This window comes from Pelobates fuscus, chromosome 1 (genome assembly GCF_036172605.1).
Source record: "Pelobates fuscus isolate aPelFus1 chromosome 1, aPelFus1.pri, whole genome shotgun sequence".
Classification (NCBI taxonomy): domain Eukaryota; kingdom Metazoa; phylum Chordata; class Amphibia; order Anura; family Pelobatidae; genus Pelobates; species Pelobates fuscus.
The window spans coordinates 83,009,658-83,298,015 of NC_086317.1; the positions used below are offsets into that span (position 1 = coordinate 83,009,658).

A 288,358-nucleotide genomic window follows, 5' to 3' on the forward strand; every position below is an offset into this window, starting at 1 on the left:
ACCCCCTCACACACACACAGCACCCCCCAACACACACACAGCACCCCCCCAACACACACACAGCACCCCCCCAACACACACACACAGCACCCCCCCACACACACAGCACCCCCCCCCCCACACACACAGCACCCTCCCACACACACACACAGCACCCCCCCACACACACACAGCACTCACACACATCACCCCCCCACACACACACAGCACCACCCCCCCACACACACACAGCACCCCCCCACACACACACACAGCACCCCCCCCACACACACACACAGCACCCCCCCACACACACACACAGCACCACCACCCCCACACACACACAGCACCCCCCCCACACACACACAGCACCCCCCCACACACACACAGCACCCCCCCACACATACACAGCACCCCTCATACACACAGCACCCCTCATACACACACACAGCACCCCTCATACACACACACACAGCACCCCTCATACACACATACAACCCCCACACACACACCCCCACACACACACGCACCCCCCACACACGCACCCCCCCCACACACACACACGCACCCCCCACACACGCACCCCCCCACACACACACACACGCACCCCCCCACACACACACACGCCCCCCCACCACACACACGCACCCCCCCCACACACACACGCAATTGCCGTGTTGGCACGTTAAGGAAAAAAAAGTTGGCATGTATTGCGGTTTGGGCACTCGGGCTCAAAAAGGTTCGCCATCACTGCTCTAGACCCTAAAGCATTCAGACTATGCTTTCTTTTGCATTTTACAAAAACTGTAGGTTTCAATGGAAATTGACACTTTTATAAAGTAACCTTGTTACACCCCATTGGCGGTCAATTAGAGAAGAGGTCATGTTACTTTCTGGTTTGGTTAGCTCAGTGGAGCTAAACTCAAGAGGCATCAATTGCACAGAGCACCAGCCTTGTAAAAACTTATCATTAAGCTGCATTGGTAAGCCTGTGATTGGACAGCCACAGAAAGTCTGGACGGGGTTAGAAGAGGAGGGCTTGCAAAGGCTTAAGAAAAGAGATCTGCAGCTTTTACACGCTGTTTTTAGATATACCCCCAATGAAACATGCATAATTAAATGCATGCAAGTTTTAATTGTGGGTATACTTGATTTACTTTGAATTTATATTCACTTTGAGTCCGCTATGAATTCTCACTTTAGTGAATAATCCTTTTAGTTTAAAACTGAGAGTACAATAATACCATGTTTTGAAGTTAGCAAGGAAAAGTTAAATGCCTCCAGGATGATTTACTAGTGCCCCAAACACTGGTTTGCTTCTGATGGTGCAGCAAATCTAACAAAATTATATTTTCTACTTATTTGACCAATAAGACTATCTTAGGAGCTACACCCTTATCTAACGGAGATTTTTGATTTCATTTTTAATAGCTGAGATTTTTTATTTATTTTTTAATAAATGTTTGTTGTAGTCCAATATGCCTTGTAGAAAATACAGAGGATGTCACAAGCTTTGAAACTGATCAGCCAGATTGAATATGAACATGAGCCAGAGTAATTTTATCTGCTATTGTTTCTCTTCGTTTTTTTTTTTTTATCAGCCACCGTGATTCCACCTTACTCCGTGTCTCTCTGCCTACTTGGGCTTTAATTTAATATGTTTGGACAAACATTTAAGCTGATTTAATATTTTTTTTTAAATATTTTCATACTTAAAAAAAAATGTAAGCCTTTATCTAAAAATATTAAATTAGATGAAAATGATATCTAAAAATAAACACAAAATTTCAGTGTATCAACTTGGCAAATTAAGTGTTAATCATTGCTGTTTTTATGCTGGTGTTCAAGAGCACTGCCACTATGCAAAGATAATTGTTTCTAGTGATATAATTGACTGCATAAACAAAGAAAGCCAGTGTCTCATATAAATCCATCACTTAAGAACACCTCTATTTTATATTCTGTTTCTTTACGACTGCGTTCCTAAGGGTGCATTACAAGTAAATGTGGATTGACTCCTGGGATAAATTTTCTGTCAGTTTCTTGTGTTTCAGCTATTATGGAATTCTGTTATAAATACGATCTGATATAGACGAAGTTAACCATTGGGATGTGGTAACATTTCATATGACAGTTATGCGGAAGCATATTTTAAATCATTTAATGCAGACTTACACCTAAGGAAATCATTGAGTCAGGGCCCCCTTGGTACCACCAGTCGAATCATAAAATGTAAGAAAATTAAGATCTTCCCTTTGATTTTCACTCCTGTTGTGGTTTTACATAGGACAGTATGATCTGTGCCATGAAGAGGCTATTACACACCAACATTTCTCCTGGACCATAATAGTTGATAGAAAATATACGTGTACGTTTACTTGATTTATCTGTTAATTTGAAGGGCAAACCATGTTTTCAAAACTCATACTGATGACATACAGTGCATTCGTCAATCTTACCTCTCCCAGTGTATCAGTAAGGAGGGGGGGTGGGGGGGAGACAAAATTAACTATAGCAGTTGCAGACAGTGGCAGCTGTAGCAATAACTACATCTGTATCTTTATGGAACTTTCAAGGTTTTTTTTTCTGCAATGTGAATTGTTCATTGACATGGCACATGCACGTTACTTATATAAATAATAATTATATTTTTTTTACCTCATGTGTCTGACCTTTTAGTTAATACTTCCATTGATTTGGTTTAATGTGCTCTGTAGCATTTCCATGTATTGCTATGTAGCTAATAATTGCATGGCAAATTACTCTCGTTAACTTCTTTCCACCAGGTTGGTGTTGAGTAGTGAAAGTGTTTGGAAGCCAGTCGGAAACCAGTCACTAAGTAGAAGTTAGTGCTCGCTTGAAGAATAATGGGAGCAATTAGCCAATACCTAGTGACTGGTTTTAAGCAGTGACAGCTGCTAACTCCCTGCTGCTACCTGTGAAATTTGGCAGTCGATAAATAGTCACTACTCAATAGACACTGTAGAGACTCATAGCTGGCAGGTTAAAGATTGGACATGAGCCCTTGGCCATTAGATTTCTCCTATCCTTTATTCCAACACCATGATCCTATATCTCAGGATAAGTATTATCAGATTATCTGTCTTTGTGAAGGTCACTGGGTACCACTATATGTAAACCATCTCTGGAATCCATGCCATGACTCAGTGTTAACTGGTCCGTTCAAGCACCAGCTGGCCAGGTGCATTAAAACTCTTAAATCAAGTGTTGCAGGATTGCAGGTCCCAGCCTTCCTTCCGTTGTCTTTCTGTGCAGTTTAACTTTTTACTTGTTTTTGTTGGATTTGTTTTATATACCAATTGCACAGCTCTGCAGAATGCATTGACAAGCTGTAAGGAATAACAATAATAATAAAGGGATTCCTTAGGGATCAGACTGTGACTCCATGACATATCATCAATGCTTTGGGTTAATTATATTCCTTCTGAAGAGATGTACGTATATATTTGGATGTATTTTATATGAATCTGGATACGTAAAGGGTTATTGCTTTAGGCAATACTCATAAATGCAGCTGCTTTGCAAAATAGTTATAGCTGCTGTTCGGAATATAGTCATACGAAGGCCATTTTCAAAAGCGATGGTCAAAAGCCACTTCTAGGATTAATTTGGCTGGTCCTGATGGAAGATGGCGTCAGAGCTCAATCAGTTTTGACCCTTTTAACATCAACTACAATGAGTGCTGAGTTTCCTAAATAACCTGCTAGTTGCTATAGTAACACTCCATTTTGTTCCATTTTCTTTTTTTGTCATTTTATAACTGTGTACCATTGTTAATGTTTTTCTCATCTGTCTTGTGTGATGAGATAGGTTTTGCAGATTTTAAAATACATTTTATTAACAGACCACATTTTACAGCATAACATTTCTTGTGACAATATATTTGTTACATTATTATAGGAAATGTATCACAGAGGTCACATCCATACTTGTTATTTTTGTAGTATTCCTATTGCCTTATCTTGTACTAGGTTTATGTACCAGATGGAATTTTACATTCCTTTAAATAGATCTGAGCTTTTTATATATTACATCTATGATTTTACAAATTTCATTATGTATTCAGTATTATTTAACAGAATTATTTTATATACATTATTGCAGCGGATATTTTTGATTGATTTGTTGCGACCCTATTCTGACCTCAAAGTTCTTGCAAGTTTTACTTTAATCTTATGATTTATTGCCATTGTTGTGAGCAATGCTTGTGAGATGAAAACACACACTGGGTGGCAAATATTTGAATTGCGTATTAGACATCTAAACTCAAATATGCAAATAGGCGAACTGCAGATAAGGTAGGAGCAGCCAAATCACGCCGACATGGCCAAAAGTTTAGGTTGTTGTTCAGCCCAACATTGGAAAGAAGAAACTGTTGAAATGATTATCTTAATGTTGGCGATGAGCTTGGTAGCTGATGTTAAATGGTTCTCATGCACTACGGGTTCCTGCGTTTACAGGGAACAGTGCAGTAAACAAAAATTTCATGTGAAAGTTAAGTGGACTGTAACGCAATTTTAATGAGAGAAGGAATTGACTGATTCGACTGATTAATACTAACTAATGACTCTTTGTGCAGTGGTGTAGCATGAACGCATCCATCCTGCCCTCAGTAAACAGAAAATTATAGTAGTGTATTGGTACAGTGAATGTTTTTGTGACTTTGGCTTCTCAATACAAACAGAACATCATTTCAATGCAATATTATAATGCTCTACATCAGAGATAGGCAACTTTTGGCACATCAGATGTTTTGGACTACACCTCCCATGGTGCTTTGCCAGCATTATGGGAGTAAGAGCATTATGGGGATGTAGTACACAACATCTGGAGTGCCAAAGATTGCCTACCCCTGCTCTAGATATGGGCAACACTTTAAAGGAGACTATATTTGAAAGAACAAAAACTACCACAACAAGAGGACAAAGTCGTAAATTAGAGGGGCAAAGGATTAAAACTAATATTAGTATTACTTTACTGAGAGGGTAGTGGATGCATGGCATATGCTTCCAGCTGAAGTGGTAGAGGGTAACACAGTGAAGGAGTTTAAGCATGCGTGGGATAGGCATAAGGCTATCCTGACTATAAGATAAGGCCAGGGACTAATGAAAGTATTTAGAAAATTGGGCAGACTAGATGGGCCGAATGGTTTTTATCCGCTTTCACATTCTATGTTTCTATGTTTCTTTATGTCCCCATTTTACCAATTTTCTACACACAACATCTCAAGCTGGTTCTGCATGACATTGACTTCCATTTCATCCAATGGTGTTCATAGTTCCCATTTCAACACAAGAGTGCACCTACTGGATGGTGGAATGGAACATTTGCAGAGTTTGTTTGTGGTCAAAAATCGTTAATCTTTGAGTGTGTGTGAATCTCTCTGTGTGAGTATGTGTTATTTGCTGAAGTGAGAATGCAGGGTGAATTAAAAGTGAATTTCAAATTTAAGGTCAAAATAGCCACATAGAAAAAAATGCTTTCCATTCAGCTACACTGTATTTAAATTTAAAATTCACATTGAATTCACCTAAAATTCTCACAATAGTAAATAACCTTGTCCAAGAGAACACCTGTATGTATGTCTGCTTGCAACTATCAAAGTAATTCACTAAACACCGGATTTTATGCGGATGGACAAAATCTGGTGAAAATTACCGAATTATGGTAGGCCCATTAGAATCTGTAATCACTCAGATCCATTTGGTGTCTGGATTAAAATGGATACCTTCACATCTGAATCCTATAGAAAATAGATGGGGTTATAACTAAACACCGGATTTTGTCCAGATGGCCAAACACACAGGAAATGACCGAACTCCGACTGCGTTGACCATTCACATATTTAGTAAAGCCAAATGTGGTCTGAGTTTGGTAGGACCAAGCAAATTTGCAGCATTTACCTGGATGCATTCAGTGTCTATATTTGCTCTTGCATATGAATCCTGTATAAAGCATAGGATTCGGAATATTCACAGAGTAGTGATGTACCGAACTGTTCGCTGGCGAATAGTTCCTGGCGAACATAGCGTGTTCGCGTTCGCCGCCGCGGGCAAACACATGGGCGGTTCGATCCGCCCCCTATTCGTCATCATTGAGCAAACTTTGACCCTGTGCCTCACGGTCAGCAGACACATTCCAGCCAATCAGCAGCAGACCCTCCCTTCCACACCCTCCCGCCTACCTCCCAACATCCATTTTAGATTCATTCTGAAACTGCATGCTTAGTGAGAGGAGGGAAAGTGTAGCTGCTGCTGATTAGATAGGGAAATTGATAGCTAGGCTAGGGTATTCAGTGTCCACTACAATCCTGAAGGACTCATCTGATCTCTGCTGTAAGAACAGCACCCCAAAAAGCCCTTTTTAGGGCTAGAACATCAGTTTGCTTTTTTTGTTGTTGTGTGTAATGTAATTGCAGTTTACTGCCTGCCAGCTTCTGTGTCAGGCTCACAGTGCATACTGTGCCCATTTGCCCAGTGCCACCACTCACTCACTGCTGGTGTCACAATAGCTTAAGCTTGACATTTAAAAAGAAAACATATTTTTTCACTGTAATAGATTGAAGAAGAGCAGTTAGTTGTCTGCCAGCTTCTGTGTCAGGCTCAGTGGATACTGTGCCCATTTGCCCAGTGCCACCACTCATATCTGTTTTCACAATAGCTTATGCTTGACATTTAAAAATATTTTTTTTTCACTGTAATAGATTGAATAGCAGTTAGTTGCCTGCACGCTTCTGTGTCAAGCCCACAGTGGATACTGTACCCATTTGCCCAGTCAGTGCCACCAATCATATCTGGTGTCTCTATAGCGTGCTTTTACAAAGAAAAAAAGTTTTCCGGTGTAAGCTAATAGTCAGTGTACTTAAAGCGGGTCAGTGTACTTAAAGCGGGTGTTTCAGGCCTTCAGCGTGTGCCCTGCAGACCCCTGCCAGTGTACTTTGACAGTTGCCACTCATATCTGGTGTCTCTATAGCGTGCTTTTACAAAGCAAAAAAGTTTTCCAGTGTAAGCTAATAGCAGTCAGTGTCCTTAAAGCGGGTGTTTCAGGCCTTCAGCGTGGGCCCTGCAGACCCCTGCCAGTGTACTTTGACAGTTGCCACTCATATCTGGTGTCTCTGTAGCGTGCTTTTACAAAGCGAAAAGTTTTCCAGTGTAAGCTAATAGCAGTCAGTGTCCTTAACCGCTTAAGGACACATGACATGATTCCCTTTTATTCCAGAAGTTTGGTCCTTAAGGGGTTAAAGCGGGTGTGTCAGGCCTTCCTTCAGTGTGTGCCCTGCAGACCCCTGCTAGTGTACTTTGACAGTTGCCACTCATATCTGGTGTCTATGTAGCGTGCTTTTACAAAGCAAAAAAAGTTTTCCAGTGTAAACTAATAGCAGTCAGTGTCCTTAAAGCGTGTGCTTCAGGCCTTCAGCGTGTGCCCTGCAGACCCCTGCCAGTGTACTTTGACAGTTGCCACTCATATCTGGTGTCTCTGTAGCGTGCTTTTACAAAGCAAAAAAGTTTTCCAGTGTAAGCTAATAGCAGTCAGTGTCCTTAAAGCGGGTGTGTCAGGCCTTCCTTCAGCGTGTGCCCTGCAGACCCATGCCAGTGTACTTTGACAGTTGCCACTCATATCTGGTGTCTCTGTAGCGTGCTTTTACAAAGCAAAAAAGTTTTCCAGTGTAAGCTAATAGCAGTCAGTGTCCTTAAAGCGGGTGTCTCAGGCCTTAGGTGTGTGCCCTGCAGACCCCTGCCAGTGTACTTTGACAGTTGCCACTCATATCTGGTGTCTCTGTAGCGTGCTTTTACAAAGAAAAAAAGTTTTCCAGTGTAAGCTAATAGCAGTCAGTGTCCTTAAAACGGGTGTGTCAGGCCTTCCTTCAGCGTGTGCCCTGCAGACCCCTGCCAGTGTACTTTGACAGTTGCCACTCATATCTGGTGTCTCTGTAGCGTGCTTTTACAAAGAAAAAAAGTTTTCCAGTGCTAGCTAATAGCATTCAGTGTCCTTAAAGCGGGTGTTTCAGGCCTTCAGCGTGTGCCCTGCAGACCTCTGCCAGTGTACTTTGACAGTTGCCACTCATATCTGGTGTCTCTATAGCATGCTTTTACAAAGAAAAAAAGTTTTCCAGTGTAAGCTAATAGCAGTCAGTGTCCTTAAAGCGGGTGTGTCAGGCCTTCCTTCAGCGTGTGCCCTGCAGACCCCTGCCAGTGTACTTTGACAGTTGCCACTCATATCTGGTGTCTCTATAGCATGCTTTTACAAAGAAAAAAGTTTTTCAGTGTAAGCTAATAGCAGTCAGTGTCCTTAAAGCGGGTGTGTCAGGCCTTCCTTCAGTGTGTGCCCTGCAGACCCCTGCCAGTGTACTTTGACAGTTGCCACTCATATCTGGTGTCTCTGTAGCGTGCTTTTACAAAGCAAAAAAGATTTCCAGTGTAAGCTAATAGCAGTCAGTGTCCTTAACACGGGTGTGTCAGGCCTTCCTTCAGCGTGTGCCCTGCAGACCCCTGCCAGTGTACTTTGACAGTTGCCACTCATATCTGGTGTCTCTATAGCATGCTTTTACAAAGAAAAAAGTTTTCCAGTGTAAGCTAATAGCAGTCAGTGTCCTTAAAGCGGGTGTGTCAGGCCTTCCTTCAGCGTGTGCCCTGCAGACCCCTGCCAGTGTACTTTGACAGTTGCCACTCATATCTGGTGTCTCTGTAGCGTGCTTTTACAAAGCAAAAAAGATTTCCAGTGTAAGCTAATAGCAGTCAGTGTCCTTAAAGCGGGTGTGTCAGGCCTTCCTTCAGCGTGTGCCCTGCAGACCCCTGCCAGTGTACTTTGACAGTTGCCACTCATATCTGGTGTCTCTGTAGCGTGCTTTTACAAAGAAAAAAGTTTTCCAGTGTAAGCTAATAGCAGTCAGTGTCCTTAACACGGGTGTGTCAGGCCTTCCTTCAACGTGTGCCCTGCAGACCCCTGCCAGTGTACTTTGACAGTTGCCACTCATATCTGGTGTCTCTGTAGCGTGCTTTTACAAAGCAAAAAAGTTTTCCAGTGTAAGCTAATAGCAGTCAGTGTCTTTAAAGGACCACTCTAGGCACCCAGACCACTTCAGCTTAATGAAGTGGTCTGGGTGCCAGGTCCTTCTAGGGTTAACCCATATTTTCATAAACATAGCAGTTTCAGAGAAACTGCTATGTTTGTGAATGGGTTAAGCCTTCCCCTATTTCCTCTAGTGGCTGTCTCACTGACAGCCGCTAGAGGCGCTTGCGTGATTCTCACTGTGAAAATCACAGTGAGAGCACGCAAGCGTCCATTGGAAAGCATTATGAATGATTTCCTATGTGACCGGCTGAATGCGCACACAGCTCTTGCCGCGCGTGCGCATTCAGCCGACGGGGAGGAGAAGAGGAGGATCGGAGGAGGAGAGCTCTCCGCCCACTGCTGGAAAAAGGTAAGTTTTTACCCCTTTCCCCTTTCCAGAGCCGGGCGGGAGCGGGTCCCTGAGGGTGGGGGCACCCTCAGGGCACTCTAGTGCCAGGAAAACAAGTATGTTTTCCTGGCACAAGAGTGGTCCTTTAAAGCGGGTGTTTCAGGCCTTCAGCGTGTGCCCTGCAGACCCCTGCCAGTGTACTTTGACAGTTGCCACTCATATCTGGTGTCTCTACAGCGTGCGTTTACAAAGAAAAAAAGTTTTCCAGTGTAAGCTAATAGCAGTCAGTGTCCTTAAAGCGGGTGTGTCAGGCCTTCCTTCAGCGTGTGCCCTGCAGACCCCTGCCAGTGTACTTTGACAGTTGCCACTCATATCTGGTGTCTCTGTAGCGTGCTTTTACAAAGAAAAAAAGTTTTCCAGTGTTAGCTAATAACAGTCAGTGTCCTTAAAGCGGGTATTTCAGGCCTTCAGCGTGTGCCCTGCAGACCTCTGCCAGTGTACTTTGACAGTTGCCACTCATATCTGGTGTCTCTATAGCGTGCTTTTACAAAGAAAAAAAGTTTTCCAGTGTAAGCTAATAGCAGTCAGTGTCCTTAAAGCGGGTGTGTCAGGCCTTCCTTCAGCGTGTGCCCTGCAGACCCCTGCCAGTGTACTTTGACAGTTGCCACTCATATCCGGTGTCTCTGTAGCGTGCTTTTACGAACCAAAAAAGTTTTCCAGTGTAAGCTAATAGCAGTCAGTGTCCTTAAAGCGGGTGTGTCAGGCCTTCCTTCAGCGTGTGCCCTGCAGACACCTGCCAGTGTACTTTGACAGTTGCCACTCATATCTGGTGTCTCTATAGCGTATTTTTACAAAGATAAAACGTTTTCCAGTGTAAGCTAATAGCAGTCAGTATCCTTAGAGCGGGTGTGTCAGGCCTTCCTTCAGCGTGTGCTCTGCAGACCCCTGCCAGTGTACTTTGACAGTTGCCACTCATATCTGGTGTCTCTATAGCGTGCTTTTACAAAGAGAAAAGTTTTCCAGTGTAAGCGAATAGCAGTCAGTGTCCTTAAAGCGGGTGTGTCAGGCCTTCCTTCAGCGTGTGCCCTGCAGACCCCTGCCAGTGTACTTTGACAGTTGCCACTCATATCTGGTGTCTCTATAGCGTGCTTTTACAAAGAAAAAAAGTTTTCCAGTGTAAGCTAATAGCAGTCAGTGTCCTTAAAGCGGGTGTGTCAGGCCTTCCTTCAGCGTGTGCCCTGCAGACCCCTGCCAGTGTTCTTTGACAGTTGCCACTCATATCTGGTGTCTCTATAGCGTGCTTTTACAAAGAAAAAAAGTTTTCCAGTGTAAGCTAATAGCAGTCAGTGTCCTTAAAGCAGGTGTGTCAGGCCTTCCTTCAGCGTGTGCCCTGCAGACCCCTGCCAGTGTACTTTGACAGTTGCCACTCATATCTGGTGTCTCTAGAGCATGCTTTTACAAAGAAAAAAAGTTTTCGAGTGTAAGCTAATAGCAGTCAGTGTCCTTAAAGCGGGTGTGTCAGGCCTTCCTTCAGCGTGTGCCCTGCAGACCCCTGCCAGTGTACTTTGACAGTTGCCACTCATATCTGGTGTCTCTGTAGCGTGCTTTTACAAAGAAAAAAAGTTTTCCAGTGTTGGCTAATAGCAGTCAGTGTCCTTAAAGCGGGTATTTCAGGCCTTCAGCGTTTGCCCTGCAGACCTCTGCCAGTGTACTTTGACAGTTGCCACTCATATCTGGTGTCTCTATAGCGTGCTTTTACAAAGAAAAAAAGTTTTCCAGTGTAAGCTAATAGCAGTCAGTGTCGTTAAAGCGGGTGTGTCAGGCCTTCCTTCAGCGTGTGCCCTGCAGACCCCTGCCAGTGTACTTTGACAGTTGCCACTCATATCCGGTGTCTCTGTAGCGTGCTTTTACGAACCAAAAAAGTTTTCCAGTGTAAGCTAATAGCAGTCAGTGTCCTTAAAGCGGGTGTGTCAGGCCTTCCTTCAGCGTGTGCCCTGCAGACCCCTGCCAGTGTACTTTGACAGTTGCCACTCATATCTGGTGTCTCTATAGCGTATTTTTACAAAGATAAAACGTTTTCCAGTGTAAGCTAATAGCAGTCAGTATCCTTAGAGCGGGTGTGTCAGGCCTTCCTTCAGCGTGTGCTCTGCAGACCCCTGCCAGTGTACTTTGACAGTTGCCACTCATATCTGGTGTCTCTATAGCGTGCTTTTACAAAGAGAAAAGTTTTCCAGTGTAAGCGAATAGCAGTCAGTGTCTTTAAAGCGGGTGTGTCAGGCCTTCCTTCAGCGTGTGCCCTGCAGACCCCTGCCAGTGTACTTTGACAGTTGCCACTCATATCTGGTGTCTCTATAGCGTGCTTTTACAAAGAAAAAAAGTTTTCCAGTGTAAGCTAATAGCAGTCAGTGTCCTTAAAGCGGGTGTGTCAGGCCTTCCTTCAGCGTGTGCCCTGCAGACCCCTGCCAGTGTTCTTTGACAGTTGCCACTCATATCTGGTGTCTCTATAGCGTGCTTTTACAAAGAAAAAAAGTTTTCCAGTGTAAGCTAATAGCAGTCAGTGCCCTTAAAGCAGGTGTGTCAGGCCTTCCTTCAGCGTGTGCCCTGCAGACCCCTGCCAGTGTACTTTGACAGTTGCCACTCATATCTGGTGTCTCTAGAGCATGCTTTTACAAAGAAAAAAAGTTTTCGAGTGTAAGCTAATAGCAGTCAGTGTCCTTAAAGCGGGTGTGTCAGGCCTTCCTTCAGCGTGTGCCCTGCAGACCCCTGCCAGTGTACTTTGACAGTTGCCACTCATATCTGGTGTCTCTAGAGCATGCTTTTACAAAGAAAAAAAGTTTTCCAGTGTAAGCTAATAGCAGTCAGCGTCCTTAAAGCGGGTGTGTCAGGCCTTCCTTCAGCGTGTGCCCTGCACACCCCTGTCAGTATACTTTGACAGTTGCCACTCATATCTGGTGTCTCTGTAGCGTGCTTTTACAAAGAAAAAAAGTTTTCCAGTGTAAGCTAATAGCAGTCAGTGTCCTTAAAGCGGGTGTTTCAGGCCTTCAGCGTGTGCCCTGCAGACCCCTGCCAGTGTACTTTGACAGTTGCCACTCATATCTGGTGTCTCTATAGCGTGCGTTTACAAAGAAAAAAAGTTTTCCAGTGTAAGCTAATAGCAGTCAGTGTCCTTAAAGCGGGTGTGTCAGGCCTTCATTCAGCGTGTGCCCTGCAGACCCCTGCCAGTGTACTTTGACAGTTGCCACTCATATCTGGTGTCTCTATAGCGTGCTTTTACAAAGAAAAAGGTTTTCCAGTGTAAGCTAATAGCATTCAGTGTCCTTAAAGCGGGTGTTTCAGGCCTTCAGCGTGTGCCCTGCAGACCTCTGCCATTGTACTTTGACAGTTGCCACTCATATCTGGTGTCTCTATAGCGTGCTTTTACAAAGAAAAAGGTTTTCCAGTGTAAGCTAATAGCAGTCAGTGTCCTTAAAGCGGGTGTGTCAGGCCTTCCTTCAGCGTGTGCCCTGCAGGCCCCTGCCAGTGTACTTTGACAGTTGCCACTCATATCTGGTGTCTCTAAAGCGTGCTTTTACAAAGAAAAAAAGTTTTCCAGTGATAGCTAATAGCAGTCAGTGTCCTTAAAGCGGGTGTGTCAGGCCTTCCTTCAGCTGGTGCCCTGCAGACCCCTGCCAGTGTACTTTGACAGTTGCCACTCATATCTGGTGTCTCTATGGCATGCTTTTACAAAGAAAAAAAGTTTTCCAGTGTAAGCTAATAGCAGTCAGTGTCCTTAAAGCGGGTGTGTCAGGCCTTCCTTCAGCGTGTGCCCTGCAGACCCCTGCCAGTGTACTTTGACAGTTGCCACTCATATCTGGTGTCTCTATAGCGTGCTTTTACAAAGAGAAAAGTTTTCCAGTGTAAGCTAACAGCAGTCAGTGTCTTTAAAGCGGGTGTGTCAGGCCTTCCTTCAGCGTGTGCCCTGCAGACCCCTGCCAGTGTACTTTGATAGTTGCCACTCATATCTGGTGTCTCTATAGCGTGCTTTTACAAAGAAAAAAAGTTTTCCAGTGTAAGCTAATAGCAGTCAGTGTCCTTAAAGCGGGTGTTTCAGGACTTCAGCGTGTGCCCTGCAGACCCCTGCCAGTGTACTTTGTCAGTTGCCACTCATATCTGGTGTCTCTATAGCGTGCTTTTACAAAGAAAAAGAGTTTTCCAGTGTAAGCTAATAGCAGTCAGTGTCCTTAAAGCGGGTGTGTCAGGCCTTCCTTCAGCGTGTTCCCTGCAGACCCCTGCCAGTGTACTTTGACAGTTGCCACTCATATCTGGTGTCTCTATAGCGTGCTTTTACAAAGAAAAATTTTTTTCCAGTGTAAGCTAATAGCAGTCAGTGTCCTTAAAGCGGGTGTGTCAGGCCTTCCTTCAGCGTGTGCCCTGCAGACCCCTGCCAGTGTACTTTGACAGTTGCCACTCATATCTGGTGTCTCTATAGCGAGCTTTTACAAAGCAAAAAAGTTTTCCAGTGTTAGCTAATAGCAGTCAGTGTCCTTAAAGCGGGTGTTTCAGGCCTTCAGCGTGTGCCCTGCAGACCCCTGCCAGTGTACTTTGACAGTTGCCACTCATATCTGGTGTCTCTGTAGCGTGCTTTTACAAAGCAAAAAAGTTTTCCAGTGTAAGCTAATAGCAGTCAGTGTCCTTAAAGCAGGTGTTTCAGGCCTTCAGCGTGTGCCCTGCAGACCCCTGCCAGTGTACTTTGACAGTTGCCACTCATATCTGGTGTCTCTATAGCGTGCTTTTACAAAGAAAAAAAGTTTTCCAGTGTAAGCTAATAGCAGTCAGTGTCCTTAAAGCGGGTGTGTCAGGCCTTCATTCAGCGTGTGCCCTGCAGACCCCTGCCAGTGTACTTTGACAGTTGCCACTCATATCTGGTGTCTCTATAGCGTGCTTTTACAAAGAAAAAAGTTTTCCAGTGTTAGCTAATAGCAGTCAGTGTCCTTAAAGCGGGTGTTTTAGGCCTTCAGCGTGTGCCCTGCAGACCCCTGCCAGTGTACTTTGACAGTTGCCACTCATATCTGGTGTCTCTGTAGCGTGCTTTTACAAAGCAAAAAAGTGTTCCAGTGTAAGCTAATAGCAGTCAGTGTCCTTAAAGCGGGTGTTTCAGGCCTTCAGCGTGTGCCCTGCAGACCCCTGCCAGTGTACTTTGACAGTTGCCACTCATATCTGGTGTCTCTGTAGCGTGGTTTTACAAAGAAAAAAAGGTTTCCAGTTTAAGCTAATAGCAGTCAGTGTCCTTAAAGCGGGTGTGTCAGGCCTTCCTTCAGCATGTGCTCTGCCAACCTGAGCAAGTGTAATTTGCCACTCATATCTGGTGTCACAATAGCGTGCATTTAAAACCCAAAAACTTTTTTCACTGTTATAGATTGAATAGCAGTTAGTTGTCTTCAAGCGGGTGTGTCAGGCCTACAGCGTGTACTCTGCCAACCTCTGCCAGTGCACATTGCCACTCATATCTGGTCTCACAGTAGCTTGCACGCATAGTACCACTAATATCTGGTCTATGTCTCAGGCCGGAAGCATTACACACATGGACGTACGGTGTGATGATGATGATGTTGTACCCGCTGCTGCTTCCTTTGCTGAGTTGTCAGATACAAGTGAAGCGGTTGATGATGACAATGTGTCCATGGATGTCACGTGGGTGCCCGCTAGAAGAGAAGAAGAACAGGGGGAAAGTTCAGATGGGGAGACAGAGAGGAGGAGGAGACGAGTTGGAAGCAGGGGGAGGTCGTCGCAAGGAGCTAGTGGCATAGTCAGACAGCATGCATCAGCACCCGGGGTCAGTCCGACAGCACGCCAATCAACACATGCTGTGTCCACCACCAGAATGCCGTCATTGCAGAGCTCAGCAGTGTGGCATTTTTTGTGTGTGTTTGCCTCTGACAACAGCGATGCCATTTGCAACCTGTGCCAAAAGAAACTGAGTCGTGGGAAGTCCAACACCCACCTAGGTACAACTGCTTTGCGTAGGCACATGATCGCACATCACAAACGCCTATGGGATCAACACATGAGTACAAGCAGCACACAAACTCAAAGCCGCCATCCTCCTCATGGTCCAGCATCTTCAGCCACGTCAGCAACTGCTGTCCTCCTTGCCCCCTCTCAACCATCCGCCACTCCGTCTCTCACCTTGAGCAGTTCCCGCTCATCTGCCCACAGTCAGGTGTCTGTCAAGGACATGTTTGAGCGTAAGAAGCCAATGTCACAAAGTCACCCCCTTGCCCAGCGTCTGACAGTTGGCTTGTCCGAACTATTAGCCCGCCAGCATTTTACGTTGATATGCATTTCTATTTCTTCTTAGATAACAAAAAAAATTCTGAGACGACGTTGGCAGGGCTATTCACTTGTGTGATCTGTCATGAATTGTCATTTGAATGTTAATTTGAACTGTGGGGCACAAGAACTTGAATCGAAAACATCTTTAAGCCAACTATCTTTTCACTAAGCTTAGTGAATAACTAACATTAACGAGTCGGATTAAACGCACTCTGCACTCGAGGTATGATCTGTTTAAATGACCCCACTCGGGCCCTAAATGGTAAAACGTTTCACATGGGCATACGAAAGGTACACATGGCAATTAAAATCAGAAAATATGGAAAAAAAATTTAGATATACTGGAAATTAGTACACCAATACGATTAAGCACTGTACTTTCTGTACTTTCCGGATTCATGTTTTTTTTAAGAATTTGCCAGGAATCTATTTTTGAAGTTGTTCCCCTCCTCTTGACACGATCAATGACCTGAGAGTCTCCGTAAGCAGGATTGACCTGTTAGTCCCGTTTTCCATTCAAGTTGTGCATGATGTCCCGGCTAGGTTTCCAGGGACAAATGTTGGAGCCTCGGCGTTGCCACAATATGGAGGGAGCGTGGAGTTTGTTGGAGGCTTCGATGTGAGTAGCGAGTCCGGGGGGAGACCCAGTTGCCCCAGGATTCCCTCTGCCTCCTGCATGTTGCGTACGGTATGCCTGGCGTATGCATGGCGACTTCTTGCTTCAGTAGTTAGGACACGCCCCCCTAGCCCGCCAGCTTTTACCATACAAGCTGGTGGAGTCTGAGGCGTTCAAAAAATTTGTAGCTATTGGGACACCGCAGTGGAAGGTACCCGGACAAAATTTATTTTCAAAAAAGGCAATCCCCAACCTGTACTCGATTGTGCACAAGGAAGTAATGGCATGTCTGGCACACAGTGTTGGGGCAAGGGTCCATCTGACCACTGATACCTGGTCTGCAAAGCATGGTCAGGGCAGGTATATCACCTACACTGCGGATTGGGTAAACCTGCTGACGGCTGCCAAGCATGGAATGCGTGGCTCTGCAGAGGAGTTAGTGACACCGCCACGACTTGCAGGCAGGCCTGCTGCCATCTCCTCTACTCCTCCTACTCCATCCTCTTCCATAACCTCCTTGGCTGAGACCTCTTCTGCTGCTGCGTCTTGCTCCACATCAACGGCACCCCCCCCCAGCTCCCCAGGTGCTATTCCACATCCCTATTCTGCTGTGTGTCAGTGTGTATCATGGTCTCTGAGGACAGGTGTGAATCCATATCTGCCAAGTGACCCTATGTAGGGGGAACAGTCTCTATTCTGCTCTGTGTCAGTGTGTATCAGGGGCTTTGAGGACGCGGAACAGTCTCTATTCTGCTCTTTGTCAGTGTGTATCATGGTCTCATAGTCCCTATTCTGCTCTGTGTGAGGAGGAGGAATGGGAAATGAGTAGCTCGGCATCCAACCTTGTGCAAATGGGGTCTTTAAAGGTGTTGTGCCTGTTGAGGGACCCTCGTATAAAAAGGCTGAAGGAGAACGACCTGTGCTGGGTGTCTACGCTACTAGACCCCCGGTCTCTATTCTGCTCTGTGTCAGTGTGTATCATGGTCTCTGAGGACGGGGAACAGTCTCTATTCTGCTCTTTGTCAGTGTGTATCAGGGGTTTTGAGGACAGGTGTCAATCCATACCTGCCAAGTGACCCTATGTAGGGGGAACAGTCTCTATTCTGCTCTGTGTCAGTGTGTATCATGGTCTCTGAGGACGGGGAACAGTCTCTATTCTGCTCTGTGTCAGTGTGTATCGGGGGCTTTGAGGACAGGTGTCAATCCATACCTGCCAAGTGACCCTATGTAGGGGGAACAGTCCCTATTCTGCTCTGTGTCAGTGTGTATCAGGGGCTTTGAGGACAGGTGTCAATCCATATCTGCCAAGTGACCCTATGTAGGGGGAACAGTCTCTATTCTGCTCTTTGTCATTGTGTATCATGGTCTCTGAGGACAGGCGCCAATCCATATCTGCCAAGTGACCCTACGTAGGGGGAACAGTCCATATTCTGCTCTGTGTGTGGAGGAGGAATGGGAAATGAGTAGCTCGGCATCCAACCTTGTGCAAATGGGGTCTTTCATGCTGTCGTGCCTGTTGAGGGACCCTCGTATAAAAAGGCTGAAGGAGAACGACCTGTGCTGGGTGTCCACGCTACTAGACCCCCGGTCTCTATTCTGCTCTGTGTCAGTGTGTTTAATGGTCTCTGAGGACGGGGAACAGTCTCTATTCTGCTCTTTGTCAGTGTGTATCAGGGGTTTTGAGGACAGGTGTCAATCCATACCTGCCAAGTGACCCTATGTAGGGGGAACAGTCCCTATTCTGCTCTGTGTCAGTGTATATCAGGGGCTTTGAGGACAGGTGTCAATCCATATCTGCCAAGTGACCCTATGTAGGGGTAACAGTCTCTATTCTGCTCTGTGTCAGTGTGTATCATGGTCTCTGAGGATGGGGAACAGTCTCTATTCTGCTCTGTGTCAGTGTGTATCAGGGGCTTTGAGGACAGGTGTCAATCCATACCTGCCAAGTGACCCTATGTAGGGGGAACAGTCCCTATTCTGCTCTGTGTCAGTGTGTATCATGGTCTCTGAGGATGGGGAACAGTCTCTATTCTGCTCTGTGTCAGTGTGTATCAGGGGTTTTGAGGACAGGTGTCAATCCATACCTGCCAAGTGACCCTATGTAGGGGGAACAGTCCCTATTCTGCTCTGTGTCAGTGTATATCAGGGGCTTTGAGGACAGGTGTCAATCCATATCTGCCAAGTGACCCTATGTAGGGGTAACAGTCTCTATTCTGCTCTGTGTCAGTGTGTATCATGGTCTCTGAGGATGGGGAACAGTCTCTATTCTGCTCTGTGTCAGTGTGTATCAGGGGCTTTGAGGACAGGTGTCAATCCATACCTGCCAAGTGACCCTATGTAGGGGGAACAGTCCCTATTCTGCTCTGTGTCAGTGTGTATCATGGTCTCTGAGGATGGGGAACAGTCTCTATTCTGCTCTGTGTCAGTGTGTATCAGGGGTTTTGAGGACAGGTGTCAATCCATACCTGCCAAGTGACCCTATGTAGGGGGAACAGTCCCTATTCTGCTCTGTGTCAGTGTATATCAGGGGCTTTGAGGACAGGTGTCAATCCATATCTGCCAAGTGACCCTATGTAGGGGTAACAGTCTCTATTCTGCTCTGTGTCAGTGTGTATCATGGTCTCTGAGGATGGGGAACAGTCTCTATTCTGCTCTGTGTCAGTGTGTATCAGGGGCTTTGAGGACAGGTGTCAATCCATACCTGCCAAGTGACCCTATGTAGGGGGAACAGTCCCTATTCTGCTCTGTGTCAGTGTGTATCATGGTCTCTGAGGATGGGGAACAGTCTCTATTCTGCTCTGTGTCAGTGTGTATCAGGGGCTTTGAGGACAGGTGTCAATCCATACCTGCCAAGTGACCCTATGTAGGGGGAACAGTCTCTATTCTGCTCTTTGTCAGTGTGTATCATGGTCTTTGAGGACGGGGAACAGTCTCTATTCTGCTCTGTGTCAGTGTGTATCAGGGGCTTTGAGGACAGGTGTCAATCCATACCTGCCAAGTGACCCTATGTAGGGGGAACAGTCCCTATTCTGCTCTGTGTCAGTGTGTATCATGGTCTCTGAGGATGGGGAACAGTCTCTATTCTGCTCTGTGTCAGTGTGTATCAGGGGCTTTGAGGACAGGTGTCAATCCATACCTGCCAAGTGACCCTATGTAGGGGGAACAGTCTCTATTCTGCTCTTTGTCAGTGTGTATCATGGTCTTTGAGGACGGGGAACAGTCTCTATTCTGCTCTGTGTCAGTGTGTATCAAGGGCTTTGAGGACAGGTGTCAATCCATATCTGCCAAGTGACCCTATGTAGGGGGAACAGTCCCTATTCTGCTCTGTGTGAGGAGGAGGAACGGGAAATGAGTAGCTCGGCATCCAACCTTGTGCAAATGGGGTCTTTCATGCTGTCGTACCTGTTGAGGGACCCTCGTATAAAAAGGCTGAAGGAGAACGACCTGTGCTGGGTGTCCACGCTACTAGACCCCCGGTCTCTATTCTGCTCTGTGTCACTGTGTATCATGGTCTCTGAGGACGGGGAACAGTCTCTATTCTGCTCTTTGTCAGTGTGTATCAGGGGCTTTGAGGATGGGGAACAGTCTCTATTCCACTCTGTGTCAGTGTGTATCAGTGGCTTTGAGGACAGGTGTCAATCCATACCTGCCAATTGACCCTATGTAGGGGGAACAGTCCCTATTCTGCTCTGTGTGAGGAGGAGGAACGGGAAATGAGTAGCTCGGCATCCAACCTTGTGCAAATGGGGTCTTTCATGCTGTCGTGCCTGTTGAGGGACCCTCGGATAAAAAGGCTGAAGGAGAACGACCTGTGCTGGGTGTCCACGCTACTAGACCCCCGGTCTCTATTCTGCTCTGTGTCAGTGTGTATCATGGTCTCTGAGGACGGGGAACAGTCTCTATTCTGCTCTTTGTCAGTGTGTATCAGGGGCTTTGAGGACAGGTGTCAATCCATACCTGCCAAGTGACCCTATGTAGGGGGAACAGTCCCTATTCTGCTCTGTGTCAGTGTGTAGCAGGGGCTTTGAGGACAGGTGCCAATCCATATCTGCCAAGTGACCCTATGTAGGGGGAACAGTCTCTATTCTGCTCTTTGTCAGTGTGTATCAGGGGCTTTGAGGACGGGGAACAGTCTCTATTCTGCTCTGTGTCAGTTTGTATCAGGGGCTTTGAGGACAGGTGTCAATCCATATCTGCCAAGTGACCCTATGTAGGGGGAACAGTCTCTATTCTGCTCTTTGTCAGTGTGTATCAGGGGCTTTGAGGACGAGGAACAGTCTCTCTTCTGCTCTGTGTCAGTGTGTATCAGGGGCTTTGAGAACAGGTGCCAATACATATCTGCCAAGTGACCCTATGTAGGGGGAACAGTCCCTATTCTGCTCTGTGTCAGTGTGTAGCAGGGTCTTTGAGGACAGGTGCCAATCCATATCTGCCAAGTGACCATATGTAGGGGGAACAGTCTCTATTCTGCTCTTTGTCAGTGTGTATCAGGGGCTTTGAGGACGGGGAACAGTCTCTATTCTGCTCTGTGTCAGTTTGTATCAGGGGCTTTGAGGACAGGTGTCAATCCATATCTGCCAAGTGACCCTATGTAGGGGAAACAGTCTCTATTCTGCTCTTTGTCAGTGTGTATCAGGGGCTTTGAGGACGAGGAACAGTCTCTATTCTGCTCTGTGTCAGTGTGTATCAGGGGCTTTGAGGACAGGTGTCAATCCATACCTGCCAAGTGACCCTATGTAGGGGGAACAGTCTCTATTCTGCTCTTTGTCAGTGTGTATCATGGTCTCTGAGGACGGGGAACAGTCTCTATTCTGCTCTGTGTCAGTGTGTATCAGGGGCTTTGAGGACAGGTGTCAATCCATATCTGCCAAGTGACCCTATGTAAGGGGAACAGTCCCTATTCTGCTCTGTGTCAGTGTGTATCAGGGTCTCTGAGGACAGGTGTCAATCCATATGTCAAGGTGTCAATCCATATGTCAAGGTGTCAATATGTCATATGTCAAGTGTCATTCCATATCCATTGCGATTTAGGAATGTTAGGTGATTTCTGCCCTTTATGGATTAAAACCAGACTCTGCATCAACTGTGTAATTTTCCATGGGAGTTTTGCCATGGATCCCCCTCCGGCATGCCACAGTCAAGGTGTTAGTCCCCTTCAAACAACTTTTCCATCACTTTTGTGGCCAGAAACAGTCCCTGTGGGTTTTAAAATTCGCCTGCCCATTGAAGTCAATAGCGGTTCGCCCGGTTCACCTGTTCGCGAATGTTTGCGGAAGTTCCCGTTCTGCGTTCGCGAACTGAAAATTTCGTGTTCGCGACATCACTATCACAGAGCACCAATTTTAATAAAATTGCCAGTCAACATTGATTTTAAGTATTATTTGACTGCTAGCGCTGACAGTGGACAAATAGTTCAAAACCCTCAGTCGTGGGTTTATTATGTGGTGGATGGCCAGCTCTTGCCAGGTCGCCACAACAATAAAAAAAGTTTACACTTTAAAAAAAAAAATCAATTGAAAGTAAAAAAGTTGCGCTATATCTTTAAGTCATATAGTAAGTACATAAAGTGCACACAGTGCAAGTGACAGTGCACTTTTAAAGTGCTATATTATATATAATAAGTACACTAAAGTGCATATGAATACCAAGTACAAAAGGTGAACATAGTGTGGAAGTAGAAAAGAAATATTACCAGGTTCAATAAAAGCGTTTTAATTGACCATTACAATACACAAGATATCTCATGGAGATTGGCAAGAAGCAATCTAACATCATGTTACAATTCCTCATATTTTATACATATGACCCGGAACTGGCCTTTCGCTTAGCTTGAATCAGAACTCCAAATATGGTCTTATTTCCTATTGGCTAAATTCTAGCATAACTGACAAATTTAAGGTTCAAAGGTTCAAGCATCCCATGATCTTTCTAACAGATAACTTGACCACAGTCATGCCTCTTACTTCCCTAAAATATCACCTGTCTATGATAAGAGTTAACACATATAAGCCTGACTTCCTCTTTCACAACTCAAGCACACATTTCATCTCCCCCCCCCACCCCCCGGCAACATCTTACAAGACACGCTTTCAAAATAGCCTTTCCTTTTGCAATCCAAAAAAACAGTCCAGACATCCATTAGTTTCTTCTTATTTCTTAGAGTAAATATTCTTCTTTGATTATATTTTAAGATGATGAATAAACGGCAAAATGGCTGACAGCATGTCAGTAGCAGGTTACATATGTTCACAATAGTAAGAAAAAAAAACTTACTATCAATATTTAAAATTTGAACTTCATGATTATCTGCCAAAGATATATTGAAACATAATGGATGAAAAACAAACAGAGAGAAAAAATAGTGTAATACTGTAACACCACAGAAAATAAGGTAAGCAAATTAAATAAACTCATATGGAGAGAGCAGTGAAAGTCTGCTATAACTTGTCTGGCTTAGCCCCTTTTATTCAGGATTAAGAGATTGTAGATGACCAGGACGGCAACTGGATATGAAGAAATTATTTTTTTTTTTTTTTTTTTTTTTATCATTGACAATTTTTATTGAGTTTTTTTTGGGGTACAGAAGAAAAAGAGGGATGTGGGGTGTTAATCGGCATTTTACAATTCACATTCAACTCAATTAACATCACTTCACAAAGGTATACAAGTGCAACACTTGAACAGTTGGTTGGTAAGTACAGTTTGTGTATCCGCTTGTTTGGGTATCTCACGGTTTCAAGGAGCCCTCGTTTTAACCCTCTAGGGTGCCCAGACAGTTGGGTACTTTCTTCTTATAAAGCTCAAGAAGTTAATGTCTGGCGTACCACTAAGAAAATCAACAGGGGGTAACCTTGGGGTGGTTGGGGAAGTTGAGAAGAAGAAAGGGGGAAGGAGGTGGGAAGGGAGGGGGAGTTAGGTGTCCCAGGTGATTAGCTGCTGGTATTTCTTTTGCAGGAACTTTAGCCCTTCTCATATATATGGAGAAAGTTTTATCACAACCAGGTTTAAGTCAAAGCTCATAACCGTTCAAATGTGCATTTCTGTTTACATGATCATAATTAGAGGGGCACAGCTGTCGATCCGTAGATTGTTATCACTGTCTCTCATTTGGGGTGGCTTTTATTGTCTATATACATTTGCCAGGCTTCCCATGCCTGTGACCAAGTTTGTTGTTTTGTGTTTTCTAAACCTCTTGTTGCGAGTTCGTAACGTTTAGTCATGTTTATTGTTTGGATACATTCATATATTTGGGGTTGTGTGGTAGATCTCCAGTTTCTGCTAATGACTGTGAGTGCAGCCAGAAGTATGTGATATATTAAGTATTTGTGCTTGCGTAAGATACCACTTGGAAAGAGCTGAAGGAGGTATAGCTCTGGTGTGCGAGGTAACAGTATTTTTGTGCTGTCGTGAATAATGTTGGCTATATCGTCCCAAAATGTTGTTAGTGAGGGGCATTTCCACCAGATGTGGAGCATTGTGCCTTTGTGTTGTTGGCACCTCCAGCAGATGTCTGAGGCTTGCGGGTATGATGTTTTTAGGCGTGCAGGCACCAGATACCATCGGTATAAGATTTTTCGAGACAGTTCCATATAGGATGTGCATTTAGAAAGCGAGGGATGTGCTAGGAGGATCTCCCCCCATTGTTCCGCACTTAGGGTGTACTCAAATTCCTTCTCCCATGCTACAATAAAGGAGAGTTTTGCGAGGTCTCTTGGGGGATGCATTGTTTGATATAGCTCAGATATCAGTTTTTTGGGGGTTGAGAGACGTGAGCATATTTTCTCTACCCTCGTCAGCTGTGGCCCCTTTACATTATCATTTATTGTCAATTCTTGTTTGTTGAGCCAGGATTGTAACTGCCTATAGGAAAAGGAAGCCATCCGTGGCAGCTCGTATGAGGATGATAGTTCCCCGAAATGTCTAAGTGCATTTCCCTGAAGCAACTGGTGTAGGTGTGTCACACCATTCCGGTGCCATAGAGCATAGTTGAAGTTCGGTATCACATGGGAAAGTGCTTTTATAGGTATGGCGGGCGATATTTTATGTGACCAGCCCAGTGTGCGGCAGTGTTTGTCCCATATCGATAGGGTGAGGGCTGTGGTTGGGAGTAATTTGGCCATGTCTGGTCTCTTGTGTCGAGGAAGCCATGCTAGTATATTGAGGGGTATGTTATCAGCAGATTGCGCCTCTAAAGTCATCCACTGAGTTGGTTGACTCCGGTGGCAGGCTGCCAGTATGGGGCTAATGATTGCTGCTTTGTAGTAGCTGTCTATGTTGGGTACTCCCATTCCCCCTTGTTTGCGTGGCATGTATAATGTGCTTTTCGCTACTCTTGCTCTCCGTTTATTCCATATAAAGTTTAAGAGTAGTTGTTGTGCCTCTTGTAGAAATCTGGATGGTATTTTTATGGGTAGAGTTCTGAATAGGTATTGCAATTTGGGGACTATTATCATTTTAATTGCAGCTATTTTCCCTGTCCAGGATATAAATTTGTTTTTCCAGCTGAGCAGCAAATTTTTTATTTCAACCAATTGTTTCTGGTAATTTAATTTGTAGAGAGACGCCAAATTCGGGGTAATGTTGATCCCTAGAAATTTCAAGTGGTCATCTCGCCAGTCATATTTAAAGGATGCGCGCAGTCTCTCTAATTCTGCTGCCGGTATATTCAGTCCCATCGCTTGTGTCTTATTCATATTAAGTTTATAGTAGGAGCAATTGCTATATTGGGTTAGTATATGGTGGAAGTTGGGTAGGGATATGTGTGGTTGCTCTAGCGTCAGAAGAATGTCGTCTGCGAAGAGCGTGATTTTATGTTCCCTCCCTGGGCCAGTGATGCCGTGGATGTTCGGGTCGTTTCGAATGAGTTGTGTAAGCGGTTCTAGTGAGAGTATGTATAGGAGAGGTGTCAATGGGCAGCCTTGTCGTGACCCATTCGTGATATGGAATTGTTTTGAGCTAAAACCTCCGTTTGTGACTTTCGCTGTTGGCTCAGAGTACAAAGCCCCCACCAGTCTCAGGAAGGTGTCGGGAAAACCATATTTAAGCAAAACAGCTTGGAGGAAGGGCCAGTGCAATGTATCGAAGGCTTTTTCAGCGTCTAATGACAGCATAACACACTGGGCCCCCCCTCCGCCTCTCCTTTGTAATAGGTCTAGTATTTTCCGTGTCCCATCCGCTCCCTGCCTACCGTTGACGAATCCTACTTGGTCGTCGTTTATTAGGGTTGGGATGATGCTTGACAGTCTGTTTGAGTAGATCTTAGCCAATAGTTTGATATCTGTGTTAAGCAGGGAGATTGGTCTTAGATTTTGGCTTTTATTGGGGGGTTTGCCCGGTTTGGGTAACGTAACCACATGTGCCATAAGCATGTCTTGGGGCATTTGGCCTGTCGTGATGATATTGTTGAAGGTTTTTTCTAGGTATGGGGTTAGGACCTTTGTCATCGTCTTATAGTAGGCATTTGTGAGACCGTCAGGCCCCGGTGACTTGCCCTGTGGGAGTGAGTGTATAGCTTTCTGTATCTCCTCCCGTGTGACTGGGTGTTGTAGTGTTTGTTTTTGTTGTTCCGATAGGGTAGGCAGTGAGGACATTTGTAGGAAGTTCTGGATGTCCTGAGGTGTGGGTTGGTGTAGGCTAGGGTCGTCTTTTAGGTTATATAGTGTGTGGTAATAGTCTGCCATAGTGTCATTGATTTCTTGTGGGTTGTGGATCTTAGATCCGTGGGGTGTAAGTAAAAAAGGAATTTTGGCATTAGATTGTTTTTGGCGTAACCTGCTTGCTAGGTATTTGCCTGCTTTGTTTCCTTGTGAGTATGTGGTCTGTTTTAGTTTGTGCAATATGTGCGCTGTTTTGGAGATTGCTATGTGGTTTAGGCTTGACGTGGTGGCTTGGATTAGTTTTGTATGTTGTGGTGAGGGTGTTGCTATGTTTGCCGCTGTGGCATCCCTCAAGGTTCTCAGTAAGTGTAAGTGTTCCTGTTGTGTTTTTTTATGTAGATAGGAGGCTCTGCTAATAAAGAGCCCTCTGATGACTGCCTTGTGGGCTTGCCACACAGTGGTCGGTTGGACATCTGGGGTGTCATTTATGTGGAAGTACGTTGTTAATGCTTCTGTTATTTCATTGGAGAATGTTTTGTCCTTTAAGAGTGAGTCATTTAGCCTCCACGGTGGCCGTCCTCTGTGTGGGTATTCCTCTGTCAGTCCTAGTGTGATTGGGCCATGGTCCGACCATGTTATATCTCTAATCTCGCTATGTGTCATCCTAGGGGTCAGTGTACCCGAGATAAATATGAAGTCAATCCTGGAATATGATTTATGTACTGCTGAATAGAAGGAGAACGTTTTCTCGGAGGGGTGACATGTCCTCCATGAGTCGTAAAGACCATAATCCCCCAATAGTTTATTGATTGCTTTGCTTTGTGTTTTAAGTGCTCTAGATCGTGGCGTCGTGGGTGACAATGTAGTGTCCAGATGTGGATCGAGGGGATGGTTGAGGTCTCCACACATTATAAGCGGGGCATTTTGGTTAGGAGGAAGTGCAGAGAGCATCTTATGGATAAAATTCAGTTGGTGTGCATTGGGGGCGTAAAAACTCGCTATAACATATTGTAAGTTATTTATAAGGCAGTGTATTATCACATATCTACCTTGTTTGTCCCTAAGTACTTGTAATGTTTCAACAGTTAGTGAGGAATGAAGGAGGATTGAGGCTCCTCTCGACTTGGAGGAGTGGGTTGCATGGTATTGGTGAGGATAATGTCGGAGATCGAAGGCAGGCACCCTTGATGTGACAAAGTGGGTCTCCTGCAAGCATATAATGTCCGCTTTAATTTTGTTTGCTTCTTCCAGCATCATGCGTCTCTTATGTGGGGTATTCAGTCCCCTACAGTTGTGAGAGTATATGTTCATATGATGGGTAAATGATGGAAGGTGTTCGATTGTTTGTCTGCATTGTGTACATGGTGAAATCGGGTGAGCTGAGGGTGATCGGTGTTCTCCTGCATAAGTATAGTATCGCACCTGGGAGTAGGGAGTTGATATAAGGTAGTGGGGAGGGAGGGTAAAAACCAAAGTATATACAAATAGACCCTAATATGGGTCATGGTATTGTGGCTTTGTGCCACAGGGGAAGGACGCGTATTCGGCGTCTTTAGTAGTGTGGCCGTTAGGCTCTTGTTTATAGGTATGGTAATCTTGTCTCCACAGATTTGCGTTTCCGTAGTGGGTCTGTTTTACCCATGTTGCCTGTACGCTGGTGGGTGTGCTCAGGGGGAGTTTGGTTGTATCTTGTGCGGGGTGATTTGTGGTGTGATTCTCCATGTATCTCCCTTTTCTCCGCTATAAGACCCGCCCCTGACCCATTAAGCTCTCTTTACACCATGTTACGCTGGTGCAAAGCTTGCTCAACACAACGTTTGAGAGCGTATTGGCGCGTCAGAGGGAGGGCAGACTGGCAAGGATACCTAACGTGTGCATGTGTGTCAATTTATAGTATACACATATATATTACATTTTTGTTATTTTGCGTGTATTGAACAAATCATTTATGCGTGCATTCCTTATTTTTAGCCTCTCAGGCTGCCCTCCCAGTTTGTGTTAGGTAGTTACGTTGCATTTACCCGTGGGGTGGTAGGATTCTCCTAATGAATCTGTCCTTGTTCCGTCAATATTATGTGTTATATGGGTCCCCCCTATTACTCTGGGTTAGCCTGGCTCTCACTTATGAGGGCCCTCCTCCCACCAGCCTTGGGAAAGCATACATGTTGGAGCTCAGTTATATATTGAACGATATGCATAATCAAAGCAATATTACACATGTAAATTAACTAGTACGTAAGTAACAGGTATAACTAGTACTTAATAAACAGAATAGATATAACAATTAGAACAGGATATAAAGGCATCTCACGTGTCCCTGGATACGGCCTTAACGGCCTAGTCTTCTGAACAGTTCATGGAGATTTGGATCGTTCAGGGATTTGACGCCAGTCTGGTACCAGACGTCCTGTTGGGCCCGCTTGAGTCGTGGAGGGGCTTGAGGGGAGTCCCCATTCTTTTAGCAGTCGGGAGCCTTCGTCTGGTGTATTGATCGCTTTAAGTTCGCCATTCTTGGTAATTAGTAGTTTAGTAGGATATCCCCAGCGGTACTTAATCCCTGCGCGACGCAGCTCCTCAGTCACCGGGTGGAATTCTCTTCTGCGTTTGAGTGTTGCTGCCGATAAGTCCGCCAGGATCTTGATTTTTGCATAGGTTGCAGGTGGTTCCGTGCGGTTTCTGCTGGCTCTCATCACTGCTTCTTTTATGTGGAAATAATGTGCCCTCATTAAGACATCTCGTGGGACGGAATCAGGTAGGTTTCGTGGCTTGGGCACCCTATGGATCCTATCAAGTAGAAACATATCCGTGGGTATGTCTGGGGCGTAGGCCTTTAGTAGGCCCTGTGCATAGACTTGTAGGTCGTTTGGCAGGACACTCTCTGGAATACCTCTTAGTCTGAGGTTGTTTCTCCTCGAGCGGTCTTCAGCATCCGCCATGCGTGCTTCCATCGTTTCGATTTTTTGCTCCAGCCTTGTGACATGATCGGCCATGTCATTGTGTGCTGTGGCATATTCACTCAGCTTGGCTTCCACATGTGCAGTTCTGCTTCCGATATCGTGCACCTCCTTACGCAGTAGTCCAATGGAGGATTGCCAGGTTTGTATCAATTTTTCTGCCATGGCTGCCATTGCCTCATCCAGGTAAGTCTTGGTTATGTTATCCTGGGTCATATGAGAGGGCCCCATGGTTGGAGCGTTACCCGCCTGATGTCCGTCGGCGCCATCTTGGATTGGGCCGCGGTCGATCTCCGGGCTGTGTGCGTTCTTGGAAGCGAAAAAATTTAATTTTTCTGCTTTCTGGGAGTTCTTCTTTCCCTTAACGTTCGCCATCCTGTGTTTTGTGCTAGTTTCTAGGTGTCTGGGAGACGATGTCTTCAGATTGTAAGAGCCCGGGTGCCGGAGCAGTTTCCTATGCTGCCATGCTGCTCGGCGGTCGGCCACGCCCCCCCAAGAAATTATTTTTTTATTATAAACAAGATAAAAAAATCACATCAAGTGATTCAGCTCTTTCACCACAAAGAAGTCTTTATCCCGTTTCCAAGCTGCAGCAGCAATGGGGAGTACTTCTGGGAATACGAGCGCCGTACGACCACGTGATGACGTTGTACGTATCTGTGCGTGATGACACGTTTCGCCTCGGCGGCTTCTTCAGATCACGTCACAACCCTGCCGTCCTGTTCCATTTAAATCCACTTGAGTGGGTGTTGTATTGTAACAGTCTTTTCTGATTCGTTCTTCCAGAAAATTTAAGTTTTTTTTTGCTATTATGCAGATATGTCAAGTCCACAAATACATGGTATATCACCTAAACAATGTATTTGACTTAAAATCACAAAACTATACAAAGTCCTTAATAATCTAACATCCTTAAAGGAAATATATATATATACATAGTAAATATATATGTAGTAGTCCCAGTTGTGATAGGAGCACTTGGGGCTGTGACTCCCAAGTTGGGTGAGTGGCTTCAACAGATTCCAGGTGGGACATCTGAGATCGCTGTCCAGTAGAGTGCAGTTTTAGAAACAGCTAAGATACTGTGCAGAACCTTCAAACTCCCAGGCCTCTGGTAGAGGACCCAAGAATGAGGAACATGCATTCCACCCAGGAGGTGAGAAAGTCAATCTAACTATATAAAAATATAAAAAAATAAAATAAAAAAAAGATTACAAAAATTAAAAATACCTGCTCTAAGGGAGAAAAAAGAAGGATGGAGTTAATACATGGAGTTATACATCAACATAAATTAGTACATGGAGTTATACATCAACATAAATTACCATAAAAATATTTTGAAAAATACTCAAAATATATTATAAAAAGTTCCTTGGGATCCATTTCATTTCTTCTCTCCCTATATTTTGTATATAATTTCCTTCATGCCAGGATCTCTTTACCATTTGTATTCCTAGAAAGGTAAGTCCACTAGTATCTTTATTGTGGCGTTTTTTGAAGTGAGCAGAAACACTATGCTGGTCCAAACCTTTTCGTATATTATTTATGTGCTCATAAATTCTTTTATGCAGGGGGTGGATGGTCCTACCCACATATTGAAGTCCACATGGACAAATTTAAAGTTAAATTAAATTTTTTATAAAACAAGTAATAAAATCTTTAATAGCAAATTCATCGGTTTTATACTTTGTTCTAGATTTATTAACGCCTTTTAGGGTCTTATTCTAGCTGCATTTGCACCCTGCACATTTACCCCATGAATAAAAGCCTTTCTTGTTCATATTGAAAAACGTATTAGGAATATCCGTTTTAGGGTGATTAAAAGTTAAAATTTGCTTTAAACTAGGAGCACCTCTGAAAGTGATGAAAGGTTTCTCTGGGGTGATGGTGGATAATCCTCTATCTTTTTTTAGAAGGTGCGAATGCTTATTAACAATTGATTTAATTCTCCTAAAATCCCTATTAAAATCCAAAACTAAAGGTTGCAAATTAGAATTAGCATCTTGACTATTTTAATTTTTTTGTTTGAAAACAAATTCATTCTGATCTAATTTGTTCACAACTTCCTAAGCTTTTTAGAGTATTTTGTTAGGGTATTCTTTTTGTGTAAATTTCTCAATCACTATTTTTGCTTGTTCTTCAAATTTGTCTTTGTCAGTAGAACTCCTCGTTATTCGTTGTAATTGCCCTTTTGGAATATTGTGTCACCAGGGCGTGTAATGACCGCTATTGTACAGAACATAGCTATTGGCATCTGCTTTTTTTAAAAAAGTTTTTTGTTTTTAAAATACCTTCATCAACGTAAATCTCCAGATGTAGGAAACTAATATTAGATGGTGATATAGGTGATATACCGTGTATTTGTGGAGTTGACATATTTGCATTATAGCTACTTAACCTTTAATTTTCTTGAAGAGCTAATTAGAAAAAACTGTTACAATACCACGCCCACTCAAGTGGATTTAAATGGAACAGGACAGCATGGTTTTGAAGTGATCTGAAGAAAGCCGCCGAGGCGAAACACGTCATCACGCACAGATACATATGACGTCATCACATGGTCGTACGACGCTCGTTTTCCCAGAAGTACTCCCCATTGCTACGGCACCTTGGAAACCGCTAGTGCTTACCGCGAGTTTTTAAAGACTGCATAACCAAGGGATAAAGACTTCTTTGGGGTGGAAGAGCTGAATCACTTGATGTAATTTTTGTATCTTGTTTATAATAAAGGAAGAATTTCTTCATATCCAGTTGCCATCCTGGTCATCTACAATCTCTCAATCTTGAGTATAAGGAGCAAAGCCAGACAAGTTATAGCAGACTTTCACTACTCTCTCCTTGTGACTTTATTTCATTTGCTTACCTTATTTTGTGTGATGTTACAGTATTACACTATTTTTTCTCTCTGTTTGTTTGTCATCCATTGTTTCAATATATCTTTGGGAGCTAATCATGAAGTTCCCATTTTAAATATTCAAATTGTCCTACTATTATCACCTTTTGCACTTGGTATTCATATGCACTATATTGTACTTATTATATATATAATATAGCACTTTAAAAGTGCACTGTCACTTGCACTGTGTGCACTTTATGTACTCACTATATATTTTAAAGGTATAGCGCACCTTTTTTTACTTTTGATGTATTACTTTGGTGTCTTTTGAGCTATTTCACTAAAAAGTGCAGCTGTTTTTACCTCTTTTATGCCTCTTTAATATTTATATATTATCACATTGTTTTACCATTTATTTTATTTTATTGTAAGTGCATCATACTGTTTTTTTACACTTTACCTAAAGTGCATAAGAATTTGGAGAAACCCGCAGGAAGACCCATTGTATCCGGTATAGGATCCATTTCAGCGAATCTTTATAAATATGTGGGCATTTGGCTGCAGAACTTAGTAAAATAAATGCCATCATATTTGAAAGACACTACAGATATGATCAAGGTTCTTAAATATATAAATTGGGAAGAAGGGTATGTTTTAGTAACTTCAGGCACTTTATACTTCTATCCCCCATACATTAGGTTGCAATAAAGTACAGGAATGTCTATGTAGATCAAAGAACTTTACAGAGAATCACATTAACCTTTTAATTGATAGTATTAAAAGGATTTTAGAGAACAATTATTTTACTTTTTACTCCAAATTTTATCTACAACAACAAGGCACATCTATGGGGACCAGGTTCGCCCCCAGCTATGCAAACCTGTTTATGTCAGGATGGGAGAATGAAGTTATTTATAACTTTTTTATTATTTATATATTATCACGTTGTTTTGCCATTTATTTTATTTTATTGTAAGCGCCTTTTTTTGCTTGTACACCTTTTGTATAAAAAAATCACCAGACAATGGAGGTATTTTAACTCCCCATGCCACCACATGCCATGCATGGTGGTATGTATGCTAAATATTTAAATCTAGCGACTGTTCAGCCACTGGAAAGATGAAATACCTCCATTATAGTAATATGGCAGACATTTTGACCACCATAGGATTTTTATTTACTATTGATTTATTTTTTTTACTATTTTTCATCTGGCAGCTGACTAGCAAGAGCTCACCAGCCACCATATAATTAACCCTCGCACCACATAGGTGTTTTTTTTTTTTTTTTTTTAACTGTTTGTCTGATGGCTGCTAGCACTGCCTGGATTTGAAGAATTCAGCACGAATTTCAGCCATACAGGGTGTGAATTACAAACTCCAGATATTGTTAAAAAGCATGATCAAAGTCAAGCCTCATACGCATGCCACATGCTTTTGCCTTATTGAGTATGGGGCCATTCCCTGCATGTGTGCATACTACAGTTATTTGCTTAATATGTTGTGGCCAATACTAAAAGCATAAGAAATGAACAAGATATTGTGGTAATGGTCGGGACTATTACAGAGGAGAGGGTGGTGCAACACTTGGATGGATCTCTCATTCTGAATGCCAACCATAAACATTCAACATAAACAATTATTTTTTATTCACAAAAAATCTCCACTAACATTTTGCAATACAATATGTATTTTGCGTAAATGTGTTGTTTTTTATAAGCAATAGCAAAACAATCTTCAACAATGTTGTGAATGTTATTATTTTTTTTATAGTTTTCTCTCTGCTGCTGTTCTGTACATTCTAGCCATGTTGGTTTTATTCTCCATGTTGTTTTTATTGCCTCGGAGCTCTGCTATACTAAACGCCTCATATAAAAAATGATATACCTGGGAATCACCAAGGGTTTAACCTTTACCTATGGGTAAATATATCTTAGTCCCGCTATCTTCATTCTCTACAGTAATAAGATGATATTTCTCCCTCCCGCTTGGTGCTATTCTTCCTAATATGTCACAGCTGACAATCCTTGCTTGCGTACAGGTGTTAGAAGCCTTGTGTAATGCATTAGGGGGTTTTAACATAATCTCAGTGGCTGGCTAAAATAATAACAATTATATTGAAGGTTTAGGTCCTATAGGAAGCTCCCAGGCATGTTTATTCAGAGCTATATGTTATGCTGTTGGAATTGCTGTGTAGAAATGTTGGTATGTTAATATTGTGAAAACCATTCAATAAAAAAAAATTGAAAAAAAATATTTGACTAGAATTCCTGTGTTCTACCCATGTGTTAATAAACACCGCATTCATAAATATGCTACATCTTTAAGAAATAGAACTGTACGTGCAAAGATAAGACATCGGGGACTTATCCACAAACACCAGGATCTTATACCGGTCTCTGTCATAAACAGTGCGAGATTCCCCAGGGGTTAGCAGTTCCAGGATACCTCTCACTGGGAAGAGCCTCGCAGCCTCAAAACAGCTAGAAGCATTTTCATTTATTTCACAGTCTGAGCCCTCCCTCCCTTTGACAGGTAGAGGCTTCCTCCCCCCTCCCTTCTGCCACTGGGTCTTCTTCTGTACAGTCACTTTCCATCTGATGCCTCTGGCTGTTTCCAAGTTTTATTAAATTTGCAAGTGAAATGATGAAACTACGAAGACTTTATCCTTCAGAAGTGACACCTCAACCCTTGAAATCAAACCTGGGTGGTGATTTATTTGTTAGAATAAAACATGGAAAGGATAGAAAATAAAGACGAAGAAGTGAATTGGACTTAATGTTGATCCTCCTCAGTCTCCTCTTCACGCAGGCTTTAAGGCTTATAAAAGGACATAGAAAAAAACAATAACACACGTTATTTATCAGCCAAACTATTTCAGGGAAAAAAATAACTGTTTTTGGAACCAAGGAAAATTAGTGCTTATTTTAAAACAATAATTGCGCTATGCAGTTCACACTGTGGATTCCAACTCCCATAGCACAAAGACAAAGGGTGATTGGAGTTGTCACATAAAACACTTGCATTCTCCTATTCTCCTACCGATCTCTTGAAAATCCCCATTTAGACATCATATTCTGCATTTATTATTGTTTTCAACTACTTGAGTCTCTCTGACCTGTTCATTTCCTCGCTGTTCATGGGCAACATAATAACTGTTCATTTAACAGAGGTGTTATTGACAGACTATTACCATTTTTCCAGGCTTCCAAGTGCCTTTTCGTGTATTTATATGGCTTTTCTACATTTAGTCAAGTACAAGGCCACTAACACTCCCGTGACCTAATTATATCTGTTGTATCAAAACCTCTAGTCATGAAAACACAGATTGTGAAGAAAGATAAGACACAGTTGGCCTATTATGAATGTACAAACATATTTTTCTTATTTGCTGTTGGGGGAAAAAAAAAAAGCTTTACACACATCAAATAATTTCAGAATTTCTTTGCTCCACTGTATTACACTGGAAGTCTATTCCAGGTATCAACTACCTTCTCTGTTACACAATATTTCCTCATAGTACCTGTGCGCCACCTTCTAGCACTGAATCATGTCCTCTTCTTTTTTTCCTTCTTCAAAAACATTTACTTACGTTAAAGGGAGGAAATTGTATAATTGTATAAATGGAAATTGTATAATTTCCAGATAAGGCTATGTCTTATCTGGAAATTAGACAATTAAATAAAACACTGAAAGTAACCTAGAAATTGTGCTAAGCTTTTTTTTTTTATGCGATGAACCATTTTCTTTTAAAATTATGATAAAGGTTAATTAAATAATATCACAACCAGGTCAATTCCGTCATAGAAAGGCCAGAAACACATTATACTGCAGGAGAAGAAATGGGTAAAAATTGGGTGAGATTTATCAAAGTGTTGTATTCTGGAAAATGGAGCCAAGTACTACTAGTGAGGTGATCTTCACAGAAACCATTGGAAGTAGTACCCAAATCCCATTAATGAGCACTTTCAAGAAAATCACAATTTAATTAATCCCCTCTTTCCCTCCGTTGTCTGTGCAAAACAATTGAGAAATAATACAGACTAATAATATATTTCGGAGCTTAGGATGGTCTAGCTAAACATAAAATGCCTTAAGGAAGATAAACATATAGAGCTTGAGTAAAAAAAAAAATACTGACATAAAACAGGTTATAGTGTCAACAGGAAAATCGTCTACCGTTTAAAGGTTTGAGTAGGGCAGTGTGATAAGAATTTGGGATAAGGAGTGATATTGGCAAGTTAAGGGACTATGTTACAGGGTTAATCTGGGTAATGGAGGGCCCAATTTAATTGGAAGCCAGCATCTTGGATGGCACATTGAGACAAATATTGTTGGTGGATGGATAATAATCTATTCAAGTAATAGAGGTCCAGGCACTCCTTGGTTCAAAACAGGTACTTTATTAGGAACCACAAGAGCAATGTTTCGACCCCAAAAGGTCTTTGTCAAACTTGACAAAGACCTTTTGGGGTCGAAACGTTGCTCTTGTGGTTCCTAATAATGTACCTGTCTTGAACCAAGGAGTGCCTGGACCTCTATTACTTTATTACTTTTTGGAAATCTGGTGTTTGATTCCGGTTCAGCAAGCACCCTGGTTCAGATTTATGGGAGTGAGTGCAGTTCCACACACATTACTAAAGGATAATAATCTATTGGCTGGTTAGAGTTGTGGTAAAATCACTGCCTTAGACTTCGGAAACCCATGTTGAAATTCTGGCTGGACCAACTCACCAGTAACTGTCCTTGGGCAAGACCATATACATATGCTGACTTCAAGCCCTCACAGATTGATGCTCATTTGAGCAGAGACTTCTTCACATTGAAATATCCTATCTATGATTTTAAAGCTTTGTAGAATTTGTTGGTGCGCTATAAGTGCTAATAATAATAATCACTTAACTGATCAGGTTGAACTGTGTCCTATTGTGTTTTACACCCCACCTCCTATAGACTGTAAGCTCGATGGAGCAAGGTCCACTTCAACCTATCGTTCCTGTAAGTTTTCTTGCAATTGTCCTATTTATAGTTAAATTCCCCTGCATTGTGTGTGTTTTAATTTTCATCTGCAAAGTATATCAAAGTATATAAAGTGTAATTTAAATACATTATGACACAAGTATTTAGAAATATTTTAAGAATATCATTTGTGCATAATTTAAAAGGCATAACTGTAAACTCACAACAACCACTCTAGGTATTGAAGGCCATTTTCCATTCATGTCCCTCTTTTATACGTACCAGATTGCATGCTTTTCACAAATCTAACTTTGTGTAGATTTCTGATCTTTGTAATATCGAAAAATGTTCAGTACTCAGACGGATGTGAAGTTTGAATTTTTTTTAGAAAATGCTAAATTAGGACATGCTTACTTACATATACTCCTCCATAGCCTTATTTTCAGTTAGTGAGAGGGAGCAGACCATTCCCTAGGGAGGCATGGTACCAACTATTAAATCCATAGTACTGCTACCCCATCCGGAATATAGTCAGTGAGTCCATTAGTAATTCTCTAACTAAGGCCCGTTATTCCAAATGAACTCCAAGACTATGTTTCTAAATGCTGTGGGATAACTACCTGGTGATCTATTACACTATTTAAAATTGAGGAAGGTTTTACCATTATTCACAGAGCAGCAAGGTTAGTCAAAAACCCTTAGTATTAACACAACCAACAGGTTTTCCAGTTAGTTGAATAATGGCTCTATTGCAAGGGAAGGTACATGTGGAATTTGAGTTAAAAATACTTAACAGCCTTCTGGTTAACCGTCATGAAGTATAAGGACCAGCGGTAGTACAAGACTTGGATGGTACTACCAAAGCAAGTTTGAATTGTAACTAAAAAACGTTATGTAATAAAGTCTGCAAATCCTGAGCAAACTAGTCCATCCCATGGTCTAATTCCTGTGATTGCAAATTAACACCCCATCTACTTTGCAAAGGCCATCATTGTGATATCTCTACGCATGTCCCATTTGAGTCTCTTTCTGCATCACATTTGGACCACAAGCCACTTAGAGGCTCTGCGACTGAACAGAAATTTGCTTACTCCATAGACATTTTTGAGACCATTCTACTGCATATGCACTGCCTTCTCTAAGTTTATTTCTGTTTTGTCTATGTTTTTTTTTTTTTTTTTGTTCAGTTTTATAATGCTGATGTATCAAACTTGATAAATGTGACTAAGTTCCAGTCTGACTTAATTATAGTATACTGTAGGACAGGGATAGGCAACCTTCGGCACTCCAGATGTTTTGGACTACATCCCCCATAATGTTCTTACACTCATAATGCTGGCAAAGTATCATGGGAGGTGTAGTCCAAAACATCTGGAGTGCCGAAGGTTGCCTATGCCTGCGTGTAGGATTACTATTTGCTAACTATAAAAAAATATATAGTTTTCCTACTTTTTAATTTTAATACCTATTTTCATGACTATGTACACTAACTGTAGTTTATAAATAAAAAAAAGTTCCACGGACAACCCCCCTTCTAAAACAGTTTGTCTGTATCAATATATTTGTCCCATCTTTTTACTTACAGTAATATGAAGCCTGTGAACAGAAGCCTCTTATTGTTTTCAATAGTTAACTTCCTAGCTGAGGCACAGAAGATAAAGTTGCTTTCCCAAGGACGATGTCTGTGGGCGTCTAATTGATGTGTACTGCTTGAAAACGCAGCACCCCTAACTGCTAACACATTTTAGTTTGAACCCTGTATTCATAGAAGAGTCAATGTTACAAAGGATCCCTCAAAGAAGAAATCCCCATGTCAAAAAAAATAAACAGCACGCAAGTTAATGTTACTAAATAATTCCTTTTCTCCAGAAATAATACCTCTTTTGCACAAAGCTTTCGTTTTCAATTGTTGTATTTCGTGGAACTTGGTTCTAGCCAGACAGGCCACGTTCATTGAACTTGCATACTTCAATATTTTATAGTGGCTGAAGAGAAAACAGATGCCAGTGAATGAGAAATTTAACTCTACGTGTCCCTGAACATGTATCTTGTGCTTCATTTATCACCATTAGTAAGTGTCAGAGAAAATAGCTACTGTAGTCTCTGTATAGCTCTCAGTGGGTTAGGTTGGTTGGAATTACAGCAAGATCTTGTTTGATATATTTGTACATATGGTTATATTATTACATTTATATATGGAGGAAAGATGAGACGGGGTGATATGATAGAAACATTTAAATACATAAAGGGAATCAACACAGTAAAGGAGGAGACTATATTTAAAAGAAGAAAAACTACCACAACAAGAGGACATAGTCTTAAATTAGAGGGAAAAAGGTTTTAAAATAATATCAGGAAGTATTACTTTACTGAGAGGGTAGTGGATGCATGGAATAGCCTTCCAGCTGAAGTGGTAGAGGTTAACACTGTGAGGGAGTTTAAGCATGCGTGGGATAGGCATAAAGCTATCCTAGCTATAAGATAAGGCCAGGGACTAATCAAAAGTATTTTGAAATATCGGGCAGACTAGATGGGCCGATAGGTTCTTATCTGCCGTCACATTCTATGTTTCTATATCTACACTTTCCACATACGTTACAGATTGAATATGAATTCCAGATTAAAGTTGTTGTTTATTATATATTTATTTTATTTCATTTACAGGTTTGGCTTTATTTTGAGGCACCGTCTTATTTTTTGGTGTTTAGATGTTTAGTTGTATTTATATCCGCTGTTTTGTTTTGTTTTGTAGCATGGGATTTTTTTATCTATAAAAGGAGAATGCCCAGAAAATGAAAGTTTAAAATTGTTGGCATCGCTGAATCATAGCACTAAAAGACTGCCAAACAGACTTGGTTTCTTGTAGGGTAATGCTATTTGATGTAATTATACTGCAACATTAGCCAGACATACAAGGTGACTCTATCTTTAACTTTAATTAGACCATTTGCCCCAAATGCCAAAAGGTTGTGCAATTTCCCCCACCCTGAGGAGACCAGTCTAATAACTTTGTGTTCATCAAAACTCGAGTAGACTCCTAGAACATTCAACTGTAAAATATTCATCAAATGTTTTCTTTGAATCTCAATATTTTGCAATACTTAAAAGGACAATATAGGTCTCAAAACAAGTTTAGCTCAATGAAGCAGTTTGGTGTATAGATCATGCCCCTGTAGTATTACTGCTCAGTTCTCTGCTATTAGGGAGTTAAATTACTGTTGTTTATGTTTATGCAGCCCTTGCCACACCTCTCCTGACTGCGACTCACATAGCCAGCGTGAATAAAAATGGCTTCATTTTCAATCAGATGTTTACTTGCATTCAACATTTTTATCTCTTGCTCTATAATCACACACAGCAGGCTCCTGCAAGGTCTGGAAGACTATTAAAAGAGAAATTATAAATTAAACAGAATGTTCAGTAAAGTAAGTTTAAACATTAGATTTTCTTTTCAGGAAGTGTTTAGGAATGATGTGTGAGTCACATGCAGGGAGGTGGGACTAGGTCTGAATAAACAAAAGTGATTTAACTTATAAATAGCAGAGGATTGAGCAATGAGACTGCAGGGACATGGTCTATAGACCAAAACTGCTTAATTAAGCTAAAGTTGTTTTTGTGACTATGGTGTCCCTTTAATATTAAACCATTAGTTAAATATTAACACATATCAGAGATAGAGAACCTGTGGGAGTCCAACTCCATTCAACTCCAACTCCACGATAAGAAACGTGGGCCACGCTAAATTGAATAATAGGCAGCATGTATGTATATGTTGAAACATTTTTTGCTTTAGCATCAGGAATTGAACTCCCATTATCCCAACTTTTAGAGTGTGTATAACAGAGAATATCAATGCCATGGGCCCAAATATGAGGTGATACATGTTATTTGGAAATTAAAAGTCGCTCTGCAGCCTCAGGGCTTTGGTTGAAAGAAGAATAAAGGCAGAATTATGCATCCAAAGCTATGATTTATACACTGTAGCTGCACATTGATTATCAGATAGAAGCTGTGAATTCTTGGCGGTGATATTTTGTTTTAGCATAAACAAGTCTTAGAAGCTATTCTCAAAACATAGTTTCATAACGTGATTGCTTTGCGGTGCTTGCTAAAGGTAACATAAGTTATCAGTCTAACATCTCTGCGAATGAATGTGTTAAGCCCTGAACCTTCTCTGCTCAGAACACTGGTAAAGAAGAACAAAAATGCAATTTGCCTGTCACTTGTTTGGTTCTTTGATTAGATAATAGGCATGCAGGACCCATACATGATGTATATCCAATAAAAATAAAATATTAGAGACCATTAATACTGCAATACACAATGGCCATCATATCACTATATTAAAATATGGTACTGAATGATAGCATGAGATTCACCAAATAAAAACAAATAAACCAAAAAAGGAAGAACAAGCTTAACAAAAAAAAAGATGTGTGTGAGTAAATGTAAAAATAACAGAAACCATTGTTTTCTTATTATGGCAAAACCATGTGAAAAAAAAAGAAGCAGAGATTTTTTTATTTTATTTTTTTAAACCCAAGGCTATTTTTTATTTTAGTTTATTTCGGTGTTCTCTTCTGGTCACACAAATTCTCTGACAAGGAAAAAAACATATTTTTTTTTTTGTTCTGTGTGCTTACAGAACTCGCTAGATCTGTTATCTATATCTGATTAACACTGCTACTGTTTACTGGCAAGAGGGTAATCTATCATGGCCCGCACTCCGTCCTTACTTAAGCACGGAAAAGCAACAGTTGTTCTCTAAGCTTTCAGGAATTTAATGGGCTGTTTTCGGCAGAATGTTTAAAATGAAAGTACAGGCACATGACAGACCACACAGCTGGCAGCACTGGGCTCAGTGTAGAGCTAATCCAGAAACAAATATGTCTCCATGTAACCCTTGTTTGAGAACCTAGTTCAATCTGTAGATAATATCTACTCTAGCATCCCAAGGTTCTAGATTGTGTACACATGTATTGTCTGGGTCTTTTCTGGAATTCCCAGGTCCATTCCTCCCATAGCATTAATACATCAAATATCTAAGGTCAATATGGACTTGTATCGAGATAAGCTCTCCATGGGCCTTTGTCTTTGAGGATTATTCTTGTGTGGTGAGTACCTTTAGGCCAGCTATAAGGATCCCACTAAACAAACACTGGTGGGAGCAAGCTTTTTCTCTCCCTATGGAAAGATCTCATGATTTCTAAGAAGACATTCCCCTTTCACCTTGTTGCTCCCTTAGAGGAAAGTGAATTCTATGGATCTGTAGTAATACACTTGTTCTGTTTCTACCAATACCCTTTATTTCTTGGTTTCTCTGACCTTGTACACTTGGATAGCCTTTACCGACTGATATATAATTGCTTTATGTTTCTTATTCTCTGGAATATGGCCTGGTGTGTCATGCAGAGCATGATTTTCAGTGACGCTCGGATGGTTCTCATAGCACTTTATTATGCCACCCTTTGTGACAGCTTGGATTGGTAGTGTATATACGTCTTGGATAACTAAGCAGAAATGCCAATGTATTCAAAGCTCAAAGCCAATAAATAATGTCTGTTTGCTATAAATTGGACGGAACAATATATTTTATGTTTTTTTTTTTTTTAGTTTTCATTTCTGAAGTTATAAATTTAAGATATAGCCATAGACGACAGGACAGAGGGGAGACAGATAAAGGGCTGCTGTGCCTTTAAATTACTATGTGAATACATATACAAAATAAACAGGCTGCCTGTAGGAATATCTTCTCTATTTTATTTTAACACGTCCTATTGAATGTTTGCAGCTTTCCTTTGGTAGCACGGCAGCTGAGCCCTGCTATATAGAGATAAATATGCCTGAGTATTTCAGGAATAGTAGATTGTCTTCTGAGCAGCATTGGCCCAAAGACCAATAATATCTGGATAGGCTAACGGAGCCAGTATGTGTCTCTCATGTGACACCAGTTACACAATGTCTTACATGTGTAGGAGACAAAAACTGTAATAAGGTCTGTAGTTTTTTGCTTTGTTTTGTTTTTTTACAAGTATGTTCCCTTTCTAAACACAGGGACAAACAATATTTAAAAAAATAAATCAAAATAGGAAGGATCAGTAAGAATGCCCCATTTTGCATGTCCATTTGTTAACCAGAAAGTATAAGAGGAATTTTCTGTAATTTCTTTCAAAGGTGTTGCCCTTTGTACGTGCAAATTAGAGGCTGTGGTAGGTTTGTGGTATCAACCCCCCCAAATCCTCCCAACTCCTGTTGTATCCAGTTTATACTTATAATCCACAGACACAAACCAGGAGATCACCTGAAGCAACCGTCATTTCTCCTCCATGTCAAATCCTCTGTACACAGATAAAGAAGAATAACAAAAAGAAATGCTGGTCCTTTGGAAAGTGGTGGCAGTGGCTAATAGTTCCTCCTCCGGAGGTCAGCGTACAATGACAGCTAACACAAGAAGGAAGAGCAGCAGTGACACCCTGACCCCATCACATCTGTTGCCTGCTGCCTGCTGCACTCCACTGGGCTTCCTGTTCGGCGTCCTCCGAGTACATTTAGTCTTCCTCTTTGTGGAAGCAGTGGGCACAGTGCCGTAATTGAATTTGTCATGATAATCCGGCACATAATCCTGGAGATCATGCATGCTTTTCCCAGATACAGGTTTTGAGATACGATTTCTGTTCTTGTGACTGGTACAATTCTTCCCTGGTTTCCGAGAACCAGGACGTGGATCAGGAGGAGCAGCCGGTTCATTTTGATGTAAGCCAAGGTCCAGCTCCTTCCCTTTCTCTTTCGAAGAGTGGTGAGAGTGGTGGCCTTTGTGGGCTATCTGGTGTGTCGTACTGAACGTATGGGTTTTAATCTGATGAAGAGATTCGGAACTCGAACAGCGTATGAAATCCTCTGCTCTAAGTTGTTTGAGATCTCTACCTTCCATCTCATCTGGCGATTCACATATCACATTTGAACTCGATCCTCTAAATCTACGTAACCATTCCCAGAGAGATCTAGCTTTGCAACCACAGTCCCATGGATTTCCATTAAGCCTAAGAAATTCAAGAGCAGAGAGGTGGGCCAAGCACTCACCTTGAAGTTCAGATAGGCTGTTATTAAAGAGGAAGAGTGTGGTTAACCTTTTTAGGTCGTGAAATGCATATTTGTTAACCCACTGGAGCTGGTTTTGATGGATGAGAAGACGATCCAGATTAACCAGCCCTCGAAATGTGTTCTGATGCAGGCTCCAGAGCTTGTTGCCATGGAGAAATAGATGGCTCAAGTTAACCAAATCTATAAAAATGTCATCTTGAAGAAATTCTATGTGGTTGTCCTGCAGGTAAAGGAACTGCAGGCTATGGAGGCCACTAAATATCCCTGTGGGTAAGGAGCTGAGGCCACATTTGTACAGGTACAGAGCGTGAAGCCTGGACAGACCTTGGAAAGTCTCTGCTGACAAAGCCCTTAAGTAACGATTGTCCCCTAGGTCTAGCTCTTCCAGATTGTCAAAGCCTTCAAATGTGGCCGGATCAATGAAAGTGATGTTGTTTGAGTACAGCCAAAGAGTGACCAAAGAAGGGCTGAAGTGACCTCGAAGTAGCATTGTGATCTGGTTGTTTTGCAGAAATATCCTCTCACTGATCTCTGGGATCCCTTCAGGTATGGCTCCAAAATTATGAGCCTGGCAGCTTACTGTCATTGGTGATGGGTAGCATACACAGTTTATGGGGCACGACGAAATGAAAGGCAGCTGCAGCCCAAACAGAATGAAGAAGAGATCCAGATGACATCCTAGGAGAAAGGAGATAAGGGTTAGTCATATTTTTAAAAAAAACATAAAAATTCAAGACACCATTGCATAATTTATAAAGCAAAATGAAAAAAAAATGTGTCAGATAGTATTAGGGATACAATTAAACTAGTAAATATAGACAAATCATTTTATTGTATTTTTCTTTACATATACCTATACAATGTGCTGGTATAAGACTTCCTAAATTAAATGCTTTCTCTTTAATTACCAGATGAATTTTAAAGTACATGAAACAATCAATCAATCAATAAATAAAAAAATAATAAATAAATAAAGCATGGATTTGTTATACAGAGAGTACCCTAATCCCACTATGGTGGGCAACAACACTTGGCTAATGGATGTTCAGACTCCTTGTGAATACATGTATTTTATTAAAGCTGTAATTGTATTCTACTTAAAGTGACACTATCATGCTGAAAACATGCAACCAATGCAAAGCAAAAGTAGATTTCTGTAGCACTGCTTTAGAACTTGGTGTGGAAAAAGCTGTGTGTTTAATATTCTCTTAATCTGGATTTCGTGTTTGAACTCAGACCAGTGCTAGGAGTTCTCATTGTAAGACTAAATAAAAAGTATGGAGAATTGAAACCAAGTTACGAGATATACAAATATCATTATGGTGATTGCATGGATACAGATTTATCATCGTCATAAATGAAGTACATGAAAAAAATTTAGCATAGAGAATTATTTAATTATACAATGTCCGTTTTAGACATTTCCTGCAGAGAAACGGATACTTCTATATCTCAGTAAGACACGAAATACGTTTATTTTTTAGATGAATGTGACAATATTATATATTCTTGCTCTCTCTAACCAACACGTTCAGCCTTGGCACCTTTACCTTTAGGCCCACTTCTAGAACCTTACAATCCATTCCTCATTACAAGATTCTTGCAATCTTGAAAATCTCTCCATCTCCAATAAAGCCAACCATGTCATTCCTGTTAATGTGTATCTGCGTTTATTGTTTTGTGTATGGTAAATTTGCAACTCAAGAGTGTATTGTTTCTACATCCGAGTACGTACTTTAAAAAGAGAGAAATCTCAGTGTATTCTTCTTTCGTAAAACATTTTCTAAATAAATAAAAACATCTCAGAGATGATCTTCAGAGTTGTGTCAAAATAGAGAGAGAGAGAGAGAGAGAGAGAGAGAGATGATACACAGGTGCCTACATGAAATCCTCTAATGCCATGTATTCGAGTTACAACAGATATATTAAAGGTGAAATTCCTTTATGACATGACCACTAAAGGGTAACTCAATAATTGGCACAATTATAACCAGAATTGTGATCTGATTGTGACAAGGGATTCCAAACAAGTAACATTGGAGAATCCAAGGCAGCAATACTAGCAACTGCTGCTTGGATTTTTGGTACCGAGCAGTTTTGTAATCATGAATGGTTATAATCATGATTTGCATCAAATTATCCATGAACAATGCCTATCGGGGTCTCAAAGTGACCTTCTCTTGTCCCCTGCTCCTTCTCACACTGCTAATTCTCCCCTACAGAATTTCTAAGCACAGTACAATTCCTTGTAACTCCCTACTCTGTCATAGCAGACTTCCATATAGCCTCTGTTCTTTTAAAATGTATCTTGAAGAAAGAGTCACATAATATCTACTTTCCTAGTCCACTGCCTTCTTTCACTTTCCATTCTACAATATGTCATTATTAGAAACTAGGTACAGGCATCATATATATCCACCTCTCCTCCCCTACGACACAACTCGAGGAGATTCATCAGACTGGTCAGCTTTTATAAGTGGTCTAAGGTACTAAAAGGTAGTATAATCACCATGGAAACCGATGAAACCTGCACATTCCATTGGTAACTCTTCCCTCCACTGATAATTCTCCCCCACAATTCTCTGCTCTTGTGTACCTTTATTCCTTCTTCTTAAATTGTAAGTATGTTTGTGCAAGGCCCTATTCATCTCCTGTGTCATCAAAAAAATTTAAATGATTTGATGCTATGTACTCCTGGTGTAAAAATGGAAGGTAATGCAGAATATATTAACACTAAATAAAAAAATATTTATTAACACCACAAATAATAATAATATGTTACTCTGTTCCTGAATATTAAACTAATATGCTGTATGATAAGGCAAACATGTCTTGCTGGGAATCTGATGCATTTAGTCGACTATTATGGGCTTGTTTAAGCATTTCTGTCAAACAAAGTTTGACCCTGTAGTTTACCTATTTGGAGACTCAGCAGGCAGTATGATATGTTTTCAAAGGACAGGGCCTTAGTTTCTATTTGTATACCTCTGGGGGGAATCTATGATCTAGACATGTGCAATTCGTTTCAGTCCGAATGTGAATTTGGACGAATTTTGGGCAATTCGGACATTCGGATGCTTCCGAATGTCCGAAGTGCCGAATTGTCGAAGTCCCGAATTTCGGAAGTGCTGAACTGAACCGAATTGCCAAAGCCCCGAATTGATGAAGTCCCGAATTTTGGAAGTGCCGAACCAAAAGGCCGAAGTGCCGAGTTTCGGAAGTGCCGAAGTGCTTCGGATTTCTGAAAAGTGGCAAAAGAAGAGATGGAGGGAAAATTACGTGGCAGGGTTAGGGTTAGGGTAGAGTTAGAGTAGGGTCAAGGTAGGGTTAGGGTTAGGTTAGGGGTACGGTTAGGTAAGGGTTAGGGTATGGTTAGGGTAGGGTTAGTGGTAGGGTAGGGTTAGGGTTCGGGTAGGGTTACAGTAGAGTTAGGGTAGGGTTAGGTTAGGGCAGGTTTAGGGTTAAGGTAGAGTTAGGGTTAGGGTAGGGTTAAGATAGGGTTAGGGTTATGGTAGAGTTAGGGTAGGGTGAGGGTCAGGGTAGAGTTAGGGGTAGAGAAGGGTTAGGAAGCCCTACAGATTTTCTGAATTGCCGAAGTCCTGAATTGCTGAAGTCCTGGATTGCCGAAGTCCCGAATTGCGAAGTGACATATTTTTTTCTTACCCGAATTTCCAAACCAAATTTTTGGATCATGCACAGCCTTACTATGATCTATTGTTATGGTTCAATTTTTATTTAATGTGCATTAAGCTAGTTTGTATTATTAAAAATAACCAACTTAGTTATTTTCTAAATATACACATTTTAATACTTTATGTTTTTAAATGCTGTTATGAAATGTTCAATGGAATGTTTTAACAATAAATACGTTTTTTTGTAGCTATTTTGTTTAAAATAATGGTAAAATAATGTCTATCTGCATCGATATTAGGATATTCTCAAGTGATCCATTTGCCAAATCCAGCATTCCATTCTAAGAAGCGTGTGTGCCCTTAAGACTGCATGTTTGAGACTAATCAGCTAATAACACCCTCCAAACTATGATAGACAACCTGGATATCTCCAGGCTCATGATCTGTACAATGTGTTCTCTGTAGAGAGAAGTTGAAGAAATTAGAAGGAGGATATATAGGGAGAAAAACTGTTTGCTTTCACTTGATTACAGAATTAACAGAATGGGGTTAATATAGTTAATATACGTTGATGATTTATTTATTAACAGAAAAAACATGCAATTAAAAAAAGCTATAATTTTGCCCATTTAAATGACATGAGTAAGTTTTTATTATTATTATTTTTTATCTTAGATGAAAAAGAAAACAGGAAGTAGAGTGGCTAAGCCCAACTGAACTGTTTCTGCCACAAGCTATATCAATCTTAGATTCATTGCTGGAGATTCTGGTGAACAAACCAGCAAGAGTATTGGCGAGAATACAATTTACACATAAATAAATAAATATGTATGACTATAAAATACAGCCCTTGTTTCCTACACATGATATATTTAGAAAATACCATAGAGTTATATATATTTCATAAATGTGAGCATTCACGCATACAGTCAGCTCCTAATATGCATCTATAATAATATGACCTATCTCCATTAGTGATGTCGCGAACACGAAATTTTCGGTTCGCAAACGGCGAACGGGAACTTCCACAAACGTTTGCGAACCAGGCGAACCGCCATTGACTTCAATGGGCAGGCGAATTTTAAAACTCACAGGGACTCTTTCTGACCACAAAAGTGATGGAAAAGTTGTTTCAAGGGGACTAACACCTGGACTGTGGCATGCCGGAGGGGGATCCATGGCAAAACTCCCATGGAAAATTACACAGTTGATGCAGAGTTTTAATACATAAAGGGCATAAATCACCTAACATTCCTAAATCACAATGGATATGGATTGACACCTGACATATGACATATTGACACCTTGACATATGGATTGACACCTGTCCTCAGAGACCCTGATAGACACTGACACAGAGCAGACTAGAGACTGTTCCCCCTACATAGGGTCACTTGGCAGATATGGATTGACACCTGTCCTCAGAGCCCCTGATACACACTGACACAGAGCAGAATAGAGACTGTTCCCCCTACATAGGGTCACTTGGCAGATATTGATTGACACCTGTCCTCAGAGACCATGATACACACTGACACAGAGCATAATAGAGACTGTTCCCCCTACATAGGGTCACTTGGCAGATATGGATTGACACCTGTCCTAAGGATCCCTGATACATACTGACACAGAGCAGAATAGGGACTGTTCCCCCTACATAGGGTCACTTGGCAGATATGGATTGACACCTGTCCTCAGAGATCATGATACACACTGACACAGAGCAGAATAGAGACTGTTCCCCCTACATAGGGTCACTTGGCAGGTATGGATTGACACATGTCCTCAGAGACCATGATACACACTGACACAGAGCAGAATAGAGACTGCCCCCCCTACAAAGGGTCACTTGGCAGATATGGATTGACACCTGTCCTCAGAGCCCCTGATACACACTGACACAAAGCAGAATAGGGACTGTTCCCCCTACATAGGGTCACTTGGCAGGTATGGATTGACACCTATCCTAAGGATCCCTGATACACACTGACACAGAGCAGAATAGAGACTGTTCCCCCTACATAGGGTCACTTGGCAGATATGGATTGACACCTGTCCTCAGAGATCATGATACACACTGACACAGAGCAGAATAGAGACTGTTCCCCCTACATAGGGTCACTTGGCAGGTATGGATTGACACATGTCCTCAGAGACCATGATACACACTGACACAGAGCAGAATAGAGACTGCCCCCCCTACAAAGGGTCACTTGGCAGATATGGATTGACACCTGTCCTCAGAGCCCCTGATACACACTGACACAAAGCAGAATAGGGACTGTTCCCCCTACATAGGGTCACTTGGCAGGTATGGATTGACACCTATCCTAAGGATCCCTGATACACACTGACACAGAGCAGAATAGGGACTGTTCCCCCTACATAGGGTCACTTGGCATATATGGATTGACACCTGTCCTCTGGGACCCTGATATACACTGACACAGAGCAGAATAGGGACTGTTCACCCTACATAGGGTCACTTGGCAGGTATGGATTGACACCTATCCTAAGGATCCCTGATACACACTGACACAGAGCAGAATAGGGACTGTTCCCCCTACATAGGGTCACTTGGCAGATATGAATTGACACCTGTCCTCAGAGACCTAATTGTGTAATAATGGTAATACTATTACCAATTATATATTATTGGCAGGGGCAAGGAAATTCCCTCTAAATAGATGGGTATAGGCAGAGAGCATGGAGACCGGAGTGATAAAGTGTCAATAAGGTGATATAAAGTTAAATGTATCACAGACACACAGCCACCCTTTCTCTTAGCTAGTTTCCAGAAATGCTGGATGGGTAGAAGGGCTATAAAGACTCAGAGAGGTCTAAGACGAATCCTCTAAACTAGCCCTAATCTCCTTAACCCCTTCAGGACGGAGTCAATAGTGCACGTTCTGATCAAAACAAAACGTAAACAAAAACTAGAATTTGCGCTATATGTCTGTTCACCCGTAGTTCCCCTCTTTCAAATTATATGCACCCACACTTATTATATATCATTTTGTTCAGGAGAAACAGGGCTTTAATGTATCATTAACTATTCATATATGGAACATAATTTATTATGAATAAAATTTGAAAAAAATTTGAGAAAATAAGATTTCTTTTAAAATTTGCATTTCCGTTGCATTTTAACTGTGAATGTCATAATACGGTTTTACTGCATAAAAATGCACATATTTGTAATCAGCGATGTGTCACGAGTACAACAGTACCCCTCATAACAGGTTTTATGTTGTTTTGGAAAGTTACAGGGTCAAATATAGAACATTCCATTTTCAAATTGAAATTTTCCAGATTAGTAATGTTACCTTTGAGACGGTGTGGTAGCCAGGAATGAGAATTACCCCCATAATGGCATAGCATTTGAAAAGGTACACAAGCCAAGGTATTGAAAGTGGGGTATGTTTAGTCTTTTTTAGTAGCCACTTAGTCACAAACACTGGCCAAAGTTAGCGTTCATATTTGTTTTTGTGTGAAAAAAGCAAAAAACTAATATTTGGCCAGTGTTTGTGACTAAGTGGCTACTAAGAAAGACTGGACATACCCCACTTGCAATACCTCAGGTTGTCTACTTTTGCAAATGGTATGCCATCATGGGGGTAATTCTCATTCCTGGGCTACCATACGTTCTAAAAGGCAACATAACCAATCTGGCAAATTTCAATGTGTAAAAAATGAAATGCAAGCCTTATATGTGACTCTCTAACTTTCCAAAACACCATAAAACCTGTACATGGGGGGTACTGTTATTCTCGGGAGACTTCACTAAACACAAATATTAGTGTTTTAAAACAGTAAAACATATTACAACAATAATATAGACCATAAAAGTGCCGTTCGCTTGTAAAAAATGCGAAAAACATCACTTTTACTTAAAATATCATCGTTGTAATACAATTTACCAGTTTGAAACACTAATATTTGAGTTCAGCGAAGTCTCCCGAGTAAAACAGTACCCCCTATGTACAGGTTTTATGGTGTCTTGGAGAGTTACAGGGTCAAATATAGTGCTTGCGAATTAAATTCTCTGCACTTTCTCCCTGTGTTGTCAGGCATGTCAATCAAATTTTAATCAATCAAATCACATAATTACGTTAAAAGATTATTTAAATATGGGGGGGCGGAGCCAGCACCCGAGCTCACCGGCCGCACTGTTCAATAGCTCCGTGCGGGACAGTGAAATTAACCCACCCGGTGCCGCAATCCGCGATCACACCGGGCTCTTAAGCCGACACACGACAACCCCACACTATGGGGAAAAAGAACAAAAAGCAGAAAGCTGATCCGGGCATGGGATCCGGAGATATTGGAGCTTTTCTCCGTGCGGCCTCGCGGCCTGCAAGTTCCAAAATGGCGCATGAAACTTATACCACACGGACGAGGACAGCTACTATGCAGAGCCTGCAATACCTAACCGAGCACTACAGGTACCTCAGGAACCCATGGACATGGGGGACGCTGCACCAGCCACTAAGGCGGATATTAAAGCCTTGGTGAAGGACATTCAAGCCATGTTCCAAGCGGACATGGCACTGGTGCGAGCAGAGGTGACTACACTCACCAACAAAGTGGCACAAGTGGAGGTAGGCCTGGGGGACACCAAGCTAGCGCAAAGCGCCACGGACGCGGCGCTGTGCTCCCTCCGCAAGCAATATGCGGATCAACAAATCCAACTGGCTGGCATGGAAGACCGGAATAGGGCAAGGAACCTAAGGGTCCGAGGAGTACCGGAGACAATCACCGGCTCTGAATTGCCGCACTATTGCCGGCGACTTACGGCCACGCTATTGACACCGCGACAGGCAAAATTGGTCACGATAGACTCTTGCTACAGACTCACCAGAGCAGCCACCACGCCACGCGAAGGAGCCTGCGACGTATTGATCAAGTTTGTGCGGGACTCTGACAGGGGACTGCTCATGGGGGCTGCGAGGGGCTCCCCCACAGTAGCATTTGAGGGGGCACAACTGGCATTTTACAGGGACTTTTCAAAACACACCATGTTGTGGCGGAAATCCCTCCGTCCAGCCACTCAGGTACTCCAGGAACATGCCATCCCCTACAAGTGGGGCCCACATCGTCTCCAGGCAGAAAAGGCGGGCAAGACACATAAGCTCTCACACGCATCCGACATACCGGCCTTCCTGCAGGCACTTGGCCTCCCAGCACTAATGACACAAGCGACAACTCGTCCATCGTGGATTGTGGCGGAGATCACTCCCTTCGTCCCAAGAGGAGAGGTTCAGGGGTCCACTGCCCCACCGACCTGACAAAACAGCAGCTGAACAGGACTTACAAACCTTTCATCTGTTGCAACCAACAGGAGAGACACTTGACCCGTTATAAGTCTATTTTCTCCTATGCAGTTCATATTGCCTCCTTTTCCACTTTATGCATGTTAGTTTATAAATTGCGCTCTTCCCATGTCCCCACGACAGCGGCTCCATAAGCAACCGAATACTCCTATATGTTAAGCCACCCCTCCCCCCCAGCAAAAGCCCATAGAGTGCGCAAATGAGCTTATAAACCTACCGTCAACTCACTGCAGCACTCACAGCTTGTAACCTGGATAGCCATGCCTGGCTATGACACGCATACCTGTCTTAGGTCCCACGCGCAACACACCCAAACCTAGAGGGCCTTAGCCCCCGCAGAGAGATATACCCCGACACCAAGCATACAGGCGCTTAAAGCTAGACGGATGCGACCTCCCTTGCCATACTAGTGTCAAAGCGCTATAGAAAGGGCGATAAAGGGTTACCTAGGCCCAAAAATGTAAAACCGGGTAGTCCCCACCCATGTGTCACAATTGTTACAGAGCGATATGGTTTATGTTATGACATTGAGAGTGTAACACGTGATCTTGTTTTTTTTTGTGCTGTACCCACAAAAATAAAGAATATAAAAAAAAAAAGATTATTTAAATATACACGTAGAATTTTAATATATATGCATTTATAGGTATTTAAATTCTACGTGTATACTAATGTAATCTTTTATGTAATTATATGTATTTATCTATATATATATATATATATTTGCGGTTATTTGTATTTTATATATAGATAGATATATATAGAATAACAAAATACAGTTAGAATGAAATAACATATGCATATATAATTTATATTAAATTTTGTTTCAATATTTTATTTATTCATTTTATTATTTTATTTATTTATTATTTTAATTATACATATTTATATATAATATATATATGTACATCTATTATATATATAATATATATACATATTATATATATAAAACGTCATTCTAAGTGTATTTTAATATTAATTAAAATACACTTTGTATGACGTTACATATATATATAATATGTATATATATTATATATATAATATATATACATATTATATATATATATAAATATATTTAATTTAATTTTACACATGTTTAATAATTTTTGTTTTACTTTCCCACCAGCAGGGGAACTGTCTGATATTTCAGACAGTCCCCCTGCTGGCAGATCCATAGCCAGCTATAGGGGACCATGTGATCGCTCATTGAGAGCGATCACATGGCCCCCGAGGGCCTCATTTGCCGGAGGGGGGCTGCCTGGGCTCTCAGGCAGCCCCCCAGAAGAGGATCGCGGCGGAGGTGAGTACACCTCTCCTCCTGGGGCAAAAAGCCGTTACGGCGTTCCATGCCGCCGCAACAGCTTTAAAGCCCTTTTAATGCGGGGCGGCATGGTACGTCATAACGGCGTTAAGGGGTTAAACACCTTCAAGGGTGTTCTAAGCTAAAGCTCAATCTAAACGTTTAGATGACTGCCTGATTTCCCATCACAGATGCTGGCTAGGAATAACAGTGTGACAAAGACAAAGAGTGGGTCTAAGTGCCCATAGTGCAGTAAAGTGTCCATAGTGAAGTGAAAAAGAGAATAACGAGCTGCCGCCCAAGAGAATAATGAGCTGGCGCCCTATCAGGGGACGTGTATATGGCATCGATTTTAGGAACAGGGAGATGGAAAAAGATTCTTGGTCGGTCCTCCTACTTCAAATTTGGGGCACTGCGCGTGCAATCTAATGGGCCACCAGATAGGAGTGGTGTGTTAAGTAGTACTATTCCTATCAGTTTAATCCCTTTTATGTGCCTTTTTTTTGGTTTGGTTTTTGAAGCCACAGTGCAGCACCAGAGGGCTGAAAAATTAGACATGTACACATGCCTGAAAAATTAGGTATTGTTGCAGCCGCTGCTGTAGCAGCGGCCATAAAAATTGATGTTTGTTTCTCAGGCAGAAAGTGCCCTAAAACATTGCGGCTTGAACCCTAGTTGGTGGCGGATAAGACACGCAAGTCACCCGGCATTCAGAGCTAAAATACAGCAGCGTGTGGACCATTTTTAGCCCAAGGCAGCTCATCTCATCAGGCCTTTCTTAGTCGAATGTATCGCCCACTGTCAGTCCCTTCGGGATCAATCCCTCATTCATCTTAATAAAGGTGAGGTAATCTAGACTTTTTTGACCTAGGCGACTTCTCTTCTCAGTGACAATACCTCCTGCTGCACTGAAGGTCCTTTCTGACAGAACACTTGTAGCGGGGCAGGCCAGAAGTTCTATCGCAAATTGGGATAGCTCAGGCCACAGGTCAAGCCTGCACACCCAGTAGTCAAGGGGTTCATCGCTCCTCAGAGTGTCGATATCTGCAGTTAAGGCGAGGTAGTCTGCTACCTGTCGGTCGAGTCGTTCTCTGAGGGTGGATCCCGAAGGGCTGTGGCGATGCGTAGGACTTAAAAAGCTCTGCATGTCCTCCATCAACAACACGTCTTTAAAGCGTCCTGTCCTTGCCGGCGTGGTCGTGGGAGGAGGAGGATGACTTTCACCTCTTCCCCTGTTAGATTCCCGTTGTGCTGTGACATCACCCTTATACGCTGTGTAAAGCATACTTTTTAATTTATTTTGCAAATGCTGCATCCTTTCCGACTTGTTGTAATTCGGTAACATTTCCGCCACTTTCTGCTTATACCGGGGGTCTAGTAGCGTGGACACCCAGTACAGGTCGTTCTCCTTTAGCCTTTTTATACGAGGGTCCCTCAACAGGCACGACAGCATGAAAGACCCCATTTGCACAAGGTTGGATGCCGAGCTACTCATTTCCCATTCCTCCTCCTCAGTGATCTCAATGAAGGTATGTTCTTCCCCCCAGCCACGTACAACACCACGGGTACCAGATAGGTGACAACGAGCACCCTGGGATGCCTGTTGTGGTTGGTCTTCCTCCTCCTCCTCAAAGCCACATTCCTCCTCTGACTCCTCTTCCTCACAATCCTCTTCCAGCGTTGCCGCAGGTCCAGCAAGCGATGCTGAGAAGGCTGTTTCTGGTGGTGATGGTGACCACAACTTTTCCTCTTCCTCTTCACGCTCATCTACGGCCTGATCCAGCACTCTTCGCAGGGCACGCTCCAGGAAGAAAACAAATGGTATGATGTCACTGATGGTGCCTTCGGTGCGACTGACTAGGTTTGTCAACTCCTCAAAAAGACACATGAGCCTATAGGCATTGCGCATGAGCGTCCAGTAACGTGGCAAAAAAATTCCCAGCTCCCCAGAGGCTGTCCTAGCACCCCGGTCCTACAAATATTCATTAACGGCTTTTTCTTGTTGGAGCAGGCGGTCAAACATTAGCAGTGTTGAAATCCAACGTGTCAGGCTGTCGCAAATCAAGCGCCTCACTGGCATGTTGTTTCGCCGCTGGATATCTGCAAAGTGCGCCATGGCCGTGTAGGAACGCCTGAAATGGCCACACACCTTCCTGGCCTGCTTCAGGACGTCCTGTAAGCCTGTGTACTTATGCACAAAGCGTTGTACGATCAGATTACACACATGTGCAATGCACGGCACATGTGTCAACTTGCCCAACTTCAATGCCGCCAACAAATTTGTTCCATTGTCACAAACCACTTTGCTGATATCCAGTTGCTGCGGAGTCAGCCACTTTTCCACCTGTGCGTTCAGGGCGGACAGGAGTGCTTGTCCGGTGTGACTCTCTGCTTTCAAGCAAGTCAAACCCAAGACGGCGTGACACTGCCGTATCAGGGATGTGGAATAGTAACTGGGGAGCTGGGGTGGTGCCGTTGATGTGGAGCAAGATGCAGCAGCAGAAGAGGACTCAGCCAAGGAGGTTATGGAAGAGGATGGAGTAGGAGGAGTAGAGGAGGTGGCAGCAGGCCTGCCTGCAAGTCGTGGCGGTGTCACCAACTCCTCTGCAGAGCCATGCATTCCATGCTTGGCAGCCGTCAGCAGGTTTACCCAATGCACAGTGTAGGTGATATACCTGCCCTGAGCATGCTTTGCAGACCAGGTACCAGTGGTCAGATGGACCCTTGCCCCAACCCTGTGTGCCAGACATGCCATTACTTCCTTTTGCACAATCGAGTACAGGTTGGGGATTGCCTTTTGTGCAAAGAAATTTAGTCCGGGTACCTTCCACAGCGGTATCCCAATAGCCACAATTTTTTTGAACGCCTCAGACTCCACCAGCTTGTATGGTAAATGCTGTCAGGCTAATAGTTCAGACAAGCCAGCTGTCAGACGCTGGGCAAGGGGGTGACTTTCTGACATTGGCTTCTTACGCTCAAACATGTCCTTGACAGACACCTGACTGTAGGCAGATGAGCGGGAACTGCTCAAGGCGAGAGACGGAGTGGCAGATGGTTGAGAGGGGGCAAGGAGGACAGCAGTGGTTGACGTGGCTGAAGATGCTGGACCAGGAGGAGGATGGCGGCTTTGAGTTTGTGTGCTGCTTGTACTCATGTGTTGATCCCATAGGCGTTTGTGATGTGTGATCATGTGCCTACGCAAAGCAGTTGTACCTAGGTGGGTGTTGGACTTCCCACGACTCAGTTTTGGCACAGGTTGCAAATGGCATCGCTGTTGTCAGAGGCAGACACACAAAAAAAATGCCACACTGCTGAGCTCTGCAATGACGGCATTCTGGTGGTGGACACAGCATGCGTTGATTGGCGTGCTGTCGGGCTGACCCCGGGTGCCGATGCATGCTGTCTGACTGTGCCACTAGCTCCTTGCGACGACCTCCCCCTGCTTCCAACTCGTCTCCTCCTCCTCCTCTCTGTCTCCCCATCTGAACTTTCGCCCTGTTCTTCTTCTTGCCGAGCGGGAACCCACGTGACATCCATGGACGCATCGTCATCATCAACCGCTTCACTTGTATCTGACATCCATGGACGCATCGTCATCATCAACCGCTTCACTTGTATCTGACAACTCAGCAAAAAAAAAAAAATGTATTTTTTTGCATTCCAACTGGCATACTCCCATTTCTTGGAAAGACAGAGTAACCTATCCGTGGAAGGCGAATACCATTTCAGCCCATTGTGGGCTTAAAGGCGCATTACTCTACATTATTTCGTGAGTGCAATCATTGTGGGTTAAATCAAATTATTGTTATTGTACTTCACTATGTGCTATGTATTCTTTTGTTTTTTAGTTATTCAGCTGTATCCCATTTTTGTTCATTCACATATCTGTATTTGAGGTTCGTTTGGGGGAAACCTCTTGGGAAGCTGTATCCATCTTACACGCAAGTTAAGTACCTCTGCATATTCCTACCATTGAGCTGGTTAGGTGTACTTGTGTATATTTTTGTGTGTGGATTTTTTTCTTCTTTATACAACTCAGCAAAGGAAGCAGCAGCGGGTACAACATCATCATCATCACACCGTACGTCCATGTGTGTAATGCTGCCGGCCTGAGACATATCCCTGTTATCTACATCCTCTGGCAATAATGGTTGCGCATCACTCATTTCTTCAAACGGATGTGTAAATAACTCCTCTGACATACCAAGTGAAGCAGCTGTGGTGCTAGTGTTGGTGGTGGCGGCAGGCGGGTGAGTGGTATCTTGAGAGGTGCCCAAAGCTAAGCTGGAGGAGGATGGTGCGTCAAGGTTCCGAGCGGAAGCTGTAGAAGATTGGGTGTCCGGTGTTAGCCAGTCAACAATGTCCTCAGAACTTTTCAAGTTCAGGGTACGTGGCCTCTGAAAACTGGGCCAAAGGGAATCACAGCACCACGACCACGATGGCACCTGCGGGGTGGCCTGCCTCTGCCTGTCGTTTTTTTTTAAATTAGTGGTACTATGCATGCAAGCTACTGTGAGACCAGATATGAGTGGCAATGTGCAGTGGCAGAGGTTGGCAGAGTACACGCTGTAGGCCTGACACACCCGCTTGAAGACAACTAACTGCTATTCAATCTATAACAGTGAAAAACTTTTTTTCTTTTTAAATGCACGCTATAGTGACACCAGATATGAGTGGCAAAGTGCACTTGCAGAGGTTGGCAGAGTACACGCTGAAGGCCTGACACCCACTTAAAGGACACTGACTGCTATTAGCTTACAGTGAAAAACTTTTTTGCTTTTTAAAGGCACGCTATTGTGACACCAGATATGAGTGGCAAAGTGCACTTGCAGAGGTTGGTAGAGTACACGCTGAAGGCCTGACACCCACTTGAAGTACACTGACTGCTATTAGCTTACAGTGAAAAACTTTTTTGCTTTTTAAAGGCACGCTATTGTGACACCAGATATGAGTGGCAAAGTGCACTTGCAGAGGTTGGCAAAGTGCACACTGAAGGCCTGACACCCGCTTGAAGGACACTGACTGCTATTAGCTTACAGTGAAAAACGTTTTTGCTTTTTAAAGGCACGCTATAGTGACACCAGATATGAGTGGCAAAGTGCACTTGCAGAGGTTGGCAGAGTACATGCTGAAGGCCTGACACCCACTTGAAGGACACTGACTGCTATTAGCTTACAGTGAAAAACTTTTTTGCTTTTTAAAGGCACGCTATTGTGACACCAGATATGAGTGGCAAAGTGCACTTGCAGAGGTTGGTAGAGTACACGCTGAAGGCCTGACACCCACTTGAAGTACACTGACTGCTATTAGCTTACAGTGAAAAACGTTTTTGCTTTTTAAAGGCACACTATTGTGACACCAGATATGAGTGGCAAAGTGCACGCTGAAGGCCTGACACCCGCTTGAAGGACACTGACTGCTATTAGCTTACAGTGAAAAACTTTTTTGCTTTTTAAAGGCACGCTATAGTGACACCAGATATGAGTGGCAAAGTGCACTTGCAGAGGTTGGCAGAGTACACGCTGAAGGCCTGACACCCAGACGCTTGCAGACAACTAACTGCTATTCAATCTATTACAGTGAAAAACATTTTTTTGTTTTTAAATGCAAGCTTAAGCTATTGTGACACCAGATATGAGTGGTGGCACTGGGCAAGTGGGCACAGTATCCACTGTGAGCCTGACACAGAAGCTGGCAGACAACTAACTGCTATTCAATCTATTACAGTGAAAAACATTTTTTTGTTTTTAAATGCAAGCTTAAGCTATTGTGACACCAGATATGAGTGGTGGCACTGGGCAAGTGGGCACAGTATCCACTGTGAGCCTGACACAGAAGCTGGAAGACAACTAACTGCTATTCAATCTATTACAGTGAAAAAAATGTTTTGTTTTTAAATGCAAGCTTAAGCTATTGTGACACCAGATATGAGTGGTGGCACTGGGCAAGTGGGCACAGTATCCACTGTGAGCCTGACACAGAAGCTGGCAGGCAGGCAACTGCAATTACATTACACAGAAAAAAAAGCAGACTGATGTTCTAGCCCTAAAAAGGGCTTTTTGGGGTGCTGTCCTTACAGCAGAGATCAGATGAGTCCTTCAGGACTGTAGTGGACACTGAATACCCTAGCCTAGCTATCAATTTCCCTATCAAATGAGCAGCAGCTACACTTTCCCTCCTCTATCTAAGAATGCAGCTTCAGAATGAATCTAAAATGGATGCTGTACAGGAGGTGAGAGGTTCTGGAAGGGAGGGTCTGCTGCTAATTTGCTGGAATGTGTCTGCTGACCGTGAGGCACAGGATCAAAGTTTACTCAATGATGACGAATAGGGGGCGGATCGAACTGCGCATGTGTTTGCCCGCCATGGCGAACGCGAACACGCTATGTTCGCCGGGAACTATTCGCCAGCGAACAGTTCGGTACATCACTAATCTCCATACTAATACAAATATAGGTCTCTAGTTTATACCAGAGGCTTGGTGGCAGAAATCTGGATTTGGAAATCAGAAATAACCTAACTATCTTAAAGGAACACACCACAGCTCACTTGCTTTGTCACACTTTGTCACTATATTTTTAGAGAAATCAGCATTTTTATAAAGTAACAAGGCTGCACCTTCTCCGTTGTCAATCAGCAAGCTGGGAAAGTGCTCTTTTTGATAACTTTGTGCCTAGAAAAATAAAATAAAGGCAATGCTTCATGCAGAAAAGTGCAGTACGCGCACTGTACACGCAATGCATGGATCAGGGATAGGCAACCTTCGGCACTGCAGATGTTTTGGACTACACCTCACATGATGCTTTGCCAGCATTAAGGCTGTTAGAGCATTGTGGAAGATGTAGTCCACAACATCTGGAGTGCCTCGAAGGTTGCCTGCCTCTGGTAGACTGTCACACAAGTGTCCTGCCTCCCAATGGTTCTCTATGAGAACCTGACAGACTACCTGACAGCACTGACAGTGTTGGATAATCAGTGTTTTAAACCAGCACTGTTTATTTTAAGATCGGAATATCACATTATCAAATCTTTGCACTCTTTATCTAATTATTTGATTAATTCTATTTGGATGGATTTTGGGCACCGTTCTAGAAGTCGACCAATCAGCATAAACATTCCTTTGGCTTCTAAATTGACAGCTCTACTTTAGAACTTTTACAAATTGTAACATGCACATACAGTTGAGTGTTGGAAAAAGGTTAGCCATGTGAAACTAATGTTTTTAATATTGAAGAAATGGGTTGAGTGTTTCGTTCTATTGGGATCTGGTTGCTATTAGATTTGACGCTCACGTCAGGATTTTAAGAATCATGCTTGCACGTCAGTTCCCTCAGCACATTATTTTATGTTTCAATGAATTTACTCAGAGGCTTAGGTTTTTCATATAAAGCAAACTATCATGTTTAATTAAAAGTACTTATGGTCATGACCTCCAACTATAACATCATTTATCTCGTCTATTGTAAACGTATTGTTTTTCATTTATTTAATGCAGCCATCAATATCTATACACTACTATTTTAGAATGGATATAGATTGTTTTACTAAACATCTTAAAATTAGCTTTAAATAAAGAATACTTTGCCAAATGCTAAATCTACTCTGTAACAAAGAACAAACGTTTCTTGAGGGTATAATCACTAAACAGTAAATTGTAGAAAATTGAAATTTGTATGGCAACACTTAGATAAAAAATGTTAATCTGGATTTTTATATTTAATCCCACATATAGGCCCATTGCGCCTATTTATCCTAAATTTTGCCAGTTGGGTTTTAATAGAAATCCGAGTTTAGTTAAAAGCCCTCTAGGTTATTTCTGTTTGAAATAATTATTTTGTATTATTTAAAAAAAAAATCCAATTTCAATGTAAAATCATTTTACAGCCTATCTCGTTTACAGGTGATGACATCAGTGAGCCTCTTTGAGACACATTACCTAGGAATAGGCATTGAGTCTATAACGATTTGATTTTTACCAAGTTACATCAATACATGAACTGGCAATTATTTTTTTTTCTTGGATTCAAGAGCCTTTATACACACTTATACGCAAACTTAAAAAAAAAAAAGATTGCTTTTAATAGTAAAGGCTTTTAACGTATAGGGACTGCTAACAAAAGACCACTATGATCCACATTCTCTAATATTTTAGTTGTTTTTTTAATGTAAAACAAAATTTCTGTTTCATTTATGTAAAACTACATTTCTATGTAATTTAGGTGTATAACATTCATTTCTTGTTTGGCGGTGAAATTACATTATTAATATATTTTGCAGTGTTATTGGAATAGGATAAACCTGAGTGCATTAAAGAGTAGGATCTCCTATTTTAGCCCTTATCCCATTTTTAAATTGTCCGTATGAATTACCATTCGAGTACCCGCTTTAGGAATACAAAAACGCAGTCATTATATCCTAAACATCCTTTTACGCTAACATACATCACCTCTGGGGACCATTAGTTTTGACCACTGGTGTTTGAAAACACACTGGGTGCCAACATACCGTATGTACATTTGAAAATACTATGTTTATAATTAGAAGATGTTGATTGGCTGTACGGCAGAGACAAGCTAGCAGCTCACCTCACACTGATCTTGCTGATCCATATTGTGTTCCTTTAAATCAGAAAGACATTTAAAAAAAAAAATATATGAGGCATATTTTGGCTAAGTGAGCAGAGTTATGCTTACCTAAAGATATTTGAAAATGGAGAAAACCACAGGATGAAAACAAGGGCAAAATATAGCCAATGCATTTAAAGGTTTACTCATAAAACACTGACTTTGGTTACACTTACACTTTCTGAGGAGGTCCACCACCCCAAACTTATAAAACAAAACAAACACTACTAAAAGTTACCTCAGGTCAAGTGTTAATGACAAGTTCTCCCTTAAGCCCAATCCTCCTCAGCTGAAGTCACTCTCCCTCGCTAGATGGAGGTCAAGGAGGACATACTGAGGAAGGACAGGGGCGGCATGCTGCCGTTTTCTTTTTGGCGCACGCAGGCTGTGCATTCTACCATCAGAAGCCAATTTGCAAATTGACATTAACCAGCCAGGAACTTTGTTCCAAGCTGGCTAATCGCTTGGCCAAAAGTGTAGTTACACGTCCAGTTGCAAAAGGGCTCATCTCTGTGTGTGCAACATTTTACACAGACTCCAGGCACCATGACCACGTCCATTCAATGAAGTGATCATGGTGCTTGGAGTAAGCCTTTAAGCTGTGTGTTTTTTTAAATCTAATCCTATTTTTCTATAATATACAGCATTAAATCATTATTTACGAACATCCAATATGGGGCACAATTCTAAAGATGGACAAGTTGGTATGAATATTCTATTAGCTTCAATGATGACTGCCTCATTTTATACCTTTACAACTAGCCCTTTATATTCATCTATTTATAAAAAAACAGTGATCGTAGAAAGAAAGGACTACCTTGAGATGTTCGGGCTTTAAACAGATTTTATCTACAAATAAATTGTAGGAGAAAACAACATCAATAAACAAGGTCTAAACAAATGTTTTAAAGATGGAAGAATATACCCAGGAGTAGGAAACAAAACTCCTTTTTTTCTTCAAACTACCTTTTCCATTACTGTTTTATTTCGCACCTCTTTTTAGCCTCCGTTCCCATCTTCTTTTATCTGTATGTTACATGTACTTTCCCTTTAATTTGTTTCCTCACTCTCCAGTGAAAACTAATATTGGCTCACATATTATTATACCTAAACCAGCTATCACGCTTTCAATATTGAGGTTGATTGAGTTCCTGGAATGATGTCATAGTGCACGGCTGACTGATAGCCCATCGACATGGCATTGTTAACTAAAAAATGTTTTAATACACTCTTTTTTAATTTTTTTATTTTTTATTTTGATTTCGAACTAGCCACTGCAAATAAGCAATCACATTGTGGAGCATCTTTTGCAATTTCCCAATGAGTTACGGCTGGAACAGATAGACAAACAGACATGTTTTATTATTATAGATTAAAATCAAATTGAAAACTTTTTAGTCTGGGAGCCTAAATATAAAGAACATGCCTACCTATATAACATCATTCACTGTTACACTGAAGATTCTTACAAATGATAAGTAGCTTTTGTACTTGCTAGTGCCAAGCTAGAAACCACAAAGCATAATTCTACCCTTAAAAATGGAGACAAGAAGTCTGTAGAGATTCTCTGCCCTAGAGTGACTCTTGAAAAACCACAAATAGGTTCCAGATACAAAAATATACACCGGTAACATGTGATGTTTATATTAGCAAGGTTATCTTTAATATACTGTATTTGGACATTTAAATATCTGTACCACTGGGTTATGCAAAAATTGAAATTTACTCAAAATCATATTTCCACAATTTTCAAGGAATTCCCAGCTAGACTTACAAATAAGCACAGGCATCATGTATAAGACCCCACGCCACAATGTATTTAGTACTCAGCTAAAAGACCTCAAGCTCCAAGACCACCTCCTAGATCATACCATGATGGTGCTAGTTATGGCCTAGGACAGGGTTAGGCAACCTCTGGCACTCCAGATGTTGTGAACTACATATTCCATGATGCTTTGCCAGCATAATGCCTGCAAGAGCAATATGGGAGATGTATTCCACAACATCTGGAGTGCCAAAGGTTGCCTAACCCTGTCCAAGACCATAACTAGCGCCATCCTGGTGAGATCCACTGGTTCCTCTATGATTAGTTTTGATCAAAGCGGTGCTCCATTGTTCTGAGAAGATTCTGAAACATGATTTTTCTGAATTCTCTGGGAATACTTTTCCCAAGTTCCCACAAAAGATATGGACTGGTAGAAGATGCACAAATTAAATGCTAAGGAGGTTTACTGTGTCTCAACAAATTATTTACGATATATGGATGATAGATTTGTCATAATGATGTATGAAAGTAAAATAGTTTTTTTGGGTAACAATCAAGAGCATTGTGAAATATATATATATCTTCCTGCAAGTCTCTGCACTTAGGCCTTAAACATCAATATGCCGGGTGCTAAACCAAAGGCCCAAATATTAAATTTATTGAAGTATTGCAGCACTCACAGTCTTTAAAGGAATTTTCAATCTTTATTCATTCAAGTAAATAGTAATCCAACGGAGTTGCCATAGTTCAATGAAATATAAATATATGCTTGAAGAACAGGTATAGGCGCACTCTAAAATGACCAGAGTGTAGGGCAGCAGTGAACCAGCAGGACTTCCCAATACCTGCTAATAACCATAAAGTGAAAAAACAAAAATGGTAAACCGCGCCTCAGTGGAGTATACTCCACTGAGGCGCGGTTTACCATTTTTGTTTTTTCACTTTATAAATATATGCTGGCTGCTTAGTATGTAGATGAAAAAAAAATCTTAAATATAAATATATATATATATTGATATATGCTTTAATTTGCGAAAATACTTGTGCCTCCAAGAGAACCACTTTATAAGTGATCTCACTTTCATAAATCTACATGTCAATGTTCTCAGGCAGTAAGTACATGATTTGAGTGGATTAGCTATCCTGTTGTGTGCTAATCTAAGCATCCCATGGATTAAACCAGTTACCATCGGTGTCTTCAAGAGCTGCCTGTGACTCCCTAGCTGCAGGTTGAGTATCACTGCTTGACAGTATTTGATTGCACCAGTCACGGAAGCTTTATTTTCCTCTTTGCTGGCTCTCCGCAGTTACACTGTAGTATTCTGAACTCAAGTACTAAAACAGTATTAAAGAATAAAAAGCCTCTTCTAGGTATGCCATCCGTGGTTCTCTAGGACACACAGCAGACTGTTACAATGTTGTTGCATTAAATTCACGCTGTATGTAATGGTTTCTGATTCAAGCATAACATACATACCCCCTCCATTATAACTCAGGAGTAACCTGATTAAAATTTGGCAATGGACTAGATATTCTGGCAGTGGAGCACAGACGATCCTGAACATTATGACACACAGGAGCAAGGCAGCAATCAGGTTAAAGTGGCCCAGGAGGATACTGTGTAAAATGAAATGGTATTTCTAGTTTATTATTCATTGGAAACTCAAATTCAAAGAATATAAAATTATACGCCTAACAAGTAAAGTGGTCAGACCTCCTCTTTAAATTGTAGCATGGTTCTAATAATGTGACAGGTAGAACTCTGCATATGGACAGGAAGCATGAGGTTCCTGAGGCTATAGTGAGCACAGAATTTTTGACACATTTTGTGACGCTCTGTTATAGAGCTCAGCAATGCAAAACTAACATAGAAGTACAGGGCACAGGGATATATTTAGAATTCCACCTTATCCCATTTGCAAATCCATGTATTCCTGCTAATTGTCTTCTAAAACACAGATCTTGCTGAACTACTATGCCTATTGATCTGCTTTGCCAAACATCCTTCAAATAGAGGCAGCACGTATGGTTGATGAGAAAGAATGACAATGAAGTTCTTTGGATGCCACTACTCTCCACCAGTTGGCTGTCCAGATGTGGCCAGACTGGAAATCACCACTGATTGAATCTACATATATAACTACAACAGTAAGAGTTTCCATCTCATGAACCCAAAGCTATGTTTTCTAACGTCCTCTGAATTACCTATACTTTCAACACAGGCAGAGCATTAAAGGGACAATATATGCACCAAATCTACTGTAGCTTAATGAAGTTGTTTTGGTACACATTACCATTTAGGAGTTTAATTACTTGTTTATGAAACCCTAGTCACACCTCCGATGGCTGAGACTCACTTAGCCACTATATATATTTCCTGAAAAAGAGCTTACATTATTGCAAAGTGTGTTTAATTCCGAATTTCTTATTTCCTGCTTTGCTAATAACCTGGTAGAGCCTGTGACAGCCTTCTGTGTGTTTAAAGTGCATTTAAACACCTAAAGTAAACACACTGTGCTGCAAGTTCTTATTGAACATAAAATGTTTTTAATGCAGGCTGAGTGAGTTGGTCAGGAGGGGGTATGACTAGGAGTGCATAAATATAAACAAAAATGATTTATCTACTAAATGGCAGAGAATTATGCATTGAGATGGCAGACGCATGATATATACATTAAAACTGCTTAATCAAGCTAAACTAAGTTGTTTTGTTGCTTAGAGCATCATTTTCTGTGTGAATCAAAACACAAAAGCAGAGGAAGACAAGACCGTAGCTCAAATGGGATCAGGGGCTAAGAGAACACAAACAGTTTAGGGAAGTTATAGAGAGTCAAGGTCAGGGTCAACAAAGGTTTAAATAGTAAATGTTCTACTAGACAATCTTTAAATCCATACCGTCCTTATAAAGTACATAGGGGGGATATTAGAGAGGTTATCATCTATAGACACAGCTATAGTCAGACCTGGTGTATTTTACAACCTGCCTCTGCATTTTAGGCAAACGGCTGGAAGCACAATTAATAAAATTCTGTTATCTAATACAAACAACCCCTGGAACCAGTGCAAAATAAATTAAATATATCTGTAACCAGGACACTGTGCCTTGTTTTACTCGAAATTAAGTTAATACCTTGACCCATAAATAGGTTAGGCAGTAACCTAGCTGGCTTGATGATGACTATCCTTGTTTTTTTCACATTCACTTCTTTCTCCTATCGACCAATTTCTCTGTTCACCTTCACACCTTACCTCTTAATACCCCTCCCATATATTTTCTTCTTTTGCCCCTTTTTTTAAACCCAGGGTCACTTTACTTCTATTCAAATATGCTGTATGTTCTGTAAAGAACAGCTGAGATGGAATATGTGTATGGCATTGTTCCACTTATATATTATATTATATGATTATATTTCCATTTAAAAAAAAATGTAAATTATATATGTGCCTTATTTACATGGTATTCGTTGTCACTAATTGTTATCACCTATTACTCACTGCGATAATACCGTTTTTATTTGCAAAAAAGTCATAATTTACTAAAAAATAGTCAGTAAAAACCAAATAAATATTGTATTTTTTAAATTAAAAACATTCATTTTATTTGTGAAATTGTGTCATTAACATCTGGTGAGAATAAAGGACACAAATTGTGTCTCTACAATAGCATCACATAGATTTCTCTGTTCTCCAGTATACTGTTGCTGAAGTCTTTTCTTTCAGTGTATCTAACACACCAAAGCACTCCAAGCCTAAGAACATTATTGGATTTGATTTGGAAAGTAAAAAAAGATCTTATTGAGTAATTGTCAGTTTTCATGGTGTTCATATAATTTTGGATCAATAAACTTCATGCCCATAACACCAAAGAATAATCTAAACATTCACGAAAACAGCAGGTCAGAATTTTCATGTTGATCCAATAAAAGATATTGCTTATCTACCCAATAAGCCGGTTTTCTTTCAGTCACTTGAAATGCTTGTGCTGTTTGACATTAGTCAGAATCCTGATACAATTTAATGCTTATACACATTGACAATATGTCGAAATTAAGCTAATGACTGACAAACAAATCTTTTCAGCAATAGATGTTTCAGGACAGCTATTTAATGGATGTCTTGTAATCTTCTAGCTCAGGGGTGTCACAGAGCAGACATCTAGCTGTTGCTGGACTACAATGCCCATTAATCCCTGCTAATAAAAGCAATGGAATTGCAATTTGGTACGATCCACCTTAGCTTTTTACAAACTGTGGTACTGTCTACCCATCGGCCAGTTTTCATAATTCCACTGATAAGAGAGACTGTGATACTGTCTACCTATCGGTCTGTTTTCATGATTCCACTGATAAGAGAGACTGTGATACTGTCTACCTATCGACCGGTTTTCATGATTCCACTGATAAGAGAGACTGTGATACTCTCTACCTATCGGATGGTTTTCATGATTCCACTGATAAGAGAGACTGTGATACTGTCTACCTATCGACCGGTTTTCATGATTCCACTGATAAGAGAGACTGTGAAACTGTCTACCTATCGGCCGGTTTTCATGATTCCACTGATAAGAGAGACTGTGATACTGTCTACCTATCGGCCGGTTTTCATGATTCCACTGATAAGAGAGACTGTGAAACTGTCTACCTATCGGCCGGTTTTCATGATTCCACTGATAAGAGAGACTGTGATACTGTCTACCTATCGGACAGTTTTCATGATTCCACTGATAAGAGAGACTGTGATACTGTCTACCTATCGGCCGGCTTTCATGATTCCACTGATAAGAGAGACTGTGATACTGTCTACCTATCGACCGGTTTTCATGATTCCACTGATAAGAGAGACTGTGATACTCTCTACCTATCGGATGGTTTTCATGAGTCCACTGATAAGAGAGACTGTGAAACTGTCTACCTATCGGCCGGTTTTCATGATTCCACTGATAAGAGAGACTGTGATACTCTCTACGTATCGACCGGTTTTCATGATTCCACTGATAAGAGAGACTGTGATACTCTCTACGTATTGACCGTTTTTCATGATTCCACTGCTAAGAGAGACTGGGATATTGTCTACCTATCGGCTGGTTTTCATGATTCCCCTTATAAGAGAGACTGTGATACTGTCTACCTATCGGCCGGTTTTCATGATTCCACTGATAAGAGAGACTGTGATACTCTCTACGTATCGACCGGTTTTCATGATTCCACTGATAAGAGAGACTGTGATACTCTCTACGTATTGACCGTTTTTCATGATTCCACTGCTAAGAGAGACTGGGATATTGTCTACCTATCGGCTGGTTTTCATGATTCCCTTTATAAGAGAGACTATGATACTGTCTAACTATCGCCCGGTTTTCATGATTCTACTGATAAGAGAGACTGTGATACTGTCTACCTATCGGACGGTTTTCATGATTCCACTGATAAGAGAGACTGTGAAACTGTCTACCTATCGTCCGGTTTTCATGATTCCACTGATAAGAGAGACTGTGATACTGTCTACCTATCGACCGGTTTTCATGATTCCACTGATAAGAGAGACTGTGATACTGTCTACCTATCGGATGGTTTTCATGATTCCACTGATAAGAGAGACTGTGATACTCTCTACGTATTGACCGTTTTTCATGATTCCACTGCTAAGAGAGACTGGGATATTGTCTACCTATCGGCTGGTTTTCATGATTCCCCTTATAAGAGAGACTGTGATACTGTCTACCTATCGCCCGGTTTTCATGATTCTACTGATAAGAGAGACTGTGATACTGTCTACCTATCGGACGGTTTTCATGATTTCACTGATAAGAGAGACTGTGAAACTGTCTACCTATCGTCCGGTTTTCATGATTCCACTGATAAGAGAGACTGTGATACTGTCTACCTATCGACCGGTTTTCATGATTCCACTGATAAGAGAGACTGTGATACTGTCTACCTATCGACCGGTTTTCATGATTCCACTGATAAGAGAGACTGTGATACTGTCTACCTATCGGATGGTTTTCATGATTCCACTGATAAGAGAGACTGTGAAACTGTCTACCTATCGGCCGGTTTTCATGATTCCACTGATAAGAGAGACTGTGATACTGTCTACCTATCGGCCAGCTTTCATGATTCCACTGATAAGAGAGACTGTGATACTGTCTACCTATCGGACGGTTTTCATGATTCCACTGATAAGAGAGACTATGAAACTGTCTAACTATCGGCCGGTTTTCATGATTCCACTGATAAGAGAGACTGTGATACTGTCTACCTATCGGCCGGTTTTCATGATTCCACTGATAATAGAGACTGTGATATTGTCTACCTATCGGCCGGTTTTCATGATTCCACTAATGAGAGAGGCTGTGATACTCTCTACGTATTGGCCAGTTTTCATGATTCCACTGATAAGAGAGACTGTGATACTGTCTACCTATCGGACGGTTTTCATGATTCCACTGATAAGAGAGACTATGAAACTGTCTAACTATCGGCCGGTTTTCATGATTCCACTGATAAGAGAGACTGTGATACTGTCTACCTATCGGCCGGTTTTCATGATTCCACTGATAATAGAGACTGTGATATTGTCTACCTATCGGCCGGTTTTCATGATTCCACTAATGAGAGAGGCTGTGATACTCTCTACCTATTGGCTAGTTTTCATGATTCCACTGATAAGAGAGACCGGAATACTGTCTACCTATCGGCCGGTTTTCATGATTCCAATGATAAGTGAGTAGCCTTACATAGTTTTCCTGGTAAAAGTCATGGCTAGCATTTTGGTATTCCAATTGCGAGCATTATGGTCCAATCATTGTCTTGGGAAGGGTAAAACATGATTTCAACTTTAAATTAAAAAAAGAAATATTGCAGTAGCTTTAAAACTGTTTTAAAAAGAAAGTTAAAAGGTTTTGTAGACATGTATGAAGACACATAAGTAATGGGCAAATATGGACAGAGCTAGGAAAGCAGTTGAAAATGTTCTCTGTTACCAGTATTCTCAAATTTGTATTGTAGAGATGTGTCTTATCTGCCATATGGTAACTACAGCTTGAACAGCAATCTTGCATGATGGTGAATGGTAGAGATATAGAGATATGAATCATATTCAGTGCCATGTCACATACATTATATGTTAACTTGTATCTGAACTGAGGAATCAGCCAACACAGAGTGTCAGTACAGTATGCAGTCTGCATCCATTGTATTCAATTGTATAGTGTATTATTTCTCCCACACAATAACTATAGTTAAAGCTTAGAGATTAGCTTCAATACAATTCACTATTTAATGAATACCTCCTGGGGTCCTTTTAATATCCAAAATATTATCCTCATCAATGTGAATTAATAATAGTGTGCTCAATAATTATTGAACAACCACAAACAACAATAACCCCATATATTAATTTTAATAGTATTAATTATCTTATATACAACTCCCAACATAACAAAAAGCAATAAACAGTATATTTTCTTTTTAAAGGGCATGGCTCATGGAAACAGACATTTAATCTTCTTTAAAGTGTACAGCAAGTCTGCATTCACAGAATCCCTGTTCAGCTGCCAAGGCAGTGAGAATGCACATATAAGAAGTGTGTATATGCATAGCAACTTATCTTAATGCATGCGAACAGATATTTATTTTTAAAGGAACACTCCAGTAGCCCCGGACAAAGGCGCAATTTAGTGGCGCCGAAACGCGCGCCGGGTGTTTTTAACACTTTTTTCTTCACTTTATTTGGGTGTTATAATTTGGACTTCATTTACTTTTATGGACACTTGAATTTATTTTCAATGTTTAGGTTAAGCCACTAGCTTCGAGTAGCTATGATTCATGTATTAGACTAGGTTGCTGCTACAGATCATTTACTAGCCTAGGTCTACCATGACATAGGGCTTCTATTTGATGTAGGTTGCAGGCTGAGTCTACTTTCAGCTATTAGGCAGTATCGATCTATGATTGATCCATCTATGAGTTATTTATTTATTTAGCTTAGCCCTTCCTACAGTTCAATATTGGATAGCTTGTAATTTTGTGTAAATTAGGATATCTAGCCTATTTTCAGGCAGCAAGGATTTACCCATATTTAGCTCAGGGTTTCTGTTCTATTCTATGTAGGTTGGAGTCATAGTCTGTCTTCAGCTGTTAGGCACTAACTATCAATGATTGAGCAATGTACGAGTTATGTATTTAGCCTTGTCCTTCCTACTGTTCATTTTGGATAGCCAGAAATTCTGTGTAAATTTTAATATTTAGCCTATTTTCAGGCAGCAATGATCTAGCCAATATTTAGCTAATCTCTAGACAGCAACGATCTAGTATCGAGCAGTACAAGAGTTATATGTATAGCTTAGTTTTTTTCTACAGTTTATTTTGTATTCTGTGCAGGTTTAAAATCTAGCCTATTTCCAGTTTTAGATAGTGAGGATTTTAATCGAACACATAATATCCTTTCTTTTTCTGTAGCTCACTGCCACGGCTACTTTATTGCTACTTAGTTGTAAGGAGAAAGAAATTTTATATATTTATTGCTATAGTTTATCTGCTATAACTCCCTTCTAAGCAGTTTCTGAGTCTTATTTATCTGTGCATTTATACCTCAAATGAGGTAGACATTTAGTAGACATGCCGCCATAATTTACCCCAGCACTTCATAAAGGATTTTCCCAAATATTGGTATAGGTGATTGGAAAGGTATTGTCTTTTAAGAATAATTTTTGTTTCTTTATGGTTCAGTTAGGAATCAAGATTAATTCAAGCTATTACTCTATGATTTTCACCTTCTATGATAAGCTCTAACTTTATTAATCAGGGTTATCCAACGACTTTGGCTCCGTTTCTTTGGAATTTATTTTGTATGTAAACTAGGTTCAGGCCCTCACTAGTTGAATATTCCCTAACTAGGAGACCTTTCTTCCTTCCCGAACACTCCAGTTTGGCTAAAGTATTTTAGGGATAAACTAAAGGCCGCTTGTTTATAAAAGTGCTAGCTTTTTATAAAAGACCATAGTTACCCCTGTCAGTTGGACAGTTGAGAGGGCTTCTCGCTTCACTCAGCACCATGCTTCTCATTGAGAAGCACTGAAACCAATGCTTGTCTATGAGATTGATGAGGCATACACTGTAAGTCCTCAATGTTTCTGAGAAGCATTGTATTGAACTGTAAAGCATAAATCTTGATGATCTCCGTAAAGAAAGATCAGGCTACATCAAAATGGAAAAGGCTGAGTTTATTTTGTCACAGAAATGTGGGGGACTTAAATAAAGAACAAGAAAAAGTAACATCCCAATAACGGACTGTTCTTTTCAGTAGTACCTTATGTAATAGATGATTCGCTTGTCAGAAGCTGCAAATAAAATGGCTTTCATCGATAATTTTACCCTTTGATTAAACATTGCACCTAACACTTTGAAAATGAACACTGTCTTTTGCATAAAATCCATTTAAGATCCAGGTTGTAATGCTGGCAATTCAATCACCACAAGGAACTGGGAGCAGATGCGTTACACAAAATAAAAACATACACAAAAAAAGCTGTATGTTTTGCCAATTTCTATAGCTGTGAGAAATCTTTAGTTGTTAGAAAGCAATATGAAAGAGAGAATAGCATTATATGCAAACTGATTACTCCCTTGAGAGCAAGTATATAAATCCTGGAACACGATTATTTGTTAATTCTCTATGACAATGTAACTGACCTAGGATAATCCTCTTAAACATCTCATACAGGTAACGGAAACTTGTCAAAACTATAGAGAAGTATTGCCCATCATACCACCATCTCGTATTATCATTACGTTGTCATTTCTCACACTCCAGGAAAGAAGAAGGAACTCAGAGTCTAAGTGCTGGATAACCCTTAGACAACGAGTGGGTTCCACTGTCATTTATACCATAATTGTTTTCATTTCAATGAAAGCCCAGTGTAGAAGTAATAGGGTAAAATACAGAAGCCCAATTAAAAATGGATTAACTCCTGGAGAAATCTACTATCTTGTTATTCTCAGTAGATACATTAGCATTCCCAACCCCCAGCCCGCATCACCATGAGTAGATAAGAGTGACAAAATATTCTGAAGGAATACAAAGATAACTAATTAAGATAAGGTAGAATAAAGCAGATAACCTCAAGAATTGGTCAGTTTATGGCTGATAGGGCAGTCGTGGAGTTTTGTTTGTCTTTTTAAATCCATATTTTATTGGGGTTTTATAAAACAAATCCACATGTCATCCCGACATGGGAATAACAAAATGTAAACAAGCAAGTGATTATAATAAAAAGTAAACTTATAAAAATGTTGGTGTAAATGTAAGAGATAAAGTAGTGTGGAGGTCAAGAACATAAGACATGGCTTAAAGGAGCGATAAAAAAATAAGCAAAGGCAGCTGGGAGATGATGATGGTGTTTTTAGGCTGCCAGAAGACAAAAGAGAAATTAATTCTCTCTCTTACAGTCGAAAGTGTTTCAGGAAAGCTAGGCCTGCGGGCTTCTGGGAAATGTCTGTATCAAAATCTCTATATTGTGATAGTTGTATCTCGTTTAAAAGGACAATATGGTATACAACCAGGGCTTACAATTTTCAGTCCTACAGTACTAGCAAAGACTTAAAAGTTACTGGCCACTGTGAGCCTGTATAGTCCGTGGCATACTTACCAGGAGTCACTTTATATTAGTCAGGGCTAGATGTTGAGCTCTGGTATCAAAAATGGTTGCAGTTTATAAGGAACCACCTTCTCACAACATATACCTGGAGTGTACACTTTTATACTTGCAAAAGGACCATCTAATAGCTTGAATATTCTGACCTATATGAGTAATTCCATGGTCAAGGGCAGATTATTCCTGGTTGATTAAATAGCCGTGGTCACTGATTGATGCTCTGAAAGCTTTATTATTAGTTATTCTTTAAAGTAGGACATTTCAGGAGCTTTCCATTTTACGTAAAAGTAGCCAAAGTGAAATACTGCTCCAGATTAGGATATTTTTGGACTAAAATGTGCAAATCACTTTGAAACACTTCGAATTCCCGGCACTTTAGTGTACAACCATTTCAGTGTGTGTTGCTAACGTTGGAAGTTAAACATTTGTTGTAGTCTTTCTTGTAAGATTCTATGGGTGAAAGGTTTGGCGAGTGGTGGGCTGTTTAATCCCAAATTGTCTTAATTGGATAGCAATGACTGCTAAAACTCATACAGGGTCATTTATAGAATTCAAACTGGATTTCACGTCTAAGGCCAAAGTAGCCATACTGGAAGCATAGTTGACTTGGAGAATGTTTCCGGTTCAGCTACTTAGGCCTTAACATTGGAACTCGCCTTAAGTTGACGTGGAATTCCGGACAATTCTCTCTTTACTAAATAACCCTGTTGGTAATTTCATCTCCAGCTCTCTTTCATTCCAGCACCAGATCCCCCTGCAGATATCAAATCTGCCACTGGATTCAATTCCATCAATCCCACCTCATCTGTTCATTGCACATCATCGCACAGGTCCCTGTTAAAGTAATTCCTCTCCTATATTGCGAACACTGGCTATTTGTCTCCTAGTTTATCAAGTGAAACCAATGATTTATACTTCTGTTACTTACAGTCCTAAAGAACCCCTTTAGCGCAACCTACACAAAGAGTAAAACTAAACCATATAACTTATTAAATAAACGAGGCAGCATTCAGCTACCAGCAAACTCAACGTTTTCCCACAATTTACTATTTGATGAAAAACCTTTAATATCCTTCCAGGAGAACTATTGTTTTGTCTATTTCAGTTTTGTCATACAGTTTCAACATATGGAAGAGCAGATTGTTACATATGAAGCAAAATGTTTTAGGCATGACAGATTATATTTTGAATAAATGTAAATCAAGTAGATGTATATACCAGAGGGGGATTTTATGCACCGTTTGAATTGGAATGTGTTCTCACTTATTTCCTAGGCATCAGCACCGAGAAAAAATACATTTTAGAATTACATCTGCCGAGTAGTGTAACCCCCATCAGTCTTATCCTGGGTCTTTGTGATGTATTGGAACTGTAATTTGGCTGACTCTCTGCCTCTCCTTACGGTATCTCTGGACATAAATCAATGAACCCCAATACTCAGTGTATCTAAGATTAGTATTTTTACTTCATAGATTTTTGGGATTGTTTTGATGAACAGGTTAGGTACCTATTCCTGACATCTAAAATAAACACTTGGGTATATAATGTACTCACTGAGCTGTGATTTTGGATGATTTAATTCTGCAAAAGTTACAGATGAATAAAAAAATAATTTAGCTATGTAATTTTAAAATGTCCTATGCACCGAAGTTGTAGTGTTGTAGTAGGATCACGTCATGTTTTGGCTTTATAGTTTCATGTTTTTTTGTTGTTGTTTTTTTAACTTGTTTTTGGTTGGGAAAAATTTGCTGGTGCAACAGAACTTCTCCTGTCCCCAAAACTATAGAAATTTATAGCTCTATAATAATGCTTCTGCTTTTAATGGGGAAATCAGTACAGAGTCGTGTAATTAATTGTTTGTGATTTTATCACCACAAGGTGCAAGAAATAAAAGGTTAAGTGTGAATGAGTGAGAATTGAAACAGAGGAAAAAGAGGAGAATAGAGGAAAATAAACAAATTTGATGCAAAACAAATGAATGCTCTTAAAAGTTCTGTGATATTACAGCTTACACAGTGAAAAATAAAATAAAAGTAAATTATTTCACATCAAAAGTGCATGATATTTTTTTCTTAAAGTACATTTTGCCGATTCCTTTCTATTTTCATCATCATATAAATACGGTGTATAATACTGATTTTCTACCGTGTTACTCAATCTGTGACACCTACAGGATTATTCAGTAATCTCAGAATTGCAACAAACTGAAATTAAAATGGAAAAATTAGGCTGAAATATTTTATAAAAAAAAACAAAAAAGCGATAATAATCACGGTCTGCTGGTCTGCTATTGTCATAACTTGGCTGTTTTAGACTTTACTTTCCAATATCTATTTCAAATTGTTACAATTCAGATGTTTTTTTTTTGTTTTTTTTTAATAACCCCCTTGTCTATGTTGCCTCTTGACCTCTCTTCGAGCGGCCTCATCCACTTTTACTTTGTTTATGCTGCCATGCAGGAGTTTGTAAATTTTATCTGCACAAAATTTGAGACAGGTCATGGCTCTTTAATGGCATATTACACTTTTCAGAACAATTTTACCCCAAGCTGTTTGCTACTGTATTATTATTGTAATCAGCCTGTTAGAGTGAATATTGCTATGTACATTAAACTTCAGAATAAAGATCAGCTTACAAAAATAAATTATAATCTATACAATACAAGGCTGCATTATAAATCAATAATACCCTGTAGGATATATGTGTTTTGTATGCATTTCCAGGTAGTGGAAAAATCATATAATCTTACCCTTACTATGCAGGCAAAGAACTATTTTATAGTTAGCCAACGACGAGGCCTATGTTTGTTGTCAGACAACTGTCCCACAATGCTTTGCCTGTTAATACACGACAATGAATGAAGACTAAATATTGCTCTGTCATTTTTACTGATTAAAATGTTGGGCCATGCAGTTGCTCTTCATGCATGGTATAGGGGAGGTTGGAGCGAAGTGGCAAATTTCACCTGAGGGGGCGAAAACACATTTACTACTGTGAGCGGCACAAAAAAAACTAAAAGAGCGGCACAAAAACACTGTGTGCACATATATGTTTTTTTATGATTTACAGAGGGCAATTGCCTCCAACCCCCTTCAGCGTGCCACCTTTACTTCATTTTTTTGTGTTTAAGAAACCCTCAGTATTTAATAGGTTAAATAAGAAAACACGGTCTCCCACTTTCTCAAAGTCTGACAAAAAGCACAGATCTTGGTGATTCGCTAACATGAGCACAAGGAAAGCAGTGTTTTAATCATTCTGAAAGATCCCCCTGTGATAATGAAATATCCACCTGTGCTAAATGAAATATTCACCAACACTAACAATAAAGACAGCTGCTCTCCTGTGAAGAGATCCTGATATTTGCACTGTCAGTTGCGGCCTGTGTGCTCACCGAAGCCAAAAGCTTTAGAGAACATTTCTATGCTGTGTTCAGCCACATTTATCAAAGCAAGTGACATCATTTGTGCACATTCATCCTTGTCGTATCTACTAAAGATATGAAAGTTAACGCATTAAGATCAATGGCATTTTTTTACCGACATGTGGTGTGTAAAGTCCATCCGGGTTTTCACTAAAGTGAGAATTCAAAGTGAGTAAAGAGTAAATTAAAGGGTCACTATAGTGTCAGGAAAACAAAGCGGTTTTCCTAACACTATAGTGCCCTGAGAGTGCCCCCACCCTCAGGGTCCCCCTCCCATGGCGCTGAAGGGGTTAAAACCCCCTCAGCAGCTTACCTTAATCCAGCGCCGGGCTCCCTCAGCGCTGGTGACCTCTCCTCCCCGTCCGACGTCAGCTTCCTAGTGGAACCGAATGCGCATGCGCGGCAAGTGCCGTGCGCGCATTCAAACAGTCCACAGGAAAGCATTTGTTAATGCTTTCCTATGGACGCTCTGCGCGAAGGATGCAAAATTTGCATCCAGCGTCGCAGATGCGCCTCTAGTGGCTGTCCGGAAGACAGCCACTGGAGGCTGGATTAACCCCAAATGTAAACATAGCAGTTTCTCTGAAACTGCTATGTTTACATGTGAAGGGTTAACACCTGGGGGACCTGGCACCCGGACCACTTCATTGAGCTGAAGTGGTCTGGGTGACTATAGTGTCCCTTTAACTAAAGAGTAAATTAACTGCTCATTAGGAGTTAAATCGCTTTTTTCTTTATGCAGCCCTAGTCACAACTCCCTGTATGTGACTTGCACAGCCTTCTTATATACTTTTTGTAAACACAGATCTAATGTTTAAACTTCCTTTATTGCACAGTCTGTTTAAGTTTTAAAAAAAAAATAAAAAAAAAAAAATAAATATTTATTTTTTCCTGCTCTGTTAATAGCCTTCTAGACCCTGCATGAGCCACCTGTATGTGATGAGATTTCAATTTACAGAGCAGGAAATAAAAACTTCTAAAGCAAGTTAACATATGATTGAAAATGAGACCATTTTGTTTTCATGCAGGCTGTGTCAGTCACTGCCAGGGGAGGTGTGGCTAGGACTGCATAAACAGAAACAAAAATGATTTAACTCCTAAATGGCAGAGAATTGAGCAGTGAGACTGGGAGTTATAATAACAGTCTCACTGCTCCATTAAGCTTCATTAAGCTAAAGTTGTTTTGGATGCCCTTTGGTGTCCCTTTTAGGACAAAATAGCCAAACTGGAAAAGTTCTCTAATCTATGCTTTCAGTTAAACTACTCTGTCCTTAAATTTGTAATTCACTTTGAATTCAGCTTGAATTCTCACTTTAGTATAAACTGATTATGCCCTGCATGTTTAGCGATGCAATCACAATATACTTCTGCTATTATTAAATTTGTAGAGCATTCCATTTTGGGATAGAACGCTTACAGATCAGATTGTTATGACAGTTCACGCCATCAACGATCTTAGTCCTTAGATCATACAGAAAATCATTACACGCTAATATTATTATTTATAGATTACATTTACAACATAAAAATTGGGTCATATGCATGATAAAAAAATAAAAAGATCTTCTTTGAAACAAGAATATCAAATGGCAATACAGTATACCTGCCCACTACAAGCATGACATTTTCCTTGATTCAGGCAGGTTTTCATTATTACTTTGTTATATATGATATAATATCATCTATATACCATTCATGGAGAGGAGCTAAAGGCATTTAATAACAAGTCTTGATCTCTTACTATTTTTAAACTCTGCTGCCGATAAAAAAAAAGACATGTTTTTAAGAGTCATGAGAATTTAACCACTTCAGCACTAAATTATGCACTTCATCTTGTTGTCTTCACAATCTGGTCCTTTTTTTACTCTATGCCAAATGAAACATTCACTTAAGCTCTCCACATTTTTTCACTTTCAGCCAATTAATGTCCCAATTTGGAATCAGTGGGTATATATTATGAACGCCACTTTACCCTACCAATTAAAACCCATTAGTGCTTATGGGCTAATGAGGAAGCATTAACCAGAGCAGCAATAGGCAGCTGTGATTGGCTGAGAATGTGATAGGCAACAATGTGCAATGTCAATCTGGAGTCGCTAAGGCCAGTAAGGTTTTGTCATGTATAAAAAGCGACATTAATTCTCTGGATGAAAATATCATTTTGCCTCTTTATAACGCAATGGTAAGATCACACCTTGATTACGCTGTGGAATTTTTGGCATCTGTTCTAAAGAAGGATATTATGCCACTAGTTAAGTGCAGAGGCGGGTTACAAAATTGATAAAAAGGAATAGAACATTTTCGTTATTTAGAATGGTTAACAAATATAAATCTGTTTAGTTTAGAAAAACGGCACCTCAGAGGGAATATGATAGCATTATACAAATATATTTGGGGTCAATACAAACCATTGCCTAGGTATGTACTCATAACCAGGACAATACATAGGACACAATATCACGTATCTAGACTGGAATAAAAGAGATTTAGTCTAAGGCAAAGTAAAGGTTTTTTTACAGTAGGAAAAATAAAGATGTGAAATTCACTGTCCAAAGAGGTAGTTTTATCAGAGTCTGTACATATGTTTAAACAACAACTTGATGACTACTTGCAAAATAACACAACATTCAGGAATATCATTTTTAAATTGTAAAATAAGAGCTTCTTAATCCAAGTATCAACGGCAAAAACAAATGCGAGAAAGGCTAAGCTTAATGGACGCATGTCTCTTTTCGGCCTATGTGACTATGTAACATTCTCAGCTGACTGCTTTCAGCCTATCAGAGCATCCATTGCTGGTATTAATTGGTATCACTGGAAGGAAGTTTTTGATCTCTGCCTGGGCTGTGGGTGGCTTTTGTTTTAGTGATTAGACTTCTAGAAACTGGAATGGTTGTAGTGCCTATAGTGTCCCTTTAAGATGCTTCTGGCATGAAATCATTTAATTAATTATTGCCAGAATTCCATGATATATTGAGTAAACCTACTGAGGTCACAAATGAACCAAATAGGCTGGCAATTAGGGAATTAAGGAAATTGTAGACCAACACTATATATGAGGACAACAGTGTGATGTCCCTGCTGTAGAGCACTGGCGAGATTATTACCTAAAGTTAATTTCTGACAGTTGTCACTTTAAATAATAACCTTGTGTTTGCCAAATTAATCTTAAGACAAGCACTATACTCTATGCCTTATCAATGTCCTAATACACAGATATTTGAATCCTGACCTGTTTGGGTTTATCTGCTGAGTGGCCATAGTTTTTTTTTTTTTTTTAAATCTGAAGCAGTTAATGGTTAAAAATAAATAAATGACAGGCCACTACATTACCTGCTTCATGGTAACTCACGGCTGACTGTCATTTTTAATCTGTTTTTATATTATAAATACAGGGCTCAATAGCGACCTCTAGCACAGTGGCTGGCAACTACAACTCCCTGCATGTACAGGTAAGCATGCATTGTATTGGAACACATGAAATAAACATGCCAGAAGCCACTGCCTGTCACTGTTTACATTTCCTTTTGGAGCAAATGGGTTAATACATTGACCTAAAAGACTAAACCCAGCATTCATGGCCTCTTTAACAGTAAGACCTAGAGTTATGCCATTATTGCCGTCATATAAAGCCCCTATAATCCTATAGTCTTAACGGGCAATGCTGACCTTTAGCCAGAAGAATCTTGTCTCCAGAGAACAGAAAAGTTTAAACACTTTTAAAATAGAACCTGTCCATCAACTATAATCAGTCAACGCACCTATTTTGCACAGTGTAATCTTTGTAGAGATTTTCTAGGAAACACAAAGAGGTCTCCGGGGGCATGTGTATATACAATGAAACAATTTATCCCGCCCCTTTTTATAGGGAACCTAGAGAAATCAATAATTCCTAACCCTCTCGGCCTACCTTCTACATCCCAATTAGCACAGGAATTCCTGCATAGGGAAAAGTGAGGCTTCTGCTTGTCTCTTTACAAATCAGTGATCTGATTAAACACATATTGAAGTGTCTCATTGTCATGGCGATCACGTGCCATTTCAACACTTATGATATGTCTGTTTACCAAAGATCTTTTAAAAATGCTACTGCATTTCTCGATCAATAAAGTTACGCATTTTGAATGTATGTATGAGGACATAGATAATCAAAAAAGCATTGGATCAATAAGACGGTGCGCTTAAGAATAATATTTATCAAATTCTAGTCCTGCTAAGAGTATGCCGAAGAGCTTACTGTCAAATATTGTGCCTTAAGCAGAAGTCAGATAAGGAAACCCTTAGCGTAGAAAAATATAGGCCAAACTAGGGCAGAAATTCACCAGCTTTGTTTTTGTCTTTTTTTTTTCGAGTGAAGATATGTACAAAGAGTTATTCTAGGGCCAGTTTCTAAAAGTGGAACAATCAATAATACTATCCCACTGGTTTCCATGGTGATTGCTCTAGTTTTGGAAAACATTCAGTTGTATATGAGGCAAGGTTATATTATATTTTCAATTCTATTTGAGGCAGGGTTTTATCAGATGCCTATTTGATTATTAAACTGGCTCTTTTACTTTATTTAATAAATGCTTTTGTTTTATTTTTGTTTTTTGTTATTTTTAAGACAGGTAAACACATAAAAGCAGTTCACTTTCTATGTCAATAAAAAAAAACTAGATAGATATCATAAAACAAAGACAAGAGGAGACTACTACACTGAGCTGTGATTTTTGTTATTTTTTCAAAATGTACAAAAAGGCAACAAACATATTCTTGCCCAATATGGAATGGGTGCCTATGGTATCTCAATATGCATGTGCAATAATATCTGTGCAGGATTCTATGATCATGTGAATGGCCACTTTTCATTTAGATGAATGTTTGCATTAATACCATCTTATTATGACTTTATTATTTATTATTTGTATTGAAGCCTAAAAAATAAAAATATTTTTTGAGAATTTTGGCCTTTTTAGTGTGAACATCCACCCTTTTTATCTTTCGGTTCTCTATATTTTATAGCAGTCCTAAACATTATTGAAAAGAATATTTGTTTTTATTTATTTATTTCCATATGCTCAAATTAGCATGGGAAGCACAATCATTTAAGATATAACCTAAAGTTGACATGCTCATATTGAATGAGACATGTTTTTGTGTCACAATCCCACCACGTCAGAGACCAGTATTATCTCCTGACCCGGTCCCTCTACCTTCTGATGCTTCCTTCCACGAGTGAAGACTTTCAAGATCTCTTCGTCTATCACAAATTAAATGTAATAAAAAAAAAAAAGAAGGCTTGCACAGAGCTGTTCTACTTCCCCTGGGAAACTTCACATCTTTCTGGAAAATCAGCACCTTAGATTTAAACATCAAGATCAAAAACGTCCCTTTTGCTTGCGAGAGTCTTCTTCCGAGAGAAGGGCTTGCGAGAGCAGATTGGAAGAGGAGACACAAAAGCCCTTTTCAATAAAATGTCTGTGCAACACAAGATTGCATCCGCTGATAGCAGTGTGCTCATCCTGATCGGCATGTTATTGAAACGAGGAGAAAATGAATTAGTAATGATCAGACACTTTATTGCTAAATCTTCCCACAGTACTGTCTGCTACTTGCACATCACGAGAGGCCATCTCTATCTTCCTCCCATTACAAACCTGGCCATCCTTCCTTTAAAGCCCATGGATTCCAGAGCTTTGTCTATGCATGTATATTCCTTTGACTAACACAGCTTGGATGCCCTTTTATAGCATACATCTAGGAGCTGAGCCTTCAAATTAGATTTGTGAAAACAGAAAAAAGCCTCACACAACCCAGTAATAATAATAGAAATATATTAATTTGATTTCTGTTGATTTCTGCCTTTCGTACTTGAAGGTAAAATTGAAAATTTGAGTGCCAGGTGTGAGTCTTGTGATTACGCTGCAGCATTCGAAGGGGATTATTTTACTGAACAATGAATAGCTATTTCAGGCTAGAATTTAGAATTTGTATTTTGAATTTGAATATGATTCACGGTTTAATAAACAATATACGCATGATTTTTCTTGTTTTATATTTAGGTGAAATGATCTTTTTTTTGTGATTATTAATTTGGAATTGAAAATGTTTATGAAAATCTAAAGCCTGGGTGAGCAATGTGGAAAATGTCTGACTGAGCATCGTAATAAACGGCTTGCTGAGCATTATGGGAAAAGATTTTAAGGACACCATAGGTAAAAATATATGCAGTGCCAGGATTAGCTATTAATTGTACAGGATACGTGATCTCTTACATACATACACTCACCACACAGACACCACACATAGATACACATGCAATAAAGGCTGAACGTGGGTTATAATCTGCACATTGTATGTAAAAATTGATATCCTTCATTACTCACTGCATAGAGACATAGAAACATAGAATGTGAAGGCAGATAAGAACCGTTAAGTCCATCTAATCTGCCCAGTTTCCTAAATACTTTCATTACTCCCTGGCCTCATCTTAAATCTAAGATAACCTTATGCCTATCCTACACATGCTTAAACTCCCTCAATGTGTTAATCTCTACCACTTCAGCTGGAAGGCTATTCCATGCATCCACTACCCTCTCAGTACAGTAATACTCCCTTTTATTTTTAAACTTTTTTTTAAAGCATATATGATTATTAAACCATTAAGGACACATGACATGTGTGACATGTCATGATTCCCTTTTATTCCAGAAGTTTGGTCCTTAAAGGGGTTAAACACCTGGTAAACAGGGACAGACACTTTCTACATTACAATTCTAATTTCTTCCACTCAGTTATGAATGATACATAAAAGTGCTATTTTGTAGCATTTATCTAACTATAGACACCTGTAAGATGGTGCAATATGTGACCGTCCATTATTTATTTCATTTCTTTAAGTAAAAAGAAAATTTCTACCTGAGATAAATGGAATTTAGTGAATTAATACAGAAAATGGCGGCCTGTTTGCAAATTAGTGAGAGAAAGGTCCTAAAATTGGTTAACTATCAAGTTACTGGTGATTTAGTTATTCACACACTGCTTAATCTTACAATACCTTTATAGGGAGGCATGGCTCAGATCCTTGAATAAGTATTGCAGAAAGAATATACAAGAGATCCTGATTTATTTCATTTCAAGGCACCTCAGCAGGAGTCTTTTTCCCTTTGAATTTTGTGCGGCATATTTGTAGCTGGAATACTTTTTATAAATAACTACACTGGCAGTATTCATACATGGAAGCACGGCAGGGTATTGTGAATACAAAGCAAGACACGACTATCGAGCCTGAGTCAGATTTCATGACCCGATTGGTGTAAGGGTCTCAATTACCACTCAAAGTGAAAATCTAAATTCTTTGTTTCCTAAAGCATCACACATAAATTAAAGTGCAAATATAACATATACACACACACACAATACCTTCACATCCCTCTAGCAATTTAATACATATATTATGTATACTGTTCATATAATGTAACTAAACCCCCATTATTTTTGCCTAGATTAAAAAAAAAAAAATTCAATCTGTGAGCTTTGAAGTTGCTGTTTAGTGGATAGGTGACTGCGCTGGATCTTGTGTATTGTATAAATTGGCCCCAGCAGCACCTCATTTATGCATGTTCAGGTGAGTGCAGCCCCATGGTTTCATATATATATATAATTTGGGAGTCTAGGTCAACTCCTTGGTTTTGCACCCCTCCCTGTCACAGGTGCCTCATTCCAGGGCCCTATTTAATCTTGTACTGCAGAGAGCCCTAGATGGAATTTTTTTTCCCCAAGTAAGCGGGTTAAGAGCAGACATTAGGCTGTTAGGGTAGAACCTGCCAAAGATGGGGTACATTGACATTGTGGCAGGCTTATGCAATGTATGATCATATAGTGTAACTAAACCTGTCAGCAAACCTGTCAGCATTGAAGTTGCTGTTTAGTGGATGAGTGAGTGCACTGGATCTTGTGTATTGTAGTGTATTACATATACTGTATATATATATAATTCCATGTTGGTGCTCTCATTAAGCAGTTATATAAAAAATAAATAATAAAGGCTTAAAAATAAGCCTGGCATTTGATGTAAGTCAAACAAATCATACCATAAGAAGGCATTATCTACAGACCCATATAATCACAATGCATGTAGGAATTATGGAAGGAAAATGCCTGCACCACTATTGGCAAGTTCTTTTTTTCCTAAGCCCAGCATTACAATAGAGTTTAGTGGGGTGATAGCAAAGAGACATAATTACAACTGATTAGACCAAAATCGCCGAACTCCAAACATTGTTGTATTGGAGAATGTTCTCCAGTTAGGCTATTCTGGCCTAAAAATATTAAATATGTTTTGAGTTCTCTTTGAATAACTGATAACTCAAACTTAAAAAAAAAAAAAAAAACACATTTGGAAAGCTATCTGTTACCATTGTGTAAGATTAATGGTATTTAAGGGAGCTGTCCAGTGCTGAAACTGCTAAACCAAAGATTACACATCATGTAATTGTCTATGAACAAAAATACAGCATGTGGCTATACTTAAAGGGACACTATAGTCACCAAAACAACTTTAGTTTTAATGAAGCAGTTTATGTGTATAGATCATGCCTCTGATTTTCCACTGCTCAGTTCTCTGCCATTTAGGAGTTAAATCAGGTTTGTTCCTGTTTATGCAGCCCTAGCCACACCTCCCCTGGCTGTGACTGACAACCTACATGAAAACAAAATTGTTTCATTTTCAATCAGATGTAGCTTACGTTAAAAGTGTTTATCTCCTGCTCTGTAAATTGAACTTTAATTCCATATAGGAGGCTCCTGCAGGGTCTAGCAAGCTATTAACATAGCAGGGGATAAGAAATGATAAATAAAACAGCATGTGCAATAAATGAAGTGTAAACATTAGATGACTCTTTACAGGAAGTGTCTAGGAAGGCTGTGTAAGTCACATGCAGGGAGGTGTGACTTGGGTTGTATAAACAAAAAAAACAATTTAACGCCTAAATGGCAGAGAATTGAGCAGTGAGACTACAGGGCCATGATCTATACACCAAAATTGCTTAATTAATTACGTTGATTTGGTGACTATAGTGTCCTTTTAATATTCTTTCTGTAACTGTCTTTTTGTTTAACATCTTACAGACTTATTCTTACAGGAAACACTGGAGAAAGGTGCAAATTAGCCAACTTTAATGTTAGCTCTCTTTTTAGTTACAATCATCTGGTGAAGATATATAAAGCATGCTCTGATTTTTTTGTGGGTGTGATAATCCACAGCAGTGAGACTGCTATCTCTTTAAATAATCAGTTAATCCATAGTTTATTGATTTCCTGCGCTCACAAACAATATACCAGATGAATATGATTAGTTATTGTACTCAAGTAGGTATGCTAGAGGTTCTACCTCATATATATTTCAAATTGAACCCCTACTTTACAACATATGTGTATTTATAGGACTTAGATCACTCCATTAGCACTCAAATTCATTGATATTTTAAAGTCAAATTAACTCACCAATGAAACAAGGCCGTTATATTTAAATTTTACTAAAATTCACTATATTCAGTACTAAACGTAAAACAAATATATACCTTTTATGTTATATTTTGCTGCCTCTTTATTCAGTGTATTAGGCAGGTCATATGCCTTAAATGTTCCCTTTTTGTGCATTGTGAAATATTTTAAGTAAAAATAAAGAAAATAAATCCTAAATGTAATTTGTACTGAGCTGATTGATCCTCAAACTGGCCGCAATTATCTCTAAATGTTTTTCTGAATACCTAGGAACTGTTGAGGATTTAAATTTCTGAATAATTATCAATTTATCATTGAACTAACAAGCTAAATAAATTAATTCTATTCGATATTGAAAGAACCTAGACTATTGGTGTGCCCTAAGGGACTAGTTTAAGAACAAGCGAGTAATGTAAATATATATATATATATATATATATATATATATATATATTTATTCAGTCCATTTATATTGGTTAAACTTCCCATAATGCTTAGCCAGCGGAATAACTAGTATAAAATCATGGGAGATATCAACTGAGAAAGAACAACTATCCGTGCGCAATGTAACTCCCATCATGCACAGGTAGCACATAGCTGGCTAAGGATGCTCAGACTTGTAGTCTACATCTGGTGCACCAAACCTCACCTATATCTAATAACAATCTGTCTGAAAAAAAAGGATCAATGTTGCATCTACCCACTGATATCTTAAATCTGTACATTTATTTTTATACTGTACATTCATTCTGACTCTCTCTCCCTGGAGCAACAAGCAAACAAAAAAAAGTATGGCTCCAAGGAAGACTTAACTGCGTTTGGAAGTAACCTTGTTTGCCAGAGACCTGTTTCTACAAGTCACAAGAAATCTGTCAAACCCCATGTGCAATTTGATTTTAATATTTATTGCATCATGGCATTGTATTTCTTCTATTGTTTTATGTTAGGGCTTCCTCTATACAGTACTAAGTAGCGAGCTGTTTCTTTGAAAGCAAATACGAATGGTTATAATTACAGTCATTTGTGAAATCAGCATGCTTGCAAAAAATACTGAAAACCAGAGTGGCGGGGGTGACTTATTAAAGCAGCTAAACAGAGTAAACTTTTATTTTTCCATTTAGGGACAATACACTGTTATTACCATCTGCATTTTATTGTTTGAAGTCTGCAATGGATATTTATAATGCAAGAAAACAAATAATTAAGAAAACAAAAGGAAAAAAAGAAAGTTAAAACGTACAAAAGCCATTAGTATGCGTAGTACCTCTTCTGCCGATTGAGTATATCTATAGCTTTCTGCAAAATATTAATCATTTCAATAGTGTGCTCTAATATAATTTACACATATCAGGTTTTTTCCCCCCCAATATTGATAAATATACGTATTTCCTTTCGTCAACTTGTATGCACTAGCAACATTTGATTTTACATTTGCCTTTGCTCCAACTTTGCTCTTTACCCTGCCCCCAACAATTTTCCATCTTGTACTTCGGCAACTGGGGGACTGCAGATTATACCGTTACCACACTCTACGGCAACCTTTACAGGTCTGTCTTCATGGAATTTTGCATTCTGGTAGCCATGACTGAGGGAGTTCTGTGAGCACACTAAGCACTCTACAGAGTTTCTTTGCAGTCTGCAAAAATTGCCTGCAAATCTCCAGCACAAGTATTTCCAAGCATGCTATGCGATTTCTTCCAAATACACGCACTGAAGATATTTCATCTTTTTTATACAGCTACATTTTTTTATACCTATTGTGAAAAAAATTTATTTCTACTTCTATCCTAACATTTCAGACCTTCTCTAAAGGATACCATGTATCCTCTAAAACAGTTTGTCCCTATCATATTATTGTAAATGATGATTAAACAAATGGAAAACCAAATAATATAAATGTCATAATTTTAATGACATCATTTTACATTTGTGGGTATCCAAAACAGCGACGTAAATAAAAAAAAGAAAAAAAATGTTAAGTAGAGATTACTGAAATGAACAGAATTTGGTAGTGAAGTGATTAAAAGGCCTTGAGCACTTAAATATATGTATTATGTATAAATATATATATATATATATATATATATATATATATGTATATCTTATTACAAACAGCTTAATAAATGTTTAATATTTAGCATGTTGTCTTAGCAATCTTTACTTTTGTTTGTTCATGGAAGCTTGCTGTAATTAAACTGCTAATTAAGTTATTTAAATGGACACTGTGTGATAATCTTGGCAGAGTCCCATTTGGTAGTGCTGCTATTTTATTCTTTATATTGTTCTAGCCAAATCAATAACAATAGTATGAGAATAACTCCTTCCCAACGCTATGGCTTTAAAGATGTTAGGGTGTCATATCACGTCATAACAACCAAGCTCTCCCTCCAGCCTGCCTACTCACCCAGCATGCCGGTCACGGTCTGTAGGTCTGCCTGCCAACCCAATGCCAATGCTGGCTATCCGTGTCATGTGATCGCAGTGACAGGCTGTACATTGTTCTCTGCCCCTCTCTTTACTCACATTGCTTTGAGGCAAGAGGGGCAGAGAGATCACTATTACAGTGTCCTAAACTGTTAAAAACAAGTGTTAAAAAAATATATTTTTAAAAAAAACATTTTTAATGTTTCAACTCATCAACTTGGAAATTAAAAAAAAAATTACTTTCTCACACTTTTTTTTATTTTATTTAATATTTGCTATATGAATGAATGCTATTTTATAGATATTTGCTATAAAATGAAAGCTCTATCTCTTATAAATAAAATTATATAAAATAAGTGTGGGTGCAAAAAGAAGTAAATTATAATTGACCAGACATATAGTTCACATCCTAGGGTTTGTTTTGGTTCAGAACTTGGACAATTGCCTCCGTCCTTAAGGGGATAATATTATTTTCTTGGTTTATAAAGCTGGGGCTGAGGGGCTGAGTTCTTTGGCCCAGGATAAACTAACTAAATTGATGCTAGCGGCTGCACGCCGTGCATTGTAGGATACCTTGAAAATGATTGTGGCCAAGGACTTATGAGCACAGCGACATCCATGTTCCAGTGTCCATCTTGGAGGAGACAAATACATCTTCAATATCTGTATAAAATATATATATATATATATATATATATATATATATTACTGTTTTTTGTGTCCATCTGTCCACCTGTCTGTCTATATGTTCTATTGGCTGTCTGTCTGTCCAACTAGATATAGCAAATAAATGATTTCATGTTTAAAGTGCATTGGATACTGACATTAGGTAATCATGCAGGAGAAACATTAAAAAATGGATTCTTTACCTATTAACACGGCCCCTTTATTATTTTTGCTAGAGGATATAACAATAGTAAGTCTGGAATATCTGGCTGCATAGTTCCGAGATCCAGATCTGTTATTTCCTGCTGTCTTGTTTTTTCCCTTGTTTTGAAACTCAGCTGCTGTGTTTTAAAATGTAGGCAATAAAGATACAAAATGACCTACATATAGTCACCAGACACTGGTATGCGAAGCGCAGCTCAGGTACTCTGCGTTCAAGCCAGCATTCTTCTAGCTAGAATAAGTGAAATTTCACTCACCTGTGGTATGCTAGAAAATATGTGGATTTCAAGAAAAACTGTAGGGCAGAGCCTCACAGGAGTGCAAACGATATAAAGAACTACTTCAGCATTCTATGGAAATATCACTTATCATCTAGTTTCAATGCAGCTATTCTACACTGGCTTCTTAACATAAGGATACATTGGTATTTATTATGCATAATAACAAAAGTATTTAAAGATACATTCAGATAACTCTGGTGAACCATGCACATTCTGGGTGTGTTACTTTTGCCCAACATCCAAGTGATGTTACTATTACCCATACTAATGGTACTCATTGTATGAGCTCATGAAGGGCTGAGACATCGCTGTGACATTTGAACCTGTGACCCCCAAGTGTTGAACAAAGTTTACAGATGATGCATTACCCACTGAGCTACCTCACATAGACATTGACACTTACATAACCAGCATACATAACCAGCATATATACCCAACTATGGATTTATCAATGATTTATAAAAGCCAAGAGACAAAAATCCAAGGGGATAAGATTATGTTTCAGCCTCATAATTAGAGTCATAAAAAAGCCCCTTCTGACAACCACCTAAAAGTCCCCCACTTCTAGCAGTTGGTTATTCTATGATTTTATATCTATCTATATATATATATATATATATATATATATATATATAACCTTTACAATAATTACAAGATTAATATATATATATATATATATATATATATATATATGTAGGAAAAAGAGGCTTGCACTCACGGTCTTTAGTTTTAAAATTAATCGACGTTTCAGACAGAATATATGGCTTTTATCAGGATGATCCTGATGAAAGCCATATATTCTGGCTGAAACGTTGATCAATTTTAAAGGAATTAAATAAAAGGAAATCGTTTTAAAGAAACTAAAGACTGTGAGTGCAAGCTTCTTTTTCCCTACATTTGTATATTATGGCATTGGCTTAATAGCATCGGGCAAAAACTACATTGAAGTGTGTGCGCAAGGAGACAACAGAATTTTATTTATATATATATATATATATATATATATATATATGCCATATTTAAATAGCAACATGCAGCTATATGCCAGAGTGCATGTATATTGTATTACCTTCTATAAAGGATGGCGAGGATGCTAAGTGACAAACTATATGGGTTAACTAATTTACATATTGTGGCATGGCATTCTGGGAATGTGACAAAATTATCATATTCTGCAATTGCTATGCATGCCTGATATTCAATGGTTAGTAAGTGCATATCATAGTTTTATTGCTATACTTTTTACATCTCTAAGGAATAAATAAAAATGTGAGCAGGAATCTAATCTAACACAGTACGTTTTATTCACTATATAATGAATAATTATAAACTGAAAACCAATACTGAGCCCACAATAGATGAGTCTTATAAATTCCCACCTTGGCTTTATTTGCCTACATTTAGCAAATTTGGTTTTTACATTCACTAAGATTTATTCTTTAGAGAATAAAATCCACTGTGCGTACTATTTGTGTTAATTTGCATTAAATTAATTTTTAATTTGCATTTAATTTTGATATGGATGCATTGTGAAGGACTCATTTGACTAACAGACAAAACACAAACAGTAAGATTTATTTCGATATTAAGTGTGGACCTAACAGCATTTGAACCTTCTGCGACAGTTAAAGTGAGATGTTTTTTCCAACTAACTCATTAATGTTAAAGAATCATCTAACAATAATTTTTTTTTAAATTCTTTTATTTTTCATTTTCGTGCATAACATGTCATGCAATACAACAATAGTACGTTTGGTGAACTGAATTAAAGGGTGAACGAATTAAATGTGTTGCTTTTTGATATACAATTCGCTGTACAGTGTTTTCATCGTTTACGTTTCTGTCTGGGTTACATTTGTGCGTTGCCTGTCGCTTGAGCTTGCAGTGGAACATTCGAGTAACAGTAGTTAAAGGTTGATAGAATGTACATGTGACCTCTTGTGCATTTTTGGTATAGTGTCTTCATTTTCTACATGTATGTAAAGGAACAGTAACATCTCAACTGGAGATATCAACAAATATACCTAGTTTCGGTATATTAGTGTGTGGGTGGTAGTGAGTAGTGGGGTGACATTTAATGCTTAGTCAGTTGGAGGTTCAATTGGTGAGCCCGATCTCGACATGGTGTGGGTGGGTAAGTCGTCTTCAGTTATGTATATGAATGACTTTCTGTTTATGTTGTGCCCGGACACCTTCTTTGTTGGCCTTGTGTTGTATCTTTGGTGATGTGCTTGGTAGCAAGGGTTGCACTGTGTTTCCTTTGTGTGTCTTTAGGTGCTTCATACTTGGGCGAATGGAACATTGTTTTATCCTCAAAAAAAGTACTGAAAAAATCAATTTCCTAGATCTAAACATTAGTATAAAGGAATCACGCATTATTACTAAAAAAAAACACTTTAAGGAAGTGGATGCAAATGGGTATATTAGAAAAGAAAGTTGCCATCATACACTTTGGCTCACTAATGCCCCTAGAGGACAATTCTTAAGAATGAGACGGAATTGTTCAGATGATCAGGACTACTTAATACAGGCAGGCAGAATTAAAGCCCAATTTTTAGAGAAAGGATATAATGAGGAGAAGTTGCAATCAGCTTTAGAGGAAGTTCTCATTATACCAAGGAAAAATCTACTCACATACAAACAATAGAAGAACGGAAAAAATGGAACAAGAATGATATTCCATTTATTTGTAGTTTTAATTAGAATAATAAAAAAGTTAATAAAATCATTAGTAAATATTGGCACATCCTACAGTATGACCCCATCCTCAAAACCATATTACCAGCAAAACCTAAGATAATTTATAGAGGGGCAAGAAACCTTAGAAATACCTTAGTACATAGTAGTTCAAAAGACACAACCTCCACCAGTAACTTTTTAAAACAAAGTAAAGGCTTTTATGGATGTGGTCATTGTTTGGCCTGTAGAACAACAAAAAATAAAAAAATACATATATTGCATATGGAATCTCATATAAATAAAACATTTCTAATTAGAGACCACATGACATGTTACTCCAAAGGAGTGATTTATCTCCTAAAATGCCCGTGTAATCTCCTGTATATAGGTAGAATGATCCACTGTTTGAATATAAGGATAGCAGAACATGCAAGGAATATTAAAAAGGCATTGGAGCCACATAGTGTCTCCAACCACTTTAAATTGGTCCATAACCAAAATCCAGAAGGATTGTTCTTTTGCGCAATCAAACTGGTTAAGAAAGATTGGAGAGGAGTGGACTATACTAAAAAGATCAGGATGGAAGAGATGACATTTATCTTTAATTGTAACACTATGATCCCACAAAGTTTAAATCAAGATTTTGAACTATGCCACTTTATGACCTAATCCTTTTTATATAACCTATTTATAACATCTTTTATTCTTATGCACACTTATCACTACTCTTAGGCTTTAGAGGTATTTCTTTTTAATATACAAAGAGATTTATTGTGATTTATAGAACATTTAATTGTTTTCTTTATCTAATTCTGTTTTCGTTCCTAATGACAATATGTATATAACAACACCTCTACATCTAAGGGAATATAAGAAGGCTATGAAACCCCTTAATTAAGGAAAATTGATTGCACACAAATGTTTTTAGATTATGTGTTTATGTGCTCCATATAATGTACTCAGGAAATAACAAAGCATAATGTCCACCTCCCGTGGACAATAACGTTTTAATGGACATTGAGATGCTATACTGGAACGTATAAGCATTACAGACATTGTATGTACTTCGTAAAATATTTTTTTTTGTAAATCAATATGCCAGAATGCATGTGCGGTTCAACCTTGGAGGAAAAGGACAAACTGGAAATAGTAGCGTAATGACGCAAGACGCTGGAGCACACGTTGCGTTCCAACGTGCCGAAATCGGAAACCAGAAGAATATGACAAGCGGGATACTTAAAAAGAAGAGAGACAAGAAGACAGAATACAGCCAACTGAGGAAGCCCGTTTGATGGGCGAAACGCGTTTTGGACATTATACTGGACTACTGAGTCATCCAGAGACATTCAATCTGGTATTTTTATTTGTTCTTAATAATTTTATTTTATGTATTTTATTTATTATAAATGAAGCATCATTTTTGAAGACCTACTCTTGGTATCCTGTGTGTGTACATCTGGAACACTAGAGTTTGGGGAAACACCAACTATCCTGAGGGTCCAACAGTGTGAACTCCAGGGAGACAACTTGAAGAAGGAATTGGACATCCTATAAGTGTCCACAGGCGTTTACCATTTGGGTCATATGTGATCTATGGCTCTTGACTTGTGAGTGATACTCCTTATGTTTACATATCACATTTTACCTGTTTCAACAATATTGCACTATTGTTTTGCATTTTTATTATTTACAGATCTATACTGAAACAAAATCCATTTTAGGAGCTCCACCCTTATGTATGTATAAAATTCTACTCTGTGTTCATAGAGAAGCATGCATACATCAATTGAATGCCACTCTATAAAAAGCTTTGTAGCCAATGCCTCTCATAGAGAAGGGGCACTTTGCATGCTGATGCTGGACGTTAAATAGATTCAGTAATTTAATATGCCCGTGTTGTTAAGGAACACTCCATTTATATGTTTTTTATTTTTTTATTTATCAGCTTAGTAGACTTTTCCTGCATGTTTTTCTTTGGGCGTGTAGGAAAAAAAAAAAAAAGCCTGTAAAAGCTGCAGACCTGTTCTCTGCAGCCTTTACATGCCCTCCCCTCTCTCCCCAGCCCAGACTTCCAGTCTGTGCCAGGGAATACATCAGAGACTTCTCATTGAGAAGCCACTATGCTGGAGCCACATGCGTGTACACATGCGCATGTGATTGCAACGTTCCTATGTTGCTCAATGAGCTGTAATACAAGCGTGCTGTAGTCTAACAAACCTACTGCTTCCAATGGCATTGTGGAGCTAAAGGAAGTGGAAGAAAACCCTCAATTTTATAAGTGTCAATATCTATTGAAATTGCCACTTTTAGAAACTTTCTCAAATATGACAGCCTCCAAACACATTAAGGACATCAGCAAGTTGAAGTCTGTCTGGGGTGCTCCATTAAACCCATAGTAGCTGTCTTTGTAACAGTCACTAGCAGACATGGAAATTCTAAAAAAAAAAAAAATAGCATTGTGTGTTGTAGTTTCTACTTCATTGTCAACGCTTTACTTGACAATAATAGAAATCTTATTGTAGTCTTTCATGGTAAAATGTAAGCTGTGCAAGATAAATGAAAGAAAAATTGATACAAAGTGAGAGAAGAATAGCTAAAAATTACATTTAGAATATAATAAAATGTAAGAGACAGATGTGGATTGAAATAGATAGACAAATGGGAAGACAGAAAAGTGATAAAGATAGATGAAAATACATACAGAGGGACAGACCGATAGACAGACAGACAGACAGAAAAGAGGGAGACAAAGACAGAGGGACTCTAGAAAATCACTCTATAAAAATAGAGTGATAAAGATTGACAGAAAAACAGATATATAATGAAAGATAGATGAATAGACAGAGAGATAAACATAAATGAACACAGAAATATAGACAGAGATACAGACAGATAGATGAACAGAAAAATAAAGATAGACAGACGGAAAGACAGACAGACATAGCAAAATGGACAAATACAGATATGAAGCTAGACAGGCAGAGGGATACTGACAAACACACTGACAAAAGACAAAGGTTAACTGAGATAGACTATTTTATAGACAGATGGAGAGATAAAGACAAATGGACAGGAAGAGTTATCGCCAGTGGTAACAAGAATAATCCAAGTACTAGATTGGATGTATAATGTGAAAATAATGTTCCCATTTACTTAAGCAAGCTTTTCATATGGAGATGTTAGTGAAGCCCCCTCCTCTTACCTTGCACTTAGAGATAAGGAGTTGAAATTGAGCTTATATGCAGTTGGGTATTATTGGCTAAAGAAGATTTGTGGCCTGTTGTCTCTTATTCCCCAACACTTAATTTGTAATTGCGTATTAATCAGGCATTAGTTAATGGATGCTTAACATAAGATGTTATGATATGCCTTGCTATGTTCTCACAGTAGGAATTATCACATTATTGATGTTGTTCTGTTTTCTATTTTCTGCCGCTTGTTCTCATACGAAGAGTGGAATATTTCCCTAATAAATTATTAATTAGTTCTGCCTTTTTATAGGCTCCACTGTATTAATCCAAGCACAATATCTCCAGCCAGACCTTGCAGCAATGGCTTCTGTGACCCCAAATTAATATGTTAGCGTAGCCCTACTGCTAGTCTCCTGGGAGACCTTCGAGAGATGCAGAAAATCGTATAAGGATCTCATCAGATTATTTTCTAACTGTCCTTCCAACATTTACTTTAACTCACGTCCTGTGTATGCTCATTCCTTAGCATTTAAAGGATCATGAAAAACCATAATGCACAAAATGCCAAAGCCATTACCTCTGTTGCACAAGACCTATCCTCACTGTATAAATTAATATTCTTGGCAATATTATTGTCCTTTACATTGAGAGTTTCAAATCATATCAGGCGATCCGTGCTACTTCAAGGCTGTATTTTGCAAAGTATAAAATACCCTTAAAGGGAAATGACATAATAAAAATAAGTCAGGGATTATTACAATGATAAATCAGGAAAACTGAACTGCCACTAGCTTTTTGTTGTGTGTAATTGTCGTTCTTTGTCTCAAAGAAGAAATACGTAGTAAAAAAATAAGTTCGGTATAATTGCAATAATAAATTATGTAATTGCGTATTTCATATTTCTGTAGATTAGCTGGGCTTTTTTTTTTTTAATGAGTTTTCTATAATGTTTATAAAAAAAATACCTGCTTATTCTCTTTAATTTCTTCTCTGACAACCATATTACACTGCAATATTGGAACTAGATATGATGCTGTTTTATATAGCTTTTGCACCTTAACTGGCTGCACATGCTCTCTCATAGATTTCTATGAGAGACTCTACAGCTAACCTGATAAGCTTCATTCATTATTAAAACAAAGACAGAAGAGACATGGACGAATAGTTTAAGGAAAATACCTTTTTTTCATTCTTGTATATTTTTCTTTAAATATTGTTTATTTAATAGTCACAGAATTATGACTTATAGTAGATGTATGAAGATACCATACTCAGTAAGACTATGTTCACAATTGGAATCCTGCAAACACAGACGTTCGTCTACGTCCTTCGATACAATCAAAGTAATAAAGGACTGGACTCACAGTGGGTATGTGTTACCATATTTTTATTAATGGACAAAGACACAAGAAAAACATTTCAGTCAAATGGCCTTAGTCACGTATCTCGTAACAAAGCCTGTTTGGGCCAAAAGGTCCAGAAGAATGTCTGCCTCTGTTTTTCACAAACTTTATTCATCATTACTTCGCTAATGGGACTTCTTTAACTGCCTAGTATAATGATCCACTCACTGTCATTATTCAAAATAAAGAAAGGTATTTTTCTGATTAATAATGCTAATGAAATCCCACTTATCACTGCCTGAGATAATATCAATAAATTCAGAAAACAAAAGACAATAATCCATCTTTTCTGAACTGTATTATGGTAGTATAACAGTATGATCGTAGCTGTGATCATGTCCTATAACCTAGGATGGTTGATTACTCTGCATCTCCTAGATTCTCTGGATTCTAGTGTTTGATATATGGCCCTCACATCCCCTGCACCGCTCACTGACTGCAAAGAGATTGCAGGAGTTAAAATGATGTAGGTGCCATCACCAATCAACACTACTCTACATACCAAAGCAGGAGAACAAGGCAAAACAAATCCTCATCTCTCACCTCCAGAGACTAAATTTGGACATTATGTCCCATGGAGCATAGAATGTGTCTTTGTGCCAACTCCTTTCTTGGGATAGAAACATACGTTTCTTTCCCTTAATTTTCCTTCATTCCCCTTTGTGTAGCACCCCATACAGCTGCTATACCTTTTCGTTAAATATGTTTCTGTCAACGGGTGGAATAAGCCGGTTTATCGGAGGCTTACAGAATATCTCTGTTCCCATATGATATTCTTTAGATCCATCCAACAATTTATTTTTTTATTTCCCAGTACCTTAATCATGTCCCCCGATCTCCATGTCCCCAGTTTACCTTAATCATGTCCCCACTTCTCCATTCCTTTTTCCCATTCTCTGAAAGGACATGAACATTTAAGTAGATCCCTCGTTGATGCTTGACCCATGCCAAACAAATATCAAAATCCAGAATGATGGGCAACTTGCCATTTAATACATCTGCAGCAGATAGATATTTAATGACAACACAAATATTTTAATCGACTTGTTACATATAGGTCTCCCGCAGGAAATTCTTCATTGCAAATGTAAAAAGTTTTCCAATAAAGAACATTGTTTTGTGAATATGTAATCAGGCAATCATCAAGTAATCATACAAACAAAGTGGCAGGAAAAACATTCCCTATATTACATTTAATTAATTGCATTAATTAAGGCGCATTACAAAATGCAGTCCTAATAAGTTATTTATGTAAGGTTCAGCAATGTTCATATATTTTACATAGCATATATTACAAGTATAATTAAATCAGAGTTCGTGGTGTACACACTGTCTCATTAGTTTTTAAAAAATGCTCCCACACATGATTTTAATGAATTTGTCTAGAACACACACTTCATCAGATAATTTTTTTTTTTTTTTTATTATTATGGCTGTTAGAAAAGAACAAATATCCGATGATAAACAAAAATGTTGACCTCGTTTGTGCAGTAGACAGAAAAAAACCCAGAGTATTTTACATGCTGGCTCAAAGCTTGCAGTCTACTGTCACAAACTGATTACTTTTATTAAAACCCTTTAGGATCCACAACACGTCAGGACCATTATACTCACAAGGGATCTGATTGATCCTGGTCCTGAAATGGTTAAATCTACTGGCCCTGAAAATCACCTTGATAAACTCTAATTCATTTAATTCCATAGGGCAAAACTAACAGGTTTGCCCTTTGTTAAGGTAACTAAACCTCATCTTTCAGGGGATATTTAAAAAGAAAAAAAAAAGCATTCACCCTTCAGGGTTGTGCTGCCTCTGATGCAGCCACTGAGTGTATATGTTCCATAAATGTAAGGTCAGCTTACCCTTTGAGTCAACTCCATTTAGTTCAAAACAGCACTCTTTTCCAGCAGAACAAAGTTATTTTCTCAAACTGGGTGAGTTTATTTGTTTACAACCCAATGCTCTCTTTATTCCTTATCTCAGGCCAAGCCGAGACTGTCAGTCAGAGAGCAGGGGTGTCTAAAGGAGCTAGGCTCCCCATCGCTTGCTAAATCCCACTAAATCATTCAACCAAATAAAATTCTGAAACAAAAATAATTGCTGGATTTTGTCTGAACACGGGCAAAGTTCGGCTTGGCCAAAACAAAATGTTTTTTCGTCTAAATCGAAAATTTTGATTGGCGCCCATGTTTATTACAAAGCAAAATGTCCAGTGCCATCATGAAAACCTGTTGTGGTTTTAGCCCTCAAAGACTCAGGTTAAATATAACCTTTCTAGTCAGAAAAGATCTAAAATATTGAGTAATTAGAAGGTTACCAAATAGATGGCGTTCTGCTCAGAAGAAATGAGAACATACTGAGTTATAGAATTAGTGCTGGGATTGGCGATGGAAAAACTTCTACAAATCTGTCATAGGTTTGAGATCTTTGACTCCAGTGAGAGAAATATTTTACTACTATATCTTACTGTGATATTATAATAATAATGTCTTCAACAAGACAGTGCCAATCAGAGCCTAGATGTACAATAACAAATCTTTTCAGCACTCCCATTAATGTGGCTTCCACTATCCATTTGGCTGACGGAGCGTCAAGAGTTTATAATTGTGGTGGAGCCGAAGGTTGTCTTACATTATTCTAAAAATCATGATTCTCAAATAGATAGGCTGCAGTATGAAAATCACCATAGTTATATTAACTATAGACAGTGCAGCTCTTAAACAATAGTAATAGCTATGCAATTGTCTGTAGTAAATATGAGCTAGGACCACATAGGATCGTGCTATGTAAAGTAAATGTGGGTAATTACAGACATCTGTTGTCACCTGCTGTGCCGAATGGTGTTTCTATGTTTATTTCAATTACCCTGTATCACATATATAAACACATTTAAACATTAACACGTTTAGTTTTACAGCATATTATTTATTTATTTTGCCTTGCCTTGTTTCTCACTTGCTACATTCCCATTTAGCTTTGCTGATTATTTCAGCTGCCATTTTGACATTTGGATCCCCTCTAGATCTGTCTCTTTTTTCAGTCATTCGTGTATAATCTGTCACACCTCAATCACCAGCCATCTCCACACCTTGTTTATCTCTCCTTTTATCCCTCCTCTTGCATTACATAAGTTGTCACATGCAGTTGTTTGGGTTTTTTTGTGTGCACCCCTCCCCTCCCCCTCCCGCATCATCCTCTCTGCTCAGGTAAACATCAATGATACAATAACCCCACAGGAGAGATACAGTGTCTAGGGAGAGTCTTTTGCTCAGTGTCTGGAGATGTAAGGTGCGCTCACAAATAGTCTTACTCTTAACCATGCCATCAGTTCAATTTATAACATATGATGACATTCATCACTGGGAATCCTTTTAATTTAAAGGCAATTATCAGCTAACATTATCACTGTGTGGTATTCCTTCTTCATTAGATTGTAGTGTTTGATGGAACCTAGCAGAGTATGATGGGAATTATAGTGCAATAAAAGTCAGATGGTAATGTAGTAATATAAACAAGCATTTAGGGCTCTTTTACAATTCCATCGCTACTTTTTAGCGAACAGCTGTTTCCCGGCCGCAAAATTTCACAACAGGGAGTTACCAGCAGCCGATACTAAAAGCCAGTCACTAAGGAGCGGCCCATAGCACACAGGATAAAGTGTACATGCTCAGGTGTGTGATTCTGTGCTTTACCAGCAAGTCACTAATAAACAAGTGGTTGGTATCTGTGGAAACAAACCTGACTGGAAACCTTGTGGTAATTTGTAGCCAATACAAGCTGCTGGCTGATATTAGTGACATCTTACAGCAACTGTTTACTGAAGAGGTTGTAAATAAGCTCTCTGTTGTTTTTTTTATTATTATTATTATTTCAACCATCAAAATATATAATTTTCTGCAATACTGGAGGTAATTTCAAGGCAGATGAGAACCCGAATTTCTTGGGTAAAATCACCTACGGTGCTTGAAGCCTAGTTACCCAGAATGAAGAAATATAAACAGGCCTGACCTTACTGAGCTAGGACACAGTCACAGTTTAGATGTTTCTATATGATCTGAATCTGGTGCAGTGCTGCATCTTTTCATTCTGTTTCTAGAAAGCAAATAAAACCTGCTCTCACCATGGTATTTTCCACCCGACAGCATTTCTATCAAGAATAACGGCGCTCTCATTATTATGGCTCTTTAGTGTTCTAACCTAGTCAGAATTAAAGGGACAATGTCTTATTGAATCTCATTATTATTATTTTTTTGTTGCCATGCAAAGGATTCCATTTTGTTAAGTGGGCATTACCTGAACAGGAAGTACTCATACTCTGTATGCAGGTTGACAGTCCTTCTAATGTACACTTCATGATATATATGGCTTGCATGCCTCCTTTCCATTTCACTTGACAGGGAAGACCACCACATGACTGACAGGTTTTTTTTACTCAAGTGAGAATGCAAAGCGAACAAACTGGACAAAAAATCTGTAAATCAGCTATGCTTCCAGTTCAGCTGTCTAAATTTAGAAATTCATTTTAAATTCTCATTTCAGTGAATAAGCCTGCCAGTATCAGACTAGACTGCACACATTCCATCCTTAAAGGGACACTATAGTGCCAAGAATACAAAGCTGTATTCCTGGAACTACCGATCCGTCTGCCCCTTCTCCCCCCACCTCCCACCTCCCTCGCACCCTCCCTCGCCCCCCCCCCCCCCCCCCCCGGTAAATAAAGGCTTTAAAACCCTCTATTTACTTACCTTATCTCAGCGTCGATGTCCCTCTGCGCTGGGACAAAGCCCCGCCCACTCCTTCGTCTCGCACGCGCATTAGACCTTTCCATAGGAAAGAATTGAATCAATGCTTTCCTATGGATAAAAATCTGAGGCTGGAGGTCCTCATGTAGAGCGTGAGGACGTCCAGCGTCAGATAACAGACCAAAATTCTGTTTGGATTCCGGAAGCGCCCCCAGTGGCTGTCTATTAGACAGCCACTAAGGGCAGACTTAGTGCTGCAATGTAAACCTTGCAGTTCTCTGGACCTGCAGTGTTTTACATTGCAGCACTAAGTTCAAAAGGGTCACAGCACCCAGACCACTTCAATGAGCTGAAATGGTCTGGGTGCCTGCAGTGTCCCTTTAATGTGTATCGAAATTCAAAATCACTGTTTCAGGAATAGGAATATTGGATATCTAAATTTGATGAATATGTTTGTAAAGTTATGAAGTTAGTCAGTGGCGGAACTAATATAGAGTGCAAGGGTAGCCAATAGGTAGATCCCAAACTGTCAACAACTGTACAACTCTCACAATACTTTGCCAGCTAGGGGTCTAACATTTGCTCGCCCTTGCAGGGTTGCATTAGTGAATAGTGTTTACGTGTTTGCACTTTAAGGGGCATTGTAGGCACTGTATCTGCTTACTCTCAATAAACTGGTTGTAGTGTCTGGAATGTCCTAGTGTCATGAGTTCATTCAGCATTAAATAGTTAAATGTTTTTATGTTTTAATACTAACAAGAATCCCCAGCAGCCCCTCCCCTCTGTGCTGCTAGGGCTAATGAGGAAGTATTAACCTGTACAGCAATTGACAGCTGTTATTGGTTGAGAGTGTCAGCTGACTTTTTTTAGCCTATCAGAGCTCCGACTGAAAGTATGAAGGGTATGACAACAAAGAAGTGTGTCATCTCTGCAAAGAGCCACACCTCCGGAAGGGACCAGGCAGCCTTATTTAGTGTTAAACTGCTCTAAAATGGTTTAACACTTAAAGGAGAGACAATGTCTAGGGACTCCAGATAATATAACCAATTCAAAGAGATTAAATGTATATGGTGAGTGCAGTGTCCCTTTAAGCATGTTTTTATGGAGATTATGTGTGTGCATGTAGAGTTGTATTTGTATGCACTATTGCCATTGAAAGGCATTGGTGTACTTGTGTGTAGTGTTTGCTTTTGAAGGCAGGGGTGTGTTTGTATGTAGTGTTAGCTTTTAAATGCAAGTGTACAGTTCCTTGTACTGTTGGTGTTTGAATGAAAGGGTGTTTTTATATAGTTTTGTCAGTTTAATACAAGGGTGTGTTTGCAAGTAATGTTTGTGTTTGATTGCAGGAATGCATGCACATGTATTAATGGCAGAGATAAGGTGAAAGATAGAACGCACATTTTTTTTTTTTTTGTCACTTAGCACTATTATTATCAGGAAGCAAACAGAGTGAAAACTATCAATCCTACAACAATAATGCATGAGCAGATGCAATATTAGTAAATAACCCAAGTAGAATAAACCGAGTCTACCTATTGACACCAACCTATCATCACCTGAAATACAGGTCAGTTTAAAGACCACAAGGAGAGAGGAATTAATAAAACAATGACAATGGGAGGGATGGTAAGAGAGACAGAGAGAGAGCGAGGGGGATAAAGTGGGAAAGAGAATATCCAAATAATACGGTTAATAATAATATTTATATCATTTAAAAAAAAAATATTTACCAGAAAGGATATTTTGCATTCTAAACCATTTTCCAGTTTGTCCTGGGCATGCATATTATTATTACTACCCAACAGAATGGCAATTGTTTTACCTGCTTATGATGAAAGAAAGGCTGTTCGAACCTTGCTATGAACGTAGATCTCATTTTAACATTTTTAGATACATATTTTTAAAGGATATGATATTTTGAAAAATATTTAAATATATTGATATATTTTTTTTTATGCATGATATTTTGAAGAATACATTTTTAAAGGCTTACTCAAAAATATTAAATATGAAAATCTTATCCAAAAATATTAAATTGGGGCCTAAATGGCAAATCAACATATAATAAAAGGAACACTATAGCGTTAGTAATACCAATGTAATACCAATATTGTGTCCTAGTCACTATTTAGTTAGCGAGCCTCCACAAGGGTTAAAAATGTAGTTTACTTATCTTTTATCCCACACCACACTGCTCTCTCCATGATTGGACCTTTCTCCCTGGCTGAGATCAATCTTGATGATCTCAGCCAAACCAATGCTTTCCCAAAGGCAGGCATTGGGAGGTTATAATACCATTGAGATAATCTCTATGAGGCAATCTGATTAAAATAACCACATTTCTGTGGAAGCACCACTAGAGGCATTTAAATCCTGCAATGTTTTACATTGCTGGGTAAACAAAGCAGGCACATGGCATCCAGACCGCTTTATTGAGATAAAGTGGTCTTGGTGCCAGTATTGTCTCTTTAACCCCTTAAGGACCAAACTTCTGGAATAAAAGGGAATCATGACATGTCACACATATCATGTGTCCTTAAGGGGTTAAAGCTGATGAAGACTCATGGCACTATTAAATGGGTACCAACAAATATATAGTATTAATTAATTAATTAATTTAATTAATTAATTAGTATATAGTAGTAATTCAGTTATCTATATCTGGCTCTGTCCACTTAACCATAGATACTCAAATCCTGATCAAATGAGACTTTATTCCCTGTTCAATACTATAAACCTTTAGATACACGTATTTTGGAAACAACAAACATTCGAAGAGGTTGATGCCACCTAATGATGGTAATCAATGATAGCACCAGAAGACAGGGTAATATGCAGGGCTGGACTGGGAATTAAAAGCAGCCCTGGGAAAAAAATTATTTACCTGCCCCATAACGCGTCGCGCCAGCATAGTGTGCAGATACAGAGTTAGAAAAGAGAACTTAAAATAAAAAATTATTACACCAATGTAAAAAGCGCACTCATAGGCTTCAAAATAAACAAAAGTGCTGATTTATTTTAAGCAGATGTGCCTTTGCATGTAATCAATGTTTCAGTCCAACTACATTGACATATTAAGGAAAGCTTGGTAATGGGACTGAAATGGTGAATGTATGTAGGGCACAACTGTAAAAAATTACGTTATCTTGTTTATTTTGAAGTCCTGTGGGTGCGCTCTTCACTTTAAATATGTTATTGTGCTGGAGTGTGCACCTACCTAGCAACAAGACTGGGCCAATATCTGCTCATTACATATGGTACATATTAATGACATTGCTCTGTGTATTATGCATATATAAATATACATTAATATATGTGTAAATATAATAGTCATAATTATATATATATATATATAACATATATATATAACTATTACACACATTAATATACATGTCATATACAAGTGGTGGATCCAGAGCCTGATCCCGGGAGGGGCACTTGTAGATTATTTAAAGAAAAAATCCATGCACAATAACCACTACTGCTCTGTGTAGTGGTTATGGTGCAAGGAGTGCCGGGACCCCCTCACAGAGTAAGTAGTCAAACCGTTTAAGAACAGTTTGACAACTTACCTGGGGTCTGCTGGGATATGGGGCTTTAGTAGGGTATAGGAGCAGTGGTCCAATGTGAGGGGTGCAGTGTGTGTGTGTGTGTGTGTGAAAGGTTCATTGTATGTGTGTGTGGGGGGGGTGTAGTGTGTGAATGTGTAGGGTGTGTGGGGAAATGTGTGTATGGGGGGCTGTGAATGTGTGTGTGTATGTATGGGGGGCTGTGTATGTGTGTGGGGGGCAATGTGTGCATGGGGGCAGTGTGTAAATGTGTATGGTGTGTGTGTGTGGGTGCAGTGTGTGTGTGGATGGGGCAGTGTGTGAATGTGTATGGTGTGTGTGGGGGGGCAGTGTGTATGGGGGGGCAGTGTGTGAATGTGTATGGTGTGTGTGTGTGTGTGTGGGGACAGTGTGTGTATGGGGCTAGAGTTCACTCTCAACACTGCGACCACCAGGAATTCATGGTGGTCGCAGTGGTGAGAGTGAACTCTAGCCCATAGCTCCAGGGCTAGAGTTCACTCTCGTGAGAGCCGGAGTGTTGCTGTGGTAACCGCGGCAAAGCTCTGTGCTCGTGCGAGAAGGATGCAGAGGAGCTGCAGGCTTAGCTCCCTGTCCTCTCTTCCTCCCTCCCCTGCCGGCAGCCCGCACGGTGCCTGTGGAATGGGGAGGGAGATCGGCTGGCAGGGGAGAGCCTCGGGGAGGGGGAATTGCCCTGTTGCCTCCCCCTCCCCCGGACCCACCAGTGATATAAACAGCCCCTATGTGTGTCTCTTTATCTCCAGCCCCTCTGTGTGCCTTTCTGTCTCCCCCCCGTCACTCTGTATGTTTCCTTCTCCCCCTCACTGCTCCTCTGTGTCCATGTCTGCCCTCTCATTCCCAGTCTCTCTCTTCCCACTCTGCCTCTTTCTCCCCCTCCCCTTGTGTGTCTCTCTCCTTTCTCCCTCTGTCTCTCTCTTCCCCTCTGTCTCTTTTCCCCCCTTTCCCTGTGTCTCTCTCTCTCCCCCACATCTCTCTTCCCCTCTGTCTCTCTCTCCCCCTTCCTCTCTCTCTCCCCCTCTCTCTCTTTTTCCTCGCTCCACCATCTCTGCATTCCCCCCTTTTCTCCCTCTGTGTCTCACTCTTCCCCCTCTTTTCCCTGTGCCTATTCCCCCTCTGTTTTATTTCCCCCCTCCCCTTGTGTCTCTTTATTCCTCGTCTTCCCCTCCCATTTACCTGAGAGGAGTGAGTGGGGCCGGCCTCATTCTACGCTGGAGCCGCCGGACCGGATGGCAGCCTCGCTGGTCCGGCGGCACTCCTGTCACTAATGCTGAGGGCTGAAGGAGGAGGGAGGAGCATGTCTCTCTACCATGCTCCCTCGCGGTTCCTGTGCTGGGAATTGTGGGAAACACGAGAGACATGCTCAGAGTGTGTGCCACGGGACCGGCCACCCGGTGGCACATACATGCTCAGCGCAGCCCCCAGGTGCCGTGGCCCACCGGGAAATTTCCCGGTAAGCCGGTGGGCCAGTCCGGCCCTGGTAATATGTAGGTCAATCTTTTGAGGTGAGATTTGATAGTCCAAGGCAAAGCCAATGCGTGACATCAGAAATTCTGCTAAACCAGCTTAAGCATGTACATGAGATCTACACACAGAAAGCGGGGCATTTATTCAAACGTCCCAAAATATTGACTTGAGTAGTTGCTTACCCTCTCAGCAATATCTCCAGCCACCAATAGAGGGCGAATAAGATACTGCAGATATATTAATTACTGTCACATGTTTTTGTTTTTATGTTTTTTTTCTTTGTTACACACACTTGTCATTACTCTACATCACACCAGTAGATTTATTTTTTCTTATTTTCATTTTGCAGCATAAACTGAGGGGGGCGCTGCCCCACCTGCCCCTGTGGACCAGCCTCCACGGGAACCAAAGCCAACTAACACCAGTGTCCCTGTTAGATGACTCAATATCTGAATAAAAACATTAGACAAGCGCATGTTTTTTAATTTTGGAAAATGTTCGTGTTTCCATGGGAACCAAATGCCTTGGAGGTTTTTTAGGAACATTATCTCATCATTTTTCTTTTGCACTAAAACTGCTTGGAAAACATACTGTAGGACTTCCTTCTGCTTATTATACTGCCTGATGTGATTCAAGATATAATAGTTTGTATGTAGCTAAATATCAGAATAGCAGCAATATACACCAAATTTCTCAACTGCAACAAATGCAGCATTGAAAGGATCACTACTTTAAATATATTTCCATTAACAAGGATTGCTGACCTAAAGAGCTTGCAGTCTGGGCACAAAAGCCACGCACATATTATACTGGAATGTAAATTACACCATTCTGAATTTAAAACATCCATTTTGCTGTACGTGTGTGTTGTTTTTTTGTTAATTTATTCACACTAGGGATAAATGGACAAGCAATGCCCTTTTCTCTGTGGAATCGTAACTTAATTATAAAAAGAGAAATTTGCATTCACAAATTAAAAAGAAATGCAGCATTAATATTAATGTATAAGCAAATGTAGCAAATGTCAAATAATGAAAGCACAATTTTTCATTTAAACCACTCCTTTTTTTTTAGGTAAACATTGCTGCTAGGAGCTATGGGTAATAAAATGGACTTGATATTTACAGACAATTTGGAGGACAAGGACTGCTTTGAAAGTATAAAACGTAATCCATATATTACACTTGCAAAGCATCCAGAAAATATATAGGTTAAATTATCTTTTTCCTAATGTAGTCTGTGTGATTCGAACTGTGGCAGAATGTGTGCAATCCCAGAATGCTGTTTGGAATTCCATAATGTATGCAGTCATGAGGAAAGCATTATGGGTACTTTTAGACAGAATAGAGACGATAGACAATTGGACTGTCTGCTTCCTCTCCTTTCCTGCTCAGGTGTAACTCTCTCAGCCTATCATTGTTATCCTTTTGCTGCGTTAATACTGCCTCATTAGCCTCAGCAGCAAAGTTGAGGCAGCAGACGGGTGTGGGACACAACTTTTTTCTTAAACTGTTCAAAAGCAGTTTAACATTAGAAGGTAAAACTGCATCACGCGACACCATGCACCACCACTACTTTGAGATGAAGTGGTTATGTTGTTTAGAGTGTTCCTTTAAGTAAATAAGCAAGATGATATTTGTTGCTTTTGAAAATATTTTATATACAATGCACCCCAGCTTCCTCCTCTTTGAAAAGTTGGAACAATTACATTAATATTATATTCATATTTCAAACAAAACCTCAGAGAAGCCCCTACAATGTATCATATCAGGCTCATGCATAACAACTTCCTTAACCTTGTTCAATTCAGAACAGTAAGGGATGTGTTAAAGGGACACTATAGTCACCTGAACAACTTTAGCTTAATGACGCTGTTTTGGTGTAAACTGCAGCCTCACTGCTCAATCCTCTGCCATTTAGGAGTTAAATCCCTTTGTTTATGAACCCTAGTCACACCTCCCTGCATGTGACTTGCACAGCCTTCCATAAACACTTCCTGTAAAGAGAGCCCTATTTAGGCTTTCTTTATTGCAAGTTCTGTTTAATTAAGATTTTCTTATCCCCTGCTATGTCAATAGCTTGCTAGACCCTGCAAGAGCCTCCTGTATGTGATTAAAGTTCAATTTAGAGATTGAGATACAATTATTTAAGGTAAATTACATCTGTTTGAAAGTGAAAACAGTTTTTTTTTCATGCAGGCTCTGTCAATCATAGCCAGGGGAGGTGTGGCTAGGGCTGCATAAACAGAAAAAAAGTGATTTAACGCCTTAAGACCGCAGCCAAATGTACAAGTTGTGAACTAAACAAAATGTAAACAAAACCTGGCATTTGCACTATACACTGTGTGCATAATTATTAGGCAAATGAGTATATTGACCACATCATCCTCTTTATGCATGTTGTCTTACTCCAAGCTGTATAGGCTTGAAAGCCTACTACCAATTAAGCATATTAGGTGATGTGCATCTCTGTAATGAGAAGGGGTGTGGTCTAATGACATCAACACCCTATATCAGGTGTGCATAATTATTAGGCAACTTCCTTTCCTTTGGCAAAATGGGTCAAAAGAAGGACTTGACAGGCTCAGAAAAGTCATAAATAGTGAGATATCTTGCAGAGGGATGCAGCACTCTTAAAATTGCAAAGCTTCTGAAGCGTGATCATCGAACAATCAAGCGTTTCATTCAAAATAGTCAACAGGGTCGCAAGAAGCGTGTGGAGAAACCATGGCGCAAAATAACTGCCCATGAACTGAGAAAAGTCAAGCGTGCAGCTGCCAAGATGCCACTTGCCACCAGTTTGGCCATATTTCAGAGCTGCAACATCACTGGAGTGCCCAAAAGCACAAGGTGTGCAATACTCAGAGACATGGCCAAGGTAAGAAAGGCTGAAAGACGACCACCACTGAACAAGACACACAAGATGAAACGTCAAGACTGGGCCAAGAAATATCTCAAGACTGATTTTTCTAAGGTTTTATGGACTGATGAAATGAGAGTGAGTCTTGATGGGCCAGATGGATGGATTGGTAAAGGGCAGAGAGCTCCAGTCCGACTCAGACGCCAGCAAGGTGGAGGTGGAGTACTGGTTTGGGCTGGTATCATCAAAGATGAGCTTGTGGGGCCTTTTCGGGTTGAGGATGGAGTCAAGCTCAACTCCCACTTTCTGGAAGACACCTTCTTCAAGCAGTGGTACAGGAAGAAGTCTGCATCCTTCAAGAAAAACATGATTTTCATGCAGGACAATGCTCCATCACACGCGTCCAAGTACTCCACAGCGTGGCTGGCAAGAAAGGGTATAAAAGAAGAAAATCTAATGACATGGCCTCCTTGTTCACCTGATCTGAACCCCATTAAGAACCTGTGGTCCATCATCAAATGTGAGATTTACAAGGAGGGAAAACAGTACACCTCTCTGAACAGTGTCTGGGAGGCTGTGGTTGCTGCTGCACGCAATGTTGATGGTGAACAGATCAAAACACTGACAGAATCCATGGATGGCAGGCTTTTGAGTGTCCTTGCAAAGAAAGGTGGCTATATTGGTCACTGATTTGTTTTTGTTATGTTTTTGAATGTAAGAAATGTATATTTGTGAATGTTGAGATGTTATATTGGTTTCACTGGTAAAAATAAATAATTGAAATGGGTATATATTTGTTTTTTGTTAAGTTGCCTAATAATTATGCACAGTAATAGTCACCTGCACACACAGATATCCCCCTAAAATAGCTATAACTAAAAACAAACTAAAAACTACTTCCAAAAATATTCAGCTTTGATATTAATGAGTTTTTTGGGTTCATTGAGAACATGGTTGTTGTTCAATAATAAAATTAATCCTCAAAAATACAACTTGCCTAATAATTCTGCACTCCCTGTATGTCTGTCCAACCGTAATTCACCTCTTTCATGTTAAATGCACCCCCCCTTATTATATATCATTTTATTCAGGGGAAACAGGGCTTTCATTTAATATCAAATATTTAGCTATGAAACATAATTTAATATGAAAAAAATGGGAGAAAATAAGATTTTTTTTATTTTTTTAGTTCTACATGCCATTTTAACTGTCAATGTCATAATACTGTTTGCTTTTACTGCAATAAAATACACATATTTGTATTCAGCAAAGTAAAACAGCACCCCTTATGTACAGGTTTTATGGTGTTTTGGGAAGTTACAGGGTCAAATATAGCATGTTACATTTGAAATTGAAATTCGCCAGATTGGTTACGTTGCCTTTGAGACTGTATAGTAGCCCAGGAAATACATTTACACCCATAATGGCATACCATTTGCAATAGAAGACGACCCAAGGTATTGCAAATGGGGTATGTCCAGTCTTTTTTAGTAGCCATTTGGTCACAAACACTGGCCAAAGTTAGCGTTAGTATTTGTTTGTGTGTGAAAAATGCAAAAAACGCCAATTTTGGCCAGTGTTTGTGACTAAGTGGCTACTAAAAAAGACTGGACATACCCCATTTGCAATACCTTGGGTTGTCTACTATTGCAAATAGTATGCCATCATAGGGGTAATTTTCATTCTTGGGCTACCATAGGGTCATAAAGGCAACGTAAGCAATCTGGCGAATTTTAAAGTGAAAAAAATGAAACACAAGCCTTATATTTGACGCTGTAATTTTTGAAAACACCATAAAACCTGTACATGAGGGGTACTGTTGTACTCGGGAGACTTCGCTGAACACAAATATTTGTGTTTCAAAACAGTAAAAAGTATTGCAGCAATAATATCATCCGTGTAAGTGCTGTTTGTTCGTGAAAAATGCAAAAAAAATTCACTTTTACTGGCGATATCATCGTTGTAATACATTTTACTGTTTTGAAACACTAATATTTGTGTTCAGTGAAGTCTCCCGAGTAAAACAGTACCCCCCATGTACAGGTTTTATGGTGTCTTGGAAAGTTATAGGGTTAAATATAGTGCTAGCAAATTAAATTCCCTTTACTTTCGGCATGGGTTGTCAGGCAGGTCCCGCTAATTGTAATTAATTAGGATACCTAATTATGTAAAATTATTACATAAATATATGTGTAGAATTAATATATGTATATATATACATATGTGTATATATACGTATATATATATATATATATTTTTAAATATTTTTATTTATATATAGGTATATATATAGTGATATATACGTATATATTTATGTATATAGATATATATATTATTTCGTTCTACGTGTATTTTGATATAAATATATATATATTAATATCACAATACAGTTAGAACGAAATAAAACACATCTATATATTTTTTTATATTTTATTTTTAATTATTTTTTTTATTTTATTTTTTTACGTATTTATATATTTTTTTATATTATTTATAAATATATATATAACAATAATTATATATATATATATATATTTAATCAGTATCAGTCTACGTGTAATTTGATATTAATATATATATATATAATTATATATATATTAATATTAAAATACACCTAGACAGTGTATGTGTGTGTGTGTGTATATGTGTATATATATATACTTAGATCATATATATAATATTATATATACTTAGATCATATATATATAATATATATATATATATGATCTAAGTATACATTTTTTTTTTTTACACTTATTTAATTTATTTTATTTTATTTTCAGCCAGCAGGGGGACCACCTGTCATTACAGGCAGTCCCCCTGCTGGCAATACAGAAGCCAGCTATCCCGGCCATGTGATTGTGAGGTTCTCGCAAGGCTCTCACTCTTACATGACCGGGAGGGACCGGAGGAGGAAGATCTGCCGCGGGGGGGCTCCCTGGGAGTCCCCCCAACCACGATCGCCGGCGGTCCCACAGGGTAAGTAAAAAAAAAACGGAGGGCGTACATTTACGTCCTGCGGCGTTTAGAGCCGCTTTTAAAAGGACGTAAATGTACGCCCTCCGGACTTAAAGGGTTAACTCCTTAATGGCAGTGAATTGAGCAGTGAAATTGCAGGGGTATGATCTATACACTAAAACTGCTTTATTTAGCTAAAGTAATTTAGGGGACTATAGTGTTCCTTTTAAGTATTCTCCCTGGGAACATCCAGGATACATTTTAAGAATGTATATACAAAAAGAGAATCACAATGATGCCAAGCTATTGTGATTTATCAGGAGCACGGCAATATATTCCATCACACAGTACCGTGACAATATGCAGAAAATAAAATGACAGCATTAAGATTCAGTGCGTAGTACAGTTTGTAAGATCAGCCCTGCTGAGAAGAATAATCTAAAAGACTTGTGTCCAGTGATTCTCGTTATTTCAAGCTCCCTTTAGTGTTTGTAAATAAGACCTGACAGTTGTGACCCGGCAGGTAAAATGCCTGTGTCTAACTAGGCAACATTTGAACATGGAAAAAGTTCCATTCGTGGATCCAGACATTTGATTCATTACAAGAATAGCAGCCGCAACATGGGTCAAACGCATACACTTATTTTAATGACAAGAATGTAAAGCATATCACTTGAAACTACGCCACACTGCCCAATTATTTCGCCATATATTTGCGGAATGGAAAATATTTTATTTGCATTCATTGACTGTCGAAGAAACATTTTTCCTCTGTCTATGAATAACAACACATTTCATAAGACAAAAGACATAAAACATATATATATATTTTTATTTTTTTTAAATAGTGAATTTTTGTTGTTGCACAGTGTAAAGGCATTGGGAGTCCAGACAAGCTGGCAAACAAAACAAAACACAATTCATCTACCTAGCCAAAAATAGAAGGTTGATAAGGCTTTGCCATCCTACCTCATGTGGAGTTAGCCTTGTGTTGGCTGCTCTCTCCGAGTCTCGGTGTTGTCTGAAGACAATATTATCATAAAGCTTTAGATACGGCCATTACAAGCCCCAATGGAAACTGAACCCTGCAGACTTGCCATATCTTGAACATAATAGAAATTACTGTCTTGCAAACTAATCTCTTCAATAATTCAAACCACAACCCCTCATCCGCACTCTAAAATTAGCTCCTTCTCCGCAAGCTTGTTCCCTGCGTGAAGTCAATGGCAATACAGCCATGGCAAGCTTCATTTATGTTTTACAATACCCACACTTCTATAAAACACAATGAAATATGTTCACAATGTAACCAGCAAGGGTCTGGAAATGTCAGAATATAATGAAACATAATTGCAGAGAGTGTACTGTGTGGTCACCAGTGAAAGATGCAATTTTCTCTGTAGGTTAACCCCTTAAGAAATGGAATAAGTGTCTAACCTTTAGTCTTTCACGGTGGGGGTTAATGCATGGGAGACATTCTGAGTGACAATATCACTACTTGTAGAAAAGCAAAGAGTCTATCAAGACCTAATTGCCTGCATCGAACCTCCTGCCTGCAAAGTTAGCACAAAAATGAAGCCAAAATTTTGAATAGTAATTATTCGTAAAATAAATTTTATTTTCCCCTTCTTGCTTTACTATAAATGTATTGTGTTAGAGTTCGAATTTATTTGCATGGGCTAATAAAGAAACACATTCCATCTATACATTGTGCTACCAGTTTTGCCAGCAACTATATAGATTGGGAGAAATACCTATTTTAAATATTTTTTTTCTCCGATCAGATTCTCAATTCCTTTGCAGACATTCAATGCCAAGGAATTGAGAGCTAGGGTGATCAGATCAGACTCCCACAGGCCGACCCTCTGCATGTGCTGTGGTTGCTATGGTAACTCCATAGGTGTGCTGATAGCGCTGGCTAGGGAGTATAGGAACGGAATGATGCAACAGACCCACCGTGTCAGCATCATGGGGGAGCTTTACCCTGCTTGGGGAAGTGTCCCCATAAGACATGCTCGCACTATGTTTAGGACACTGGGACCCTGCAGAGAGCACTGGAACAGTGCTCCCAGAAGGGGCTGCACTCAGCGGGCTGGCTAAAACGATTGGCAGGCAGTCTTCCATGTATTCACACAAGGCTGACTTACCAGTAATGTGCCCGCCCCCTTTCCACATCACTAGTGAACCCTCTTTTCTACCTTCCCACTACTGTCCTGATTTCAAGATTGTCGAAATTAGGAAGTATGCTTTAATTATGCCATTAACCTGTTGGCTATACTGACAGATACATTTCTTCAGGTGGATAATATAATCATAGATATAGCTAGAACTTTGTGTGGCAACAAGCTTTAAAATGGATTTCCAACCATTTTTATGATTATTAATAAAAAAATAATAATAACAATGAGGCTTCATTCTAACGTTTCTAAAACCAATGTCACACTTTAACAAACTGTTGAAATAAGGAGATAAGGGGCAGCCATTTTGTTCTTATGATAACGTTTCTGAAAGGTGATATATAAACTGGGAGAGAATTTATAACACTTAGCTTCTTGTTTATGCAACACTTCAAGTAAAACTATCAGCAATCCTAAACAGTTTATTGCTAGCTTGGGTAACATCAAATATATAGTCCATAGTCTTTAACTGGTCTTATATAAATAGGCAGACATAGAAACTTACTGGTTCACCACAATAATCATTCAAGGCTATATTTCTTATATGTATTGAACTTTTTAGAGAACTTCTTAAGCAATGGCGGATAAATAAAAAAGACTCCTTCAACATGTATTAAAATGGTCTGTAAATAAAAGTGTGAAAGAAAGGTCAATTTTAGAGGCTGCCATTTTATCATTATTATATTACAACACTGTATAGTGTGAATGATCACCATCGTATGATGTGTCCCCCACTTTACAATGATTTATATTTGTGCATGTTTATGTCATTGGCCCAGTGGCTTTGTAATTCAAGACCACTGGGGCCAGCTTTAACACTGTCATGATGAAATTATTATTAATCCACCAATTTTATTAAAACATTTCCCTAGCTTGCTCTCTCAGTGCCGCAGCTAAGAATGGAGAATAGCCCTCTCTACAATTATTTAAACCACAAATAAATAAAATATGTAAATTTGAAAAAGCAGTATGGGGTCTATAGGTCCCATTTTAACCAGAGGGTCTGTGATGGGTTACCTACTACAAAAAACAACAAAAAAACAACAGGACTACACTAGTAACTAAGAAGGTCCATCACCTTCACAAAAACAAATTACCAGGGATCCCAATGAATCCAAAAGTAAACTAACTATGTTGCAGAATCTCTAACGTTTCCACAACACATAAAATATGGTTGGATAAGAAATTATTCTAACTGACTTAAAGGGATACTATAGTGCTAGGAATAAAAAATGCAAACCTGTATTCCTGTATTCCTAGTACTAGACTTTACTCTGGCTTCACGCCACCCCCCCCCCCCACCCCTTACTCTAAGGGTTAATAAACTCTTACTGTACTTACCGATCCCAGTACCGATGTGCCTAGGCATTGGGTTGGCGCACCACCTCCTCCATCGGCAAATAGGGGGAAAGCTATAATCCGCAAGTGCATTAGGCCCTCCCCATAGGAAACAATTGCTTCAATGCTTTCCTATGGGGAAATAACTGACGCTGAATGTCCTCATGCAGAGCGTGACGACGTCCAGCATCAGTTAGGCGAACAAAAGTCGCGTAACAAGCAGGAGGTGCCTCTAGTGGCTGTCTGATTGACAGAGGCATTCTTAGTCCTGCACGGTAATCATTGTATTTTCTTTAAAACTGCAATTATTTCCATTACAGGACTAAGTGTGAAAGGGACACTGCACCCAGACCACTTCAATGAGATGAAGTGGTTTGGGGAGGGCTATAATGTCCCTTTTATCAACATATGAATGTCTAAGTAACTCCAACCACCAGCCACCCATCTATCCATTTAATAAAATGCCATCAGAAAATAAATTAAAAATTCAAAAACACTTATCTGTTGTCACTGAAATAGCCTCCCTGATGACCCCTGGTTGTTTTATTTTTTTATTAGATGGCCAATTGTGTGTACTTTATATGTATATTATGGACTGGTGGCCTATGACTAAAATAATTAAAGATCTTGCACGAAAAGTGTGACAGCAAGCTGGCCTTGTAAATGGGGTTATATGTATATTTTTTTTAGCAAATGTTTAAATAAGAGAAAATACACTGGAAATGGAATATGCTGTATATGTATGTACTTTATAACACACGTTACTTGAGAAACAATATGGCAATCATTTTTCAAAACTTTAAATAAAAAATTTCAGTGCCAAAGTTGAATTATTAGGACATTTTTTAAAGCTGATTATAGAGTCATAAAGTCGTGGCAGGTTAGTGTGCACATGCAATTACTTTATAACGTCTACACAATGTGATGGATGGACAATGTTCCTTTCTGCTATATTTTTAATAGGTAACAATTTTGACACTATTTGAGTCGATGATAAGGTGCACTAGAGTAAAGAGAAAAACGAGGTGTACTCTTCTCAGGTGCATCTTACCATCAAACAGTAACATCAAACAATGGAAATGATTAAATCATTGATTTTGTTTTTTATAAACATGTCATTGCACATTTTTTTGAAATGACATCCCATGATTCTCAGCCAGCCTTAAAGGGTAATTTATTTTCTCAGGATTTTTAATATTATATTTACTTATCTCAAAAAATGTAGACAATTAAATACCGTTGAATGTACCTGTTTTGGTATTGAATCCAATCTTAGCTCCTTGTCAATCATTCTTACATGATCGGCCCTATTCTGCCATTTTACATAGTTTTATTGAGTATTAGAAGCAGACACAATTTCTATATTTCTCTAATGCAGGGTGTGCATGTGCCCTAACTGTGCCATGGCTGAAATAGGTAGTGATATAAATTGAAATATTAGAAATATACACTTTTAAAATGAAACAGAGAATCTTGTAAAAACGCTACCACAAGGTATAGATGTTTTTCAATATTGTAATCATGACGTAAATACCAGAAAAAAAATTGTTCTCCTTTGAGGAAAACCCTCTGGGTTGGCAAGGTTAGAGGATGAAGTGACCACAGGTACAGTGGGTTCCTGTAAGGTAAAGTATAAACAGTTTCATGTCTTTGATGCTCAGAGAGGTAAAACATGGGCTAACACTCAATACATATTACTTTCCAAGTAATGTAGCCTCCACATATCCAACCATTGATGACAAAATGTGGGCGAGAAATTGATACTAAAATAGCAGGTACTAATTTTAATGTCACGCAAATAATGTGTCTATTTTTTGTTTTCTTTTCATTTATACAGTAGTCTTTTAGCAACTTTAATGCACGGTTAAATCCATTTTAAAATGTCAAAACAAATTTAAGGTAATGTAAACCTGTCAATCTTCCTGCATAGCTGAAAACATGTCTTGCTTTCTTCAGGGCATAGCTTAGCTATCCATTACCCAGCACAGACGGACACCTAGGGTCCTGGTCATACAGAGGATCAGTAGGGTAGAGTTCTGGCTTTGGCTGTGAGGGTGCCATCTTTAAGCCAGCAGAGAGATCAACAGACCTCCCTGCTCTGACTTGTACCTCTAACCTGCTTGAGGGAGGTTTGTGGTCAGCACCAATATTGTCTGTAGATCACTTTAAGAGCTACCTGGGTAACCCAGCACTTTTCAGAATTCAGTGAATGACCCTGAGTCACTGAAAACATAAAGGAGCTCTTAAACTGATCTGCACCCAATATTGGTGCAGCCCACAATGCTCCTCCACAGGACCAGGGATCCAGCTCACCTTCCACCTGACCACCAGGGATCCAGCTCACCTTCCACCTGACCACCAGGGATCCACTTCACCTTCCACTAGACCACCAGGGATTACACCCTCAACTGCCAAAAGTTAAGCAGGAGAGAGGCAGATTACAACATTTCACACAGACACTCAGACACTAAACATGTAACACTCAGCCACACCCACACTCCCCTCCACAAACAAAATTCAATCACCACACACACAGTCATACTCACAGGCCTTCACTGTCACGAATGCACCCTACTCCAATAGTGTGTGTGAAGTAGTTGTGTTGGTGAAAGGGGTTAAAGTTCACTATTTGTCTGCACTAGACTGGAAATAATGACAAAATCCCCCTTAAAACCACCCACACTTAAACATAATAATATAACTATTACTATTTTAACGCTGCCACCACCAATACAATTTATAAATGGGGTGCCTTGGTCCCCCAGGTAAATCAATAATAAAAACACACCTAATATTACTTAGCACAATATCTATGTAATTGCAACATACTAATTTGTCTCTTCAGGTAACGTGATTCTTAACCAGACAAAGGTAGAACTTTGTGTTGTATAATAAATTAATGTTTATTATGAGCAAAAAATTGTACAAAAATATACGATAAATAATTTTTTTACACCAACAACAGATACAATCAAAAAGGATAAAATAACAGAAGTCCTAATTACTCACCTAGGTTTTCAAAGTAAAACTTCTGACCAGGGGGTCTCTGGCAAAGAAGGATGATGGCGACTCACTTAAAGGTAGATCTTGGCCCCAAGCAAGTACACCAACACCCCTCCAAATCATTGCATATATACCCTATGGATTATCAAGTTAAGGCATACCTATAGAAGTAATAAGTGACCACCTCCTTCAACTATTCTGGTCGAAAATGTGCCATCTTCCTTGTCATTTCTCCACATTTTTGATTTTGCAAATAAATAATTTTTTTCATTGGTTGCTGACAATCTAATTTTTGGCACTATATCCAAAATAAAATATAAAAAAACAAATAAATAAATAATATCACTATTTAGTACATATATCCCCCTTGAAAATAGGGATGATTTTTTTTCATTGGGTGTATTGAGTTTAGCTCCATTGAGCTAAACGAGGAAGTAACAGAACTGGTTGTCTGATTGACAGCCAGGAGGGTGTAACAAGATTAATTGAAATCTTTTTTGTGAAATGAAAACAAAAGAGGATACACTCTTCACACATGAAGCCCTTCAGGATGCTAAAATGCTTTAGGTGTTTGAAATGTCCCTTTGAAATAAAAAATAACCACAGTGGAGCAATATGGAGTACATTTTGCAATTCACTTTTGAGCTCAGGAACTCGCCGTTTCAAAAATCTCATCAAATTATAGATACATAAACCTTGAGTTTCACTTACCATGTTAGTCTGTATCCTGGTTTACAACATATATACATAGTGATTATATTTCATTACATATTGGAATATTTCACAGTTCAGGCACGCTACTAGAAAATGTATCACAGATCGTTATTATGGTACAAATGTTTCGCTTGCTGCCTGATTACGGTGACACTTGTAGCTTGCAGCAACAATAATCATTCAAGGCTATATTTCTTATATGTATTGAACTTTTTAGAGAACTTCTTAAGCAATGGCGGATAAATAAAAAAGACTCCTTCAACATGTATTAAAATGGTCTGTAAATAAAAGTGTGAAAGAAAGGTCAATTTTAGAGGCTGCCATTTTATCATTATTATATTACAACACTGTATAGTGTGAATGATCACCATCGTATGATGTGTCCCCCACTTTACAATGATTTATATTTGTGCATGTTTATGTCATTGGCCCAGTGGCTTTGTAATTCAAGACCACTGGGGCCAGCTTTAACACTGTCATGATGAAATTATTATTAATCCACCAATTTTATTAAAACATTTCCCTAGCTTGCTCTCTCAGTGCCGCAGCTAAGAATGGAGAATAGCCCTCTCTACAATTATTTAAACCACAAATAAATAAAATATGTAAATTTGAAAAAGCAGTATGGGGTCTATAGGTCCCATTTTAACCAGAGGGTCTGTGATGGGTTACCTACTACAAAAAACAACAAAAAAACAACAGGACTACACTAGTAACTAAGAAGGTCCATCACCTTCACAAAAACAAATTACCAGGGATCCCAATGAATCCAAAAGTAAACTAACTATGTTGCAGAATCTCTAACGTTTCCACAACACATAAAATATGGTTGGATAAGAAATTATTCTAACTGACTTAAAGGGATACTATAGTGCTAGGAATAAAAAATGCAAACCTGTATTCCTGTATTCCTAGTACTAGACTTTACTCTGGCTTCACGCCACCCCCCCCCCCCCCCCCACCCCTTACTCTAAGGGTTAATAAACTCTTACTGTACTTACCGATCCCAGTACCGATGTGCCTAGGCATTGGGTTGGCGCACCACCTCCTCCATCGGCAAATAGGGGGAAAGCTATAATCCGCAAGTGCATTAGGCCCTCCCCATAGGAAACAATTGCTTCAATGCTTTCCTATGGGGAAATAACTGACGCTGAATGTCCTCATGCAGAGCGTGACGACGTCCAGCATCAGTTAGGCGAACAAAAGTCGCGTAACAAGCAGGAGGTGCCTCTAGTGGCTGTCTGATTGACAGAGGCATTCTTAGTCCTGCACGGTAATCATTGTATTTTCTTTAAAACTGCAATTATTTCCATTACAGGACTAAGTGTGAAAGGGACACTGCACCCAGACCACTTCAATGAGATGAAGTGGTTTGGGGAGGGCTATAATGTCCCTTTTATCAACATATGAATGTCTAAGTAACTCCAACCACCAGCCACCCATCTATCCATTTAATAAAATGCCATCAGAAAATAAATTAAAAATTCAAAAACACTTATCTGTTGTCACTGAAATAGCCTCCCTGATGACCCCTGGTTGTTTTATTTTTTTATTAGATGGCCAATTGTGTGTACTTTATATGTATATTATGGACTGGTGGCCTATGACTAAAATAATTAAAGATCTTGCACGAAAAGTGTGACAGCAAGCTGGCCTTGTAAATGGGGTTATATGTATATTTTTTTTAGCAAATGTTTAAATAAGAGAAAATACACTGGAAATGGAATATGCTGTATATGTATGTACTTTATAACACACGTTACTTGAGAAACAATATGGCAATCATTTTTCAAAACTTTAAATAAAAAATTTCAGTGCCAAAGTTGAATTATTAGGACATTTTTTAAAGCTGATTATAGAGTCATAAAGTCGTGGCAGGTTAGTGTGCACATGCAATTACTTTATAACGTCTACACAATGTGATGGATGGACAATGTTCCTTTCTGCTATATTTTTAATAGGTAACAATTTTGACACTATTTGAGTCGATGATAAGGTGCACTAGAGTAAAGAGAAAAATGAGGTGTACTCTTCTCAGGTGCATCTTACCATCAAACAGTAACATCAAACAATGGAAATGATTAAATCATTGATTTTGTTTTTTATAAACATGTCATTGCACATTTTTTTGAAATGACATCCCATGATTCTCAGCCAGCCTTAAAGGGTAATTTATTTTCTCAGGATTTTTAATATTATATTTACTTATCTCAAAAAATGTAGACAATTAAATACCGTTGAATGTACCTGTTTTGGTATTGAATCCAATCTTAGCTCCTTGTCAATCATTCTTACATGATCGGCCCTATTCTGCCATTTTACATAGTTTTATTGAGTATTAGAAGCAGACACAATTTCTATATTTCTCTAATGCAGGGTGTGCATGTGCCCTAACTGTGCCATGGCTGAAATAGGTAGTGATATAAATTGAAATATTAGAAATATACACTTTTAAAATGAAACAGAGAATCTTGTAAAAACGCTACCACAAGGTATAGATGTTTTTCAATATTGTAATCATGACGTAAATACCAGAAAAAAAATTGTTCTCCTTTGAGGAAAACCCTCTGGGTTGGCAAGGTTAGAGGATGAAGTGACCACAGGTACAGTGGGTTCCTGTAAGGTAAAGTATAAACAGTTTCATGTCTTTGATGCTCAGAGAGGTAAAACATGGGCTAACACTCAATACATATTACTTTCCAAGTAATGTAGCCTCCACATATCCAACCATTGATGACAAAATGTGGGCGAGAAATTGATACTAAAATAGCAGGTACTAATTTTAATGTCACGCAAATAATGTGTCTATTTTTTGTTTTCTTTTCATTTATACAGTAGTCTTTTAGCAACTTTAATGCACGGTTAAATCCATTTTAAAATGTCAAAACAAATTTAAGGTAATGTAAACCTGTCAATCTTCCTGCATAGCTGAAAACATGTCTTGCTTTCTTCAGGGCATAGCTTAGCTATCCATTACCCAGCACAGACGGACACCTAGGGTCCTGGTCATACAGAGGATCAGTAGGGTAGAGTTCTGGCTTTGGCTGTGAGGGTGCCATCTTTAAGCCAGCAGAGAGATCAACAGACCTCCCTGCTCTGACTTGTACCTCTAACCTGCTTGAGGGAGGTTTGTGGTCAGCACCAATATTGTCTGTAGATCACTTTAAGAGCTACCTGGGTAACCCAGCACTTTTCAGAATTCAGTGAATGACCCTGAGTCACTGAAAACATAAAGGAGCTCTTAAACTGATCTGCACCCAATATTGGTGCAGCCCACAATGCTCCTCCACAGGACCAGGGATCCAGCTCACCTTCCACCTGACCACCAGGGATCCAGCTCACCTTCCACCTGACCACCAGGGATCCACTTCACCTTCCACTAGACCACCAGGGATTACACCCTCAACTGCCAAAAGTTAAGCAGGAGAGAGGCAGATTACAACATTTCACACAGACACTCAGACACTAAACATGTAACACTCAGCCACACCCACACTCCCCTCCACAAACAAAATTCAATCACCACACACACAGTCATACTCACAGGCCTTCACTGTCACGAATGCACCCTACTCCAATAGTGTGTGTGAAGTAGTTGTGTTGGTGAAAGGGGTTAAAGTTCACTATTTGTCTGCACTAGACTGGAAATAATGACAAAATCCCCCTTAAAACCACCCACACTTAAACATAATAATATAACTATTACTATTTTAACGCTGCCACCACCAATACAATTTATAAATGGGGTGCCTTGGTCCCCCAGGTAAATCAATAATAAAAACACACCTAATATTACTTAGCACAATATCTATGTAATTGCAACATACTAATTTGTCTCTTCAGGTAACGTGATTCTTAACCAGACAAAGGTAGAACTTTGTGTTGTATAATAAATTAATGTTTATTATGAGCAAAAAATTGTACAAAAATATACGATAAATAATTTTTTTACACCAACAACAGATACAATCAAAAAGGATAAAATAACAGAAGTCCTAATTACTCACCTAGGTTTTCAAAGTAAAACTTCTGACCAGGGGGTCTCTGGCAAAGAAGGATGATGGCGACTCACTTAAAGGTAGATCTTGGCCCCAAGCAAGTACACCAACACCCCTCCAAATCATTGCATATATACCCTATGGATTATCAAGTTAAGGCATACCTATAGAAGTAATAAGTGACCACCTCCTTCAACTATTCTGGTCGAAAATGTGCCATCTTCCTTGTCATTTCTCCACATTTTTGATTTTGCAAATAAATAATTTTTTTCATTGGTTGCTGACAATCTAATTTTTGGCACTATATCCAAAATAAAATATAAAAAAACAAATAAATAAATAATATCACTATTTAGTACATATATCCCCCTTGAAAATAGGGATGATTTTTTTTCATTGGGTGTATTGAGTTTAGCTCCATTGAGCTAAACGAGGAAGTAACAGAACTGGTTGTCTGATTGACAGCCAGGAGGGTGTAACAAGATTAATTGAAATCTTTTTTGTGAAATGAAAACAAAAGAGGATACACTCTTCACACATGAAGCCCTTCAGGATGCTAAAATGCTTTAGGTGTTTGAAATGTCCCTTTGAAATAAAAAATAACCACAGTGGAGCAATATGGAGTACATTTTGCAATTCACTTTTGAGCTCAGGAACTCGCCGTTTCAAAAATCTCATCAAATTATAGATACATAAACCTTGAGTTTCACTTACCATGTTAGTCTGTATCCTGGTTTACAACATATATACATAGTGATTATATTTCATTACATATTGGAATATTTCACAGTTCAGGCACGCTACTAGAAAATGTATCACAGATCGTTATTATGGTACAAATGTTTCGCTTGCTGCCTGATTACGGTGACACTTGTAGCTTGCAGCAACAGGAGTGTCGTACATTCTTACTATGAATACATCATTACATAGAACATTAGAAATCAAGATGACTTTTAAAACATAGCTCCTGCACATACTGCTGCTTCAACTGCTTATGATGACAACCACTATCAAGCTCAGACCAAATACAATTGTATTGTTGGGCATGATGTGAGTTATACTCCACCATAACTAAAATTGTAGATGTTATTTTTTCCCTGTTTGCTGTTGAAACATGATTTTACGCAGGGCCTATGGGCAGCAAAAGACAGATGAGGAATTTACTAGCGGAGATAACACAATCATGCATCTTTCTTAAACTAGTTTTGGATGCCCCGGAGTGAGCCATCATCTCTGATATCACCCTCTTCGAGGCAGATTACAAGTGACTCTAGCCATAGCCTTCTCTGGAGCTGCGAGCAGCCTTTCGATCAGGTGATCTGCCCAGCTGTTGCGGTGAAGTGGCATCTGTGTTCTGTACCTGTCCCATCTCACCCCCAAGCAGAGTGCAAACACAATAAATCAATCCATTCCAACTCATTGCATAGGACTGGTGGACTTTTCATGTGTAATTAGCAAATGTGCTTTTAGTCTGTCCTTGTTAACCTGTGCGCATAAAGAGACGAGCCAGATATGTGTGGTTACAGAATTGCACTTGTTTGTAAGATAAATTAGTGGTTTATTTTTGGTTTATTAGAGGTTTATTTTCATTAGGAAGACGAATTAGTGGTTTATTTATGTTGTAAGTTAGTGCCTAGTTAAGGGCTGCAATCGTAGTTCACAGCACTTTAACTGCTCTAAATATAACAGTACCTCCCGGGAAGATAAGAGTTCTATATTTTTCTAGCTTAAACAGGGCATCCTGTGTAATTATCATGCAGTGCCCTTGCAGTTTAATAATGAAATATATCCCAGTGGTGTAATATGGGTTTTGATATTAAGTATATTAATTAAATGTGGTCATAAAAAGCAATATAGCCCGCAGTGCAATTAAATAAAATATATATATGTCTGTAATGCTGCCAAGTTCAGTATAAAAGTAGCATATTGGGAGTATAGTGCATTACAAGACTTTAACTCCTGCCCTTTCTGTGCTGCTATATGCATAAGAATGTACAAAAAACAAGCGGGTATTAATTCAATGAGTGCCCCGTACACCAACACCATATAGCTTATGAAACTAGATTTTGCTTCTATATTTGGGTAAAGGTGATCACCAAAATCCCTGGAAATAATGGAAAATTAATGCAAATATGAATTTCATTACTATTTTTATTCGCTGTTTTGCTGTACTTAACCCCTTAACCCCTTAAGGACACATGACATGTGTGACACGTCATGATTCCCTTTTATTCCAGAAGTTTGGTCCTTAAGGGGTTAAAGACCAAACTTCTGGAATAAAAGGGAATCATGACATGTCACACATGTCATGTGTCCTTAAGGGGTTAAAGGGGCAATATAGTCACCAAAACAACCTTAGTTTAATGAAGCGGTTATGGTGTTAAGAACATGCCCATGCATCCCCAATTCTTCATAAAAAGAAGGCTTGGGCTGCATCAGGTAGGGGCACCTCTGGTTGGCTTAGAGCGGTCAGCTGATGCTCTAAGCCAATCGGTAGCTCACCATTCATAAAAATGGCTCGGAAATGAAGTGCTACTGATTGGCTTAGAGAGTCAGCTAAACAAAGTGTTTCTTTAAGGTACAAGAAGTGTTCTTTTAAGGTAAAAATAGCTCAACTGGAGACATTTTCTCAATAAACTATGCTTTCAGCTCAGCTACTAAGGCCTTACATTTAAAATTCACTTTAGATTCTCATTCTAATAAATATCCCTGTTAGAGTTCATCTGTAATGAACCCAAGAGGAGCGTATTCATGAAAACAAGTAAACAGACTAGATATACAGTATTAACTACCAACATCTCTCTCATTTTCTTTATTTGCAAACCTACACAATGACTTCTATTTCTTTCTCTGCGACCCTTTTAAAATGAAGCCTTGAGAAGATTGCTGCTTTGTTTAACATAGGAGTCTTTTCCTCTATTAAGTGCCCAGCTGCAACATTTTAATGGCTCTTCAACAAATGGATACACGATTTAATGCTGCATGTCTTTCTTTTCATGGCTATTACTGTATTCAAATTTGTGTGTGAATCTGCTCGCAATTGTCCTCGCAAATTTCGTATGTGCTGCTGTGATTTTTCACTGGGTCATGGAAGAGATAAAGTGCATTCAGAATTGTGTATCAGACAATATCACTGAATTAATGTATCCGTGTATCTGCAAGACACCATTTATTACTTGACACGATAAAAATGCAACAGGCTAAAGCTTTCACGTCGGTTGATAAGGAAGCTCTAAAAAGGAAAGTTCTATGACATTGTTAATATATCAAAATGTTTCTGCACTTCTTTCCAATCTGCGTCAGCAAATGACAAGGAGTGCTTTTTAATGAGACGCAATATCGGAAGGCTTGCATGATGTGCCTAAGTTAAAAGTATATATATTCAGTTTACAGTCAGTGATGTGTGTGAATCGATTGCGCAATGCACAACAGCCATAAGCTTTGCATGGCTGCCTAACGTTTAAACCTCTAAAAAATAAATTACAAAAATCAATCTGATAACACAATTTAAATTATGTTTTAGGGTGTTCATTAGGATGAACAGACGTATGACCTACAAATAGTTGGGTTAACATTTAAAGGGATTTAATTTCTGAGATATAAAAAAAAAAGTCAACCATTACTCAGGCAATCATTTGAATTTAATAATATATCACAATGTCTCAGAGGAAAATGGAAACGGAAATAGATTCATACATGATTATAAGAGCTAAAAAAAACAAAACAAAAAAATCCAGAAATATAATTATAATACAGCAGATTTGGATGTGAGGATCTGTGAATAGCAATATCACTGGAGTGGATTGAATTAGCTGCCGTGCATTGGTAACAAATGTAGCTTTGGATAATCCATGTCATTTTAAAACCTCTTCAAAATGTGTAGAAACATCATATTCCTTTTTGTCCTCAAAGTGAATTCACCACACACATCTGTTCAGTGCTAAATTAAAAATCTCTGTGCACATAGTGTCATGTAGCAGCAGAATACAAAACATAAATGTGGCAAAATTTAAGCAGCGGTTCTACTTAACCCTCTACACTACCAAAATAAACAACTGATGGGAGTCACAATGTAGAAAAACGATCTTACCTACCTCTCTTCTTTGAGAATAGTACAGTGAGATAAATAGAATGCATCATTAATATTGATAGAAATTAGTGCGGGATACTAAATTAAGGTTGGAATTCACGCCTATGAGCAAACCTTCGAGTATTGTTGGTTAATCGCTAAAGTGAAAATTGCTGGGAATTCTACGTGAATTTCAAATGTTAGGCCAAAATAGCTGAATGAGAAATATTTTCAAGTCGGCTATGATTTCAACTTGGCTACTTTGGCCTTACATTTGAAATTCCATTTGAATTCCTGACAACTCAATTGAGTTTAGCCACTGGTGTCAGGGGCTCCAGGAAAAAAGATATGATTTAGCACCAAGGGCAACAAAAAGGAAAGCACTGGGCATATATTCTTCACCTTGTGGCATTGTTTTAGATTTCATAATGAAGATATTTTTTGCCGTGACCCACTTTTTCATCTGACTTACATATTTACTACAGGTGAAACATGTCTACTCCTGCTGGGAGATGTGATAGATAACACTGATCAGTCGCCGTCCCCCCTACCCCTCACACATACACAGAATATCTATCAATGATTAGAAAAGCAGGCTCCCAAACTGTGTTAGAAATCCCTCTTCCTTTTATATAAACACACAAACATAAAAAACAATCACACACTATTAAGGTACTCAGTCCCCGAGGGTATACATTGACCCTGATCCTACTGGCCAATAATAAATGGACCGGCACATGTCCTTCATGCTTCAGCACTCCAAATTTTTTCAACGATCATTTAATGAGAAACATTGGTGTTTTTTAATCTCCTTTGTACTTTAGCTTGAAAAAGGCACGGCTGAAACTGCTCACTTGTGTGGATTCTTAAATACATTTGGAGTGTTGATACACAACAGAAGTGTGCTAGATCCCTTCTGTTTTTTGGGATGGAATTGCACCTTCATTTATTTAAGGACAAGAGCATCTAAATGTTCTCAGACATGTTCCATGTACTATCTGGTTAGTAAAAAAAAAACAGCAGTTTGCACTTTTTATGAGGACATACCTGGGAACTTGCTGGACCTGTCAATGAAATACATAAGTAGTCCAAATAACTTCTATTTTAATTCTTCTGAGAGATGATACTTTGGCTATCGAGTCACTTCCACCCAAGCATATCCCACTGGCTGCCATCATAATTCAATTAACCCATTGAGATTCTGAAGGAAGATCCCTAACTGCCCAGAGCAGAATAAGGAGGCCCCCAACAGAGGAGATTGCATTATTCTCAATTGATGTAATAGGCAATCTCTCCAGCTACTGTGGACTACAATGCTCATTATTTTTAGACAGGGAATTTTAGACCAAGCATTGCTAATCAACGATATCTATAAATTTATAAAAACAAAACCAATATATACAAACAAAATGTTGTTTTTCCTTGTTATGTGATACTCAAGAGAATCAAAAGAAATCAGTACAATCTTTTGAATGATGCCTAATAGATGTGTTCTAGAAGAAGAACCAAGTGCACACTTTGTCCTAACCTAAGAAAAAAAAACAACAACAAAAAAACAACAAATTGCAGAATAAATATTATACTTTTTCTTTCTTGTCAGTGTTCAAAAAAGGAGAAGCTTTTTGGAGGTGTTGGGCGTATTTGGTAAAGCGTCCAGAGTGGTCCTGAAAGCCTTCATTTTTATACATCAGTTGGTCAACAGACATATTATTTCATCTGCCAATTTGCTGCATGCTTCCCCACATTGAAATCTCTTGGTGGCTGCTTGAACGTCTGTGTGTGATCAGACATCCATGGTACAAAAAAGCTATAATTTTCAAGCACTGCCATAAATTTCTTTTGTGATAATGTAAAATATAAAAAATCAATAGCACTGTAGGAGATGATAGCTTTATCTATTATTTCAGAAGCTCCCAATGCTTCCCGGAGTCCTGCTCCCCCATCTGTGAGCAAAGAATTTAGATGCTCGTGTGAAGCAGGTAAGCAAGTGAAAAGATACACAGGATCCCAGGAGACACGAGTATTGTTAAACCGATATCTGCAGGCTTCCAGGTCACAGCTGTAGGAAAGACCACATACCTGGAACTCTATGAAACAGACTCTACAATTCCCAGTCTTTTTCAGCAAAGCAGAGGAAAAATCTATTCCTGCGGAAGAACTGGCCAACCTTTGGTCCCAGAGTTGAATCTAGATTACACCTACTATTAGCCCAAAGGTTTCTCAAGGTGATATGAGTTGTAGCTGGCTGAAAGCAGCATTGCTTTTACATATATTTATCGCTACCACACTGTGTCGTTTTAATTGTGGTTCTTGGAAATATTCTTTAACAGTTCCAATGCTGGGTTGATCATAAAGAATGCTTAGAGGGAACACTGGATGCTATGCATTAATAAGTAATAGCTTTGTGAATGCAAGGGATGAAGTTCCAGGTCTATTACTTTCAATTTAAACAGTAGATTTTCAGCATTTACACTGCAGTTGATTTTACCAGCAATTTAAAGGAACACTCCAAGTGCCATAACTGCTACAGCCCACTGTAGTGGTTATGGTGCCAGGAATGACTTGACAAGTTCCCAGAGTAATTTGTCAAAACCATTTTACCACTTACCTGATTCCCCGGGACACCATACCACACCCAGTCTTTTGCTGCAGGAAAATGGATATCTGTAGTGAGCTAAGGCTCAGTACAACACTCATTGGTCCCTATAGCCCTGCTTAGTTCAGTGAAGCTAACCAGATTCTCCTGCAAGGGTACTCAGCTGGATCTAGGCAGCCAGTCAAATCACTTTTAAATTACTTCAAATATTAGTCTAAGAGGGTGTCAGGGCACCCCTGGCACCATAACCACTACAGTAAGCTGTAGTGGATTGGCACTCGTGTTTTTCTTACAAATAGCAATATGCCACTATGTTCCCTTAATTTTCCCTTTTGAGCTATTCTTTGGGATTGCATACAAAATCTACAATTTACAAAAAGACACTTTAACATGCAATAGAATTCACTGTTCACTACTGGAGCTGTGCTTAAAGCAACTCTGTGGTGTTAGGAATACAAAGATGTATTTCTCACACTACCATATTCCTTAAATCCCCCAGCGATGTAAAGGGTTAAATATCCTTCAGCACTGGGTCATGGTCCGTCTCCTTTGACGTCATCCGATGGGGATACCTAATGTACATGTGAGGCGAGCACAGCGCACACATTCGGTCTTCCCCACAGGAAAGCTTTGCCTCATTGCTTTCCTGTGGGGTTTTCTCTGACACTGGACATATTCATGCAAATTGTGAGGATATCCAGCGCTGTTTCGCACAGTTAAACTCAGTGAAAATCCAGGACGAGCCTCTAGTAGCTCTCAGGTAGACAACCACCAGAAGCAGTCAAGGCACTGTAATGTAAACATCGCAGTTTCTCAAAAAATTGGATTTACATTGCAAGACTAAGGAGGACAAGGACACTGCACCAAGACCACTTCAATGAAATGAAATGAAATGGTCTGGGTACATATAGTGTACACTACCTATAGTGTCCCTTCTTAACAATATGTTCAGACTTGCTGTAGCAGATTTATCTTGACTGCATTGTCTTACCTTGCAGCTTTAGGTGCCCTTTCATGAACATAACTTCATTATTCTGCAGAGCATCAACTGCTTTCCAACTTAACATCTTTTATTTGTATTAATTTAGTCTTAAATCATTCCAGTTCCCCCACATGTAGCTCTGTCTCAGGACTCCCTCAATCTCCCTTGCTGACAGAGGCTTTATATCACTTCCTGATCCTCCCACACAGTTTTAGTTTACCCTTGCTCGTACTAATCTTCCACTTCGACATGTTTTATCAGCCTATGGCTAAGCGATGTCCTCTGGGAGTGATTTGTTGGTTGGTAAATGTTTTAAAGGGAAATTAACAAGTGAAAACTGATTATTTATACATTACGAGATGATGTGCACAGTCCCATCACCAGATAAAGTGCGGCTGTTTGAGCTAAATATGAACATGTAGCTTTGAAACAAAAAAATGTCTTGTTTTCTGTCTCATTCCTGCAAACTGCCAAGTCTTATGCATCTTCAAATGAGTGCCAAGTCATTACACTGAGATTGTATCCAAAACTAGGGGTTACACTGCAATAAGAACCTCGCGCAATTCAGAAGGAGAGAGAATAATGGCTTCTGGGTAATGATCTGCTGTTTGCTTGTAGTAATCATTATCTCACGGTAGAAAACAGGTTTATTTTACCCAGTGTTACTCCCTGCGGTGTTTTTAAACAACTAGCAAGCTGAAAAAGTGTTAAGAAAGTGCTCATAAGGCAAGTGAAATATATAAACCCTCGACATATGAATTTCCATATGTTACTTGACACCTTTTATGTTGTGTAAGGAGCAATTAAAAATTCAATCATCGTTAACCTTTAAATAAAATTGAGCACTACTCTGAAATCTGGTTTCAAACTCTACCTTTTATCGGTAAGTGAATCTGTAAAATTATTCAGAGTTATTTAATAACGGTCAGGAATTCAATATGAATTCAAATGAAATTTAACATTTTAGACAAAATAAGCAGAAATGGAAGCATAGCTGACTAAATATTGTTTACAGTTTGGCTATTTTGGGCTTAGATTTGAAAGTCTCTTTCATTTAACTCGGAATCCCCGACACTTTATTGAATAACCCGGATTGAGTTAATTTACTCAGCCTATGTCCTGAAGCTTGTATTATCTTCCACATAGTATTTTTTTTTTTTACAAAAGTGAGAATTGCCAGCGATTCAAATTGAATTTCACATTTTTGGCCAAAAAAAAAGCCAAGCTCAAAATGGAATTGACTTGGAGAATTTTTGACTATTTTGGCATAAATTTTGAAATTCACTTTGCATTCACTTTACATTCCTGTCAATTCCCACTTGTAAGTAATTTTATTTGTGTTTTTCACTGAACTTCATATCCCATAAACCACTGCTATGCTAGCGATTATGCACATGTATACCTCACTCCCTTAAATCTTGAAAAAAATGTAAAGAACCAATGTTGCGTAAGGACCCAAAGCCACATCCTCATCTCTAGACCATAGAGATCTGCAGCAAATGAAGGTCATGTCTATAACATATTTTCATTTTTTTGTGTGCATGTTTTAGTGCTTTTTGTCAGCAATCCTGCCTGCAGTGACACACTTACAGGTTTATGTCCTACACTTGCAAGGGTAGGCAACCTTCGGCACTTCAGAATCTGGAACCCTAGAATCCAGATGATATGGTCCACATCTCCCCTGATTCTTTGTCAGCATTGTGTCTGTAAGAGCATTATGAAATATGTAGTCTACTCTACAGCATCTGAAGTGCCATAGGTTGCCTACCCCTGTATGAATTGTCAAGAATTCAGAGGCAATTGAAAGTTAATTTGAACTCTTAAGCAAATCAAGTCAAACATAAAGTTAGTTGGCTTGGAGAATGTTTCTAATTCTGCTACTTTGGTCTAAAATTTGCAATTTATTTTCAATTTACTTCCTGTACACACTTTGGGGATAACCCTGACAGAGGAAATTTAGTCATACATTTCAGCCAGTGCATTTAGAAATGAAAATGATTCTACAAATTCCAAAACAGGGCCAATGTTATAAGGAGTCTGGTAATACTGCACTCATTATTTTGCTGATCTCACAGTGATTGACTGAATGGAATGTCGTATTAGTATCCCTTTAAATAGCTGTTAGTATCCCTTTAAATAGCGAGATCCCAAAAACTCTTTAAACAACAGTTCCTAATATTTGATTGTAAATGGTTATTGAGATGATTTTGCATAACAAGCTGAACCACTAAATAGCCGCTGAAACTCCATTTTACTTTCAAGTTAAGCTTTATTCACCCTATTTTAGAAAGATTTAATCATATTCTGGGCTTTGAAAATAGAAAGCAGCTAATGTTTTTTAAAAGAATTTTTATTTAAAAAAAAATCCCATTTTCCTTTGAGCATTTGCTATCAATTTTTGCAGGAGCTCAGTCCATTTCAAATTCTAATATATCATATGTGCTTTTTAAAATTGTGATGGTGATTACAATACTGTCCCTTGACATGTACACTTGTATCGAGACGGTATATAAATGCACTTATTCTTCTGTCCTTTAAAGTAGGAAAGTATTTATAATTTATGTTCCTAGAGTGTATGATAAGATATCTTTAGACTCATACATAGGTACAGTTATATGTTAAATCTAAAATTTCAATACCAATCACAAAGGTATCTTTAAGGTGAATCTGTCACTCAAACAGCTTTAAATCACTATTATAGATATTTATTTAATATAGATATATAGCTAGTGCTTTTTATTTATTTGTTTACTATAAATTATCATGGTGGCATTTACCTGAAATGTTAAGGATAACAAAGGAATCGTTACTATGCATATGAAGTCTATGCACAGGTCTTAAAAGTCTACCACCAAAATGGATTATAACCTTACGTCCTGGCCAGTACTAGTGACCATGGCTATTAAATCTGCACCAACCACTAAAGTAACATGCAGGTTTCCTCATGGATCAGCACTGTCACTTGTACTGTTACACATAGCTATTATAACCCTTACACAAGACATTGACAATATAAGATCTACACGCATATACACAGGGACCACATATCATTTTATGGGATACAAAAACAGCAAACAAACCATGCAGCCACAGTTACACAAGAATACATACACGAGTTGGGGAATCAAGTCCACTTAAAGGACCACTCTAGTGCCAGGAAAGCATTCTCGTTTTCATGGCACTAGAGTGCCCTGAGGGTGCCCCCACCCTCAGGGACCCACCCCCCCCCTGCTCTGGAAAGGGGAAAGGGGTAAAAACTTACCTTTTTCCAGCGCTGGGCGGGGAGCTCTCCTCCTCCTCTCCGCCTCCGTTCCTCCCCGTCGGCTGAATGCGCACGCGCGGCAAGAGCTGCGCGCGCATTCAGCCGGTCACATAGGAAAGCATTCATAATGCTTTCCTATGGACGCTTGCGTGCTCTCACTGTGATTTTCACAGTGAGAATCACGCAAGCGCCTCTAGCGGCTGTCAGTGAGACAGCCACTAGAGGATTAGGGGGAAGGCTTAACTAATTGATAAACATAGCAGTTTCTCTGAAACTGCTATGTTTATAAAACAATTAGTTAACCCTAGATGGACCTGACACCCAGACCACTTCATTAAGCTGAAGTGGTCTGGGTGCCTAGAGTGGTCCTTTAAAGGAACACTCCAATCACCATAACCACTACAGCTTACTGCATGACTTTGCTCAGGAAAGCTAACGGAATTTCCTGCATAGAACCTTTTGGCTCTTCAGTGTTAATAATGGGGATGGGGCGCAGTGCCCACAAAATAAATTAATCTGCTTAAAGTTGGTTTAATTATTTACAATGGGAGGGAAGGCACCATAACAACTGCAGCAAGCTGTTGCAGTTATGGTGTTTATGGTGTTCCTTTTTACTCAGTGCTGAAATAACTATGATAATAATCTGCAAAACATGATCATAACCATCTTACACAAGCAGTATAACAAACGGTAATCATAGTATTTATATTGTTGTATTTTCAGTAAGCAAGCCGAGTCAATTTGTAGCACAGAAAATCCAGTATTTAACTAGTTATTGACTACAAAAATCATAAGGCGTAGCAAATACAGACAGATAAAACACACCTGTGTCTGTCTTACTTTAAACATGCATGTTTTAAAACAATGTAAAGTTGCAGAAAGATATATACTGATAATCTGAAATTTGGCAAATTCATTTACGATCAATATACGGCATTTACTCAAACTTCAATTAAACTGTAGGATTTTTATGACCATTATCAGACCGGACAAGGTATCTAGATAATATTCTGCGTGGCGCGGTTGGGTATAAAAGCACGCCACCCTTTATTAAACTCAGACAGTGAGAGGCTAGGTGAAGGTTTTGAGAGCTGTAATCTAATAAGTGATTGAACATGGTGAATTGCCTGGCCCGCGTCTATGTAGTGAGGTTTGAAGACTTGTCCCCTCTCTCAGTCCCAGCTCCACTGTCTCTGAGCTTTTGATGACCTCACGTTTGTCTAATGCTTTTCTAGCAGACAATCAATGGTAATAGAATTGTTGGCTATGAAACATTACACTGTGATCAGATAAAATACAGAGCTCAGAGCCCAGCTGCCCACAGAGAGCTCTTACTGACAAACACTAACCTCTGACAACGTGACAAATCAGACATCTTTCTTATAAACTCCAAGGGGATTCACAAGGGGACAAAGCCTTGTTTGTGACTTTTGTTAGTCTATAGAGTACATGATTACAATATACTATGTGTAACTCTTAACCCCTTAAGGACACATGAAATGTGTGACATGTCATGATTCCCTTTTATTCCAGAAGTTTGGTCCTTAAGGGGTTAAAGGGCCTGCATCCCTTAACCATCAATACTTACAAGAATATATATTTATTTATCATTAATTAAAATTAATTGTTTATAGGTTTTTATAAAAACAAATGTCATGGCTGTATACATGGACTAAAGGCTGCAAATAAAACTCTTATAATATAACAATACATATAACAGTAATCCCCCCTGCAGTATTAACGGAAATTGGACAAGCGTGACACAAGGTGCCCAGAGGGTGTGCCACAGACAATAGCTAGGTCGAAAATAATAAGGAATGGGGGGGAAGTTTCTATTTGACCCATTAAAATATCTGCACAAATTTTCAAGGCACAGAAACATTAGAGGTTTCTTTTCCTTCTTGTTCAGTTCCACTAACTACTCCAAGCACCATAACCACTGCAATTTGCTGTAGTGGTGATGGTGCCTCGATTTCACTAGAGCTCCCCTTTCCCCCCCATTGTAAGGAGTCAACGCTGTTGAGATTGCTTTGACATCTTACCTGGGGTCTGCTTTTTTTCTCGGGAGCTTGTAATCCCTGTACTACTGGGTCCTTTCGAGGGGATTAGTTACGAAACACTGAACTGAAAAAGTTTGCCAAACTTGACAACAAATTAACCAGAAATTCTCCATATTTACTATGTTTGTTTTTTATGTTTTGTGAATACTGTTTTCAATTCTCATTGATTCACTATTCAGTGATTAAACCCTTTAAGGTTTTTGCCTGATAAGGTATACAGTACATTTCATTTTTATTTATTTATTTTTTCCTTCGCATCGACAATCTCACTTTGGTCAAACACAGCTCACGCCTGATGTTTTTCAGTGGCATATAATTAGATTAGACGTGCTCGCACACAGGAATTCGACACAAAAAGCATTACTTTTGAAACAAACTAAAGAGATACGGTAAGGTTATGGGTAATATAAAAACAACAAATTTAATCAAGAACAGAAAATAGAGAGAGAGAGTCTGATATCACGCACTGACAGTATTTTTACCATTGAGGTGAAAAAAATGCTATCTGATTGCTAGTGTTATATTTATCCTTGCAACAAAAAACAACAATCACAGTCCTGTATCGATGAATAGGGCCTGTGTTGCTGTAGAGCCTCTATGAGAAGCAGGCGGATAGACCGACCCACTGGTGTAACGCAGAATTAAAGTCCAGGATAGCAAAGATCCTTAAAGGAACACTATGGATTTTATTGGAATAGCAGTCTATTCAGTGTTGTCCATTGGCACAACAGGGTTAATTTATTTATCGCTACTTTTACAATAATATTTTGATAGTGAAATAGTTAGTATCTGCTAAGCATGAAATTGTTGCATACTGAAACATAATTCCACAGCAAATGCCCAAAATATCATAAGAAATTTAACTCACATCTGTGGAGACATGGCTACCTATCACTGATGTCTAGCGTCAGTCTATTACTATGGACACCTTAAAGGAACACTATAGCGTAAGGAATACAAATATGTATTTCTAACGCTATAGAGCCCTAGTCACCATTTAGGTTACTAGGGCACCGTTCTGCGGCAAATAAATGGTTAATTAACCATTTATTTGCTTATCTTAATCCAGCGCCGGACTCCCTTCGGCACTGGTGACCTCTCCTCCTCCATCGACGTCAGCTTCCGAATGGAGCCGAATGTACACGCGCGGCAAGAGGCGCATGCACATTCAAACCCGCCCATAGGAAAGCATAGGAATCTTTTTTGACACTGGACTCTGTGAGGACATCCAGCGTCAAATAAGTGGAATTAACCATGCAGTGTAAACATAGTTTCTCTAAAACTGCTATGTTTTCAGCTGCAGGGTTAAAACTAGTGGGACCTGGCACCTAGACCACTTCATTGGGCTGAAGTGGTCTGGGGGCCTATAGTGGTCCTTTAAAAAGAAAAAGGGGCAAGATATAAATACTATTATAGAGGTTTCACTCTTTAGTGAATCAACTACAATTCATGGCTCTAAATTATATATAAAAAAAACTAAAGCAATAAACCCACTCAGTATAACTAACTGGTACATAACCTTCATGGTGTGCCCCTTATATACTCTGTGTTAAACATTTGTCTGCTTGAGCAATTGAAAGCAGAAATGGGCAACTTGAATTTCAGCTATTCTGCCTCAACCATTAAAAGTTGGAATCCACAACGGCTGCAGTGTTCACTGCCTTTGTCATTACCTGAGAACTTGAACCCACTCTGATACTTTATCTGTGCAACTGTACAACCCCTTAATGCATATTACTTGCTTTAATTGGGAAAAAAAATTTAATTAATAATTAATAAATAATAAAACATATTATAAAAGTAGAAAAGGTATATTTGTCATTATCACAGCTGAAACAACAGTCAGTAAATTGTAAATCATGTTGAACAAACTAATGCAAATTATGGATGCTTTTTAAATTCTTTTTGAATTGCCCAGGAATGCTCTCGATTTAAAAAAAAAAAAAAAAAAAAATCATTTGTGGTACAATGCGGCCAGGCAGACAGGAAGCACTTTAGAGGGATTGGCTGCAAGTTCTCATTTCAGGGCTTTATATTTTGGTTCAAGCAACAAGAAAATGCAGTGTCCTTAGGAAGCCTAAACTGAAGAGCAAATGTCTATGCAAGCCCTGGGTGCTCTCCGTGGTGCTGAGTCATTTAAAAGACTAGAAAAAAAACATAACCTCAATTCAGATAAACCTAAAACATTTACTGTATATATATATATGTACTCATCGTCAGTCTCATGAGAAGCTTTCTGCTCTTTAGACCAACAGAATCTTGTCACCAGAGGGTCAATAATAGGTAAGAACAGAAAAAGTTACCCCGAATTGTGTAGCAGGGAGAGGCTGTAACTGTTTACAATAGTGTGAATTTAAAGTGAATTCAAAGGGAATTTTACATATAACGCCAGATTAGCTAAACTAAGTGAATTTTTAGATTTAGAGAATTTTTTTCAGAATTTTTAGACTTAGAGAATTATTTTTCCGTTTGGCTATATTGATCTTAAAAGGAAATTCACTTTGAATTCTCACTTTAGTAAATGGCCCTACTAGTTTCTATGGATATCAAGGATTGTGTATATGGGGAATGTAAAATAGGCTACGTAAAATAATAATATGAGTATAATGTATGCAAAAATACGTTTAATTATAAAAAGTATATTTTTAATCTTACTATTATTACTAATATTAACACAGTCCAACAACAATTGGATAGCATGATGCCCCTGATCTCGCAAAAGATACTGTCTATGATCCGCAAGCGCAAAATGTCTATGATCCGCATCTCGCAAAAGATACTGTCTATTATCCCGATGGTGTGATTACACTAATGACATTAATGGAGACCTTAGACGTATGCCTTATCTCAGTGTTCCTGCTCAAATATATTTTTGGCCGTGTGTGCATTCTTTTATTGGCATCTGCTGTATAATATTTTCTCGCTGTGATTCATTCTCCTCTTGCGTTGTAATGATTCCCATATAAGGTTAATTAATATGCTCCCATTAATATGCTCCTATTTAGCACGCTGCGTACATTTATTCGTGTTTTCATTTATTTTAGTATTATAATAAAATTTTGAATTTGCTTTTAAAATCATTCAGTTGTTAATTTCAATGTCTGGCTGTTCATTTTTATCTTCTCTCTATGAGCATGTTTGGTATAATGAACTAAATGATTTTACGTTATGGCTAACCTGACCTGTGTGTGACTTGTTGGTGACTCACAACCTTTTTTCCAGGACGATCAGAATCTCAAGCAGGGGACTAACAGAAACTCAAACCTGTACAGAGGAAAATTATTTTATTTCGCTATTCATTTTAATATTAGAGGTAATCTCCTTTATTCAGGCAGTACTTTTTTTTTAAATGTACTTTTATAATAAGAAGAATTAATTTTTAAGATGGAATATTTGCAACGTTCAGTTCCACTAGACCATCTTCATGGGGAGAGCTTTATATATTCCAAAAAGATCTGCTTCACTTTCAACTGCAAGATGTATAGAAACGTACACACCTGCACATTAAAGAAGGTCATGAAGTGTTGGTTTGTAAACAAAATATCAATGACACTATAAGGATCTGCTATTAACTTGTATTTGTCCTATTGTTTTTCACTAATGAACCACTTGCCCATGACATCAGCTTCATTTTAGACATTTCTTCCATAGTCTAGCTGTTATTGTAAGGTACCAGCCATTTTGATTTCTGCTCCATTTAATGAGCACTAATTTGCATGTGGCTTTTGCATTTTTAGAATACAGCATGAATCTTGCATCATCATTTTTTTTGAATAAAATAATCCTCTGATCCCCAGCCAGGTGACGAGGACAGTCTGTCTGTACACCAGGGCGCATTTATTTGACACCAGAACCTTGCACGTTGCTGCCAACAGTCTACTAGTGATGTTATTGTCCAAATTGCCAATTCTGTATTTATCATTGTAGCTATCCTACCAAATATCCTTAGATCACTTAATAATAAAAGAAGAAACTTGGAGCCATTTAAAAAGCACTTTGTGAACATGAAGGATGTTAAAAAGCAAAACAAATGGATGCACAAAACAGTTACTTAATTATGTAAATATTATATCACCAAGTGATCAATATAGTATAGCCAAGTGACACATCCTGTTACATATGTTGTAATATATTAGGTAAAATAATTACGTAATTAGACCAACCACGTTAATAGCAAGACAACACAAACATACACAATGGATACTTTAAATAAATCCCACGCTACCCTTAAACTTGCCAATAGTAAAGGAAAGATATGGCTCTACGTATATATACACACACAGAAATCCAAAGAATGGTCAGCACTCATGGGATTTATTAGTTTAAAACTTAACTTTTACTCATCAGCTTTTCACTTGAAAATGATAAATCTTCCATTTCTATTGCAAAATGACTTCTCTCTGAACCTTGTATATCACCAACTGACTGTAATCTCTGCTCTTATTATATTACCAACTGACTGTAATCTCTGTTCTTATTATATCACCAACTGACTGTGATCTCTGCTCTTATTATATCACCAACTGACTGTAATCTCTGCTCTTATTATATTACCAACTGACTGTAATCTCTGCTCTTATTATATCACCAACTGACTGTAATCTCTGCTCTTATTATATCACCAACTAAATGTAACCTATGCTCTTATTATATCACCAACTGACTGTAACCTCTGCTCTTATTATATTACCAACTGACTGTAATCTCTACTCTTATTATATTACCAACTGACTGTAATCTCTGCTCTTATTATATCACCAACTGACCGTGATCTCTGCTCTTATTATATTACCAACTGACTGTAATCTCTACTCTTATTATATTACCAACTGACTGTAATCTCTGCTCTTATTATATTACCAACTGACTGTAATCTCTACTCTTATTATATCACCAACTGACTGTGATCTCTACTCTTATTATATCACCAACTGACTGTAATCTCTGCTTCTATAATATTACCAACTGACTGTAATCTCTGCTTCTATTATATCACCAACTGACTGTAATCTCTGCTCTTATTATATTACTAACTGTCTGTAATCTCTACTCTTATTATATTACCAACTGACTGTAATCTCTGCTCTTATTATATCACCAACTGACTGTGATCTCTACTCTTATTATATTACCAACTGACTGTAATCTCTGCTCTTATTATATCACCAACTGACTGTGATCTCTACTCTTATTATATCACCAACTGGCTGTAACCGCTGCTCTTATTATATCACCAACTAAATGTAACCTCTGCTCTTATTATATCACCAACTAAATGTAACCTCTGCTCTTATTATATTACCAACTGACGGTAATCTCTGCTTCTATTATATTACCAACTGACTGTAATCTCTACTCTTATTATATCACCAACTGACTGTAATCTCTGCTCTTATTATATCACCAACTGACTGTGATCTCTACTCTTATTATATCACCAACTGGCTGTAACCGCTGCTCTTATTATATCACCAACTAAATGTAACCTCTGCTCTTATTATATCACCAACTAAATGTAACCTCTGCTCTTATTATATTACCAACTGACGGTAATCTCTGCTTCTATTATATTACCAACTGACTGTAATCTCTACTCTTATTATATCACCAACTGACTGTAATCTCTGCTCTTATTATATCACCAACTGACTGTGATCTCTACTCTTATTATATCACCAACTGGCTGTAACCGCTGCTCTTATTATATCACCAACTAAATGTAACCTCTGCTCTTATTATATCACCAACTACATATAATTGCTGCTCCTATTATATCACCAACTGACTGTACTCTCTGCTGCTATTATATCACAAATTGACTGCAATCTATGTTCCTTTTATATTACCCAGTAAAAGTAATCTCTGATCTATATTGCCCACTACCAGTAAACCTATGATATAAAAACCAGGTGTACATTACCTACTTAAAGGGAAACTCTAAGCACATTTTTTTTTAGCTCAATTAAGCATTCTTGTTGTTTAGATCATGCCCCTGCAGTCTCACTGATCAACTCTCAGTCATTTAGGAGTTAAATATCTTTTTTCAGCTCTAGTCACACGTTCCCTGAATGTGGCTCACACAGCCTCTCTGGAAAAAAATGTTTCCTTTCCAATCAGATCTTAAAGCACAGTGTGTTTACTTTAAAAGTTCTTATCTCCTGCTCTGTTATTTGAACTTTATTTCCACACAGGAGGCTACTGCATGCTTTAGCATGCTATTAACAAAGCAGGATATTCTAAATTAAATAATTGAATTAATTCGGTACGTCATAGCCAGGGGAGGTGTGGAGAGGGCTTCATAAGCAAAGTGATTTAAGTCCTAAATGACAGAGAATTGAGGAGTGAGATTGCTGGAGCATGAGCTATATACAACAACTGCTTCATTAAGCTAAAGTTGTTTTGGTGCTTATAGTCTCCTCTTAAATACTTTATTATTATTAATATAGTATTATTGTTAATATATTATGATTCCTGCTCTAATCTTTTTTAATAACTGGTCACATTTCCTGTTCGCTACATAGTAATTACATAGTTACATAGCTGAAAAGAGACTTGCGTCCATCAAGTTCAGCCTTCCTCACATATGTTTTTGCTGTTGATCCAAAAGAAGGCAAAAAACACAGTCTGAACATCTGTATGGACTCTGATAAAACCACCTCTTCAGGCACAGAATTCCATATCCTTATTGCTCTTACTGTAAAAAAAAACACATTTCTTTGCCTTAGATGAAATCTCCTTTATTCCTACCTAAATGCATAACCTTATGTCCTATGTATAGCCCTGTTTATGAATAGATTTCCAGATAATGGTTTGTACTGGCCCGAATATATTTGTATAATGTTATCATATCCCCTCTGAGGATCCGTTTTTCCAAACTAAAGAGATTTAAATTTTTTAGCCTTTCTTCGTAACTAAAATGTTCCATTCCTTTTATCAATTTTGTAGCTCGTCTCTGCACTTCATTCTAGTGCCATGATATCCTTCTTTAGAACAGGTGCCCAAAATTGCACAGCATATTCAAGATGTGGTCTTACCAGCGATTTGTAAAGAGGCAAAATTATATTTTCATCCCGAGAATTTATGCCCCTATTTATACATGACAAAACCTTACTGGCCTTAGCAACGGCAGATTGACATTGCATATTGCTGCCTAATTTGTTGTCTATAACAATTCCCAAATCCTTCTCGTGTGTGGTCATCCCTAATTCACTACCATCTAGGGTGTAAATTGCTTGTGCTTTCTTGACCCCGAAGTGCATAACTTTGCATTTCTCTACATTAAAATTAATCTGCCACTTTAGTGCCCAGTCCTCTAATCTGTCCAAATCCCTCTGGAGCAAGGCAATATCCTGCTCACAATGTATTACTTTACAGAGTTTTGTGTCATCTGCAAACACTGAAACATAGCTTTCAATGCCCATTTCAAGATCATTTATAAATATCAGAGACTGTAATCCCTGATATCTCATTATACCTACACAAACACAAAGCCACCTGCTCCTTGAATATCCAACCAGCACTCCCTGCGTATCTAACCAGCACATCCTGCGTATCTAACTAGATCTCCCTGCGTATCTAACCAGCACTCCCTGCGTATCTAACCAGCACTCCCTGTGTATCTAACCAGGACTCCCTGAGTATCTAACCAGCACACCCTGTGTATCTAACCAGCACTCCCTGTGTATCTAACCAGCACTCCCTGTGTATCTAACCAGCACTCCCTGAGTATCTAACAGCACACCCTGTGTATCTAACCAGCACTCCCTGAGTATCTAACCAGCACACCTTGTGTATCTAACCAGCACTCCCTGTGTATCTAACCAGCACTCCCTGTGTATCTAACCAGCACGCCCTACATATCTAACCAGCACTCCCTGTGTATCTAACCAGGACTCCCTGAGTATCTAACCAGCACACCCTGTGTATCTAACCAGCACTCCCTGTGTATCTAACCAGCACTCCCTGAGTATCTAACCAGCACACCCTGTGTTTCTAACCAGCACTCCCTGTGTATCTAACCAACACACCCTGTGTATCTAACCAGCACTCCCTGAATATCTAACCAGCTCTCCCTGTGTATCTAACCAGCACTCCCTGAGTATCTAACCAGCACTCCCTGTGTATCTAAGCAGCACTCCCTGAGTATCTAACCAGCACACCCTGAGTATCTAACCAGCACTCCCTGTGTATCTAAGCAGCACTCCCTGTGTATCTAACCAGCACTCCCTACATATCTAACCAGCACTCCCTACATATCTAACCAGCACTCCCTGTGTATCTGACCAGGACTCCCTGAGTATCTAACCAGCACACCCTGTGTATCTAACCAGCACTCCCTGTGTATCTAACCAGCACTCCCTGAGTATCTAACCAGGACTCCCTGAGTATCTAACCAGGACTCCTGTGTATCTAACCAGCACTCCCTGAGTATCTAACCAGCACTCCCTGAGTATCTAACCAGCACACCCTGTGTTTCTAACCAGCACTCCCTGTGTATCTAACCAACACACCCTGTGTATCTAACCAGCACTCCCTGTGTATCTAACCAGCACTCCCTGAATATCTAACCAGCTCTCCCTGTGTATCTAACCAGCACTCCCTGAGTATCTAACCAGCACACCCTGAGTATCTAACCAGCACTCCCTGTGTATCTAAGCAGCACTCCCTGTGTATCTAACCAGCACTCCCTGTGTATCTGACCAGGACTCCCTGAGTATCTAACCAGCACACCCTGTGTATCTAACCAGCACTCCTTGTGTATCTAACCAGCACTCCCTGAGTATCTAACCAGGACTCCCTGAGTATCTAACCAGGACTCCCTGTGTATCTAACCAGCACTCCATGTGTATCTAACCAGCACTCCCTGTGTATCTAACCAGCACTCCCTGTGTATCTAACCAGCACTCCCCGAGTATCTAACCAGCACACCCTGTGTATCCAACCAGCACTCCCTGTGTATCTAACCAGCACACCCTGTGTATCTAACCAGCACTCCTTGTGTATCTAACCAGCACTCCCTGTGTATCCAACCAGCGCTCCCTGTGTATCTAACCAGCACACCCTGTGTATCTAACCAGCACTCCTTGTGTATCTAACCAGCACTCCCTGTGTATTCAACCAGCACTCCCTGTGTATCTAACCAGCACACCCTGAGTATCTAACCAGCACACCCTGAGTATCTAACCAGCACTCCCTGTGTATCTGACCAGGACTCCCTGAGTATCTAACCAGCACACCCTGTGTATCTAACCAGCACTCCCTGTGTATCTAACCAGCACTCCCCGAGTATCTAACCAGCACACCCTGTGTATCTAACCAGCACTCCTTGTGTATCTAACCAGCACTCCCTGTGTATCCAACCAGCACTCCCTGTGTATCTAACCAGCACTCCCTGTGTATCTAAGCAGCACTCCCTGTGTATCTAACCAGCACTCCCTGTGTATCTGACCAGGACTCCCTGAGTATCTAACCAGCACACCCTGTGTATCTAACCAGCACTCCCTGTGTATCTAACCAGCACTCCCCGAGTATCTAACCAGCACACCCTGTGTATCTAACCAGCACTCCTTGTGTATCTAACCAGCACTCCCTGTGTATCCAACCAGCACTCCCTGTGTATCTAACCAGCACACCCTGTGTATCTAACCAGCACTCCTTGTGTATCTAACCAGCACTCCCTGTGTATCTAACCAGCGCTCCCTGTGTATCTAACCAGCACACCCTGTGTATCTAACCAGCACTCCCTGTGTATCCAACCAGCACTCCCTGTGTATCTAACCAGCACTCCCTGTGTATCTAACCAGCACACCCTGTGTTTCTAACCAGCACACCCTGTGTATCTAACCAGCACTCCCTGTGTATCTAGCCAGCACTCCCTGAGTATCTAACCAGCACACCCTGAGTATCTAACCAGCACACCCTGTGTATCTAAGCAGCACTCCCTGTGTATCTAAGCAGCATTCCCTGTGTATCTAACCAGCACTCCCTGTGTATCTAAGCAGCACTCCCTGTGTATCTAACCAGCACTCCCTGTGTATCTAAGCAGCATTCCCTGTGTATCTAACCAGCACACCCTGAGTATCTAACCAGCACACCCTGAGTATCTAAGCAGCATTCCCTGTGTATCTAACCAGCACACCCTGAGTATCTAACCAGCACACCCTGAGTATCTAAGCAGCATTCCCTGTGTATCTAACCAGCACACCCTGTGTATCTAACCAGCACTCCCCGAGTATGTAACCAGCACTCCCTGTGTATCTAACCAGCACACCCTGTGTATCTAACCAGCACTCCTTGTGTATCTAACCAGCACTCCCTGTGTATCCAACCAGCACTCCCTGTGTATCTAACCAGCACTCCCTGAGTATCTAACCAGCACACCCTGTGTTTCTAACCAGCACACCCTGTGTATCTAAGCAGCACTCCCTGTGTATCTAACCAGCACACCCTGAGTATCTAACCAGCACTCCCTGTGTATCCAACCAGAACTCCCTGTGTATCTAACCAGCACTCCCTACATATCTAACCAGCACTCCCTGTGTATCTGACCAGGACTCCCTGAGTATCTAACCAGCACACCCTGTGACAGCCAACACCCCGTATCCCTTGCATTTTTAACATAGACAGTATGCTTCCCCCTACTTGTTCCCTATTGGCTGTGTATTCCATGCTTCCCACAGACATAGAGAATATACTATATGAATAGGGCACACATTCAATAATCTCTATATTCCCCACAGATAGCAGCCTATTCCTGCTAGAAGGTACTCTCTGCTCCATGTATATTCCTAACAGATATAACTATACAGCCCCCAAATACACTAATTCCTGATCCCCATAGAATACCCCCCGGATTATACCTTGTTACATATTCTAATAAAATTGATGTTTTAAAAAAATAATAATTAAAAAATACTCTTCTTTTCCAAGTACACATCGCGCACATGTTTTTCTCAGCCTTCATACAGAATATATTTTGGGTTCGGTCTATGTAATACTCTACTTCTATCTGTGTTTACCTAACATGCAGATAACTCATCCATCCCTATGTAACCTCTATAAGGACCTCTAATAAGCAGATACTGATTACGTCCACAGCTTGACCTCTCACAAAGCCCATTTTCACCCGCAGCTTGTAACACTTCTCCCAATTGCAATGCCACAATGAACACTTCAAATCGCTCTCTACAGCAATCCGAAAAAAAAGGCTGGCACACAATAATCTATTTTACTGTACACGTTTGTCTCTCTCGCATATCTGCCCCTTTTGTTTTTGTTCCTCTGCTCCGCTCCTGCCTTCATATTTCTCTCACAGCGGGGAATGTGTCAACCTCTCTTAACTAGTACAGAAATATGGTGTTAAGTAAGGCAACACTGCACAAGCACCAACAGCAAATCTGCTTTTAATGCTGGGTATAATGCGTGACTATTACGTAAATTACAAAAAAGGAATAGGATCTGTATTTATCATGTAGAATTTCTGATGTACTTAATGGAAATATTCCACAGTTATCAAGCACTCAGAAGTGGTATTCAATAAAAAAAAACAAAAAAAAAACTGCTGTCAGATAAAACATAATGGGTATACATACATGAAAACAGGATTACTGAGATGTGATATGGCAATTTACCCCATGGAGGCGGTAAAAGAAGTGGTAAAACTTGCTAATTTCTTTAAGTAGCGGTATTGAAATGAACACAACCTCTCACCCCAATCCCACGCTTGGTTGCTTACAACTCCTACAATTCTCTGTCAGGCTGTAACGGAGAATCATGGTTGTTATAGTCAAAAAAAAATAATCTGGGGGATGCAGGCAGTTCAACACACCTCCCTCATCTTTGTTACTCCGTATACATCTTACAATTGAAATCCTACATTTTTGCTCTAAAATGGGGAAACCGGGCCAATAAAGCTTCTGATTACTTTATGCAAATGAAGAAAAATAATTCATCCTGGTTAAGTTGAACAACAAGGACAAAAAAGATGAACAAGTAAAATGGCAAAAGTGACTTAGGGGAAATAAAGAAAGAGGAAGGTGGTGGTTGGAAGGTGGGGGTTATGGAGGCCATTGAGGGCTAGGGGAAGACCACAGGGATAATTATAAAGGTGTATGACAGAGATAAATTGGACATGGCATCCCAGACAATAGAGATGTTTTGGTCGAACAGAAGGCACAGAGACACCACAAATTATAAGGAAAACCATAGAGGGTCAATTGCGTCACAGAAGAGGTCAGAAAAACAAAATAAGGTGCCAAACGGACAGGAGGAACAGTAGGAACACAGGGTGAGGGGGACATAGGGAGCCAAACTCATTTTGAAAGTGTACTCTAAATAGTAAATATAAAGTGTCACATGAGACAAGGTAGGCCTCCCTCTACGTGTTCATAACCTAATAAACCTTCATGCTAAAATATTGAATTTAGAAGTTTTTTTTAATCCCTGGCTCAGGAATTCAAAAAGGGTCCTTATTATATTTCAGCAGGTCACCTATAGTTAGATCTTTCAAATCATTGGGCAGCTGCCCAAACTAAATTGGCTACTGTAGCAGCCCTGTCATGCCTAGTGCACAGCAGACCCCTCAGGCAAGAGTCAAATCAAGGTGTTTGCTGAATGTATTTGTACTATATTATATAGAATATGTAGAATGGGTCACTGATGTCATTTTCAAATTGAAGAAGAATGGGTCAACAAGCTAATGAAATATAAGCAATCTGTTAAAACAAAACAAAAAAAAAAACTGCCCTAATCCTTTCAGTGTTTTGTCTAGTTTACAATGAAGAGTGAATGAATGAGGAAGTGAGGAACTCAGACAATGCACATACACTGTTGGGGCAGTGTGCAACAGGGCATCGGCAGGGGATGGATTATTATGAAAAAAATGGATACACTGCCATTGTAAATCAATAAAATGTGTCACATGTTCTCAAAGGGACAGCACTATGACGTTTCCAGAATACCATCTGATTGATCCTCCTAGAAAATCTATAGTTCCTAAAATGCCTACATGCCAGGAAAGTCAAAATACCATCATATCTACGGAATTCAAACAAGTGTGCTTACTTTGACCTACCCCAACCAATCCGCCATTCTCTTTCCTTTATTCCTAGATTTCTGATTACTATTATTTAATCTCTAGTATACAGCTTACAACTTGCTTAATTTAATACCTACACCTACATATCTTTCTCATTATCTCAATATCTCTCATTATCGAGATCGAGAGAGAGAGAGAGAGCGATAGATAGATAGATAGATAGATAGATAAAGCGATGGAGAGATAAAGTGATGGAGAGATAAAGCGATGGAGAGATAAAGCGATGGGGAGATAAAGTGGTGGAGAGATAAAGTGATGGAGAGATAAAGCGATAAAGAGATACGGCGATAAAGAGATGGAGAGATAGATAGATAGATAGCTTGATAGATAGATAGCTCGATAGATGGATGGATGGATAGATAGATAGCATTGTGGTGCCAGGTAGACTGCAGAATGGCGATGCTATATTAAACCTGTAAAACAATTCAAGAAAACTGGCTATTCCATATTGAATAATGTAAACACAGCCAGGTAGGGGGTAATTAGACAGAAAGTCAGTCACTAAGAGACTGAAGCACGCAGCTGTGCATTTTCACATACATACTTATTACTGTGTTTGGATGGGACTAGACAAAGTACGGAGACTGAGCTGAGTTCCATAGTGTGGATACTGGCAAACTGTAAATCAACATATTCTAATATCATCCTTCCTGTCATGCTAACTCTAGGGACTGTGCAACTACCCGATAACATTCATTAACAGCACAGTATGGCATATATATTAATCCTTGTGCTTTAGAGACTTCTAAATTATCGTAGATACTTGGCAATAATATTAGAGCATATAAAGTAAATATACCTGGCACACAATACTCCTCTGTTAGTGGGTATACATTCCGTATGTGAGCTTCACATTGAGCCATTTAATGTCCTACTAAAAACTTTTATGCAACTATTGAGTGAGATGGGAAGGTTTGCACAGCGTTGCTATTACGAAACTTATTCAAAAGATTGATTAAGAATTAATATTTGTTAATGTAACTGTTGGCATAAGAACTTAAAAATTGTTGACAAGTCCATACCAGAAGCTCCCAAATTAGAAAGCTCCAACAATGGAACCCCTTAACTCCTCAAAAACACTCCCAATATAAAAACAACAACAACAGCACCACAAGTGCAAGAAACCACAGTCAATAGAAACTAGCTGGTCTAGCTCATCTGACCTAGATCAGCTAGTTGATAAAAGATCATGACTATGAGTTTGATTCATGGTCTTATATCCACCAAGTGTACTTACAGAGAATATAGAATGCAATCAATAAACAATACAGTGTAACGTTTTCTAGAGAGTGCTAATATCTATATATCATAGTTAAACAGGCCAATCATGCATTACTTTCATAATAAAGTAGAGCAGATACATTATTTAAATGGCGTGATCATAGGGCAAACTAAGGTGGAAGCAGCATGGTACACGATGATGATGCAATGTCTACTCCGTTATGATGTAATAATTAGATTATGTATCAGTACATGATGTAAGTGATGAACAATGCAAGACAATAACTGTGTGTGTGTGTGCGTGTGTGCGTGTGTGTGTGTGTGTGTGTGTATGTATGTTTGCATGTATTTGCAATTTGCCCTGGTGTATATGTGACATTACATATAACAAATTTTGGATGACATAAGAGATTGTCCTTGTGTAAGAGACACATACTGCTTGAGGAGAGTGTCCCTTTGCGAGACAGATGCTAGAGGGAAGAGACAGTGCCCTTGTGTTATTTATAGAAAATTACAGGCTGGAAACTAGTGTGAGAGAGCCAGGTGCTACAAGACAGAGAGAGCAAAGGGAAACCTCTTTTTAGATCTGACCTGAGATTCTGTTGTCTGCCGTAAGAGAGCCTTTAAAACTGTTTCTGTAGATAGGAGACAGAGCCGTGTATGGGTGTGACCTTGTAAGAAGCAGTTTATGTATGGTGTATGTTCTGTTTCCCAGATAGCAGCTGCTATAACAATGCAGCAATGCTTGTAGAGATTATCATCTATATAGGTGGACAGCTATATATGTGTTATCACAAGGCTTTGCTCAGCCCATCTCAGGGGAGATTTTTGACAATGAATTTAGCAGTAATGATGTCAGGTCAAACGATTATTGTGCCCGTGGAGACAGGGACACTGTTCCTTTAATGGTATTACTACCTTGGGAGCCATTAATCTGCTACGAGCTGGCAATCATCATGTCCACCCACTCCAGACAGTGTCCCCAGTGGACATCCACTGAAATACGGCAGACAAATCAGACTTGGAAATAGTATTTAGAAAGCTCTAGTCAATGTGGACAGTTATGACTATCCCTCACCTGCTTCACAACAAGTTGCTTTGATATTATTATTTAATCCTGTGGCCAGATTTAGATGTATTTTTTGCATTGCACTGTATTCTGTTATTTTTTATATATATTACAATGTATGGTACTTATTTTTAATAAATATTCCTGTGTCTTTAGATGTATATTAGATATTAAAGTCCATTATTCCCAATTGTTTTATTGGACCGCTAGGGCCCCTGTACAGGTATTTAAAATGGGGGCACAATTAAGGTAAATTATAAGGCTCATAAAATAATATAAACGACATAAAGCTCTAAATCTTTTTTTTTTTTCTAACCACATCTACGCGCATGTGCTTGCATTCATCACCGCCGTATGTCTAAATACGATATGTAGAGGGGTTTTCGGTGATGTTGAATGTTAAATAGTAACAATAATATGTGGAAATGTTTAAAACCTCTGTAATTTGTACAGCTGTAAATCCTGCTGCTGCTTCTGGCTCGAGTTTCTCCTGTATTGGTTGTGAGTGCAAGGTCCCTAGTTCTATGCTGATAAAGTCCTATTTCTCCTTCGGAGGCATTATCAAAGTACTGCGGCTGGAGACAGTTAGTCCTAATTATTTTAAACTCAGGGTGAAAGTAATGACTGTGAAGATCATAGAAGCAATCTCTCAGCAGACATCACAGCATAGGCCAGTCCTTAGTTTTCTTGACCATCTCTAGCACAGGAGACCATTAATCATGGAAAATGTAAGGCTGTATTACAGGAGAACACCGGGGTTGCATAACGTTATGGCCATTAAGTACGGGAAAATATATCCTTGTGCTGAGAAAGGAGGGAAACTCTAAGCATGTTCCAGATCATGATCCCTAAGTCCAGATCCTCTAATTCTTCTACCAATACTACAACTTGCATGTGGCATCATCACTATCCAACTAGATCAACTACCAAACGCATAAACTTTCATCCACACAAAGATAAACACAATATACCATTCAAGTGGGCAATGGCCATGGTGTTAGCTCAAGGAGTTTAAAGGGACACTATAATCACCAAAACAACTTTAACTTAATTAGCTGTTTTGGTGTATAGATCATGTTCCTGCAGGTTCACTGCTCAATTCTCTGCCATTTAACAGTTAAATAACTTTGTTTATGAACCTTAGTCTCACCTCCCTGAATGTGACTTGCACAGCCTTCCTAAACACTTCCTTTAAAGTCATCTAATGTTTATGCTTCCTTCTGTTTAATTTAGATTGTGTTATCCCCTGCTATGTTAATAGCTTGCAAGACCCTGCAAGAGGGTCCTGGATGTAATTAAAGCTCAATTTAAAGAGAAAGAGATGCAATTGTTTAAGGTAAATTACATCTAATTGAAAGTAAAACCAGTTTTTTTTTTCATGCAGGCTCTGTCAATCATAGCCAGGGGAGGTGTGGCTAGGGCTGCATAAACAGAAACAAAGTGATTTAACTCCTAAATGGCTGTGAATTGAGCAGTGAAACCCGAGAAGCACGATCTATACACTAAAACTGCTTCATTAAGCTAAAGTTTTTTAGGTGACTATAGTGTCCCTGTAATTTTTTTTATATCATTAGCCAATATACACAACAACAGCATAACTTTAATTATAGCCATATACATTATACAAATAATATGAATAACTATAACTTTACCTAAATAACTAAAATGCCAGTTGGCCTTCAACTAGCCTGACTGCCATATTAAACAATACTCCAACCATTATACAACCTCGATGTAGCTCATGCATAGGTATAATTTTAGCCCCTAAAACACCAAGTTAAAAAAAAAAACACAGGAAAAAAAAGAAAATATGAACTGCCATTCCCCCGATTTTTTATGTTATGTGTTAATTATCTCATACATTTAACAGATATCTATTCATGAAGTGTGAAAAATAAAACTAAAGCTAAATAATAATCAATGCCTCTTTTTTCCTGAAACTGGGCGCCTCCATCTTGAGCGCTTCCTGTCAATCATTGTTACAAGCACTGTCTTTTATAACTGGAAGCATAGACAAAGCAAACAGAGAAGACAAAAACATAAACAATGCTTCTATCGCTCCTCTTCATTTGCAATGTTTGCCCTGTTTTTGCCGGGACTGAACTGGATTGTGGTGTAATCTGATACATTTTTAATATAAATTTAAAACAAAAGGGAAAATAACATGAAATGGGTTAACACAAGTTACAGGTGATTTGCAATTTTATATTAAATATTATAATTTCCAGAGAAGTGACAGTGCCCCTTTAAATATCTCATAGAGGGGGAAGGGTCACAAGTGCCAGAAACATCTTTTTGATATGCTCCACAGGTTTTGTTATTCAATATTTGTCCACGTCCTAAAAGCTTATTTTTGGTGCGTCCCTACGGAAAACACGAAGGGTACTCTATTGTACTGTGATAGATCTTGCATGGAACAGTTATTCCAGGGATTCTAACCTGACTATTCCATTTAAGACGTCAAAATATTAGACTTGCCGGGGAGATAAATTACATTATAACTCTCACACTGCATGAGCAGTCCTTGGTGTGGATTTAGTCAATCAACCTTAGAGCTTATGCTTTTCATATGGAGTTTATCTCTCCGCCAGTGAGTTAATTTAATGCACATTTGAGCATATAGGGCACGTTTTAACCATTTCGCTAAAGTAATGCAGATCGGAGAGCTAACTAGGTTAAAGGCACAAGCATCAAGTTAAGTGACATTCTCACCAAATCTTGATCTGCCGTTGGGATCCATCTATAAGTGCCATTTTAAGAGACCATTTTAATACATTTTTTCACATAATTTTTGTCAAGTTGCAGCTGTCCTGATTATGTCAGAGAAAGTAACGGGGAGCTGCTGTTCAACACTGCGAGTCCCACTTGTAACTTGCGTTTGTCACTTCCCCAGTTCCTATTTGGTCGGCAGTAAAATTGCTCTAAATGTAAGTATTTAACGTGAAATTATCTGCTTACTGCAAGTTATGCTAATTAGATGTGTGCGTGGAAAGAAACCTGACAGTGCTATGACATGTCTCCTGAAAGGATCTACCAGCACTGTGGGTTTTTGCATATCTAATACTCAGGGCCATTTATTCCAACACAATTACCCCATATTAACATTATTACAATAGAACACAATAGATCTTTTATGTGTTTGCAAAACATGACAGCAATCTGCCCAGGTCACACAGGAATACTGGCCACAGATGAAAGCATAATGCTTAAAATAAAAAAAATAAAAAATCACAAGGATTTGGATATCAACATATGCATATATGCATTTAGAGGGTGAGCTATCAGATTTTTTTATTTTTGTTTTTGTGGACACACATAAATTCTATGGGTTGGATTGTCTTAGAAGAGTAAGGTTTGACTCTGCTTACCGAATAGCAATTTTTCTGGAGGTTTCAGTGATGGAATTACCATTCAAGAAAGCAGAATAAACCTTAAATCTGCTGAGAGAATCCAACCGTATATATGCTTAGGCGATGTGAATGAAAACCACTCCCTGCAGTATATAGCATTCATAAATTAATTAATCAGCCACAACAATGATCCCAAAAGAAGAGTCCTGACTAATTAACGGACTTAACTCCTACAGCATATGGATCATGCAGATAGCCAGGAGGGCTTTTAATGCACTACTCCACAGCATGCACAGTTGTGTATCCCCACATTGTTGCCCTGTGTCTGTAGAGTGCAGGGGTAACATGACATACTCATCATGTTTTTACACATTCATAGGCATTGAAAATATTGTGCAATGTAACTTTAATGATTCTCAAACGCTGAAACTGCACTCTCTGCATGGTCTGCCCTTACTGGGCTGAATGGCTTGACTAACAGGCAGACTGGAGTGCATTCATTCCAGGCTGACCTACCAATTCGTCAGGAGGGCCTGCCTCCTTTCCATTTGGGTTCGACCCTTTGGACAACACAAGTGATGTGCATCACTGACCCACCACCTATTCCCACTTGCCAACATAGAGCTTCATTGGATGCCGATGTTGAATTTTGGATATTTAGTTTAACTGTAATGTCTTTAAAGGAACACTCCCATCCCCATGTTTTGGAAACAGAAGTGTCTGGGAGTCGCCTTAATCTCTGGGGCTAAACCGCTTTCAAATAAACTGTTCTTCCTCCACTCTTCCTTACTTAAGCCACTGAAGTAATCAGGAAGGTTTGCCTTGCCAACTAAAACTCTCAGACGAATACGGTGCTCCTATTGAAAATAATAGTCCTATTGCCCTAGGCAAAAAAAATGTGCCGCCCCATTCGTTTCACAGTGGGTCCTGTAGGTTTAGCCCCACTAGATAAAACATTGCCTTACCTTGAAGGGTTAAACAAGACTTTAGTAGCTGTCACAGTGACAGCCACTAGAGACACCTCCGCTACAATGCCATGTTTACATATACACACAAACATAGACTCACATTCATTTACTCACTCACTCACACTCAATGGTCCACACAATCACAATCAGTGACCAATGCACACATAAATTCATTGACTCACGTAGAGTGACACACACACACGGACTCAAGCAGACATACACTGACTGATGTAGACTGACATACACACACACACTGACTGTTTCAAACTGACACACACACATTGGCCCATGCAAGCACACACACACAGACCCAAGCAGACACGCACACACAGATTCCGAAGCAGATACACACTGACCAAAGCAGACAAACACACTGACCAAAGCAGACAAACACACTGACCAAAGCAGACACACACACACACTGATCCAGACTCAAGCAAATAGACATACTGATCCAGACACACACAAACAGACCCAAACACATACACACACTGACCCATGCACACAAACAGACCCAAGCAGACACACACACTAATCCAGATGCACAGACACACACTGATCCAGACACACACACACACACACCGACCCAAGCAGACCCACACACTGATCCAGACACACACGCACACAGACCCAAGCAGATAAACGCCTTGACCCAAGCAGACACACACACTGATCCACAGATACACACATTGACCCAAGCAGACACACACACACATTGATCCAGACACACTCACACACACACTGACCCAAGCAGACACACACACACATTGATCCAGACACACTCACACACACACTCACCCAAGCAAACACACACACACACTGACCCAAGCAGACACAAACATACTGGCTGAAAAAGGCTGACACAAATACACCATGAAGGCCCCCACTTGCCTTCATTTCATGTTTGCTCTCTGTAGTTTCCAGTCCAGGCCTGGCTGCCTTCATGGTCTCTCAGCTCCGCCCCCGCGATTGTACGATGTGCCTGTGTGCTGCCGGGAAATTAGGTATGTCGGGTGGGGGGATCTCAGTGCTCTTTGTGTCCTGTGGTGCCATGACCACGCAATACAAAATGTGTCCCACATAGACGGGGGCGGCCCAAACCAGCTTTAAGAAGCGCCCTAGGCAGCCGCCTAATCGGCCTATTGGACACGCTGGCCCTGATAATACGGACTCTAGGAGACCAACTTTGGGATTAAACCATTTGAAAATGGTTCAACCCTTTATGGTAAGACTGTACCCAGACACATGGGGTGGGAGTGTCCCTTTAATAGGTACTGATGTTTTAAAAAATCAACATGAGTGCATGTAATGCATTAGTTAGTTTTTTGTTTTTTTTAAATATTATTTGTCTTACTATTACAGAAATAATTTAATGAAAAGTAACCTAAACATTTTATAATCTAAAGATATTTTTTTATTCGAACGTCTATAACAATTAAGGAGCATGCAATGGTAGTGCTCTTACAAAATAATTTCAGGGAAAAAATGACAATTTCCTATTGTGAACTGAGTATTATTTGCATTATTATATTTTTTTTAGCCAAACTGAGCATTCCAAATGTGCACATATTTGTTGTAATCCATCTCTAACATTTTGATCATCAATGAAGGTCTTATCGTTCACTTTTATAATTTTATAGTGTTCTTCATTGATAAGAATATCGGTTCTTAAATCTAAAGGCAGATTGTTATTTTTTACTTCTCTATAAAGTTAATCTGATACTATCATTAATCAAAGAGATAAACAGAAGAAGATGATATGCATGAATTAAGTTTAGAAACACAACGCCGTTTCCGAAGCATATGAACAAATAGCATTCATTTGAGTATTACTGATACTTTCCAAGGTTAACAATTACACGCATTTTATTTGATTTGATAAAAAGAATCCAATGGCCTCATGGAGTACTGACTTCAAAGAGACCCAGTCATGCCAAATATTTAAGAGAAAGTGTAAAACTCCAAGTGGGCAACAGTGGCATAAAACATGCATTCTTATAGAACACTGATACAAAATCAAATTATTTAGCCAGGATGGATATAATTAGCCTTTTCTAATTTTCACTTATATACTAGGATAAAGATGTTAATGTCAACCAACCCAATGGTTCTAATTTTATTGACCTTAATAGGATGAAAGTCTGAGTTCAATGGATACTAGAGATATTGTTGCTGTCAATCAATAATATACACCAATGTTCTACTATGATATTGGACCAGCTCATTTAAGGCATGCTTAGATAAAATCTAATTTGCTATATGCTGAGTAACATTACTTGTTCATTGTGTCTGCCCGTGTTTACTCTCTTGACTTCATTGAGGACTTGAACTCAGGAACTCAGCTTGAGTGAAACTTGAGGCACATTAAGGTTGGAGGAAAGTGTCTTCTAGTCACCCTCAGACTTGCGTTATTGAAGGACCCAGACAAGTCTAAAAACTGAATGACTTCAGTGATGTTGGGTTTTAAGTACGGTATTATTATTTTTTTATATATTTACGGTCCAACTGACCCATCACAAGTTACGATGTACTCGTTGTTATAGCTATATTTTATAAAGTGCTAGAGTGATCAGGTTGTAGAGTGGGTGATAAAAGTGTTAATAGACAAATAATGACTTTGCCTGCTTAAACTTAGTTGCTTCAGCCTAGCCTGGTTACTTCCATAAACCTCCCTGGTTACTATACATTTAAATCCCGGCTATCTAGTACAAGAACCAGTGTTTCTTTCAGTTAGCTGTTGTGTTAGAAATATATTTAATAGCCGCACGGCCCTCTCTCATTCCTGTCTCTGGAAAAGGTGTTCTGCTCTCATGATGGTGGCTGCCGGCTGTGTGATCAGTGTTTACATTAAGACTAGGTGTTTCCCTAGAGCCGGGAACAGCAGAAAAAAAATAGAAATATCACCCAGGAGTAACCTTGGCAGTAGAAGCACAAAGCAAGCCAGAGGATTGTGTATGAGGCATAAATGTTAGAAAATAGAGATACAAAGAATAAGAGAAGGAACACACACATTTTAACAGTTAATGCATGAGATTGATAGACAGGAAGATAGACAGTTAGGCAGGCTGACAGAGCCAGGGATAGGAAGAGAGAGGGATACATGGACAGATGGATGGATGAATAGGTGGGTGGATGAAGAAAGTGGAGTGGACAAGCAGACGGGTTAATTATTAATATTGTCAGATAATCTGTCGCCTGCAATAGGATCAAGTTTGGACTTTTTTCGTTTAGGCAAACTGCTGTTTAATGAAGTAGTTAAGCTAATAGTAAATAAAACATACTCTTTAAATTTACATTAAAGAAAGACAAGCAGACGGGAAGGCTGTGAGGAAGGCTGAACTTGATGGATGCAAGTCTCTTTTCAGCTATGTAACTATGTAACTATAATAGGAAGTGCAACATTTTACTTAAAAAAGGGGGAAAACTAAACTCTTCCCCTGGACATAGAGTCTAATTATGTGTACTTTGCAATCTGTCCTATATATGAAGCTTTCCAGGTCATGATTCAAATCCTGCTAACTAAATAGGCAAAGCATTGCAAATATGGGGGGTTGCTAAATTCCAGTATAGGGGGTTGCTAGGTCGCAGAATTGCCAGTATGGGGTTGCTAAGTTCCAGAATGCGATGAGGATGATGATGATGAGGATGATATAGAATGTTGCTGGCACTTTCGTTGTTAAACATGATGCTCCTTTTCTGTTAATTAACAATACAAAAATTCCCCCCTTCCAATTACATAGTGTGTGCTCTAGAATAACTTTGAAAGGCCAATAAATGAAAGCCGGCTATAGTCATAAATAAACGCATTTTCATGAAAGATATGATTACATTAATTGACAGCTCTCATTAAACTGCAATAATATCAGCTTGCAATACAGAGGAGATGGTTCTGTGTAAACATAGTCCTAGTTGTCATTTTTGGAATTATACAGATTAAAAGTTCATCAGGCGCCTGATATTAATATAGAATTCTCAGTACACACCGAGATTTCAGCAGTAATGGTAAGATTCAATAGCAATATATTATCGGAGTTCAGTCTACCTCCTCCTGAGAGTAAAACATTTGAGATTATTTATCAGTATAAACGAGAAAGCTTTATGTTAGCACCTTTCAGCATTTACTGCGTGTGTCAAATGTTTGAAATTGGTTCAAATTACTGACAAAAAGCTTTTATTTTATGGGCAAAGGATTAATGATTAGGCAAAAAAGGGCAAGTACCCTACGGCTACAGATTTGTGGGGTAGCCCCAGTTTAAAATGCAGCAAACATTGGACGGTGACTGCAACTGCCTGCACTAAAAAGCAACCTATCCAAATAGCCCCCCCTCCCACCCCCTCAACATGTAAGGAGAATTTATTCAACTTATTTAGAACAGCATCCGCTTGTAATTTTGGGTAACAAATAAATTGAATGGTTACTCCTAGCATCATAACAGCTACAGCCTGCTCACAACAAAATGATGCACATACTCTATCAGTTAAAGAGTAACTCCAAGCACCATGACCACTGAATCCCTCCCCCACCTTGCACGTGATCCAGGAGGAAGAGCATAAAGATCAGGAACAGAGATCTCCCACTCCACTGCTAGGTCAACAAGTATAGATAGTGTCTGTACTAGGGCTTCAGTAATTAGAGAACAGTGTCTAACTGAAGCAACATCGTTAAATGCCTTCCATTTTAATATCAAACTTTATTTCATGCTTTACATTCTAAAGGTTACAAGCATGAGACGGGCCTGTACCTAACATGTTTTGCGCGATTGCTGCATGTAATCATCGGCAGTCGCACAAAACAAGTTAGAACAGATCTCGCTGGGTTTTCAAGTTTAATCTGGAAATCTGACTCTCTATTTTGGTTACTCAGGGCAAGTGCACGTTTTTTGGTCCTAACTGTAACAACAAGGCATTGCCGCGTGCTGTGTTTGACAATTCATGTTGTGCATAGTATATGATTTCACAGAGTACGTTTAATTTTTTATGGGTACAAACATGTCCCACAATAGAACCAAGTGATGTTCACAAACAGAATGGCATTGAGCATGTTGTCAAAGGCAAAGGAACATGCTGTATTTAATGTACAGTACAGACAATGGAGGATAATCTAAACTAATTACCAACAAGGTCAAACAAAACCTTTATTAGGGAGCCATGGGTTCGAACTCCTGGAAATAACACTTGCGTAAGTGCATCAAATAATGACACGTACTGTACATATGCAAAATGTTTATATTTATTAAGGGTCTTAGAATGATAAAACTCCTACAATTCAATTTATTTAGATTCCTATGTAGCAAAAATTTTTTACAACGCCTTGTTGAGCTCCATATACCTTATGTCTGAAATCCAATACTTGGATTACCTGTTTTACAGTACAACATATGCAAGAAGCAAACGCACATCATTCATTGCTATATTTAGTATGGAGGGAGTGGCCCAAATCAGAAGCACTAGACAATTACAGCATGCTTAAAATCAACAAAAATAAGAAATATCTGACAGGTGTGGTAAAGATATATTTGAAATAGTTGTTTTTTTTTCGAGTCTATACACAATCTGCTAGTGCAATGTATAGATGGATGTCACTGTCTTTAAATAACATAATTATGTGTACCATGAAACTACATTGTAACATAAAAACGTAGAAGAATCTTATGGTACCAAGGGTGACTTTCTCCACTGTAGTCTGTCAATGGAGGGGTTATTATAGCATCTCCTCTAAAAAAAAAAAAAAAAAAAAAAAAAAAGAATGTCCAGAAGCATTGATCTTCTGAATAGCTAGCATTCTCTTCCAAGCTCAGATTGGCTTGATTTGGGTCTCAGTGATTCTGGGCACACATTTCCATGGAGTGGGATCTGAGCTGTTTTTTTGGGCTGCTAGTGCTAATGCCACCAAGGTTAGCTGGGATAAAGCTGAAATTTCCATCAATGTTCTTCACTTTTGAATCTATGCTTATCGCCAGGTCTCACTCTTCATACATGTTTTAATCCTCTCTCCGCTCTTCTAATGCGGCTCTAGTGCAAAAAAATTAAATCTTTTTTGTTTTAGCCATGGACGGACCCTTGGGCAGTCCGATAAAGAATATGGACCCCTTCCATGTGACGGCATTTGAAGCAGTGATGAGTATAAACAATATTTTGTGAGATATATCCAACCTCTATAATGTTACCAGAAAATATCAACCATCTCTACTGATGACAAAGTAGAATGTTCTGCTGTTTTGTTTCCTACACACATAATTAAAGGAAATTTCTACTAGAGGCTACTGAATGGAGATGTATATTCACATGGTATTTCTTTTCCCCATGCATTCACATTAATCTATCCTTAGGACACTTAGATACATGGATAAGAACACGGCTCTAGAACAAGTGTGAGTAGCTGTTAGGAGCATTCTACCAGTTCCTATCTCTCTGTAATTTAGTAGAGATGCAGAATATATTTGTTCTGCCCTCCATGGATGTTGTTTTATATCACATAGTTTGTAGCATTTTAATACCATCACTTCCTAAAATATATTTTTTTCATTTTGATCCACTCATTTTCTAATTTTGGTTTGTCCAAAATTCATAAAATATCAGTTTGGACGATTTACACTTTTGTTAAATTTGGAACCCCATAATTTCCTATGGGGAATAAATTAGGGTAACAGTCACAAATATACAAAGTATAAAAAAAGGGCGTTATCTGAAAACTGATGAATATTTAAAATTAAGAAAAGCTGTCTAGCAGATTATTCCCTAATTCCTATCCTGACATAAGATGTCCATAAGAATAGCACTTACACACCCGAGCTCTCCAAGGCGCCCAACAGAGGGTAGACCCGGCCTCAACTACGAGATACCGTGTCTGTGGCCCGCAGGTGCTGGCCTTCATACCGGCCTGGGGCTGGGGTGCTCACTCCTTATATCTACAACCTACCAAACTCCTGCCGACCCGACCAGCGCGAGATGCCAGCCTCCCCAGCAGGGGCATCGGCTGACAGATGGCCCGCCGGCCCGCAGCCCCACTTCCCGCCGCCCACAGCCGAGAACACCTTGGGGCACAGCCAGGACTGTCCGTGTAGATCCCATTAACTGAGCTCCCACCGAACAGCCGCGTTTACTCTGCGATCTTCTAGATCAAAGCGCATAGGACTGGCTTCGGAGGGTTGCTGGGCAACCTAGTCTGGGCCTCAACATGCTTAGCAACCTCTAATGGCTACCCACACCGGGACATTGCTTTCTGGGCGACTATGTCGGCGACCAGTGAGTCTCATTGGACTACATCGCTTAAACTTGACAAATTGTGTAATCAGACGACCTAGCATGCAACACTAGTGACACTGCCACTTTTAGACTAAGCTTGTTCAAAAGCATTACAAAGCCCAACCTGCATGGCTAGTGCTGCAAGGTTATATTGTTATTCACCTCTGGCACCAGCTGAAATGTACATATTCTTGCTAGCCTAAGTTTTCTCTGTCCTTTTTCAGTATTTCATTATACATAGTTTAAGCTGGCATTGAGTTTCCCATGCCTGCACCATTATAATTAGGCTGTATTCTCTATACATAGCCGTACTTAATAAGCTTGTGTCATTGCGATATTACTAATATTGGTGCAATGACGCCTTAGGAAATCACCCTGCCTGCTCTAAAACGTGGTTGTGCCTATTCATGCATAAAACAAAGCTATGTTTATCTGCTCTATCTGGAAAGCACTTCAAGCGAGGAACTACGTATTCCTACTCAATAGAAATGTATGATCTGCCTAACGTGTAAGATAAATGTTAATCTAGTTATGCCTTACTAATTCACTCTGGATAGTAGATTGAATTAACTTTGCTTACCACGTTGCCTACTCGTATAACGTTATGCTATTATCTTATTTTAATCTCTTTTTAAATTTTATTTGGAAAACTACGCTACAACCCTTTAGCTTACTCTTACCATAGCGAGACACAGGGAATACACTCAACCTACACAGCCTAGCAAACATAGGCACCTCATACATGTGTACACGCCTGTCATGTGGCCAGTGAAGTGTAAAAGTAAGCTCTCAGTAAACACACACAGCCATATTTGCTTAGCCTTGCGCATAGCCGTCACTGTATGCACGTTTAGCGTAGTTTCCTCCTTACAAATGTTTCTCCTACTGATGAATACTCAAACAGTTATCTAGCTTGCAATGCTCTTGAGTGTTCAGCCTGACACCTTACTCCTCTAATGCGTGTCTATGATGTTATATAGCCTACCAACTATCTATGTTAACAGTTCACCTAGATAGGAACTGTTTTTGGTTATAATATGTTAATGCTACAACACCACAAGCCAACGGAAAAATGTCTTAACGAAGAGAGTGGCGTCCTATAGATGTTTAAAGATCTTTGGCATATACCTGTACATACGTATTAACGTTGAAAGCTACTGCAAACATACGACTGCCTGCTAAGGTATTACCCATTCTTGTTTCATGCTCAGTTTACGTTAAACGACTTCCAAATTTATATAAAAAATGAGGCACTGATAACATGGAAATGTAACTAACGATGTTATTGCTATTTTAACCCCACTCTGTGAAAATCCTTGCATTTCCCTCTCTTTTTTTCTGTACCCTTCAACCGTGCCTTAATAAAAGAAAGATTGACAAAAAAAAAAAAAAAGAATAGCACTTACCATTTACCATATAAGGGAGCTATCTCCTAAACAGTGCCTTAATTTGGTACCCTTAATATGGTGATCGCACATAAATAGACAAAATTTGGCATTATGTACTAAACACCTGAAAGATCAAAATCAAGCAAAGCTCTTTTTTTCAGCTTTCCTCTTCCAATAACTATCTTAAGTATCCTGATCAAAACGAATGGACTCTAAATAATTTGTTTTAGAATTTGTTTGTTTTTGTTTCCGTCGACTCTGATAACTCTGATGCTTCCGTATTGTGAATTCGTACAAATTAGGATGAAATTCGATTCGGAACTAAACAAACTGCACATGTCTAATACATTTACACCTTTGATTTGTACCCCTGGACAATTTCTACAAACACCATTAATAATCTAGAACTCTATTACAAGGGGATAAAAATGCAGCTTTTTAAGTCCCTGAAGTCAATGACATATTTGCACTTGTCTTGTTTGCCAATCTCATCTCTATAGCACATGTCTATTATTGTATTATTTAGTTTAATGCTGTATTATTCACAGTGTTTCATTATACTAAGTGCATTATTGCAATTAGTTTATTTCTCTGTTCTGACTGATGAGAATTTAGGCGCACTAGTGATATATATTGATACACAAGGTGTTGCTGTATTAAAAGTAGTACAATTGTAATATAAAGATCTTCGATCACATATGTATTAACAACAGATAAACATTGTCAGTGCTAAACCTCGGACAAAACACAGTGAAGTAATATCTTCATATTTTCAAAATATCTATGTATTTAAAAAAGAAAAGAAAATGGAACATCACATTAAAAAGGCTACTGCAAATTATCGGTAATTTTCAAAGTTTTATTAAATGGTTTTATTTCTAGAGAATTGATGGTTCCCATTTAAGACTGACTTTGCTTAACAAGAGTTAATCAGTGCACAGTAGGTTGGGGGTCTAACTTTTAATAAACCCCTACTTTACAGATTCATAGGATAAATTTGTTTTACAATTCACAAAAAGTGCACATGAATGTTAACTGCTGTGCGTTTATATAGGCAAAGGGATAAGATATGCAGCTATTTATAGTATTTATATTGTTTTATAGCAAAAGTTATGATGTTCGAAGAGTTAAAATATTTTATAACAGACTTTAGTTTCTAGCGGGGTAAAATAAATATTTTTCTATGCAAAACTGGCACAGCATAGAGGGTGTTTCGAGGTACATCATTTTGCAAATTGCATGTCTGTGCTTTGGCCTTTTTCCAGGGTATTTTATGTTTAATTTTGCCTCGGGGGCATGTTCAGAATATTTTCATACACATCAATGTCAAAGCTTTATCAATCCTGCCTCCCATTAACTAACATATGTTTCTGATGGAATCAATTCCAGACATTTGCTGAATTTTAGAGGATAATAGTCTATAAATGATTACCCCTCCACTCTTTTTTACTGCCGGTGAGTTATTGCCAACGCAGAAGAACCAAAGATAGGTAGGTTCTTCTGCATCTGCAGATGTTACGTAATGCACGGGCAGTCTATGTTGAGAGATGTATGTGTCTGTGTTCCTGGATTATTTTTATGGCAATGAATAGGCAGAGCAAGGACCCTGGATTCTGCAAGTTCTTTGAGTAGCTCATGTCCTGTTGAATGTTGTTTGGCCATGGCTTTCACGAAACATAAACTGAATAAAGCTATATATAACTGCTGGTTACATTGTCATCCGTATACTGAATGGGTTGGTTCTACATGTAAACGTACAACCATAACAACAGTATGAGTGTCTGTTTATATTGTACATCACCAGTAAGTCATTCAAAGGCATGTGCAGCATGCCTATTTCACAGCGTTAAAAATCCATTTCACAAGGTGTAGATAACACATTAACATCTAAATTTTGCCACTGTGCTGCTTTGTTCATAATACATTAGTTTAAATGATATACATCACTTTAGCGCTGTCTAACTTTTTTAACGCGGGTCACTTTTTTCATGCAGACTTACTATTAAATCGATTAAATAAAGCAGCACCCATGGGGTATTGGTGAATTTTAGGCCTGTACCACAATTGTCAAAATCTATTCAGAAATGTTCGTTTGACCTTCCACTCATGGTTCCCATTGGAATGGCAAACTGCCATTAAAACACTGAAGACCATCAAAAGTCCCCTATTCTGGCAACCGTAGCATTCACCATTTCCTCGAGGAGCTTCTCCAGAGACATTAGACTGTTAGACAGAAGAGTAACTTTAAAATACAGCTTCACTAACAGAAACGATTTGAATTGGTTGGAAAGCCTCTTTGACCAAGACTTGCCTTGAAATGCTCAGATCAAATCCAGACATATTAAATTGCTCACCGGTTATTTAAATTGTATATTTTCCCATATCTGTGACAAAAGTCTCAGGACACAAATACATTCAGAAATATAGTTCATACACACTGATGGAAAGTATCAAATCCTAGTGCATCGTTTATAACTCAATTATCACCCAATTATCTCCAAGTTATACCCTGTACAAGACAGTTATGAAAGTACTGTAAATCTGGCCTAATTAGCTTATTATTATCTATACTAACAAACAGAACTGACAGCATAAATAATTATAGTTAGTCAAGTCAATCTGGGCAGCAATAAGTAAAATTAGCCCCTCAGCAATTCACTACAAACTTTGATCAATGTCAAATGAGACTGTCTTTCTGGCTATGGGAATGTGAATAAAAAAACTTTTTATTATCCTATTAAGACAATACACAAGCCTGGGTAAATCTCTTACCTCCTAAATTTGTGTATACATGGTTAAATTCCTTTATTGAATTGCAAAGCAATGAAGTGTTAATCCTAGCCCATTAAGTCACTCTACCTCTCCTGCACTGAGAATTACTGTAAATGGCAACTTTCCTTATTCCACAGTGGACAATAAACACTATAGTTCAAAATATAAAGCAGCATCCAGCAGTCAGGCAGGATCAGGAGGGAGGGGATTCTCTGGGCACACTACAGGACTTCTTTACAGCCTGCAGTAGCAGAGGGTATAGTCAAGCTTCTGTACTTACACAGCCTGTTGGGAGAGGAGGAATATAGAGGGACTACTCTGAGCACATTACAGGACTAACCTGCAGACAGAAATGGTTTATCCATGCAATGTACTCATTCTCTATTGTGAATAGACATTACTTTTACAGTCTTAGGTTATTTCAGGGACGGTTTCTCACAAATGCTCATAAAGTACTGGAACATTTGTATCACACCTACTGTGGTATCTATCACAGTTACTGCAAGTGTAGTGTTTCTGCCTTTACTCTAATATTTTGTAAACAATTTTGAAAACATTTATTCGCACAGTATTTATATAAAGATGGGCATAAATTATAAGTGTGTACATTAGCATACTTAATATATTTCTTTTTATCTCTGAACATCAATTAGCACGCAAAAATGCTGTTTTGTCCTATGTTAATGTTCTAGCTATTCGTTGAGGAACATGGAATTAAAGGAGTTAATAATACGAGAGCATTCCATGGATTAACGTTAAAAAAAATTGAAAAAAAAAACCAACAAAATAAGGGGCAATTCTGGAGCAATATTCACTAAATACAGAAACCAATGAGAGTATCCTGCTGATTACTCAACTTACTAAAATTGTGCCCCAGTATGGCAGGTGGTACAAAGCATTGCGTACTGTTCACAAGGCATGACACCTCACTAGCAGGCATTAATCCACCTTGATTATTAAATAGGTCACTATTTTAGAGGGAACAAAAAATATCACAGTACGAATTGCAATACAAAACACCAAATCAACAGGCACTATAGTTGTCAAGCAAGGAAAGGGCAAGCTCGGTGGTCCGAAGAAATGTTATCAGTTTGTAAACAGTAGTCTGAAGGAATCAGCTGGCTGGAAGGCATTGCGAAACGCTACCTTTATGAAGAATTGGAAATGTTACACGTTAACACACTGGATTACTGACACTGACAATAGCAATGGGATACCAGTGGTTATTCTCATTGCGCGGAGAGTCAACAAACATGTGTTTAATGCTGATAAAGTAGAGGCCAGTGTTTAGGACACTTGTTCTTGGGTTATCTGTTTTACCATTTCACATCTATCTGACAAGGTAAGCTGTCTTCTGTTCCTTGTGCGTTTCGCTCCTTCATCCCCCCACCGCATGCACAATAACTCTGCTCTCTTTCAGATTTCCCATTAAACTCAGCTAGAATCATTGGGGGATGCTACACAAACAGATTACAGGGCCTCTGCTATAGACAATACTCATAATTCAGCCATGAATAACAATACAGCTCATGCATATATCATGAACCTTTACACACAGGTTGGTGTATATATTTGCTTAGAGAGAAAAATTTGTATTCATTCATCAAGCATGCATGCTTTCTTCGGAATATGCATACACTTGCAGACGAAGAACGAGCTCACAGGCTACACAGTCACGCACAGTCTGTCACATGAAATTCATTACAGTTGCTCAACTTTTTGGGGGTCTTGTACTCTGGCTAATATGGAAGCCTTAGTGATTCATGTGCTTCAGCAGGAAAACTTAGAAATGTATCAAGTGGACTGTAGAAATATGGAGCATCTGAGTGGCAGAAGATAGAATTGTATAAAGATATGTTTTCCTTATTCTGGTGTTTCCATAACACTGATATTGTTGATTCTGCGGTCCAAATTGTGCGTTTTGCTACTATGTTTAATGATTGCTTTTCCATTAGCGTAGGAATGAGTAAATGCACGGACTTACCAGAGATGTACGGTAAGGGATAAGTGCGATAAAATTCCAGCTAATAAAAATCTGAATTGCTGTGAAAGAACAAACCCATTTAAAATTCAGGTAAAAATATTAAAGTTGGAGAATTAAATTTAAAGGAAATTTGTTCTTCAAATGATGCTGTTTGTTTGTCAAGTTCACACAATACATTGATTAAAAAAGAAATTCATTATAAATGTTTGTCAGTTCTTTCTAACAATTATCACACAATTCAACAATTCAGCCCACTAGCAAGCAGTTATGGGATCTATAATTGTTTCTACAAGTACCTATGTATCAATGATGGCTAAGCTATGGCACTCCAGTTAAACAAATGAAGCATCATGGGAAATGTAGTCTATATTCAAGTTTAGCCACCACTGTTCTGCATAAATGTTATTCTAGCAAAATACCATTAAAGGAACACTCCAGATACATAAAGCACCTTAGCTTGCTGAAGTGTTTTATGTGTCTAAAGTCCATACTTTTTTTGATAGTTTATAAAAGTGTATTTCTTTATAGAAATTGGAAGTTTTAAACCTCGGAGCAGAGATCCCTTCTTGACTGTCTCTTACCCTTGGTACCAGTATCAAAAATGTTACGCAGTTCCTTTAATCTGCTTTAAATATATGACACTTGTACCAGGGGTTGAGAAAACCTGTAATATTTATTATTTCCTCAACTGGACACGGGCCTTTTTCACAGACATGATTAATTTAGTGAATTCAAAGATAATTTTACATTTAAGACCAAAATAGCCAAACTGGAAACATTCCCCAAGTTAGCCGTGCTTCCAGTTTGTCTATACAGGTCTTAAATGTGAGCTGAAATCCAGTTGGAATTCCTTTTGAATTCCTGACAATTCCAACTTTAGTGAATACGAAAACAAGGTCTGTCAGCACAAACGCTAGAAACCAGATCTGTTTGCCAGTGAGACAGTCCTTAATGGAAGATTAGCTGCCCCTGCTTTGGAAGTAGAGGGATTTTGTCCAATATTTTTCTAATGGACCATCAGAGAGTCGTTGCTGTCCTGCTACTTTAGAGATTGAGTCAAAGTGGCCTGATTAATTTGTATATATTCCATCAATGAAGTCCCACTGCTTTATCAGAGCTAAGCAGCCACCATAATAATGCACACAGAACCTTTAGAAATTGTAGGTGACACAATGTTGCTTTCTTTGTTAATATCTCCCCTGTTGTCTCTCACCATGGTTATATCACATTGTATGTGTTGATGTGTCTGGACCTGCCTCCTCTCTCGCCAACCCCTATAGACCTTTGTAATTATTTATCTCACTCCAGCAAAACTTGCCATCGCTGACATAACTGGGTTATTTAAAGGCTCTTACATTCTCTGCTTCATTAAAAGCTGCATCTCATCACAGCAGTAAAATACAAACACAACCTGATTCACTCATACAAGCTGCCAGCTCGGAGCTTGTGTCCCTCCTCCTGGCCATCTATGCCCTCTCTTCTCTCTCTCTCAGTTCCCTCTCTATCACTATGAACCTTTCTCACTCTTACCAAGTCTCCCTGTCCTCTAGTTATCTCTTGTTTAGCCCCTTTGTCACTTTTCCCCTCAATGTCTCCTCTTCTTTATCTCTTCCTACTTTTGTATCACTATTTGTTTCTCTCTTTTACCATTTTCTCACTGTCTGTCTATCTTATGATTTCTCATTCCTGTGTGAGCTGGGTTGTTTTATCGTTTTGTAAGAATTCACTGAAAATCACCATGTCATTGTCTTATTGGAATATCTTCTTATTTTGTTGCAGACAAATGAGAAAACATTGCAATATATGGAGCTCCCTGGTTTAACTCCCAAAGAACCAATTTTACATTTTTTGAAGCATAGGATCGATTTATTAGTCATCTACAACTGGTCCAGCTTCCGATCACTCAATAATTGTACTTTTCACTAAAGGAGTTACATAACTTGTAGATCCATGACAGACAGGTATTAGATAACTGAATGCATTACAGAAAAAGAAAATATTGAGTCTTTTCTGAGATTCTCCTAGTGACGTGGCCTCCCTCACTAAACGCATAGAGACTAGAGAGTGCCAGAGTATACGTGCATGACAATTAGCTACACAGGAAACTACAATAGACTCAATGCCCACAGAGCGCAAGATGAAATTTAGGGCAACCTTTGGCCCTCCCATAGTGCTCTTACAGCCATAATGCTGGCAAAGCATCAGGGGCGATGTAGTCCAAAACATTTGGAGTGCCAAAGGTTGCGATCCCTCATTAGTACAATGTTTTGTAATGATCCAGACAAGGTGACATCATTGTGTGGAGTAACCTGGCAATATATTTAGGTGGTATTAAGGGCTTTATGCTATCCATGTTTTTGATGGAAGAAGCAGTTATAAAGGCAGAAATCTGATATTTAAACGAGAAACTATTGTCAAGGAACAGTCCAAAATGATTAGCTCTGAACTTGAGAACCCTAAACCAGATGGGTGAGCTTTAGTAAGCGTTGGTGTATTCCTGTCTTTATTCTTGTCTTATCAAGGTGTTAGCAAACTAATATGTATTCACTCTATGAAATCTAAAAAAAAAAACATCTATTTGTTTAAGTGGTATGATTGCTAGGCTCTGAGGCAAGGAAAAGATACAAATCGATCTCATATTATACAAGTGATATCTCGGGCCATATTTAACTAATGTCCCAAGTCTGCAGAGGCAAGTCTTGGCTTTGGTCATTCATTCCCACATAAGTAAGACAAAAAAGACCCCAAAAAGCAGTGTGCTTAAAGCTGAGCTATGTGATTCCAGGCCATTTCTGTCCATTTGTGAGCTCCCTCTATATTTCCATCCAGCTCTCAATGTGGTCAGCTAGGGAGGAATGATTCAAACTAGTTAAATACCATGCCACCCAGACCGACATGGGTCTTGTCATTGCTATTTTAAAATCCCCTACGAAATGGTGTCAAGTGCTGCTGAAGTAGCCACGAGGATTAGGACACACTTATCGCCTATATCTTTTGACAACCAGGCCTGTGCAATGTGGAGATGCTTCCTGAATCCTGACTGAAACAAATGTACATGTTATTTATTGAGATATAGGCCTCCATCTAAGCTGGCACACATTTTCACTGACTTTCCCTTAAAAAATTACTCCCACGGCAAAGATCACAGGAACTCCAGCAGGGTGGATGGTAGAAAATCGACATTATTTTAAATAAAATAAGATAAAATATATGTACAAACAGGTCTTGCACGTTTCTTCCCTTACAAGGGACTTCTTCAGACAGCGAATAGCTGAAATAGGTGGAGCCGGTTCCCCAGCTTTTTTTTTGTGAAATATGTACTTTAGTATTAGCTCATTCCAATGTCCCATTTTGTGTCATTTCATACTCTAGCATCTGAGCATAATCGAGACACCAATGCTTTATGGGCACATCAAGGTATATGGGTGTTGTAGTCCAATTGCCAGGTTTCTGCTGACAAGTAAACAACAATTCCCACAAATCTATATCGTGACATCATGTACAGCAACATATTATCAGAAAAAAAGATACACTGCAGGATGGAAAGAAAGAGCAGGAAGGGGGAAGAAAAAATATATAGTAGTAGTTAGTGTTAACAACAATAAAAAAAACCTTAAAAATAAAAAATAAACAAGTAAAGGTGAAAAAACACCCAGTATAAATAGGTGAAAACTAACTTACACTTTGCACCAAGTGCACTGAGGGTGCACTGAGTAACCCTTTAAGTTGCTCGTCACTGATGTGCTTGCTTATAATATATTTGTGTTTCTTATGACATCTATTTATCTAAAGTCCTTTCTTCAATGCATTGACGGTTTTTGATACGGTTTATATGTGCTGGTGTCTCACCCTCTCATGTTTTAGAGTCAGACTAATGAACTGGGGTCACTCTGTACGTGATAGTGTAAGTACAGTTACATTGAGGTATGACAGTTATCCCTTTGAATTTAACAAGAAATGCTTGACCTGTTTCAGCAAGGGTGATCTGGTTAATTGGGATGCAATGGACAACAATACAAGCAAGCAATTGACTATACTAACTCTAATGATTTTTATCAGTGTTTTCTTTGTGTCATGTTTCTATTTTCGAGTTTACGAAAATAACACAATGGCTTGCACTCTGCTCTTAAACTCTTCGTAATTCAATAAACTCAACCCAAATTCGACATACCTCCGCATGTCATCCACAAAGTGGTCCAGTGCTAAGCAGAGGCATCTCAACTTGCAATTGCTATACATCAATGTACATAAACCATAAATAGTACGGTTTCATCAAAGATTCCTGAGCAGGAATATTAGGACCAGGATTAGTGAAGTCAAAGGACAGGTGAATGAGTTGAGACAAAGAAAAGAGAGCCTAATAAAATTTAAAAGACATAATAAAGAAATGCAATGTATAATATACCAGCGAATAAGACGACCAAGAAAAATGTAAAAGTATAAGATGACAAAATGGAACCAACTTGAGACTATGGAACATAAGTCACTGGTGAACCTTGCTGTTACTTTGGTAACTGAACCAATTCAGTTTAGTTCCAAAGTGTTTTATTCTTAGACCACTGTACAATATCTAATAATTTCCAATGTTCTCTTTATACCACATGTCCTCAAAGTTTACCCTTTGGACTCTTAAAAACCTAAGTAGGATTCCTTGGCGCCTCTCATAAACACGTATTATCTGTCAATGGCTCGGTCATTCTGAAAAAATATTTTGTATTTGAGAACCAACTGTGCTTATCTAAGAATGGTCCTTAAAGTCTTTACTTCGAGAACATTCCTTTAAACGAAATCCTATATCCAATAAATGAATAATGTAACCAGCTGTCATCCCGGAGTGTTTTTCATTCTTCATCTTGATATTGTTATTAGTATTATTATTATATCGTTATTTAATTGTTAAATTATACATTTGGTGAAAGGGCTAGTTGCATTGTTGCATCAGCTGAGCTACCTATTCAAACTTTACAGGGTTATTCACTGTGAGAATTCTCAGGAACCCAAAGTGAATTCGCATTGAATTTTGTCTATATTGGTCTAAAATGTGAAATTCACTTTGAATTCCCAACAATTCTCACTTTAGTGAGTAACCTGGTTAGTTTTACAGATGTGAGCTCTGCATATAGTTTCAACTTTCCCTTCTTCCAAGGTCAATACGATGAGCATCATTAAGTTAGGTTATAAAAACCTATAGACCTATACAGGGAGTGCAGAATTATTAGGCAAGTTGTATTTTTGAGGATTAATTTTATTATTGAACAACAACCATGTTCTCAATGAACCCAAAAAACTCATTAATATCAAAGCTGAATATTTTTGGAAGTACCGTATATACTCGAGTATAAGCCGACCCGAATATAAGCCGAGGCCCCTAATTTTATCCCAAAAAACTGGGAAAACTTATTGACTCGAGTATAAGACTAGGGTGGGAAATGCAGCAGCTACTGGTAAATTTCTAAATAAAATTAGATCCTAAAAACAATATATTAATTGAATATTTATTTACAGTGTGTGTATAATGAATGCAGTGTGTGCGTATGTGTGTGTGTATGAGTGCAGCGTGTGTGTATGAGTGCAGTGTGTGTGTGCATGAATGCAGTGTGTGTGTGCATGAATGCAGTGTGTGAATGCAGTGTGTGCAGGGCCGGTGCAAGGATATTTGCCGCCGTAGGCAAAAAAAATTTTGCCGCCCCCTCCCCCCCCATATGTCCTGACTTCCCCTCCTCCTCCCTCAGTGGTCCTTACCTCCCCACCCCCGTGTTCCTTCACTCCCCCCCCCAGTGGTCCTGACTCACCCCTCCCCTAGTGGTCCTTACCCTCCCCTCCCCTAGTGGTCCTTACTTCCCCCTCCCCTCCCATAGTGGTCCTTATCCCCCCCCATCCCTCCCATAGTGGTCCATATACCCCCCCCTCCCTCCCATAATGGTCCTTATACCCCCCCTCCCTCCCATAGTGGTCCTTATACCCCCCTCCCTCCAATAGTGGTCCTTATCCCCCCCCCTCCCTCCCATAGTGGTCCTTATCCCCCCCTCCCTCCCATAGTGGTCCTTATACCCCCCTCCCTCCCATAGTGGTCCTTATACCCCCCCTCCCTCCCATAGTGGTCCTTATCCCCCCCCCTCCCTCCCATAGTGGTCCTTATCCCCCCCCTCCCTCCCATCGTGGTCCTTACCCCCCCCCCTCCCTCCCATAGTGGTCCTTACCCCCCCCCCCTCCCTCCCATAGTGGTCCTTATACCCCCCCTCCCTCCCATAGCGGTCCTTATACCCCCCCTCCCTCCCATAGCGGTCCTTATACCCCCCTCCCTCCCATAGTGGTCCTTAACCCACCCCCTCCCTCCCATAGTGGTCCTTATACCCCCCCCTCCCATAGTGGTCCTTATACCCCTTTTTTTATTATTAATTTTTTTTTTTTTTTTCTTATTTTATTTATATTTTTTTTTTCATCCCCCCTCCCTGCTTGATATATGGCAGGGAGGGGGGCTCTCCTTCCCTGGTGGTCCAGTGGCAGTTCAGTGGGGGGGAGAGGGGGGCTGGCAGAGCTGTAACTTACCTTTCCTGCAGCTCCTGTCAGCTCTCTCCTCCTCCGCGCGGTCTGTGCAGCTCCCTCTGTCACTTACACTGGGAGCTGACCGAGGTGCTGAACGGACCGGCGGAGGAGGAGAGAGCTGACAGGAGCTGCAGGAAAGGTAAGTTACAGCTCTGCCAGCCCCCCTCTCCCCCCAGTCTGTATTATGGCAATGCAAATTGCCATAATACAGACTCTGACTCGAGTATAAGCCGAGTTGGGGTTTTTCAGCCCAAAAAATGGGCTGAAAAACTCGGCTTATACTCGAGTATATACGGTAGTTTTTAGTTTGTTTTTAGTTTTAGCTATTTTAGGGGGATATATGTGTGTGCAGGTGACTATTACTGTGCATAATTATTAGGCAACTTAACAAAAAACAAATATATACCCATTTCAATTATTTATTTTTACCAGTGAAACCAATATAACATCTCAACATTCACAAATATACATTTCTGACATTCAAAAACAAAACAAAAACAAATCAGTGACCAATATAGCCACCTTTCTTTGCAAGGACACTCAAAAGCCTGCCATCCATGGATTCTGTCAGTGTTTTGATCTGTTCACCATCAACATTGCGTGCAGAAGCAACCACAGCCTCCCAGACACTGTTCAGAGAGGTGTACTGTTTTCCCTCCTTGTAAATCTCACATTTGATGATGGACCACAGGTTCTCAATGGGGTTCAGATCAGGTGAACAAGGAGGCCATGTCATTAGATTTTCTTCTTTTATACCCTTTCTTGCCAGCCACGCTGTGGAGTACTTGGATGCGTGTGATGGAGCATTGTCCTGCATGAAAATCATGTTTTTCTTGAAGGATGCAGACTTCTTCCTGTACCACTGCTTGAAGAAGGTGTCTTCCAGAAACTGGCAGTAGGACTGGGAGTTGAGCTTGACTCCATCCTCAACCCGAAAAGGCCCCACAAGCTCATCTTTGATGATACCAGCCCAAACCAGTACTCCACCTCCACCTTGCTGGCGTCTGAGTCGGACTGGAGCTCTCTGCCCTCTGCCCAATCCAGCCACGGGCCCATCCATCTGGCCCATCAAGACTCACTCTCATTTCATCAGTCCATAAAACCTTAGAAAAATCAGTCTTGAGATATTTCTTGGCCCAGTCTTGACGTTTCAGCTTGTGTGTCTTGTTCAGTGGTAGTCGTCTTTCAGCCTTTCTTACCTTGGCCATGTCTCTGAGTATTGCACACCTTGTGCTTTTGGGCACTCCAGTGATGTTGCAGCTCTGAAATATGGCCAAACTGGTGGCAAGTGGCATCTTGGCAGCTGCACGCTTGACTTTTCTCAGTTCATGGGCAGTTATTTTGCGCCTTGGTTTCTCCACACGCTTCTTGCGACCCTGTTGACTATTTTGAATGAAACACTTGAAATTTTAAGAGTGCTGCATCCCTCTGCAAGATATCTCACTATTTTTGACTTTTCTGAGCCTGTCAAGTCCTTCTTTTGACCCATTTTGCCAAAGGAAAGGAAGTTGCCTAATAATTATGCACACCTGATATAGGGTGTTGATGTCATTAGACCACACCCCTTCTCATTACAGAGATGCACATCACCTAATATGCTTAATTGGTAGTAGGCTTTCGAGCCTATACAGCTTGGAGTAAGACAACATGCATAAAGAGGATGATGTGGTCAAAATACTCATTTGCCTAATAATTCTGCACTCCCTGAACAGTTGAAAATGAGAGAAAATCTCAATATATGCTTTTTGTCACGATGTGATTAAACTTCTCAGAATTCACTGTGTTTGGTTTTATTTACCAAACGATCCCCTCCTCTTGCATTAACTAAAAATATAGGTGTATATCGCTAAATAATAACAGATCTTTATCTTAACAAGAAACAACAACGTGCTATTTGCCCACACTGTTATTAATGGCAACACTGAAACCTTCACTTTCCTTTGCTTAGGCATTGTGAAAACCTTTCAGTAATAGTATCCCATTGTTTAAAAGAATTGTGTTCCAGGAAGCAAGCCAACTTTATATGGTTCGGAAGTCACAGAGTCTATGTATCAAGCTCCAAGACTTGTCATTATAGAAGGTGCACATGACATAACGTCAGTGTAACAAAGAAATTAAATTTCAGAAGATGTTATCTCCATTGTGACTGGAAGATTTGCAGGGAGTACTTGTAGGAAGCAACGAGACAAGATGCTTAGACGATGAGATGTATCAGCATCCACATCTGTTACTGTCAATTTTTCTACCCTCTTTTGCATCAATTAAATCTCCTGATCTAAGTTGACGTCAACTTACCCTGTATTTAACTCAAAACCAGCAAATTTCGAAGACTGGATGCAGCATGGAAGGACAAGAACGTTAATCATTCACATGCTGCATGAGTTTAATAGAGTCTACTTGATAAATATACAGCACTATCTGACTGTCCTTTTTGGTCCTTTCTTTTCTGAGCTTGAATTAAATCACTTTGACTAAGGCTCCGGGCATTTTTTTTAATCTGCAGGAGATTTTCTGTTTTGTATTTTTTTTATTTATTCTTCGTGCATTTAAAAAAAAAGGAATTTCTTTGGTGATTAACGTCAAGTTTGTGTTTTTAAACTTTTTTTATGACAGTAGTAGTGTTTTTGAACTTACAAAAACATTTTTGGTAGTTTTTGCTTGCAAGGTGAAAGTAGTATTTTTTTTTTTTCAATACATTGAAGAATAGGTTAAAGGATGCGGAGCAAAACTGAATTCTTTGACATTGCATCCCTTTACCGATGCATTTAGAAACGTGTTTGTATATGACATGTGCATTTAACTTATTGCTGCCGGCTGTAGGCAGGGCTGAACTGTGCCAAAAATGCAGCCTGGACAGTTAAATGCACGGTCCATTAAGGGGCCAGTGCTGCACTGCATGGGCTGGCAGGGGAGATCCTTTGGTCTTCAGTGCCAGCTTCGGCCCATGCATTTGCCTGGTTTGACCGATAGTGAGTCCGGGCCTGGCGGTAGTTTAATATGAATGTGCCCTTCCCTCGATATTAATAGAGAAATATTTGATTTGATTGATGAATTATTTCAGTGCATGATTTGATTCTTTAAGAGTAGCAGAGACAATGTATATTACATTTTTATTCAGCATTCATTGTAGAACACTATCTTAAAGATCTGGGTCCTGTAGATCTGTCAGACCTGTCCTTGGCATTTGATGGCTCCCTGTATTATAAAGAAATTGGGCTAAGCATAAAGATGGCTTGAGCAAAATTATTGGCATAGTCCATGTAAAGTTCTTCTCCAAACTGAGGCTTTTTCAAGCTTGAAAAAAGCTCCTTTAGGAGCTGAAATTTTGCATCGACTATCCCAATAAATCTGCCTGAACCATCTTTGTGCTCAGCCCAATATCTTCATATTACTGGTTTAGTTGACTTTGTATGCCCTGGTCTGAATGTACTTTAGATGGTATTTGGGGGATGTGCCATTCTATTCCATTATACTTTGCTGACTCCCTGTGGCACAGGTGGATCCATAGCCAAGTTCTCAAGTTGATCTTATCGATATCATTGCTCTCTTCTGCGATCATGTCAGACAGAACCCAAGAGTGCCAGGTCACCCTGGATCGCAGTTATTTAGCGCTTCAAATGATACTCAGTCTTTTCCCCATTCACTGTGATCCCTTGACCCACTAGACACCAGAATATTATACAAATTGGAGATGAAGGCCATAAGACCCTTAAGAAGAGAGAGCGATCACCGTTTTTTAGGTCATGATTTATCTTGGTCCATTCATCAGCTGATTACAATATAGGGTTTGTTGTTTTTTGTTTTTGTTTACTTGTTTCCCTGTTTATTTGTATGTATTTAAGGCCAGGGACATGACCTTCGATTTTCTTAAGTAGGATTGACCATACATATAGCTTGTCTGTAAAAATATTTTAAAAAATGACATTGATACCAAATATCTAGAGTACTAAAAGGGCAACTTACTAAAGACCAAGTTTGACTTTATACATTTTGGATTTTTAAGCAGTTTGTAAATTTTGATTCTGTTGAAAATCACTATATTTAATAACATGTGAATCGAAGAATCTAACCTCCTGACTTCAGACATTTTGTACCAAACCAAATAAATTTAGACCAGCTTAGGAATTAATTATCACACTCTGGGACGTATTAATAATAAGCTCAACTAGGCCTCAGCCTAGAGCGGCAGGTGAAAGGGGTGGCGGGATATAAGCTTATTACATAACCCATTCATTTGCTTGAAGTGCCTCTAACCTTATTTGACCCCCAACATTTAAGCAATGTAGTGCCTCCTTTTGTGAACTCGCACTTTCTCAGCTTTGCCACCGGACAGCCTAACTCATACAGAACATATTCTCAATCCAGAATTACATTGGCCTCTGATACGGTGCTGTGTTCTGTGTCCGAGTGAGCCCATATTAAAAAAAAAACACTTTGCGGGGGAACTGCTATGAACCCTTTATAACAGTTCTCTCATGTCACCTCCTGCAGCTTAAGTCCTGAGTCTTCATTGGGGTATGTTTCTTGTGTGTATGAATGTAGATGTATGTGCACTGTATATATATGTGTGAATGTGTATATACATGTGAATGTCACGGCTCCCAGCTCTTCTGTCAGCCGACAGATATAAACTATACTCACTTGAGTCGCGGCGGATCGCCGCCCGATCCTCTCTTGTTCCGGTCACCAGCCGATGCAGCATTTAAGAGATGCCAGCCACTGCGGTTCTGTTTTAAATTAAATACTTACCTCCATCCACAACAAAGAAGGCGCTGACGTGCGTGCGACGTCACTTCATCGACGCACACGCACCTTTTGGGGTCAGAGGTCCCAATCTGGCCAATCAGTTTTTAAAGAGCCGTACTTAAACCCTGATTAGCTTTTTTATCAGTGCCCTGTGGTTGTTTCCACTAGTTGGTTATCAGAGAGTGTGTTCTTGATCTTATTTTGGTTGTTGACTTTGGCTTGCATTTTGACTTTCCCTATTGTTGGTATCCTTGACCTTGGCTTCTTTCCTCGATTTGTCTCTTTCTGTGTCCCTGACCTTGACTAGAATATTGACCATTCTCTTTTAGGTTAAGTCTGGCCATTGTAAGACCCGGTATACGTTGTCCTTGTTCATTTTCTGTTTATTTATATGTTACATAGCTCTGTTGGGTCATAAAGTAATCATGACAATATATGTGCAGTGTATATGCGTGAGTGTGAAACAGTTTTTTGTTTGTATACTGTACAGTGATTATAAAGTTTAATCTGTATACATATATATACCAGCCACTGACTTGAATGCGGGAGTATGTAAGCTTCACTGGGCCTAGGACAGCAAAAACCATAAATACATCATTGCCCAAACTAGAACTCAATTAAATAGCTGAGTGCATAAGGTGCCCTCAATGTAAAACCATAAAGATTTTATGGTGAATTTTAGAAGAAAAAAAAATCAGTTCACCGCTGTGTAAAAACACCAATTTATATTCAGGGTAGTGTCTTCTTGTCATTGCATGAGGTATCCACAAATATTTTTATATTCTTCGATGTTCTGCATAAAAAAACAAAAACAAAAAACTAAAATATGCGTACCGCATATAGAAATCATGAAAACAGATAATTAAATTGAAGTCAAAGGGTGAAATAAAGCCTTAGCAACAAAGGGGTTAAAACATGCTGTGCAAAACATTTCTCGAACAGCCACTGGAAACTTATTTCCATGATAAGATCCAGCCTCCTGCAGACAACAGATGGGCCAAGCACTAGGGTTTATATAGTTATTGTGTATCCTCCTAATAGTAATTATAGGTTTTAAAAGAACTATTTGCTTTTATAGATTAGTATGTATCTCATGTTTGGCTTTGAAATAAATGCCTCTTGGAACAAATGAGGAGCACAGCAGGCAACCTTTCCTACACAAACGTATCTACACTACAGATGGCATGGGCCATTGTACTAGGGACGTTTCTGTCCATTCTGTCCATTTGCCATCACCTATCCATTTGTATCTGTGTTAGTAGTAGGTCTTCACTACTGTAGAGACCTGTCCATCAGACTGAATACATCTTGCTTCCTCTGCTTCCATTTCCTTGGTCCATGGGAGCTGGGAAAGAGATCTTAGCCAAGGTAATTGCCACCAGTCCGAGTCATAACATTTTTTAGACACCAAGACCAACACGTAAAAAACCCATCTTATGCGGATAACTCAGAAATATAACAGCCCTTTCAAGGAAGGTATATTCGAACACGTAAACCACACGTAAAGAGTATCCCATTCTAAAGGAAAAGATCAAGTTATGAGTCATTACAGTGGCTGGGCTTAATGTTTGAAAGTATAGGACACAGTCTGCAAAATACAAAATTCAAGGCCAAGGTCAGGGAAGACAAGGCGAGGCCCAGATCGGGGAAAATAAGGTCAGGAGATACAGAAATACAGAAAAGCAAGTTAACGAGCCAAGGTCTAGGACACCAGAGACCCAAATCAAAACCAGAAAACACTCTCACCATAATGTACTCACACTCTCAGGTAACTGAGACCACGACAGGGCAACGAGGAGTATGTGCTGTGGCCTTAAATAGCTCACAGAGGAATACTATGTGTTGTTTGTGATGCCAAATCTGCACATTGAAGCGAGTATAAGAACCAGGTACAGTGTAAAGGTATATGTACAGCATTAATCATTTGTCTGGTGCCTGCAACAGGTTGGCAAAATTCTTAGCAAGGTTCCAGAGACACACCCTCCAGTCACCTTTTACCTCATGTTGAAATACTGACAGTGGCTGAGGGAGGATTTTGAGAACCATCTAAATATATATGTGTGTGCTCCTGGTAGACAATGGTTACACAGTATACTATTAAACAAGACACATTGGACTGAGAAGGTACAAAGAATCTCATATGAATCAAGATGGAGGTTGAAGTATGGAGAGTTGAGGAAGCCATAGTGTCCATAAAAGCCAATATAGAACCCAGAACCGCTGACTACCTCAAGAGTTTCAGGAATGTAATCACAAAAAATTCCCAAATTTGACTTGTTTTTTTTTAGAAACTATAAGCCCCATGCATTAATAAACCCGTAAAATATATACATAGTTTTACCTTCCTATGATCTTAAAAGTATGAGTGTATAGGGGTGTGTAGCATTACCTCCCCCGCTACAAATTTAATTTGTACAAAAGGTATAATTTTTTTTTTTTTTTTATATAATATATTACATCCCTGGTGCCCATATGGTTAATATACATATTCATCTTGCTATATATATATTTTAGATTAAGTAGAGTATGGCAGCAGCTGAATAAAAGTGGACTGTAAACTAAAAAATCACTGATTTGATGCCAATGTCACTGATACAGCGGCAGTCTTACTCACTAGATAGCATTAGAGAGCACTAGACTGCATGTCTATTAGTTTCAAGTGTTTTTTATAGGAAAGCCATGAATGTCATCACTTTCCCAGTTAGTGCCAGGATTCAATACACATCGAAATTAAATAATTGCAGAAATCAGTGTAGTTTTTTGGGGTGAGGGGGTTCTTAAAATATCAAACGCTCAATTAATATTACCATTAAATTAACAAAATGTCAGATTGATGAATTGTAAATTGTTAAATGTTACCTACTCTCTAAATTAGGGCTGCCCAATAGGTAGATCCCCAGATGTTGTAGAACCACAACGCCCACAATGCTTTGTCATTCTAAAGGCATTCTAAGGGCACGCAAAGCATCATTGGATTTTGTAGTTCTAGAACATCTGGGATCTACCTATTGGGCTGTCCTGCACAGTCCAAATCAGCAACTTAAACTCACTCAATTGTGTAAATTAAAAATACATTTAAAAAAAAAAATAGGCTAATCTAGAAAATCTTAAATTCAGATAATTTTTTTCAAATCTACTAATTAACCTACATTTTGTAAGTCAGTCCTGATATTTATGAAAATATAGGAACCATTTAAAAAAAATACTACAACCGAACAAGTATGCAGAACTCTAATGACGTTACACTATTTCTATTCTTATGCATTCCATTTTCTTAAAACATGAAGTTATTCAAACTGTAAGTATAGAAAAAAAAACATAAAATAAAAAACCTAGAGTATTCAAGACTATAATGATATGAACTGTCCCTAAAAATTGGAGCTGGTTTGTCAGGCATGTGCAGCAGCCAGGTGACCACCTACTACTCTATTAAGGTCCACTTCTTGTTTTTCTATCATTTGTTACGATATTAATATTTACTTACTTAAGTGAACTTTTTTATAAACTGTTCATTCTCTCTCAGGATATTTTGATCTTGTTTCTCTGCTGCTTGACAGATAATCTTGGAAGTTAACCTCAACAAAGGTTTAACAAAGGTTAAATTAAGAAAGTTTATACCTGCTTTATTTTATTTTTCTATATTCACCAATTAGCACATAGCGCAAATGTGTGCTAGCTTTAGGCAGCCAATCAAGTCACTTGAAAATATAATGAATAGACTCCTGAATCTCAAAACAATTCTCAGGAGAAACAAACCACAGAACTCTTTTCAGGGACAAACAAAACAGGCAAAAAATGCCTCCTTCTTCTTTTTGCAAAGCTCACGATAAAGTTGCATTTCAAAGAATATAAAACGTATAAGAGTTTTGCATTATCTTCCAAAGCCCACATAAAAAAAATAGAGTTGAAAAGATTTTCTTGTAGGCACAATCCAATAATGATACATTAAATTGTGTTTTACTTTCTTGCATTTTCAAGGCTATACCTTATAATACAGTTAAATGATTGATTAACCTATACAAGCAAGACTGAAATATATACATAAAGAAAAAAAAAGTTTCTTTAAGATAGATAAATAAAAAAAAGTATTATGGCGCTGTGATTTGTAAATTTTATAAATGCAAAGTGATCATATCGTACTGACTTTGTCGTACTGAACAATCACATTGTGACCACATAACGGCACAAGCAAGGGGTTGTGAATAAATAAATCAGTACGCAGTGGCACTCAAAGGGTGGGATCAATAAATGCTTCCATGCCACTTTGTGACCTGTGGGCAGCCGGGCCAGGTCCAATCATAGGCTTGTAATAGAGAAGCCTGGGATTGGACCGGTTCACTGCCTCAGGACGCATACAACGATGGAGGGATTGGGGAGGAGGAGGAGGAGGGAGTGGAGAGGAAGAGGGAGGGATTGGGGAGGATGTATATAGATAGATAGATAGATAGATAGATAGATAGATAGATAGATAGATAGATAGATGTGTTGCCAGCGCACTGTTTCCCTATGATTGGAGCATAGGAAGCTACGTTTGGAAAAAAAATGTATGAGATTATACTCAAGAACATATAATAAGAGAGAAGCATGTCTCTAGGATTTTTAATAGCATTATTTGCCACAGATGTCAACGGGAGAACTGATGTTCCGTTACCAGTTAGGTCTATCTATTGTAATGGAGCCTAGCACTATAACTGTTACGTTCTACATTGAGGGCTGACAAAGGTAGATGCTCTGCTTTTGTAGTACTATAGTGTCCAATATACTTTGTCAGTGCTACGAATGGCAAAGCATTGTGGGAGTTATATTATAAAAGATGGGAATCTACCCTTTGGCCGTGTGTGTTACTTCTATGAGCTTGGAATGGTCCACAGTACAGTGTACACAGTATGCAGGTATTGAGGGCCACACACTACAGGGAAAAGTAGCCACATGCAGAGGAGCCTTTATGACTATATAGAAGAGATTGTAAAGGTTCATTCAGGGAATTGTGGTAAATTGCTAACCCAGCTGCACATTTAAGGACAAAATAGCCAAAAAATTAAAATATCCAGCTGCTTATTTATTCTAACTCAGTTGTGGTTATCTGACATCACAAGGTCTCTGCGATGCCACACCACCATGAAGGTGGGGGAGGTAATCACAGCTATTGGGCCTGCTGTGCGAGGGTTCCGCAATGTAGTCCCATTAGAGAATTGTTTATATTTCCAAAAACAAGTTGTATGGTATACATGGCTCCATGCTGGCCCCAGTGCTCATTTGGGCCCCTTCCCAAGGTGCCTGGCTGCCATACATGTAAAAAAACGCAAATAGAATCGATAAACATGGTCGCACACTCATTCACTTGCGTCCTTTCCACTGGCCATCTTGTGACATTGTGAAAGGAGAAGCAATTGATCTTCATGTATATCAGTATATCAATCTAACAAGCACATTATGTGTGTTGAATATCTACCTACTTAAATATCTAAACCCACCTGATTGTTTTCTGGATGACTGGTACATTTGAAAAAAAATCTTATGTTAAGCATTGTTAAGATACAGAAAATAAAGTGACTGTCCTGAGTTAAGAATGAAAACAAACACATTCTGTTACATTCCCATCAGATGCCGACAGTGATTGTCCTAAACCACAGGGATACTAGTCCTGCTTGCATTTAAAGTATTTTTGCAAAGCCAGCAATTTTGAGTTAAGTTGGAGAGGGTTTACAGAGATAAATTGCAATTCCCTAGGACTCCATGCTCACTGGGGTATCCCTAAAAATAGCACTGAGAGTGCAGCTCTTCACTGCATTAATTTTACAACCCTGCTGCTCATCAGCTCTTCGTATGGAATGCCACCAGAAGGTACTGAGAGAGATGCATAACCTAGCCTAAGGAGTCATTGTCTTAGGCATCAAGACAAAGAAAAATATATATATTTTTTTTTTTAAATTTTTTTTTAAATACACTCATATATTTTTCTTAGAACGAAAACGAATGTAAACGGAGGTGAACTGACGATGACAATACAAAAATGATAACAAAAAGTTACTACCTCAGCTATTTCAAAATAAAACAAAAAAAACTTTTTGGGTCAAAATTGTAATTTGATGCTTCGGTTTTCCATCATTCACTATTTAAAGTAAAACAGTCCACATTTTTTTTTAATAGTGGAAATAAAAGAATAACTGTAACCGGTTGTGTATTGGCCTTGTTGTTGTAATATAAATGTATGTATTGCATCATCTGCATATCTCAAGTTGCACTCTGGGAAGACTAGGAGAGTAATCATTAGATTTGTGCATTCGTACAATGGTTTAGAATACTGATTCTGTCAAATTTTGGCCTATTGACTATGAATTCTGTATATCTGAAGTGTCATACGGACGTACAACTGAGCAAACAACTAGTGTAACAGCCAAACATGTCAGTTTGATTACAGTGATTGGCCCATTTTCGTGCTATTTTTGGTTTGGTGAATTTTTTTTCATGGAGTATGTTTGGCCGAACCAAACCGTCTAGAAAAAGTATTTGGTTGAACTGACCTTTCCCGTCGTGCACAATTCTATAAATCTTGTTTCCACAGCTATTCCAGAATTCCCAACTAGGTATGCAAATAGCAGTTACTCTTAGCAATGGATGCCTTTTTAAATACAGTAATTTGTCTATCTGCACTATTGTGAGTTTTAGCATGTTTCATCACACCACTAATTATTTGGCACCTAACAAAATGCTCACGGAAAGACTTCAACTTCCAGACTAGAAATTGCACCATGCCGAAGAGACCCAAAAGGTCAATACTTTACAGTTCATGACAGGTTACAGGTCCAATCGGATGCTTCTCATTTTCAGATGCACTTAATTTACTTATATGTATGCATTACACAATAATATAAACAGTGGCTATAATTAATTTAATATTTTATTTTAGATAATGGCAAACAATTCTGTGAGTTGCCCCTTTATAATGTATACATTTCAGTTCTCGAAATAGGTATTATCACACAACATTGCACTACTTGTTTGACAGTCTGAGTATTGCCTATTGCCACAATATCTCCCCTGGACTGAATGGGGTAATGTCAGGGCGGTAGTTAAAAAGATACTATAGACACCATAACCACTATATCTAATTTCCACATGAATTTATATTTTTATATTTTTTATATACACTGCATTGCCCATCTTTGCTGCTCAAGATAAAGCTAAAGTTACATCCACATTAGCCATATCCAGCTGCGGAGGGGGGAAGAATCATAGTCTAGGAACTTTGCTCGGTATTATACCATTGTAAAATAGCTACCATAACAACTTCAACAAGACAATGTAGTTAATGTACTTGGATTGTCCCTTTAAGTGGTAAGAAAGTAAGAAAGATGAACAACCAATTGCTTTGCAAGCCCCCCCCCCCCCCAAAAAAAAAAGAAAACCTGAAATTGTTTAGGAACCAGACAATACAACTCACATACATCTTCTGGAGACGTGTAAATTATTCTTGCAAGTGCAGCGAATCAGGTGATACGCATGTCAGTGGATGTCTTTGTTGCCGTCTGAATTTGCTGAAATTTGCTGTTCTATTTTAGTCTGTTGAACTTGGCAATGTTAATCAGCTTTCTTCTACATCATGGGGCATAAATCAGGTATTTCACATTAAATATGCGTCCAAACATGAAAAGAAAATGCTTGTTTTATCATTACAGAGCTGATGTCAGATCATATATGTTAAAAAAAAAAAAATATATACATTGTATACACAAAATCTAAAATAGTGCGTTTGTCAAAAATGTCCAAGTTTTGAAAAAAAAAAATATGTTTTGAGTTAATCTCTTTTCGTCTAAAGTTTGAAACTAATTATGGATTCACTTTTAATTCCTGGCAATTCACACCTTAGTAAATAACCTTGAATTTGTTAGTAGCCTAAGTCAATGTATATGCTCAGAATAAGGACAATTCTCTGAAAAACAGGGTTTTGGTTTTTTTTAAACATGGCACTTGGTAGCCAAATATTCCCTTGTTCTCAGGTTGTCTGCGTTGTACGTTGGGAAATACAGCCCTGACTGTGCTCTCACACATAATAAACTCTGAAGGGAATGTAGCAAGTATAAATGTAAACACTCCTGTTTCATTATAATTAAATTGCCATGTTGTTCTGTCTCTATAATACTGCCAATAAATTCTTATTTAGAACCAATTAAATTCCCCTATGTTTTAATTCAGGGAAATACCTCTGCCAAAGTTCTGCATGCCAATTTTATTGCTGTAGAACATTGTTGAGTACAGTGTGCAAGGCTGGGTACTAACATGTTTGGCAAGTGTGCATTGTCGGTACTAACATATTTGACCTGTGTTAATGTTTGCATGTTATGGTGAGACTGTTGTAAATCAAGAAGAGAAGAAAGCCATGTTGCAAAAAAATGTAATTACAGAAAATGCCACACCTCATTGTAGTTTCCCCCCAAAATTATTTTTATAAAATAACATCTTTGTTTGATAATCTACGCTCGGCAAATTGGACTAGAGAAAATAAATTTTGGACATTTTCTTTTAAACATGCTCCTTAATGCTTCTTCTTGCCGTTAGTGATAGCGTGAACGTACGTTGTGATGTGACCCTCTACGGGAATCTATGGTATGGTATGATTTAAAATTTTTCATGTACCTACTACTGATCACAAGGGTACCGCATCACAGTTACCATGGATTCCCGTTAAGAGTTATGTATCTACGCAGTTCATGCTATCACTTACATCATCACACACATTCGCGTCTTTACGCGCGTCAACATCACTACGCATGCACACTTGACGCCAGGGGTTGCTTTGGTCAGGCTGGGAAGACACTTTACACAGGTAGGGTAAGTTATTTACTTGTATTTTGTTATGTATTGTCACCATTATCACACAGTAAATATCTTGATAAAGATCCAGGAGGGTTGAAACATTGATGTAACCATTTTAATTGTTTAATACACTGTTTGGAAAAACCGAGACAGTGCTCCTTTGTTCACCTGGTTTATATTTCACTAGGAAGTACCCGGGTATATAAATTTTTTTGTATTTCTTTGAAGGTTGAGTGCAAGAGTTTGGAACTATATATATATATATATAAATGATAGAATAGTATGGCTGCACTCACGGATTTCCAATAAAATATTACTTTTATTCCAGTTCCTTAAAATAGATCAACGTTTCAGTCCATCTTGTGAACTTTGATCAGGATCAAGTTATATTTTATTGGAAATGCGTGAGTGCAGCCATACTATTCTATCATTTGGATATTCAAGCCCTGGTATTGCACCCGGTCTGGTATACTTGAAGCCTGAGTGCAAGGTATATACCACTTTATATATATATATATATATATATATATATATATATATATATCAATGTCCAAAAGCTTGCACTCCAGTATAGTTAGAAATTTATAGCCCGGTGCTTGTCGGCATCAATAATATACATGGTAGTTTGAAAAGCACTCCAAGGACTTCATATAAGGTGAAAATAAAACTTAGCTTTATTCTGCAACAACCAAGGTGATCGACGTTTCAGTCCTACAGCAGGACTTTCATCAGGATACTATCCTGATGAAAGTCCTGCTGTAGGACTGAAACGTCGATCACCTTGGTTGTTGCAGAATAAAGCTAAGTTTTATTTTCACCTTATATGAAGTCCTTGGAGTGCTTTTCAAGCTACCATATATATATATATATATATATATATATATATATATTTACATATAAAAGATTATGGATATAGATGGATATATATAATATACATAGATACACCGTATTTGGCAAAAGTATAATAAACACAAGTAATTTACTTATGCGCTTCAGTATAAAATAGTAGAAAAAGAAAAGTAATATTAGAGTCATTTTAAACTCATAATAGATCTGTAGAAATATGCATACCTGCACATTGTAAAAAGAAACGGTTAATTCATGTATTGTTTCGTTGTTTAAGAGTAGATGCATTTTCAGTGATGCCACTAGGAGACGATGTGATGGGGATTTTAAAATATTACCAACTACAGAATAAGACTTCCTTGTCAGTGTTAAAAAAGCACAGAACCCAGAGCAAATTAATTCAAATAAAACATAACATTTTCTTTTTTTCATGATGTATTCCATTAACCTTTCTGTTGCAGTCTCCCTTCCAGCTAATTGTAGATTGAAATCTCTTCTGTGCCAAGATTTCATTCTTCTAAAATTATATTTATGTTTGTTTGCACTAATCCAATTTCATGTATAATTTATTTCCTGTATTGTATACACATTGTAAAGCTTATAAAAATGTATGAAAGCTTATAACAATTTGAACGTGCTGTGTACCTGCTGGCACTCTAGGAATATGTGTGCACATGGGCCGAGTGATATTGATTAGTTGTAATATCTATAGCTACCTTCAATCCGCGGATTAGGTTAGAGAGTTAGCGGGTAAGGAAGGTAAAGTCTCTCTGGGACCCAGCCTGTTTTTTTCACAATTAGTGCAAAGGGTCCCCAGACCAGGGACAGACAACTTGTGGTTCCCCAGCTTTTACGGTCTAGATAACCACAATTCCAAAACCCAGAGTGCCTGGGTTAAATCCAGCACATTGCAGGCTTTTCCGACAGCACCACTGATGGTTCTCGGAAACTCCTCAGCTAAAGACCTGGTTCCATTACAGCAGAGAGGTCAAAGTTGGTCCCCATCGCTGTCATTTTTAAATAGGTTTAGGATCTAGTTTGTTGACATACGACCAAGCGAATACTATTTTGTATTGATAACTGCTTGGTCAGATGCTATAGAATGTCGATCAATGATAGGATTCTACCTTTCAATGATCATTGTAACGGAAATGAAAATACATTCTTAGCACTCTGTCACTCAAAGTACTGGAAACAACCGACAGACAATGCTTATACTTTTATAACATGTATTACATTTATTGTACATCATTATCCGAACTTTATTTTTCCCTTGTTCGTCTATTTTTAGATGCTGGCATACAATAAACACAGAATTCAATGTATCTCAATGCATTCCTTGTATTGTATTACTGCTGCCTAACTCATCTTATAAGCGTACTCCCAAACTAAGGAAGAAGTGATGGAACAATAGCTTGATATACCGATGCTCAGAGGCAGAGGATCAAAATGCATCAATAAGTGTCATTGTTAAGCCAGTGTCCCTTTATATGTAACTAATCAAAAAGCATAGAGTGGCATAGGTAGAACACGCAGACTACAGAGAAAGATGCTACAATCCATGTGCACTAGGGCTTGTTCAGGTAGATTTACTTGCAAAGATTGGCATTAAATAAGATACAAACTGAACGGTGCTATTAATAGACTTCTGTGTAAGTCACATTTCTGTTGTGAGCTGGTTATTGGAACGTTATGGAAAGGTATGGTCTTAGCTATCAATGTAAAATTCCTCGAAATGATAAAGCTGTAAAAAAAATGTATTATTTGGGGAGGGTGGGGGGGGGAGGGGTTGGTTGTTTTTTCACAAAACATTTCCGTTTTGATGTTATGCCTAGGCAATGAGGTATGTTGCACCATTACGGATCTAAATTGCATTTAGACTATTAAAGACATCAGCGGAGAGATTTATCAAAGCAAAACCGGTGCTATTTTGGAGCAAAGTGCTAAATGTTGAAGAACAATCTATTTGGTCTACATGGTAAATGCTGGGTATTTCGTTTTTTGCTATAGCATTGCATAGTTTTCATCTTGATAAATCTCACCCTAGGTTGTCTCATAACCATCACATCTCTAAAGAATCATGCTTGACATTTTTGTTTATACCGAAACTCTTTCCTACCGAGCCTTTTTTTAATGAAAATATTAGCATAGCATTCAATTGAAACATGGGGTGCATAGCTATGGCTTATGTAGAATGAAACAGCAATTGTAAATACAGTCTGATGTTCAGAGATACATAAAAATGAAAATTATGTAAATTGGAACAATTCTAATATTTAATTTATTTGTTCATTCTTTACAAAAAAAAACTATAAGTCATTCCTTATCTTTCAATAATTTGCACAGGGTCTGAAATATAAGGATAACATCAAAAATAACATTTTGTCGCACACAGTGGTTGTGACAATATAAATAAATAAAAATGGTCAAATTCATTACTTATGTGTATTTGAATAAACACTGAAGCAGTACAGCTTCCTAAAATGGAAACAGAACATAGACATAATGTATGCATCCAAGCATAATACATAAATAAAGTAAGTATAGTTAAATTGTATATTTTGGGGAAAAAGGGATTTACAAAGTGCCGCCTACATTCTATATGAGTGATATCAGACCAATATATTCACTGACTGTTAAAATACAGCAATAATATTTTATTCTTTGAAGCTTCCTTTGCTGTGTTGGCAGAGAAGGGGAAAATGTGTCCCTCTGCAAAGATTTAAATTAGACGTATGGAGCTGTCACAACTTACCTCGACTCCTTCGCTGCTCTGACAGCACCTGCGAACCCAAGTCACGTCTACCGGATAACGATAGACACCTGGGAGATGTGCACTCTCGTTCCATGCCACAGGACAGCGCTGTGTGTGGGGGCTGGAATGCGATTACCTCCAATGGAAGCCCCAGATCTTTGATCTTTGGACTATCTTGAAAATTGACATTGCCTTGCCCCTATCTGGATTTGTTTGCCTTAGACTTTATTTATTTATTTATTCTCTAGCTCTGCAAGTATTACATGTTGGGATGTTTCTTCCTGGGGTTAAAATACACTTTGGATTGTTATTGGAACACTCCAAGCACCATAACCAATGCAGACCACTTTAGAGCATATGGTGTCAGGAGTGCCAGGCAAGGCTGTACGGGACTATGGGAAATGTACAATTGGTTGGTATGTCACTTCACAAATTTTTTCTTAGAGGGTTGAGCTAAGAGTTCTCTTGCGTTTTAGGAAAAAATATATCTAGCAGATTGATTTTTTTTCATGATGCTCTATTGGAAGAATTCTTACACATAATATGCCCGGAGGTCCCTTTTAAGTATTCTAAGCACAGCCTCAACTCTACAGTTGCAATGCGAAAAAGATAATAGATATAGAATTCAGTTACTTTTAGCAAATATTATAAACTTTCTTGTAAAAATCTTATTCATTATTCTAAAAGAAGATATTAAAGAAAAACAACATGCAAAGGTATTGTAGAAAAAAAAACAACTAAAAATAGAAAACTAGTTTAAAAAAAATGATCACCAAGTCTCCCCATCTCATGTCTGGCGTTTTCCATTTCCATGTGAATTCTGCTAAAGATAAGCAGGGCTGACCCTAACCACAAACATTAGTACATAGTTTCCTTCTGTAGAGCTGTTATAATGGAGCATATGAAATATTCAATGATATGGTCCCCGGTGGGACCTTTATCATGGTAGCTCCTAGTTTATTCGACACACGGGGATCAAAACATTGAATAACTGAATACATAAATTGCCACAGTGAGATGACTTTAATTTAATGCATTTGTCAACTGTTAACCTCCCTCTATATATAAGCATTGCACAGCAGTCAAAGTGCTAGATGGGGCTGCTGCACAGCTCTCAAAACTGTAGAAATCGAAGGGGTAATGCACGGAATGAGAAAAGGAAAGAGTTAACCGCTCCAAACCTCCAGCTGTCTTATTAAGGATTCTAGGATTGCACATTGCATTCACACTGTCTTGCCTATGCTGTTCCTTCCATAGACTGTCCCTTGTCTTTGTGAAACTGTTACCTCTATGTCTATTTTTTGCCACATGACGGATTAAAGGAGGTGGGTAGGGGAGGGGGGCTGGCAGGTTTACCACCAATTGTGCACTGGTTCTGAAACTGTGATTATTACTTAGCCTTAAGCAGTGAATATTCATACTTTTTCTTGTTTGCAGAAGCCGGGAGATTGCCAGAATTTTTAGTAGTCTCGCTGAAATTCAGGGAGAGCTGGCAATGTTGATCTAATTACACAGTGTTCACTGCGTCCCATCTGCAGGCATAACGCCACTGGACAAACAGTAACGCAGTTGCACACACATGCTACCCCAACACACAAACACTTTTGAACCCCCCAGCAGTGTAAAGATTAAAATATTAACATATGCGTTCACAGCCAGCAACTAAACGTTTCATTTATGGATGGGGGGGGGGGGGGGGGGATCGTCTTTGTAAATCTGCTCTGAGATATCTTTATTTAGCCACGAGCAGGAAATGTTAGATTGTAACATCATGGAATCACTGTGTTTATCACAATAATCTATACAATGCATATTACCCGGAAACAGTTTTCAAAAGTAGATAAAGGCCAATTGGCACAATTGCTGGTTTGTTCTTTACAATAGTTCAATGTGTATCCCCTGGAATTTTTGACCGATGTAGGAGTGTTTGCCCATACCATCAATGGAAGACCACTCTAGGTAATTACCACCTTTCCTATAACAAAATACATTGGCAAATGATAAGGTTTCTGTATTGATTACGTTCTGCTAGTTTGTCTTAAAGGAACACGCTGAGCACCATAACCACTACAGGGCATCCCCTCTCTCCCCCATTGTAATTAGTCAGATTGTTTAAGGTGGCACTCCTCACTTCCACTAGACAGTGAGCCAGAAGCTCCTGGAGATTCTGTTAGCTCTTCTGAATAAATCCCTGCAGGACCAGCTGATCACTCTCAGCCAATAAGCTACGCCAGACTTAACTCAAACTAAGAGTTTACGGCTCTCTGGCTGAGGTAGTGGTGGCAGGGAATGGTGGCCAGGAAAATACCCCAGGTAAAAAAATCAAACAAATCTAAAAGGAGTACTTTTAATGTGCTGTAGTAGTTATGGTGCTTGGAGTGTCCCTTTAATGTGCATTATACCATTAGTTTGTGGTGCATACTCTTATCATAGTACTAATCTGGTCAAACTAACAGCCTCCAAGTCACAACATGTTCTCAGGAAAACCTAGCATGCTATATCTTAGCAAACCTTGCCTATTTCACGCGACCTGTACCTTAGGGTTATAAAGGCTGTAGATTAGGTTAAGGTGCGTTGAATTTCAAACATGGGGTGCAGCATGATCAGAGGGCTGAGACTGGGGCTTCCAAGCAGTCACAGCCAGAAAGAAAATAAGAGATAGAAACACACACACATATATATATATATATATATATATATATATCAGGGATAGGCAACCTTCAGCACTCCAGATGTTGTGGACTACATTCCCCATAATGCTCTTTCACCCATAATGCTGGTAAAGCATCATGGGAGGTGTAGTCCAAAACATCTGGAGTGCCGAAGGTTGCCTATGCCTGATATATATATATATATATATATATTATCCTCAATTATTAAAAGCTGATCGCAGGAGAAGGGAGGCAGCTGCACTGTTGCTATCCCTGTTCTGCTCTCACAAGGGCCTTTGAAATTCTAATGTGCTGGCTGCTCAGCAAGAAAGGGGAAAAAAAACATATCGGAGAAAACAAGTGAGAGAGAACAGAAACACACAGCTATCACCCTTGAGTAAGGCAGTTCAGAGGTCACAGTAATTGTGATAACAAGACCACTCAATATCCACTTTTAAATGGGTTACAGCAAACCCAAAATATAGTTACTCCCCCAGGGGAGGGCTGGCAAAGGGGGCAAAGGTGCATTTTCCCATCATCCACTAGTATACCTTAAAGCACGTTACTAAATATATCATGTAACTATATTCTTTCATTTCAGTTTTTGCAGTATTGGCACTGTTTTGCACTGTTGTTTTGGCTTTAAATTGGCAATTTGTTTGAAGCCAGCCCACCTCTACATCCTGCTCAATGTCTATCAAATTACCTTCTGGTCATTTTGCACGTAATGTAACTGGCATAGAATACGTGAGTCTTTAATTTCTACCAATATACCCTATGGTATAGCAGTATTCCTGTGTTCTATTTCCATGGGAGCAGGACGTCACAGCTTCAAACATTTTTTATAGCTGAAACTGAAATCCAAGTGAGCTCAAATATTTCTTTAAGCTAGGATTGATAAGGAAATCTCTAGTTTTCGAAAAGCTGCAGACTTTGACGGACCACATTGGGAATTGCGGGTTAGAACAGATCCATCAGGACTGCTTACCCGCCTTTGTGCACGGATCAGTCAACGTGACGTTGGCATTTGTGCATAAAACACTACAGTATATGCCAGGCTACAGTCGGAAGAATAATTGTGATAATGCTAAAATATTTTGTCTAACTGCGGCTTGATGGAAGATGTAGTCAATAGCAGCTAGATTCTTAGTCCTTGGCATCTATAATGCCTCTGTGACAGCAAGATCAATAGATAGGATAGCATTTATATGCCAGGTCCTTGGCTGCTTTAAGAAACTGCCGAAAAGTGGTCCCACTACTGTCTTTAGTTAAAAAAAAAATATCAATATAGTATAGAAAATATCCAAAGATAAAACTAATTAATACATAAAAACAGCCTAGTGTGTAACACTTCACTCCTGTTGCCACATAGCAAGCACTTCGGTTCATCTTTACTAGAAGACCTGATGTTGGGAGTACAATTGAATGTAGTGGTGGGTTCTGGTTAACTGGTGGGTGGATAATAGTGGCCTTTGCTTCAGGATGTCATGATCATTGTTTATAGGGGTGCGCTAAGTGGGATACACAGAAGACACCCTACAGTTTGGGTTCTTATGACATTTTCCACCCAGCAAGCTCAGTCAACATGCTTCCCAACTGTTCTGGATCTAAAGGCACAGAACCAATTTGAGGGTCCAATTACTCCAGGCTGATATGCCTTTTCTTTGAGTGGGTCCACCCTCTTTCTGGGTTGTTTGGGTTTCACCAGCGATGCAGATCATGTAACTGGCCTTCTACCATTTTTCCTACCCACCCGATTTACAGGGACCTAATGTTGGGGGGGGGGGGGGGGGTATGCTATATTTAATTTCAATATCTGATACTACAGCACCAGACTTGCGTACCTAAACGTGCAAGGACAACCAAAAGTTAAAAATCCCTGAATCACCTCTGACCACTTTAAATCAAAAATCAAATGTGTTGCCTTCATATTTTACTGAAAATAAAAATAATTGTTTTAAATGTTTCTGCCAAATGCAAGCTGAGATATGAGCGTCCAAGTATGAATTTTTTAAGCATCCCTGATTAAAAGGTGATTTGACAGACCTATCCAAGTCAAGTCTTATACGGAGAAATATTTAATGTTTACGATTACTGTGCATGGTAAATGGCATAAAATTCAATAAAAGTGTAAGTTTTTATCCGTGACACTAGCCTTTAATTCACTGAGAACACCCACCAACCTGTTCCTGCTACATAAACACATGCATGCTAATATAATGTATCCCTATCTGAAGAACAAGCTGCTACCCTATTGCCGTCCTCCTTTACAATGTCTGATCGGTATTGGTAAATCACTTTATCTCTCTGAATGTCATTGTCATATGATCAGTCTTTAATTGGATTATAATAAGGTCGCTTCCACTACAGACTGGAAGGGAGAACATTGCACTTGGAATACGCTGGAGTCTACACCAGAGATGGGTGCATTCTTTTTGTCTCTTTTGAATTACAAAGGCACATCTCAGATACAGTGAGTCATTAACCATTTCATGAATCACTAAAGTTACCCAGACCACTTCATCTCAATGGAGGGATTTGGATGCAATGGCAATGTAGTTTTAACCCTTTACAAACTGCAAAGTTTCAATGCAGGGTTAACACACTTCTAGGGCCTGTCTTCCCGACAGCCATAAAAGGCACTTCCAAGTTAAATGCGGTTATAGATCAAATGATTCTCATAGAAAGCATATGATTGGCGCAGTACAGCATGTGCAAATGCCTCCCAATGTTTCATTCTCACCATTCAAACCATCACAGGTACAGGAGGGGAACTAAATAGATATATTATACTATTATATTAAGACTATAGCATTAGGAATATATGTTTTCATGCCTAACGCTATAGTGTTCGTTTAATTCGGGTATCAAGCAAATACTCTATTAACCAATCCCACTGCATTCTACAGTTTGGGATTGCAGAACTATGGTACAATGTGTAATTGTACATTCTCAAAGCCTTATAGGGACACGGTATGCACTAAAACCTCTACAGCTGATTGCGGTGGTCATAGTACAATACATTTTTGGATGATGTTTTTATCAAACCATTTTTGAGCTAGGCTAGCACAATGCTTTCTTTGACCTATCTTTGCTATCCTTGATTAGGTGACTTGGAGTTTAGGTGCCAGGTAGATGCCATCGAAACAAATTGCAGGGGTCGACACAAATTACTAATTGCACTATAACCATTACAATGTGCTACCGTGGCATTGTAGCGTAGTGTAATTGTTGTGCGGTGTAGAATTTTTTTTTTTTTTTTAAAGAAACACCTTGGCTCTTAGCAAACACGTTTAAAAGTTACAGTGCAGTAAATAAGCATACAATGAGCATGTTAGACTCTTCACTTATACACACTACCTTTCAATCTGTCATTCAACATCTCGTAGAAACATTATTACACTGTACAGTGACATTTCGCGTATGGCAGAGGGCGTTCCAGATACAGGCACTCCTGTACATAGGAGTGAATGAGATGGTAACCTAGCCCTGTAAATGTCATGCATCTGATACTTCTGTAATTACTAGTTAATCACCATTTGCAATGATTAATTGATTATCACATTTCTGTAAAAACATGCAATTATTTCAAGCAGCCTGGAACAGCCCAGGTCTCATTTGACTTCCATTTGCCTCCCGTTTCTTTTATTCAACCATTCTCTAATCTGGATAAGCCAACCTACTTTGTATTCAAGAAATTCTTCATATTTCTTTAGATTAGTGTTGCCTGTCACAGGTCATCTACAAATATTAAAGCACTCCAGTAAGATCTAGCCACCCTTTATTTTACTAGATACTAATATCTATTTATAACTGGGGCGACTCAAGGATAATTACCAGTATGTCAGGCGTACATTCATCACAGTGGATTTGTAGGTGGGAAAATGCTATAGTTTTCGACTGGTTGTGAGGGAGGCAGAGTGTACGTATTATCCACTGCTGTGTATATATCCAGTCATATAATAACTAGGAATAGCATATGGATAACAAGATAATATTGTATTCTGCGTGTCCATATCACACATTATTAACTTACGTATTGCCGGAGACTCTATCAATAAATGGCCCAATTTAAATGAATATTTCATTAGAATTGTAACGTTATTCCACAGTCTAAGCAGTTAGCGGTCTAATATTATGGAGAGGATAATTCTATATACTGATATATCTTAATATTACACAGGAATACTATTCCAGAGACTATATCGACTACTCTGTTAGTGATATTAGTATAATCTCTATAATAATTACTCTATAGTAATTATCCCGCAGTGTTCCTCATTTTTCTGAGAACCATCTCATCTTCTGTTTCTATTTTTTCTCTCAACTTATATCTTCTCTCTTTCTTGCCATTTTTTCTCCCCAATCTTCGCTCTTTATTTAACTCCTGTGTGTGAGCCATTCTGCTAGATCTACTAGCCTAAGCCTAAACAAATCAGGCATTCAAAATACCATGGATTGCACCAACATTCTACATTCTAAGTCAGTCTTGGGACAAATTAAAATGTTGAGAGTTGCAGTACATAACTTCATTAATGTTGATGGCAGGTCTACAAACAGTGCCCCTTTAAAGGCCATTGAAATGGAGGTCTGCTCACTTGAATTTGGTGCCATTTCAAAACCAGCCGTTCCAGTGCGCTGCTATGATTAGTGTTTTTTTCTAAATGACATTTTGAAATCATCCCTACTTGGACAATTAAAAAAGCCCGGATTTGCATGACTTTCTCCTGTATGACTCACAGAGGGGCACGTTTTAGAAGATATATCTATTATTCTGCATTAGGACACTGATATCATGTCCCTTTCATTAGTTAGAAATATTATAAAGGATACTATAAAAAAAAAACCACACAAACACACATACATTCAAAGAGCACTAAGGGAAATATAACCTGCACGAGGGAATGATGTTATATTTAAAAGAAGGAAGACTAAAACAACAAGAGAACACAGTCTCACATTAGAGGGGCAACGGTTTAAAAATAATATCAGGAAGTATTACTTTACTGAGAGGGTAGTGGATGCATGGAATAGCCTTCCAGCTGAAGTGCGTGAGGTTAACACAGTGAGAGAGTTTAAGTATGAGTGTGATAGACATAAGTCTATCGTAGATATGGCCAGGGACTAATGAAAGTATTTAAAAGAAAATTGGGCAGACTAGATGGGCCGAATGGTTCTTATCTGCCGTCACATTCTATGTTTCTATGTTTTTATAATCTGTGTTACCTTGCAAGATGCATGCTTTATAACCATGAATTGCAGGGTGTATGTATGTGACTGGACCCCAAGTCCTTACTTCCCTTGTAGGTGAAAGCAGGATTGAGGGGTGTGGGCTATCTTTGGGGTGTCAACTAGCAGAGTTTAGACCACACACCAAGCATCCCTGCTACTTCTCCTAGAACGCCCGCATATGTAGCAAAAATATATGTGAATAAGGTCCCTTCCTGTGTGATCCCCCCGTCTCCATTTATAACCATCCCTTGTTTGTAAAGAATTCTGGTCAGCCTCATCTATGAGAAATTTAATACCCTGAATTCTTTGAAACAATCACCACGGCCAACGTCAGACATTTAAGTGCAGCCTGGCCGCGGATTTCTCATGTGTGCTTTTATCGACAGGCTTCACACTGATAAAGCGTTATAGCTGCCTCTTCTGTGAACATTTTCCTAGCATTAGTTTGTTGACATTTCTGACGTGAAATCACTACGTTTGTAAAGGCTGCACCTTGTATGCATTTACATTGCCCCTAAGCGCCTGGAGATTTTGAATTGAAACATAGATCATTTAAGGTTTTTTTATTTTTTTTTATTCCAGATTAAAAATCCCATTACTCAATTTAACTCATCTCAGAGCTGAGTAGAAGCACAACTCAAAGTGTTGCAAATACATTGTGGTGCAATAGTTTATACTCAACTTTGACTCACAAAGAGTTAAATAAAATGAAGATGCATTGATTCTGGTGCTGACTCTGCAGTATTAAAAAACACAGTGTCTATTTACTTTTACTGGCAGTATTTGTGTTCAATAAATAAGAAAACTGTTGTAATATTCACGGATGTTTTTCTGAGGCACTGTGCCACCAGCTCATACCCCTCCCTTTCATGATCTCATCCAGGGCTGGTCAACTGGTGGGCCAATATTGGAGATCTGAATACAAAAACAACTATTGTAACATGACTGTTCTTAAATTTCTTTCTTAAATGTTTCATTGCTGAACTGTTGTATAAAAGAGCTTAAATGGGGTACAGCCTAGGGTTGGTCTATCTACTGAATTATATATACCGGTAATACTGCCACAATCTAAATAATATTAATAGATACACTACCCAATACTTTTTTTCACTCACTAAACGTGCCAGATCAAGTTGTGTTCCAGCTGAGGCAATCTTTGGTGATATTGAGGACTGACATTAAATAATTCATAGCTATAGGGTCCAATTCATAGTTACGAAAATAATCAATAGACGGTGCAATCTTTTACTATACTATATGAGAAAATGCAATAAAAAATACTGTTGTGGAAGAAACACAGAATATTTCTGGTTATATTACAGAATTTTAGTTAGTGAGTAAGTCTTGTGGCCATTTCATTATGTAGGATACCCATAGATGTAGCCTCATGCAGATACCTCCCCGTACAAAATTTTTTTTTGCTGTGTCACAAGGTTCTTTATATTAAATTAGCGATTTAATAGTGTCCAGCTTCCAGCAATGTATCTCTGAATTGCAGTTGACACTGCACTTTAATGGATCACTTTTAGCACCAAAATTATTCATCTTAAAGTAGTGGTTTTCGGTGCAAAGAATCTGTCACCTTTTTGGCGTATATGAAAGACAGCAATATTTATGTTTGTCCAAACAATGCCTGTACTGTCTGACACAGTGAAGGCCACTAGAGCAGTGGTTCCCAACCCAGACATTAAGTACCCCCTACCAGGCTAGAATTTAGGGATTACCCTGTTGTGTTTTTTTTTTTTTAAAAAACACCTTAGACACAACTGGGTAGTCCCTAAATCTTGGACTGTTAGGGGATACTTGATGACTGGGTTGGGAACCATTGCACTAGTGGACCATCCTCCTTAAGATTTTGCAGTATATGTCATCATGCATACTCCAATGCTTCTCATAAAGAAGCATTTGCTGCACATCAGCCCTGTGTACCCAATGCTTATTTTTGAGATGCCCTGGACTTGGAAAAGTCCATATTATTATTAATGATGACATCAGAGGTGGAACACATAGCACTAAATCACAGGTAATCTGTAAAGTGAATTTTTACTTTGTTTTTAAAAAACAAATATGGGTTCGGGAAAGCTAAACACTTATAGGAATACTTTAGAGTTGAAAATAAATATATTGTTATGTATCATTGAATTATGGGAAGGTTATCCAATAGTAGCAGAAGGAATCATAATGGGCACACGTCATTGTGGACTCTCATAGTCCCAATCTGCTTCCTTCAATAAAGAGTATACTCAAAACATAAAGCATATCCATGTGTTTGTAATACTGTCCACCAGTGTGGAATATGCTGGCATTTTAGAAATAAAATAATTGTAAAATTTGAGCTAATTATCAGCTATGCATTCAGCCACGTGCAGCAACATTTGCTGTTCTTGTGGGATGCTTGTGATGTGGGAGTCCGGGCAAGCAAAAAAGGATTTTGGTCGAACAACAAGATCACTTTTATTAATGAGAACTGAAACGTCTCCAAAATAGCTTCTGTCTGTACTATACCGATTGCTCGACACAGAGAAAAAAAATGCCTGACTTAGTCCAATGCCTCAGTTTGTGGCTCTTTAGTTTTATATCAGAAATAAGGTTTTATACATTCCAGCAAAGCACGACAAGCAGGCAACTGACCCAGAACCCCCAGCTAAATCTTAACGCAGCCTTTTTATTGGCTCCCCCTGCTGAGGTGAGCCAGGCTTTTGCAATAAGGTAACTGTTTCCCTTGGTAACTAATCCTAGCAGGAGGGGCTTGAGCTGTATAGTTTATAGCCAGTCAGTGTCCAGTTCTACTACCAGTTCTGATCATGTTTTCAGATTTGTACGGGTAACTAGAAAAGACAACTCAGCTCTAAGTGCATACAGTCACGGTCTGCCAGTGAAATCTCTCCACCTTTCTTTCTTTCCCTTCCTTAGAGACTGTTGCAAGAAAATAATGAAATCGTAGAGCCGTCATCAGAGACAAAGTAACAACTAAGCAACAAGACAGATGCCCGAGTGCCACTTGGGAATGCTGGGTCTTATCCTTGAGCATGAAGCAGACAAAACTGTAGGCTGGCTTATGATATCTCATGCAATGTAAACTAGGATTCAAGAGACCACAAATTATGGGACTGACCCTGGTCAAACCCCAGCATTCAGCTTTACCCCTGTTCCTCTTCCAAAACAAAAGATGTCATGTTGGTCAGTGGACAAAATTGCAGCATTGTGTACAAAACTGCCCATTTCTTGGTGGCTTACAATCGTTCCATCTATTTTATGCTTTGATTGTATCTTCTTGGCCCAGACCAGTCCCGTAGCAGGACTAAGAGTGTTCTCAAATGATGTGGAACGCGTAGGTTCCCAAGTATCTATAGGTAAACAATAATGACAACTACCAGGTTCTTTTGTTGGGTATATAAGACTACTGAATCATCATTTTGTCTGTCCTCTGTGTTCTATTAATAGAACTGACAACAAGTCAGGCAAACCAGGAGCCTGCATGAATTCTTAACAGATCTAATGCAATGTATAAATGGTCTTCCAACTTGAAATGAAGAAACCTTGCTCTACAGTGTCTAGACAAAAAGTGCGCCCATGCTTGCTTGGACAAGAACCTTGTATGCTTAATTGGAGAAGACAGCATAATTCTAGATATCATCGGATAAGCAGGAATTCAGAGGAGATAAAGTGATCTTTCATGTGACCGCGATAACAATAAACGTTCGCTACTAAACTACTTACATTTACTTCTCTCCGGTCTCTAATTGTGTACTGTTTTCTCTATAAATGCAGCAAACTCATTTGGAAAGGTCGAAGCCTGTCTCTTTCGTTTAACACAACTTTTGGTTGTTGTTTTTTTTTAATGTTATTGCCCTATCTCATTTGTTTCTTTTTAACACATTTGTCCATTCGACATCATTTTCCTGTTCCCCTATTATTTTTTATGCAGTACTCATTAAATGATGACCCGGGGTGAGCATATTTAACAGACTGTTAGCACACGATCACATCTGGTACATGTTTTCAAAGAAAATGTTCTTGCCATATGTAGCTCGGCTATCAATATTAGTGGCCCAAGTAATTTCCTACTATAAACACGTCGTCTGCCTCTCTATTAGGGCGGCAGTTTACACTGTCAGTAATGAAGCACGGGAATAGCATCTATTGACGTAAAGGATAATATTACCCATGATGTATATTACATTTACACATTGGGGTTTATTCACTAAATTGTGAAAAAAAAAAGGTGCAGGCTTTTGTCCAAAATTGACAAGCTGTAAAAAAAAATAGCTGAGTTTGAGATTATTTCCATTTTGTCTCTTTGCTATTTTCTTGTGAATTCTTTATAATTCTCCATTTAATAAATGGCCCCAGAGATGTAACAATTCCTTTTGTAGCCTTTTTATTCTGTGCACTTGAACTCGTAATAAACTTGAATATGAAAACAAACCAAGTCCTCACCGATAAACTATGGTTCTAGGCTACAGACTGTGTCTGATGTTACTTCATTTTTAATATCTAAAGTTTCAGTTATGTGATATTTTTTTTGCACAGTAGATTCAAAAATGAAGCTTAAAAGAACAGTTCAAGCTCCATTTAGCTGTCGTGGCTTTAGTGTCAGAAGTGCCCTGACATATACCCCAGAGTAAGTATTCAAACCATTTAGCTTTGTATCTGGAGTGCACCGTGTGCCACTGTAGTGGTTATGGTGCGTGGAGTGTTGCTGCAAAGGAAAACTATAGGCATCACAATCAGTACATCTCATTGAAGTAGTCATAGTGCTTAGAGTCTCAATGGTTCAGTGTTAAATTGTTTAACGAAGGGTCCCTGAGGGTCCTTGGCCATCCAGGTTTTAACCCCCTGCTAGAGCTAGAGCTAATGAGCAGTATAACTCCACAATAGACCTATCAACATGAGAGCAGTTTCCATACGGCTTTAGAATATGCGGTGAGGGAGAGTCCTACCTACGTGTCACTTTGGTCAGAGTTTTTGGTTTGACCCAAGTCAATTTGTAGCACTACTGAAAGGAAAAGTAGCATAACAAAGACTTAACAGAAACTCAATGAAACTTAAAACACAAAATTTCCACTGCAACAAGAATCTGTTAACTAAAACAATGAAAAGACCCGATATTTAGGATAGAATACTTATGTAATAAAATAAAGTATACACACACCATGGAGGAGCTCACTGAGAAACTAAAGGACACTGTGACATAACTTAACGAACTATGGAGACCATGGACAACACAATAACTAATTATAGAGACATTAGACAGCCTTCAATTAACACACACACTGATATCGGCATCCTGCACATGATCACATTGAGGAATGACTATGTAACCAAGACGATAGTAGACTAGAGAGTAAGATTTAAAGAAACTCGCAAATATGGAAACATAAAAATAACACATGGTCATAGTACTGTGCTATTCTACAATTCTATAATAATCTCCTTCCCCTTCACATTTTATCTTTTTTTCCCCCCAATAATTATATTATTTTTTTTAGCTGTTCATGTCTTGCTTCCTATCCCTTGAACATAAAATATTATAATTAGAAAATTAAAACCTGGGGGAAAGATTACTAATAGAAAATATCTGACAGACTGGTATAACAATTTTTGCTCAAAAAGCCACTAAATATCTACAATAAATGGACAAAGTTAAGAATATTTATAAAATAATTTTTATACCACTGTCTGTTTACATGTCTTGTCTCTGATTGCACCTTTATATGAAATGTTTGTTCACACTATTATCCACCTTAACATTCTAAGGTTCTATACCTTAATCTCCTTCATTAGTATTTTTAATTTAAATGTGTGATGTTCTCCTTATATGTCATGCCTGTATGTATGTTCCTCTGTCAAACTGTGTTTCTTTTTATGCGTTTACAATTCTTGGATGGCCGGGGGATTATTAACAATTAATTGTGGCTTAATTGGCCAACATTTACACCTGGAATAGCTGACAATATGGAATGGAAACAATAAACCGAAATATTTTCCAGTTCTGCAAATGTTGGTTTAAACTGTCCACATTCCACCACTTAATGCTTAGTGAATTAATCCTATTTTTTTTCTTATATTTTGTACTCTCTCTTACACTCCCATTCTCACTCTTCTAAAATTCATTATTTTTTCTTATTTCTTTTTTCCTATAACTATTCTTGAATTATTCCTGCAATAATTTCTAATCTAAATTTATTCGCCTTATTTATCCCTCAATAACAATTACGCTAATTTTGTGAATTATTTCAAATCCAAATAAAAAGCCCATTAATGAAAAAAAAAAGACCACCCCACCTTCCCCCCCCCCCCCCCCTCGCGTTTCTCTGCAGAAATAAATCCACCTTATCATCACCCCTCCCTTTTCCCACACACCATTTACTGGGAACTATTAAACCAGGAGAGAGACAGTGTGGCGAGAGAGTGCAGCTCAGCACTGATCTAACTCTTACTAAATAATTCAAAGCTTGCATTAACTTATAAATGAGTGTGTTTGACTGATTTTGTGGTTGATGTACAGATAAATTCTAATGAAAGACAGCTACAAGATTTTAAATAATTAACTACACTGCCACTTAACAAAGCCCGACTGGCACTCACTGCTTAACAACACACAACTTTAAGACTTGAAATTTGCCCAGAGGCTTCTATTTGTTTTAGCCACTCAGCTATAAGTCTGGATAAACTTTTGAATCCGCCCCTCCCCACAATAAATGTAGAGGTTATTATTTTATTAACATATGTTAGAAAGTAATGAACATGCAGAGAGATGTATTGTAAAACTAATTCTTCAGTGTGCCTTGGGGAAACACAGCGAATTGAAGTAATGAGTTCTTTAGTGTACCAACTTACTCAGGCAAGAACTGATCCCACTAGATTTTGAGAAGGCATTAGCTGTTGGCTCGGGCTCAGTATAGAATATTGGCTTGTTACAGTAGCCACTTTGTTATTTGTGCAAGTAATCTAGACGTAGAATATTTTATTAACAATGCAATGATAAACTGACATGAGAACTGATTTTTTTTTGGTGGTCAAAATATCTACGTTTGAAAAATTCTCTAACTGAACTAATTTTTGAGACTGATTGTTTTGGCACAAAAAAAAAATTGCAGTTCCCTTTTCAATAATTTATTTAGTGGACAAACCAAAAAAAACACACCTGTTACTGTTCTTCCGTAAAATAATTTATCGTATTAATTCTCATACCTGGAAATCTGATTCCAATGCTCCAATTCGTGGTATAAAAGTTAACAAGTCCAGCGCTCTTTAAAGTAAATCAGTGTGTATTTACTGGTGTTTAAATGGACAGGTAAGCAGCAATAAAACCATGCTGAATCAATTTAAGGAGCCGGACCTGTTTTCTTTATACTGTTCACTGGTAGTTATTGGTTTGGCTGGACCAGTGCATCCTACATCATTACTTGCAATAAGTCTTCCATGAAATTGGATTTGTACTTTATGTAATTCATGCGACTTTGTCACCTTCTCTGTTTTGCAAACATACAGACACTAATACTAGCAATTTCCTTAGTTCTGCATGGTGAAATTCTAAGAGAAATTAGAAAACAATGGGGCTCCCTATTGATAGAACACTGCTTTAGTAACTTGAGTCCCTCTAACTGTGTTCCTCAGCCTAGTCCTTGAGATCCATGTTTAGGTTATGTCAGTAACCCTGTGGAATAGAATTGAGAGCTGCCTACATCTTGGATAGTAAGTCAACATTGAGGATCGAGTTAGGAAACACTGCTAAAGAATAAAACCTCCCAGGTTACAACTGTCAAAATCCATCTCTTGTGATGTTTTGGTACATAAACTAATACTATGTAAAGAGGCATTCTATTTAATATAGTCAATACGACTCGAAGTAGAGCTTATGCAGCATATTGTCCACTGGTACCAACCCCCGGTTTAAAGTCACACTATTTAGGAATGGTTTCATATAAATCTAAGCTCTTCTTTTGCCCCAGGACTGCCCCTATTTCAGCGACATTGATAATGCAGAATTACCACTTCCCCATTAGCGATGTGAGTTTTGTCAATTTTATCCAACCTGGACAACACCTGGTTTATATAAAACTGTTCCTAAGCACGTTGCTGTTAAGGTTAGAGATACTCTAAGATATTCTTTAAAAGGAACTTTAACCCCTTAAGGACTAAACTTTTGGAATAAAAGGGAATAATGACATGTCACACATGTCATGTGTCCTTAAGGGGTTAAGCACCAGAACCACTACATGTTAATGCAGTGGTTCAGGGGCAAAGAGCATGTCCATGCAGGCTCAGCAATGCAAACAGTGGCATTTCTGAGAAAAGGCAGTGTTTATATTGTGGTCTAAGGCAGTGGCTGTCATTTCGGCAACCAGTAGAGGAACTCCATGGATGCAATCTTTGCAGGACCTACGATTGATGTCATGGAGTCACTGAGTCAATCCATCTCTATGAGGAGATGCTGATTGGTGCAGTGATTGCTGTACATGCACATTAGCCTCCCACTACTTCCCTATGGGGAAACACTGGATTGGCTGAAATCACTGCAAGACCGGCATATTCCCCTGGCAATTTCCCCATCCATAAACTATAGGATTCTACATTCTACATTTTAAATGTTCTGCACAAACCAAGCATTTGGTGGAATTATGCCTGGGAAATAAACCAGTATAACTCTAAGACTTCCTCAGACCATTTTTTGCTTAGGCTTTGTGTCTGTATACAGCTCATAACCTTCACTTTAGTTCTAATTTAGAAGTAGGCTCTCACTAGAGTATATATTATATTGAAGATCCAATTCAGCTAAAAGCACTCAGCACTGTTGCACAAAGCATACTTTATAAACAACATAATTCCATATGCAGCTATATTTTCAATAGTTTATTAGATGCTGGTCAAAAAATATCACTCAGTGAACACAGCAACAACAATAAATAACACATAATTCTCAGTAAGCAAAGCTTTTTATTAGATCCAATCTAAGAATTCATTCATTATTTAAGTTAGAATGTTCCATTAATTCCAGAGTTCCGAAACAATGGTGATTTATAACAAAGCAAATAGTGACAAACCAACACGTAACCTGAGAATTCCAAAGAAAGGCCACAGCCAGTTCCCGTTGTAGAACCTGAAAGCCATATTTTTGGGAACCACCGGCTGAGATAAGTGCAATAGATTGCGTAAGAGTAGGTACCATCTAATATGAAAATGTGGTTGAGCATAAAGCATTTATGGGTAGGACTGCAAGGCTTTAGTGAATCAATGCCCACATTAATGCGAGTCTCCAAGGGTTCACTTTCCTGCCTTGCTTCATGTCCTTGAACACCCTCCAAGGTCAGAGAGAGAGAAGGCTTCACTCCAAAGCACAACCACTCTGGTGATTAATACAGTAGGTTGTGAAGACATCTTGCAAGTTGCATAGCATAAAATTGATACGGCTCAGGGTCAGTGCAATACATTAAGGGGTCTTGTTTACCAAACAATGAGTTGACGTGAGTGGCCCCCGACTTACAAAACTGAAGCAAAAGTAATAACGTTGGGAAAAGCTCTTTAAACTGGAGTTGAGATTTTTGTAAATATTAAAAGTTAGTTGTTAAACCAAAATGTCTTACTATTCAGCTTTTTTTTTAGACATGTTTATTGTGTTTTAAAACTGAGAGCACTGGGATAATGTATAATGTATAGTAGAAAATATAAATTATTTTTTTTAAGAAGCAGGTGAACATGGGTGCTAAACATGAATGAAATTCAATTGCAACCACAGAGGCAAAACTCCCATCATCCTTGTCCAGCCTTTTGGTGTCTATGGAGGTGCATGGATGGTGAATGCAACAGGCAGCTAATCTTACTCAGCTAGTGACCGTCCTTAAACCCCCTGCTTCAGAAAACAAGGAGAGGCAGATTAATGTCCCTTTATCTTTTGCCGCAGTTTATCCAACATCAGTCCCCTCCACTAGACAACCTGTTTGACATCCATCATGTGTAAAAACAAGAAGAAAAAAAATCAGAAACTACTGGTGTTGCCCTAAATAAGGCAGCCAGTGGACAGCAGAGAAATATGGTTTATTCTTTCATTGGTTTATTGACTAATCAGTCAGTTGTGATGGTTTGTAAAATTAGGCCAAAATAGAAATGTTAAAACAAAAATCTAACATTCTGAGGATTTTTTCCTCAACCAGCTATTTTAGCCAGATGCAAGTCGATTTCCACATCGCACTATTTAGTAAATAAGGCCATTGCAAACAACTTGCAAGCACGCGCGAGCAGTCGTCTGGAATAGCCTATATTAATGTTAATGGACTTTAATATTTTAATATGCTCCTTTTGGTTTCGCAAGAACAGTATAAAAATAACTAACACTTCCAAGTATTCACATGTCTGCAGTCAGATATCACATATTGGAAACAAAACAATAAAAAAAAATGCTTGCTACTCAAATCCACCAGCCATTAACTCTTTGAGGTACAAAGGATAGATAGAATGCCCCTATGCTCTTCATTTCCATACCCTGGCACTGAAAAGGGTTAAAGATTAGATTGTTTCCAACCTTGATCTGCCTGGTAGGAAATGAGCCCAAGAACTGGTCTAGGGCCAAAGTTGGACAACCATTGACAGTCAAAATAGTGACTATATACATTCTATCACAAATACCGCCAACATATTATTTTCTGTATAGGAGCTTCCAGCAGGAAAACATTAACCTATTTTTTTTTTTTTTTTTAAGTTATTTTAATAATTTATTTCTATATTTAGCACAAACCAGGTCTGACTGGGATCACCCCAGGAGATGGTTGGGAGATATTGTTTCAGACACTCACTTCCAACCTACTTCCAAATCCTTTCTCTCAAAGAAGGCAAATAATTCTCACACCTTTCATAACCTGCTGATCTGATCCATACTAATCTGTAATGTCCCCGCACCCCCAGGGGATTGCATCACCATCTGTTTTCTTTTGTTTGACTTTTTCTTTGCAAGGATAATGTGTTTATACACGAGCCAGTCACAATGGCTCGGCCAATCCTGACCAGCCACCCCCCACCACCACCGCCACCATCAACATAACAAACCCAGCAAGGGTGCACTGACACCACATACCATCACTACAACCATTCTACAACACTAACAAACAGCACAAGTCCTTTATAGAATGAATGAAGCAAGCAAGCGTTCTAATTCAAAAATCCATGGCTTCGAAATATTGATGATTCTGTTCAGAAAACCAGTGCCTGCAAACTGTGTTCCAAAGGAGACAATACTATTAATAACAGTGACTCTGAGATATAGGGCACATCACAAGGCATGTTCTGATAACAAAAGCCTGATGTTTGTTAATACAACAGGACAATGATCCACAGGAAAGCAATACTGGCTGCAGCACACATCAAGTCAAGCCCATCACTGCCTCTCCATTCACTGTCTGTTTATTGCACTTTGTTTGGGTGCAATGGAGAGACTTTGCTTAATAACCACACCTGCATTCTGAACTTTGCTTTTATCCAGATAGACAACAGCTCAGGACAAACACACTGCTAATCTGTAACATGAGACCTGGGGAGGCTATATCTGTCACCTATTCTCCACATACAAGCTATAATAGATGTATGTGTTAGCACAGCAAGGGCATGCAGAACTGAGGAGCAGATGATGGGGCAATCAGGGACAGTTCCCAAAATAAAACTCCCAGCCAGGTGAGCTGTACCAGGGACACGGAGATAAGCAGTCACACAATATCTGGCCGGACACTGATGTAGCTAGGTAGGTGATATATAAATCGATACAAACGAACACTATGCACAGGAAAAATTGGGGACCCCCCTTAGCAGATATTTGCCTCCTGAAAGGGTTAACACTTGCTCTGTCACACAGTCCAGCCATTCGATTTGTATTTAGGGCAGTGAGAGCATCAGGACATAGTTTAGCTGTAGATATAATATAATACCACACTGTATAAGGCGTTTTTATTTTAATATTACCACATACAGCTGTAACAGACATACAGATAACCAATCGTGTATCCTCTATTTATTATTAGCAGCCAATAGAAAAAGGTGGTAAATGACGATACTAGAATATATCATTATCTATACATTTCTTATATGTGTTTGATATATTGTATCAAACACATATAATATTTATATAAACACACACATACCTACACAATCCCATACAGACAGGTACATTAATATTAAAGTGAGCAGTAAGTCCTCCAGCTGCTCTCCTTAGTGATGACAAGTACAGTAAGTCCTTGAAGTACTTACAGTGGGCACATTCCTTACCCCAACATTTAGAGAACCAGCCTTGCCAGCCCTAACCCAAACATGTTACATTGTATCGGTTACAAATTATCTAAACACAGGCAGGCATGGGCACAGGGGGTGTATGTACACTGACAGCAAGAGAGCTGAGTGTATGTGTAAGACTTTCCTATCAAGTGGTAATTGGGGTTGGGGTTCTAGGTTCAGAGGGAAATGTGTAAGAGTTTTATATAGTGTGATAAGAACGGTATATAATGTACGTGTGTATCTATCTATCTATCTAAACATTAATACATACATATATATATATATATATATATATATATATATATATGTGTATATATATATATACACACACACACACACACACACACACACCTACACATATATGAGTAAAAGTTTCCTATAGAGAGGTAATAATGGTGGGTACATGGGTTCAGAGTAGAGGTATATACAGTATATAAAAGTGCGATCAGAGGTAGGGGCTGTGTGCAGTAGAGGCATATATGTATAAAAGTGTCAGTAAGTGTATGTATATAAAAGTGTCTTTATATGTGGGGTGCTGGCTACGGGGGTTCAGTACACGTGTGTATAAAATATATAAAAGTAGCCGTAGAGGTATATATAAAATATACAAAATGCATATGTGGGTGCTGACTGGGTACATGGGTTCAGTAGAGGTGTATATAACATATATAAAGTGTCAGTATATGTGGGTGCTGACTGGGTACATGGGTTCAGTAGAGGTGTATATAACATATATATATATGTCAGTATATTTTGTGGTGCAGACGGGTTCAGCAGGGGGTCCTCCTACCTGAGCTCTGCATGGTGACACCTGTGACACTGGAGAGCCACCCCTGGTCCAGGGCTGATCCTCAGAGCAGAGCTAATCCTAAAGGCAGGGGCACAGCCTGGACCCCAGAGTGTCCCACAGCAGCCAAACCCAGGAGGCAATCCGAGACAGCGATAGTCCTGGGAGAAGAAGCAGCACAGTGAAAGTCTCCTGCTCCTGTCCTCCGCCGATGGACCCTGGTCCTCTCGTTGGTTGGATGTCCCCTCACTGGAATCCAAGCAGCTCTCCTATCTCCCTCTGTATCGGTGTCTCTCTCCCCCAGTCCCCTCTCCCTGGAGTATTTAGGGGGGGAAGACGCCCCCTTTTTTGGCTGAGAGCAGTTCACACCTCTCCACCCCCCTAGTGCTGGGGGAATATAGTCTGAAGAGAGTCATGGAGCCCCTTGTCACCAGGAGCTGTGCCAGGGCTGATAGACTGCCAATGATGAGACAGACCCACTCAGAGCACCCAACAGCTTCTCTCTGCCCCAGTCTTCCTCTGGCTGTCTCTCTATATCTCTCCCCCTCCCCTCCTGCTCTCTCCTCCCCACCTCTTCTTGTCCTCCTTCTACACCTAGATCACTCTTTCTTCCTACCTATCTCTTCCTATACCTCTGCTTCACTCTACTCCTTCCTTCTCATCTGTCTATCCTTCTCTCTCCTTCCCTCTGTCTCTCTCACTCTCTCTCTCTCTCTCCCCCCCCCCCCCCCCTCTCTCTCTCTCTCTTCCCTCTCTCATAAAACGCCTCCCATATAAAATTTATGAAAGCGCTTTTTGCTTGCAGAGTTCAAAAATACCATCTTATTCCCAGAGCAGGCTGCTCTCTGCTTACATGTGATGTTGCTACTGCCTCTTAAGGTGTTTTTTTTCTTCCTCTCTCTCTCTCTTTCCCTGCCTCTTTGTTACTGAGAGTTTCAGTCAAGGGAATCTGTGTGTGCTTCTATTGGAGAAAGGGAAGATGCCACACTGGAGGCAGACAGGTACTTGCCCTTCCCATACCATGACAGCCTGTGACTGGCACCCATGTGTCTCCCTGCCACTGTCCCCAGGCACTTTTTTCACAGAGACACAAACCAGCAACAACTTATCCAGCTCTGATCTGACAGATTAAACCAGCAAACAGTCTCCCTGATGCACTTTAACAGGATAGAAAATGAGAAAAGACCAATGCCCCCCCCCCACTCTCCCCCCACACTCTAATGCTTCTCTATGTCTAATCTGCTCTTCTTCACAGCCGCCCCCCCCCCCCCCCCATCTCATTTATATAGTAAGACAACAGCCTGTTAACCCATTGACTACCAGAGAGGTCAAGATAGATAGATAGATACACACATACATACATTTATACCGACATGCATGCAGAGACAGATAGTTAACAGTGCTATGTGTCTTTTTTGTATATGCATGTACTATGAATTATAAAAAATTTAAAAAAATAAAAAGAGATTTGCAAGGTTATTGACTGAAATGGAAATTTGATAAGCGGATTTTAGACCAATTTGAAAAAAATAAATCTAGTTTTCTACGCAATTAACCCTTTGGGTCTTGATAATAGTGTCACGGGCAGGGGACAGAAATATTGTCTGCTTGTCACATAGTTAAATAGAATAAAATTCTGGTCTACATCTAGTGCGGCTTCTCTGTATACGTCTACAGAGTTCTTTACTAAATTGAGAATTCAAAGGGAATTTCAAATGTAAGACCAGAGTAGCCAAACTCAAAGCGTAGCTGACTTGGAGAATTTTTCCAGTTCAACTATTTTGATATAATGGCTGCTGTCAAAAAAACTATTCAGGTTTTCCACAATTTCCATTGACCAACGAGAACTAGAATCTGTTTAATGACGTGAAATATCACAGTGGTTTATTCCTTAAACACCAAATTACAGCGAATTAGAAAACGGAATGTTCAAATTTAGGGCAATAACCAATTTAGAAAAATTCTCAAGCTATAGTGACAGCATGAGTTTTGTAGCTTGACTCTTGCTATTCGTTTTTTTCAGTTCACTACAATTTACAGAATGCTAAGTATATTCCCCAGTGTTTGTTGCACTGCACAGGCCCCTCATAGAGAAACAAGAGTATAGGAATTCAACGTTTAAGAAAACAAAAAAAAACGCTACATTTGTAAAGAAAGGATTTCTATAAAACCCACAATGCATTTTTAATACTCGGCTATAATGAATATGATTAACTGTAAGAAAGTAATTGATGTTCATAACTATTTTGTCAATATTATTATAATCCTGGAAAAGAAAAAGCTGCTCCACATATATTTTTCTCCCCAAATTTGTCCATTTTGATACATTTTTATATTTTGTTTTTATGGATGTTTGTTTTCATTCCTGCTTTTTTGTAGGCAAACTGAGGAAAAATGTCCACCAAATGATTTTAAATAAAATCTTAACAAGTTTTTCGTGATTCCTTATTAACCAGGAGAGGACTGACTGATTATACTCACCCTACCCCTAGGTGGCACTGTGAGGATTAATCAAGGCCATGATCCCTCATCACTGAATAGATAGGAAAACCTGTTTTTCTCTATCCCATCCTCTAGTTCAGAGATAGGCAACCGTCGGCACTCCAGATGTTGTAGACTAAATCCCCCATGATGCTCTTACACCCATAATGCTGGCAAAGCATCGTGGGAGGTGTAGTCCAAAACATCTGCAGTTGCCTATCCCTGATCCATGCATTGCGTGTACAGTGTGCGCACTGAACTTTTCTGCATGAAGCATTGCCTTTATTTATTTTTTTAAAGGCCAACAGTTGCCTATGCCTGCTCTAGTCTAAGATATGGTGGTTAAAGGAACACTCCAAATGCCATAACCAATTAAGCGTGCTGTATAGGTTATGGTGCCAAGAGAGAACTTGTGCCCCGTCCTCCCCCCATTGTAAGTGGTCAAACCATTTTAAAAATCAATGGACTTGTTACCTGAGGTCTACTGGGAACTGCTCGTCACCCACATTACCTTATATGGAGAGCCAGAAATGTTTAAGCAAGAACTTCCATTAGCTCTCCTGAGCTAAGCCCCGCACAGCATCAGGTGCTAACTCTCAGCCAATGGGCTAAGCCTGGCATCACCAGCCTCAAGCTCTCTGTCTGTTGTAGTGGAGTCAGGGAGCAACACCCAGGGGGTCCTACATGAGAAGTCAAACTGTTTTAAAATGATATGGTAACTTACAAAGGTGACTTCCGGGTCACTCCTGTAGTGGTTATGGTGCTTAGAGAGTTCCTTTAAATAATTAAACCCCTAGAAAGATTTAATGTTTAGGCTTAACTCGGTAGTGCCAAGAGATAGCCAGCACTCCTTGTTTTAAAGGGGAGCTTTTGGAAAAAAATACCTACCCCATGCCTCCCAATATATTTTGTGTTGGGTAATGCGTTCCGTAATCTTTCTCTGAAACTAAAAATACTTTTAATTTAAATCAATCGAGCATTGTGAAATAACATACATATAGTGTTATTTTCTACCCGTTTCCTGTAAAAAATCGGTAACAATCTGGCGAACACTAGAAAAAAGTGGTTAACAATAGATCCTTGAAAATCAGATTGGCTTAAAAATTGTATTACAGTTGTGATAGAGAGAATTTTAGCTCTGCATCATAGCTGTGAGCACGGTGTGATTGGCTGAATCCAATTTATTTTAAAATGCTGTAATACATGGGATTTAAACCCTTATGTCTCACCAGAAGGCCAATGTTATTGAGTGAAATAACCCAAAGCTCATCTGCAGGCTCCCAACGTTTGGATGTAGCTGAAACTTTCAGGGATATTCAGTAATGGGGATTTAAAACCGTAGGTCAAAATAGGGGAAAAAAAACACTCAAAGTCAATTTTAGTGAATAAGGCTTTGCAGGTGAAGAGCAGAACTTGCATAAGATATCATTAAAATACACGAGTTAAAGGAACACTCCCATGGGCGTAGGAACCCAAAAAAATCTGGGGGGGATAGCATTTTTACTCGCCGGGTATATTCTTATTCCGTAAACTAGGAGTTGTTTATCCCATTGTACAGCGCTACGGAATTTGCAGTCGCTAAATAAATGATTAAATAATAACATTAAAGGGTCACTACCACTAGGGAAGGGGTTTTACTTACCTGGATACAGCGCCGGGATCCTCCTGATTAGAACCACCCCTACCCTTCCCATGAATATTAGAACCACCCCTACCCCTTCCATGCACAAAAGAACCCCACTTACCCCTTCCGCGCATATTAACCCCCTACCCCTTCCATGCATATTAGTACCCCCCTAACCCCTTCCATTCATATTAGTACTCCCCTAACTCCTTCCAATAATTTTTCTACCTCCCCCCTCCTCCCATCCATATTAGTAGCCCCCCTAAACCCTTCCAATTATTTTTCTACCTACCCCTCTCCCCCTATCCTTATTAGTAGCCCCCTAACCCTTTCCAATTATTTTTCTGCCATGTTAACTAATGCCAGTGCTGGAGTGCCGCCGTGTTTACATTAAAAGGCCTGCCGGGACAGGCTATAGACACCAGAACCACTACATTAACTGCAGTGGTTCTGGGGACTATAGTGTTTCTTTAATGTGAGGTAAATTAGACATTAGTGCCACGAATAATATGCTAGATTGCCTACTTACAACAAGATGAGGATGATGATGGGCTCTAGCTGCAGTCTGGCTCCACTGGTCTGGTGTAGAACAGGCTCTCTGGAGGCTCTTTGTAACTGTGGTCACAAAAATCAATGTTCTGGGAGAACGGGAAGCAGCTCCATTTTTGGGGGGCCCTTTACACAGCTCAAGGTCTGGGTCCCAGGGTCCACCTTCACGTTCCACCAATGAGTTTGTTCACAGGGGGTGGAGTGTGTAGGGGATGTGTGTAAGGAATGCATTGTGTGAATCTGTGTTTGTATGTGTAAGGGCTGCAAGGTGTGATTGTTTCTGCAAGGTGTGATTCTGTGTATGTACAGGATGCAGTGTGTGCGTCTGTAAGGGGTGCATTGAGTGTGTGTACGGGGTGCATTGAGTGTGTGTAAGGAATGCATTGTGTGTTTCTGTGTGTGTAAGGATTGCATGATTGTGTGTGTGTGCACGGGGTGCATTGAGTGTGTGTAAGGATGAATTGTGTGTTTCTGTGTGTGTAAGGGTGGCATGATTGTGTGATTGTGTGTGTGTGTGATGGATGTCAATCTCTCTCCCTTGTCACTCTCTTTCTCCCCCCCTCCCTGTTTCTTTCTCCCCCCCTCCCTCCCTGTTTCTTTCTCCCCCCCTCCCTCCCTGTTTCTTTCTCCCCCCCTCCCTGTTTCTTTCTCCCCCCCTCCCTCCCTGTTTCTTTCTCCCCCCCCTCCCTCCCTGTTTCTTTCTCCCCCCCCTCCCTCCCTGTTTCTTTCTCCCCCCTCCCTGTTTCTTCCTCCCCCCCCCTCCCTCCCTGTTTCTTTCTCCCCCCCTCCCTCCCTGTTTCTTTCTCCCCCCCTCCCTCCCTGTTTCTTTCTCCCCCCCTCCCTCACTGTTTCTTTCTCCCCCTCCCTCCCTGTTTCTTTCTTCCCCCTCCCTGTTTCTTTCTCCCCCCTCCCTGTTTCTTTCTCACCCCTCCCTGTTTCTTTCTCCCCCTCCCTTTCCTGTTTCTTTATCCCCCCCTCCCCCCTGTTTCTTCCCCCCCCCTCCCTCCCTGTTTTTTTTTATCCCCCCCTCCCTGTTTTTTATCCCCCTCCCTGTTTCATTATCCCCCCCTCCCTCCCTGTTTCTTTATCCCCCTCCCTGTTTCTTTATCCCCCCTCACTCCTTCTTTATCCCCCCCTCCCTCCCTGTTTCTTTATCCCCCCTCCCTCCCTGTTTCTTTATCCCCCCTCCCTCCCTGTTTCTTTATCCCCTCCCTCCCTGTTTCTTTATCCCCCCCTCCCTCCCTGTTTCTTTATCCCCCCTCCCTCCCTGTTTCTTTATCCCCTCCCTCCCTGTTTCTTTATCCCCCCCCTCCCTCCCTGTTTCTTTATCCCCTCCCTCCCTGTTTCTTTCTTCCCCCCTCCCCTCCCCTCCCCTCCCCTACCTGTGTTGTAGCGTGGCCGAGCTCTGTACTGTCCGCGGGTACAGGGAGCTTTTGTTTCCTGTACCCGGCGGACTAACAGGAAGTGCACACTCAGTGTTCACTTCCTTTTAGTCCGGCCGGGTACAGGAGACAGATGCTCCCTGTACCCACGGACCATACAGGGCTCGGCCACGCTACATTGAGGGAGTGACAGGAGGGAGCGCTGAGCGCTTCCCTCCTGTCAGCCCCTCTCCTCTGGCTGCGCCCGGGCAGAGCTGCAGCCGCCTGAGGCTCTCTGCAGAGGGCTCGGGCGGCTGCAGCAAAAGGGGGGCCGGCGGAGCTGGGGGGGATTTCCCCATTACCTGTCCCCCCCGCATGATTTGCTGGGCGGGATGCGTCCCCCCCATCCCCCCCGGTTCCTACGCCCATGAACACTCCACACACATTAAGCACTTAAAAAAGTGCAGATTTCAATAGTTACTGGCACTTTTGTAAGTTAACCTTGTCACATCCCCCTGTCTGTCAATCAGATCGCCAATACTGTTACTTCCTAGTTTATTTTAACTGAGTAGAGGTAAACTCAAGAGGCAGCAATTGCCCAGAACACCTGTCTTGCTAAGACTTCTCATTGAGCTGCAATGGGAAGTCTGTGATTGGACAGACACAAAAAGGTCTGGGCGGAGTTAGAAAGGGAGGGTTTTCAAAGACAGCAGACAAGAGAACTGTGGCTTTTGCAAGTTGTTTTTACATATACCCCAATGAAAAAAATACATAATTAAATGCATGTATGATTTCATTTGAGGTATATCTACTAAATATTGTTGTGGTTTTTTTTATTTTTTTTATTTGGTCAATTGATTATCCATTAAAATGTATACAATAACAAGATAAACGGCATACATGATTATTCACTAAACTGAGATTTGGCAAAAGTACACCAGAGAATTCCAAATGTTGGGGCAAATGAGCATTTTTGTAAATTTTGTTGTTGTTGTCCAATTCAGCTATTTTGGTCTAAAATGTTAAACTAAAAGTTACTTCTTGACTACTCCCAATTTATTGAATATCCCTGTTTGTGTTTAAAATTGGCATTTAAAAAATTGGATGCATGACAGCAGGAATCTGGGCTAGCCATCCCAAACGGATGATAGTTGGCAAGTATGTTAAATGTTACTTGTATCATTAAATAAGACACACAAACCATACAGATTCGAACACAAACATGCTGTTTTCATCCTTTAATTCTGCCCTCTCACCTCTATTCCTGCAAGCTGCACTGGCGACATTCTGTGCACTGTATAATGATCTACACTTCATGGTCAGTAAACCTTAACTCCTGCCAAAAGATAGTCTAATAATGCCTTAGGGAGATGCCTGGAAATATAACACATTCTAGCGCTACTAAAGATAAAAAAGAACAATCTGTGAACTATGCAAAAAAAATACAGCCTGTGTTTAAAGACCGCCTGGGTTCTTCATTCTGGACAGGGATACATTTTAAGCTTGTTTAGTAAATATAATTTTGCTTATATCACTTGAAATGTGGCATTCATTTGTAACATAAAACAAGCAACATTTACAGAATAATCTAAAATAGCGTAATCTATGCTCTTACACGGCTAGTTGGAATATATTTAGGTAGTTGTCTTTTGTACAAAGTGCAGAAATGATCAAGGTCAAGATGATTTACAGCTGTTTTTTTAGAAAATGTTAAATAAATGTCAAATAACGGTAAATATTGACTCTTGAAGAGGATATGTTCACTAAGCTACATCATGTGATGTCATGACATCAGGGACAGCCAATTCAGTGATGTAATTTGTTCTACACAATAGATTTAAAGGAACACTGTAGACACCAGAACCACTACAGCTCATTATAGTGATTCAGGTGAAAAGAGCCTGTCCCTGCAGGCTGGGCAGTCGAAACGCTGCCTTTTGTAAGTGAAGGCAGTGTTTACATTGCTGCCTAATGCCACCTTCAGTGGCTGTCACTCTCAGCCACCTCAGGAACTTCCTGCAAAGATTGCAGGACTGACATTCAAAGTCTCCATGGAGACAGTGAATGCTCATTTAGTCAATGGGAGCCCTACGGGGATATGGGGAAGCATTGAATTGGCTGAGATAGTCAGTGATGGTCATTGATCTCAACTAGGGAGGAGAGGTGGCTGTGGCGAGACAGGTACTCCGGGAGTAGTATGGTAACTAAAACAGTTTTTTTTATTATTTCTGAGGGGGAGTCCAATAGTATAAATACCTTGTATAGCACTCTAGTGTTAAGTATACATATCCTTTAAAGGAACACTATAGGGTCAGGAATACAAATGTGCAAAAAGCACTATTTAGAGGGCCGGCTCCCCTTTTCCCCTCCTAAATAGGATAAAAACTCACCTTTATTTCAGCACTGGGCTAGTCTGCCAGTGCTTGCAACGCCCCCACCCCAGCTCCTTGACTGAGATCATCAGAATTGACGTTCTTAGTAAAAAAAAAAAGCTCTCCTATGTGAAAGCATTGAATTGGTTGAGATTGTCAATTCTGATTATCTCAGCCAAGGAAACGGATCAGTGGCAGAGCCAAACGCTGCACAGGCCAATCAGCATCTCCTAAAAGAGATGCATTGAATCAATGCATCTCTATGAGGAATGTTCAGCGTCTCCATGCAGAGCGTGGAGATGCTGAACGTCAGTGCTGCATGTTGTGCAGTATTGACACTGGAGGCACCTTTAGTGACCATCTCTGAAAAGGCAGTGTTTATAACAAAAAGCCTGCAGGGACAAATGATAATCACCAGAACAACTACATTAGGCCGTAGTTCTGGTGACTATAGTGTCCCTTTAAGGACCATGAAATAACAGAACGAAAGAAAAGAGTTACTTGTGCACTATTCGAAATTCCCATGCTCATTTAAATAATTCCATTTCCAATGGCCATTTAAGTGTAAGCTCACCTGCCGACTCCCGAGTGAGTCTTACGCTAACAATTCACCTTGCTTTTTTCAATTCAGGTAAAATATCCCCAATGAGACAGAAAGGGGGAATTTTTCTATATTTCTGCAAACGTATTAACCCTTAACAGGTGATACATGGGGTGGGCGGCAGCATTGTAACAGCTGCTTAATACAAAATAAGATATGTTTTTACCTGAAGCTGAAAGAAGCAAGGTGAATTGTTAGCGTAGGACTTACCTGGGAGATTTGCCTTGATGTGGCAGATGAGCTTACACTTAAATGGCCATTGGAGTGATACATTTATTTATATGTGGAGATTTTGGATAGTGCGCAAGTAACTCTTTTCTTGTATATATTGGGGCTGATGTGTACCGTATTTGCTCAATTATAAGAAAAGTTTTTTTCAGAAAAAAACATCTGAAAAAACAACCTCATCTTATAATCAAGGCTATCTTCTCCTCTATGACTTAGTGCATCTGATCTTCTCCTCTATATGACTTAGTGATGGTGTATAGCTGGATAGTGATTTAGAAGAAGAATCTGGCAGACTTTTGTGTCCAGTCTTCAGTCTCTGTGTCTTTTTCACCCCCAGCCACTCTGTGTATTCCCCCCCGCCCAGGCTCTTCTGTGTGTCTCTTTCATCCCTAGCCCATCTGTGTGTCTTTCTCCCCCTCATATCCTTCTGTATGTCTCCCCACTCATGCCCATCTGTGTGCCTTTTTCTCTCCCACCAGACCCTTTGTGTGTCTCTTTTACCCCTTCCCCTGTTTCTTTGTGGTCTCCTTTCTCTGTCCCTTTGTGGTCATCTCCCCTCCTCTCCCTGTCCCTTAGTCATCTCCCCCCCTCCCTGCGTCTCTTAGTGGTCTCCTCTCCTTGTCCTTTAGTGGTCCGTTCCCTTCCACTCCCTGGTCCTTAGTGTACCTCTCCCCTCCCTCCCTTAGTGTTTCTCTCCCTTCCTCTCCCTGTTTCTTAGTGCCCCCCCTTAGTAGTCCTCTCCCCTCCCTGTCCATTTGTGTACCATTCCCCTCCCTGTCCCTTAGTATTTCTCTCCCCTTCTCTCCTTTTCCTTTAGTGCCCCCCCTCCCTGTCCACTTGTGTATCTCTCCCTCCCCTTCTTGTCCCTTGTGTTTCTTTCCCCTCCATGTCCCTTAGTGTCCCCCCACTTCTTGTTCCTCTCCCTCCCTATCCCTTTGTGGTCCTTTACCCTCCGTGTCTCTTTGAGTACCCCACTCCCTTAGTGTTCCTCTCTCCTTCCTGGTGTGCCACATTACCTCTTTTGTAGCGCCGCTTGTGCCGCATTATGAACGCACCGGCCCTGGGTTTGCCCATAGAGGGAGAGAGCCTGCGCCTCCGCTGAGTGCAGAGCTGCAGACTGAAGTGTCTCATGATCTCAGCCAGATCAGAGCATTGCCGCAGGTTATCACAGCAATACTCTGTCACTTGTGAGACACTAATCACTTGGTCTGCAGCTCTGCACACTGCGGAACTGAAGACAGCAGAGCTGCCCACCGGACCACCAAGAAATTGATTAAAAGGTATTTCACTGTGGGGAGGATGGGCAACACACTGCCCCCAACACTGTAACCCACACCACACACATAGTCACCGTCCCCCACACTGTCACCCTCCCACACACTGTCCCACAACACTGTAACCCCATGTACATTATTACCCTCCCACACAATGCCCCCCACACACACTGCCCCCAACACACACTTCATTCCTCACACATTCTGCACCACACACACACACATTGCCCCACACACTGCCCGGCTAACACACAGACACACACTGCACCCCTTACACAAACACACACATTTCCCCTACACCCACACACTGCACCCCTCACACACATACATACACTGCATCCCTCACAAACATACTCACTGCACCTCTCACACACATACACACTGAACCCCTCACACACACGTTGCAACCCCCACATACTGCATCCCTCACACACACACACACACACACACACACACTGCACCTCTTACACACACACACACACACACTGTACCTCTCACACATACACACATTGCACCACACACGCTTCACACCTTTCACACCTTTCACACCCAACAGCCTGAGCCAGCCGTCTAGAAGCCACCCTCATGCACCACCCAAAAGGTAGGAAACAGGAGGGTGGCTTAAAATGTGTACCTTTTGCCTGTTTGTGTGTGTGTCTATTTGTGTGCATACGTTTATGTGTGTGTATCTTTGTATGTGTGTCTGTATGTGTGTATACGTGTCTGTGTATCTACCTGTGTCTGTATGTGTGTGTCTGTTTGTGTGCATACATGTCTGTGTATGTGTGTCTGTATGTGTGCATATGTGTGTGCAAGCGTGTCTGCATTTGTCTGTGTATCCTCATGTGTGTGTCTGTGTCCAAATGCATCTGTATGTGTGTCTGTGTATCTGCATGCAGGGCCGGCTCATCCATTGGACTCGATGGGGCAATGGCTCCAGGCGGCACCTTGAAAGGGACAGCATTTTTGTCATGGCGCACAAAATTCTAACATAATAGGGGCGTCTGGGAGGGGGAGGCTGACCTGGGGGTTATACACACATTTTCCACTGAAGTTCCGGCGATCTTTGATTACCTGCCGCGAGCGCCAGAACTTTTGGGATTTACTGTACTGAAAGCATTGCGGCAGTGCTCTATGGGCGGGCACCGGACCCTCAATGTTAGACTCCAGTCAGAAGCCACACCACTGCGGATACAACAAAGGTAAGTGTCATTTGTAGCTGCAGTACACTGCACCCCCAGCACACAAACAGGCCCACGATGCACCCCCTGTACACAGACACACTGTATCCCCAGCACACACAATGCACCCCTACATCCCCAGCACACACAAACAAACACACACACACACACACACACACAAACAAACACACTGCACCCCTAGAACACAGACATACACACTATTCATCCCCAGCACACACACAGACACACACTGCACCCCTAGCATACATACTATACATCCCCACCACACACAGACACACACTGCATCTCCAGCACACACACAGACACACACTGCAGCCAAACACACACACTGCACCCCAGCACACACACATACACACAATTCATCCTCCAGTACACACACTGCATCCCTTGCACACAGACACACACATACACATCCTCCAGTACATACACATTACATCCCCAGCACACAGACACACTGCATCCTCCGCACACACAGACTCTCCATTCCCAGCACACACACCCCCACACACACACTCTTCAACCCCAGCATACGCACAGACACACACTATATCCCCTACAAAAGATACTGTATTCACTACACAGTGGATGGCCCTGTCTACATGTGTGTTGTTAGTGTGACTTTGTGCCCATGTATCTACCTGTATGTCTGTGTGGATATGTGTGTGTCTATGTGTACTGTGTTTCTGTATGTGTGCATGTGTGTATTTGTGTGTCTGTGTATCTGTATGTGTTAGTGTGTATTTGATTTTTTTCCCCATAGGGTAGTCTTATGTGCAGGCCTTTTTCCCCCCAGCAAAATCCAAAATTTAGGGGGAGGGGTAGTCTTATAATCAGGGTTGTCTCATAATGGAGCAAATATGACACTATAATCATGACATTTGCACAGACGTTATTCGGCATGTGCTAAAAACTTATATAAACCTTTGCACAGACGTTATTCGTCAAGTACTATAACCTTATACTAAATAAGACACGGACACAGTTAATTCTGTTGGAGTATAAAGTCCACAGCTTTTATTAATTAAATTATTAATTAAATTATTCCTTAAATTATCATAAATTAACATAATTTACATAATTTAGGGTCATTGTCCAACTATACATTAAGTTACTATACCCCCCACACAGTCCCCCTGACAATGACCCTACCAATTGAACAATAAATAACCAAATAACAATTCACTTGAAACACGGCCTACCAAAGAGGCCCCACATCATACTGTTAACTGTAGGGGTGTACCTCAGACACCCCTACACCCCCAGGTTCGTCGCCACCGAAGAGCTAGAACCAACCAGTCCTTAATTCCATCAGGCCTACACCTCGGCCTGTCCAGTTCAAACTCCACGCCAAATTCCAATTTTCACTACGCCCTGTTCCGCCACAGCACATAGCTTGACCTCCTTAAGCGCATGTGCGACCCCCACCACACCTAAACAGGGCCTGTTCTATACCTTCGTGAAAGCCTAGGTTCAACAGATCATTCCCCACGTCTGACAGGTGTACACCGTCCCTCCTAAAATACCCAGGTAACATGCCCTCCAACTCTCTGTGACGCACCACTACGCCCCCAGAACGTCTAATAAAAACTGCCATAATCTTATTAACCTTACCCCTTGATCGAGCTATTGCAGCCGGATCCCTGGCGTGCCGCCACGCAAAGCGCGGAACCATCTCGGACCACACCACCACCACGCCAGGAACCAGCTCCCTCAGCCGATCCACATCCCTTTTCATCCTCCTCACCAACTCCCTTTGGGGAATCCCGCCTAAGTCGTTCCCCCCTCCGTGGACCAACACCACATCCGGGACCGACCCACCAACCACTTTTTGAAACAAGAAACTGCATAAACTCTGCCAACTAGCGCCCCTAAAACCAAACCAATATAGAGTCACTCGTTCCAATGGAAAGCCCAGCTGTGATCCGCTTCTGCGAACTGCGGCTCTCTTCTCCGCCCAGTACACATACGAGTGGCCCAGCAACCAAACTTCCAAACCTGAAAAGAGACAAAATTAGTGGCAGAAAAAAGGCAACGTCCCCATCCCAAATTCCTGGACCCAGTCATTTACACCAACTTATCCGGCCTTACGTACGAGCGGAATCGCATGGATTCCCACCTCCCTATCCGTTTGATCCTCTCGTCCCCCAAGCCTAAACGCGCAGCCTCTGTCGCTGCCCCAATGCGAAAAGAATGCGTCCCAAATTGGCTTGGTTCCAGGCCCAGCTTCTGCAATCCCATCCGAAAGACCCGCAGAAACTGAAATCGTGACAACGCCGAACCATCGGCGTGCAAAAAGAAACAACCCTTCCCTTCTGGTCGAACCTCACTGTACCTCGCGCCGCAAGCCACCGGGCAAGCCCCTGATCCTGGTAACTCATACAACACCACCGCACATCCTTTGCCGCAAACGTCCGTTTTAGACCGGCGCAGCCCTATCTGCACCCTGTCACTACCTATGACCACGTCCTCAAGCATTAATCCGCCGTTCCCTAACCTGTTGGCACTCACCAACTCGCTAATGCGAAAAGCACCAAAGAAGCCCAGACAAATGCCCCAGAAAATAGTGTTACTTCGAAAGGGGAATTACACAGCTAACAGTTCAACACCCCTAACAGTTTCAGTAAAACCGAGAACGACACTGGCCGCCTCGGGTCCGCGAGCTTCTTACCCCTCTTAAAACACCCCTAACAGTTTCAGTAAAACCGAGAACGACACTGGCCGCCTCGGGTCCGCGAGCTTCTTACCCCTCTTAAAACCCTTCAACGCCTGGCGTATTACGAAATTCTTCGTAATGTCCTCCCACCCGTTGAATTTGAACAAAAACGCCAGGGCAGACATGCACCTATCTACCACGGCCGGTGACGCCTGTTTAGCGAACAAGCGACACAGCACCCACAACAGCACGTCCACCCTCTGCCCCTGCGAACTGTCGCCCCCTACCTGATGTACCGCCTCTTCCCATTCCTTCCAAACCTTGACGTAACCCGACCAAGTGCTCGGCGCCAGAGAATTCTTTATACACTCCCCAAGCATGCGGTCCCGAGCTGCCACATCTCGCCCGGGCAGGCCTGCCCCTGTTCCATAGCGTCCGGCGCCGCTTCCCGAAATCGTTCCCACTGAAAACAAGAAAGCGCATCAGCCACCACGTTCAACATACCAGGGATGTGTCTAGCCCTAAACACCAAGTTGAAAGACATGCAGAGAAGGACAAAACGCAGCAGCAAACATAAAACAGGGGGGGATGACGCCGACAAACTATTGACCGCCTGTACCACCGCCATGTTATCCGAGTGAAATACAATGTGCTTGTTTGCTAACACCGGCCCCCACAAACCTTACCGCCACCACCACCGGGAACAGCTCCAAAAACGCTAGGTTTTTAATCAGCGAGCTCTGCTTCCAAGCCTCAGGCCATGGCTCGGCGCACCAGTGACCCCCCAAGTAAGCCCCAAAGCCTATGCTACCAGAAGCGTCGGTATACAGTCCCACAACCTCCCCTGTCGCCACAGGTTCTCTAAAAATCACCGTCCCATTAAAATCCTGTAAGAACCGGTCCCACACCATTAAGTCCGCCTTCATATCTGCTGAAACCCTGATGTAATGCGACGGCAGCCGCACTTTGGACGTTGCTTGCGCAAGGCGCCTACAAAAAACCCTCCCCATGGGTATGACCCGGCACGCGAAATTAAGGCTCCCTACCAGCGATTGGAGCCCCCGCAGTGTCACCTTCTTGGCCCTCCCCACCGTGGCAACCAACTCCCGTAGCCGTGACAATTTGTCCCCCGGCAGCCGGCATTCCCATTTTTCGGAATCAACTTCTAAACCCAAAAAACTAAGGCACGTCGTGGGCCCAACCGTCTTGTCCTCTGCCAGGGGAACCCCGAATTTGTACGCCACCCATTGAAACACGTCCAATACCTGCTTACAACGGTCCGAGTCTCGCGGGCCCACGCAGAGAAAATCGTCAAGGTAGTGCACCACAGCGCCCCCTGCCGATTCCGTCCGCACAACCCACTCCAAGAAGGTACTAAACTTCTCGAAATAGGCGCACGAGATCGAACACCCCATTGGTAGGCACAGGTCAACAAAAATTTCCCCTTCGAAACAGCATCCGAGCAGATGATGGCAATCCGGGTGTATCGGGAGCAGTCGAAACGCTGCTTCCACATCTACCTTCGCCATCAGCGCCCCACGCCCCAGCCTCCTGACCAACTCGACTGCCTTGTCAAATGACGTATAAGAGACGGAGCTGAGGGCCGTGTCGATGTCATCATTCACCGAAGCCCCTTTCGGGTAAGATAAATGATGAATCAACCTGAACTTGCCTACTTCTTTCTTGGGGACCACGCCCAGCGGGGATATTCGCAAATCGGGCAATGGCGGCGACAAGAACGGTCCCGCCATCCTCCCCAGTTGCACTTCCTTACCCAGTTTTTCCTGCACTACCTCCGGGTGCTCCCGAACGGACTTGAGATTCCCACATAACGTACCTGGTCCCCTAACTACATAGGGAATAAAGAACCCCTCCCGAAAACCCCGCCACAAGAAAATTGCATCCTCCCTATTAACGTATCGCCTTAGCCAAGGCAACATCACGTCTATTCTCACCGGAGACACTCCCAACTGCAGTTGCAGGAGCTGCCGCCCCCGCGGACCCTCCTCCCCCACCAGTCTTGCCCTTTTTGAAACAACGGTTGACACCGTGAGTCCCCCCGCAGCCGGAACATTCGTGCCGGAACCTGCAAGTATTTCCCCATTTGCAATGTCCCTCGTTGTACATCCAGCAGAAACCCTTCTTTTGCCCAGCCGACCCGGCCCCTGTGGCCGCGCCGGCTGCCCCGGGAAAGGGCGCCGCCTTCTGGGCCATCATAAGGCGCATCCATAACGGCAGGTCCATTTGGTCCCACCGCATGCTTGCATTCGCCGCTAGCCGCTGACGAAACTGTTCGTCGTACCTCCACCAAGCCAAGCCTCCGTAGGTTCGGTACGCGTCTCCTATCCCATCTAAATAACAAAAGAGTTCTGAGCAACGCCCCGGAGCCTTCTCCCCGATGACACTAGCCAAAATGCAGAAGGCCCTCAACCAATTCCCGAAAGTCTTTGGTATCTTGCGATACCTCCGCCTTTTTTCCTCCTCCTCTTTTTTGGCATCCTTCTTATCCTCTTCCTTCAAGTCCAAGAACTCCTCTAGGGGAAGGAGGGAAAATATCTCCACAAACTCACCTTTCCATATCTTATCCTTCACCTCCGCTTTTAAATGACATCCGAGGGGGCCCGCGAAGGACACGTGCACGTTTTGCCGCGCCGCATCCGGGACATCACCTACTTCACGTTCCTCGCCCCCTCCTTCTAACCCCGACGACTCAGCCGCGGCGCTTGACTCACCTCCGCCGGGCGCGGACAATCGCGTCCCCCCGAGCCCAGCCGCCAGATCCCGACTACTCTCTTGTGCCCACACCTTCCCGAATTGCGCAGGCGACCCCTCTGTCCCAGACCAAGACTCTAAAAATGTTCTTAAATCACTTAACAACTGATCAGGGTGTCGTGTGTGTGGGAACTCACCGCTCGAACCTCTGGCCGCAGCTGGCTGCAGAGGCGCCGTCCTTCCGTCCACCTTTCCAGGCACCGGAGAATCCCGTTGACGCCGACTCCCATCCGCCTGGACTCGCCTCGAGACCGTAGGTGTATTGCTCCGGGACCTGTAGGGAGAAGGAAACCTGGGTAGTCTGTCCTTAGCCGTCCTTACCCGCCTTTCCTCCCTACGTTCCTCCCAGTCATCCGTAGCAACGCTTCGTCTCGCAGGGCGACTGCCCTCGCGAGGTGGTCCCCTCCTCCGATCACTGAACCTCCCTTCTGGTGAACCTGATCTTCTACGCTGACTCCTCCTTTCGCCATCCCTGGAATTGCGCCTCCTGCAACAGGAGCCTGCTACGCTGCACCCGCTCCGCGCTGGGGACCTTTCCCTGCTTCCTGAACTCCCTGTTCTGCTCCTCGTGCCGCTGCGCCTGACGCTAGAGAAGCGCCGTTCTTCTCCCCACCCGCTCTCTGCGGCCTCCATGTCATGAAGCTGCCCCTGAGAGCGGCCAGATGGGCCCTCTCGCCTACCGCTGCCATCCTTAACTGACTTAAATGGAGGAGCACTCTGCCTCCCATCTGTCAGTGCTGAGCCTGGCCTCTCTTCGGCCGTCCGCCCTATTCCAGATTCAGCATCACTATCCTGGCAGATTGCCGTGTGCCCGGACCCACTTGCTTCCTGCGAATTCCCCCTGTCCCTGCAGCTGTCTCCCTGTCCTGCCTCTGTCTGAGACGTTCCTGCCATGACTCCGCTGTCCCAGCCTCCCCCTAACGCCTGAGGGGCCGTTACATACCCTCCAACATCATTACTCCCCTGCCCTCCAGCACTGTCACTAGTGGCTGACTCACCGGGACGTGTCTGCTTCGAGCCGCCGCTCACATGACCTCCAGCCGGCCCGGCCCCCGTCCCGGCCGTCTTCCGAGATCCACCCGGACCGTTCCTCCTGCCAGCCGCGGAACCGCGTGGCTTGTATCCCTCCGCCACAGTGCGCTGCACGGCCGTCCTTGCCAGGCCGCCGCCGCGCCCGCCGGAGCGAGCCGTGCGCCTGCCTGGCTCTGCTGACCGGGCTTCACCCGGACCGTCGTCATTTCACGTCCCGCTGAAGGGCTCCTCCTCCGCCGTGCTGAGGGCCCGGCACCCGGGCTCAAACGCTGGGGTGGTCTTGTCCTCCTCGTCGGTCGACGGGCCGGTACCGCGGGAGCAGGCCCGGAAGCCCCCAACTGCTGATGAAGCCAATCCAGCCCTCGGTCCTTCACAGCTGCCCGAACACCACCCAGGATCTCTTCTAACGACGCCATAATCCTGCAGAAACGAGAATGAAAAGAACCTCGCCGACCTGACACAATTTACAGGTAAGAGAGGCTCTGGTTAAAATGGCCCCTATTCTAAAATGGCTGCTCTTTATATTCCCTGTCTCCACCCCCAAGCACCATTACCCTAACCCAACCCCCAAACACTAGCACCTGCCCACTCCCTGGCTCTGTCAAGGCCCACTCCTCCCACTGCGTTGTTCCATGGGCTTCATTGCTGTTGCCCAGGAGAAGTAGGAGTTTGAGCGCAGGACTTAGTTTTGTTTAAATAACAGAATTAAATAGAAAGACAGACCTAAAAGTAGAATTAACAGGAAGTAGTGATGGGGGTTACAGATGAGAAAGTAGTAAAGGTTTGACATTTAAAATTCCAGCAGTATGGGCCCTATTCCGAGTCACCTGTCAGTTCTATAAAAGATATGGTAGAGGACTTATTTTTTTATTGTTTGAAGTCAGCTACCAGGCTTGCCGGAACAAATTTTTCTGTGTATTCAGGCATTTTTATTTTTGATTACGTTGTGTCACAATAATTTTAAGGGTTTTATTTTTCTGGGACACAAATTGCATAGTGCAGAACATGAAAATTTTGAGGGCATCGGCTGGCCATGTTGGGTTCGGTAATATATATCATTTATACTTTAGAACAGGGGCGGCCAAGTGGTAAATTCCCCCTAGAACTGCACCTGTGTGTATGAGTGTATCAGAGCCCCACAGCATAAAGGCCCACACAGAAATGTCACAAATCCAAAGTGAGTTCATATTGGATTTTAAATTTAAGGAAAATGTAGCTGGCCAGGAAGGATAGCGGACTTTTCACCTTAGTAAATAACCCTCTAAGTAAGATGAGGTGTGCAGCAGTTTGTCTCAAAACTCCACAATACATGATCCACAACAATAAAACGCATATCCCCACTGTAATAAAACTCACAATAACGTGATATTATGTGATGGCTGTTTAACGTGTAATGCGTGTGTTGACTGTGTGTGATGCTTGTATTTCCTCATGTGATGTGCGTGTTGGCTGTGTGCATTGTGTGTGTTGTTTTTTTTTTTTTTTAAATGATTTTTTTTTTTTTTTTTTTTTTTTTTTTAATTCTTTATTTTGGTTGTGCATATAGGAAAAAATACAGACAGGCTTACTATATATCACATTAGCTTGATCAAGCATCAATAAAACATGTTTAAAGCATTAAGTGACATATGAAGAACATGCACATTTTTATAGTATAGGTTTAAGCAAAAACAGGTTTAACATTAGTAAGTCAGGCGTTACTGCGTGGTTAATGTTACATGCTTATAATACAAGAGTGTAATAAAGGTTGTGTATCTCAGGATGGTGCCAGGCAGACAGGCTTATTAACATGAGTGGCATGTGGAAGGCCGTCAGGTGACATGACCCATGTGTGTAGCGCAGCATTATGTGATTGGAAGAGCATTGTTATAAGGGTGCTAAGTCTAAAAGAGAAGGAGAAACATGCAGGCAGTGTGGATGTCTGAAGTGTATATAGGGTGAGATATTCATGAAAAACTGCCAGGCAGGCAGACAGGCTTGGTCTCGTTAAGTGAGTGAGTGACAGGCCTTTTGAGAGCATGTGTGTCATATGTAGTGAGATATTACCCCTGTCAATAGTGTTGTGAGATTGCCAATTAAGTAAGAGCGGTCAAACCATGAGTTTTTTTTATAAAGTTCTTCACTTTGGTGATTCACTGTATATGAGGCTGCAGTGTGGCCTGGACAGTGTCCCTTATGGCAGAGGTTATGAGTATGAGCCTCTGTGAGTCCTGGCATGTGTGTGCCCTGTCAGCCTATGCCCAGCACAGGGAACACAGTTAGGGGTGCTTGGCAGCCCTGGCAGAGGAGAGTTAAGAGTCCCAAAGTCCCCAGTAAGGCTCCCCTCCTGACCCAGACCTGGTAACTTGACTCGTTGGCTGCCAAGGTCACATCGTGGAGTTTGGTGGAGTAGTCAGCCCTGTCTCGTGCTTGGGAGAGGTTCTGCATCGGCTTGTCAAAGGTCTGTGGTCTGGTGGGTTTCTGGGTTGAGCCCGGTGAGTTCGACTGATAGGCACTGTAGATCCGTCGCGTGGGTTTAGGTTGGTGCTTTACAGCTCTCTGTGTGTCCCTTGGGGGTAGTCCCCTGGGGGGCCTGGGACCCCTCATCCATTGGTGGCGTGTGCTGGGACCTGCGGACTGCGGCAACCCTGGTATCGGGTGTGGCGTGTTGCGTGCAGGCGTCCCCTTCTCTGCCCGGCTCTTGGCAGGCCCTTTCACCGCTTGTGATTGAGCGGTCTCGCCTCCCGGCTGGGGACTGACCGTGTGTGCGGTGCATCGCTGCTGCAGTCTCCGCCAGAAGCGATCAAATATTTTCTCTAGCTTCGCTTGGGTATCTGCGGCATAGTCGTATGGCCGCCCCTGCTCCAGATCCTTGCCTCGTGGGCGTCCGACCTCCGCCATCTTTGAGTGTCGGGGTTGATGCAGAGTCTTCTCGCTGTATGGTGAGCGTGAGTACAGCGTACTGTCTCTGTGGGGGACCGGGATGACCCCCGCCGGTCCAGAGGGGGGGGGTTGGAGTGCCACTGTTCCGAGTCCCTTCTCGTAGCCCAAGGGGATCGGCCGCTTCCCCTCAGCTCCGTTCCAGGTAGGCCGCAGCAAGGAACACAGGGTTTGGGCAGGGTAAGCGCACGGGTGAGGTGTTGTTTAGCTTCCCTGGGTCCCCCTGACCTTAATTACCCTGTCGGGTTCGATTAAAAGCCGTGCCCGCCGAGTTATGTAGCTTAATTTAGCGATGAAGTCGGGAGCTCCCGCTTTCTGCTTCTGGCTCGCTTGCAGGTCAGGCTCCGCCCCCCGATATTTTTTTTTTTTTTTAATTCTCCTCTCTCCTGTTTATCTTTGATAGTGGTGTTCACTTTTGTCGGCAGCCCTGCCCCCTTTGTGGATAGGACCACCCATTTTGGACTTTATGAGCCATGTAATTTGACTTCCAAATTCCTGTCCTAAATGCATCATCGTCCCAGTGTTGGGAGGTATGTTATCGGTCCTTTCGTCAAGGTTTTGTGAAAATGTTAATAACAATATAATATTAATAATAACATAGATGTCTTATATTAAGAATTCTATCTCTCAAGATATAGGATTGCAATATATTTAAGAAGGAAATAAAATGGGTTTATGCTTGTATTATTACAATTATTAGAATCAAATCATCTCTTGTTTTAAAATTTAGAAATAATTTAAGTTGTCTCAAACTGAATGAAGCCAAGATATATTGTTTGTAAGAGCCATTCCATGACATGTAAACTGTTTTCATTACACATATTTATTTAGCACCAACATAGTCAGTAGTGTTGTACAATAGATAAACAGATCATGTAAATATTTGGTGGCATGAAATGAATAAACACACAGGGATAAAATTAGAGCCTTAATCAAACAGGCTTCTAAATGAAGTGGTTTGAGTCAATCTCATTTTTATTAATAAAACATGTTGCATGAACACAGAAACATTTCACGACAGCCACTAAAGTTAAACAGATAACAAGTGGGCAAAAAAGGGGATTTCAGTCCAGGGTCAATAAAATGGGAATGTCAACTAGCAGTGCAGGACGATTCGTGCTTTTGGTGTTTTTGGCATCAATTCCTCCTTGGACGTTTTTTTTTCTTGATATAGGCAATACAATATCTAGGATCACGCTGCTGCCTATTCATAAACTGCAAAATAAAATAAATGTACAAACAATTGAGAAATAACGGCAGTGCAACTAGATGCAAAATGTACACAAGGAGTGTTGCAATTAGTTTATTTAAAGGACCACTACAGTGCCAGGAAAACAAACTAGAGGCAGCCACTAGAGGCTGTATTAATCCATATGTAAACATAGCAGTTTCTTTGAAACTGCTATGTTTACAGCAGGCAGGGTTAATCCTACAGGGACCTGGCACCCAGACCACTTCATTAAGCTGAAGTGGTCTGGGTGCCTATAGTGGTCCTTTAACCCCTTAAGGACACATGACATGTGTGACATGTCATGATTCCCTTTTATTCCAGAAGTTTGGTCTTTAAGGGGTTAAGAAGGCCAAAAAAAAAAAACCAAATTTCAGGACATTGTGAAATTAGGACATTTTAGCATTGAGTAAATCAAAAACATTTATTTCTTTTTGGCCCTTCAAATAAACTGCATGTAGCACTCCTTGTGCACATTGAGCATCTGGTTGCGCTGTCTTCATTTCTTTATTGTCTGTGCTTATATTTGACCTTGCTTTGAGCAACAGTGTGCAAGGTTAGCAGCATAGAGTTAATAGGTTATTTAATTTAGATTTAACTTAGATTTTTGGTGGTACAGTAACCCACCCTCTACCTCTATGTGGCCAGAGTCTAGGAATTCCATACAAAGAACTATTAAGCACATGGGATAAATGATGTGTCTCCTGTGTAGAGGAGTTATGGGATGTCAGCCCTGGTGAGGGTCTCATTCTTACATCTTTTAAAGAAAAATAGTGGTGGCCCGGATATACGTAAAGTGGTTTATATCATTATACGGTGCAACGATTTTAATTACTGCTTAAATCTCTGCACTGTCAGGGATCCCACTAGATTAATGGCGCCAGTGAAAAACACAAGGTTCCTTCATTAGAAATATACAAAGAATAAATAGGTAGCCAAAAAGATCTAGAAATTCAATATTTTCCAAATTTGTATTAGCCATGGATTTGTTTTATATAGCTTCCATAATTTTTTCAATCTTATTAGGAAGAATTACTGTGCAATCATTTTTTTGTTTTGTTTGCTTTATTCATTTTCATTAATTTTGCTTGTTTCTGCTTGGAAACTAAGTCTGCCTCTTCCCATGTGTGACCTTTAATTGTAGCAAGTCTAAATCTTTCCTTTATTGTTAATTTCTGGGACAATCAAATTAGTATTACGTTTTGTTTTGTTGGGACATTTTTATTTTTTTGTTTCTTCCTTTCTATCTTATGTTTCCAATGTCCTTATTTTCTGTTGCAGTGTGAAACATTTGCTGCCCAGTTTTAGTCGACCACTTTACAGGTTGAATCAAATTATGTGCATTGTTCTTTGTCATTTGAAGCATGTAAGACATTTGCTCAATTTGGGCTAATTACGAACACATGCAGTTCCAATAAAAATGTCATTTAAAAATTGCGGAACTGCCATCTTCATCAATGGGTTTAAAAGGTGTTCAAAATGCCTTCAGAACACATTCTCTTTCATTCATTTGTTTCAATCTATTTTTTTTAACTATAAAGAAACAATAAGTATATATGTAAAAATTCTAAAAGACAAAAGGCAATAACAGTAGTTTAAAGAGTAACTGTTATTTCTCTGGAATTAACACTTCGGAATAAAACACTGAAAATCACCGATAATGTGTGATAGCCATATTATTCCGGAGATGTTCTGTTTTCTTTTGGTAAATGACATCAAAACATCAGAACCAAGTTTCGACTAGGCAAAACCAGTGTTTAAACATTGGAAATGAAGAAGAGAAACATTATTCTAGTTCTCTTATTTTCTGTTTGTTTCCCTATGTAAGGTAGAAATGACAGAATTTATTAAAATAATTGGCAGGGGGCTACAATGGCGGTACCGCATTGCAGGATAAAGAGGTTTATATTTCTACCTTTAATTTTATTTTAACACCTCACAAATACATATTTCTTAAATGTAAGTAGAAATAATTATAATATTAAAAATCCTGGAAAGTGACAGTCCCGCTTTATGTAAGGTTGACAGCATTGCTGACAATACAAAATATACACTGAACAAAATTATAAATGCAATACTTTTTTTTGTCCCCATTTTTTCATGAGCTGAACTCAAAGATCTAAGACTTTTTCTATGTACACAAAAGCCTATTTCTCTCAAATATTGTTCACAAATTTGTCTAAATCTGTGTTAGTGAGCATTCCTCCTTTGCCGAGATAATCCATCCACCTCACAGGGTGGCATATCAAAATGGTGATTAGACAGTATGATTATTGCGAAGGTGTGCCTTAGGCTGGCCACAATAAAAGGCCACTCTAAATTGTGCAGATTTATCACACAGCACAATGCCACAGATGTCGCAAGTTTTGAGGGAGCGTGCAATTGGCATACTGACTGCAGGCATGTCCACCAGAGCTGTTGCCGTGAATTGAATGTATATTTCTCTACCAAAATCCATCTCCAAAGGCATTTCAGAGAATTTGGCAGTACATCCAACCGGCCTCACAACCGCAGACCACGTGTAACCACACCAGCCCAGGCCTTTGTGTACATATAAAAAAGTCTTAGATCTTTGAGTTCAGCTCATGAAACATGGGGTCAAAAACAAAAATGTTGTGTTTATAATTTTGTTCAGTGTAGATATCAGGCTGTTTTGTTCATCATTTTATCCAAAGTAGCACAACTAGGCAGAATCTAACCATACAAACCACCACTCCACAGGCAGGTGGGTCAGGCAAGGTCTGCAGTATCTAGTTATTCTGAAGCACAAGGTAAGTCCCATTTCAGTCACTTACACCATTATTCTATGGGATCCACTGCTTGTTTTTAAATTGTTTTTGACATCCATGAATGCTCACTACATAGTTACACTTCTCCTGCTTTACCTCTGGTGGATGCAGCCTATGTCCCAGTGTTGACACCAAGTTGGAATGTTGTGTTTTTGGTCTGAGTGGGAGATGTGATGAAGATCTACTCGGTAGACCACCTGTAGCATCTGCATTCTTGGCATACATTTTTTTTTCATATTCTTGCGTATGTTTAGCTTTCCTGTCTAGGTCTTACATTTAGCAAGTGATTACAGACAGCAAGCTAGTACCTTGGACTCAGGCAACCACAAAATATGTACTGAATGCTCTGGGAGATAGGCAGAATTGCACATACTCTCGAAGAAAAAACAGTAATTCTATCTCTGCTCCTATTGCACCTGGAGTACAACGGAGCTATATTTGAGCATATGGAGCTATATTTGAGCACTACAGATTAGAATAGGAAGAATTATCTTGTAAATTTGAATGTGAAAAATGTAAATTTGACCACATGGCCATTGAATTGTGCAAACTAAACTGGTTGCTAAAGCTGCATACGAGATAGGTTCATCCCCTGACTCTCACAAAGACATATTTGCTCCTTCGCAACCACCTGTGCAACAACCTTTATATTTCTGGAACACTCCATAATTAAAAGAGCACTGTAGGGTCAGGAACACAAACATATATTTATAAACCTGTTAAAGCCACCATCTAGCCTTTCTGGCCCCCTCTTGCCTCCCTAAATATAGTATAATCGTACTTGTATTCAAGTCTGCAGCTGCTACCTCTGCCCCGTCTGCCTGTGAAACTGTCTGCTGCCTGCTGACATCATAAGACGTGTTGTTCCCAGCCAATCAAAGTGCTTCCCCATAGGATTGGCTGAGACTGTCAATGAGGCAGATCAGGGGCAGAGCCAAAACAATTAAAAAACAGCCCTGGCCAATCAGCATCTCCTCATAGAGATTAATTGAATCAATGAGGAAAGTTCAGTGTCTGCATGCAGAGGGTGGAGACACTAAATGTTGTGATGCATACTAGGCACGACTGAGATAGGAAGCACCTCTAGTAGCCATCTGAAGAGTGGCCAGTGAAGTTATCACTAGGCTCTAATGTAAACACTGCATTTTCTCTGAAATGACAGTGTTTACAGCAAAAAGCCTGAAGGTAATGATTCTACTAACCAGAACAAATGCAATAAGCTGTAGTTGTTCTGGTGACTATAGTGTCCCTTTAAATAGAAATTAAAAACTTTGCTCTTTGCAAGATTGCAGACAGATAGATAGATAGATAGATAAATAGATAGATATTTCAACTATTATTTGTCCTCTGGAATTTATAAAATTGTTAGCTAGCAATTTCAGTTTAAAACTAATGTTAGCTTTGCTTTTTTTGTAATTACGTAAGTGAATAGATCAGAACATGATGTGGCCATTTAATACAATGCAAAGTATTTATTTGTTTTGATCTCTGCATTCATCCATACTGAGTTCTACTTGGGACCTGTCTAACTCTCCAAACATAAGTCTTCAAAGTTGACCTTTCAATGTGTGCCTTTGTCAGAAAATCCATCTCAGGTTGAACCTTGGCATGATGCCTGAATCGCCTCCTCCCAATTCTTCACGACTTGACAGTAAATCACAAAACGAGCAGTAGGCTTTCTGCTGGATGTGCCATTTGGAGGAAAGGAACAAGCTGCAGGTTTCTGGAGCATGGAGATATAAACAATGCTGGTCCATACCTACATACTTGAATCTGTGCAACTTCTTAGATGTATCTGCCAAACCCCCAAAAAAACGTCAATGGAGTTAACAAATAAACATCTAGTTGGCACAAAGATACAGAATCCAAAAGAAAAACAAAACAGTTAAAAAGGCACTATCAATAATATTATTATGACTATTATTATGTGTAAAGTGCCAACAAATTCTGCAGCTCTGTACAATAGATTGACTAACAAATACGGATATGCAACAAAGCAAGTTGGATGTACAGGAACAGAAGGTGCTGAGAGCCTTGCTCAAACAAGCTTACATCAACTTTAAGGAACACTATAGTCATCATATCTTTATCTCAAAGAAGTGGCCTGGGTGCAATGCCCTGTGTAGCGTTACTTACCTGGTCAGGTAAGCCATTCGTACGGTCTGAGTTCTAGAGATACACACACTGCTCACATTTGGAGCACGTTCATAAAGGCACACAAAGGGAGCCACGTCATTTACAGTTCTACATCGTCCACATAGATCCTGCATCCCTATTCACGCACATTGTGCGGTTGCAGGTGTGGCGTGAACCAATCAAATCACACCTAACAGTATGTAAGGGTTTTTATTGCTTAATTTACTATGCCCTATCCTGGTTTCTGTTCCTAGTATCCGTTTAGTGAGTTCCATGTTCCTATCTGATTTTTTTGATATTGACCGTGGCTAGTTCTTGACTCTGAGTACAAATGTAACCCTTATCCGACTAGTTTATACATCCTTTTGATATTTTGTTTTCCTGACTCCAGCTAGTTATTATTTTTTTAGCTATTATTAGCTATACAATTACTCAGGCTCTCCGTTATCCTGACCTTGGCTTGTATTTGACTGTGATTTCTCTCTGTTATACGTTAAGCCGAGCCACTCTAAGGTCCGTTAATACATCTGTTCTATCTGGTCTGCTATTGCTACCCTAGACTCTGCTTGTTAGGGACATTCTGTCCTCTTGACCTTGCAATGTTTACATTGAAGAGATACGTCCACATTTAATGGCTGTCTAATGGCTCTATGAGGACCATTGGATTGATTATCAGCGGAAGAGGCCATGCCTTTGTCATGATGTCACAGGAGTCGTACAGGTGAGAAGCGAGAAGGAAGGCTCGATGCTGGAAAAAGGTGAGCAACGCTTTACATTTTTATTGCATAAAAGTGGGGTGGAAGGAAGACCTAAAAAGAAATGGGGACAGGGACACTGCAGTGTTAGGAATACAAATGTGTATCACACTTCTCGATCCTGCCACCCTCTTTTGGGTCCCACATCTCTCGTCAGTCTCTTTTTCCCATATCCAAATTCTTTTTCCCGTATTCCAAATTCAATTTTTTGAGAACTCCGGCATGCAAGCTTCAAAAATAAGCTTTATTTAGCGAACAACCATACAGCCTGAAGCCTTGCTCGAGAGGTTGACTGTCCTACTGGGAACTCATGGCTACATGAATTGAGTCGTTCTGTTGCCTTCTCATACACCCCAGACATGTGGCCTAGTTTGCTCAACACTTTGGTGACTGGGGGAGGTGGCCGATTTTCCAGCATGAAGCTAGCTACTCACCCCAATCACATTGCAGCACCGCAACCTGCACCTTTTGGACCGGTGGTGGATATCCCGGGGGGAAACTCACCTCTTCATTGCCCTTAAACCTCTGGTCAAATCGATCACAGCATGGCGAGGCCATGATGGCCACCACTCCAGACTTGGAGAGAGCATTTCAAAGCACACTTTGACAAAATCTGTCTGGAGTTTTAGAGGTGCATTCAGGGTCGAAGCCTTAATACTGTGCCAGCGGAATCTGACAACCAAATTATCGTGCCGGAACAACTACCCCACTCTGAGATGGGGACGCGCAAGGCGGCACTATCCACCAACCGCTCATCCATGGGTTCCCTGTGCCCGGGCATAATAGGGGCCCGTGACTCTACCGCATGTAACAGGAGGTCCCTTAGTGATGTGAAAACAGCTCCTTCTGAGGCCCAGGTTTTGGTGATTAATGACTCTGGCGCTGCACACATCCCATGTTCTGCAAGCATGGAGTTCAGCTTACAGCTGAGAGCAGGGGACATATCGCTCCACTAGTCCGGGTATGGTCACAGACTGTTTAGGGTGGCCTATATGTGCCATAGGATGAATCTGTGACATAACCGCATTAGCTATAAATATACAGGAGAGTTATCAGTGCAGGACCATTATGCTTTCTTTTAATTATTCTTTTCTGGTGATACGTACCAAGTGGTATTAAAGCTCATTTGCTATTGTTAGCTTGGTATATAGTAACCTGTTACACTCAGTCTAGCCTAAATGTTCATGAAGCCTATTGTGCCTAAAACACGTTCTCTGCATACAAGCTTTCATGTTATATTCTTTTCAGACATGAGTCACCAACCAGACTACTGAAATTGTCTACCTTTTTGTTAACCTAAAAAAAAAAAATGCGGTTGATTTGAACAGGAGTATACTTTATTGCATTCTACTATTCTTGTGACATATCTTACTGTTGTACTCCCTTTTCTCTACCTGTACACCTTGCCTTAATTAAAGAAAGAATGTAAAAAAAATTATAATATATATATTTATATATACCCGCTTTGGCTGTTATTATCGAATGTGGAGAAAATGTGCAGCCTCTAATCTATACCACTTAGTACTACCTGATTCTGTATTGCCTCTTATGGGAAGTTCCACATAGTTGTAACAATAGTTTCTACACGTAAAACTAATCTCCCCTTATCAATTATCAGTCAATAATGTGGGGATTTTCTCATCAATGTGTGGCTGGAATTCAACACAAAAATATGATTTCATCAGTTTAAATACACATTGCTACAAAATATTAAAATACTTAAACTAAAAACTTATTTTTGTTGGCAGAACCTTGTAACACATATCATTGCATACATGTTTTATATTGTTACTTACACTGGCAACTATGTAATGGGATATCTCCCAAATGTCCCTATGTAGGAGGCACAGTTCATATTTTGGGCCCAAATTTCTACAAATATTTGCAGGGCCAATACAAACTATTGTCTGGAAATCTATTCATAAACAGGGCTATACATAGGACGTGAGGTCATGCGTTTAGACTGGAAGAAATTACATTTAGTCTAAGGCAAAGTAAAGGTTTTCTTACAGTAACAACAAAAAAGGATGTGGAATTCTCTGCTTGGAGAAGTGGTTTTATCAGAGTCCATACAGATGTTTAACCCCTTAAGGACCCAACTTCTGGAATAAAAGGGAATCATGACATGTCACACATGTCATGTGTCCTTAAGGGGTTAAACAGAAACTGGATACATACTTGCAAAAACATAATATTTAGGGATCTAAACATGTAGGGTAATAGCTTCTTGATCCAAGGAGAGATTTGACTGCCATTCTTGGTCAAGAATAGATTTTTCCTAGTTTGTTACAAAATTAGAAGTGCTTCAAACTGGGCTGTTTGTCTTCTTTTGAAACAACATCAAAAACACACGTGATAAAGGCTGAATTTGATTGATACATGTCTCTTTTTAGCTATGTAACTATGTATGTAACAGTAATGTGTCTTTAAACTACAATAGATTGGTTCAGAAACATAAGATACATTGTTCTTGTTCTAAAATACACTTTAGTTGCATACATTGTTATTAGTAGTTTACCTAACCCATTGCCCATTGCCACAACCCCACTCACAACCCTACAATAAAAGTGTCCCTCTTTGAAATGTTGAGAGTTGAGGGCATCTACTGTCCTTTTCATTAAAACAATAACATTGGGGGTACTTTGTTTTACTTATATGGTGACATCTACTATATTGTCCAAACCTGTGCCTACTTATAAATAAATAATTGTTTTTAAATCCCTGTACTCGATACCTGGACAATACTAAAAAAGCATATTGTTTGCCTCACCTGAGATCACCTCAGTTACCAGACTATTTAACCCCTTAAGGACACATGACATGTGTGACATGTCATGATTCCCTTTTATTTCAGAAGTTTGGTCCTTAAGGGGTTTAATCCAGTTTAGGGAAATTGTACTGCACAGTTACATTAAAAACAATGTCTCAGCAAGAGACTGTATTAATTTCTCTTCACCTTTGACCTCTTTTTGGATGAGCCTTGATTAGGTAAATAAAGAGACACTCTATACACATTACTGAGGTTTGGAGGGCTGTCTGGTAAGTAAAAAGGATCACCGTACTAACCTTTGTCTGTATACAGTGGGAAGGAGGAACATGTGCCCTCTACAAATTTTGGCACCCTTGGTAAATATAAGCAAAAAAGGCTGTGGAATGTTGTTAAACATTTTAATCTTTGTTTTAAGAAATACACAAAAATACTCTGATCACATGGACACCAATAAATTGCTAACACAACACGGGTTTATCCCAAAAATATTTGTTAAATGTATGTGTGGCACAATTGGCACCATTTTAGTCAATACTTTGCTACCTCCCTTTGTCAAGATAATAGCTCTGAGTCATCTCTTATGATGCCTGATGAAGTTGGAGAATACATGGCAAGGGATCTGAGACCATTCCTCCATACATAATCTCCCCATATCCTTAACATTTAGAGGGGAACGCTGGTAGACTCTCCTCTTTAGTTCACCCAACAGGTTTTCTATGGGGTTCAAGTCAAGGGACTGGGATGGCCATAGCAGGACCTTGATTTTGTGGTCAGTAAACCCTTTTTGTGTTGATTTTGATGTATGTTTTGTATCATTTTCCTACTGGAAGATCCAACCATGGTCTATTTTAAGCTTTCGGGCAGAGGCAGTCAGGTCTTCATTTAATATCTGTTACTATTTGATAGAGTCCATGATGCCATGTATCCTAACAAAATGTCCAGGGCCTCTGACAGAAAAACAGCCACCACCATATTGAACTGTGGGCATGATGTGCTTTTCCATATGGCTACCTCTCTGTGTGCGCCAAACCTGCCTCTGGTGTTTATTGCCAAAAAAGCTCTATTTTGGTTTCATCTGACCATAGAACCTGATCCATTTGAAGTTCCAGTAGTGTCTGGCAAACTGAAGACACTTGAGTTAGATGTTGGATGAGAGTAGAGGCTTTTTTATTGAAACCCTTTCAAACAACTTGTGGTGATGTAGGTGACATCAGATTGTAGTTTTGGAGACTTTCTGACACAACTTCTGCACTTCTCCAGCTGTGATCCTTTGAGATTTTTTTGGCCACGCGAATCATCCTCTTAACAGTGCGTTGAGACAATATAGACACATATACTCATATGGAAGCGAATTAGGGATAACAACACACAAAAAGGACTTGGGAATTGTTATAGACAACAAACTATGCAACAATGTGCAATGTCAATCAGCAGTGGCCAAGGCCAGTAAGGTATTGTCATGCATGAAAAAGGGCATTCATTCTCGAGACGAGAATATAATTGTGCCTCTTTATAAATCACTGGTAAGACCACATATTGAATACGCTGTGCATTTTGGGCACCTGTTCTAAAGAAGGATATTATGGCACTAGAAAAAGTGCAGAGGTGGGCTACAAAATTAATAAAAGGAATGGAACATATCAGCTATGAAGAAAGGTTAACAAATGTAAACCTATTTAGTTTAGAAAAACGTCGCCTGAGAGGGGATATGATAACATTATACAAATATATTCGGGGCCAATACAAACCATTGTGAGGAAATCTATTCCCAAACCGGACTTTACATAGGACACAAGGTCATGCGTTTAGACTGGAAGAAAGAAGATTTCGTCTAAGGCAAAGGAAAGGATTTTTACTGTAGGAACAATAAGGATGTGGAATTCTCTGCCTGAAGAAGTGGTTTTATCAGAGTCCATACAGATGTTCAAATAGCTACTAGATGCATACTTGGAAAAACTGAATATTCAAGGATATACTCTTTCAATTTAGGGTAATAACTGCTTGATCCAAGGATAAATCTGACTGCCATTCTGGGGTCAAGAAGGAATTTTTTTCCTAGCTTGTTGCAAAATTGGAAGTGCTTCAAACTAGGGTTTTTGCCTTCTTTTGGATCAACAGCAAAAAACAAATGTGAGGAAGGCTGAACTTGATGGATGCAAGTCTCTTTTCAGCTATGTAACTATGTAACTATGTAACTCTTCCAGGTTGATTCATAACATTTGCAGTTGACTGGAATGTCTTAATTATTACCCTGATTGTGGAAAAGGGCATATTCAATACTTTTATTATTTTCTTATAGCCACTTCCCAGTTTGTGAAGCCCAACAACCTTTTGCCGCACATCACAGCTATATTCCATTGTGATGAATGACTACGGAATTTGGCCTATGTGCTACCTTCTATTTATACCCCTGTGAAACAGGAAATCATAGTTGAACAATGTCCTGTTCCTAGTCACCCAGGTTTACTAAAAAAAAAAAGTAAAATATCAATGGTAATATACTTTATAATATACTTTAAAAAATATATATTTTTGTCATATGAATTCATAGGGGTGTCGATAATTGTGCCACACATATATTTAACAAAGATTTTCTTTAATATATATATTTTATAAACCTGTGTTGTGTTTACAATTGTTTGATATCCACGAGAGAAGAGTATTATTGTGTTTTCTTTCAACAAAAGATCAAAAGGTTAAACAATAAAGACTATTTTTCACAGCCTTCTTTGCTCCTATTTACCAAGGGTGCCAATATTAGTAAAGGGCACTGTAACGTGAGTATGCTTTGTCAGTGGGTCTTCAGTAAGTTCAGTCCACCATTGTAACCTTAACCAGTCCTAATTCCAAGTGGCTTATCTTACATTCTGGCACAAAAACTGGTTGAGGCTCACAGTTATGTGCCATGTGTCACTCAGTTTTACATGAGGATTCATGATTTGCCTATACAATACACTGAACCATATAAGTTATGCGGTGCACAGAGAGCTTACAAATTAATACTTTATCAACACACAGGGAGAAATTGTTTCAGAAACAGGCACACCACCTACTCAAGAGCTCACTCACATGTGACATATATTTAGGTATGTAAGAACATAGATGTTTTCAGGTATGTGTGTAGACAGATGTGCACAGCTGTATGTGTGTTATGTCTAGGTATGTGTATCGATAGATGTGCATAGGTGTGTGTTAAAATAGTTGTGTTCAGGTGTATACATAGAACTATATGTGCATAGGAACATGCGCCCAGGTATGTGAATAAGGCGGATTCAGATGTGTGTGTATTCGTGTGCCCAGCTGTGTGTGTAGATATGTACTGATGTAGGTGCAGAACAGGTTAAATGAGCCATAACGCACTGCAGACATGCCTTCAAAGCTGCTGATATTTTTTTTATCAGAAGGAGAGGCTTCCAACTCACAGAAGGGCAAACACAAAAATACAACACAGACGAGGAATGAACAATCCAATATTTATTGTGCTGGACACAAAATAGGGAAATTATCACACCAATCCCAGCCTTCCAGGGGACTTTACCTTGTATATATTTAACCGTCTAAGAATGACAGGATGTATTCTGGCATATACTTCACTAATGGACAACATAACATAATGAGCGACCTACATTAGCTTTGAAGATTATGTACATTTAAATGAGGAGATACTGTTCCTGAATATTAACGTCGTTTTTTTTGTCCTATAAGTATGTTACAGAAAGGACACGCACATATAGTTAATTAAGAGACAATATATAGCCGTTCTAGAACCTTAAACATAATCACGCTGTAATCTTTGATCCTAATGACTGGCCCATTGCATTTTCACTTCACACCAATAGAAGGTATTAAAAACTGCAAAGGTACTGCTATTTTTTATCAAAATAAATAGCTAGTATTCAACACGAGATAATGAGAGTTTTAGTGATGTTGCAATAAAGAGATATTATTACTGTGTACTTCAGAACATGTATTAGTCCTGCAACTTAAGTGGGAATGTAGAAGCATCTCTGGCCTTTTCCTGCAATATTCACTCGAGATAGAACTGTTTCCTTAATCCCAGGCCCTTCCCATTTTGGAATCTTAATCCACTGTTTTGGTAGAGTTGGTCGAGTGGAGATACTCCATCACTTAGACTTTCATTATGCACATAAATATTTCAGAGATTTTGTCTATCTATTTCAAACATGTACATATAGCAACTGCTGTGCGAATCATGACAATTTCACTGAATTTGCTAAGAGAGATCATTTGAGAAAATGTTCCAGTAGTGCTAAACTCCAGTACTTTTTATTCCATGAGAAAAAAATCAGTGCATCTTGATCAAAATATACAATATATATATACACATACACACACACACATACACACATACACACACATATATATATATACACATATATACACACACACACATACATACATATATACATATATACACACACACACACATACACACACACACATACACACACACACATATATATATGGAGGGAGAGTGTAAGAGAAAGAATATCAAGAAATAGTAATGATCAAACGAACAAAGAGAATTTTAAAATTTTAAACTGCCAGGAAGCATTTTCATGAAAGTGTAAACATTAACAATATGAAGGGCAACACCCAAAATGAATTTAAATATAAGAATATGCTAGCAAAAAAATGTATCTAACAAAATACATTATAAATCTTAAAGTGACACTATAGTCACCAGAACAACTGTAGCTTAAGTAAGCAGTTATGGTGTATATGTCTTTGCAGTCTCATTGCTCAATTCTCTGCCATTTAGGAGTTAAATCAATTTTGTTTCTGTTTATGCAGCCCTTGCCACACCTCCCCTGGCTGTGACTGACACAGCCTGCATGAAAACAAAATTGTTTTATTTTCATTTAGATGTAACTTAATTTAAAAGTGTTTATCTCTTGCTCTGTAAATTGAACTTTAATTACATGCAGGAGGCTCCTGGAGGGTCTAGAAAGTTATTAGCAAAAGAGGAGATATGAAATTTTGAATTAAATAGAGTTTGCAATAACGGAAGTGTAAACATTAGATGTCTCCTTACAAGAAGTGTTTAGGATGGCTGTGTGAGTCACATGCAAAGAGGTGTGACAAGGCATAAACAAAGGGATTAAACTTCTAAATGGAAGAGAATTGAGCAGTGAGGCTGCAGGGGCATGATCTATACAATGAAACTGCTTCATTAAGTTAAAGTTGTTTTGTGACTATAGTGTCCATTTAATAATATAAAACAAGGCTAATGATAATGATCTCTTCTGGATTGCTACCTTGCCATGGTGAAGGGGCTTGTCTACTTCAATGAAGCTTTGGGCTATACAACGTAGGGACACCCAAGATGGGCAGGTCATAGCAGAGAAGTCAGACAAATTGCAGTCCACTGGAGAAGGAACTAGCAACTCACTCCAGTAATATTGCTAAGATAACTATTTGGACAAGCACAACCAGAGACATAACGATATGGCACTGGAAGATGAGCCCCTCAGGTCAGAAGGTGCCTACCACATTACTATGGAAGAACAGAGGGCGAGTACGAGTAGCACCAGGTCTAATTAAGTAGTTGGGCCAAAGCCGAAAGGACACCCAACTGCGGATGTGTTTGGAGGGGAAAGGAAAGTCCGCTGCTGCAAAGAAAAATTTAACATAGGAACCTGGATTGTTAGAACTATGAACCAAGGCAAATTGGATGTGATCAAACATGAGATGACAAGGTTAAACCTCGATATCCTGGGAATTAGTGAACTCAAATGGACTGGAATAGGGCATTTCACATCAGACAACCATCACATATTCTACTGTGGTCAAGAATCCCACAGAAGAAATGGAGTAGCCATCATAGTAAATAATCGGGTGGGCAAAGCAGTGCTCGGCTACATCCCAATTAATGGCAGAATGATTTCAATTCAAATTCAAGGCAAGCCATTTAACATCACAGTGATCCAAGTTTATGCTCCAACCATGGATACTAAAGAGGATGAAATTGTCCAGTTCTATGAAGGTATTCAACACATGATAGATATAACACCAAGAAAATATATTACTTTCCTCATAGGAGACTAGAATGCTAAAGTAGGAAGCCAAAAGACACCTGAAATAACTGGCAAATTTGGCCTTGGAGTTCAAAATGAAGCAGGTCAGAGATTAGTAGAATCCTGTCAAGATAATTCTCTGGTCATAGCAAACACCTTCTTCCAACAGCCTCCGAGACGACTCTTCAGATGGTGACTGTAGTCATAAAATTAAAAGATGTTTGCTTCTGGGGAGATAAACTATGGCAAGCTTGGACAAGCTGGTAAAAACTAAAGATATTACACTATCAACAAAGGTCCGCATAGTCAGAATTATGGTATTCCCAGTAGTAACATACAGAGTTGAGAGCCAGACTACAAAGAAGGCTGGGCGTCATAGAATTGATGCCTTTGAACTGTGGTGTTGGCGAGACCTGCTTAGAATCCCTTGGATTGCAAGAAGATCCAATAAATTCGTACTACAGGAAATCAAGACAAACTGTTCACTGGAAGCTATGATCATGAGGCTGTAGCTCAAATATTTTGGTCATATAATGAGAAGGCAGGATTCTCTAGTCTAGAGAAGACTCTGATGCTGGGAAAGATTAAAGACACATGAAGAAGGGGACGACAGAGACGGAGATGGATAGATGAGGTCTGTGAAGCCACGATCATAAGTTGTTGGAGCTCAGAGGGGCAGTGACTGACAGATGTACCTGGCGTGCTATGGTCCATATGGTCACGGAGAGTCGCATACAACTGAACGACGAAACAACAACAATGATAATGATGTTCATGACTTATGGCATACCATCAGTGTCGTAAAAAAATTATTTGTGCTCAAAGGTGGGATTGTTTTACGTGATAGGTGTTTTTACTGGTATACAAACATACAAAAGTAAGCCTTGCGCTCAAACTCCTACTACTCCTGGTCTGCACTAATATATTGTAAACATCATCCCCAATATATACAATAAAAACCAAAGACAAAAGTTACTTGTGCATTATCCCAAATCCCTATGCACATTTAACCCCTTCAGGACGGAGTCAATAGTACACGTTCTGATCAAAACAAAACGTAAACAAAAACTGGAATTTGCGCTATATGTCTGTTCACCCGTAGTTCCCCTCTTTCATATTAAATGCACCCACACTTATTATATATCATTTTGTTCAGGAGAAACAGGGCTTTCATTTCATATAAAATATTTGTATATGAAACAATTTATTATGAATAAAATAAAAAAAAACTGAGAAATTTTAATTTTTTTTTTACATTTGTAGTTCCGCCTCACATTTTAGCTGTAAATGTCATAATACTGTTAGGTTTTACTGCAACAAAATGCACATATTTGTAATCAGCGATGTCTCACGAGTACAACAGTACCCCCCATTAACAGGTTTTATGGTGTTTTGGAAAGTTACAGGGTCAAATATAGAACGTTCCATTTTCAAATTGAAATTTGCCAGATTAGTAATGTTACCTTTGAGACGGTGTGGTAGCCCAGGAATGAGAATTACCCCCATAATGGCATACCATTTGAAAAAGTAGACAACCCAAGGTATTGAACGTGGGGTATGTTTAGTTTTTTTTAGTAGCCACTTAGTCACAAACACTGGCCAAAGTTAGCGTTCATATTTGTTTTTGTGTGAAAAAAGCAAAAAACTAATATTTGGCCAGTGTTTGTGACTAAGTGGCTACTAAAAATGACTGGACATACCCCATTTGCAATACCTTGGGTTGTCTACTTTTGCAAATGGTATGCCATCATGGGGGTAATTCTTATTCCTGGGCTACCATACGGTCTCAAAGGCAACATAACTAATCTGGCAAATTTCAATGTCAAAAAAATGAAATGCAAGCCTTATATGTGACTCTCTAACTTTCCAAAACACCATAAAACCTGTACATGGGGGGTACTGTTATTCTCGGGAGATTTCACTAAACACAAATATTAGTGTTTTAAAACAGTAAAACATATTACAACAATAATATAGTCCATAAAATTGCCGTTTGTTTGTAAAAAATGCAAAAAACTTCACTTTTACTTAAAATATCATCGTTGTAATACAATTTACCAGTTTTAAACACTAATATTTGAGTTCAGCGAAGTCTCCCGAGTAAAACAGTACCCCCTATGTACAGGTTTTATGGTGTTTTGGAGAGTTACAGGATCTAATATAGTGCTTGCGAATTAAATTCTCTGCACTTTCTCCCTGTGTTGTCAGGCATGTCAATCAAATTTTAATTAATCAAATGACATAATTATGTTAAAAAATTACTTAAATATACATGTAGAATTTTAATATATATGCATTTATAGGTATATAAATTCTACGTGTATACTAATGTAATCTTTTATGTAATTATATGTATTTATCTCTATATATATATTTGCGGTTATTTGTATTTTATATATAGATATATATAGAATGTCATTCTAAGTGTATTCTGTTTCCAATATATATATATTAATAACAAAATACAGTTAGAATGAAATTACATATGAATATATAATTTATTTTATATTTTGTTTCAATATTTTATTTATTTATTTAATTAATTTATTTATTATTGTAATTATACGTATATATATATAATATATATATGTAGATCTATTATATATATATAATATATACATATTATATATATGTAACGTCATTCTAAGTGTATTTTAATATTAATATATATACTAATATTAATATTAAAATACATTACGTATGACGTTACATATATATAATATGTATGTATATTATAAATATAATATATATACATATATTATATATATAAAAAGGCATTTAATTTATTTTATAACATTTTAATATTTTTTTTTTTACACTACCTACCAGCAGGGGGACTGTCTAATATTTTAGACAGTCCCCCTGCTGGCAGATCCATAGCCAGCTATAGGGGGCCATGTGATCGCTCTTTGAGAGCGATCACATGGCCCCCGGGGGCCTCATTTGCCGGAGGGGGGCTGCCTGGGCTCTCAGACAGCCCCCCAGAAGAGGATCGCGGCGGAGGTGAGTACACCTCTGCTCCTGGGGCTGCAAGCCGTTACGGCGTTCTATGCCGCCGCAACGGCTTTAAAGCCCTTTAAAGCCGCGACGGCATAGAACGCCGTAACGGCGTTAAGGGGTTAAATAACTTGATGCTTTTTAGCATCACTCTAATGTCCAGTAAAGTGTAAGCTCACCTGCCATGTTAAGGTAATACATGCTTTCAGCTAAAAGGTAAAATGCCCATTGAGACAAAAACAGACACTTATTAATGCTTATATCGTATGGTAGGCGGCAGTACTTTCACATGGCTGTGTAACACAAACGCAAATGCAAACATACAAAATGAAGCCCTGCGCTCACACCCCCACTAAACCTGGGCGGTAGAATTGACTATAATTCTTTTTTATTATTTTTTATTTCTCTTTGTCTCTCCTCATTTTTCTCTATTTGTGTTTATTAGAACACACAACTGGTAGTGCAATCAGATGTTGTATTTCAAAGTTCTCAATCTCCTGTAGACGTTCCGTAGACGTTCTCAATTTGCCTATGCAAATTTGGGCAATAGTTGTAGGAAGCATGGTGGATGGGGATAACAGCTCCCATGGTTAGAGGGAGCTTTAGTAGTAATGACAAGACACAGATTACCCAAAAATCTCCCACACTTATTATGTTCTAGCTGTTAACACTGTATGCCTTACTGTTTATACCAGAAAAAGAAACATATTTTAAAGTAGTTGGTTATCTCATCACATAGCTTTGAAAACATTTCAACAAAGAGATGGGAAAAAAAATCAATGGAAAGATGAATATGTTTGGCATACTTTTCAAATGAAGATTTCTGTTTCTTATGGCAAATACATTATTCTTGATGTAATTTTTTGTTAGTGAGAAGTTGCATATTTATTTATGTCCAACAGTGAAGCTAGGTTGCTTGAATAGGCTACGAGAAATTTATAGCTCATTCATTATTTGGCAAAAAAAACCTAAATAAAATAAAACAAACAAAACTCACTTCATACTTGGTACATATAAACACAAAATATTGCACTGCCACTTGGAATTCTTCTTGCAACCTTCCAAGTAATGTATATTTTTGTACATAAAACAGTAGTTTGAAGTGAGCTCTGAGGAGACAAATGACTGACTGCCCATCAGACTTTTGGGTTTCTCAAACCAATGTTTTAGTCACCCGTAGATGCTGATATCAGCTCTTCTTCTTGGTGTTTTACATAGTTACAGGGTTGTGCTGGAAGAGCTCAGGGTTGTGTCCTAGAAGGAAAAATAGAAAATCTGTATTCTGAGTGGGAGAGATATGCCTTGCCTTCTCCATGTCCTGCTTTCGGTCACTCTGTCGTGAAAACCAATAGTCACCAGTATATAAGTCATGCTGGTATGACATATGCTGGTAATGTCACACATTGTAAACAGAGCAGAGAGTGGAGGGTTGTGTTGAAGAGCAAATACTGCTGCACTGGAGATGAAGATACAATTTGTAAAGGTCTAAAGCTTCATGTGCCTTGGGATTCGGACAAAATGCGACTTGGCTTCAAATACAAGAAAATTTCCTTTTCCATGGTAAAAATGCATGATGTCATCAAGCCCAGGTCCACCTTATTGCTGCTGTTGACCCATTAGCAGATGGGAATACATCAATTTACTTGGAAGGGTAAAAGGTAAAGGGTAGCATGGCATACGTCACATTATTCCAATTCTACGGGGATGCCGGGCCACCTGTGCCCAATGTATTATTAGATTTATGCCTAATTAGCCCAAATGTAGGTCTGGTATGTACTGATCAGTCATAAAGCATGGGTGTTCATAAATTCTGGCTTGAAGTACCATGATCTCCCAAAATGTTACTTCTGGCTTGATAAACACAAAACACTGCTCCTCCACACTAAAAATAAATGAATACACATTATGGGTGTTGGGACAAAAATGAAAAGTGTGATAAGCATTTTAACATACTTCCCTTAGTCCTAAGCAACTCATTTTGCTATCAAAATCACATTACAGCCATCATGGCCACTTTGTGACAAGCTCCCATTATTAGGACAGAACATCACGTTTAGGCAGTAAATTGCTAAGAAACCTTGCCACGCTGATAGGCCTGAAAATGAAACATAAGCTGAATCAAGTGGAGGGTTTGGCCATGTGTAAAATACAATTATAAATCCTTATAAAACATTAACAATGCAATTAAGAATGCACCTACATAAAATCTAACATTGTTTACATTAACATCTAGGATTCACTAGGTATTGATCAATCATTGCGTACGTGCAAAAAATATTATAACGCAAATGTGTTTAATATTTCATTTTCAAATTACTTTGAAGTAGTGAATAATGTGCATGCATAATAGTTGGTTGCCAAGCAGGGGATTCTCAAAGAGAATGCAGGTTCTTCTTTATTCCAATAATTTTTTTTTTTTTTTTTTTTAAAGGATCGATCGCTAGGTGTTAAGCCTCAACGAGAACAGGTTGGAAATATACAGTATATATAACCACAAGCAGTGTTCTAATGGTTCCCATGCATTAACACGTGAAAGAAAATATCTCAAAATAATACATAAAAGATAATAATAGAATCATTTATGGTATTTTATAAAGTAGCAAACTCAACATAGATATTTAAATTGTAAGCCAATCATTGGACACTTCTGGTTGACATGACCACAGATGAACAGACAGTCCAACTCTTTCCATAGAAAATGTGATGTTTATTAATCTGAACCGATCTGTTCTCTTTAGTTTTACCAGTATTGTTAATGTAGTGTTGGACATGTTTAGGAACCCTGCGTGAGGGCCTATGTCTATGCTATGAGATTCAGACGATATTGGTTCTCTGTTAGCTCTACATCTGCTGTAACGCTTTAGAGAACTTGCCATGGAACCAAGTCCAAAAAGATCACACTACTTAAATATGGTGAAAGTCATATTCAGTCGAAGCTCTCAAAGAACATAGGGCAAAAGCCATGGCAGATTACTGTGTGCTATCTAAGAAGAACTGGAGATTTTACTAAGAATATCCTGTTATTTCTTAAAATGTGAACATTTATTGGTTAGCATTAACCTATTACCTGCCTGGATCATAGATTACAACCACAGGGACAGCTTTGTGACCATGTACAAAGAGATATGGAGACAGTAATAGACTATAAGTAACCATACATTTTTAGAGCTGTCCTTGGTTTCATTCAAAACAGCTTTATAGCTGGAGCTTTAAGGGCAAACCAGTAAAGTATTATTAACCAATTCTAACCTAATGACAGATATAAAATGCTTGGCATTTACTTTCAGAAAAGGTGCTAACCTTGATCCACGACTTTAATTTTTTTGCTACACAAAGCAATGAGGCCTAGTGCCATGCTGGGATCTAACCCCTATTACTTCACATAGAGATACAAAGAAGAACTCTTAACAGAAATATAAAAAGAGGGTTTTGTTACAGTTGAAGAAAATTGACTATCTTGTAGCCTAATGTTGTTGACACTAGTTGTTCATCTGGGACTCTGGCAAATCCAGGCTACTATGGCAAACATCTTAAATATATAACTGTCACTTCCCGGAAATTGTAATAATATGTTTACTTATCTCATATATTTAGCACTATGTTTTTTGTAAGGTCTGAAAAAAAAAAATAAACATAGAAATCCACACACCTGTCCTAGAACTGTGAATCTCCATCTTGGCTTTCTTTCAATCATAGTTCTACATGTTGCTTTGTTCTGCCATTGAACATAGTAGTCCAGAATAAACTGAAACAATGTTGCTGTTCCTCTCCTCTTTTGCATTGTGTGCCCTGGCTGTGCCTAGACTGAACTGAATTGTGAGCTACTGGCTGTAGTTACTGAAAACCAGTCACTGAATATCGGCTAAAAGCTTCCATTTTACCTATTGGAACCACTTTACTGGCTTTCCCATAGATTCTAACCCAGTCTCTACTGGTTCAACGAAGTTACCAGCTATATCCCTGTACATCCTATAGGAAAATTATATAGTAGCAGCTATATAGTATTATATGTATTCCATGAAGCACATATTAAAGAATATTAAAACATATCCAACCACAATAAATGTAAATGGACACTCCACTGTCCAAATGCAAACAAATTAAATAAAATAAATCACTGTTTAGTAGATATACCTCACATGCAAATTTACATGTATTTATCTATGCATATGATTATTGGGGGTAAATCTAAAACAGCTCGTAAAAGCTGCAGTTCTCTTGCCTGCAACCTTTGCAAGCCCTCCCCTTCCAACCCCGCCCAGACTTTCTGTGGCTGGCCAATCATAGACTTTCAATGCAGCTGAATGAGAAGTCTTTGCAAGGTAGGTGCTCTGGGCAATTGCTTCCTCTTGAGTTTAGTTCCACTGAGCTAACAATATCAGGAAGTAACAGGAACTGTTGTCTGCTTGAAAGCCATGGCGTTTTTAAAAACTTTTCATTTATAACAGTATCAGTTCCTATAGAAATCGGTACTTTTTGTAAAATGAAAAAAAGAGGACATGCTCTTCACACATAAAGCTTTTCAGCAAGCTAAAGTGCTTTAGGGGTCTGGAGTGTCCCTTTAAAGAAAAGGCCAAACAGATGATATAAAATATAAAATGATTCTTTATATAAGAGCACATGGCATTTAAATAAACAATTCACATAGTGAAAATTAACTCAAAAGTTACATAGATCTGGCATCTGGCACAAAATCATAGTTTAATACATTGTATACACTTTTACTACCCCCTGCTAAGGACAATCATTAGATGAAGTATGCCTGCAAGCCTCTTTTACCATCCAGGTGTAGTTGTTATAGTAACAATTTAAATGGCACATGGTTCTCTGCTTTACCAGTGGCTGTCTACATTGAGGGTAGTTGGTATATTTTGTAAACAGACATTATTGGCAGTCATCCGGTTAAAAATAGCAAACCATTTGGTAATTGGTAACTGCGACTTACTACCGGCTATTGATAGCAACTGCTTACGGTAGCAATTTATTATCAAGAACAGCAATGAGTCCTACATCTTTCCTATCCTTTTTAAAAGACACAGTATCTCATAAGAAATGGTTAGCAAAAGTTATAGGTGGCTTCCAATGTTCTTTTATTCAATGCTGTTATTTCCCGATAAGTGACAGTTCCGATTTAAGAATAGGCCAACCAGAAGGCATGTGTTGGATGTCCAAGGGCAAATGGTGCTGATTTATGATTTTTGTTTAATGCAATTAAAGGCCGACAGTAAGTGCATGAGACTATTCCAGTTGCTTTTATAAAGCCCTGATGTAGGGCAACCATTCCCCATCACATCACGGGTTAATTATTTCAGGTAAATGGCGCACTGTGTGTTAATTAACACGTTCACAAATTTCCTTTTAGTTTTCAATCCTCCAACTCCTTCCCTGTGTTGTTTTATTTTATTTTTTTGTTAAGTACTGCCACATTCTTAAATATATCATATACATAAATCTACAAGTCAGTAAATCTGTCTCTGACCTGATCGCTTTTTGCTTATATTTTATGTATATAGAAATCTCAACCATTAACGCTGATATAAATGTGTCATATGCATGCGTGTATGAAATATGCGGAACGTATCTATTATTAAAACATTATGCAGTGCGCACTTTTTCTTTATGCTGATTCTGCTGCCATGGAGAAGGCGAAGGGAAAGTAGTATGATCTTGTGTGTCAGTAAGCATCCTCTGGTTCTGCAAGGAGATCACCTTGTGTGCTGCTCACATTATTGACAGTGTACAAGGCTGGTTGCACAGCCCGTTTCATACAATGTGCTCTATCCTGACGAGCCCTTGGGTCTTGCAGTCTCTGTGCGAGATATGCTCTCTGATAAGTTGGCTTTAGTAATGTCATTTATCTTTGTGTTTGCCAATGTGACCTCGTTAGAACGGATAGAAAATGAAGCCTTGTGCTCTGTCTCTGATGCTGGATACCTGCCATGGAAGTTACTAATTACTGGCAGAGAGGGGCTTTCGCACTGAGAGCTTGTGTTACACACACAGAGAGACAGCTTCTCTCAGTCTGTGCTGGAGTAATAGGCGGTGGTAAAATGGACCAGCAGCAGCCAGTGATGGTATCACACACGTTGAGAAAGAAAAATGAAAAGCAAAGGAGAGCTTTTTGGATTATTGAATTTTAATATCATTAATTGTGTTTACAGCACTTGCAAGGTTACATAACAAGAGGGGTGATATGAAGTACATAATGCAATAAATAGCACGTATGTTATATGATACAGTATGTCCTGTTAAAAGCAGGGGGATGGCCATAAGAAAAGATACTGCATTAAGATAGGTGTAGACATCTGACACTGAACCACTTACTGGAGTTGGGATTTAACTCTTATCATCCTTATCTTGTTTTGGAATTTTATTAACTACTATAATAAAGGGTTGTGCTACTGGCTGTCCACAATCCCACTTGACCACTCACAGCTGTTTTTTTTAACATGGCAAACAGTATGCTCAATATTTCCTGTATGATTTCAAACATTCCATTAAAGGGGAACTGTATCTGCTTCATCGCATTTAACTGGTTATAGTGTCTGGAGACCCCTGGTGTCATCATTTAATTCAGCATTGAACAGTTTGTAATGTTTTTATGTTTTAATGCTAAACGAGAGTCCCCAGCAGCCCATTTCATCTGTGCTTTTTTGGATAATGAGGAAGTATTAGCCTGAGCAACAATGGGCATCTGTGATTGGCTGAGGGTGTCAGTTAATTGATTTCATAGCCTATCAAAGTTCCAACTGACGTTATGACGACAAGGAAGTGTGTCATCTCTGCCTTAGCAACACCTCCAGAAGGGGCCGGACTGTGGGTGGCCAGGGAGTCTTATTTAGTGTTAAACTGTGCTAAAATGGATTCAAACTGAATGGAGGGACAATGTCTGGGGACTCCAGGAACTATAACCAGTTCAAAGAGATGAAATGGTTATAGTGACTACAGTGTCCCTTTAATATTCCACTAGGTTTACTATCCAACTAAATGACCTTTGGCTTCTTTTTTTTTAATTATTATTCTTTATTTTATTTGTGCATATGATTAACAGATGGGGTTGCTTTGCCACAACAACAGGAGCAAACTGAACGTTACACACATAAGAACAATATTATGGCATTGAAGGCATTGCACATTTTTTGTGTTAGATTATCAGGATAAACATAAATGTCTTAGCATAATGTGGTACAGGGTGGACAACAAGGTTAGGTGATAACTTGTCATGCGAGGTAAAATTCTCTTAACAATGCATATTGGCTGTTACTGTAATATTCTGATCTCGGCTTAAATCAAAGATAATCTTGTATAGCCTAGTGCGTGAGATGCATGAAACAGTAGATGAAGGAAAGTTATAGAGATCAAACTTATTGTGTGTTTCATGTCTAGCTAGCCCTTGATGCTAACCCTATTCAATATGTTTGTTGGGGTATCGATATGAATGATGGTATCGTTTTTTCTGAAGCTTAAGGCTGAGAACTGTGTGTTCCCTGGGGAGGTAAACCGTTTCGTTACATCTAGCAGGATAATGCAGGTATTACCAGATTATATGTGTAGCTGTATTTGCCAAGAGGAGTTAACTACCTGTCTGCCCTAAGCAGGCCCGTCGCTACCCGACAGGCAAACCAAGCAACTGCTTGGGGCCCCGAGCTGGCCTGGGACCCCAAGCAGAGCCGGTGCTTCCTATAAGGCTGCAGCCGCCTGAGCGCTCTCTAGAGAGCCTCAAGCGGCTGCAGCACTCCTTTCTCGTCAGTGGCGTACTAAGGGGGTGAGCGGGGGGGCAGGGGGGCGGCCCGCCCCGGGTGCCACTGTCCAGGGGGGTGCCATGACTTCACGTGTCATGTGTCGCCCCCCGGCCCCAATCATCACGCTGCGCTCAGCCTCAGCCGCATCTTTGAGAAGGGGGAGGAGTCTTTGGGACGCGGCGTGATGACGCCGTACGCAGCGCCACAGTCAATCCGCCTTCACGGATCTTCAGCGCAAGGATCCAGTGGTCGGTCTTGGAGGGAAGGCATCATCAAAACGTGAGTAGTAATTTATGTGTTTTTGTAATTTATGTAATGTTATTTAATTAATTAAAGGGGGTGTATTAATTATGGGGGGGTGTATTAATTATGGGGGTGTATATTAATTATGGGGGGTGTATTAAGTATGGGGGGTGTATATTAATTATGGGGGGGTGTATATTAATTATGGGGAGTGTATTAATTATGGGGGGTTGATTAATTATGGGGGAGTGTATATTAATTATGGGGTGGTGTATGTTAATTATGAGGGGTGGATTAATTATGGGGTGGATTCATTATGGGGGTGTATATTAATTATGGGGGGGTTGTATTAATTATGGGGGGGTATATTAATTATGGGGGTATATTAATTATGGGGGGTATATTAATTATGGGGGGTGTATTATTAATTATGGGGGGTATATTAATTATGGGGGGTATATTAATTATGGGGGGGTGTATATCAATTATGGGGGGTGTATTAAGTATGGGGGGTGTATATTAATTATGGGGGTGTATTAATAATGGTGTGGTGTATATTAATTATGGGGGGGTGGATTAATTATGGGGGAGTGTATTAATTATGGGAGAGTGTATTAATTATGGGAGAGTGTATTAATTATGGGAGAGTGTATTAATTATGGGGGTGTATATTAATTATGGGGGAGTGTATTCATTATGGGGGGGGGTATATTAATTATGGGGGTGTATTAATAATGGGGTGGTGTATATTAATTATGGGGGAGTGTATTAATTATGGGGGAGTGTATTAATTATGGGAGAGTGTATTAATTATGGGGGGTGGATTAATTATGGGAGAGTGTATTAATTATGGGGGGTGTATATTAATTATGGGGGAGTGTATTAATTATGGGGGGGTGTATATTAATTATGGGGGTGTATTAATAATGGGGTGGTGTATATTAATTATGGGGGAGTGTATTAATTATGGGGGAGTGTATTAATTATGGGGGGGTGTATATTATGGGGGAGTGGATTAATTATAGGGGGTGGATTAATTATGGGGGGGTGGATTAATTATGGGGGGTGTATATTATGGGGGTGTATTAATTATGGGGTGGTGTATGTTAATTATTGTGGTTCCTGTAGGCTTTGCGTGCGTAAGGTGGGGAGGGCGTGGAGGGTGGGGGGCCTCCATGTCTGTTTTGCTTGGGGCCCCCAAATTCCTTCAAACGGCCCTGGCCCTAAGATTAGCAGTAGCAAGGATAAGGTACGTTTGAGAATGCATATGAAGAAACATCTAAGAAAGTCCCCTGGGATCCCCCAGGTGTAAGTCCCTCTGTGGGTAGGGCGACTGAAGGGGGAACCATTCCCTGAGGTCGCGGTGTAGCACAGTGTGTTGTGGTAGGTCTTCCTGTCTTGGTCCCCGGTTCACTGTGTGTCTCTGGAGGTTCATCCAATGCCTCATTTGGGCCTTACAGTTCCCTGTTGTGGGTGTCCCTGGGTCCCAGTTTGGGATCGGTGAGTGTGCAGGGATTGATGGGGTCTTTGTCAGGGTGGCGGTCCGGTGCCCGGGACCCAGACACTGTCCGGGCGGCGGAGCAGGACCGGGACCCAGTATGCCTGATGTTCAGAGTAGGAGTCACAGTGTGGAGGTGGATTAGCAGGGTCTGGTGCAGGGTAACCGCGCGCCCCCTGGTGTTGAGCACCAGCGTTTGTGCAGCCACATACCAAGACCCTGAATCAGCTTCAGCGGATACCAGGAACTAGGAGCATGGAAATTATCAGACCTCCCAGGAGCTGAATAGGGAGGCTCTGCAGCAGGATTGTATCCAGTACTAGAAACAAGGCAAGACTAGAGACAGGCACCAAACATGAAAACAAGACAGAACTAATAGAACCCAGAACCAGAGAAGGATAGTAAGCTAAACCCAGAACATATACAAAAGACATGAGGAAAACATGAACATAACATGGGCATGACTGGACAGGACAGAACATGGACTGGGATACAAACTAAAACAAGACAAGATAACACAGGCAAAACAAGAGGAGAATTAACTAAGTACTACATATGGAAATCATGGGGATTTAGTCACACTATATGATCATACATTGCATAAGCCTGCCAACAACGCCAATGTACCCCATATCTGGCAGGTCCTACACTGCCTAATGTATGCTAAAACAACCAAAAGACATATATAGCACTTACCTGCAAGAAAGGGCAGAAGCCTTGAGGAGCTGCCTGCAGGAACACTGAAACAGAGTGAATGATGGAAAACAAACGGGTGTGGCAACATGAAACAAACATTTAAATGAAACCTGGAGACTGGGAATTCCAGGGATGGATTACAGGAATGAACCCAGAAATCCCAGCATAAAGAAAACCAGACATAGAATAGAAAACCAAAAACCAAGAAAAACTAAACAAGAATTGTAAGAAGAGTACTGGATACTAGAAGCCAAGGCCAGACATCTCCACAGAACAGAGCAGGAAGTGACAGTCTTTTGGCTGTACCTTGCTGCTGGTGTCGGGTTGCCCCAGGGATGGTAGGTGCTTGGTACAGGTTTTCAGCGTGCGTCCATAAGTGTGGAGACATGCTTCGAGGGTCGGAGGCTTCGGATGCTGCTGAGCGGTGAGTGGGTCAGGTATGTGTGGCAATCTTGCGCTGCCATGTGTGAGGGCTAGTGTTGGAGCCTGGGAGGCCCTTCTCCGCTCTCCCCATTCCAATCTCCCACCTCGTCTCCGTCTGAGGGCCGCTCTGGGGGCTCGGGTCGGGCATCCACTCAGGAGGCGCCGGGTGGTAGGGTGAATCCATGCCACCGCCTCTTTTCTCGCTTGCTTGAAGAGCCAAACCCTGTTGCGGAGCCCAGACCATAGGCTGGTGCAGAGCCGTTCGAAGAAGTCCCGCATGTGATTGGGTGGTTTGGTAGGGGAGCCTTTTGTCGCAGGTTGAGCCTGTGGCGCCATCTTGTTTGGGCCTTGACAGCCCCATTTATCAGTGAGTGTTGTCGCTTGTTCGTGTCTTGTTGGGGGGGTAATCATCCCCAGCGAGGACCGGGATATCCCCCACCGGTCCAGAGCTGGGCATCTTGCAATTCTCGCTTGCGAGCGGGTCCCCCACCGGTCCAGAGCTGGGCATCTTGCAATTCTCGCTTGCGAGCGGGTCCCTTGCCAGGCGATCGGCCGCCTCCCCCAGGCTTCAGGCTCCGCTGCAGTATAGGCCGCATGGCCGGTTCATGTGCTCGTGTATCGTTGTGGTGCATGACCGGTACCGTTTTGTTCCTCGTGTGGTTCTATATCGTTTTCTGGGCTCCGTGGGCTGTTGGCATTATTGGATTTGACAAGGTTTATCGTTTTTTGTGCCCTCCAGTGCAAGAGTTCTTAGAGAGCACGTCCGGCCATTTTGGCTGTCAGGAAGGAAGGTGTGTAGAAGAGGATAAAGGTCTAGCTGACTGCCTCAATGAATATTGTTCGGTATTTACAGATGAAAATGAAGTAGAGGGACCTCAGTTAAGAAAAAGGATAAATTAGTTATTTATTACAAATGAGTTTACAGAGGAAGAGGTTCTATTTCAACTGTCAAAAGTAAAAACAAATAAGTTAATGGGACCTGATGGAATACACCCAAAGCTATTAAAAGAGCTTAGTGGTGTACTAGCCAAACAATTAACAGATTTATTTAACGAATCATTGATAACAGGAGTAGTCCCAGAAGATTGGAAGTTGGCATATGTTGTGCCCATTCACAAGAAAGGTAATAGGGAGGAGTCGGGCAACTATAGGCCAGTAAGCCTTACTTCAGTAATGGGGAAAGTGATGGAAACCATGTTAAAGGATAGGATTGTTGAACATCTAAAAACACATGGAGTTCAAGATCATAGACAACATGGGTTTACTTCAGGGAGATCATGCCAAACTAATCTTATTGATTTTCTTGATTGGGTAACTAAAATTATAGATCAGGGTGGTGCAGTAGACATTGCTTACCTAGATTTCAGTAAGGCTTTTGACACTGTTTCACATAGAAGGCTTATCAATAAACTGCAATCTTTAAGTTTGGATTCCAATATTGTTGAATGGGTGAGGCAGTGGCTGAGTGACAGGCAACAGAAGGTTGTAGTCAATGGAGTATATTCGAAGCTTGGGCTTGTCACCAGTGGGGTACCTCAGGGATCTGTACTTGGACCCATTCTCTTTAATATTTTTATTAGTGATATATTGCACAAGGTCTTGAAGGTAAGGTATGTATTTTTTCTGATGATACTAAGATATGTAACAGGGTTGATGTTCCAAGAGGGATAAGCCAAATGGCTAATGATTTAGGTAAACTAGGAAAATGGTCAGAGTTGTGGCAACTGACATTTAATGTGGATAAGTGCAAGATAATGCATCTTGGACGTAAAAACCCAAGGGCAGAGTACAGAATATGTGATAGAGTCCTAACCTCAACATCTGAGGAAAGGGATTTAGGGGTGATTATTTCTGATGACTTAAAGGTAGGCAGACAATGTAATAGAGCAGCAGGAAATTACAGACAATTGGGCAGACTAGATGGGCCGAATGGTTCTTATCTGCCGTCACATTCTAGGTTTCTATGTAACGACAGACTTCTGTATGAGAGGTCTGTGATTGGACTGTGTGAGGTTCTTGCTGTCGTCAGGGCCGGCCTTAGGGGTGTGCGAGCTGTGCGGCCGCACAGGGCGCCATGGAGCAGGGGGCGCCGTGCGGCCGCACAGCCGATTAAAAAAAAAAAAAAAAAAAAAAAAATTTTTTTTTTTTTTACATTTGCAGCGGGGGCGGAGCTTACCGTGCGGCGGGGGCGGAGCTAAAAGCGCCGGAAAACGGCTGCAGGGGAAGCAGGAAGGAGTCCCTGCTTCCCCACCAAACAGTCACCAGGAGCTGCACTGCCTCAACAATGAACTCCACAGGTAACTGTGTGATTGTCATGTGAGTGTAACTCTCTGCCTGTGTGTGTGTGTGTGTGTGTGTGTGTATATGACTGTCTGCCTCTGTATGTCTGTGTGTATGACTGTCTGCCTGTGTGTGTCTCTGTGTGTGTATGTATGACTGTCTGCCTGTATGTGTGTGTATATGACTGTCTGCCACTGTGTCTGTGTGTATTACTGTCTGCCTCTGTGTGTGTGTCTGTGTGTATGACTGTCTGTGTGTGTGTGTGTATATGACTGTCTGCCACTGTGTGTCTGTGTGTATTACTGTCTGCCTCTGTGTGTTTGTCTGTGTGTATTACTGTCTGCCCTCTGTGTGTGTGACTGTGTATGACTGCCTCTGTGTGTATGACTGTCTGCCTCTGTGTGTATGACTGTCTGCCTCTGTGTGTATGACTGTCTGCCTCTGTGTGTATAACTGTCTGCCTCTGTGTGTATGACTGTCTGCGTGTGTGTATATGACTGTCTGCCACTGTGTGTCTGTGTGTGTTACTGTCTGCATCTGTGTGTTTGTCTGTGTGTATTACTGTCTGCCTCTGTGTGTGTGACTGTGTATGACTGCCTCTGTGTGTATGACTGTCTGCCTCTGTGTGTATGACTGTCTGCCTGTGTGTGTCTGTGTGTATGACTGTCTGCCTGTGTGTGTCTGTGTGTATGACTGTGTGTGTGTGTGTATGACTGTCTGCCTGTGTGTGTCTGTGTGTATGACTGTGTGTGTGTGTGTATGGCCGTCTGACTCTGTGTGTGTGTCACATACACCCAATACACGCATATCACACACTGTTAATATACCCATTACAATTATCACACATAGCATACATATCACACACAGTCATCACACGTACTATTACATACACAGACAACACAAACATAACAGCATACATGGATGACGGGGGGGGGGGGGGGGGGCGCTGTGAAGATTTTTCGCACAGGGCGTCTAAATGCCTAAGGCCGGCCCTGGCTGTCGTCAAACAAAGGATTGAGATCAGCGCTGGGAATTTTGCCTGAAGTTGCATTACTGGTAAGTTTTAATACATTTATATTACATTTTAAGGGGAAAGTGGGCTATTGTCAATGCTGTAATACAAAGAAAGGAAAGCAGACTTAAAGGTTTGAAATAACACCTTAAATTGCCTTTTGTTTATTTCTTGAAAAGATAGAGGGCTTCTTGTAAGGATAACTGCAGAACAGGTAAGTCTCATTTAAGGAATCATGATAGAAAAGACAGTCCTGAAATAGTTTTGTATTTTTTTTCAGCCATTATATTCCATGTCATTATGAAATTTACTGCATTTGCAATCTCGAAAGTGAAAGGGTACATGTTATTGCATATTAAAGCTGGCACACAAAATATGTGCATTGTACTTTCCACCGAGCTGTGTTTTACAATGTTATACATTCATTCACATACAAGCATGGAATTAAATATTCACATTTTCATATACCTCACTTTGTGTTGGTTGCCACCAGAGCTCCATTTTTTTGTCAAAATGGTTAAAAAATGTTTTAACAGAAACTGGAAGGACAACACCAATATCTCCTTTCTCCATAAGCACTACAAAAACTGTAGTTGTTATGGTGTTTGGAGAGGCCCTTTAAGATCAATCTGGCACCAGACAGAAAAAAACCCAATGGATATTAAGGCCTTTTTCTTACAGTAAAGTTGATCTGTTATCAGCATTTGACTAAAAGCTTCATTAAAGAAAATGCTATAAAACTTAAAAATAAAATAGCAGGGATACAATTCAGACAGGATTCTGGTAGTCTGAAGATAGAATGACAACTCTGTCATAATGTGTGTGACGGTCCTCGATTATTGCGTGGTTCTCCTTCCCAAACATACTGGGAATCCATCCAAATCATGTTACAGCCTCCATTAGGTTTATCATAACACCCCCTGCATGGTTGTAAAGGGGGGGGGGGGAGGGAGGAAGGTACGTCAGTGAGACAGAAAGCATTAGATGCTGTATTCTGGGAACAAGTCCCACTCGTGGACCTACTGAGTTCTGGGGTGACTGTTACTCAGGGAATGAGTAATGTATGCCAGGGAAACAGATTTTGTGGGGTGCGCTGAGCATCTGTGTGTGGGGGATACTGTGTCGTTTCTTTAATTAGCTGGCAATAAACAGTCACTAGAGAAAGGTCCTAATGCAAAAGCCCATGTACGCAAGATTATATATTTAAAATCAATTGCGTCTGTTTATATACACCTGAGATCATTAGCTTCGTATATATATATATATATATATATATATAGAGAGAGAGAGAGAGAGAGAAAGAGAGAGAGAGAGAGAAAGAGAGAGAGAGAGAAAGAGAGAGAGAGATTAGTGTCCCTTGTGATATAGACATGGTTAAAAAATATTTAACAGTGATTTCCTTTATTCGTCCTGGCAGATATAGGTGGTGAGAGCGAAAGTGATGGTAAATTATTAAATTCCGCACATCTTGTTGTTTCCTTCTTTGATTAAAGTTGAAGGTTAATTGATTCTAATTATCTATACCCTAATGTCGCAGATGATATTGTCTTCGTATAATGACACAGAAGTTCAGCGGCTTTTAAAGACTATATTGGGCTGACTGGCAGGTTTTTGACTGAACAGCAAATTATTTTTGGCTTTGAAATTCGATAACAGGATTCCCACACAGTTTAATTGTGCACGAGTGTTTATATATATGTGTTATATATAAATAGATATATAGACTGATCAGCCATTAAAGCCACTTGTCTAATATTGTGCAGGTCCCCCTCAAGATGCCAAAACAGCTCTGATAAGAGGCATGGACTCCATAAGACATTTGAATGTGTCCTGTGTTATCCAGCACCAAGACATTATCAGCAGATCCTTTCAGTCAAGCATGTCAAACTCAAAATCTAGCACGGGCCAAATAAACAAGGTTTGTGGGGCGCAAAAAAAAAAATTGAATTTTCATAGAAAATAGGTTTATTTTGTAAGTACAGTATAAAAAATAAACAACATCCCCCTCTACTAAAGCCCAGTCCCTTCCCCAGTGGCGTACATACCAGGGTCGCGGCTGGCCCTGCTGTCACCCCACGGCCGGTCAGGCTGGCGCACGAGGGAGCACTCTCCCCTGAGTGCTTCCTCTTCAGCTCCCTCGCGCACCGCACTGATACCGGAGCCGGAAGATGACGTCATCTTCCGGCGCCGGCATCCCTACGTGGCGCGCGAGGGAGCTGAAGAGGAAGCACTCAGGGGAGAGTGCTCCCTCGCGCGCCAGCCTAACCGGCCGCCCAGGAGCCCAGCAGCACCACTGGACCCCAGGGAATCCCCTCAGCACTCCAAAAGGTAAGGAGATTAATAAAAAAAAAAAAAAAAAACTATTGTGTGTGTAAGTGTGTGTGAGTGAGTGTTAGTGTGTGTGTGTGTGTGAGTGTTAGAGTGTGTGTGAGTTTTAGAGTGTGAGTGAGTGTTAGTGTGTGTCTGCTAGTAAGTGTCAGTGAGTGTGTGTCTGCTAGTGAGTGTCAGTGAGTGTGTTACTGTGTGTGTCTGTTACTGAGTGTGTTTGTGTGTGTGTTAGTAAGTCTGTTTGATGTCTGTTAGTGAATGTGTGTTTGTCAGTGAGAGTGTATGTTTTGTAAGTGAGTGTGTATGTATGTCTGCCGCTGAATGTGTCTCTGTCAGTAAATGTGTGTGTCTGTTAGCTAGTGTGTATGCGTTTGTTCATGAGAGTGTGTGTGTATGTGTCTTCAGCACTTACCTTTCTCCAGCGCCGGACTCCCATGGCGCTGGGGATCCCTCCGCCTCTCAGCTCTGAATGCGCATGCGCGGCAAGAGCCGCGCACGCATTCAAACCGCCCATAGGAAAGCATTACTCAATGCTTTCCTATGGACGTTCAGTGTCTTAGAATCGCAGAAGCGCCTCTAGCGGCTGTCAGTGGGACAGCCACTAGAGGCTGGATTAACCCTCAGTGAAACATAGCAGTTTCTCTGTAACTGCTATGCTTTCAGCTGCAGGGTTAAAACTAGAGGGACCTGACACCCAGACCACTTCATTGAGCTGATGTGATCTGGGTGTCTGTAGTGGTCCTTTATGTGTGTGTGCATCTGCATGCACTTGCGTACATACTGCGGTCGCAGGGGTCGCAGCCCTGCAACCCCTGCGACCAGGTGCCCGCCACCATGTGTTGCTGCCCCGGCCCGTGGGGGGGGGGGGGGGGGGGCACAGATAAATTTTCGCACCGGGGCCCCATGGGTCATGTGTACGCCACTGCCCTTCCCCCATATACTAAATCCCAGTCCCCCTCCTCTACTTAATCCAAGCAACCCACCTCTAGCCAACAAGCAGACTTCACTCATATTGCTGATTGCTGCTGCCAGTATGCAACTCCGGAGTCCGGCCTCTGGTATACCCCAAATGGCGCCGTCACTGCAGATACTCCTGCTACTTCATGAAACCCTGTGAAGGTGGAGCACATTGACGTCACGTCGGAATGTGACGTGGCATTGCGTGCCTCCGTGCACCAGACACACTCACTGACAGACACACAGATACACACTTACTCACTGGCACACACACAGATAAACACACACACACACATTTACACATTCTTGCACACACTCACATCATTCCCTGGGGTCCAGTGGGGATCTTCTATATGGAGATCTCCTTCCTGCTGCTCACTGCTCCCTCAAGCACAGTTTAGTGATGCCGGGTGCCAGAATATGACGTAATATTCCGGCACCCATCATCACTACAGACGTCGCGTGCGAGCCGGGCCACAAAGATGTCCATTGTGGACTGCATGCGGGCCGTTTGACATGCTTGCTTTAAGTTGCGAGGTGGGGCCTCCATGGATCTCATATTGAGATCTGGGGAATTTGGGGGCCAAGGCAACACCTTGAACTCTTTATCATGTTCCTCATACCATTCCTGAACAATTTTTGCAGTGTGGCAGGGTGCATTATCCTGCTGAAAGAGGCCCTTGCCATCAGTGAACACCATTGCCATGAAGCAGTGTACATGGTTTGCAAAAATCTCTAGTGAGGTGATATGTGTCAAAGTAACAGCCATATCAATGCCAAGACTAGGCCCGGACTGGCCATCGGGCTCACTGGGAAAATGCCCGGTGGGCCGCGGTGGCCATGGGCCAAGGTCGGCAGGGGAGAGCACAGGATCTCGGCACTATCCGAGCGCCGGCCCCGCTGTGTTATATGACGGGCCAGTGGGGAGATCAAAGATCTCACTCACCGACCCACATGTAGTGTATTGCGGCCGGCAGGGGAGAGAGGGAGGGAGACAGGAGAGGGACCCGAAGGAGCTTTATCTTGCAGCTCCGCCAGGTTCCTCTTTCGAGATTTGGAGCGTTGCCATGACTCTAGGTCTTGCGAGAGTGAACTCTAGCCCCACATGCTAGAGTTCACTCACCACTAGCACCCCCAGGGATGGCAGCACAGTCCCCTTTCAGGTAAGAAGGGACGGGGGATATAATCAATGCTATTTTATTTATTTTTAATTTATATATAGATAATACCATATATACTTATGTATAAGTCGATCTCGTGTATAAGTCGAGTGCAGTTTTGTGACCAACAATTGTGAAATATGCTATGCCTCGTGGATAAGTCGAGGGTAAAACTTGGGGCTATGAAATTCTGTGATTTTTATAATTTTGGCAGATTTTACCTAGGTAAGATCCTGGAACATAATCCTGTATATAATGCAGAGTGTGTGTGTGTATATAATGCAGGGTGTGAGTTTGTATGAGTGTTTGTATGAGTGTGTGCATATAATGCAGAGTGTGTGTGTATATATAATGCAGAGTGTGTATGTGTATGAGTGTGTGTATATAATGCAGAGTGTGTTTATATAATGAAGAGTGTGTGTTTGTATGAGTGTGTGTGTATATAATGCAGAGGTATGTAACAGCTTGCTGCCAGCCCCCAACAGGACCTCCGGGCTTGTAATGAGCCCGGTGGTCCTGGTCTGTATTATGGTAATGTAAGTTGCCATAATACAGACCTTGACTCGAGTATAGGTCGAGTGGGGCTTTTTCAGCACAAAAATGTGCTGAAAAACTCGACTTATACTCGAGTATATACGGTAATCTGCCCCCCCAACACACAATCCCTCCAAACATATTCAGACACCAGCACCCTCACTCACACACACACACTGTACTCTTGACACTCACAGCACCCTCACTCACACACACACACACACACACACTGCACCCCTGGCACTCACAGCACCCTCACTCACACACACACACACACACACACTGCAACCCTGCCACTCACAGCACCCTCACACACACACACACACACACTGCACCCCTGGCACTCACAGCACCCACACACACACTACATCCCTAGCACTCACAGCACCCCCACTCACACACACACACACACACTGCACCCCTGGCACTTTCAGCACCCTCACTCACACAAAGACACACACACTGCACCCCTGACACTCAAAGCACCCTCACTCTCAAACACACACTGCACCCTCACACGCACATAGCACCCTCACTCAAACACAGCACCCTCACACACTGCACGCCTCACACACACAGCATCCTCACACACACACACACACACACTACACCCCTCATACACATCCCCCTAACACACACACTGCACCCCTGACACTCACAGCACCCTTACTCACACGCAAACACACACTGCATCCCTGACACTCACAGCACCCTCACACACACACACACACTGCACCCCTGACACTCACAGCACCCTTACACACACACTGCACCGCTAAAACACACACTGCACCGCTAAAACACACACTACACCCCTCACACACACACACTGCACCCCTCACACACACACACACACACACTGCACAATACTCTTTCCTGGCATTTTTCTCTCATGGTATTCCATCTATGGAGACACCAGAGACAAATTTCAAGCAAACATAGTGCAAGCATGTTATTAAATGTGCTTGTGCTGTGCAGAACAAATACGGGGTCTTTTTCTTGTGCTATAGCTCTTCAGCAGAGCTTTGTGCATGGTCTGCCCTGGAAGAGCATTGAACCAACATGCTCACTTTATGATGGGGCGTGCTTGTCATTGGTGATGACAAAACACACCCTATCTGACCACGCCCCTTTTTCAGTGGGCCGCTGTAATTAAAAAATGCCCAGCAGAACATTGCCAAGAGCATAACGCTGCCTCCTTTGGCCTGCTTTCTTCACATAGTGCATCCTGCTGCCATCCCTGTGATGCACATGTGTTCTGATATCTTTCTATTGTGGCCAGCATTACGTTTTTCACACACACACACACACACACACACTGCACAATACTCTTTCCTGGCATTTTTCTCTCCTGGTATTCCATCTATGGAGACACCAGAGACAAATTTCAAGCAAACATAGTGCAAGCATGTTATTAAATGTGCTTGTGCTGTGCAGAACAAATACGGGGTCTTTTTCTCGTGCTATAGCTCTTCAGCAGAGCTTTGTGCATGGTCTGCCTTGGAAGAGCATTGAACCAACATGCTCACTTTATGATGGGGCGTGCTTGTCATTGGTGATGACAAAACACACCCTATCTGACCACGCCCCTTTTTCAGTGGGCCGCTGTAATTAAAAAATGCCCAGGCCGAATTTTCTTCCCAGTCCGGCCCTGGCCAAGAACCCAAGGTTTCCCAGCAGAACATTGCCAAGAGCATAACGCTGCCTCCTTTGGCCTGCTTTCTTCACATAGTGCATCCTGCTGCCATCCCTGTGATGCACATGTGTTCTGATATCTTTCTATTGTGGCCAGCATTACGTTTTTCAGCAATTTGAGCTACAGTATCTCTTCTGTGTATTCAGAATAAATGGACTAGCCTAAGCTCCCCACCTGCATCACTGAGCCTTAGGTACCCATAATCCTGACGCCAAGTTCACCGTTTGTCCTTTCTTGCACCACTTTTTGTAGGTACTAACCTCTGAATACCGGCAACACCCCACAAGACATTTTGTGTTTTGGAGATGCTCTGACCCAGTCATCTAGCCATCTCTATTTGGCCCTTGTCATATTCACTCAGATCTTTTTGCTTGCCCATGTTTTGCTACTTTCAACGCATGATATTTAAGACCTGGCTGCTCACCTGCTGCCTTATATATTCAACTCCTTGGCAGGTGCCATTGTAATGATATAATCAATGTTATTCACTTCACCTGTCAGTGGTTTTAATGTTGTGACTATCTATATGTAGTGTATCTATATCACTTGCTTTTTTAAAGTATGGGCTAGGGTTAGAGATGTTTAAATCTGTGGATAGCGCTGAGATACAAGCATTCAGGTCTGGTGAGAGTTACGCTATAGGTAACCACATTTAATGAAACGCTTGTTGTAGTTGCTAAAGTGCCAGCAGGATCCTTGCACCTCCATTGTAAGTAGTCAAATAATTTTATAATGGATCCGTCAGGAGCAGTTCTCTGACTCTACATCTGACAATGGAGAACTGGGAGTTCTCTTGACATGTGCACAGTCGCCTTGTCGGTATATGCACAAACCCCCCACCAATACCCATTACAATAAAATACAGTGACACCAGGGTTTTGGCAAAAGTATATCACAGCTTTTATTTATTATTAACATAAATTATAAAAGGTCGTTGTCAACATCAGGCCCACGTTGGCCTGCACAATTACCACAGTAGTTTAACATATTAACATTGAAACATGACCATTGCGACCGAAGGGCACCATCCATTGCCACCAAAGGGCACCACCAGTGTAGGGGCATACCGAGACACCCCTACACACCCTGGTTCAGAGCTACCTACGAGCTCGAACCTACCAAACCAGTCCAAAGGCCTACCTATTAGCCCTGAACCCAAACTTTTCCCCCATCTCACTCTTTTCTCCCCCCAACTTTACTCTCCATCCCCCGCCACAGGGAAAAGATTGCCCTCTGGAGGCCCTCCTGGAAACCTAGCAACAGGAAATCTAAGCCCACTTCGGAGAGGTGAACCCAGTCACGCCTATAATAGCCTGGAAGCATGTCCTCCAACTCCCTGTGCCTAAATACAACTCCCCCAAACACTTCACATACGCCGCCATGACTTTGTTAACCTTATCCTTAATTTTCGCCACTGCGGAGAGGTTCCGCGCCAGTTAAACCTCGGAACCATTTCAGACCACACTACCTTAACCCCTGGCACTAACTCCCTCAACTTATCCACATCCCTCTTCATACTCTCGATCAATACCTTTTGAGGCAACGACGCCAAGTCATTGCCTCCTGCATGAAGCAACACTATGTCCGGAACCTGACCCAACAGAATTTTACGAAACATTTCCGCACAGATAGCATTCCAACCCCAACCCCGGTATCCAAACCACCGGAGCTGCACCATGGAACTCGGAAAGCCCAGCTGTAGACCCCGATGTCGAACTGCAGCTCTCCGATGTGCCCAGTATATATATGAGTGGCCGACCACCCATGCCGTCCAACCTATAAAACATAAAGTACAATTCCAACCACGACACAACATTACAGTAACAATCCTCCTTGAACCACCCATAGGCCTCACACCAACTTGTCTGGCCTAACGTAAGACCTGAACCTCAGGGATTCCCACCTGCCGATCTTTTTTACCCGATCATCACCCAAACCCAGTCTCGCCGCTTCCTAGCCGCGCCAATCCGAAAGGAATGAGTCCCAAATTGTCTTGGGCCCACTCCCAACTTTTCCAACGCCTTCCGCAGAACCTTGAGGAACTGGAACTTCGATAGTGAAGAGCCGTCCTCGTGCTGAAAATATGAACCCCCGGCCGTCGCCCGGACTACCTGGAAGGCCGTGGCGCACTTAACCGGGCACGTGCCCCCGCCTGGGAGCTCCCACAGCGTAACCAAGGTCCCCTTCCCCATTGTGTCCGTTTTGGACCGCCTCAGGTTGATCACCACCTTGTCACTCCACACCTCCACATCCACTGCCTGAAGCCCCCCCCCCCCCGCCCCTTGGCGGTTGCTGCTGACCAGCTCGCTGACCTGAAAAGCCCCGAAAAAGGCAAAACTAAAAACCACGGAGAACAACTTAACTTAATAACCCAAAAAACACACCACGGGCAGGACCCTGACTACCCGCTGTAGCAACTCAAACGACACCGGCCTCCTGGAATCCACTGACACTTTTCCCCTCCTTAGACCTTTTAGCGCTTGCCTCACCAGGAAATGTTTTGTGGCGTCCTCCCATCCATTAAATTTGAACAAGAAAGCTAGCGCTGCCAGCTTTTGTCCTATCACCGCGGCCGAAGCCCCTGTGGTAACCGACCTACACACGAGCCACAACAGCGTGTCCAACCGGGCCTCCCGTGAGAGCTGGCCCCCCGACTGTTGCATTAGCTCGTCCCATTCCCCCCACACCTTACTGTAAGCTGTCCATGAAGCGGGCGCCAGGGAGTCCCTGATCAGTCCGCAAGCATGATGTCCCGAGCTGCCACATCTCGTCCGGGAAAGACATCCCTTCCTCCCGTGGGCCAGGTGCCGCTTGCCGAAACCTCTCCCACTGCGAACGAGATAACGCATCGGCAATAACATTCAACAGTCCAGGCACGTGGCGGGCCCGAAAATCAATACTAAAACGCATACAAAATAATACAAAACGGCGAAGAAGCCGCACCACCGGGATAGAGGACGCTGACAGCCCATTCACTGCGTCAACTACTGCCATATTGTCCGAAAAGAATACGACCTTCTTATCCCTCAACTGCGGACCCCATAGTGACAGCGCTACGACTAACGGGAACATCTCCAGGAACGCCAAGTTGCGGATCAGCGGGCTGACCCTCCACTCCTCTGGCCAAGTCCCCACGCACTGCGACGGCGCCTGCGACCTCCACTTGCGGCCTTCCCGCCAGCAGCCTCACTGCCGCCCAGATGACCTCCAGAGGGGCTCCTCGGACGCTGGGAACCTGGAACCACGCTGGGGCTCAATATCTGCGGGGGCCTCGTCCTCCTAACCGGCCTCTGACCCTGGGAGCTTCCAGATCCGGATGGCAGAGCATCTCCAAGACAGTCCCTCAGCCACTCGACACCCCTCTCCTGCACAGCAACCCTGTGTAACGAAAATATACCCCAACTCGCAGGATTCAACTCGACAAAAGACAACACAGAGGAGAGATACGTCTACCGGACCTTAGAATGGCCGGACTCTACGTATATGAGAGGAGACAGAGTCAGGAACGAGAGACACAGAGAGACAGCGTAAACTAGGACTAGCCGGGGTCTGGTACACAGTAAACAGCAAGCCGGCAAACAGAACAGATAATGATAAAGAGATAACGTAGTCAGAAACAAAGCCAAGGTCAATACGAAGGAACACAACTGAACACAACAAACGCTAAAGGGAACTGAAACAGAAACCACGATAGGGCAGGGAGTAAAGGGAGAGGTAAGTTTAAATACCTTGATTGGCCCCTGTCATATCCACGCCCCCAATATGTGAGTATGGGGAGTGTGGGGTGACAGGGGCCAATGGGAGACTGTTTTGATTTTCGTCGCCCACTTCCCCTTTAAGAGCGTGCTCGTGACGCGCGGTGCGCTCTCAGAGCTAGGTGGGACACGTGACCGCGTTCTGCGGTCAGTGCCCGCCGTCATCGGTGCTCCGAGCGCGCCGGGAACAGAGGACCTCGGTCAGCCCCCGGACAAGGTAAGTAACGATACAGTACCCCCCCCGAGGACACGCCCTCCGGGCGGGTAGGACCAAGTCTGGCAGAAAAACGAGAATGGAAAGAACGCACAAGGCGGGGAGCGTGAACAGCTTCAGCAGAAATCCAACTGCGCTCCTCAAGCCCATAGCCCTTCCAATGTACCAAGTACTGAAGTCGACCCCTAAGGAAACGAGAGTCAAGAACAGCAGAAACTTTGAATTCCTCATGACCCTCCACAGAGACAGAATGGGGAGGAGGAGTATGCCGGGTATAGCGGTTGCGTACGTGAGGCTTCAACAATGAGGTGTGAAAGACATTAGGAATACGCAGATTCTTAGGCAGACCCAAGGCATACGAAACAGAATTAACCTTATGTAGAATACAATAAGGACCAATGAAGTCCACAACATAAGAAGGAGCCGCTCTGCGATGCTTGTCAGCCTGAGCCTTCTGGCGAGCAGTGGAATCCACCAAAGAACGCTGAACCTGCTCCCAAGTATTACGCAAACCAGCCAAATGCTCATCCAGAACTGGCATGCCCTATGAGGAGAATGCAGCCGGAAGAACAATGGGATGCTGGCCATAGATAACGTAAAAAGGGCTTTTGCCGGAAGAATCATGAGTGGCGTTATTCCGAGCAAACTCAGCCCAAGGAAGAAGGTCAGACCAATTGTTCTGATGGTGGGACACAAAACAACGAAGGTACTGCTCCAGAGACTGGTTGGCACGTTCTGCAGCTCCATTAGACTGGAGATGGTAAGCGGAAGAAAATGAGAGAGAAATACCCATTTCTGAACAAAAGGCTTTCCAGAACCTGGAAATAAATTGGCTACCCCTATCGGAAACAATAGGTACGGGAATACCATGTAACCGGAATACCTCTCTAGCGAAGATAAGAGCTAGTTCCCTGGATGTGGGCAACTTGTGAAGAGGCACAAAGTGAGCCATTTTGGAAACCCGATCTACTATCATCAGGATAACTGTGTAACCATTCGAAGGGGATAATTCAACAATAAAATCCAAGGATAGGTTAGACCAAGGTCTCTCAGGAATGGGTAACGGATGCAAAAGCCCACAAGGAACTCTACGAGAAGATTTCATACAGGCACAAATAGTACAAGCACCTATATAGTCAGTGACATCCTTGCGTAAGGAATCCCACCAAAAATACAGAGAAACAGCTGACATCGTTTTGGAAATACCAGGATGTCCAGCAGTCTTAGTATCATGATATAACGACAGAATATCCCGTCTCTCGGGAACATCAACGAACAATTTATCAATAGGCCTCTCGCTAGGTGCCATGCTTTGTTTCGCCTGTATGGCATGCAAAAGGGATGAAGAAATAGACAAAATAGTAGTAGCTATTATCCTGTCTGGGGGAATGACAGGAGTAACATCAATCTTCTGTTTGTCAGCAGTTTCGAACTGTCTGGACAGAGCGTCTGCTTTAATGTTATGATCACCTGGTCTATAGGAGATAATATAATTGAAACGGGACAAAAACAATGACCACCTAGCCTGCCTAGAAGATAATCTTTTAGCTTCACCAAGGTAGGATAGGTTCTTGTGATCCGTAAAAATGAAAATAGGATCCTTAGTTCCTTCTAACAAGTGTCTCCATTCTTTAAGAGCTAAGATAATAGCAAGGAGTTTACGATTACCCACATCATAATTCTTTTCAGCTTTGGACATTTGTCTAGAAAAGAAGCCACAAGGATGCAATGGCTTTTCAGGCGACTCTCTTTGGGACAAAACAGCACCTACCCCGATATCAGAAGCATCAACTTCAAGAATATAAGGCAGTGAGGGGATAGGTCGCTGTAAAATAGGTGCAGAGGCGAATGTAGTTTTAAGAAATTCGAAAGCCTGAAGTGCCTCGGGAGACCAGACACGAGTATTACCACCCTTTTTTGTCATACTGGTGATAGTCGCTACAATAGAAGAAAAACCCTTAATAAAGCGTCTATAATAGTTAGAGAAACCAAGAAAACGCTGAATTGCTTTCTGTCATGCCTTAACTATGGTATCCTCTTACTTCCTGGTTCCACGGAGCCTAGCCACACCCCTTTATGACACGGTCTCCTTATTTAATCCGACCGCACCAGCTGATCGACGCTGGATTATTGAACTACGTTCCGTACTCACGAACCGGCTACAACTTCGTTGTGAAAGCCTTCTGTTACCGGACCGGACTGGAAGTTCCCTTCACCTCTCCTCATCCACGACTAAAGCTGAACTCTCTTCACTTATGATAACCGCCTCTGAGGAGATCTCGGGAACCAGTGTTCTATGTGCCGGAAGCTAAGTAAAACCTCTGTGATAAGCGTTACATCTCAAAGCCGTTATTTCCTGTCACCAAAGTCCTTCTATAAAACAACCCAGTTACAGCTATCTTTAACTCATTCACTATACAAGTTAGCTGCATCTGTCTTGCTTCAGTTAAATGCTATGGAACAGCTCTTGTAACTTCTTATCACCTAATTCGTTAATACTACTAAGAGACTCTTTCTGATTCAGTGTCTGCTAATTACTACCGTTTACTACTTAAAGCTACAGTGCCTGTAATTGTGGACTTCAGTTATCGTTTACTACTTAAAGCTACAGTGCCTCTAATTGTGGACTTCAGTTATCGTTTACTACTTAAAGCTACAGTGCCTGTAATTGTGGACTTCAGTTATCGTTTACTACTTAAAGCTACAGTGCCTGTAATTGTGGACTTCAGTTATCGTTTACTACTTAAAGCTACAGTACCTGTAAATTGGACTTAACGTCACAATATCTTCTACTTTTTATAATAAATATTCAAACTATAAGAAATCTGCAGTTGTGTTCCTTCATAACAAATGTTTAAACGTGACACTTTCAAACCTTGTGGTAGAGGCCACTCTATGACAGCAGAAAGCTTCTGGGGATCCATACGAAAACCTTTGGCGGAAATCAAATACCCCAAAAACTGGACTTCGGATTGGTCAAATAAACATTTTTCTAGTTTACAATAAAGACCATTAGCAAGAAGGGTCTTCAGGACCGTTGTAACATGTCTGTGAGGAGTGTGTAAATCTGTAGAATATATTAGTATGTCGTCCAAGTACACAATTACAAATGTGTGAATAAAGTCTCTTAAGACGTCATTAATGAATTCTTGAAATATTGCTGGGGCATTGCAAAGACCAAATGGCATAACAGTATACTCGTAATGACCAGATCTAGTGTTGAATGCAGTCTTCCATTCGTGGCCTTTCTTAATACGTATTAAATTTTATGCACCTCTAAGGTCCAATTTAGTGAATACAGTAGCATGTTTCAGCCTGTCAAACAATTCTGTGATTAAAGCTATAGGGTAAGCATTTTTTATAGTGATTTTATTTAGACCTCTATAAATCGATACACGGTCTTAAATCACCTTCTTTCTTAGATACGAAGAAGAACCCCGCTCCAGCTGGAGAAGAGGATCTCCTAATGAACCCCTTTTCTAGTGATTCCTTAACATATTCCTCCATGATACGGTTTTCTTGAATAGATAAAGGGTACACCCTGCCCTTAGGAGGTATAGTGCCAGGCAATAAATCGATAGCACAATCATAGGGTCTGTGAGGCGGTAATTTATCAGCTTCCCTTTCGAATACAGTCTTGAGAAACAAGTACTGAGTAGGTATAACAGTAGACAAAGGAGGAGTAGTAGGAACATTAATAGTATTTAAAGGGGTGACTTTAATTTTACAAGATTCGTGGCAGGCTTTGCTCCATGATTTTAATTGTCCCGACTCCCAGTCAAAAATGGGATTGTGAGAACATAACCATGGGTACCCTAAGACGATATGAGAAGAGGGAGAGGTGATAACCTGGAACTGAACAGTCTCAAAATGTAAAACCCCTGTGTACATGAATAATGGTACAGTTTTATGGGTAATGACTGGAGTACTTAAAGGTCTACCATCTATGGCCTCAATGGCCAAGGGTATCTCCCTCTCTCTGATGGGGATGTTGTTTTTCGTAACAAAACCAGAGTCCATGAAGTTCTCAGCAGCCCCGGAATCAACCAAGGCTAGTATGCCTTCAGCTATACAACTCTTTCCCATTTGAAGAGAAACATGGAGAAGCAAATGGTTAGGAGGCAATTTAGGAGACTTAGATATCACACCCAAGGCCAGTCCCCTATAAGGTCTTAGGTGTGAGTTTCCCGGAAGCACGGGGCATTCTTTTATCAAATGGTCTCTCCTACCACAGTATAGGCAGAGTCCTTCCTTTCTCCTATGCAATTTTTCAGTATCAGAGAGTTTGGCAACCCCTAATTGCATGGGTTCCTCCTCTGATACTTTGACAATCTCATGTTTATCAACTCTGGGGTTAATAGGTGTAACCAAACGTCTATTCCTGTTTTTAGTATAGAGCCTGTCATGAATCCTATTATCTATATCAATGAGGTAGTCAATAAGGTCCTCTAATGCAATAGGAAGCTCCCTAGCTGCTATCTCATCCAATATAGTGTCCGATAATCCTACTATGAATGCAGTAGTTAGCCCATTGTTGGTCCAATCTACCTGTGAAGCAAGGGTACGAAACTGAATGGCATAGTCAGCAACAGACCTAGAACCCTGTTTAATTCTCATTAATGTTCTAGCGGCATTCTTTGACCTTTTAATTGTGTCAAAAGTTCTACCAAAAGACGTAAGTAAACTATTGAAATTATGCACCATAGGTCCATTAGCCTCCCAAATAGGATTTGCCCACTCAAGTGCTTTATCGGTAAGTTGGTGCATAAGGAACCCCACTTTAGACCTATCTGTGGGAAAGGAACGTGGATACATCTCAAAGTGGAATTCTAATTGATTAATGAAACCTCTGCATGTCTTAGATTCCCCTCCATACCTTGGAGGAGGTGTTAAATGGGCCAAAGTATTAGGCAAAGTAGATACTTCAGGAGGAAAGGGTGTAGGAGGGTTAGGTGTGGTTACTGGAATAGTTCTAGAAAAAAAAATGTCTGGAGAGCCTGGGCTATCTAGTCCATATGGTGATCCTGCTCTAAAAATCTAGCCTCATGAGAAGCCATCTGCTGAGCTAAATCTGCGGGGTCCATGGCCCTATCGTAATGTAACGAAAATATACCCTAACTCGCAGGATTCAACTCGACAAAAGACAACACAGAGGAGAGATACGTCTACCGGACCTTAGAATGGCCGGACTCGACGTATATGAGAGGAGACAGAGTCAGGAACGATCCGAGGTCAAGGGCACAGAGAGACAGCGTAAACTAGGACTAGCCGGGGTCTGGTACACAGTAAACAGCAAGCCGGCAAACAGAACAGATAAGGATAAAGAGATAACGTAGTCAGAAACAAACCCAAGGTCAATACGAAGGATCACAACAAACGCTAAAGGGAACTGAAACAGAAACCACAATAGGGCAGGGAGTAAAGGGAGAGGTAAGTTTAAATACCTTCAACTTATTCTTGATTGGCCCCTGTCATATCCACGCCCCCAATATGTGAGAGTATGGGGAGTGTGGGGTGACAGGGGCCAACGGGAGACCGTTTTGATTTTCGGCTCCCACTTCCTTTTAAGAGCGTGCTCGTGACGCGCGGTGCGCTCTCAGAGCTAGGTGGGACACGTGACCGCGTTCTGCGGTCAGTGCCCGCCGTCATCGGTGCTCCGAGCGCGCCGGGGACAGAGGACCTCGGCCAGCCCCCGGACAAGGTAAGTAACGTTACACCCTGACTGCTTCCAGACAATTTTCCATCTTGCTGACAACCTGCAGAGGAGACAAAAGAAGAAACAAAGCCACACAAATCCTGCCACAACAACAGGTAAGTGTAACTTTAGATTAAAAGTGATCCTTAGATCTAAAATGGCTACTACTTATACTCCCCTTATAACTCCACCCCACTCCATATCCTTTGGCCCATCTCAAACCACTGACCCGTAGATGGCATGTCTCCTGGCAATGTCAAGGCCCACTCCCCTTAGCTACGCTGCTCCATGGGCTACAATCTGAGTTGAACCCAGTGGTGCAGGGTTTAGCTCATTAGCTGAGAGGGATCAGCTGACACTACACTGCAAGGCTTAGCTGAGAAGACCTGATGGAAGCTATTCAGCAGGAGATTCTGGCACTCCTGTAGCTGTAGTAGAGCCGGGAGTGGCATCTAGCTAAAATGGTTTTACTTTTTGTAAGAGCAATCCTGGCACAATAACCACTACAGAGCACTGAAGTGGTTATAGTGATTTGATTGTTTCTTTAATTCAGCCCCGTCTTATCGGGAGAGGAGGTAGGGAGGCAGGGTAGATTTGTTTTGGTCTCCTCAGCTACTTCCTCGAGGGCTGAATCAAAACACTGGCAGATAAAAATATCAGCAGTTGCCCGGAGTATAATTGCCATTAATATTGGTCAAACTGGGACATGTATGGGCAAACTGGGACAGAAGAAATGTGGAGACAATAGCCGCGGAGGGAGAAGAGTACAGCTGAAGGAGGAAAAATTAACAAATTATAAAAGACCTTGAGACTGTAGAAGAGGCTACAAAACTAAAAGTAAGAGATCTGGAGACTGAGCAGACAAACTGCATAAGTCGTTATACGTTTCAATTACATCACTAAATTTACCACGAAAGGAAAACTACAATGACCATAACCATTACAGAGCATTTTAGAAGTTATGCTGTCAGAAGTATCCTGGCTCCCTCACATGATAAGTAGTCAAAGTATTTGTAAAAAGTTTAACAACCTAACTTACTTGGGGTCCACTGGGTGACAGTCACTATCTACTATAGAGTTGGAAGCTCCTACACAGAGCTTTTATTAGCTCCCTTATCTAAGCCCTGCATACAACGAGGATATCTTTAAAACATAGACTGTAGGTCAGGCTTCCCCAAACTCCAGCCCCCCAGATGTTGCTGAACTACAACTCCCATGATTCTATAAATTAAATAGGTAGGCTGAGAATCATGGGAGTTGTAGTTCAGCAACATCTGGAGGGCCGGAGTTTGGGAAAGCCTGTTGTAGGGGATGATGTGCGTCGCTGCCTCTCCTCGCGGCCTTTCTCTTCTCCTCCCCCCCGTGCGGAGTAAACAGGGAGGAAGTGACCGGACATCACTCCCTCCCAGCAGCACTTGCTTTCCGGCTGCATTTTCTTTTTAAAGGGGCCCGGTCGCGCTATCACAGCGCTGACCTAGCCCCTGAAGATAATAGGGCCCATTGGGTGGCCCTAAATGCTTGGGCCACCTGATGGGCCCCATCATCGTGTGGGCCCCGGTGGCAGTTAAGCTAATACACGTGGGGCCCGGGCGGCCGGGCACCCCAGGGCCGCCGGGCCCGTGACAATTGTCACGGTTGTCATGCCCTGATGGCGGCCCTGGACCCCTCTATAGTGCCTGCTTCATGCGTTGTAATGCCCCAACCCTGTGGACATCCCTTGTAACAGGAGCAATGCAAGGTTCCAGAAGCACCTAGGGCTGGAATCCACAGCAATACTCGATGACCCTTCCAGTAACAAAGAGGGCCTCACCTCTCTACGCTCTCTACCCTCACCTCTCCACCCATAACAGCTTGCTGCTCATGTTCTCAGGCATGAAAAAATATCTGGATCCAGCTGCAATACCTAAGTAAGAGAGGGGTGTGTAGCAAAGTTCTTACCCCTGCAT

General features: G+C 40.4%; 1 protein-coding gene and 1 pseudogene across 1 annotated transcript; one reads left to right on the forward strand and one right to left on the reverse strand.

The window, feature by feature from the left end:
* Nucleotides 1–41,216: 41,216 nt before the first annotated feature.
* Nucleotides 41,217–217,130, reverse strand: RTN4RL1 (reticulon 4 receptor like 1). The gene is made up of 2 exons (XM_063449940.1): nucleotides 216,402–217,130; nucleotides 41,217–44,451 (listed from the first exon to the last, which is right to left on the reverse strand). Exons 1-2 carry the CDS (start codon nucleotides 216,412–216,414, stop codon nucleotides 43,097–43,099), a joined length of 1,368 nt encoding a protein of 455 aa, XP_063306010.1. The 5' UTR covers nucleotides 216,415–217,130; the 3' UTR covers nucleotides 41,217–43,096.
* Nucleotides 217,131–252,613: 35,483 nt separating this feature from the next.
* Nucleotides 252,614–253,378, forward strand: LOC134587800 (craniofacial development protein 2-like; annotated as a pseudogene).
* The last annotated feature ends 34,980 nt before the right edge of the window (nucleotides 253,379–288,358 follow it).